The 284,620-nt window shown below is 40.1% G+C and overlaps 2 protein-coding genes across 5 annotated transcripts; both read right to left on the bottom strand.

The window, feature by feature from the left end:
- Positions 1-72,884: 72,884 nt before the first annotated feature.
- On the bottom strand, positions 72,885-214,884 carry pcdh11 (protocadherin 11). 4 transcript variants are annotated; one of them, XM_034230915.1, is made up of 7 exons: positions 214,130-214,884; positions 207,967-208,547; positions 199,725-202,232; positions 163,016-163,075; positions 127,054-127,089; positions 122,069-122,267; positions 72,885-77,269 (listed from the first exon to the last, which is right to left on the bottom strand). In XM_034230915.1, exons 2-7 carry the CDS (start codon positions 208,504-208,506, stop codon positions 76,800-76,802), a joined length of 3,813 nt encoding a protein of 1,270 aa, XP_034086806.1. In that variant the 5' UTR covers positions 208,507-208,547; positions 214,130-214,884; the 3' UTR covers positions 72,885-76,799. The 4 variants fall into 4 exon arrangements, with proteins under 4 accessions (XP_034086806.1, XP_034086807.1, XP_034086808.1 ...); XM_034230916.1 differs by having other exon boundaries at positions 72,885-77,260; XM_034230917.1 differs by lacking the exon at positions 163,016-163,075.
- A 35,315-nt stretch (positions 214,885-250,199) lies between these two features.
- LOC117555743 (piggyBac transposable element-derived protein 4-like) lies at positions 250,200-252,637 on the bottom strand. Its single transcript, XM_034230706.1, has 3 exons — positions 252,551-252,637; positions 251,227-252,178; positions 250,200-250,951 (listed from the first exon to the last, which is right to left on the bottom strand). The coding sequence occupies exons 1-3, from the start codon at positions 252,635-252,637 to the stop codon at positions 250,200-250,202; spliced, it is 1,791 nt and encodes a 596-aa protein (XP_034086597.1).
- Positions 252,638-284,620: the final 31,983 nt, after the last annotated feature.

Genomic DNA, 284,620 nt, shown 5'->3' with positions numbered 1-284,620 from the left:
TTTGGTAAGATTGTTTTTGCAGACACAATTTGGGCTTATATGTCCACAGTTCTTCTCGGTATACACCAAATACAACACTCCTTTATCTTTTATTTATTTTGATGTGAAGATAAATCTCCTCTAACTTCCTATTTGTGTTTATCTGCATCTCCTGTCAGATCCTGTAATGGAGATCAATAAAGGATAATAGCTTTCTCCTTAGTTCACCTCTGGAAGGTATAATATAACCGAAAGCCCTACCATGTAGAATATGTATCTCCATATATCTCTGTCTAATTAATTCAGCATAATATAATGGCTGTAGTAACACGAGCCAACAGTGATGAAAATAGCTTTATTCAATTTGTCCCTGCAATGGATAACATTTTTTCACATTTGTAACCTTATATTATTTTCTTGGGAGGTCTCTCACTATTGCTAAATCCTACATATGTTATTCTAAACTGCTTTGCAGACTCCGGTCAAGTTGCTACCCAATAGTTAGCGACTGCAGTTTAAAATGTGGTGAGAGTATGACACTCTCCCAAAGTCAACATGTTTTTCAAGTATGTTTCTGGCAATAAGGGCTGTAGTAAGAATTAGCTTTTTGCTGCTTTGACTCGCGTTGATTGACTTTTGCTTAATGTTTTGCAGGAATTTCTATTTACATTTAGAAGAAAGGTGGTGCTGTACTGATCTAGAGCTGGCTGAAGTTTGATATCAAAACCATGTCTATCTTTAACATATTATTACCTAAACACTTTAGTATTTCAAATGATTAAATAAAACATATTGATTTATAAAAGTTTCCAAGTTTCTCTTTGAATTTCTTCATAAGAATTCAACATGCAGGCTTATTAATACGTATGTCCATTTATTGTACATTTCAGTCATCTTCAATTTGATCGCTGCACTTTTATCCAAGTATGCCATCTCAACACAGCCCAATTAGTTCATCCTTCCCTGCAAAGTGTACATTCACAACCGAAAGCAGGCATTATCCAAAGATAAGTGAAGATACAACATCAGGTAACAAGGCCACATTTTATGATGATTCCATGTTTTCATGTTGAATGAACTTGAATATAAACTACTTTCCTTAAATAAGGCCCCCTCAATATTATTACAAAGGAAGAGATGGAGACAAAAACTGGAAATGAAATGTGGTTTTGTGTATTCAGTTTAGAACAAAATAATACAGAAAGTTGGAACCAGATGAGAGCTTTTAAGCGTGAAGGTCCCAGCACAAGTTTAGATTGTTAACTACTATTTAAGGTACTAAAAACTAATGCAAACAAAGTATTGATATATGCATCCATCCATGATCGATGATCTAAGGGACAGTTTCGCTTAGTTCATTTTAGCAGTTTGAAGACACACTCATACTGTATGCTCCTTGATGGTGATGTAATAATATCACACATTATCAAGAGAGGGTGCTGTTGCACTGCACAGAACACACCAAACCACACTTACCACCGCAAACGGCAAATCAAAGCTCTCCAATACCATCACTGTTCATAATAAATGTCAACCGGCATTAAGAATGCCAAGGACAAATACTTGAGCTAATAACCCTGCATAATTAGACATGATGATGAAATGTTGGGAAATTGGATGTTAAGGCGTCTCCTCTTACTTTCAAATGAGCATCATGCTGAGTTTTAAGGGAAGCACGGAGACTATACAAGCAAGATGAATCCCGACTTGAGAGGTGATTTGTCAGGTTTTAAAGGGATTTTGGCATCACAAAAGTTTGATCAATCTCACATAATTGTGTGACAAATGTAGACAGATTGTTCTATTTTTAAGCTCAGCTCCTTGCCGTTTTAGGGGGATATTATTTCAGGAGTAAGAGTGCAGCTCTGCCTTGTATTTTATTCTCTTTTGTGTGCCTGACAGTTAACAGAGATGGAAAGCGATGAGAGAACGCGGCAACAGCAGAGTGTGAGGATAGCAAACATTGTACCAAGAAGACACATCATATGTTTACCAGATTGCTTTCTTCTTATACATATTCCTATATATATAAAGATAACAAGTTTTTATAAATAACAAAACATTGCATTGCAAAGATAACATGTTACAGATATTTGGATTGCACCCAACACATTTTCTTCTGCCAGATAAATGATAACGCTGCATAATTGTCTGCTGTCAAAATACTGTCTCAGAACTTCAGTGCAGATCAGTTGGCCTAATGCTCACTGAAGAATGTCTGACAAAAAAAGATTTGGATGGTTTATTTGTCAAAACACAGTGTTCTAAGAAAGACTGAGAATAAAAAAAACAGCATGCGAGGGATCGTCTCCACCATGGGGACAAAAGACAAGATGGATCCAAGTGCCACAACAAACTGTCAACTTAGAATAAGATTGTCTCGTCAAGCCTGCTTAAATAAGCCTGTTAACATGGCACTTTTGACATGTTGCATTGGAGTGCCATGTCTGGCAAAATGTTGTGTCTTCTCTTCCCAGGTGACGGCAAATCTAAGTTACACTGTGATACATTTTTTCAAGCGAATGAATTCAGAAAGAGGCAAATATTTTAACATATCACATGGGCAGCACTGTAACCAGAGATGTGTGTTTCTGTTCGGTTAATAATCCAGATGTGCCTGAGAAATCCCCTGCTTGAGGAAATATAGTACAAACTATGGCCTTTCAGTGACACTGGCGGTGAGTTGGCTGCGCTTTCTTGAGTCCAGCACTAATACAAAGAATGACAGTTGCTTTTCTCGTCTGATCAAAGGCTGCAGACAAGTGCTGTAGAATGTTTCTCACCCATTTCTCCCCCCTAAATCCTGTCTCTATCTAATGATAGTTGAATACATTGTCATCTCATTATCTTTGAAGAGAGGATGGATCCCTCCCGTATGAGTGGGCACTGTGTCTCTTGCCATCAGACGGGCCCTGAGATTGGTGAAGCGCATTCTGGTCTCATTATGTTGAGTGAGAGATATCAGACACATCCCATCTGCCTAACGCCTTCCACACACATGCCACCATGGTTGAGAAATGCTGCAAGCAGTATCTGTAATTCTATAATTCAGCTGTGAGGCTTGAAATCTAAGCAGGTTCGGGCACTGGTATTAACAAAATCACTGCATGGTTGCATATAACTTAGTATTAAGAGAATACAAAGGAGCAGGGAGGTTTTTCTTTTCTGTGACAGTGGTAAATATCAAAGAGGCCATTACTCTTAATACATGCGTCTAGCCTGCATCTCATATATCATTAATATTGCATTACCATGTTGTTTTCTGTTTTCTGTAATGGTTTTAAACTAGTACACAAAACTAATTTACCCCCCGGCAACAGGCTGCAAGGTTTATTTTATAGTTCCTTCAGACAAATAAACGGAGAATAGAATCTGCAGTCCCTTTCAATTTTCCAATTTGCAAAAGAACCTCCGCGGGTTAAAGAAACAGCATAGAATCACACAATCTGATGCAATGGCACCTTAAATTGCAACCGCAAAAATTATCTTAAATGAATATGATTAGCTTTATATATTGTAGCTTATTCATGCTTTTAAATTAACTTTTTTAATTTAGACATACAATTCAATTCCATTCAGGAAAAGTTTTGATTAGCATGACTTTTCTAATAAGAATGAATAGTGCTCAAAGCCAAAAGCCAACAATAACGTGTGACAGAAAGGCCAATTTGGTCCCAGTTTCTCTTCACTGGCTCTAACAGATGTCATGGGCCAATTGCCAAACATCTTATCGTGGACACAGTACAGTGATGAATGTCAGATCAAAATGAATCCAGCCATGGTTTTACCAGCTTTGAATTCATGCATGGGGAAGCCTGTCAGGGGCGAGAGATGATGTGGACACTGGCTCTCACTGTTTGTCAAGATTTTACATCCCTCCCCCTCGCTACTCGTTTGAAGCTAGTCATCTGCTGTCTAGCAGCTTGCTGCCAATACGCCTGAGAATCTAGATTCAACATTTGTGGACTTCTTAAAAGAATGAATGCAATTAGACTGTTTTGTGGGTGTAAGCTCCATTTGCATACACCATGCAATCTATCATTTTAATGGGCATCAACGTTCCCAGGGACCACGCTTTAATTTGGTAACAGCACTTGTCTATTCCTTTTTTTACGTCTCTAATGCTGACAGTAAACTAGTGACCCATCAATAGATGTGTTCTTTCTCACAGCAGTTTTGCCTCTTTGGAAGGCTGGGTGGAATAGAGAAATACAGAACTAAAAGCAGACTTTTGGATGTTGAGCTTCAAATGATGTTTTGACATAAAATGGGATAATGAGGGGCCATCAAAACCGGAAGAAGATCACTTACGCAAACAGCCCAATTCTTTAAATAAAATGTGTTGCTTGTTTTGTGACTAATATCAAGACAACAAAGTTGCTTTTGTCCAACTCACTTTTAAATTCTTTGCAGCATCAATCATCTAGAAAGCATGATGTCCACTTCAATAACACAAGCTCTCGCTCCTCTGAACGACACACGCAATATACATTTTACTGCCTCTTTTTTCCGATAAATCTTTGCAATGGGAGGGAACAGCGTTGCTTGTGTGCCACTATTGTATCGGCTATGCCTCTTACCCCGTATGATCTTTCTCTCGGCACATTACTGCTGCCCCTGCAATGGCCGCTTACGAATTGCCTCCAGAACTAAATCACTTCCTTTGTCAGACACGACTGCCTTTCTTTCCCAGACCCATTGCTTACTGCTATTGTTAGTGAAGATGAACAGCCGACGACAATTAAAGGTGTGGACCATTACTTCTGCTGAGAGGAAGGTTAGGCCTCATGCTTTACAGCCTTGGGGAGAACATCGCCGTATCTACATCTGTCATCCACAGCCATAATGGAAAGCCTTGGAATGGATGAAGAGCCAACAAATGTCCACCGCTTGGCAGGCTTTGGGTCACTTTTACGCTGCCCTGTCGGAGGGCTGGATTCAGGTTGAGAACATTATGAAAACAAAATTAAACTAAGGTAGAGAATTTAAGCCCACCGCAAATAAAGAAAACAGAAGCACACAGAAATGCATGCAAGTTTCCAGGGCTCACAACAATTGATAAATATGACTTCTTATCAATGATCCTGTAAATTAGCTATAGCCAAAGATGTTTATTTAAAAAAAAAAAACTTAACTTAACTTTGTTAAAGGGTAACACAGTAGTGTAGGTTAACGTTTGGCTAAAAAAAAACACTGGCTTACTGGCTTAGAAAACACACATTATAAATTGTAAGTATTTAAATATTACTGGTAAACTAATATGAGATAATAAAGTCAATAGTTATTGGTTAATTCTTTATATTGCTTTATACTTACTTATTCTGTCTATGTTAAGGCCTTAGTTTAGGAGAAACATTGTCCTCTTCCTCACACTCTGTTCAAGGTAAGATTGCTTCACCATTATTCTGCCTAGTTGTTCTGTATAAAAGCTACAGACCTGGAATGATGGGGAATTGTTTCTCCAGCGCTAAGCCATCAGCGGAGGTAGTTACAGAGCCGTATCTATCTCTGCGTAAAAAGGCACACAACCATTATTTGTCACTCGGCATGCATCTCAAATCAACACAAGAGGGGTATTCTTTAAAGTAGTATTGCTAGATATTAAAGGTTGAAGCAGCTCCTGCTACAGTGTTTCTGCAGGCATGTCTGTAACTACCTACAGATGAGATTTAGACTGAGGCACACCACGGTTGATTTAATCAATTTTAAGAACATTTTGTTTCTTGCTCCTCCCCAGGCAATTAGCATCAGACAGGCAAAACCCACACGGCAGCCATATTGCCAGGAGGATTGCCCACGGTGGACAAAAGCTGAACCTTTCTTATCCTCCTATAGCCTGGTATCTGAATCTCATAGCATATGCATGCGGATAACAACTTCAAAAGATGAATTCTCTTCTAACTACACATCTTTTTGCGAGAACATTTCTTGTTCTCAAAGTCTTTTGTTACATAGCCTTTAGCTCTTTAAAGAACTTTCCCTTCACATTCATCCTGAGGCTCATGCCTGATACTCCTGTTTGACGTGCAGTGGTGTTAAATTATTTAGGTTGAATCTGTATTTTGTTATTGAATGGAGTTGGATGGAATACTAAAACGTATCAAATTACCAGCTTTGAAGGCTGCTTTGGGTGAATCAAACACACAATATTGACCTTGTAAATAGTGGGTTTGCACACCTGATCATTACATAACTAAAGGTTTCCCCCGAATGCCCTTAAGCATATCACATTTTTGCAAGTGAAAGTACAAAATATATCTCTAGATGTCTGCATCTGAGCTGGCTTTCAATGACTATATTCTTAAAAGTCAACACATATGCTACATTTAAATGAAATTAATAGCAAAGCACAATAAAAACGAATAAAAACGAATTATAAAAAATGTAAATGTGAAAAGAGTGCCAGGGCAAACAGTAAATATACAAGTTAAATATATTCAGTCTTCCCGTTTTCTTCTCTTGCTCTGTAGTGTGAGGCTTATGTCCTTCACATTAAAGGAAACCATGCATTAGACCCGGCTTCCCAGCATGCCACCAGCTTTCCAACAAGGTTGCCAGCAGGATGCAACACTGTGAAGGTGCTGCCTCTTTAAGTCTCCTGTGTGGCATGTTAAGCAATGATAATCTGCCGCAGTGCAGACAATAAATTCCGCTGCATAACTAAGCGTCGCCATGACATTGTACCTGGATGGAATATCATATGGGAAAATGGAGGTGATAGATGGATGGAGGCCATGCCCCTTGCAGAATGAGTCCCAAATGTTTACACAAAAGGGACAGAATCTGACAACTAGTCTCAGTGTCATCGGTTGACCATGCTTCGCATTAGTTATCTCCCCCAGCTTCGTGCCGCTTTGGTCAGCATGCAATTCATCTGTTCAGTGCAACAATGGAGCTCAATGCTATGACAAATCTAAAGGCTTCGGCTGTCTTCCCTGTTCCCAGAAGCTTAATAGTGTGCCATGTGGAATGATGTAATGCAAAAACACTGCAAAACTTGAGTGCTCACCAGCTTTAGTGAGGACAGGGGAAAGAGGGAGAGCCAGACTGGAGAGAAAGTGAGAGAAAGAAGGAGACTCAAAGGGCCTGATTACTGCATATCATCTAGCATACAACTTGTACCACACAAATCTCCAGTGAGATCCCCATACTGTTGGAGTATGATAACAGAAATGAAAAGCCAGTTTGTGTTGGGGCTCTCTTAACGCAGCTGCCTCGCAGTGTGGAGGAGAGTGATCTTCGAAATGTTCACTGCATGACTTAGACAGCAACTCTGCAGTTATTTAACAAACTGAAAGCCATTTCAGGCTGTCGCAAGAAAAATTATTTGGAACACCCTGTAACAAGGACCTATAATCCCCAACAAAGGAATGTTATTATTCACAACAGTGTGGAAAGAGACGCATCAAAGCTGTCCTGCACTAAATGTGGGTTTTCTACAGGGTTTTGATCTTTCCCTCAATTTGTTCATAACACATATTAGACTGGCTTTTATTCTTTTGACTTATTTTAAATACAGAAGATTAAGGGGTGGTACTCAATAGCAAGCATAGTAACCCTTGATAAAACAGCTCTTTGCATAGAAGCTTCTTATTACATAAGGGACACCAGTCAATACAGTTTTTGCGTGTGACCGCATGCTGTCAAATGTAATGAGAAATGCTAAATCTGAGGCAATGAAAATACAGAGATTATTGCTCAATTGTTCTAATCCATTCATATGATCTCTTCCATTAATTTTGGTACCAAACCTACGTAGGCAGGACTAATTATTCAGACTGTTTAGAGGTTAATCTAATCTCAGTTAAAGGTAGGGTACGTTTGAGAAACCGGCTCGAGATACACTTTTTGTTATATTCCAAGGAATGCTCTTAACATCCCGATAGCAATGAATATCTGAAGTGCTTTGACAAAAAATCCATACAAAAATGTGGAAGCCGTAGTACTGGAAAAAGCACGACCAATCATCTGAGCCGGCCCGGCTAAAATAACTGGATGGTCTACCTGCCTGTCAGCCTTCCATCTGTGCACAAACTTATCTCGTGCCCTCATTGGTCATGTGCGCGTTCGTGTGTGTTGGAGGAGGGGCTCTGTAAGGAAGTCTGAAGGAAGTAGCAGATTTCTTCCGGCTGTGCATTTTCAAATTCTAGCGCACTCGAGCTGGTTTCTCAAATTACCTACCCCACCTTTATGGCAAAAAAACTCAAAAAGCTATTCTATTCTATAAACAATAGTGAGGTATTATAAGAATAATGTTTTGTTACAAGAGGTTCTGCAACTCAAATCACTGTGGCATTTAAATAACTTAAAAATAAATCTAATGAGATTAATTTTAACCACCACTGTGGTGTTCTGTGTCTCAGGTCATGCTGAGCAAAAAATTGCACAAGGAATACATATCAGATCTCAATCAGAGAATCGCAGAGATTAATCGTTGTAACCAACAGTTTTTTAATAAGGTACCAACCAAATTACATTATATCATTAGGCAACATAATTGCACAGTGTATTTCAAATCCTGATTGAGAGGAAAACATTAGATCTGGGGTGCAATAAGGACTGATTCTTTAAAGGTCTCGTAAGAGTAGTTTTTCTCATGGTAACTCTTTATTATTGCATGGTACAGAAATCAATTAGAGTTTTATAGAGAACCGTGATCCCTTAACGGGAAATTCGTAAAGGAACACTTTGCATTTCTCAGGTCTCCAGTAGTTAGATAGCAGAGAAATTCTTCAAATATTTTATTAATATTAATAATAATAACAATAATACCAACTAAAAAAACACCAACTCCAGTATACTTTCTGCATCCAACAACCCAATAGTTATATTAATATTGAAATATTTGGTGACTATATGACAATCTTGGTATCCTTACATTCCTGGTCGATTTTCTATTTCAATTCAGATCCCAGACCAATTTGTTGCAGCCCGTGGAAACAAGCTCTTTATTATGCATGGCGTTTTAATACCCTTAGCCCTTTTTGGACAAAAGGCAGAGCAGAGAGCCAGGGGCATTTCATTTCATGCTCTGCCTCCTCAACCCCAGATGTTCACCTCGAAAACATCTCCACTGATACAGGTAGAAGCTTAATGGCCTGCAAATTGCCCCAAGCCTAGGTAATGAAATGCAACCTCTGTATAATTTTAATTGAGAACTCTGGATGGAAATCAAATGATAATGTGCTCCATGCATGGAAAGTTTTCAAGTAACAGTGAAATGTGTATCTGGTGTGTAAGTGCAGGTTGGGCTAACGTAAATGGCTTTTTCCTTGTGAGCCTCTCTCCATTTTAATGGTGAATTGCACGGTGTAATAAACGGGTTGGTCATGACTTAGCATCTGGTAAATGAAGCAGAGGATGTACACACCTCTGAATGCACAATGGTGCTCCATATTTACAATTCAATCCGACAGGGTGCCTATTAGAAGCCATAAAGCTACTCAACTGTTAGATAAGATACCCTCAATAACACCAGCCCCCGTCCCCCCTCCTCACCCGTCCCCCCTCTACACAGACACACACACTTAATTCCTGCTCTTTACACTGTTCAATGTGTCTTTATTACATTACATGTTTTCTCGATGTTAGTCGCAGCTATCTGTTGTATTTAATTAAGACCAGCACAGAGCAGTGACCTTATATGTAAACACCTGTTCTTATTTCAAAAGGGTTGCAGCAAACAGCTACCCAAAGACCTGCAAAGACAAAGGAAGGGAAAGGCTTGGCTGAGTATCTAAATCAGGGTTTTTCCAAAAGTAAGCAATAATGATTTGTTTTTTAGAATGCTAATATTAGCCACAGTTATCAGAACGGTCATTGAAAATGTTTTTATTTTTGCCTATTGTCTCCTGAAACTATAATATCCATGTTGGGATGAGCTTACAGGCAAATGGCAAACACGCATCATTTAAAATATGGCTGCTATCATCTGCACAATCTGCTTTGAGAAAGTGCTGGATAAAAAAAAAACAACGCTAAATATCCCTTGAAACCTCCATTCATTATTTCTTTGGGCCACTTTGTGACTTTATTCATTGAAATATTATTTATTAACTTAATAAAGAGATGCTTTACAGATACAGTAGATACGTAGCAACATTAGCAAACTATTGACAATGACATGATTAAAAAATGTCTGGAGATACAGCTCAAGTATTCGAAATAGAGAGAAGAACACACTGTTGGCAGTTTCATTTGAGATGAGGGGCAAAAGTGCAAACTAATGGAAATGTTGGTATAATTTCTCCCAGACGTTCACAAGAGTTCTAATGACGTGCTCTCTCCCTCCCTCTCACTCCAGTCTTCTTTAGGATGTGGATGACATTTTTGCTCTGCTTAAAGTTGACTCTCAAGCACATTGCACATGTACACAAACACACACATACGCAGACATAGATCCATACACTTAGGGCATGGATGGACCATATTCGAAAGGCTTCTGACAGGCAGCAGGTGAAGGTGCCAAGGCCAGCTGCTCCTGCCCCACCTCTGCTCAGCTGTCCGAGCCCAGAGCAGCCTTTGAACAGCCTATTACCCCAACACAGCACCAGGGGAAAGCAATCAGCTCCAGAGGTACACCGCTCTCACACCAGATGGTGTGGGAGATGAATCGGGCCATTATATTAGTGCTGGATAATTCCTCAGATGAAGCTAATTAAAAAGAAAAATAAGTGCTATCCTCCCTCTTCTTTCCTCCTTCGCAATCTGAATGGAAACTTCACTGGCACTCTTTCTCTTCATGTGAAAAAGAGAGAAATTGGCTTTTTTAAGATTGCCTCCGATTCTTTCCTCCAAACATCAAGAAATGCAACGTTCCTTTATCAAATCAGATAGGCAGGGTTTGAATAACACCTGTTCTTAACAAAAATAATTGACAGCACAATCTGATGCTTATTTTTCCGAAAATAAAGAAGGTTTTTGAAAGTAGACACGCAGACTGAAAACCTGTGTATTTTAATTAAACTGAATAATCTGATGAGATTATCAGCTCATGATTGCCTTTATCTCAATATGTTTATAATCCTTTGTGATTTGACACTTCAGCTGAATGTGCAGTTCGATTATATAGAGGCAGTTTTATAAAGGTATTAAGCACATTAGGAAAGATAACACTATTTAGAATTAGGACACTTTCAACAACCTTCTACAATCAATATTTAGCAATAACCTTTCTTTTTCATTCACTGTGAATGTCAAAACAAAAGATAGAGGCACAGAATCTTCGAACATGTATCTTTCGTGTTTGTTAAGTTCACATGGCCACCTGTGCAATTGACTGTGTCCCTGCAATTGTTTGTAGTCACACCTTGAAAATAGCAGCCAAAAAAGTGTGTCAAAGAGCTCTGTAAATACGGTACCTGCATTGGTTTAAGCCCAAGCAGACAGAGACAGGCGACGCCAGAATGTGAATCTCCGCTAGCTTTAAAGGATTTAGGTAAACTCTGAAACAGTGCTTACAGCTCTCTTATCCACTTTTGTGTTAATGAAAAGCATGTCCTGAATCTGTCAGGGGAGATTAGGTGAATATCATTTCTATTGTCCTTTTGCCAATGTAGATTCACTGTATTCACAGGGATTATAGTCCAACCCATCCCAACGTGTATAACTCTCTCTGCCAATAAAACTTAAGAAAGGTTGAGCTGATGATATGGACTAGAAATCATGTGTCAGACAAAATTCAGACTGCATCAAATTCTGAGAGGTTGATCTCTTTTTGACTGCCAATGACGGTCACCTCCCTTTACAAAGTACTGAACTTCAGTACTTTGACAGGTGTTCTCGGACATGATGTGTGTGTAGGTTTTACAAAAAGGTAACTCCTAAAATGAGTCACAGTATGTGTAATGAAAGTCAGAATTTTATAAAATGTAACTTGAATTTTTTCAAATTCAACACACATTTATCATGACTTGAAAATAAATTGATATATTATGTATTGATGACTTTAAATACATAAACTGACATCAGCATGACACAATCTAATCCAAATCCTTTTTTTTGTTCTTAGGGTAATATAATTAGCCATTAACGAACAAGAAAGCAGATTTCTCAAAGATATATAATATGTTATATCTTTATAAATGGAAAACACCATCTTGTGCTTAATGTAAGATTATGATTTATAGGAAATGTGCTTTTAGGTTTATTTCCCACCCTGGCATCAGACATTAGTTATATCAGCAGTCTCGGTGTGTGCTGAACCGGCTTTAGTTCATCTTTAGTGTAAAATAGTTTTCAATGGCAGTTCCCAAAAAAAGGCTTTTCCATCTTCAGTCTTTCAGCTGCTCGTGAAGTTCTTCGTTAACTCTCAGAGGCCCATCACGAAGTTCTTCGTTAACTCTCAGAGGCCCATCACATCAGAACCAAGCTGCGATGGAGCTCTAAACTTGGGCACAACTTCAGAAATATTTGATTCACTTAACTCTGACTGCTGCTCCATAGCTCTTGGCCTTAATTCCAAGAAAATAGACTCACCTGCCGATGCCCTGAGATACCTTGAGGGGTTTACCATGACAAATTGAATTATAGCAACTGAATTATATTTTTTAATTAATGTTAATCTTTATATTTAACATTTGCACAAAACACCTTCAGTGCAAGCCATATCTTGAATATACATTCAATACATTTAAAAATGTAATAGCTTGATGTTTGATTTAGCGATGTCCACAAATTAGAAAATGCTCCAAAATGTAATATGTTTTGTTAATCTTAAGGACTCTAATAATATGAACACTCAAAGATCTGAGGGAATAAACCAAACGTCTCAATACTCCTTGCATTTTTCCAGAACTGACCTGAACATAATAAACACCAGCAGTACAAAATGGCACATGTCAGTTCAAAGAAGTGAATGCCATATATCAGAGGACATACATAAGGTCAAAACTTCCATTGCAGCCAATGCAATGTTTAGAGTCGAGAGCGTCATTCTTTGCATGTGTTCAGCATTCTAAAAAAACCAACACAAAAAGCCAGCTGAGGATGTCAGCTAGAAATAGAAAAAAGTCAAAGACATACAGAAAATGCAAAGCAGCCAATTATGTAGTCTGTGTAAGTTGGTGTTAGTTACAAATACATCACAGGCATGCCAGTAGCTGGTTGCGATACACTACATCAACTTTATTTTAGGGCACATGCACAGTGGTCAGCAGTGGAAATAATTCAAAGAAGAGTTAACCTCAAGTCTGTTATTGAAATCCAACCATATTCTGAAAAGTTTGAACCTGAAATGGATAATGTTTACTTTTCAATTCTCGTGTAACTGAAATGGAACAACGTAAAACTGAAACAACTCCTTTTATTACAGACAGGAGAGCAAGGGCTTTCTTTACAGATCCACCACTGGTGTCAGCACAGAGCTGAGGGAAATTAAATGTGTAGATCTTCCCATCTACAGAATGCAATTTATTTTAAAGCAGCAGGTCAGGAGAACAACAGTCCATTTGGAACAATATGATATGTCTCAAATGCCTACAAATTTGAATGGTTTTTAACATTATTATTCTGAAAATACTGGGTACACCAAGGATCCCCTGTGTCTGTCTCGTCAAGATAAGTTTAGTACTTCAAACTAAACTCAGAGCTTTGAGGAGGACTGAAGGCACAAATGAGATTGTCAGTGCCACAGGTTACAGGCTATCCCCGAAGCTGAGATGCGCTTAAAAATTCATAGAGTATTGATCCTTACACTGGAGCAAAGTACAACACCTCTCATAAAGGCAATATTGATGTATACAGTAGTTGAAGTATAATGTTTAAGATATAAGTTCAGTAGACCAGATAGTATAGGTCAGAGAGTAGGCCTGCTTGGGTCTTAGCATGTGATGTGAAAGTCCTCCAACATTTGTGCAGAATAGCTTCTTTGGGGGAAAAAGGAAAGTTGAAGTAAAAGGTTGAATACAACAATGATTAGGGAATTAGAGATAACAGAAAAAAGAAAATGAACAACTAACCTTTACTCAATGGGCACAGTTAGGTGTTTACCGAGATTCAAGTCGTATTCTTCAGACTTTTTTTTTTCACTGTTAAAAAGAAATCCATCTCTGGTCATTTTCTTCCCTCTGTACAACTGTAATTCCAGGCAAGTGCTCAGCCCTGTCTAGCAATAACAACTAATCATGCAAATAACACCAAGAGTGCCACTTTGGTCTCTTTCACAGGTGACACATTCAGTGCCCACCACACATCACATGCCTTTACACAAGCACAAACACGTCTACACAAAACCAACACAAGCCTGCACTCAAAATAAGTACCGCAGAAAAACATTAGGACATTTCCATACAGTTGTTGTTAAACACAATTCCATCATGCAGTCGTTGTTGTACTACACGAGTGGTATACAATCATTGGCAAAAGTAATCCATAAAATAGCCATGCACTTGTTCAAGGTGTAATTTCCATTTCAAGATGTGATTGCATGCAGTTGCTGAGTGAAGTGAATTGTAATTGTTTTCTTTTTGTTGATTGATTCTTACCAGACAAGTTGACGTGTTATGCACTGTTTTCTATATAGAATTTAAGGCGCAGTTTTTCTTGTTTCTCACATTTTTAGGTTATTGCTATTTAATGACTGAGGAATTACATGCCTAAAATCTCAAGTCTGTCTTTGGTCAGACATAAGCAACCATATAACCGTAAATTAAAAACACACAAAAATAGTATATGCAAAATAGACGTGAACATAGTGTAAATGCAACCTTGAAATGCTAATGTTTTGCAAGTCTCAAGAGTTTCCCTGACAGATACTCTGAAAAATAGTTTGATGTTTATGTAAATCATGTCTTGCTGACAGATGTAATGCTGTCTTTGGAAGTGGAAACAAAGAAAAACAGGGAAGGGGAAAGTAAGCACTGAAGAGCATGTCTATTGTTTCGACAGCTTGTGTCCCCAGCATCTGGCATCAAGCAGGAACAGCATGTCAAGATTAATGAAATGTTACTTTTATTGATCTGTAGCACGCAGTATATAAATATATACTTATTTAGAAACTAGAGGCACTCATGTTGTACCCTACTGTGAGAGCAAACTCAGTTTGCAAAGTTTCTGAAGTTTTAGGGCTGCAAACTGAAAAGACAAGTTTTCAGCCATATTGTACAGCAATTTAAAAACAAATGTTCAGTGCATGGTTTAGGGAATATAGATAATCTTAACGTCTTCCTTGCTATATTCCGGGGCTTTAAATTCCAATCAATGAACTGAAATTAAAGACTACGTGAATGACTTTCAGCGCGAGTCGACTGAGCGGACTTGTTAGTGGGAGCAGGGGCACGGTGACAAGAGCGTGGCAGAGACTGCTCCCTCACTCTCCTCTCCCCATTTAATTTTCCAATCCACTTCCTCCACATAGTTAGGAGAAGTGAGTTTTGTTCTGGTTTGATACACCATCTAATGAGAGCTACTAAGAGCCTGTTGAAATCTTTCCCTAATAACACATTCTGAAGGCTCCGAATGAGGAATATTTTCCTTCCATTTCTCCATTCAGAGCTTAATATATTCTCTTCCCCACCTCTGTTCCATTTCCCTTCCTCCACTTTGTTTCCCCACTTTTATTAACTGTATTTCGGAGGGGAAAGAAAAAAAAAGATTTCAAACAATCATTACTCTTTGATTTGAAATGATTTTAACAAGCACTGCATTTGGTTTTACAGTATGCGGTCAACGGCTGCTGATAAACTTCAATGAAAGCTAGAAAGACGTCTTTGAAACAGCACAAGACTATAACATATGCAACACAAGGATTCAGACTTTCTAAGCAGAGATTCACAGATATGAGTGTTGATGTAAGCATACATTCTTATCTCAGTACGGCCATAGGCTTCACAGTGTAACCTTGAAAATGGGTTGCGCTACCATAAAGATCTGTTATATTCCTGCTTATCAGGCATATAATGTTGAGACATTCAATGCTTTCAACAAATAATAAGATATTTAACACTATACATAGGATATGCCCTATTGAACTGAATGGTACATGACAGCATTACTTGTCCATTCTACTTGCTTGACACACCCCAGCTGTAACAAGAACAAGTGACCTGACCTATGCTGCTATATGCCGTCTGCTTAAAACTCCTCTGTGGTTTAAATGCTATCTCTTCCAAAGATAAAGCGCCCTCCCTTACACTTCCTTGGGCTACGGGTATTAGTTACAGCTGAAACACTGGTTGGTATTCTGCTTTGAATCCTGGAATTGTGTCGGCACCTTGACGTTTGATTGGATCTGTGCAAATGCATGTATATGCAAATTTGCCAGATATCAGTTCTTGCTCGGGGTGAAATGGGAAACAGTGGTTGCATTCTGACGAGCCTCCTGCATGGACTTTCCCTCTCTTCCTCCTTAGAGAGCAGCATTTGGCGATCTATAAATTCCCAGTAAATCTCAGAGCCTGGGTGCCTTCCCTGACATTTCCACGCTCCCACATAGCATATTTTTAAGAAGGTGAAATCCATAATCTGTGTCAATGGTATCACACGGTGTATTTGCAGGGGGGCTCGCACACATTAAACTGGCCAGGGATGCAGTGCAGAGGCTCAGAGGAGGTAAAAATGTTTGTTCTTACCTCTGTTGTCATACTCATGCCTCAGGCCTACACCAGAGTTACTCATACATCTGCAGAGACAATCCAATGTTCTGCTACCCATTCTGCAAGGACTAAATGTTACCGTAAGAATGAGCGATTATTGTTGAGTATGAATATTGGTGAGTATAAATATTGCAATTATGAATGCTGCCGAACAGTAACGTAAAAGTTAGTAATATTATATAAATGTAGTAAGTTAAACATGGTTATTAAGTTGTACACTCAATGTTTAAAATATTAGCATCACTTCTTTGTGGAGATAAAGGCTATAGGTAAAGACAGATAAAGATGTGGATGCTCAATCCACATCTTGGTTTCAGCATCACTCTATTACATTTATTTATCTTTATCTCTTCCTTTTCAAAGTTGTTTACATTACATATGGATACATGCTTTAATTATTATGTAAATCAGTGACCAAATATGTACAACATGTCCCTATGCAATTTAACATTATATCCCTTATTTATATTTGTTTCCATTGTCTTTGCTGAAACTTTATACCCAAAATGATGATTCTTTACATGTGTACACATGAACTGGGTGCCTCATATTGTATATCATTTTATGAGTAATTCAGTTTAGAAATACTTCCCCACCAATGTCCCATTATTCTGTAATGACGGCTCAAAGTTTAAACGTTCTAATCATTTGTGGTATTTGGATTTAGATGCGTTGCTACTTTGACATTCATTCTTGCAGAGAAGAACAGATAATTGTATATGATGCCTGCCCACAAAAAAATGGTTACACTGCTGTGTCGTCGATGCATTCTGACAGTGGTAATCATTAGTCTTTCAGCGATATTTGCAATTAATCTATCTTGACATGATAATTTGCGTCAGTTCTATTTGAGGTGTTTTTGTGAACCTTTGCTTAGCAGGGTGGCACGGCGGTGTGCTTCTGTAGAAGAAACAAGAGGGAAATGCATTCAGTGTTCCAGTCCGTCAACACTACACAGGCTGTTAACAGCAAAAATCAGAACAGAAAAGGCCTGATTTACCAAATTACACTTGACAAGTCAGGGGAAGAATAGCTTGATTGATGAACAAAGTAATTCTGTACATGTAATTAATACACTTATAATGGCTTTCCATTTGTCTTCCATACTACGCAGTGAACCCAGAGGAAGGCAGGGAAACATATTGTGAGAAAAGCTCTAAACTGACCGCCCTGCAATGTGAAATACTAGGTTTCCTTCGTGAGATTTTGTTACCTAATGGCTTGTCGGGAAACCGTAGGGACAATGTAATGGAGCATGTAATGGATAAAGGATTGTGTTGATGGGCATGTGTTGACTTAACAATATTGATCTGGTAAATTTATATTGATAAATGTAAAAAAACATCTTCCAGTCAAACTCTAATGCAGTTTTTGTGATTTATACAAGGAATAGCTCAGAGCTTTTTCATCAACATAAAGTAATAACGTGTGACATTTCCATAAGAACAAATGGCTCATTTCATACTCGTTATCAGTACATAATATCAGATAACGTGAAAGCTTTTATATGTTAATTTCTCAACACAAAAGGTCTTCTCTGGTGATGCACATAGAAGATAATGATTTGCACAAAAAGAAAAGAAACATTGGTTTGCAAGAGACAACAATAAAACAATTGAACACAAGAAGAACTACGTTGCTATAATGAGCGTAGATGCCCATTTAAAGTTGAGCAGACACAAAAAGAACACCAGGTACAGACTGTCACATTTTATAAATGGGAAATCAAAGTAAAGACATGCAACACCCTGTTTGATTGACAGGATATCTCGGGGGACCTTAGTTCAGCCACACCACATAAATGAACACTTGGCACCAAAGATAGCTGCAAAGACAACAACAAAAGCAAAAACACTTTTTGTCAAGGTCTTTAAATTAAACTTTAAAAGGAGTGGGATTATTCCATCAATTAAAAGTAGATAGATGAGACGATCAGTTAGACAGATATATAGATAGACAACAGAGCCCCTAATAAAGCAATGTGAGAACGGTATGATGGTAGAGAGGGAGAGAGAGATGTAGAAAGAGAAATAAAAATAAAAAGAAGGAGAGAGATTGTGATGGATGACACAACATTCAGCATAGTATCATATCTCTGTGGATTAAATGCTCTGGGAAACTGGCCCCGGAGTGTGCTTGTGCATATCATTAAGCCCCATGAAGAGGAGGAGGGCACGTTGGAGCTGCTGCCAGACCCAGAGCACGGATAGGCCACGTCTCACAGCTGGCGCTTGCTAGACTCCAAAGGAAACCGTTTCTAAAAAGGATTGGGTTTTATAACTTGTATATTTTTTACACACAGTATTTGAGATGATAAACATTTCATCTGGACAGAGGGAGAAAAATCAAAGTAGCCCTGCAGGACCAAGTGGTAGTTTGTGCGTGCCTCAGTGTGTGTGAGTGTGTGTCTTTGGGTTTCTTTTGGAGTGTCTGCAAGGTTTTGCAAATATATATTTTGTATGCACATTCTTGTATACCATTCAGCTTGTGTGCTCTCCAAAGTGTATTTACCTGTGTGCGTTGGTGTGTGTGCACTGTGTGCACTATTCTTCCGGAAGGCAGTTTTAAAAACACACTATGTCAGATATTGGATGGCTACTGTATAATTTGACGGGTCTGTGCACAGAAGCCGGCTGTGGTATGAGTCATTGATTACACATCAGCTTAGTATGCTGCAGTGCAGACCCCTACATTGGAGGAGAGGCAACTTGAAGCCCCCAATCAATAGCTGCAGGCCTGTGAAGCTTCCGTCAGGTCCGGAGTGAAGGACTCCCCACCTCTCCTGGTGGCCCAGAACTAACCTTTCCCAAAGAGAGGTGATGAAGAAGCTCATCATTTCTAATGAGGAATTAGTGATCGGTTCAGAATAAATGACTGTCAGCACCGAATTCAGGAGTCATAAGGGTCTCGGAGACTGGGATGTGCCAAACAGTATTCATTAGAGACCAGAAGAATGTTTTTTGTATTTTACTTGAGTGGCAGTCAGCATAGTTAAACGGCCGAGCTGGGAAGTGCAATAATTAAATATATGTGTGTTCCTGTCATTACATTTGTTATGTTGTGAATTGCGAAAGAATGAATTGTGCTAGATAATCCAGAGATCTGCTCTTGGAAAGGAGCATAAATCAAGAATCATAAAAGACGGAGAGACCTATATTCCAATTACAGAACTCAACCCAGAATTGTTCACTAAAATCGGAACCAATGCACCCTCCCTGAAATCATGGGATATATTTCATGTTTAAGAGATTAATCACTCCAATTGACAGAAACATATTCACAGCTAATTAAAAACGTAATTGCGTGCACTTTAGCCATTTAGAGGAAGATGAATGTGAAATCATTAGGCATCCTCAGAAAACCAGATGTTCATTAAATTATGTCTTTACAAATGCCATTGTTCAATAGATTGCCAGAATATATGCTTACAGTAAAAAGCTGGGTAATTCATCCCTTAAAACGCTTTAATTGATTTAAGCATGCAAAAATACCCAGCACTCACTTCAGCACAGTATTAAAAACCAGAACCAGCATGAACAGTTAAATGACAGTTACATGTTATTATTTTTTCAATTTCTTTTATAGCTCATCTATTATTAAGATCCATTTAAGAATCTCAAATGAATTGTAAATGAAAAAGACGTCTGATAAATCTTAACATACGCAAGGTTGCTTTTTTAATAAATACTGCCTGTAACCTATAGTAATACTTATGAGTATAATAATGCTTTTGACAAATGGTGATAGCAGCAGAGATAAGGCACTGTTCTCCTTCGCCTGGCCTCAGACAAAACCATCTCTAGAGAATGCAACAATCATGCCTCTGTTTCTATCTCTCAATTAGCCCCTGCTGTGCAATTCATTGGTTGGCTGTAAAAGTCCCTTAACAATACTTACCCAGGCTAGTCATTTCTCAGTTCTTAGGGATGGGGCCCCGCTTTCTGCATATTTTGGAGACTTAATGTACAGTCTGATAAAAGTCATTCAAGCATGATCCTCCTGGTTTATTCATTAGAGATCTAAATTTATCAAAACCAAGTGAAAACAGTTTCATTTCTTGTTGAAGCCACCTACATATTATTTGTCTTAGTTCTTGTCAAGTTAAGCTCAAATGTTGGCCATAAAACACCAAATCTCTGTTTGGACTGCCAAGTGGCAGTCACAGGCTGGAAACAAAAATCATCACAATGTCTTGCCCGTATTTCTTTTGCTTTTGATTTTCTGGCTTTTTCGGATATGAGAAAAGTTGGTCTAACTCAGTTTGTAGAAATTGTACTTTTTTTTCTGTTCTAAGGCAAGATGAAAAGGCTCTGCTTCAGTGGAGAGGTAACAGTTGTTTTACTGGTAGACAAAGTTCTCTGACCGTTCTGATATAATTATTTGATCCCACTCTTGTACATTTCCATCTTTCATATACCCAGTGAATACCTCCTTTTTGTGTTTTGACGATTATATGAAACTCTTTCAGGCGCACCAGGAGGCCAACTCACTACGGTTTGTGTACCTAATAAAAGCTGTGCTGAGTAATTTCAATTTCTCCAAAACCACTGCCTCTGCTTTTTACATTAGACAACTCTTCCACTAGCTGTGGATTGCACTAATGGAAAGTGTACTTTTGATTTTCCCTTGGAAGGATGGGGTGAGGAAGGGAAATAAAAAAGAGGGGGGAGAGAGAGTTAGGTGTTGATTGTGACTGATGGGTAGACTGCAGTCCTAATTGGTGATGAAACAGCATTTTCTTCCTGAAAACCCATTTCTGATTTACATTATTCGTCTTAAATTACAGACAAATATTTCAATATATTTTATATAAGGACAGTTTTCAGTTTTAGTTTTAGGAATATCAAATCTAAAATGTCTAACAAAGCAGCAAAGTGTAAACTGATTAGATTCTTTATAGTGATTTTTACAAACCCATAATTAGATTTTCTTGTGTTACCACTGGCAACAGTCCAAATGTGTTGCCGTCAAAAAGGGTCTGCGGGAGACAAGCTTAGACACCTCACTTGGGGTGAGAACCAGAGAGGGACCTTTTAGGTGCATTCACTAGGTGGCAGTCTAGTAACATATAACCTATTGGCTGATACTGTATAAGCCTGCATGCATAGATCAAGAGACAGATAGATGAGCCGATAATATGGATAAACAAAATGTGGGGGTCTTACAGCTCATCAAAAATATATAATTTGATGTTTCCCTTCTAAAATATAACTTAAAAATAAGTTTTGTAAATGAAGAGTCCTATTGGCTATGGTAATCACTGTTTTTCTCTTTCCCAAATGATCACTAGTTTTGTCGATGCAGTTGTAAAGAATAGAGTCTGGGCTGCGGCGGTGGGGGGATGAGGTGGTCTTTTTACTTTAAGCATCTGCAAATTGTCAAGGCTGTGTTCTTTCTTGTGATACCTACCCACCTGAAACTGGTGTTACTACACTTCACTGGAGCAATTATAGAAAAGGACTTTGGCAGATCAATGAAATCCCCTTTAGATGAGAGAGCCGTACAGGCGTTTTGATCAATTCCGGATCAATTCTACTGTTTTGCCCAAACCTTGAAAAAAGTGAGACTTTTAGTTGAGAAGTAGCACTCGCCAATAATGATCACAGTCGACGGCTGCCTGTATCTGTTTTCCAGCTTGTGTCTGGCTACAGTATATTGTCTACACTGCTAGGCTTAGCACACACCTGCTGATCCCCCTCTCTCTGTACGTCTCTCCATCTCCCCTCACTCGGATGTGGAAAAGTGACAGGTGCTTGAATGCAATATGACTTGGCGACTCACATCAAAGCTCTCCGTAAATTCTAAAGAGGAGCTGAAAGTCGTCATTAAAGAGACTCTGCTTGGCTAAATCTGACAAGACTAAGTACTGAATGTAATTGAGATGGCAGGAGATTGAGTGATAGAACAGCTGTAAATTATTCTGAAAATGACTTTCATTGTATAGTATGTTCGTAGAAGATTATTCTGTAGGTATAATTTGTATGAATAGACATGAGGTATGTCTTGATTTAAGGTCCCACATGTATATTATAAGAGTAAAAGCCATACTCATTACATACTGTAAATGTAACTGCATTTCTAGGTTGTTCCCAATTGCAGCTGTTTGAAAAATGATGACTTCATATTCTAAATCTATAAAATGATATCAGTGCGCGACAGATACATATGTTTTTTATTTCACTGGTTTTATAGTAAAAGACACCAAAAGAGATAAAATAATCTGCTGCTAGTTATTCATCTCTCTCTTCACAGAGGTTTGGTTGCTGAGACGTATCCATAACAGCATCAGGATTTTATCTCGGCAGATATAGGCCAAATCAATGCATGTTCAATTAGTGAGGGATGGAACTGTCTTCTCTAATGTAGCCTCACTTTGTGAGGGGCCTGATAAAATGGGTGTCTTTTACATAAAAAACTGCCTTGCGCAGCTAAGAAAATATCGACTACTGCTGCAGGAATTTTGCCATCTGAAAACTGCTTTGTTAGCTGACAAATGTATTTGTTGAATCCTCATTTTATTTCTCCCATTATGTTTCCCCCCCCCCTCTACTTCCCTTATATTTTAACCCGCTAGTCATTTGAAGCTCTGTGCTCTTAACAGAATTAACACAGTGTGAATGATGATTTCATACACTTGAAATATAAACTCTGCTCTGATAACCACACACGCTTCGCCTCTTCTCCTGTATACACGGGGAGCACAGGCAATATTTGTAGAGTCAAGCATACTCATCCTGTACTTTGCACCAGAGCAAGTAAGGAGCTGTTAATACAGTACATTGCTGTGCCACTGCAGCTCTCCACAGCTTTATTCTCTCAAATATTGTTCACAAATCTGAAAAAATCTGTGATAGTGAGCACTTCTCCTTTGCCGAGATAATCCATCCCACCTCACAGGTGTGGCATATCAAGATGCTGATTAGACAGCATGATTATTACACAGGTGTGCCTTAGGCTGGCCACAATAAAAGGCCACTCTGAAACGTGCAGTTTTGCTTTATTGGGGGGGGGGGTCTGGGGGGGTCCGAAAACCAGTCAGTATCTGGTGTGAGGGGTAGGATTAGGGTTAGGGTTAGGGTAATGTTGTGAATCGAGTGGCCCATGGTGGTGGTGGGGTTATGGTATGGGCAGGCGTATGTTATGGACGACGAACACAGGCCACTCGATTCACAACATTACCCTAACCCTAACCCTAACCCTACCCCTAACCCTAATCCTACCCCTCACACGAGATACTGACTGGTTTTCGGACCCTCCCAATAAAGCAAAACTGCACGTTTCAGAGTGGCCTTTTATTGTGGCCAGCCTAAGGCACACCTGTGCAATAATCATGCTGTCTAATCAGCATCTTGATATGCCACACCTGTGAGGTGGGATGGATTATCTCGGCAAAGGAGAAGTGCTCACTATCACAGATCTTTTCAGATTTGTGAACAATATTTGAGAGAAATGGTTATTTTGTGTATATAGAAAATGTTTTAGATCTTTGAGTTCATCTCATGAAAAATGGGAGCAAAAACAAAAGTGTTGCGTTTATATTTTTGTTCAGTGTATATTTCCATCAGCTGAAAACAAGAAAAACATATCTAAGGCCTTTAATAATGTAGACAAGAAAGCCACTTTGCCCCATCCTGCACAATGCATACAAAAAGTAAAATGCATGCATCTTCTGAAATAGCTTGGCAGCCAAAGCAGACTGAAAAATAAACATGTCAAATGTATTGGCGTTTCCGTATGAATAATGGATATTCTAATACATCAGCACGTTGTATTGTATTGAAAAAGAGCCATATGAAATATACATCATCTAATTAGACAATGTTCTCGGACGTGGCGCAGCCTGTTTTTGATCAATATGTAATAAGATCTAGTATCAATTAGTGATGCTTGAAGGTAGAGATTTAGCTTCACATGAATGGCAATTCTAAAAGTAAGTAAAATAACAGTAATAACGCTGCAGCAGCAGGAATAAACAAATCGCACAATAAAGATTTAAAAGTTCAATTTTGAAAGATGAATATTGAAATCTTTAGATGTACAGCATCATTATGCTGTGGCACAGCTATGACCACTCTATTGATCAAACATATTTATGTATGCCTGGTTTTCTACAGTGCATGTAGACTGTTCTATTAGCAGGATGACAACTTCTAAAAAGGTTACAAAAGTGACAAAGAAATGGCTAGCATAGCAATAAATCCAGCAAAAAATAATATTCGGTTATTTAAAAGTCTCAAGGCTTTTGCATCCAAAATAGCTGTTCTTTGTTCTACTAACCAGCAATTTTTTTCTCAAGGAAAACAACACAAGTGATAAACAAAAAGATCCACTTCTCATGTGATATAGGAAGAACACTAAATGAAGACTGTTATTGCACGGGTTATAAGTACAATCCATTTATTGAAGTCAATACTCTGCCTTGTAACTGAATCTGAAAGATTAACTCTGCGTAATATGCACATCTATCAATGCTCTCATAACTGCAAGTCAGTCCAGCACAAGGATCCCGACCAGGGATGGACAGTAAAGGAAGATTGTGATCTGACCTGCTCTGCCGCTGGTGGTGGTGGCAAGCCGCCTATCTGTAACACAGGGGCAGTGTATGTGCCTTTGTGCCTCTGAGTGTGTGTGTGTTGAGGGAAGTCACTGAAGCAAAGACAGAGCATGCACTTGAATGATTGAGGTTACCCAGGTGACCTCATAAACCAAAACCCGTGGCAGTCTCCCAAGGTGAACGCTGAATTATGCCGTCATTAAAGGACAGGCCCAGTTGCCAAGGTTAGTATGTAAAGTATAATCATCTTCCTCCCCCTTCTTCCAGTCACTCATTAGTCCCCCTCATGGGCCAACAGAGATTATACCTTGAACTTGCTTGACTATCACTATCTGCCCGCTGGGAATGGTTCCGCTATGGGCCATTTATATCCCCTCCTACTAAAGCCAGCTAGTTTGGCCTACAATTCTGCAGGTGTAGTGTCTCTATGTGCCTGAGAGAGTCTGAGTGCATTGGTGTGTGTGTTCTAGCCCACACTACTCATACAGATCATTTAGTAAACTTTGTCCCATAAAAAAGGAGAGATGCTTTGACTTACCGCCGCATTATGTCCCAATTTATAAAAGAACCGCTGGGAAGAAGCCCACTGGTGTTGCATCAATTTGTTAGAATAAGGACCATTTGTTTTGTCTCCCTGGGAGCTCACTCATTCAAATCCCTTGCTACTTCTTTGGTCTCAGTACCATTTTAAGTGCATTACTACTATCAAACATCACATAAATATGTGTCAAATGCAACCTCAACCTCCAATAGTAAAAGATTATCTGTCAAAGGTAATGGCAATCAGAAAACATATTGCAATCAAGCCTGGACACGTTGGGGCACTTCATCACATTAGTATGTATGCAGGTCAGCCAAGTTGAATCAAATCCTGGAGAGCAACCAAAGGTTTCGTTTTTAGAGGAAATCATATGCTGCTAAAATCAACCAGACCACTCATCTCATTATGTTATTTTTGTTTACCTGACATTGACCACTCAGAAACAAGTGCCATTCAATGTCACAGCAATAGCTTGAATGAAGACTTTGTTTTCAATTATTGAGTGTCATTTTGTCAGGTGGTTCCTCTTTTGAATATTCAAGCATATTACTTTGTGATGAGATGTAATCTTGTTTAATATGTTAGTGGTAATGTGTACAGACTGTTTATGTTTTCATAAAGTGATAGATAATGTTTATCCACTTTCCCATTTTGTCTAGCCAATTGCCTGCTAATGTTGCTACCGGACGCTAAGAGAGGGTATTCATTTCAAAATTGGCAGCGGCACTAAGCACACTTCAAGCTACGAGTGCTTCTGGTCGTACGTACAGCTGCTAAAAAGTAACACAATAGGACTCAATTGATGTGTCTACTTTGAGTTAGTTGTACATTGCCATTCCATTTAGTGAGTATCATTTCCGCCGCTTTGTGAGAATGGTTTTATACCAATAGATTGTGTGCATCAGGTAACCATTATATTGGAGGTTTAAAGCATCAGAGTCCCTGACAGCACATTTCAATCCCCTTGAGAGAATAAAGAACTGCTTTGTTCCTGGAAAGTTGAGAAAAAGAGTGTGATCAAGATAACTGAGTTTTTTGCTGGACAATGATAGAGAACTAAAGGTAAGAGAAGGAAATATATATCATACACTCAAAGAATACAAAGCTTCATTACCATACAGTAGACTTTGTATTGGCAGCTAACGTGATCTTAGTGTCTTTCTAAAATACTGTCTTGTGATGTACAATTCTTTCAAATGGATTAAAGCCAACTGACATGCGCTGCAAGGCAAAGACTTTCTTTTTATGGTTCCAACAGGCTTTGATGTACCAGGATTTGAATGCATTGCAGAGCAATAGACACATATATTCAGCTCTACAGGACTTGGGAGTGATGAGTGACCCACAAATGCAACAGGTAATGTATTCCTTATCAGCTTTCCCATTTTAATATATTTATAATTTGTAATCAGGCACATTAAACAAAAATGTACAACTTTACAGTGAGAAACTTTTTAATGTACTTCTCATATTACTCTTAGATTAACTCCATTACACAAACTACTTTATTTGAGCCTTTTCCCAAATTACTGAAAACAGACTACACTTTTACTTTTAAAAAGATTTAATTTATTATTTTACCCGTGAACTGTAACAAAGTCTCATAACGAACTATACAGTTGCAATGACTTCTAAGTGGTTGTAAATTACATTTTCGACCCTTTACATCAGGGGTGGGGAACCTTTTTCCTCTCAAGGGCCATTTCAATGTTTTCAACATCCTCCGAGGGCCGTACAAATGATTGACCTCTGCTTAAAAAAACTAAAATCACAGCCCATTCATTTGGCCTTTCTTTCATGCTGTGCAAAGCAAAAGCAACCCCTTAATCCAGATATCTTGCCATGACTCACGTATGCAGGCACGTGCACGGTTGTGGCATGACCACCCAAACAGAAAGATATGGACACAAGATGTGTGCAAATGTATTTAGTTTCCTATCCATGTGAACATGATTTAAGTGGGGGGGACCTAACCTCCTCTAGGGGGGTCCGGGGGGCATGCTCTCCCGGGAAGATTTGTTTTTAAATGTTGAAGTTAAAAGCATCAATCTGGTGCACTGAGAGCAACATTAGGAGCTATATGGATACATCTCTCAGCACCCATATGAAACAGAACTGTAAACAGATTTTCTTTTTCTTTATGGATATTTTACAAATCACTCCCCTTTCAAACTGTATTCTTGTTTATTAATAACAACTTTTTCTACTGTCATATAGTATTTTATACCTGTTTACTTTATTCTCTTATAACTATAATGATCATATAAAGATGTGCCTTTACCTCACTGGTTGTAGAAAAAGCTTCTTATATTCGTTAGCATAGCTAGCTAACCAGATGCTAATAACAACAAAGTTATTGACTGTATGATCAGTATGACAGATGAACAGATCGCCACTGGGCTTACAACTAAAACACAGCCACGCAAAAACTGCAGCATGTGTACGGCTCCTTATGGATACTGCAATTTTCGGAAGTGCCGGAGCGGAGCTGCGTTCTGGTGCTCTCCGTCAGAACTACACCCCTGTCAGAGATACCACGTGATGACATGTTAGGCTTGTGTTGTGTTCAAGGACCCTGACCTTGTCCAGGAAAAACAGGCACTCACTTGTTTAATTATTTTGCGGTCTAGATTTCTTTATTTTTTTAAATGTTTTGCGTGTGTTTATAAATTACCTCGCGGGCCACACCAAATTGTCTCGCGGGCCGTATACGGCCCGGGGGCCGGAGGTTCCCCACCCCTGCTTTACATAAAACTCTTCCGCAACACGTGTATGCTTCATATCCATTACTGTAAGGGTAATCACCGCCCTGTAGAAATACCCAGATATTGACAGGGTAACTTCCAACAAAAATGTCCTTCGTACACCGAAAAGCTTAATGCCATAACACTTTTTGAGGAATGAGCACAAACAGCTGTAGGAGGACTCCATTTTGGTTTGCTATCTTCCTGGGACAAATGATGCAACCTCTCTGTCACTGTCCCTGTCATGCTTACGGGTGGGAGGATTGAATGCATTGTGCTGATGAGTTAGAGCTAAATGTTGTCAGGCAAGAGGGATGGATTTTGTTGAGGCACCCCTTAGATCCGCTCTTTTCAAAATGCAGCTCACGTTTACTGAAAGATTCACAAATCACTCAATCTCTTTGTTGAGGTCATAGCAAGACAACACCTTAATTGCCAGTAAATTATGAACAAAATGCCAAATGTGCTTGAAGAACCTTGATAACCAAGAGTAACCCAGTGAACCATTCCTTACCACCCAGACCGAAATGCTCATGACAGACTATCTTTCTCCTACTCGTCATGCCAACTGATGCATACACTGTGATTTAAACTATAATTTGATTAACATGTAGCCAGTACTCCTCCCAACAGCTGAATAAATTGAACTGATTCTTTGTCATAAGACATACAAACATCTGTCAACAACACAGTGGATTGTTGGCTTAGTTGGTTAGGTTGCCGGTTTGCTAAACAGAAGTTCCTGGGTTTGGTAAGATGTGCTTTTTGCTGATTGACCCTCTGAGGATCAATAAAGGCTTCTCTTCACTTGTCTTATATTTATAGAAAAATGGCTAAATATAATTATCAAATGCTACATTTTTACTGGCAAGAACTTAGCTAACAATAACCTGTAAATATAAATCAAAAAGTTGATTTTGATTCTACATCAAAACAACAACAGTTGCATTATGACAGTAACACGTTACTTCTAAGTACCGAAAAAATACGTATTTTCTTTGGAAATGTTGATATGTTTTTCTGCATCACAAATAACTAAGTGACTTTTATTATGCATCCAAACCAGGCTGCCAGCCATGGCTAAGTGTAGCTTGATTTGGCTTTTCTTAAGAAGAAGCTGCAAGCCACGCATAGGGCCAAGACCAGTAGCCTGCTTTTTCCTACTCAGCAGCTTAACCAAGACCAACGGCAAAAGATTTACTGTGAAAGGTCATTGCACTGTGGGCCAATGGATATAAATGTAAGAAGGGCACTTAACCCACTTCTTATGTTTTGACAGAAGAAATATAGGTAGATGTGCTACATTTGAAGGGTTTTGGTTATTGTAGTATTGAAGTTTCCAACCAGGTAATCGTCTCATCATCAAAACGGCTCAGCAGTTAGTAGACTGTCAGCTCCGCTTGTGTGCCATACTGGTTTTTAGGCATCAAATGCTCGACTGATGAGGTTTGTCCATGAAAAAAAGTGTTGCTTATGCTGTATTCCTCATAGCCACTTTTGATTGAATAAACACATGACCATTAATTTACGATTTCCATTTAACAGAATTCCAGAACTGTGAAAAGCTTTTTCTCTGGTACAATGTTTCAAGACAAAGCACCATACTGTCAGGTTAAGAAATAGGGACTGATAACAGTAAATCATCCAAACACTCAATACAATGTTTATTGACTTACAAATGTCCTTAGACATAATATGTAATCAATGACCTCTCATTCAACGTTTCATTGTTGTACCATTACTCCGGTTGTGAGGTAATTGTTTGTGATGGCTAAAGATGAATAAATAACAGACAGAATATAGTCTATTTAAAAATTATTAATTATAAATCTTGTTTCAATTTGGGAATCATAATACACACATTTGTCATCTAACTGACACACACTCTCCACCCAATACGTCCCAGAGTTCAAGTATTGACCACAAAAGGTATTAGAATTCAACATTTTGCGTTGACTGTTAGCTGACTGATGGCATTATTTTATTAATGATTTAGCGCTGAACTTTGCATTGTGCTGACACCAGAGATGGGGTAGCTAAGCTGTGAATTAAGCCCCAAATCCTTTCGATTCCCCCTGGCTGGCAGTCTGCTCATCACCATTACTTATTCACCAGAAAAAGAAAAAAAAAGGGACTTCCAGTGTGGTTGCAGCTCTCTACATACACTATATCCTCCAAGTCCTTCCTACCTGTTCTAATCCTGCATAATGGAAAAGTGGAATGTCACCTTGTGTGAGAGGCAGCTGATATCTCAGCGGCAAAAGAAAAAGTCATTTAGCACAAGTGCAGATCACATTTAATTAGACGAGAGGATTTAAATTGCCATGCATCAAACACTGAGGATGACCAAAACGGAAAGAACTTGGGCCGCGGGCCAGATTCCATGAGCTCTTCCATAACCCATCAAAATCCCTTGAGCTACGGGGGTCAATAAGTCAGAACACAGCCGCCTTAATTAACGATGACCATAGCTGGGAGGTGCCCAGAATTTCAATGGATACCACCTGCATTCCCGTGAAATATGGAGGAAATGTACAAATGAGCAACTTCTGTTGCAAGACTGCCATTATTGTTTTATTCAGAGCGAGGCATAATTCGAATGTCTGTCCAGGAATCTGCCATTCAAAATCCTCCTGCATGGGCAAGATCATCCAGAGGATTATACAGCAGTTACTCATTACATGTGCAAAATAGATATCTCCATAAAGGGTCTCAGATAAAATGAGTTTCATGTTCCTACTGTAGTTCACTAATGACTCCAGACTAGCTATGCTGGGGTAATTTTTTGATACATGTTAACCTGTCAGAGCGGCAAATATTTTTACCATTTAGCTGCCACCTATTGTTGAGGAGTGATTTGACTTTCATTATGCTTCGGAGGGACATCAATAATAGCCACACAGCTGTCAGAGTCCATTAAGACACATCTACATAAGGATGGGAGCAAATATTCATAGGCATATCAGTTTTCTGGGAAGAGCTCGGTGAGATGGATTGGAATGACACGAAGATGAACTCCCCTTTGAATCCATTGTGAGAAGGGAACTGCCACATTGGCTCAAGGTAAAATATCACCCATATATGTGCACACATATCGAACGGCACACACACACACACACACACACACACACACACACACACACACACACACACACACACACACACACACACACACACACACACACACACACACACACACACACACACACACACACACACACACACACACACACACACACACACACACAGTATTTGCTTCACAACCCGTGATTAGTCCTCAAGCTCTGTGATTGGTTGACCTCCAACTGCATTTCATATGAAAAAAACGTTTCGTAAAAGATAAAATCATACTTTATTCAGCAGTGCTTAATTTACTCTTTGAAAGTCATCACATGAACGCATTGTAATAAATGGTTCGGCTGCATTAAATATTACACATCTGTCGTAGTTCTTTATTTATCTACAGAGATCGGGCCTCAGAATAGACCGGAAACTATTCTTTTACCGTTCGTATCGAGTGGCCTGTGTTCGTCGTCCATAACATACGCCTGCCCATACCATAACCCCACCACCACCGTGGGCCACTCGATTCACAACATTACCCTAACCCTAACCCTAACCCTACCTCTACCCCTCACACCAGATACTGACTGGTTTTCGGACCCCCCCAGACCCCCCCCAATAAAGCAAAACTGCACGTTTCAGAGTGGCCTTTTATTGTGGCCATTCTAAGGCACACCTGTGCAATAATCATGCTGTCCAATCAGCATCTTGATATGCCACACCTGTGAGGTGGGATGGATTATCTCGGCAAAGGAGAAGTGCTCACTATCACAGATTTTTTCAGATTTGTGAACAATATTTGAGAGAAATGGTTATTTTGTGTATTTAGAAAATGTTTTAGATCTTTGAGTTCATCTCATGAAAAATGGGAGCAAAAACAAAAGTGTTGCGTTTATATTTTTGTTCAGTGTATATTGCATGGTTTGTTTTGGGACTTGACAATCAACTTTCCTGCAATGTTAACTATGTTGAAGCACTTATTTTAACCAATATTATACATATTTATTATACTCTTATAAGATGTATGTAGATAGAATAAGAAATGTGCAGAATATGACAGTTTAATGGTGGAGGTATACACATATTGATAGATCTCTTGTTGAGGAACCTATGACCCAAGTTTGTCATCATTGCATAACTACAACGTAGTTGTGTATATGATATGTCAATAAACCTTTAAAAATCTTGAAATCTTGAAAGGGATGTGAAAAATAGCCATTATATACAGTTTTTGATGAACGATTAGAGAATAACGAGTAATGAATATGCTTTATAGGGATCTGCAGATACATTTTTTGTCTTCTCAAGCACCAACTATCAAATATCTCGCCTGATTGTTTGCACTTGACAATCACCTTCACTGAATTTTACTCAGGTGTAACTAAAGTCTGATGTAAGGGTTGTTTATATTTAACATAATTAAACCAAATCTGTAAAGTAACTACAATAAATGTAGTGGAGTAAAAATACCAGGTTAACCTTAAAGAAAGCCCTCAGGATTATAAAAGACCCCCATCACCCCAACCAAAAACTGTTTTTCTGCTGCCGCCTGGCAGGCGGTACCGCAGCATCTGGACTAACACCACCAGACTCAGGGACAGTTTCATCCCACAGGCCATAAGACTGTTAAACACCTGAACTTTGAAACAACATCCATAACATTCATCTGGCTGCTACTTATAAATTATTTGTCAAATATATCATATTCCAATCACTTATAGACTCTTATTGCACTATTTCACTTTTTACTATTTACTATTTTTCTTTTTGTATTTACTTGCACTATTTTTTCTGTGTATCTTTTATTGTGTTAAACTGTTGGAGGAGCCTGTGACTTAAGGGGGGAGGGGGGGTAGGACACGTTCGATTCCTGTTTTGGTTTGTGTGCCGTCGATGGGATTCATTCCATTTCAAAGTGCTGTTTGACACTCCGTGTAAACTTCGCGCACTGCCACTCCAACATCCAATCACAGAGCTTGAGGACTAATCACAGGGTTTGTGAAGCAAAGCACATGGTGTAGTCCCAAACGATAGCTGAGGATTCTGGGTAGTGTAGTGTCTTCTGCCATCCTAAACTCCGAAAAAATATTTGTTTCTCCGAATCGAAGAGGACAAATACAAAAGCATTGTACACAATTTAAACCAATCAATGTTGTGTAATTAACAAGGATAATCTGGTGTTTTTGAGTTGATGAGTAGTGCAGATATCACTGTAAAATCAATCGACAGTAAAGAGAATACTTACTTCCGGGTGTAAAATCCTCCATTATCCAATGGGAATGGACGCTTACATTGCCTTTAAATACCGCCGACATGGACCGATGCGGTGCTTCCCTGAGCGTCAAATACCGCCGCCGATGGGAATACATTGCAATCAGTTGAAAGCTCTTTGCGTCCGTTTATGAAGCTGAAGGAGCCTCAGCGCGTCACAACTGCACGCCAAAGACCCTGACCAAGCATCGCTCCTGGACGTTCAAGGAGTGAGACTGTGTTGGTGATGGGGGACTTCAGGGGCGGATCTAGACAAATATTCATGGGGTGGCAAGAGGGTGGCAGGAGATTTTGAGGGGTGGCATCCCCTGACAGAAGTATATGCTGATTTAAATCGCAATCATATCAATCAATTAGGGGTGTAACGGTACACGTACCCGTACTGAAATTATTCGGTACGGGCCCTTCGGTTCGGTACACGTGTGTACCGAACGAATATAGCGTTAAATGTAAAAAATTGAGAACATGAACAACTTTCTGGAAGTAATCTATATCATAGAGCGACCAAGTCATTTCATTGGACGAGAGGCATACTATGAGAGCTGGTCACAGGGATGCGTTCAATTGTAGTCAGTAATTTGAGGAACTGTCGAAATGGCGAACGCAGATAAAGTTGAGCTGAAAATCCTCCAGCATCATTGAAGTCTCCGGTTTGGGAACATTTTGATTTCGCAGTTACGTACAAGGATGAAGGACAAAGACAAGTGGACCGAACCAAAGCTGTTTGTCGGCATTGTTCAACTAACATTGGTTACGCGGCTGGCAATACATCACACTCATTTGAAAAGGCATCACCCGAATGTGAATATCACCGGTACCAAAAGAAAAAAGACTGAAGTGCAAACCCAACTCCCACTAGCATGTAAGCCTCCACCACTTGCAAAGATTTCAGACCGAGCCAAAGCTATTACAAACGCCAAATATCCTTATGTTGCCATGTTAGCAAAGCGCTACCTGGCTGTATCTGCTGCCACTGTCCCTAGAGAGGGTGTTCTCCACAGCAGGAGACATTGTTAGTGCCAGCAGATCTGCCCTTTCAGCAAGCAATGTGGACAAGTTCATCTTTCTTTAAACAACATGAAAATACAATGACAAGCAAGTCCTAATGTCAAGCTGGCTGCTTAGGTACAGTACAGTTCAAATACAGATTATTTCAGTTCATCGAAATGCTGCACCTTAATGTTTATTTTACTATATTTTGTATTTATTTGAATACATTAGTCACATTTTAATAATAATTTTTAAAAAATATTTAATGTTTTGTGATATTTTTTTCTGCTGTACCGAAAACGTACCGAACCGAACCGTGACCTAAAAACTGAGGTACGTACCGAACCGAAATGTTTGTGAACCGTTACACCCCTACAATCAATGTTAACTTGGAAAGCCACAATATTAATATTTTAACTCAATCACATAGGTGATATTATTGTGGCACATCAGTAAAGCCTTACAAGGTGGCAGACGTAATTTAATGAATTGTACTCTTAGACCAGCAGGGGTACCAAATCTATGCAGACTGCTGCAATAAGTACATTAATTAACTGTCTCATCGATGTTTGTCTGAATGAATATGATACTATTAACAATCATATTATTCCTATCAGCTGTCAATCACTGTTAATAAATAATAATAATAATAATAGATTTAATTTGTTAGCGTTTTTACAGGTGCTCAAAGACGCTTTACAGATATAGTGAAGAACTGTTATGATTCACATATTCATTTATTATTGAATAAACTATATTTTTTGGAGGAGTTAATGATGAATGTTCATCAAGATGCTTGCTCACCCTCCTTCAAATTTGAAAAACAAGTAATTATATCATTATTGATATACAGTTACAACCTTGACTTTACATCAGAAAGAACAAACATTAAAGAAGTGACTAACTGCATCAGTTAGGGTTAAAAAACGTGTATTCAGCTAACACATCGCTGCAGTTATTATCCAGTGGAAGGTCCTTACCTACTGGCCTAGTTAAATCAAAGTGGTTACTTTCTGTTGGCTGGGCAGTGTAGTTTTACACACCGTCTTATTTTACTTTCTCAGGACTTAAAACTGTTTTTTGGGGGCAGACCCCCACAAAGAAGAACATATATACACGCATACAAGGTCATCATCTTAACAGTTTGTTATTCTCATCGAGTCGTCCGTGAGCAGAGCATCAAGTTGGCATGTATATTACAGCTGAATGCGATTACTATTTTGTTCAGCAAAACGCCTCACAAACTTATTAAGATCAACAGCTGTAGTGCGTTTTGATTCAATGCTGAGTACAGCCAAACTTGACATTCTCTTCTCTGTCAGTGTATACCGCAACTACCTCATTCCTTCAGTGCTTGGGTCCGAAAGGCTTCTCGTTTTGCGCCGTCCCCCCGTTCAAGTGAATTCGCCACCAATCATATTTCCACTCTCGCGCCAGGACCGGGGGAGGGGTTACATGACGTGCATCTTGTGCTGCATTCACTTGCACTCGGACATTAGAGACTTTCTCTCATAAATGTCCGATGAGCCACAACTTTTCTTTCAAAACAAAGATGCCAACTGGGGTGGCAGCTGGGGTGGCAAGGCTATTGTTTAGGGTGGCAGTTGCCACCCCATGCCACCCCGGTAGATCCGCCCCTGGGGGACTTTTATAATCCGGAGGGATTTCTTCCTGAGCCGCTGGGAGAAAAGATCCTCCATGGATGGCAGCTCCGTCCTGGTAATGTTCTGTGCAGTTTTCACCACCCTCTGTAAAGCCTCTGTAAAGCCTCATGATTGATGGCGGTGCAGCTGCCGTACCAGGCCGTGATGCAGCCAGTCAGGACACTCTCTATGGTGCACCCGTAGAAGTTGCAGAGTATCCTGGAGTCCATGTTGAACCTCCTCAGCCTGCGGAGGAAGAAGAGCCGATGTCGAGCTTTTTTGGTGATGGTGGTGTGAAGAGTCCATGTCAGGTCCTCAGTGATGTGGACACCGAGGAACCTGAAGCTGCTGACTCTCTCCACCGTAGTCCCATTGATGGCGATGGGGGCGTGTCCCTCTCTCTGCTGCTTCCAGTAATCCACAATCAGCCCCTTGGTTTTGCTGACGTTGAGATGGAGGTTGATATCCTGGCACCAAGATGTCAGGTTTTCGACCTCCTCTCTGTATGCCGTCTGGTCGCCGTCTGTCATCTGGCCGATGACGGTTGTGTCGTCAGCAAACTTCACGATGGTGTTGGAGCTGTGTATGGCCAAGGTTGACACGAGCTGCGACATGTCAGACACAGAGAAAGCAGGCACAGGGGGTAACACGACCTGGCCCCCGCAGACTCAGGCTGTGTCTGTGGAGGAGAACGGAGGCCGGTGACGTCACGAGTCGTGGCGCGCGCGGTGGTTGGCGGCCCGTCCACACAGCGGCGTGCGTTGAAGCTTCAACGCTTCTGCCCATTGACTTTGAATGGGGTGACGTCACGCTTTGCCGAACTGCATTGTGGTTCCGTCGCTTCGCTTTGCTCGCATTGCTCGCTTCAAAAGTTGAGCAATGTTCAACTTTTGAAGCTTCAACGGAAACGTCAGCCGATCAAATCATATGCCAGTACAAGCTCTAGCCAAGCAAACCGCGTGCTTGTGTGTCCGGGGCGGGAGATTCATGTGATCGAGTTTCAGACACGCCCACCGGCAAGCTTCAACGCATGCCGCCGTGTGGACGCTGCGTGACTCTGAAGCGGGAAGAGCTGAGGGTCTTGTTGTTACTGGTGTGCTGCTGTAGGCTTAGAGGTTGAACAGTCTTGCCTTGTTGTCGTTTAGATGGAAGTGGATGCCATGTTCTTTCAGGAAACGTTGAAGTCGGAAGACCGTCCACTTCCTGAGTTCGAGCTCCGTTTGCAGATTCGTCCGAGAGGCGTGTCGAGTGCTCCGTGGTGAGTGGCCGGGGGCTGTGGATGAGGCAAGTTGCCGGTGGTGAGGAGATTGGAGCTGGCTGTGCCTTTTGTGGCCCCGATTGTTTGCCCTCGCTGGCGGAGGAGATGAAGCCTGGGATCTATCTGGAGTTGGAGGTATTTCGTTGAGGGAGCTTGAGTGGAAGTGACGGCTGGTGTGTGGGACACTGATTGCCGAGCGCAAGCGGCTCCGTTTGGATGGTGGCTGTGATCCGACTGCTTTGCCGTGGATGGCGGATAGCCGATGTCGAAGAGATCTTTGTCTGACTCCGGCGAGTTGATCAGCAGTTCGGGATCCTTGATGAGTTTAAATAGTTTTAGTAGTAGCATTTAAAGTTTGTTTGAACCGTGACGACGCGCGGCGTGAATCACGGTCTGCCTGTCTGTCGTTGAGTGAATGGAGACAGGCAGTGGCCGGAAGTTTGGCCGGATATAAATAGGGGTGGCTGTGATTAGAGACGGGGTTTAGGCGTGGCCCTGCTCCTGAACCTAGGTTAACAAGTTAACTTCATTTATTGAATTTCCCCACAACAGCCTAATTCCGAATTTCTTTTAAATTACTAGCCATAATGGTGATAGCTAAATCTTATTTTGTGGAATACTGTCATTGAAATAATTACGATTGTGTGATATGACTATCGCAGGGGGAAAATGTATAGGTCTATCTAAATAGGAAAAATAAGGAACCAACTCTCTTGCAATTGCAGCTCGAGCAGTAGGAGCATAATGCTCCTCATTAGGCAAGTCATTTGTTCATTATTTATTTGTTATTATGTTCTTTATTCACATATGAAACTTACAGAGCAAAACAGACAAAATGAGTTTGCATGACATTATTATTTGTGATAGCTCTATAGCCCCCAGCATTCTCTGTATAACTAGAACAAAACATAAATGATATATCTCACAATTACGGTATATTGCTTTGCCCTGGTTTACGTGCATTGTACTTATTTCAACATTTAAAGGCCTGCTGCTTTTTGAGTTCTTGTCTGAGCTCAGCAATAGAGAAACAAAAAAACAAATGCCCTGCTATCAGCTCCAGTGGATCAAGTCCCAGATGGAGCACTATCATTACAATGACCGAATATCCCAGCCCACATCCAGGTGTCCCTGGAAGCACCGGTATTGACCATCACAACAGTGCCGGAGCCAGAACAAGCTTCCCTGTGGGGCCCAGATGAGTAAGGAGCTGTCAAGCTTGGCTCCCCTAAGTGTTAATAGACCCCCTGCCTGCACCTATCTCCAGGTCTGCATCTTGCCTCCAGCTGAGTTCTCCAAAGCTCTAGCTGTGGAAACCTGATCCCATATTCAACTCCATCTCATTCAATCTTATAAATGAAGAAATGGATAAAGTTACCACACAGATATAGTGGATAGCAAAAGTTAAGCAGCTGCAACAGAGAAACATTATTTGTTATAGAACAGCAAGGACATTTTGTTACTATTATAATAAGGGATGCATTAAATATTTAATGCAATATGTTAATATTCCACTGAGTGAAACGTTTGAAGATGCTTTAGTTGAAAACCTTTTTTTTATTATCAAAAGTCCCATGATTATATAAATGCAAACCTCATTCAACAAAGTCAATTATCTGCCTAGAAATATAACTTGGCAAGATCAGACATAAACAATTCAAGTGTTGTGTGTTCTTTTCAAATGCCACTTGTAATAATACTAATAAAAGAATTACTGCCATTTACATAGTTTAGCTTAAAGGTGGGGTACATCCCGATAGCAATGAATATCTTAAGTGCTTTGACAAAAAATCCATAAAAAAATGTAATCTGTGGAAGCCGTAGTACTGTAAAAAGTACAACCAATCCGTTTAGCCGGGCCGGCTAAACGGATTGGATTGCCGCCCTGTCTGTCAGCCTTCCATCTGGTGCACGCACAAATGTATCTCGTGCCCTCATTGGGCGTGCCGTCATTGGGCGTGCATTGCAGCAGTACTTCAATGACTCGCCAGCAACAGGCGGCCACTTTCACCAGTCTGCTGACGTCATGCGCGTAAGGAAGTCTGAAGGAAGGGGCGGATTATTTTCGGCTGTGTACTTTCAAATTTTAGTGCACTCGAGCCGGTTTCTGAAACTTACCTACCCCACCTTTAAGCTTTCTCCTTGGACAAGCGTCTCAGAAATGTTTGCAGGGAGATTGGATTTATAAAGAGTGGTTAGAAATGCATTTGTGTGGGACAAACAGAAACCACTTTTTGCTTGAGCATCATTTTTCTCTTCTGTATATTTGTGTAAACATGTATCTAAAATATGCAAAGTTAAGACCAAGCTTGTTTTGCCAATTATGGCTTGCATGGCTCTTTTTGGGTAGATAGTGGCACCATTAGAATGGCAGAAGCAACTAAATGTTTCCTTTATGAGCAGCAGCAGTTAATAGTAGTTTATACAAACATTTAAAAGAAAAGTAAAGTGGAATGACAACTATTTTTAGTGCCCAGTCATGACTCTTCAGCTGTGTAATTGAAGCCATTGCCAGAAAAATTGACAGAAGCAATATCTTACACATTCATACATCCATCTTAATTACTTGGTTTTCAAGAAAAGCTCAGCAGTGCCTTTAGAAGAGTTTTGAAAGAGAAGGCTGAAGCTGTCACAGTAGGCCTAAGTGGAGAATGGCACTGATTTGCTTCACACAACGGAACACATTGTAGGGTGAAGCATTTCTGTTAATTAAGTTAGATCTAAAGCCATATGTTTCTTATCAATAGACTTAGAGTTTTATATTCTCAAACTTTCTTCATTATATGATGTGTGTCCTTAACTCCAGCTAAAATCCTTTCACTGCCAAACCTTCATTAAAGTGATCTTACTATCCCTTTCTCTCACCTTAATCCAGATATCAATTTAAACAAAGGATTGTGGCTCTAATTGGGAGCAAATTATTGTGGAGGCTTTTAAACTGTGGAAATCTTGCAATTCCACTGCATATTAAGCAAACTCTACATTCAAGAGCACACCAATATGCCTGTTGGAGCTCAACAAAAGTCGGTCGTCATGTGTGAGTTTACAGGCCAAATTGTCGAAATTGTTATTTTATGATAAATAAATAAAACAAGTTATTTTTTTTAATATAGTTAAATTAGGAAAAATTGAACGATATATCATAGATATTTCCTAAGTCATTGATGAGATTTCTAAAATGGTATTTTCATTGTCCGATCTGCCATGTTTTTAAGGACTATCCCACGTGTCCATTTTTTCTCTGTCAATTAATTCTACAGATTTGGTCAAGTCAGTATGTGCCGTCTAGCTCGTTTTTCATCTATTAAATCATTTCTAGTAGTAAACCAACATCATACAATTCGGCCAGTTTTGGATATTGCCTCAGGGCATGCCACAAATTAAATAGGAGATTACCAACAAATTACACTTCATGCTTTGTTACATTTATATATTATATTATGTTATAAAAAATGGTAGCTTTTTCTCTATAACAATTTACAATGCCCCTTCCATAGCGAATGAGGAAATTATTTTCAATATTCCTGAACTTCAGGGTCGATCCAGGATTTGTATTCACTTCATGGCATGCCATAGCATTCTCAAAAGTGTGAATAGCAGTGTTATGTTATGCTATTCTCAGTTTTAGAGCTTGTTTAGTTTGACCGACATACAGCAGACCACAGGAAAATGTCAATATGAGTTCTACGACACTTTATAAACCTCTGGATTTATAAATGATTCCCTATGCGTGGGTGCACAAAATCCTCTGCATCAGTGGAGTTAGAGTCGAGAACACCAATAAAACCAGGCAGAGGGAGATGGTATCCATGAGGACAACTGAGGTTTGGAAAGGCCCTTCGCTACCTGTCGTCCCTGTTTCCCCTGTCGTTCCTGTCTCTCCCCAAGATCAAACTCAGAAAATATGTTTAAGGGAAGATATGAATGGACGATCTTAAAGTGACATGCTTTTCTGAAAGAAATGTTCAAGGGTTTCGGAAATGTATAGTTTGTGTCAATGTTTAGGTACTGTACTGATCTACATAGACGCTGAAGTTTAAGGACAAACTTATGCTCTAGGTCAAGGGTGTCAAACTCAAATACACAGTGGGCCAACATTTAAAAATCGGTACTAGTCGAGGGCCGGACTGGTTCAATGTTTATTGCAAAACTTATTGAAATTAACTTATTGCACATATTAAACCTGGAACTAACAAAGCTTACATTATTGCCTATAAAAACAACATTAAACATTAAATAATCAGTTGCATTAATTTCTTATGACTCTATCTGCAGATTTTCCGGAGTCATTTCTTATGATTACATTTTTCCACAGGCCAACAACAGCTTAAAAAAAACTATTTCCCTCAAAGAAAAAAACAAACATGCCCTGTTGTCTCAAGAAAAAAAGTGCAAAAAGAAAACATCCATTTAAACTCAGTTTGCTGCTCTGTGATGCTAGTTCAAGCCAGATACTTGGCATCTCATCTTGGGTGCAAGTTCATCAATGTTTGGGGTCAGGCTCTGAGCTGAGGTAATCCTCAGGATTGAGTGAAGGTGTGCGTGCAATATACCGGCGGGCCAGATCTAATAGTAATTTGAAATTAAATTCACCAAGGGCCTGATTTTACCCCCAGGCCTTGAGTTTGACACATGTGCTCTAGGTAGTCTGGCGTTGGGGGAAGCAATACCTCCACCCATGGGGACTTGGCTTTGGATCCAAATGGTCGGCAGTTCACGCACAGTAAGGCGTGTAGCTGGAGGGCTGCCAGTTTGCCTCCAGAGCAATGCTCTGAACCTCATTTAGCTGGGGCTGCCATCCTATAAGGCAGCCCCAGGCTCTTGTATCTCTAAATACATAAATGCATATGTATAGGTCCTGTTTGTGTTGTATATAAACAGTGTCTGTGTGTGTTTAAAAAAAGTGAAACAATTACATTTGCAACCGAGGGATTGATAATATAGTACGCCTTCTTGCCTAACAGTAAATGTTACTTTGCTCACTGTTCTCTGATAGGCAGATTTTATTAATAGGGTATCCCAGGGTCTTAAATCAAGGCATTTGTCAGTACTGTACTGCCAATGTTGTGGATGTACAAACTCTGATCATCAAAAGTCACAAGTTCATTGTCATCAAATCCACATTATTCAACCTTTGACACGTCAGCAGTATCATCCAGAAAAGTGGTAATATTATTGGGACATATATTTTCAAAGAAACTGTTAATACTAACTAACGTATGTCTCAAGGGAGTATTTTGGAAGGATGTATGGGTTTGGAAGAGCCATTTAAGGCTGGGCAGATTACACGTTTTATGCAAGGGAACTCTTTTTCTCTTTCTAAAAACCAAGTTCTTTTGAAAACACTGTCAATAAAATAGTCAATCTTTTTTTTTTACTTCATCTGTTGGATCATTAGTCATTTATAACTACCTTAATTACTCCAGGTAGTTTTCGCTGTTGAAAGCTTGCTGCTCGTAGACGCCGTGTCCAGGCGTCTCCCCGGCAAACTTTCAAGCGTGGTCTGCCGCAAGCGAGCGGCAGGAGCGGGGCTGTCAGCTAGAATGTCCCACCATCCAACTAACAACAACAACAACAACGTCAAGCCTTTGGGCTCTGAAACTATGGGGCGGGCCGAGGACAAATACACATGCATTAATCGCACGTTAAAATAATTTGCGGCGTGAATTTTTTTTGGCGTTAGCGTTATTAACGCGTTAACTTGACAGCCCTAGTTTTTTTATGATGTTTCCTCAAAGCTTGAGCAGGGGTTCTCAAAGTGCGGCCCGCGGGCCAATGGTGGCCCTCGGAAATGTTTCTGGCGGCCCGCGATAGTTAATGTGACACGCTGAAATGCATGCGTTATATTTGAATCCTCCATGGTTGTATCTAGTAAGAATTAGAATGAGTAGCTTTCCAGCGGTATCTCCTGTGAGACTGTAACCAGGGCACAGCAGCCAATATGGCCGCTCAAAGCAGCTTGACTTTACACTGTGTGGGATTGGTGGATTTGTGTGTCCGTCAAGGAAATCTCGGCCGGCAGCCATCATGGTCTGAAATGACCAATGGACATCGATAAATCACTAAGGGCCTACCCACGAAGTAAAAAAAACATAAACCACGTGTCTCCCATCAGTTTACATCTGTGAGGAGAGAGAGAGAGAGAGAGAGAGAGAGAGAGAGAGAGAGAGAGAGAGAGAGAGAGAGAGAGAGAGAGAGAGAGAGAGAGAGAGAGAGAGAGATGAGAGAGAGAGAGAGAGAGATAGAGAGAGAGAGAGAGAGAGAGAGAGACAGATAAAATGGCTAAAAAAAACTTTACAGTTGCCGACTTCGCTAGAGATTTTTTTCGCTAGCAGCAGTGAAGATAGAGCCTCAGAACCTGAAGTCTTCGACTCTTCTTCTGAAGAAGAAGAATACAAAGACAACAAACAAGGATCCATGGGTAAGTGTAAATATTACAGTAATAGTGTACTGGCAATGTGAGGGGAATACCGCGAAAATGAACAATAGGTTTATTGATATATATTTTGTATCAATAGTCATGAACTTTTTATTGGAACAAAATAGACTCTCCATTAGCAAACGTTTACTCTGTGTTAACGTTATTTTGGTGTGTAAAAGTGAGATTACATGTGTATATGATTACATTAATCATTTATTCGTCCCACAACGGAGACATTTACAATGACATGTTTTTGCCATCGATTATTTTATCACACTGTTCTGTACAGATGAGACTTTGTAATCAGATGTAGCCTATGTATATGTGTTTCTGTGATTGTATACTGAATGTAAAGTAACTGGAAATACCTATGTGTGTGTGTGTGTGTGTGTGAGAGAGATCGAGAGAGACTCCTTCTGCAACCTCCCAAACTTTATTTGTACGTGTCACCTTCAACCCAGCCAGAAAGGAGGTCTCGTATAGCACTTGTACACCCCACCTACACAGCAGCCCATGCACCATCACCCCCATCTTCACAGCAGCCAGACCCACTGTCTTGGAAGACATACAAAGACCTTGACACTGTCTTGACATTTATAATGAATAGTTCTGATGTTCAATATTGTAAATAGTGAGATGTTCCAGTTTCTTATATTTATATAAATAGTTGGTTGAAAAAAACATATTTATAATAAATTGTTGGTTGAAAAAAAAAGGTTGAATGCTCAATTTGTATTTGTACACATCACATGAACCTTGGTATGTAATATGAAGTCATTATTCAGTCCTGATGTATCTCAGTCCCTGCTGTGGTGAAAGTAGAGTGATAAACACCTATTTTACTCAAAATTTGAATTTAATGTTTTTCATTTTAGACATGAATAACACATTTATATACAGTGTAATTCAAATATTTCACTGCTTTTGTGATCATGGAACTTTGGTAACCGAATCTAAAACACCAAAACAATTCGATCACATGAGTACATTTGTGTTTTCACAAGAGTTTTGAAGATTTTCCAAAAATCAGATTTCACATTTTAAGATTTTGAGCTACTTATCTCATCAAACAGTGCTCTAAGGTGAGCAATATGCATATATAGCAAGACCAGAGATTGTCCTGAACATTTTGATATTTAACACATGGGGTGCCATGTAAGAAGAAATACATTTAAAAGGTGATTTAAGAAAACATCTAAAAATCGAGAAAATACCCCTTAGACTCCAGAGGGCTAAATTATGAATGACAGCTTGTGGAAAGTTTGCTAGACTACTGGTTGCATGGCAACTATAGGCATCTCGCGAGTTGCGGTAATTGGTTAGTACAATAAAGAAAGGATTTGTTTTGGAATTATTTTGTGTTCCGTTTTTTCTTGGGCGGCCCTCAATCCAATATTGGGTACCTAAATTGGCCCTCACTCATCAAAACTTTGAGAACCCCTGCTCTAGAGTGACACTGCCTATTGAACATCTTTCCAGGTTCATCTTCCGTCTATTGTATGTCCCTTAGCTGCTATGCTATTGAATTTCCTTTTAGATAAAAGTTTATTCCCTTAAACCAAGGTCCCACAGTGTTTTGTTTGACGCATATCTCAGAGTTCATCAGCTCCTACAACCCTGTTGTATGTGTCTCAGAGTGAATACCATCAGAACTGTGCCTCATTGAGATGGACAAGCACAAAAACATAAGTGACAAAAGGACAAAAAGTTTCCATGGCAACAAAAATAAAGGCCTTCATACCTCTGGACATGGAATGACGATGGCGGAGAAAGCAAGCATTAATCTACAGTATGTCTCAGTTCAGTACCTTGTGAATAGGACTGCCTGTAGTGCCATGATGAAACCTTCAAACTTCTTAAATGTAAACTTAACTATTACTTTTGTCATCCATTCAAGTACAAGTATATGCTAGAGAATAGAAGGACATTTATTTCACAGTCTTGCATGCTTCATGTCCTGCTGAGACGTTCGCCTCTGTTGCTTTGCCCTTTAATAACTAACACCTCTGTTTATATGCTTCTTTCAAATGAATAACTTTGTTACCAGACAATCAGTCATGTAATCTTCTTTTCTTTGTAAAATGACATGCCATGCTGATGTGAATATCTGCCCAGTTTTATAGCCAGCCTGTCAGAGTAGATTATTACAAGCCTTATTGGTTCCCTGATTTTCATTTAATCTGCCTCCGAGATGCATTATCGCTCACCCTTTATGATCTCATATTGTTTTATTGAACGTGCATTGGGCTTCTCTGGTACTGCTTGCTTTTATGGCAATGCAGTAAATTCCTCTCTTTTAAGATGAAATCTTGAACTACTTTAAAAAGTTGTCGCGGAGAAGCAGAGAGGGAACAGGATAAATGTGGAATTTGTGAAGTGGTGAGGTGTGGGTTAAGGTAGAGTTCACAGTGGATGAGAGGGATTTATTTAGCTGATAAACCAGTTGAGCTTCACAACAAGACCCAGGTGCTTTCCAAAAGCTGTCACCATAGCAGATTCATAATTACACTGACAAAACTTTAACAACACTGGTTGTACTACTTTTAAAATAGTCTATAGCACGCGCATGTGAAATATGAAGGTGATTATAATGTGCCTTAGGATATGAGCTGATGACATTTCACCTGATGTCATAAATGAACACATTCCAATTACTGATGATGCCAGATTTATAAAGGACAGCAGTTATACGTGAGAGGGCAAGGATAGTGGGAGTGTACTGGCAGGATGTCATGCCAACATCCTTATTAAAGTACACAGAACTTTGAGTATCACATTGTGCACTTGATAACAAAGGGGTTTCATTTTAATAATCTGCAGAGAAACTATTGTTGTGTTCTGGTGTCCTCTTAGCAGCTGCCTTAAATGTCCCTGTAAGGGTCAACCATGCATACAAAGGTATGTTATTATGAGTAGACATACAACCTAAAACTTGCTTGGAACAAGACAGCAGTTTAATCATAGTCTAATTAATTTCCCAACCACACTCTGGGTCCCAAAATACCCATGGCAATTTCCACTGAAGCCTGCTGTCTTATAACTGCTTCACAAACTTTCATCTTTAAAATGTTTGTAAAATATTTATATATGTCTTGGTCAATATTTGCACATCAATTTCTCTTTACTTCATCCACTACATTTTGACAGCCTTCAGCTTTAACTGTTGACATTATTGCATTCAAAGGCAAAAGGAAGATGTAATCTCATAAATAACTAGCTCAAATAAAGATACACTTGAATGAACAAGCAAGTTGTACCAAAATACACACCAGTGCAGCTTTGATTGGATATCATATGTATTTGACTTAATTACAATTACCTATTTAATTTGTAGTCCAGTTGGATCAAAAGTGAAAACGTTACCAGTCTAGAAATGGACTAGCTGTCATACAAAATCCCATATGAAGCCATTGCAACGGAACAATGTTAATGCCCGGCAAAGAATGTCCACCTCGTAATGCAAGCATGATGTCTATAAATACATAGCGAGTGATTATTCCTCAATGTATAGTTGTGTGGCCTTGTAGAATGGTTCCGAAGACATGTTTGAAGGAAAAGTTTTCTTTGAAAAAGCATGCATATATAATATAAAAAGGCTACACATAATATATTATTAACAAGCTCCCTGGTTTCAACAATGATTGGCATGGCAACCAATAAAACATGTCTAGTGTTATGGTAATTTTCTGCTCAGTTGGAGCACCTTTGACCAAATTACTTTATACATTTGACATTATATAACAGCAAATAATCACAAACTGCATATAAAATACATTTTGGATGCATTTATTATCACACTACATATGTGGCAACACATATTGCTTTTATTTCACGGATAGATGAGTGCAATAAGGCACAAGAGATATTGACCAAACTTTATGACGTTAAAAAATAACAATATGGCGCTGAAACATATTTTCTGTGTATAATGTGTACTATTATTGTTGGTGTTAAATAGAAATTCTCTGTTGACCTTGACATATTTGTCTAAATGCAAATCTAAGTAAAATGCAAATGTTTCTATTTCACAGCATCTAAAAGACCACCGCTTTTCTCAGTGTAAGATCATGTGTATTTTAATCACTTGAACTTAAGTCGAAAATAACTACTGAGGTAATGCTATTTACATTTATTTTGCAGGAATCTCCTGTTGATATTTCCTCGAAGTCGGTAAGAATTTGTAATTGTAACTATTTCTCATGCTCAGAAGCCCCAGCCCCGGTGGGGTGTGTAAGGGAATTCTTCACAGTGAGGAGAATCATATGGACATATAAATCAAAAAGTGCATTTCTCAACTGATAAAGAGGAAGATAAATAGGTTCAATCCAATTGTGCCTCAGGAAGGAGATGTGGGCTTGAAGCATTCAAAAGCAGCCCACCCTCTTCAATAAGCCATGAGCAGATGAATGGACTGTTCTCCCATTCTAGGCTGATTGGTGCTGACAAACTATAGATCACTTGTAAGGGAGTAGCACACTATTTTACCAGGACTTGTTTCACTCTATTCCTCAGCCACTTGAATCACTCTCCCAAGACAAAACCACAACTTGGACCTTTTGTGTGTTTTTTATATCACTCTCATAGCAATGAAATATAAGTATTTTTTCAGTATATATCATGATCATGAGCTGGAAAATCTTTCCCCTCTAGTTAATTTCTAGGCAGTTATAGTCTCCTTTCAAGATACAATTGCAATGAAATCTTTAGTTTTCTCTTGTCAAATTCCACTCTACCCACACTCACACGAGAAGGTACATTTGGAATGCTTGATTTTTTATGTTTCTGTGATAATAGTGTGTGCTTATTTTTGTCTAAATAAGTAATTTTCTAACATAGAAACAAATATGCCTTGATGGCTGGTAAAAACATGTAGTACAGCATATAACACACTCTGTCCTATGACCCTGGCTTTGGATAAAGACAAACTCCCCAAATAAAGTCCTTTAACAGGGAAAATAGAAGAAACTTCAGGAAAAGTAACTGAAGAATAATCCCTCTCCCTAATTAGAATGAAATGCAAGACATGGTGTGTGTACAATTATAAAACTACAGTATAGATAGCATGTACATATAGAAAATGGATCCAGGAGGATGTCAAGCAGCTACCAGGTGTCATCAAAGCCAGAGCCCGAACCTATTGACCCTACTGTATGTAACCTAGAAAAGGCTTATCACACACGAAGCACAACTAAATCACATCATTCATACAGGTAGGTGAACAAACAATATCACAGAGGGAGAGAAGGACAAGAAGGAAAACTCTAGGATGACAAGATCAAGATCCCACATGTGAAATGGGGCACCGACAGCCAGAGGAGAGAGAGAGAGTCCCCAGGACGTCCTCCTAATTGGAGAGAATACTTGTTATACAAGTGAGAGACTCACACTGATCTCAGCTGGTTTGTGTCTGCAATCACTTTTTGTCCGCATGTCTGATGAAAGCACTCAGATTAAAAACCCACCACATACAGAGATTGTAGCCACATCATGCTCATATAAAGTGTGCAATGAATCCCACATGTGTCAACCGAACATATGACAAATTATTAGCGAGGCCCACTGTAACTTTTACTTTGAAAAACAGCTCATTAGAGACAGAGAAAAAAGGATGTATCTCTAGTCATAACAAAGAACAGTTGGTTTTGTAGTTGGCGAGCAGTTTTATTTGTGAACGATGAAAATAGTCTGTGAACTACAGGCAATGCTAAACTTATACATTGAATACATTACAGGATTTTTATCCGGTAATATATCCTTCAAACTCATTTTTAATACATATTTTATCGCCTGGGGCAAAACTCTGTTTCTTTGATCCTCTACAAGTCTGTGTATAAAGGATCATAAGGAATTGTGCCATTAGGATTAGGGGAACAGCTTCTTTTATCAATTACATCAAAGTTTCAGCTGGTCCCCATTAAATACATGCTCACAAAGACACATCAAAAAATCAAATACACATGCACACCATTTAATTCTCTGGACATCCAAAATATTGTTTGTATAAATAAGGAGCACATTTTTGTACTCGACGTGACTCAGTGTGTGCATAATAATCAGCTTGTAAATTTGGGTTGAATCACAAGTCAATCCTCAAAGCATCATGCTTGTTAGACCCCTAGGCTTGAGGCTAGGAGCTTGGAAGAAAGCCAGGGGCATTTAAAAACAGTCTTCTATCCAAAAGAGGGATGAAAGCTTACTTTTAACCCCTGCTATGCTGCCAGTGTTGAAAGTGCACTGCTGACACTGTTGCTGTGATGCTTTGCAAACATGGTGACATGTACACCATCTGTAAATGACACTAATGATAATAAGCAGCAGGGAATATTTTTGTATTACCGAACAATTCTGAGACTCTCCTAGTGGCAACTGAAATTGTAGCTAATGTTTGTGAAAAAGGACAGCCTTGTTTCTGGTCTAGACAGAAAATAAACTTTATTTACTGTAATTACTCAAAATAACCAGTTGAGTTAACACTTAGTTGTTTGACATAAAAAGCACAATCTCTACAATGCCCTTGTGAGACGGTGCAGTTTTTTGATGGAGCCCTCTGTGTCGGGTATCCATTGAATAAAATCCCACATGACTTGTTATGTGGCAGCTAAGAGGAGATGGATCACCCACACAAAGCAGATGTTGAAGCCACACACAGGGCCCTGTGAAAACAATGTGATCCTCAAGGACCAACTAAAGCACACAGAGAGGCAGACACAAACAAAACACAGACTAACACACACTGATCTTAATACATTGCATGGTCTTGCCCCCTGCTTGCAGGCAACGCAGACACACATGAATATACTCCTTTATATACTTTCATAGCACGGACACACAAATACAGCCACAGATACACAATGGGATTTCGCTGGCACACAAAACATGCATCATCCAAGCTTTATTTGTTTGCGTTTTATCCTCAGAGCCTCAATAGGAGAGAGGACATCACACAGCGAAGAGCTGTCGATAAAACCCGCTCAGCGTGCCCCATGCTGTTTATTTTAGTATGAAAGGTAAGGTCACACCATGCACTAGCTAGAAAGTTTCTATAGAGCAAATACATCCTAAACACTAACATCAAATTGCATCTTATATGATGTATTCTCAATTCATATTCAGGAGATGTTGCACTACACTTTTGTTTGGGGTATATTATTTTTCAAATAAGAAAACAAGAAATTCAAAATCATGCTGGATCTAAATCCTTTTTAAAAATCTGGGAGCTTCTTAATGAAGAAGCAGGTCATAGGGGACCCCTTTTCCCCTTTTTAATCTCCCCTTGTAAAAAGTCAGATGCTTGCATGTTTTGTAAAGTCAAGTCATTGTCATGGGAATAGAAATGGAGTACATGCACAGACAGAGCTAAATGTCAACCTGCCTCCCCTGGGTAAATGACTCATATGTTGTTTTAGAGATTTAAGTACTAAGGTGTGTAATAGACCCAAGTTAAAAGTTATTGTCGGCTGGCCTATTAAAAAAAGTAAGAGCCGTTGTTGTCTAGGCTTTTCTATTATTTTTTGTTTTCAAATTTCAAACATTAAAACTCTTTTCATCTTAACCTTGGTGTGTCAGTTTACATTGGATTGAGATAAAGTGAGAAGTGTTTATTCAGTTCAAGGAGAGAGGCAGGATGAGCACACATGAAGTAAGCATACTGACCACTTTTATCTTGCGATCTAAGGTGAAAGCCCATCTGTCCTCAGCAGGAAGGACAATGCCACGAGCTCTGTGTGCAAACTTCCTTCATTGTCTCTTTTGTGTGATCTGTAAATGAGAGACAATTTGCATTATGTGGCCTTGGTAAAGGGATTAAGGGACATGATTTATGCTCGTAAGACATTTATCGCTCAAAGCAAATGAGTTTCCTTTCTCAGCGGTACAATGGAGGGCTGCCTGACTCCTCCCTTAATCTTTGTGAACAGAAAGGGCTCACTAAACTGGAACTGAGGGTCCATGTAATTCAGACCATGAGGCCACTTCTCCCTAATTTTACATTAGTCTGGGTTCCTGTTCCCCCAGTAATGAGCATTAATCACTGTTACACAAGCCAGCAGAGGTCAAAACAACATGATGGGTTGCTTTTATGTTATTGTTTAGAAAAGAAACAAAAGGGTCTTAATCAAATGTCATTCATTACTCAAATAGTTTAAACATTCAGAGAAGACCAAGTAAAATTATTTATTTCTGTAATCGTTGTTGCTTTCTTTTTCTCTTTGTCCAACAAGCCATTTGTAGACCGTGAAGGTGCCTTTCATTTATCTGAAATAGGCAGTAGCAAAACAAAAAAAAACTCTACTGTTTACTACTGTCGCTCTTGAAAATGATTTGTTGGAATTGGTCCCTGACACAGCTCCAGGATATTTTGTAGTTAACATCCCAGATCCAGAACGTTTTTGACCTCCTTCTCCTCCCGCCGCCCCCTCTCCATCATAGCACACCTGCACCCCAGATATGAAAACACACACATTAACTCAAGTTTCAACCTCAGTGCAGGAAAACAATGCTAGCAGTGTTGAATAAAGTGTGTCCTGTTTACTGTATATTAGGAACTTTTCACAGTCATCGGAGTTTTGTCCATAATCACTATGAGCCCAAGGGGACATCAGAGGCAAATAAGTCAACTTGATTGGCATGACTTTCAACCTTGGTGGTGGGGCTTGGCGGTGAAGTGAGGTGGGGGGAGGGTCTTGGCTGTTAACACATGGCATGGTACTCAGCCAGGGAGATTAATGGTTCTGACTGCATCAGCCTAGTGACTTGGGATCAGAGGATGTAATTGGGTCGAGCCCAAATATGGGCATTTTAGACAGCTGCTCATAGCAGGAGCCAATCACACGATGCCATCCCTGCCATGCTTCTAGTTGTTCGCCACCTCAGGTAAAGACACTTGAATCTCTTAGATGACCGAAAAGCTTCTTTGAGATTTTGATTACATGTCTTTAAGAAGTGTTTCCCAAAATTAAACATCTGCACATATTGTACAATTGCTTAATCCTTAACACAGATATGGACAAATATGTTAAAGCAATTTTTTTCGAATGTATGAAAATACTAAATGTGATATCAATGTACCATTTAAATGATATGTTCAGGTTTTCCCTTCTCTCCCTCCCATTTATTTCCCATCCCTCGATAATGTCTTACTTTAAGATAAATGCATAATCCTTAAAAGTAAAGCATGATCAATGAAGGAAATATGTGCTTTATTTATCAGTTGAGAGGTTGACAACTATATTGTGTTCTCAGGTACACACATTGGTGATTTGAGGTTTTATTATATGAATCTACCTTTAACTGTCCCTAAACGAAGTAATGATCTTTACTTCAAAACTAGTCAACTTGAAACGAGCTGGTCCTGCACTTTTGACATTGACACGCTCCCCTAATTCCAGCAAAGTCCCCACTCTGATCCCAGCTGTAGCCGGGAAGATATCATGTAAATTTATTGGTGACATTGAGATGGTTCTTTGCTATTCAAATGAGGCCTGGCTCGTCAGACGCTAAACGGTATTGCGTATTGGCTGGTAGCGGTAACCTCATCGCAAACAGCTGTGACCCCATGCAGGAAGTCAGACATCCCACTTCCTGTGGCAAGCTGTGCCGCTGGCTCTCTTGGCCGAGGATGGCTTTCTAATTGGTGTCCTCTCACCCCTTTACTCTGAGATGCTCCTGCCTGACAGGTCCTGGCAGCAGGAGGAGATGTCCTTGGGGAGAAAAAAGGAGGAAGATCTGAGAAAAATGCCAGAGTACAACATTTGAGAAAACGTCCCTCAAAGTCTTTTTAGAAAGTAAACTGAGGGGGAGTTATGTTAGATAAAAAACTGAACCATGAAGAAAAAGTATCCCTGGGAGCCTGGAATGAGCTACTTGGGATGCTTTGAGCAAACAGAACTTGTTCAATGTATAAGCTGAGTCAGTGCTAATTTATAGGTCCCATGGCATGCTTTTCTGGTTATTACCCGTCCCCTTGTGTGTTATGAAGGTTTGTTTGCATGTAAACGGTCTGCAGAGTCAAAAACCATCAAAGTACACCCGAGTAACACAGCAAATACCTGTCTATGCTGCCCCAGAACGCCTCGTTGGAGATTTATCTTTTTCCATTTGTTTCTTCCGGGAACCGCATGACGTCATGCGGTTCCCGGAACCAACATGGACCAATCCGCGGAGCTCCTCACACACCAGGATCCCTTGGTGTCACTATAAAACGCAGTGGGGGGACCTTTAGCATACATTTTCAACTAACAGTCCCATTGGCTTGCATAGAGTCCCCTGGTTGGTAATAGACGAGTTGGGATCGTGGAGAAATGCTCTCCGCAGACCCATTCTCACAGCGTTTATCAACCTTTTTCTTACTCAATATCAAACCACATTTATTGTTTTTACTTCGGCTGTGAGTGTTTGTGTGTGCTCAGGATGAGTTTTGCGCTGTCTCGCTGTATCGCCGACCCGGAAACCACACCAGTAAGCCAGCTCACAAAGCAGCGAGCCTCGCAATGTCCCGACCAATCAGAGCACACCGGGCTCACAGGGAGGGGGGGCAGGAGCTCCAACAAGCTGTTTAGGACAGAGAGTGAATACACATACTTTACAGAGATGCTGATGGGAAACCAATGTGAGTTTGGAAAATTGCACAATATAAATCTATTTTAGTAGACCTCAACAATGGAATTATGATCAGTAGAAATGGCCATGACATGGGACCTTTAAGTGATGGCATTAAGTCCATCAAATATTATCTTTGGAATGAGAGGCTGAATAGGTTGGTATGAAATGTGAATTGTGCATTTATAAAACTCATCCAAGGTTTAAGCAAGCTGCAAATGTAAAATAATGTGCTCTGAGGAAGGCTAAGATCTTTTTTTCTTACTCTCTTCTTTCATGAATGTTTTGAAAGTGCAGTATTCAGTAGGCAAGTGTATTTATTTGTTATAGTAGTTTATAGTAAGTAGTAGTTTAACATTGTTTTACCATTTAAAAGTATGAAAACTACACTACATTCAAATATCCTTTACTTTGTAATTGGGTGTTTTAAAATGCATTTAGGCATATGCATCATCAGATAAATAAATCATACCTACTTAAATACACAAGATTCACTTTTCCCTCATGATTCACACATTCAGTTTTTCGACTTCAGGTTCAGTCCCGGACCGTGCACCCTCCAGCAGTTCTTTGATTTCGTTATAATGGGTGTCTGGTGGAGTAAGGAGAACCATCTGCTGCTAAATGTCAGTAAGATCAAGGGGCTGGTGGTGGATTTCCAGGCAGAGCGAGGGGCTACTGACACTTGTCATCATGAGGGGTGGAGAGGTGGAGATGGTGTAGACCTACAGTACAAGTACCTGTGTGTGTACATCAACAAATCTAGCCAGTCTTACCAAGGCAGACTCTTTGCAAGAGAGGGCAGCACAGCGCAGACTCCTCTTCACGTTTAATCCACCAGCTGAGCCCAGGGCATATTTATTATCTTTTTTGTATGTTAACATACTTATTTTGCTCTATATTTCATATTCTTCACAAAGGTATACTGTATATTTGTCCCCATAGCAATCCATCAGATGTCCATCTTCAGAGTTAATAGAATAAAGGAATTCAGTCTGCCGAACATGCAGCCTGCCTGATAGGCTTGGATTTGTATATTGAGTCCACTAGCTGTGCTTTCAGACTTTATCTGATGATGCACAGAGGAAAGGAGCACTATCTATATTGTTAAAGCCAAAGCCTGTGGACATCAAACATCGAAATGTCAGGGTTGGGCTAAATTCAAAGGATATATTATTCATATGGCCCCAGTATAGGCTGTGTGCACGTGGTCACCAGAAGGCCTCACAATCACAGGAGAACTTGACAGGGAGCAGCACACAACTAGTCTTCCTACCCCTGTTAGGAAGAAGGGGATGGGGAGGGGGGGGGGGAGGGGTTCATCGATGAAGCAGCTGTTCAAGCAAGCAGGGGAAGTGACCTGCTCAGTAAACCATAAACAAGTGTGAAGAATATGCAAAAAAGGCTTTTGCACTTTACACTGAGTTGGATTTGGCAAGATGACATGCTCACCTTGGGGGGGGGGGGGGGGGGGGTGAACATTTGAGATGAGAGAGACACACCAAGTAAAAACACTGATGTCAGCGCAGACTACGAAAGCGCTTGATCTCGCTGATATACCAAACATCATGACAGGACTCTTTGCCACCACCATTAGTTGACAAGAATCTCAAGTCAAATGAAACACGACGTTGTTGATTGGGTTGCACGGTGTGAACGCGTGAAAGAAAACATCACATTTTGTTCTTTTCTTTCAGCTTGATTTAGATAGCAAGAAAGCGTAGAGGATTACAGGCACATCAGGACAAAATACTTAGACAGTTAACAAACATTTGATCTTACAGTTTGTCTACTGAGGAGTAATTCCAAGTAGATATGAAAGCTTATGAAAGATTATTTAGGTTCATCCTGAGGGGGAAGATGCTGAGTTCCAGCTGTTATTCTTATTTTCTGGGACAGTTGAGTCTGTATTAGAGAACATTTAGAATCTCCACAGAGCCAGAGAGAGGACACAAGTGTTTATCTGCTGCTCCTAATCTGTGTGCAATTGTATCTATATAGCCCAATATCATACATTTGCCTCAGGGAGCTTTATAATCTATTTGACACCTGTTCTTTTCGACCCTTGCTTTGAATAAGGAAAACTCCCAAAACCAACCCCTCTAACAGATCAAGGCTGTCATTTATATGATTTCACAAATTAGCTTAGGTTGTTTGCCCATGTTAAAAAACTGCTTTAAATGTCACCAACAGAAATGATGTTATTTAGCGGTGTGTTTCCATTAAATGCAGCAAATAACATATTTGTCTTGCTGTATGTGCGTGCACTGTGCATATACATGAACATTGTCTCTTTGTGCAAACCTGTAGGCCACACTAATCAAATGGTGTTGCTCGAAGGGGAAAAGTGTAATTGAGCCAGTGAATCCTTAAAAGCCAAAAGCAACCTCTTATCGTCGTGCAGGACCTTTTTCTTTCAAACACACAGATTGCTATATTTCTATTGTACATCTCTGTGTTAGTGACAAGGAAACCAATGCTGACCTTCAATTAGACTCTCGAATGACAATCCCAGAGAGGAATAAGAAAGTGAGGAGAAAAAAAGAAAAAGGGAAAATCAATAGCTCATTTTCTGCTTTTTTGTATAGGGATTCTGATGTTTGCTGAGATAAAGGTCGACAAGCCTAAAGGAGATCCCTTGCACCATCTCAACTTCAACACCCATGAAATTGCTATTGTGTCCATGGCATTTTCAAAGTGTGGAATCAATGAAGTCCCTATAGACCCTTTGACATGTCTTATGGAAATAGATCTGTGTATATTTGAGCGCATTGTGTTAATTCCACAGGAAAAAAATGCATAATCTTCCTTAACTTTACTTAAATTAATATGTTAGACCAATAAGTAGTTATCCACAGGCCAGTCGAGGCATCAAACATGTGAAGTGTATAATGTTTATGACAAAAAGGATCAAAAATAACTTTGAACTATGGCAGTAGATAAGAAGATAATGTGCTCACAAGATAGAACAGTATAACGGTTACGCAAATGGATCCCACCGAAAACAATAAATTACAGTTGGATTCAGAGAAAAGCACTTGGACAGCTGGTAAGGTGTGTCTAACCATTATATCAAACATTAGATGCAAGATACTTGAAGCGAAGCATCAAAACCATGAAAACAGCTTGGATGGGAGGACCAACCAGATGTTTTCTGATATTATAAATTACAATTGATGATAGGACGTCTGTGAAGCAAAGCTATCGACGAAAGTAGAGCAATTTGCTACTTGAATGAAAAGGCAGTTAACAATTATAAATACACACAAATCTAAACTGTGGTCAGGGGAGAACAACTAAAGATACTATACAAGTTGGTATTTATAAAACTGAACTGAATAATGAAAATTACAAATACTGAATTTTTTTTTAATTAATATATATTTAATTTAATTTGACCAATTACACCAATTATTTTTAAATCATTCATCAGAGGAAACGACTCCAAGTAAAAATGGATAATTATGTCAAAATGGATTCCAGCTTTCTATTTCAGCAGAGCTGTCTGGCCCTTAGATGCTACCCGTTGTGGGTTCTCACAATAATTTCTAGGTTCTGAAGATGGTGTGATTATTCTTCACAGGAGACTTCCACATCCATCCTCAGTTCCATCATTCGTCTAATTTAAAAAGGGAAGAGTGTCAAGTTCACAGCCTCTGGTAATTATGATGTCTTTTCTCAGCAGGAGGGATGTGTTGAGATGGACCAGAAACGTCCAAATCAACCTGTGGCAGGGCTACTTTAGGAAGGGAAAAAAGGACAGTACTTTCACACAAGACGTGACACAAGAGCCTATAAAAATTCAACTGACAGACAAAAACTTCATTGTGACATTTTCATTTATAGCTGTCTGTGTGCTGCGGGAAAACTGTCCATTCCTCAATTGATAGCATAATCACCACTGTATCATAAATGTGAGTGTGTGTGATGGAGAATGAGGAGCAGTGTGTTGATGGCAAATAGCTCAAATGATCAGCCAACCCAGCCTATATAAATAAACATCAAATAAATAACATCATAAACTGCTCTGCTAGCTGGGGTGGGTAATACAAATTAGATAGTGTTTGTTTCCTTAACGTTGTACCATGCAGAATTAAACATTATGCCATCAATCACACACCAAGAGAGCACGTACTGAATTATGCTGTGTACTGAATAATGCTGTGTACTGAATATTACATTCCATATTTTGTTTTGGTTGTTCCATTTTTAAGGCCATCATTTCGTTCAAATTATTTTTATTAAACAATTTGATTTTCACAGAGTACATGTATTTAATAGATTACAATTATAAGGTTGTTAATGAAATGTATAATAGCAAGTTTTTGAATATTCCTTCATTGAATAAAAAAAATATGACTTAGTGCTTAGTGGTATATGTGTAGATTGCTCTTTTTTAAGGATAAAAAAGCAATATTTTATATTATTTTCACGTCACCAAATCCCATCAAGAGACTAAAACATATCTTTAAAAATATCTGTTGGATCCAAGTGATAATGGAAGCGGGATGTGTGACTTAAATACTGTACATGATCTTGTTTATTGTAATGAGAAAACATCTCCACCAGTAGCTCATCAATATTTTGTAATAGTTTATGATCAGTAGAGGTATATGGCACATATGATTAAGATAGACAATTGCATCAATTCATTGTTGGTTTTAGTCTTTATATGGGTTATGCTGGTTGGAAGTATTTAAAAGATATTCAGCTTTATCCATTACAAGAGTCCAACAAATATTGCATTATGGAATTTTCATTTATACATTTTTGTCACATCCTGGCCCTGGCTGATCGCCTCACTTCCTCACCTGTGTATTTTCGCTCCCTGTTAATCACCTGCCTGGTCTCAATGAGCCTCAGCTGTCCCTAATGATCACTCCTCACCTGTGTATTTAGTCTGTGCTGTTTCCTTGGTCAGTGCCAGTTTGTCTTGTTTGTATAGCAGAAGGTGCTTCATGTTTCTCTTCTGACGTAAGCTATTGTTCTAGCTGCTTAGCATTTGTACCAACCTAGTTGGTTGTTTTTTTGTTACTTCAAGTCAGTACATTTTTTGATCATTGCCTGTTTTATTTTTACCTTTTGGATTAAACGCTTGACTAAAGACCTTATTGCGCTCTTGAGTCCTATTTTTGCTCGTGCCCGTACTTGTGCTTGATAATTTTCTAGTTTTGAGATCTTATAATGAATTTTCAGGTTCTCCTATAACAGTCAGTCATTTGTTTGTCCGTCAATAAGTTGTGGTTACAACAGGCCATGGGCATTGTGCCAAATTCCTTGCTTTTAAATCTATTACAAAATAAAGCTTCAAACTGAAAAAGCTAAACACTTATAAAGTAATTTGCATTAAAAACGCAACTCATTCTCAATAATCTCAAATATGACACCAAAGTTGTATTTAAATAATGGATGAGTAATGGTAATGCAGCAGGCGCACTGTCTAAGCACCTGTAGCTGTGGTGCCACCTGTTGTATGGGATTATTTGTGACATTGATGGCATAAGGACTGGAACCAGATAACAGATGCTTTCATCTAACCAGTCTGCTGGGCTACTAATGAATCACAAAGCCCTTGAATGTTAAGTGGCATTTGGGAAGATGCAGGCTATGCTTGTTTATTTTTTAAAGTCAGAATGGTTTTCCCAGTGCACCTGCACTATGACAGATATACACCTCTCTTCCCATTCATCATGGGCAGCTTGTCAAGTGTGTGGTGAGGGATTCTGTGAGCTTATGGTTAGAAATAAGGTTAAACTAAAGGCTTGTATTTATAGGGATGGTCAATTTATTTTTAAAGAGCCACCCTCTCAGGTTGATTTCCTGTCCATAATGATGTCTACCTATCAGTGCGAGTGACTGGTGGGGATGCTAGAGATCTTTTATCTGCATAAGCAGTATCCTTTTGCCCCCTACAATTGACTTGCACACATCAGCTGTTGTCTGCCGTGATCAATTACCTCAGATGAAAGTGACAAGACTTTACAGTGCAGCATTTCCTGCATGAGCCTCAGCCCAAGGAGTGATGGGATGTCTCTGTCAGCAAATCTATCTCTAGAAAATCAGGCCTTTCAGCTGTGACACATGCTCAAACAGCAACAGAGATGTGACTATGGTATGGAAGAGAGGTGTCAGTTATTGAATGACCCCCTCATATATTGGTGGAAAAGAATGAGGTGTCAGAACAAAAGTGGTAATAGACTGGAATACATTATATGATGTGGAGTGTCCGTCGGACTGGAACCAATTCAGCCCGTTTCTTTAAAGCTCAGCTGCTCGAGAATCAGCAGTGTAGAGCGGACCTGTGGGGTTTAAGGGATTATGTGAAAGTGGGGAAATAGAGATGAAAAACAGAATGTAAACAAATCTGTGAATGTTCAAAGCCATGTTTGATTTCATTTTGTATTTGTGTGTCAAATGGGAAAGACGTTCAAATTGCTGTTTTTGATTATTCAATCAAACTGTACATCTACAGGGCATATATTTATATATAATATAACATCCAGGAAATTATGAAAGAAAAGCAAATTATTGACACCATTTAATTCAATTAAATACTGGCAAAAATATTTACAGGTAGTTATTCAACTTTTCAACTTAAAAAAAAAAGGTATTTGCTTTGAGTACAATGTTTTGGTAATTTGCAACAATTCATAAGCTTGACACTTCAAAGGGCACATGGTAAATGGGAAATAAGGCTTTCATCCATTTCCTAAGCCTTTCAAAAAGAGGAAGAAATGTCACCGGTATACTATCTTTTTCCATTTGCATTTACACTTAAGCTTCACTGCATCATCATAATGGAAACATAATGTCTCTTGTGACTCTTATTTGTCTGACATTCGAAAAGATTTCAAAGTACATTTATGCCCCTCCCCATCAAACACACACACACACACACACACACACACACACACACACACACACACACACACACACACACACACACACACACACACACACACACACACACACACACACACACACACACACACACACACACACACACACACACACACACACACACACACACACACACACACACACACACACACTCTTCCACTCCATCCTCCTATAGTCTAGTAAATCTCATAGCATCGGCTGTGAAAGCTGCTGGGATCTGCTATTTTGTTCTCTTTGGGATTGCTGCCTCTTCCCACTTGATCCAAACAGTCAGCTTAGGGAGCTTGTGGCGCACAGGCGTACAAGTTGCCAAGGAGCTGTCACAAAGATGTCCGCACAAAGGATTTCTGCTGCAGACTAGTGGAGTTTGATATACAGAACAACGCTTTCCCTTGGTATTTGAATGTACATAGCGGTAGGGGGGGATCTAAATGCAGCCCCAGGAAACACTGGATTTTATGCCACAAAACCAGTTTGGTAACAAAATGAAAGCTTGAGAAATAAATGGGCGTCGATTAGGTACAAATCGAGCTTGCCAAAGCTGACGACAGTATTTATTCAACAGAAAAGAAAGTTGATTACTGATGCCATGCCAATGAAAATAAGTCAGAACTGACAAGGCAGTTGGGGATGATAACATGCTTATTATATATATTTTCTACCCAGTGCTCTAGCGTGTTGAATATACAAATCAAGAAGGCAACAACACAGTAAGGTAGGATCTGAAACACAGAACATTGCAGTGAATCTTGATCTATAACCAAGTCTGTACTGTTTTTATGAAAAATGAGCCTTCTTTTTTCGTGATTATTAGGAATAACACAGCCCCGATGATTGTTGTTTATGTCGTTTAGTTTCCGTCAGTATGCCCCGATGATTACTGGCACAGTCGTGTCATTTAGTTTGGACAGGCTTGGTTCAACTGTTGAAAAACTTCAGAGTGAATCTTCAGCTGCTGTCCATCTAATGGCATCAGAGGCTAGAGCAAGCCCCCGACCAGAGACAGCACTCAATCAGTCTGAGCCTTCAAACTGACCTTGCTCTGCAATCATCTAGCTACAGGGGATTAGGCAATCACTCAAACCACCTGGAAAGTACTGTTTGTTCACATCCCACAGCCTCTATCATATCGCAGGTATACGTCAAAGTTCCAGGATTCATTCATATCGCTGTGATGAGGGAGCAACCCCAATTATTTCGTAAAACAAATTTACAGCATCAATTGTTCATTTACCCCTTTCGTTTTTAAGATAGAGGCATGCGTAAGCACCCAAAATCTGACATTGTTGCTTGATTATATCTACAATCAGAATATTGAGGAACTTCACAATGAAAATGTAGCCTTGTCTGCTTTTGGCAATTACACGCACAGAATATGAAGTTCGCTCATTATTCCACATTTCTTTTTTTCAGAGTTTTTAATAATTGTTTGTCTTTGTAATTGCTGCAGCATTTGAAAACAGTCCTACTTTTTGACACTTATTCCCACCAGAGAGAGGGTGTCATGGAAGTGTCCCCCTCCCCTCCTTCCCCAAGCAGCATCAGGTTGCATTATGACAATTATTCCCATTTATCCTCCCGGTGGCTTTCATACTTTACAGATTGCTCTTTAGTTGCGAATGAGACGATCAAAGACACATCTTGACAGAAGATCGCAATGATAATGTTCTTTTCTTTATGTCGTTTTGACCTCATTTCACAAAACCCACTCAGAAAGTGGGAACTATGTACACAATGATATCAACATCCAAACTAAATGATTCCCCTTCAAATGTAAAATAAAATCATCAATGCTACCTTTTTTCTCTATGTAAATGTTATGAAGAGTAAAACTAAATTCACGATAACTGTGTATCAAAGTGGCCATGTGTCTTTTAGTGAAAGCACTTTGAGGAATCAGAATTTAATGAAAATTGTAGCTCTTAATTCAGTCCTTTCATTTAAGTGTTGCTCAATTGATATAGCGTTAGGCGAGGCGTTGCTCAATAGCTGAATGGAAGCACAAGAGCGCTAAGCACATAGCAACACACTGTTCTAAAAACTGAAGGAGCCTCTACATCAACACACATGTTTTAACACCGTGGCATGTGCATGAAGCATATATTAAATCCCAACCCAGTCTCACGGCATTTCGTGTTCACCAACACGATTTTTAATCTATTGATTCGTGTTCCCCAACACGATTTGTCCCTTTTTTTCGTGTTGCACAGCACGATTTTCTTTCGTGTTGCACAGCACGATTTTAAAAGCAATGTATTTCTATTGCCTGCAGCACGTCTTTTTCTCCGGTCGGGTCGAGGAAGACCTGAAGCTGTGTGGTTCATAAAAACATGTTCTTACTCAATATCAAGCCACAGTTATTGCTTTTATTTTAAATCGTATAATTTCGGACTTTTGTTGCCGTCTGTGAGGAAAAGAAATGGGGCTCAGAGCCTCAGAATACTGAAATCTGTATTTTTAAAATATTTTTTTCCTTCTAATTTGTTATTCTTTTCAAAATAACACACTGTTATTTACTCACCAATAACACACAATTATCCTTGCTTTTATTTATTGGTTTAATTCCATAATCTCGGGCTTTTTTGGCGTCCGTCAGGAACTGAATTTCAAAATAAAATATCCGGAAACAGACGTAGGACTATAAGGGACATTTCGAGCGTCATTGCGATTGTCAACCTTTCTGAGTTTAGGATGGCCGAAGACACTACACTACCCATAATCCCCAGCTATCGTTTAGGACTACAGTCCCCCGTAAGGTTACGCAGAGCGTCAAACAGCTGTGTGAAATGGAACGAAACCACGCCAGACTATCCAAAACTGGAATCGAACGCCCCCCCAGAACTACACATGCTGGATGCTGGCTATTGTGTTTCGCCAAATGTTCTATGGGACGTCTCTACTGAACGTTTTCGTTTTCCCCACAATTAGAAGTTGCCAGTATTAAACACATTGGCGTTATCAAATGTAAAACATATAATTAATAAATGGGTGAAAATCGCTATATATACCCACATGACAGCTCATTGTTACTTTGTAATTCTACTCCACTACAATTCAGAGGTTAACCTGGTATTTTTACTCCACTGCATTTATTTGAGTTACTTTGCAGATTCTGATTAATTATGTGAAATATAAACAACCCTTAAATCAGACTTTAGTTACACCTGAGTAAAATTCAGGTAAGGTGATTGTCAAGTGCCAACAATCAGGAGAGATATTTGATAGTTGGTGCTTGAGAAGACTAAACATGTATCTGCAATTGACATGAATGGAAACGAGTAATAAAGTATATTCATTACTCGTTATTCTCTACTAATAGTTCATTAAAGACTGTATATTATGGCTATTTTGCACATCCCTTTCAAGATTTTCAAAGGTTTATTGACATATCATATACACAACTACGGTGTAGTTATGCAATGAATGAAACACTTGGGTCACAGGTTCCTCAACAGTGCATTACAAGACATCTATCAATATGTGTGTACCTCCACCATTAAACTGTCATATTCTGCACATTTCTTATTCTATCTACATACATACGAGTATAATTCATATGTATAATATCAGTTAAAATAAGTGCTTCAACATAGTTAACATTGCAGGAAAGCAATATATTAGACATTAAGTACTTTGTCAGGCTTAATATTTATCTGTAGATATAGATACCCCCAACGTTTTTTTCTTATTCAAGACCTTAATCTGTTATTTAATGTTTAAATAAAGGTTAATTCGTTTTTCTGTTTTGCACCTCCTCCTATTAATATCTTTGTACATGCTGCACTAAACTGTTTTATTGTAGAGATTACTTTATAGTATCTTCTTGATTTTTTATATTCTATATTTCTATATTTATACTTTCCCCCTATGAAAGTATGTACTCTTAATATTTTTTTAATCAAACACAATAATTCAATAACGTGCTTTAACCACTAGATGCACACAAGGTACACAAATGTTTTCCGGATTTCATATCATATAAACACCAAATCCCAGCATGCATTCCGGCTAAAACATCCAATAAACGAGCTTAAAACCATAGCTGAGGATCTTGGGTAATGCCTATGTCCGGTTATTTTTATTTTGAAATTCAGTCCCTGACGGACGCCAAAAAAGCCAGAGATTATGGAATTAAACCAATAAATAAAATCAAGGATAATTGTGTATTATTGGTGAGTAAATAACAGTGTGTTATTTTGAAAAGAATAACAAATTAGAAGGAAACAAATATTTAAAAAATACAGATTTCAGTATTCTGAGGCTCTGAGCCCCATTTCTTTTCCTCACAGACGGCAACAAAAGTCCGAAATTATACGATTTAAAATAAAAGCAATAATTGTGGCTTGATATTGAGTAAGAACATGTTTTTATGAACCACACAGCTTCAGGTCTTCCTCGACCCGACCGGAGAAAAAGACGTGCTGCAAGCAGTAGAAATACATTGCTTTTAAAATCATGCTGTGCAACACGAAAAAAAATCGTGCTGTGCAACACGAAAAAAAAGGGGCAAATCGTGTTGGGGAACACGAATCAATAGATTAAAAATCGTGTTGGTGAACACGAAATGCCGTGAGACTGGGTTGTAAATCCATGTAGTGTTTCCATAGAATATATAAATAATAGTGTTTGAGTAAACAGCCTGAATGTATTCACCTGAAACGTTTGTCTGTCAAGCAAATCCATTGCTAAGTGTCCTTGAGGAGGTAAAGTGAACTTTCAGTTCCATTCAAAACACTCAATGACAAATGTCAGTGCACGATATCCATTATGCATATTCATTACACATTCTGATGCCAGCTGATGGAAAGGAGCACCTGAGCACCTGCAAGGCCTAGCCATTGCATAACTGCTAATACATGTGGTACTCATGTCTTTATGTGGTACAAATAGCATTGGGGAAATGTATTGACACGTCTGTCCTCATCTATGGTACAATTTCTGGTTTAAACCTGCTGCCCTAAATCAGTGACATCTGACCAAACACGGGAAGAACAATGATTACTGCATGAAGCGAGGAAGCCAGCTTAGGAATGACTTTTTAACTCAAGACACCAAATGACTCTGCTCATCCCTTGACTCGCTGCTAAATGTCAATGTGTTACTACAAATGAGAAGGATTTGCTGGCGGTCATTTTCAATCACGATGCAGCGTCTCTCTCATAATCTCTGTAGTGTTCTCTATTATAAAGCCTTGTTTCAGTAGGAAAAAAAAGCCCTATCGCTTTCTTGCTCTACGTGATTCTTCCTACATCAAATTACGGGCCACATTAGGATAATTTTCTCCCAGCGCTGCATCGGCATTCTGCACATCACATGCAACAGGGATGTCAGTCATTAATCATGTCCCAATGAGGGCTGTCAGAGCATTGTCATGCTTGTCAAATGTCTGCTCTCTCAACTCCCTCCAGTTATCACATCCAGATCTCTGACCCACCTGCAAAGCCTGACAGAGCTGGAGGTGACCTCTTTCAAGGGAAAAGAGTAGGGGGAGGATATGTGTGTGAGTGTGTGTGTGTGTTATCCGTTGCCCTGTCCTTTTCTTCCTGCCCTTTCTACATGTCACTCTGTCTTTGTGTGTGTGTGTGTGTGTGTGTGTGTGTGTGTGTGTGTGTGTGTGTGTGTGTGTGTGTGTCTTGTTGTCTGAGATCTTAATTAGCTAATCACTGTGTGTTTTGCTTTTGTTTCCAGGGTCTTTGCAGCCCATACAAACACAATAGTGTACTGAGTTCTTATAGGCTGGTGGTTTTGTGTGAATATAAATAAGAGCCACATGATAAAAGAGTTTTAAATATTGCTAATTCAGCTGTGGCAATGCAGGAAAACAACAAAAAAACACTTGGTTTTCTAGAGCCTGCTGACACTAAATCTATGGCAGCAGCACCAGATGTGAAACAATGAAATGTTTGCACTACTTGAATTGGCTTTGTGTCACCTCTTCTTTTCGATCACTCCAAATAACACCTTGATGTCCATTATCTGCACACATAATTGCTATATTGATTTTCCCTGTTGCTTCTTTCTTTTCATCCCACCATGCTTTTGCTTGCCTTTGTTCAAAAGTTGTTCTTGAAGGTAAAGGTTGATTGGCTAGAATAATACTGCTTTAGAAAGGGATTAAAGGGCCATACCAATGTTTTTTCCCAATTACTAAAAATCACACATATTTTGCAATGTTGCTGCCTGCTTTGGGAATCTCTCGTACACAGACCAGATATAAGGAAGGATAACACAAAGTCAACATACAATGTGGGGAGTATATTATCACATTCATTATCCATTTAACAATCTCGCAACAATACAACAACAAATAAAATCCTCTAACCATGGAAATTGATTATATATTCAAACCACAAACACAACACACCCTGCATCAACACTGTTGTTTTGTTTGATCTTCCGGATTTCAAAGAGGAGGGAGCGGCGTCCTACCATCGGTGAGACTCTGACAATAAACTCCATGGAGGAAGAGCTTCAGGGACTTGCTGCCTTAACGGCAGGAAAGCTGCGTGTGTGCTGAACGTGAACAGACTTGTCAGGCACAGTGGCTGCCCTGTGATACCGTCGTTAGATTCGCACAAAGAACTTGCAGTAAAAGCAGTTTCTCTGAACTATTTCCTCACTGCGAAAGGGGCATGATATGAACTAAGTTTCTCTTTAATACCATCAGGCAAGCCAACAGTGTCATGTTTTGCCTTGGACTTTTTTGTTTGTTGCTGAGGCATGATAAATATATATTTTTATTTTTATTTTATGCTTAAGGCATGGCTCTATGGCTGGCAATGATGTCAGGCCACCACTTAGTTGCAGAATGAAATATATCAAACATGTTTGAATTAATTGTCTTGCATTTTCAATTGGGAGTTCTTTGGTCATCTTTCATTCATAATTTTTTTATTTTGAAGTAAATATCTTTATACCTATCGATGTGTCGCCATAAAATGTGCTACATGTACAGTATTTAAGGTTATGCTACCAAATACATACCAATTAAATGACACTCATATCACAGTCATCTTTGTGTTTAATGCTAATAAGCATATGTAAATAATAGAGCGTTTCCAAACTTGAATATTTAATGTTGAAATCTTGTGATCAGCATGTTGACAGTCTCACTGTACTGTAAGCAGGTAAGCTTGCTGATGTTTGCATTTAGTTCAAAGCACTGCTGTAACTAAGGACAGTCTTACAGACCTGCATGTTCATTCCATGTCTACACTGAAACCCTGAAAAAAGAGTTTCTGAAGCCGTTTTGTCATTAAAGCTAGTTGTTCTGGGTCTGGTCTCTCGTTCTTAGCAGGACAAGTCATCTGGCAAGTGTGAATTACAGTATTTAAAACTATTTCAGGAAAAAGGACAGCACTGTACTGCAGACATTTTGATCACTGGGAACGGCAGTGCAGGACATTATAGAAGTACCGTTAGCATCAACTATCACACAAAAAGAAAAAAACATTTTCTTGCCATTTACAGAAGTGTCTTTGAAGTACATAAACATTAATGGCCTTGGCCTTTAGTACTTCTGCACATCTTCTCACATCAGAAGTGTACACATTAGAAGATAGACAGCTGCATGGACTTTATTTTGCCATATGGTCTACTGTCTGCAGTCAGTAATTGCTCTCTAATGGCAGGGGAAGATTTTCTGGCCCGGCTTCAGTTCTCTAATGTCCAAGTGGACAAGGTCAATGTTAATTACTACCAATTACCCCACATTTTGACTAATCATTTAGGTCCTTTATGATGGCAGTGAAGAGCACTTTCTCTGACCCTTTTTCAACCTCCCATAAATACTCAACTGCGATCATGCTGAATGAGGCTATTCAGAGGGCCTGGCCATACGGTTAACATCATTGTCATCGTGCTCAGTCCACTGGGTGACTACTTGTGACTTCATAACAGAGACACTGGCAACCTGGAAGTCGCCATTTTAAAAAATCAGTCTTTGCCTTACAGCCTGCAGCACTGATTTAAAAACACATCAACTATATTTCTCAACAAGTTCATATTTGGTGACTTCCACATGTTGCAGTAGCTTTGACGAATCTTTTCACCGCTGTTTATGTATTTATGTCAAATGGAGATGTGGAGACTTCTTGTGCAAGGTCTCCGGAGTAATTTCTGCAGAGTGCCCCTAAAGTTGAGCTGAGATGGAAGGAAAACATTTAACGACCTCTGCCCTCTCTGTGCAGAATACCATGGGAAACATTTAAAGCAGGCGGGAGTAGATGCTGTTGGTGGTTTTTGAAAGTCACCACAGGAGGAGGACTTTGTTGAAAAGTGTTTGCCACTGCTTCTTCTCTCTTTATTTCCCCATATCTTCATCTCATTGCATTTAATTAACAATATGTATTTTTTTAACAGTTAATCTTTTCAGTTTGCATTCTGACTTGAAAGGAAATATGTTTATTGTCATGTTAAACCATCGTAGAATCACCAGCACAATCGGAAAAGTTAAGTCCACCATGAAAAGTCTCAACACAGCAGGATACTATTGCTGCTTGAGCCACCCTGTGACAAAACTATCTTCTCTCTCCAAAATATTGTACATTCACTTTACATGAGTCAGTCTATTTTCTGGTTAGTAATATTCGTCTTTTTGCTCAGAAAATGTTCATTTGTCGTTCAGGGCTTATCAAAACCATCTCTATTTCTCTAACACAAAAAAGCTACAGTTTCATCCGTCTGCTGACCTCATTCCATGGCAAAGCTGAAATCTTTGAGTGGAATGTTCTGTGTGTGTACACTTACCGTCCCTTGGATGTCGTTGGCATGTCTCCGAAGCAATTTCCTCAACTATGAATAATTCACCAGATATTATTCCAAAGGTCATCTTATAGTAATTAGTGCCCTGCTGTTGACTAAACAGCCTCAAGGTAGCTGATGGCCAGTTTAATTACAATTTGAAATGAGTGTACTATTTGACAATCTCTATATGTTCTCCTGACACTTCAACAGATGACACCTTGAGAACTAAGTAGGCTTACAATAAGTTGGCTTGTTAGCACATGGGGATGGAGGGTTTGTGTGTGGGGTGAGAAAAGAAACAAGCACTCAGCGTGCTGTTAAAATCACAAAGTCCTTTCTGTTTAAATATTCAGTAATTACTGGAAATGCAGATTGGTGTATTTGTGTATGCACATGTTTTGACAGTGTCGACATCCTCTGCACTGCCACTGTCTCATTATTAGCCAATTACCATGGAAAAGCAATGGGGCAGGTCACAGCCGGCTCTCTTAAGGAGATTGGGGACTGAACATATGCTGAAGATGAGGCAAGATGACAGTCCAGCAAGCCTTTGGCACGTTACGAGATACAGGACATGTCTCTTTGTGTCGCACAAGTTACGAGTCAGTGCCAAAATATCCTGTCATGTCCTGTTGTTGTGAACATCCACCCCGGCACCATACTGTAAGCTTCAAGTTTCCCCTCTGAAGGCTTGTATTCATAAGAGCACAGTGGATAAAGCATTAAGGCAGAAGGGCCTCGGGTAGGACACGTTGCCCAGGGGGATTGTCGAAACTGTTGCAGAGTTTGCCTTTGAGGCATCAAAGCTCATGGATGGATGGATGGACACAAGGAGTGATGGAGGGGTGGGTTACATGGATGGATGGATGGATGGATACACAAAAAGTTATAAAACAAGCAATGGCCAAAAAAAGGAAAATAAGGAAAACTAAACAACTAAAATGCAATGTACAAAGCTTTCTATATCTTTACTGTACGTGAGGTCACATAACGACAGGTACAATAGAAAGCATCCAGATATTACCGAAGGTGCTGTGAGATTATAATGCACAGTGAGTCTACAAAGAATCAAAGTTGACATTCAGGAGAGTCATGACACATAAATTAAAATATTCTTCTTCTTTTTATTCCTGGCTTAAATGTGTACTATTAAGTTCTTGGCCTTAGAACCAAAATGCTAAATTTAAGGTTTATTGTGTTCTATTGATTTTCCTCTGAAATGTATAGGCTATTTCCTAGAGCCTTTGGCCCATTCTGGTATGATAATGGCTGAACAGTATAATGAGGAGAGGAACGACCTTGTGACGGGAAGCTCATTGATTTGTACCAAATCAAAAATGTGGGAATTGATCGATGAGTGCTTATGCCCTTCCTAAACAGATTCCATCAGAGTGCCCTTTAGACGATTTATTAATTTTATATTTAGTTTGATTTACTCTCATGTAAACATACATGTGTATATCCTCTGCGGCTGAATGTATGTTGGGGTGGGTACACAAGGATATAAATAAGACCTGGGACTCTGGTGTGTGAATTTATTTATTTTTCATCTATTTTCTTTCTCCCTTGTTTTTGAATACTTTATTTTTAAGTATAAATCCAATAATCTATTCTATATGTACACATTTTAATAATTTAGATGTTTTATTTAAATGGTTTTGGTTGTACACAAACTACAAACAATAAAGCATAATTAAAATAAAGGGCCTTTTATATTTGTTGTGAGCAGCTGTTTTGAAATCTCGGTATGCCCAGCTACACAGCAGCAAACAACAAAGTTGGCAACCAGATGTGGAACATTTAGTGGCCAATACTATATTTTATCAGGAATTGGCGGAGACCAAAAACTGAGTATTTTTATTTCCCTAAATCACCCGTTTAATTTATATTAAGGCTTAAGATCAAGGATATGGCTGCTTTGAGGGACAGTTGGGTGCTATCGTGGGTCACTCTGCTGCTGGGTAACTCGGGTCCATGTTCGGTGGAGAAAAAAATGTATACAGCTCTTTGGAAATCTATGGCTGACTTTAGGGAAATTGCGCCCTTATTTTATACACTGGTATGTAACCAGTATGTCACTATAATGGCAATTGAACACTGAACAGCTGCAATGTGGCATTTCTCTTGTATTAAGGACAAACAGAGTGTTTTGTTGGCTGCAATTACACCATTACGTTTTGGTCAACTAGCATGTTAAACCCTTAGCTGCTTCAAATATTGAAGAACAAAGCTGCTCAGTGCTTTATTTGAGATGTTAAAGTAACCCCTACTTCAGCCTATACTCCTCATGGTATCTGTGCTACTTACCGTGTTTAATAAGAGTTACCTTTCTTCTTTTTTCACATAAATATACACATATGTCATAGGTTGAGTTATTTTCCCAGCGGTACAGTATTCATTTTCAGAAATGATGAAGGTGAAATGCCATGTCCAATTTGATGGGTCTTATATCATTAGCTTGTAATTGCCATAATTTGAATAGTGTGACAGTATGCCCTTATGTCACATCTATCACTGATATGACAATGCTCTCAGCAATACCTAATCAAACAACAATGTAAAGTGAAGGACAAGCGTGATCCGTGCATTCTTTGAGGACTCAATATTTAATGGCTCAAGTAAAACTCAATGACAAGAAAAATCATTTCACCATATGGAAGGTCATTTTTTTCATAGATTTAAATGGGATATTTTACAAAGGCATGACAACACAGACTGTATAGCTTTAACTAACCAATACAGATTTGCTGGCAAGCAATCGAAGCCTTCTGTCAAAGCAAAACTTGAACTTACTCACCAATGACCAATTACAAGCATATACTTAAGTCTTATATCATATTTTGATATCGTTTTTATACAAGATACATTTGTGTACATAAAATATCCTGGCAAGGTGCATACCAGTACACATATGTGTGCACACACACACACACACACACACACACACACACACACACACACACACACACACACACACACACACACACACACACACACACACACACACCACACACACACACACACACACACACACCACACACACACACACACACACACACACACACACACACACACACACGCTCATACATGCAAGGAGACACACACACATTCTCTCAGGATCACCTATAAACACATTCAATCACACTCCCATCAATATTATGCATATGTTTTCATTTACATTACAAGAGAGATCGTCATCTCATCATTTCTTATGGTTTCCCCTTTACCTTTTTATCAACATAGTGAATTCCAGTTGTTATCCTGTCGCTTTTTTATTCTTTACTGTGTATGTATTTTCATGTTGTGTTCATTATAGTAGTTCACAGGGGTACTGCTATGTACAGTTTAAAATCCAGTTTACCTGTCAGGATAGATATGTGTGTGTACGTAGAGGCATAAGTGGTACGCACACTTCACAAAGTTTGAATGTTTACACCGTGTAACATTTGTTTTCTTCCATAAGACAGACAAACAGGTAGAGCAGTAAACATCAATATTGACACTGAATATAATGATGGATGCATGAACTACATAGTCAAGTGTCGAGAAACACCTTGTGGAGGTCCAAACAGTTCATGCAAATCATGAGACACATTGACATGGTAATCATGACACACATTTTGAATAGAAACATTCTGAACATGAAAAAGCTATCTTCAGTTTTATGTATACTATCTTTTGCTTTTGGGGCAGAGTGACTCAGAAAAATAGGAAAATAACAGTGAGAGCAGAATCATGCAAAGTGGACACCTGTGATCTATTTCACTGTGTGTTTTGTGAAAGATGAAAACCTTTGACACAGAGCGACATTACTTACTCTCAGGGGAGCATCATCCCAGAAAAACAAATGCACATTCATATGGTATGCTCTTTGTTTGAAAAATAAATGAATCAAGCACCGGCACTTTTGCCTCCAGACGGTTATATGATCAAACAAAATAGGACTGCAGTAGACCAAAACGTCATGTTTGTAATAAAAGCAACAGCCTAAATACGTACATTCATGCAGTTTTTAATCTATTCCTTCTAGAAGATGTCTTTTAATTAATGTAGCGGATTTATTAAAATACACAAGAGTTATGTAGGCAAGGTGAGTTAAAACACAGTGTGGATTACAGATAAGTAATTATGTGCTTACTGTACACATGTGACTGGATACATTATTTCAAACAATCACATTTTTGTGTTTTATTTTGTATACATTTCATGGATATTCTCTCCCTTTATGTGTACTATTGAAAAACTCTCCAGCAGAAACTGTCTGTCCTTGTTATTGTTAATGAATGAAAACCTAATTGTTCTTTTATTCTTTATTTTTGTTGAAAAGATCCAACCAGGAATTAGTTTGCCCTACTTATTCTCATGATTGTAAACAGGCTGAAAATACTTTTTGAGGCAACATTAGGATTAAAAAAGAGAGGGTTGGATTTGCATTTGTCAGTCACACAATTCCTTTTTTCAGTGATATCAGTTTGTATTTTTTCTTGATATGTGCTGCTTTTTACAAATATGTATTATTCATACCATTAGGAGATGCATGTCTATATCATAACAAGGAAATTAGATTAAAAGCGATAAGAGGAAAAACAAGGTATTAATAAATGAGCTGAAATTGGATTCCCATAGTGGGACATTTTCAATCCACAGTTGTTTGTTGCTCGTTTTGATTTAAATTCATTTTCGTAATTGACTGAGGTGAAATTGAATTGCCCTGTTTGCGTGTCCTTGAAACAATGTTCCTTTAAGTGATCATTTTACTGACTCTCAGATAAATCCTCTTATAACGATAAGTCCTGACCCAAAATGAAAGAGAGAATAGGTGTGGTTGCTAAGACCAAGCAAACACAAATTACCCTGCGCCATTCCCTAGAGAATGCCACGTTGCATTATAGGTTTAGGCCTGTTCCCAATTTGCAAGATGGTACGGGAAAATTAATCGCATGAATCATACACCTGATGATGTAGACATCTGGCTTGGATTTTACTGAAAGAAAAATGGATATCAGCAAAGTCACTTATTTCCATAGCAATAGATTATACTGCACTCAATCTGTTACAGCAGTTATCATCATCAGTACAATTTACACACACACACAGGCAGATAGGCAGTGTATGCATGAGGAAGTCATGGCGATAGGCAGCCTGCAGGGAGGTCCTTTCAAATTGTGCCAATGCTTATCTTTATAACTGCAAACAATAATATTAAAATCAATAATTCAGTTAGACTAGGGCGCTAAAAAATGTTTGTACCCTGATCTATTATACCAATGTCTACACATGGTAAAAACTGATAAAAAAAACGTTGCAGCACAAATGAGTTGTAGAAACACACACTAGTAATTAATAGCAAGAACAAAAGGTGTTATTAATAATATGGTGAGAAGATAGGGTGCAATTTAAGCTGTATTTTCTCAGTGCTTGCCACCTTTTCATTCAGAGCATGTTTCCAGCTAGTCAAGAGAACCATTCCAGACCTTCTAACCACAACGAGGGTCGCTACTGACATCACACATCAACATAATTACATAGAGATTTTTTATAATTGGCTCCATAGCCGTTATTATGGTATGTGAGTGTTTCTGAGCAGCAATATGTGAAAGATAGAAACAAAGGGAAGGAAACAAAGCACATCTGTCTGTGCCTTTTGAGACTAAGCTGCTGAGATAATGCAAGAAGTGAACATTTTCTTAATAGAGTTGGCAGAGATGGAGCAATTACCCAATGAGAAACATCTTGTGCAAGTGTGGACATGCAGGAGTTTTTTTCGGTTTCATTTTGTGTGCTGGTCCATGGTGAAAATGTAGAATGCAAAAGATTACCGGTGTTGTCTACCATTGGCCTAGTTATGCTTTGTAGACTTTTTTTCATCCTTCTGCAGTCCCCTGACCAAAATAGACTCCTGAAACACTTTCAGGCAAGACAAAAGAAAAAATTCCACCACCAAAGGAGTTTGTGCTGCGTGTTGTACAGAGCAATACTTCACTAGAACTTGAACAGAAACACCATCCACTCAGAGCTCATAATTAACATTTAGCCCAATTTAGCTCACTCAACACAGAGTATATTTGTAAGAGTTTCTGCACAAAGAAATGCTTTTTTTAGGACACAGTCCCACTAAGCTGGGCCCAAGCGTACATTGCCCTTTCTTACCACTAAGCACACATCAGCAAACTAAAGCAAAATTATCTTTTTCTACAATGGAACTACTTTGGTATAGAACTACCTTTATTTAATATACATGGGCCTGCTATGTTAAGACTTACATTTTTTTTTTCAACTGCTTTAGCTGTCAGACTGATCCCATGTGGTTTTGTCTGAACAACATCTTCATGATCAAATCCATTCTCAGAAGTCTTCATTAGTAGAACTGAGCTGGAGCTGGTCAAAGTTATTCAGATTATGCATACCTCCACGCGTACGCATACTGATAAATAAAGTCACAAGCCGTCTATGGATTCAAAGTCAAATGTATGTCAGGTTAATGAAGATCTGTCTGTTACTCTTACAACTGGTGCTCGTGTAAGAAAGAGCTGCTGCCCACGCCAGTGGGCGTCTGCTGCCCATGGGAGGAGAAGCTCGCCAGTGGTATCACTTTGATCAGGTCTTCCTTCTTACTGCAGTGTCTATCCAGGGTGTTGTAGAACTGCGGCCGGTTGATCCCTTTTTCCAGATCATCTTTTTTGGGCACAGACCTGCCCAGTGTATGGCGACCATCCATGACCCCCATGCCGATCATGTTAACTTTGGCTCCCCGGGCGCAGCTCTGCTGGAAGCCAAAAGAAGGCATTGTACCGATGATGGCGCTGGTGATGGGGGTGGAGGTGGGGCTGTTTATGCCAGGACCCTGGAACTGGGCCAGGGCTGGGGGCATCCAGCAGCTGTCGGAGTGGCCCAGTATCAGACACTCCTGGGTACAGGTCTCAGAGGCCTCAGCCAAGGCTTTCTGTAGGTTCACCTCGATGGCTGCAAAACATAAAGAGAGACGAGGGGAAACAACACAGTTAATCTAACAGGTCAGAAAATACAGAGAGTGCAGCTAGAAACGCGATGACTTTGCAGGGGTGCTGTAGAAGCAGCGCATAAACTCATGAATCCTAATAAATACAAGAAAGTTGTCGCCTTGTCAGTGTGACCCACAAAATGTCAGCCTTCTAATGGAATGAAAGTCAGTGATAAATGTTTCATTTCATCTTGTAATGAGAAAAACACCAACAGAGCATTTCATTTCCATCGGCGTTCCCATGACTCTGTCTGTTTACCTACAATATGCAAGGAATTCCCTGTAGCTTAATTATTGTTAGAACAAAATGTCTCGCTGTTTGTGTCTCGGATTGGCTTTGCGGTGTTAAATATGTTATGAACATCTTAACAAAGCATTGTTTATTTTAATCACTGTCAAAGAGGCACACCTTCAACCCTTCTGATCTTTCAGAATCCAAAATAAATCTGGTCAAATAAGAAACCTCAAAAAGGAAGAGCTGGGGGAAACAAAGTATTATACCAGGATCCTTTAAGCCAATTCTAATATACGGGTCAATTGTGGCAGCCTTTAGGTTGCAGATATGAACTGCAAGTCAAATCTGAAAAGTGAACAAGGAGGAGACTGGGCAAGGCTAAGCACTATCTTATCCCATTATCCCGGTGCTGACATCACATGTGGAATGAGTCTGGGATGAGGCCTCAGCATTGAGCCTCAGCAATAAAGCCTGTCAAGCCGGATAATTAGAATGTAAAACAGTGTGCACCAAGGCAACCAGGAGCCTGCAGTGTTATGTTTCCTAGGCCATGCAAAGGAAAGAGGGGTCCTCATTCAAACATCACATCGCTCCTCTAGGCCTCAGCTTCAAGCTGTCATGTAGAAATTATTTAGTATATTTGCATAAGTAAGTATCCCATAAATAATTAAGCGGTCTTAGACCCCAGTACACGGGGACAACTATTTCCTTCACACACACACACAACTTCTGCATGTTCTATTCCACAAACATCTGCAAATCTTTTAGCCACCTTGTAGATGTAATACTACTAAATGAAAAGTCATTTTCTGATTACCCTACATCAGTGATTCCAGTCCGGACTCCAAAAAATAAAAGGTTGTATAACGGCCAAATGCACAAAATAATTTTCTCAGATTGAATAGCACAGCGTCAACTTTAATTACGAGAGCAGTGTCTGAAAATGAATCGCCTGGTATAAATTGTGAGGATATATTTGGAGTGCCCACGTGGAATCTGTCCTCTCAATATTGAACTGGAGCCTTGGAGCAGGAGTGTATAAATCCCCTGGGCGGTAAATGTGTCACCTTTCAGAGGGTCACTAACTTCATTAAGGCAAAAATGGATGCTGCTTTCTCATTCTCTGAGCTTGCACAAAAGGGCCAAGCCAAGTCTCGGCTGTGCCCTGACTCAATCTCTCTCCGAGTATTTTCTGCTGTTGGTAATATCTTTTCAGGGTACTGTCATTTTTGATGAGGTAATGCTATTACCATGAACTTCTTATTCCACGAGCATACATATTGACACACACAAATAAATGTTCCAAACAGAAACACTCACATTAAGAATTGAATCGCTGCCAGATTTTCTCTCTCCTCCTCAACTTTAAATGATCTCTGCAGTCATAGGTGAAGCTGTCTTTAACTTAGCGTATTTTACAAATGAAAGGGAAGTCTGTGGCTCCGTGACTTCACACAGCTTGAACTCACAGCAGTTCTGTTTCAACAGCCTTCAGTGCCTCACCGTTCTGCATGCAATATTTCATATCCAGCCTTAACAGAAAAGATACGGGCCCGTACTATTTACTATTCCAGCGGGATAGTTTGGATAGGCGGTGGCGGGTTTGGGAGGGTGGGAGCGCGCCGTGAGTGATGTCGCTGACAGCTCTGGCTGCCTTCGTCAGCTAGAGGTATGCCGCAGCCTGCTTGTGATGCCGTTGTCTTTTGTATTCAGGGGAAACAACTGTACCCCGCGGAGCTTTTGGGATGGAATCACACATCACTGACGCCACGGATCCCCTGATGCTGAGAATATTCTTTTCTACATTCCCTTTTAAGGAATTTGAATGGCAGACAAGTGGGGATAATGGCAAACAATTGGGTGTAATAGACATCATGGCTTGGATCAAACCTTTTCATTTGAAATGATTGTTCTTTTCTGAGAAGTGGTGATGGGGTTGAAACAAAACTATTATAGTTACTCTGCTGACTTGAATGAATATGTAACACAAGTTTACCTGCAATCAACTGACTGCTATTGACTCCAGGAATAAGGTGATAATATTCATATCATATTCAAAACAGCCTTTAGGCTAATTTGACTGCTCTGTTCCAGGGCAGCGAAATCTATTAACTATTTTGTGGTGAATTTCCAGACACCCCTGCAGTGCCACAGTCCTAGGTTTTGATCTTATGGTCATATGCAAGGTCAATAACAGTGGTAGCCTACAGAAATCTTGTTCTGCAACATCAACACATCCGTTGGCCAGCCTGAGATCGAACACCGCTGCTTCCACCTTCAGCCGACATTCCATCCGCGCGGTCAAACATTACAGCTTGTATAAGCGTTGGACATTTGTAAGGGAGAGGTTAGAGAATGCTGCATGGCATACAAAACATTACAGAAAAGTGTGGTGTGTTTTTTGCACTTCAATACAACTTGGAATTCCCCTTCCCACAGTATTTAATATGTGATTACTTTCCTAATATTTTAATTAGAAAAGATAAAAAAGTTATAATCAATCACTTTAATACCTGTAATATGATTGCAATTAAATCCAATTTAGTGGTCATACAAAAATGATTCGTTTTTTATTCCATATCTTTAGTACAGAAATATGGAAAACAATTCCATAAATCAGAGTATCACATACATATATTTTGATGTAATGCAGTTTAGGTCACCACCACATTCATGAGCCTAAATGAAAAGAAGAAGCTCCTCCAATCCAGTCTTAACAAAATCTCCCTCAAAAAGTCTTCATCTATTATATTATGTAATATTATTTGGTAGATGTGTTCAACTTATTGTTCACATCGCTTGTTCGAACACTTTTTGTGGTATTCCAAACAGCTGACATGCAGGTGATTCATGGATAATAATATTCCTTAAAGTGCAGCTCTGATTCTAAACCAGCCAAGAAAACTCATTTTTGTTCTAATGTAAAACATTAACTGCGATGCATGGCACACCTGAGTCTCCACTACAAAAATCGAATTAGATGTGAATATAAGATATTTCTGGTAAAGTTAGCTGTGTGTGTATTGCTATTTCTGTTTGGTGTATTAAAGGTCCCATGTCATGGCCATTTCTACTGATCATAATTCCATTGTTGAGGTCTACTATAATACATTTATATTGTTCAATGTTCCAAACTCACATTGGTTTCTCAAACAGCATCTCTGTATAGTCTGTGTATTCACTCTCTGTCCTACACGGCTTGTTGGAGCTCCTGCCCCCCCCCTCCCTGTGAGCCCAGTGGCCGTCTGCAGGTGTGTGTGCCCAGGCTGAGTTCCGCGGTGTCTCGCCGACCCCACACCAGTGAGCCAGCTCAGTGTCCCGCTCCTTGCAGCAGCGAGCCTTGCAACGTCCCGCCGAGTGTGTGTGTGTGAGGAAGTCCGCGGATTGGTCCAAACGTGACGGCTGCGCGGACGTTACGTCCCTATACCCGTAATACGTCACTATACCCGTAATACGTCACTATACCCAAGAAGTAAATGGAAATGGAAAAAGAGAAATCTCCAACGAGGCGTTCTGGGGCAGCACAGACAGGTATTTTCTGTGTTAGAGTTTTACTCGCTACAGGGTGTACTTTGAGGGTTTGTGACTCTGCAGACCGTTTACATGCAGAAAAAGCTACATAACACACAAGGGGACGGGTAATAACCAGAAAAGCATGACATGGGACCTTTAATGCAAGTTATAAAGCTGAAATAATAAGGTGAAATAAACATTGTAAGGCCCATGCTGCTGCATGCTAATGGCCAGATTACTGTACATAGTAGGTAATCAAAAGATCAATGTTTACATTTTGCCATCAAGGTGAGGTAATAGTTTGAATTAGCCATGATAAACAGTGCAAGGCTCAAACACATGAGGTTGTTCAAAGATGTGTGTAACGTTGAGACATTTTATGAGTTTCATATTTATATTTTAACAGTATGCTTTTCATTGTACTTGTTTTCTCTAATGGCCATGACATTCACTTATGCATACAAGTTCTGACAGGCAGAAACACATGCACGCAGATAGGATGCATAGTAGACGGCTTTTCAGCACAATGGCATGAGATATTTAGCATGACAGTTGATGATATTTACTGACAGAGCCAGTTACATCTTGATGAGCTTCACATTAAGTTCTCCAACCTATTATAACAGCATGCAAAAACTAATTATTGCTAATTAAAAGGATAATTGCATGCATCTAGGACATTCGATTCCTCAAACAGCCATCAGGAAGGTGGACTACTCCTCTAACTCATTCTACTGTGTTAATTGGTGAGGTATTTCTTTTTTTATATATTGATTGTGTGTGATCTTAATGTGTGCATGTGTAAATGTCTGTTGATTGTATATATAGAGGATATACATATTTGTATTATTGTATTTAGTATTCGGGATTGTTGGAAACGTTATTTCGATCTCTCTGTCTGTACAAACACACAGAAAAATTGACATTAAAGTTGACTTTGACTGATCATACTCAAGTATTTTCAAATGAATAACAAATTGTGCATAATTCCTCCATGTAACCATGTTAAGCTATGACCATATTTAAATGTAGGTTTGTTGGTTTTATGTCACATGTTTGCTGTTTTAGGATTTCAAATGTCTAGCCCACCATACAAGATATAATTGTTGTCTGATTTGATAGACGAGGCAAAAACAGTCGTTTTCTTCAAATGTTCACTGACTTAGACAAGAAATTGAACGCTCAAAAGTTGTTTATTGTACTTACACAACATTTACAAAAGTGCAAAAGTTCGTATATATACAAGAATATAACTAGTTCGAATCCCGCCTCGGCCGCCACTGCGTCAGGCCGTTGTGTCCTTGGGTAAGACACTTTACCCGCATTTGCTCCTGTGGGTAATGTCCGCAGTAATGACTCTTACATGTCTAATATGTGTAATGTGTACTTGTAAAGCGCTTTGAGCACCTGTAAAAGCGCTCTAATAAAAAAATGTAATGCATTATTATTATTATTATTATTATGCCAAGAAAATAATCCGTTCAAGTCCCAAAGCATTATCACCTACAGCCTTGCGCTCTTAATGTCAATTCAAACAGGTTTAATGGTTGGTGATATATGGTTGTACTATATATTTGAAATGGCCAACATGTCTTTGACCATGAGTAAAATAACCATCTTGTAGAACCATAAGTACAGCTATTATGAGTGCAAAAATATTGTCGTTATCATATTATTCTAATGTGATAAAGGACAAGATGAGCTTGAGAGTGAGAGAAAAAGAGACACTGAGGCTACATGTGCACATGAAGACAGAACCACACAAATATGGAAGCTTTCTTCAAACAAATAGAATCACAGTAGAAATAATAGAAATCGTAATTACCAAGACTTTCTCACTTCACTGGGCCTCATACCCACTCCAAACGTATCATCTGGATAAGCAAATGGATGGTCATTAATAATAATAGCACTATTAAAACCCTTCGGTGCTGAACTGAAAATATGCCATTACTTTCTTCAGAGCTCTGGCAATCATAATTTGAAGGAGAGACTAATATCTCACTGTCACAGAATTACAAACACATGACAGCCCGCTTAAATTCAAGATTACATTCAAGATATAACAAAGCCCATAAGAGTCTGCTTTCCGCAGAAATTACAACTATATGAAATACTTAGAAGTCCTGGATACACATTGCCTTAACTATGAAATAATAATATGCAGAAACAGAGGCAAGGTCTGTGACTTCCCTGAGAAAGCCTGTCTCTATAGCAATGAGACTAAAAATGTACTTTCCACTGCACGTCAGACTCTAATGCTATTTGGATTTCTTTACTTTTATCAGGAAGAGGTACTGTATAATCCCTGGTAAAGGCAATAAGAGCTGTCATTGTCACTGCTGACAAGGGCGTCGAGGAGGAAGTAAATATTCTATTGTAGCAATAAAACTTGGCGTGCTCTTTGGAAGGCAGATATCAACTGTGCCGCAGAGGTCAGGGGTGCCATGTAGGAGGCTGACATGTATTAAGATCTATAAGGAGACATGCAGGGGTAGACAGCTACTGTATCATTTCATTCAAAACATTTTATTATAGACTGTTGAATGAAACGATAGAAGTGTCTCCATACAGAGTCTTATTCTTATAGCCATTCTATACGGCTATCACATGCTCTCAGAGCTGCCTGCCAAGGAATGCTAAGGAGTGAGCAATGATAGAGCAAAGTGCATTTCTCAATAGAAACATACATTTAGAAACAACGCTGTGCAGCTGCGATACAAAGTAAGATATAAGAAATGGCAAAGGCATTGCTCCTTTGCTTTTAAAGACAAATAGTACCCTTTGCAATGAATGGCCTTTTTAAAAGGAGACAATGTGATGCAGATAAGAGGGGAGCGAGGTTGTCCATATATACTCCCGACTAATTACTTTTGATGCATTTACTGAGACGCCGCTGAACAGGGAGAGTCTCTGAGCCACATACGTATTTATCAGCACTTGTGGGACCTATACAGTTCTTCGCCTGTAATCCATCTAGCCTTGTCTCCTCTCGACCCCTTTTGCTTTCCTAGTGTTTGACCCATTGTAACTGAAAGTAATTGCAGGCAGAAAACAACATCTAATGATTACTTTATCTGGGAGTCTGAGAGAGAGTGAAAAGTCGCAGACAGGTACTTTCAACAAAAGGAGGAGGCCTTTTTGTTCCTGACACACAATTTCAGACAACAAAGAATATTATTGACTTGGTTGAGATTAGAACACCAAAACAAATAACAAAGCACAGAGAGAGGACAAAGTGCACAAAGAGAGAAAGGATCTCTTGAGCGACCCTGTGCCGGGCACTTGTTTCTTTCTTTTTGTTACAATTGATTAAGAACATGTTGTAGGTTGAAGCACCCCATTTCTCCACTCAGAATATACAATACCAACACAATGTACGGACTCAATTCATGTTAATTCCTTTATCTTGAATTCTCCATTGTTGTCAGAGGCAGAAAAATCCTCACATTTTCACATCACCTCAGCATAAAATGTTTTCAGGCAAACAAAACAAGTAATTGTGTGATTTCCATCAACAAGGAGCACAGTTGGGAAGGTAGAACACAGACACAGCTTTCTCCTTCACACTTGATTCTTTGTGTGTGGCATTGGTTGATTACATCTCCTTCATTTTTGCTGGACTACTATTGGGCCTCCCCACCAGAGGACAAGATGCCGGTGTCACCATCAACACAATCAGGCCTGGCCAAATACACAGTGTGGGCGACATAGATGAGAAGTGCAAACACCATAACAATCTTCAATCAGCGCTCATCACCACAATGACACACAGGGGAGGAGGCACAGAGTTTCTATGGGGGGTACATGCACACAAACACACACACAGAGAAACCACCACACACAGAGGCCCACACACACATACACCATCCCTCTTTAAAATGTCATACAAGAGCAGGAAATCATTCTGTTCTTTGGGAGTCGTCACTTGTGCTAACACTGGACTGGACGATGCTGTGGATATACTGTAGGTGCGCTGTCACTGACAAGAAAGCAATACATAAATGCATATTTATGAGATTAAAAATGTGAATCCACCTTAAAATTCATTGCACATGGATGAATGTCTGAACATTTCCATATTGTGTAGATAATGTGAGGTCTGGGAAATGAAAATAAAGAGCGCAGAATAAAAAGGAAGTGGTACTTTTTTTTAGAAAATAATGGAAAATAGGCTGATTAAGTAGGACCTGACTTTAGCTGTTTGATATTTGCAAGAAGATTGGATTGTTCTAGGAGGAATACTATCCAAACAATCATGACTTTTTAGGCAATGACTTTGATCTAAAAAATTAAATGTCACTTATAACCCTCTAAGCTTCCCTTTTTAAAATGAAATAATTAAAAGCTAATTCGAAGCATAAGCAGGTCCAAACAAATATAGCTAATAAAAACAAGGCCTTCACATGATGGCGGAGAGACAGGAGAGACAAACTGTACAACAGCCACCTCCGTGCTCCATCCCGTGTCATGTAGCTAGCAAATTCATCACACTGACCCATTGCCCCCAATTATTATGGAAAACAAGAATGAATCAAATTAACATTGAAGAAGCTTGCGGATCTGGCAGCCTGACTCTATAGCCGATGGATTCAGCAGGAGGAGAAGAGAGGGTAATAAACAAGGTGCCACTGCATATGCTATATATCTTGCAGTCATTGATGATTAGCTCTGTTTTCCCTTAGCCATACATTACTGTTATTGCCTCCATGGCCGGGCAGATAGGAAGTGGATACAAAGGCATCGTGAAGACCATCTTTCAACGGATAACTGGCAGGCTGAAAACCACTCGGCACCAGCGGCGGCAAGTTTTCAGTGAATGAGTGTTCTGGGCATGGTGGAAATTGTAATCTCTTATAGCTGAGAGGAGGACCTGCTGTACATTTTGTGTTGAGTTTTTGGTGTGTGTTTATTGTACAGTAACAAAAAAGAGTCACTCTTCAGATGTCAACAGCTTAAGTCCCTGTGTTTTGTCCGACTAGGCATCGTGAAAATGGTAATCTATATGAGGCGTCAGTGTCAGGAGAGGACACTATGCTATCCTTTTTCTGTTTCTTCCTCCAGCCTCAACATATTATGAGGACAGCTTAGGTATGAATGCAGACTGTATACTGTATTAGTCACAGTCATTAGTGCTGAGCAAACTTATATTTGCTGTATCAGTGTGAAGTGTAGCATGGTAAAGGTTTTAACATGAGGGGCAGACTCTGTCCAGATTCCCCAGTGCATGTAATCTTTAAAGGTTTTCCTTTTCCAGAGCGCCACAGATTCTCCTCCAGGGACAACTATTAATTTTTCACTGAAACCTCCCCTGAATAATGAATTCTGTCCTATTTATACGCTGTGATAAGTCCACTGAATGTCTAAAAAGGGGTTATCATGAAAAGGGTAAAGCTTTCAGAGAAAGACCGGTTCCTGCTTAACATGTTTAATTCATCCGCATCGCCATGTTCTTGAAAGCAGCAGAGAAGTCATATAATGTATCGCTGGCAAACATGAAAGCAGATCCGAGGGGCACTTTCAATAAATCACAGCGTTGCTTTTTACTGTTTTGATGTTGACTGTCACAAAACTCCACCCAAACACCAGCTGTTGAAAGTTCAGATATATACCTTTTACTCCTCCAGGCCCTGTTGACAGATATGCTTTCACTAAAATCACGAAGGTACTCAGTGGCTTGGGTTAATGTTTCTGTCACCAAGCACTTCATTTGGGGTGTGTTGAGTGCAGGCATTGTCATCTAACATTCCCAATGTTCAGCCTGAGTGACGGATACATATAGACACACGGGGGAGAGACTATGTAAAATGACAGTAGCTGAAACATAAGCAAAACAGGTGTGAAATGAACAGCTAGATTTTTCTGAAAAATTGATTTGATCAACGTTTTCGATACTTTAAATAACTGTTGCTGCAGTGCCTTCATTTTACCCGCGGGAAAGGAAAAGCCTCCATTTGCTGCTGTTTGTATCAGCATTCTAAGTGAAGCAACGCATTCATTACAGTTTCACTCTCAGACCAAACAACCAGGCTGTCTCATCATGAGAACTGTTGCCCTTACATAAACACAATACAAAAGCTATGTAAAAGCTAGTCCTATCACACAGTGCTATTGACACAAATTAACTGCACATAATATATGTGTGGTGATCTTATACACTACTCTAGCTCAAGCTTTTTTATATCATGTAAGTACAAATGCAATTATAACTGAATGTAATTAGTTTGTAGTCAGTTCAATTCTACTTCTAACTGAGGAATTGCATACTGATTATAATAAATCATTGGCCATAGTTCTTAAAAAACATTTTTTTTGTATTATGGTGAAGCATATAATTTGTCTTATTCACAGTTTTAGATTTGATCTGAATATATTGTTAGCATTGTACATCACAATTCAATCAGACCATTTGGGCGGGAAAACCATCTTTAGTGTCTACAGCACTGCTCTAATTTCTTGGGTGGCAAAACAGCTCCTATTTGGTTTCAAAATAGTCGCAACAGAAAAAAATCCAATAAAATAAAAGGGCAAAAGCAGAAAGTAGGTCCGCTGATTGTGTTCTGTCTGCGATGATGAAGAGAATGCTCCAGTGGTTACAACAGTCCACAGAGGAGAACACGGTGAAAATAGCCACACAACCGCTTTGCTCTCGAGGCTTCCATCAACCCATTGCCCTCAATGTCTTTTATGCTGTTTTGCCTATAGCGATAACTATCAGATATTAACACCGAACATCTTTGATTTTGTGTGCCTATCAGGCCCTGAGGACTCTTGTATATATTGTTTTTCTCGGGGTGCCATCCTCTTTATGTCAGTTATTACATTCTTCCCCCACAAAGAGGCATGGCTACGTCATATTTTTCTGCCTGGCATCTTATATTAACTCTAATGTTGACATGTCTTAGCAGAGCCTGGGGAAGGTTTGGAGAGACAGGAAGTTTGCAAAAATAAAGCCCTGAATGTCCTGGTGTCTGTAGAATTGTGTGAGAAAATAGCCAGAGCTTCCTGACTTATTACCACCTCCACTCTTACGATGACATCACTATAGCCAATTTCAGCCTGCAGTTTATTTCAAGCTATTGCGTTTGTGTGTGCGAGTGTGTGACAGAGAAAAACAGGATCACCCCGATGTAATTCAGTGTGTGAAGGCACCAATACTCATCTCTATGATAATTTCCTATTCACTATGAGCAAAGACAGCAACACTGATACAATCCATTTCCCCTTTATTAACTGGTGCGGAAATGTTGGGCCCTGCAGAAGTGACTTCTGAAATCTTTCAGGGGTGAGGGGTGGCAGAGTTTGTTTTACGGGTGGGAGGAGAAAGCCACCAGTACAGGGTGGAGGATTTTAGGAGGCATGCATGCATAATAATGTATCTGCCAGAGGCAAGAGGCTTTGTTTCCATTAACGTTCAGTGGCCATTGCATGAGACCCTGGGTCAAAGCAGCTCCAGTGATACACTTTCCTAGGAAAAGAGAGACTGCTAGTCACATCTCCTTATTGGCAGAGTTTCAGTATCATATGTCTTGTTTGCATTACTTGTTGAGTTTCATGTGTGACATCCAGACTCAAATCCAGTCAATCACAGTGACATTCAATTCACCAGAATTGATGACTTGCCACCAGTCTGCAGTTTTTATCTGGAGCTGCATGATGTCCTCTTTATTTTTTGTCATCCCAGACTCTTCCTCTCGCTGCTATGATATTGCTAATTATTTCAAACTATCAGGTAGACAGTTTCAATTTCAATTAAATGTCATCTTCTCCGCTGACCTTGGGGTGGAGAGCGGTGTTGCTCTCTCAGCACTGAACAATTTCTCTGGCAGTTATGGGTGCCATTTAAGAAGAAATTTCAACTCAATTTTAACCTGACTTCAGTGAATACACGCTGAGTTTCTCCTTGTCAAGACAGAAGTGTGCTCAGTATATGTATTCCAGTAACACACTTAATGTGATAATTGAAAGTGGCCCAATTAAAGCTTCAAGGCATAACTGGCTACTCTGATACATCCTTGGGTAGCTGTGAAGGACAGATTTACAACCATATGCAGCTAATCTGGCTGTCTGGTACTGTATGGGCTATGAATCCTAATGCACTGATGTTACGATGAAATATTGGGTGATTGTATTGTACCAACACTATTTTTAGCTCAAAGAGTCAACATCAGGGTAAATGCAGCTATAAAATCACTGTATGGCCAGCTGATGGGTGCACTTCATGATAATAGATCAAGATAGTAAGTTCTACAAAGTAGCTGCACAATGCCGTGAAGGCAAATTGAATAGTAGAGCCTGCTGCAAAAACAGAGGGCACCATGTATGTAAGAAAAACAATTATGTGATATTGACAGCTCGTGCAATCAAAGGCTCCCCCGCCAGACTCAATGAGGTGCCAATCAACTGAGTGTCTGTGCCTCACGTTGCCGCTGCTGCCGCTGCTGCCGCTGCTGCCTTTCATTTTGGAGTCAGAGGAGATTCTGCCATGGTGAATCATCAGTCAATAGCTCAGAGCTGATGGTTAATGCTGATTGATGACATTCACACTACCCTCCCTCCACACTCACTCCTCAGCATCATCTGCAATAAACAGTCAGGGTGCAAGCTAAAATCAGGTGTGGAAATCAAGGGAAAACAAGCAAGTTAGGTCTACAAATTATATTGTTAATATTATTGTTATTAAGTTAAAGGTTGTAGCACTTAAAATCTTGTATGGATTAACATTTAACTCTAAACAGCCTTAAAAGCCTCTGTCACATGGTTTGATGGCTTTATTTTTTCTCTTCGCAAGAAATCGGTTGCTAATCGAATTGTACTAAAGGTTGTCCATGATTGATTCAAGCTATAATGAAAATTATGATTAAAATAAATGATAAAGAACCGGAAACGTTTTCCTCATTCTTCCCTGAAATAATGTGAGTTACAATGACATTCAAAAATGGCATTAGCCACACAATTAACAGGCATTGAAGAACAATTGAGTACACCTTTGCAATAACTGTGATTATATTACATGTGACATTTCTATCACAACATCATTCTGCCTTGCCCTTCCTTCCTCTCACCTGTGGTGGTGGCTCACTTAAATCCAGAATAATAGCGCCAGAGCGCTCTTCAACGGAGAAACAGATCATTTCTATGCAGATATCTCAATGTGAATTGATGTGAAACATGGCAATGGTGAGCTGTTTTAGGCACTTTCTAACCCAGAAATGTCACGCAGGAGGAGGAACAGTGCAACAAAACACGGGTATGATATTGAATTGTTTAAAAGTGTCACCCCTTGAAATAAAATACAATTATTTTGCTCTCCCTCTTTCGTTCCTCCTTTGCCTTTGCTCTCTCTGCCTGTCTCCACCTCTTGTTATGCTCTCTCTTATAGACTTTCTTCTGTTTATTTTTGAGATGTTATTCTCTTTTTGAGGGGAACATTTCAGGTACTCTGTTTTATTATTAAGGCATGCACTGGAGCAGGCCACTTCCTCTGCAGGTTGTCCATACAATAAGAAAAAAAGGCAGTGCGGATACAGTCCGAAAAAACGTTTATGTTGGATTCCAATACAGCAGGGTTTGTAGCATTTCTTTCATTATCTCTCTTCCACTCCACATCCACTCTATTCATTTACACTGGCTCTCAGGGAGTCAACATATTCAAGTCAGAATGAAGAAAGGCCGGATGTTAACCATCCATCTCTTTGACAAGCAGTATAAACTAATTTTCTAATTTGCAAGCATGTGACCCAAGTCATTTCTATTCATATTTCATTATGGAAGTATAATCAGACATCATACCTCACCTTAAAACATCATTGAGATGTTAAGTTTGCTAGATTGAATGACTTTAATCAAACTAGCTGCACTGCTAATACAATCGCAGCAATGTGTTCAGTGCTTAGAGATGTGAGGAATGCATCTGGCTTCAATCCTCTTTTCTATTGCGCTTTGATTCATACAGGTCTTTAAAGAGCAGGGTTGTACAATTAAGTGGTTAACATGCCCCAAATGGTATTTCTTTCCATTTCCATTTGAAATAGTATCCATTTTTAAGATTAAACATGTTGAGAGCACTTCTCTTATAGTCTGCAGGGCTATATTGAACATCTTAGCCAGGAGTAAACAGGCGAAAAGCTTCCGAACCCAAGTGGCAAGAATGTACTAATCATTATGAAACAGCTTCCTTGGGACACTTTCCATGCATAAACAATTATCAAGAATTCAAATGCTATAAGAAACAAATCACAATGATATTCCATATACGGCACTTAGCTCCTCGTTATTTCTCGTGCAGTCAGTCCACACTTCACAGAGCACACAACAAAGAATTGTAAACTCTACTGGCAGAAGAAGAAAGGGTATTATTTTCCAACCTGGAAACTGTAAACTGAAAATACCTGTGAAGAGGATAATTCTGTCAGGGGGAGACATGTATTTTCCCCTTCCTTGTGTCAACACAACTTCTTTTGAGGTGTGCAGCGATGTCTGTATGGACCCGATAAGTCTCTTATTCTCAGCAAAGAGTAATTTGCAAAATGCAGACGGCTGTACACAGACTCTTCTCATTGTTAATTAAATCACTCTTCCTTTGATGTTTTCTAGGGTGTTAATGGGAAAATAACAACATTAAATAGGATGCTGTCTTCCCTCCTTGTGAAAAGAATGATCTATGGATGGTGCATCAATTATTGCAGCTGAAATACTGTACAAAATTAAATTAACCATTAATAAAACTTCATACTGAAAGTCAATAATTGTTTTTCCTTAAAGCTGTTGATGCGCTTCTAAAAGCAGGCAGATATTATTCAGTTATTTGCACTTATACCTGTTGCCAAATGAACATTGACCATACTGTATGATCAGGAAACAACCAAAAGTTGTGTCTGATACAATTGAAATGGGTTCTTATCAAGTCATCTTTTAATATACAAATCAAAGGGTGTCTAGGCTTCCCTAAGACAGGTTTAATTTTCGGTCTAACTTGATATTAACATGTATTTAACCATGTAAAGCTGTAAATGCTGGGAGTATTACATGGTGACCTTTGCACCAATCATTCCACTAACACTTTGTGTCTTAAGAGGAAAGTCTGCAAATCAGGCAGAGACAGTGTATTCTTCAAGTAGGGTCAAGCTGATAACTGAATACAGTCCTAAGGTGTTAATGGCAGGCTGATTATCTGAATGGTTAGTGTTTTTTATACCGACCTCTAATTACTTCCAAGGCTAGTCTTTGAAAAAGTAATTATGGGTTGGGCGAAACTGTACATCTCACTTTAACGCTTCAATGCTGTTATAATTCATTTCTTCCAATTTGCAAACATCAGCAGCAATAAGTAGATGAACAAATTAATAAATAATCTCCCTTTCTTTAATTATTGTACAATGTGCCTCTATTTCCAAGTTCCATTCAAAATCAAGTGCCTATAATAATTCAACTTAGCCATAATTTACATGCAATATCTTTGTTATACAAATTTACAAAATTAGTAATATTGTCAAGTGAACGCATAAGGAAGGCACCAAACTCTCCTCAATGATTTGCTTGTATCAACCAGTAGAGGGCATATAGTGTCCCTCAGTGTCTCTTTTCAATGTCTTGCTGTATTGAAAAGTTACTTTAAGCCTCACTAATACTGCAGCTAAGCTGCTTGATGTGCCATTCGGTCCGAGGTATCTCTGCAGGGCTCTCTGTTGCAGCGTTTAACCAGCAATGCATCCACCTTACAACACATTCAGCATTGCACAAGGGTGAGCAACAGACATGCATAAACCCCACCTTCAAGAAATGTCCAATGGCTGAGCTTGCTGCTCACTTACCGAATGCCCACAAAAATCCATGTTTTATATGTGTTTTACTCTTGTTAACTTAATATTTATATTAAAATGTATTTATAAATGTTACTAAACTTTACATGCATCAATGTGTATATATAGTAACAGCAAATGTGTGAGGTGCCTGCTTAAATAATGTGTCCTGCTTCTGTCTAGCCACAGATGTCCAATCCAAAAACAACTTGACAGTGTGGCCCCACAGACAGGCCCAAGATTAATGAATTGTGACAGCTTCAACGAGCCACGATATGAACAGTCATCCTGCAGCCATTAGACAAGTACAAACAGCTGTTGTTTCAGCAGATGATTTGATTTCTTACTGTACCCAATCCTCATACTGTAGAAGCGTGGCAGGAGAGGGGACCTCCCGTCACATACAAATAGGCAGAACAATATTGTGGATGCAGCAGGTTTTTACAGAGCGAGCGAGTGGCTGCAGCACTGATTGAATTTCAATAGAGCTGAATAAAGTAACTCGCTCAGGTCCAGTGTTCCTTCGAATATTAAGACATCAATGAAAACAACCAACTGTACTGTATGTAGATTATATTGATGGCTTTGTAGGCTCCTGCCAACGCCAGTTGTGTAATCATAACAGCCTGAATTATGTTTGGCAGTAATTCTGCAGCACAGACTATGTTGTGATTACCACGGCCATGAATAGAGCTAGATTAGACCCAGTTGGTGAATATAGTGAAGAAACTGCAATTAGATACAACATTATTCCTTTTCTATTTGATTGTGAGAACACTGCCTTGTTCTGCCACAATAGGATTTAGATGGTGTCATTTTGATGAAAGCCTATTTTGAAATCTGGTGAATGTACAGAACATGACGAACCACTTTGTTTCAACAAGACAAAAGGCAGGCTTGGCATGTGTTTTCTGACAATTGCCTTTGCTTGCTATTTGCTAAGTCTTTTCTTTCCAGATCACCCCAAAGAGCCAGACAGAGGGGCTTTGAATAGATGTCCTGGAAACAGTCGAGAGATTGCTTTGTATTGGAGGTTCAAATGCCAGACTGAAGCCTTTATAATGTCCATCCAACTTCGGTTGTAACAGCATCATCACTCTTTTATCTTGAGATGCTATTCAGTTATTGTGATTCAGAAAAAGTACCAGCATCCAGTATTTTAAAGTAACACTTATTTCATTTATTTTCTTTTAATTTGAGCAAAACTACATTTATGTTCACACAATTGCTTTAGTTATTTTGGTAACTAACTACAGTATGTTGTTAGGGTATGTAGCCCTACTGGACTAACAACATGCAGATTTCCAGGAGATATACATAATACATCCTAAAAACAATTAATAATTCTTCCCCTTCCACCTTTTGTACACTTCTACATAAGGCATGCAAGATGTCAGTGTCTGGGTTTGCATGTCCGCTTGTACTGTCCTTGCTTAGGATTCAGCAGATGGAACCATGGGATGGAGGTTATCAGCCATCCCTTTCCCCTCTGGACTGCAATTCGTTGTCGACAATGTGCTTTGGACCCTAAAGGCCTGCCATCTGCTTACTTTCGCTCCTTCCAAAGGTGAGACATTTCAAATCACCACCTGGTTGATGTTTTAGCCACTCGTGCCACCAAGTCACTAGTGCCCGCGTATATGGTGTGTCGAAAGCAAAACATTTTAACTGCATATTCCATGTGGTGACTATGGTAATATTGAAGACCGCTTTAACGTTTCTGTTTGAGTATTTACCAACATTTAACATTTACAAAATAGATAAAGCATTGCACATGCTCATTCAAATGTAGAATAGGATAATACATTTAGTGGAACCAATCTGAGTTTTAAAAAAGTGTCTTTCAGATACATTTTGTTCACCCCTTTTACCAGTGTATTAGTGATTGTATATTTTAATAGTGCAGAGCAAAAATGACAGATACATGTCTTCTAGAAAGAGCAGGTTTGACATGAAGTAGTGGCCCAGATCAAATGTGCTCACTCATTGTCTGCTTATTCATAATTTGTCCTGTCACTCAATTATTTGCAACTTTTCGGTCAAACTTTCCCACAGAGGGAAAATAATTTTCAGGCTCTGAACAGATGTCTTTGCTTACAGATCATCACTGTGTTCCGAGATTGCGTCTTTTGACAAGCAAGCCACTCTTAATCCCTGGTGACATCCAGTTGCCAAGTCAATATGCCCACATTTCTTTGCCTTGTGTACATTTGGGTAAGCACATTTAGGGGTAGGCCCTGGGGTTTACACACAATATAATAATCTGATCCGCCTGCAAAATGCTGGATCTTGTACAGTACATAAGGTTCCTTCATAAAAAAAAGAACGTTTTATGATTTATAGTGCATTCAATTTAGGAAATGCAAAAACACATTTGAAAACACTTGAGAATTGTGTTCATATTACAGTTGTTTATGATTCAGCTTGTGAACTAAATGGCCATAAAAATAGAAAGAGCATTACTGGAATACTACCAGTATATTTCGGCAATCTCAGAGGTATTGATAATTTAAATAATCCTGAATGCGCAGATTTATAGGTAAAGGAAAAAGCACAAGTACCCTCACATCTTTTGGTTTAGCTGTTGAATTTAAGCAGCTGATTCAAACTGCCAATTCCGAATATGGCTCATTAAGCAAATAATATACAGTATGAGAATGTACGACCTCACATTTACTGCAAAGTTGGGGCATTTCCAAATGCAATGCTATGCTACATTTATTTTTGCTGAATTAAGCAGATGTGAAAAAAGTGTAGAAAACACAGAGGTGACTTAACAAATACACCGTGTCCCAAGTGTCTCTTTATACTTAGATATGGAGCTCTCATCCTAAGCGTCCTGCCTAACTCTCAATACATCTTAAAATTGATCTAGTGAGAAAGATTTAAGCCTGAGCTCAGGGACAGAAATCTCGTTCCAAGGTCAGCTAGTGGGAGGCAAGGGTCATGGGTCACCTGTCTCCACACCTGCCCTTGATGTATCCCCAGCCCACTCCCTGAGGACCGAAGAGATTTCTATTCTGCTGATGAGTTAAACCTGCTTGAGCCATAGAAATCCACAGGCTTTCTATTGGCCTTGTCTGCTGCTGTGTAGGACAGCAATCGCAATACTTAGCTACATCAATCAATATCCACGCAACACGGACACAGCATGTAACAGCTGATGTAGCCAATGCATGACGTCCAAAGTTTGCCCAGTAAGTTCATCTGAAAACCCAAGGCAATTCATCATGAGATGGATTATTCCAAGAAACTTTGAATCTGCATGGGCACATGGATTCCTCAGGAGGCGTAATCCCATTAATCTAAATCACTCATTCCCTTGATGCATAGATAGGAGAAGTGGTAAACTATGTTGCTATACAGTGAGTTTAAGGGTTGCTAAGTATAGTGCATGCAGCCCATTGAAACTGTGGACAGAAGGTATCCTCTGGGCGCTCAGAGAAATACTACATATTAAATGGAGCGGCAAACATTCTCTTTTTTGAAATGGGGCATTATGTATGCATGTGGGGATGTTTGTTAAAAACCCTTGTCTGCTGTCAGGCTTCACCTCCTTTCCCCTAAGCTCGGAGAAGGAAACGTAAGCTGTTTACAAATACAGTATGACAGGTCGGATACAGCTAACTTAAGTTTTCATGTCAAAATCTGTCAGTGACATTTAACAAGAACAAAGAGCACCTCAGATCTAAAATGCTTCAGAAAAAAGGACCAAACTAGCTGGTGGAAAATAGCACTTAACCTAGGAAGCACTAAAGCACATTTGCTCAGAATAAAAAAAGAGCTCAATTGTATACACAGGTTTATCTGTTGTGATCTGATGTATACTGTATATATATATATATATATATATATATACATATATATATTAGGGCTGTCAGTCGATTCAAATATTTAATCGCGATTAATCGCATGATTGTCCATAGTTAATCGCGATTAATCGCAAATTAATCGCACATTTTTTATCTGTTCTAAATGTACCTTAGAGGAATATTTTTCAAGTTTGTAATACTCTTATCAACATATGAGTGGACAAATATGCTTTATGCTAATGTTTATTATCATTTGAACAATGACAAATATTCTCATGAATATTATACACAACAACCTGTGTGTGTGTGTGTGTGTGTGTGTGTGTGTGTGTGTGTGTGTGTGTGTGTGTGTGTGTGTGTGTGTGTGTGTGTGTGTGTGTGTGTGTGTGTGTGATGGATCGTTGGAACTATGTGCAACTCAAGGCATATGCTCGAACGGGAGCTGCCTGGACGCTGCAATCATGTTGCGCACTATCCGTGCTGAGTGTGCTGACTTTTCGTACAATGGCCCACTGTCTGGCTTCCTGCATAAAGTCAAGTGCTCGGCGCAGTTGTGGCGAAATGTCGCTCCTCTGTTTTCATTTAAACAGCTCCATATCCGTTAGCGCAGCTAGCTAGCACCAGATGCTAACAACAACAATGCACGTAAGGTCTCTCTCTCGCTCGCTCGGGCCACACATACACACACCCTCCCGGTCCTCCCAACAGCCAGTCGGTGCCTGCCGGTGAGCGTGGAAGTGTGGTCTGCCACAAGCGGGCGGCAGGAGCGGGGCTGTCAGCATCAGCTTGTAGATGGTATTTTAAACTCGATGCGCTCTGAAACTACGGGGCGGCCGAGGAAAAAAATACACATGCGTTAATCGCGTTAAAATAATTAGTGGCGTTAATTTTTTTTTGCGTTAACGCGTTATTAATGCGTTAACTTGACAGCCCTAATATATATATATTCTTACTTATTTGTAACTGTGATTTTATAATTACTCAGAGGAACAGCTAATTTCTTAATCTTATAACGATGATTAGGATGATGAACAACACACTTTTTTTTTGGGCGCATTAAGTAAATTATACTGTAGGTGTCCTGTGATTCAGGAGTCGGTTACTACTGTTCCTTTTTGTTTATGTTTCTTGGCCACCTATAGCAGAATGTATACAGGAAAAATATTGAGTTTGGTGAGAAAAAGCTTTGGGCTGTTTTGAGTTCAACTGGGAATAGATTTTTTTTCAAGGGCAGTGTGCAATCATGGAGCTGTGTTATTCCCTATGATTGCCAGACCGATGGCAAAATACACGCACACACACACACACACACACACACACACACACACAGACACACACACAGTGAGGTGGTGAAGCTGTGTACAAATGTGACTTCACAACATCAACAAAATATTCAAAGGGAAGATCAGAGTGAACAGACATCAGACATCCAAGTCCAGGTGATATTACAAATGTCGTGCATCAGGCTGCCCTTTTTATATGGCCCAGCAGTTGTGCCTCTTGCACTTGGGATTAGCCAAGTCCGTTGTCAAGGCAACATGATAGACATATAAAAACAAGAATTAAGAGGCTTTTAGAGTTACGAAACGTCTTAATATGATGCTGTGGCAAAAAACAGCTTACTGTAAAAGCAAACAAAAAAGCAACAGGACAAAGGGGCTAGAGATAAAGATTCAGTGTGAAGTCGAGACAGGAGATGGATGTCCTGTACATGTTTTTGACAATTCAAATGGATAGCTTGAACTTTGATGCAAAACTCGTCAAACTGTGAACATGATTGTCAGGTTAAAATTGTTGTCTTTTGTTGGGGGTATACCGTATCTGAAGTCTCATAGTCTGTCTCACATACAGTATATGCAAAACAAAGGGATATTATTCTCTGTGGATGGGGATGTTTTTCTGTTCATATGAGCATATAACACAGCTTGTTAATCCTTAAGAAGACTGCACTAAAATGTCAACAGCCATTTCAAATGCATGCTGGAAAAAATTAGATTCAACATTTGTGTTATCTTATGAACAGACGACATGCATATTGCTCAGTTGTGGTCCTCATTAATTCCTTTTATTAAGTTACCATTATTTAGATTTTTAATTTTCTCAACTTTATGATTTGTGTGTTTATCCTGTATGTTTTGCCTGCATGCAGTGCTTTGGGGTTTTAGTAATGAAAGGGAAACAACTTCAGAGAGATTAACTCATCTGTGGGTAATAATGAAACAATGAGATAGCACATCATTTTCTCCTCCTGTTGCTGCCACTGTATTAGATATCACGGAAAAAATATGGTGTGTAATTAGATTATATTTTTCTCTCTTTTATTAGAAGGAAGAATTCAGGGCAAGGACTGCACAATGGCAAACAGCCAAATAACTAAAGAGCGGTTTTAGGAAACCATAATTGAGTCTCGAGATCAAGCTATTGTTCTTCCATTACCGAAAGCAACAGTGAAAAGTCAGGGAGCATGTCAGGGCAGATTGTGAACTCAATTGCTGGAAGTAATAGTTTTCCGCTATAACTTATGGTAGCTGCCGGTGCCAAGTTAGTTATTCAGGAACACAGCGAACAACTTATCAGGGCAAAGTATATTAGAGAACGATCCAAATCTGCAGCCTAGTCTGTGGGTGGAGAATGGCTTCGAGCTTGTTAAAAGGGCCTGGTCAAGTTATGTCAAATTTTAACAGCCATTCGCGCAGATCGACCTCTTGGGCATTCTGAAGGCTCATAAAGCCTGATTCATCACCCCTTTTGCTTGCAGAGGGGGCGCAGAGGCAGGGAAAGAGCAGCGTTCAGGTATGCTAAAGTCATCCATGATGGAATCTGTCAACTCTGCAAATGGCTCCCTTTCGCCCTCCTGCCTTGTGCGTTTTATCAGCTGAAGGAGCCGATGGCAGAAAGTCTATTGAACTCTGACTGTCTCTCCATACAAATTATTTATTTCCGTTGAGCAAACATTGTGTTAGGAGAAAGCTTGATTTGTCAGTCATATTTGAGCCTGGCTTGACAGTAAGAGGAAGAAGTAAGGAGGCGATACTTGTCAAAAGCGCTCAGCCCCCTTGTTTGCTGCGAGCATCCCCATTTGCCTCATATCGGCTCTTTTTTTTCACCTTCCCTGCAGTAATCATAATTATATTTGGGAAAATCTATTTGGTTGCAAGGCTGCTGACAACCGTTGAGAAGAAAAAACACAATTTAATAATTTGCTGCCGACACATCTTCAGGCACAGCAGGAATGGGGGGCAGAAAACAACGGGTGGGCTTTAGCAGCGTTATGAATGCTATTGGATCAGCTTTTGAGTGACAGATAACAAGCTTAGAGGCCCAATGAGGTTTTCCTCAGATGGATATGCTGTGCGCTAGTTACCAGATCTGATTATTCTGTAAATGTCGAGGTAGTATTGACATAGTGAATTTTCAATCGATTTTGTTTTTGTTTAATCAATAACTACATTTTGTATATTTTTTAAAATATGTTAAATATCTTTCATCCTGTCTCCTAAAAATGCTCATCCCTGAAGATGCTCTAAAATATTGTGAGAATATATGTTATTGATAACATTAGCCTCAAAGGTAGAGAAGCATAAGGATTTTTTTCTTCCTTAAAGTCTAACCATGTGCGAGTGATTTGAGCACACCAAGTGCTAAGCTGCCCCCTTACATTTTGTTTCCCTCCACTAGTCCAATTTCATATTGATGAGCTCTGCAGCAATTCAAATTGCATGTCTTCTTTAAACATTTAACTAGCAAAGAGAGCAATCACAGTCTTTGCTCATATCCTGCCTCAGTGAAAAAATGCAAATGCCGTTGCTGTGAAAGGAAAATCGTAAACATGCACCTGAAGAAGTCAAGATTTTCTCGCTCATATAAACAGACTTTGTCTTACAGCTATGACCGTGACACATAGGTTGAAACTGCAACAACTCCACATTATATATCCTTTGTAGTTCAGCTTCCACTGAGGATCAATACTGCATTTTAATTTCAGCATCTGTTTCAATATGAAATTGCAAGTTGCTCTCAAGGACTTGCCGTGGTGGACATGTTTTGTTCAATAGATGTGAACTGCATAAAACAATAAAGTGGGATTCCTCTCTGATATTTGCGATGAAGTCTATAGAGAGTCCGCTGACATTTGTTTCCAAAAAAAGAGGCTTTGCTCTACCCTCATGAGTTCAAGTCTCTTTTTCCAAACTGAAGTTTATATTAATTCTTTAAGAAAATGAAAACACATTTCTTTGCATCAGCACTGGGTATTATATTGCCATGTTAGTCCCTCACCATTAATAAAACGTGTAACTGCTTTATTCTTATGACAGCTTTTGCTCAGTTCTTGAAATACATAAATATGACAGCATTGTGCTGGGGCTGGATGTGTAAACAGAGTAAAGCTCACAATGGTTTTGGAATATGCTTTGATGAGTGTGAGCAGTATAGTTTGGAGATCATATGAAGGAGAGTAAATTGGTGAAATAATTAAATAAGTATGATACATTTAGTTAGGTAATGCTCATTCGGGATGGTCCCAAGGAAGCTGCTTAAAAATGATAATCCAGGAGAGGCAGACCCGGCGCCAGAACAAATCTACAGAGAGGGCATATGATTTTCATGGGAGGGCACACAAAACCGCCATGTCCGTGGCCAGTGGCGGCGCTAGAGATTTTCTTTTGGGGGTGCTGTGGGGTCTTGACGTTTCATAGAGGGTGCTCAAACAAGTAGGGTTTCCCATTAATGTCCCGGGCGCTACAGTGGAATTTCCTACTGCAACACTCCCCACACACACATACACAGTGTACCCGCGACTGTTACAATGAAGGCTCGATAATCAGCTCGCCGCATATAGGTGTAAGCAGGGGTAAAGTGCTATTTTTTATAAGTGGGGGGCGGACCTCACCTCCTCTAGGGGGGTCCGGGGGCATGCTCCCAAGGGAAGATTTTTTTTTATAATATTGAAGTTAAAAGCATCAATCCGGTGCACTTTGAGAGCAAAATGAAGAGATCTATAGATACATCTCTCAACACCCATATGAAACAGAACTGTAAACAGATTTACTATTTCTTATATTTTACAAATCACTCTCCTTTTAAACTGTATTCTTGTTTTACTGTCATATAGTATTTCATACCTGTTTTTCATGTATTACTCTTATATTACTATCTGACATCACATACATCGTAGCATTAAAGTTCACAGTTTATTTATAATTAAAAAAATATATATATCAATTTTATAAATAATAAAAAACGTATTTATTGGGGGAGGGCAGGAATGTGAAATGGTAGGCCCTGGCCATCCCACGGCGCCGGGTCTGAGGAGAGGAAGAGACAACTTCTAGAAACCTCCCTCAAGCATGTTTTCAACCCTCTTCACTAATATAATGCAGACTTGAAAAGAAACCTTAACTTCCTCTATTACTTCCGCTGGCCTCATCCTCCCTGGCTGAGCAAGTATGATAGTTAAAATCACAGATCACCTGTCAAAAAAATCTAAAAGGATCAGCCTTCAAGACATTTCCACACACAATACAAGGTACGTTATGAAACACTGCAGTTTAAAATTGAGTTCTATTTTGAATTTGATTCAATTGATAACAACAATAAGGCCTGTTTTACCATTTGGGAACTCTGTGGGATTTACCTGTCAAAATTGACTAATTTCAGTGAGTTTTTAAGAATGATTTAAAAGATGAATGAAATCCCCAAAAGCTGTTCAAGGGATGGTTGTACCTTCAACAAGTTGAAAAATGCAGATCTTAGGTGTCGCACTCTCCCAATTAAATCCCAAAACACTGGTCCACAAAAAGTGCTCTGCTGGCTCCGAGCTATAAGTGAAGCAGCCTCAGGCAAACTCTAGGACTCTTTATTACGTGGAGTCTTTATTACGTGTATTATGAAGAAAATGCTTAATACCGATTCGGAATGCACTGCACATTTTACTTGTTGATGATTCTGTGTTTAAAAAAGCATGCAGCCCTGAGCTAATTGGTATCAGTGTGCCTCATCTAGATGTTACCCTTTGTTTTGGTTGTTTTAAACTAAGTGATAAAAGCACAGCTAAGTTAGTCTTCCTCCATTTGGTTATGACTAAAGGAGTGACATGTTGGGAGGTTACTGCTAATATATCAGCACTGAACCGTACAGGCGTCTCTACTGCTTCTCTTAAAACCTGCAAACCTAATGTGAAATGTTCAAAAAAAAAATCAGCATCATTACCTTGTTAAACAGTATGAATAAGGACATATGTATTAGGTACTGTATGAATAGATGTTACGTTGGAGCATCCCCTACCCATTAGGTGGTCTTGTTTACCCAGCATGCATATATCAAATCTCAGTTTACAATCTTCTCTGCTAGATGAATGCTTGTAATGGTTTCCAACATTGAATGAATTCATTAAAAATGCAATATATTTGATTTGTCTTAGATTACACTCAATGGGCATGGACAGTGAGGGCCCCCTGTACAGTGTGGGTTGCTAAGGCGCCATCCAGATCCATATGGTCAGTGATATTTTGTGGAATTATTGGATAAGTGTGGGCCCTTGGTTTGTTTTAAAACTCAGTGCTTTGTCAATATCCATCACGGCTGAAATTCTTATAGCACATGCAGCTTTCAACAGCTCCTTCAAAGACAGTCTTTCCTGTGGCATATATGTCAATTTGTCTGGTGATTTATTTGTTGGCTAACAGGGCTTGTATCACCTAACTCACTCAGGTAGACAGAGTGTAAAAGTGTGTGTATGTGTGAGTCACAGAGAGAGAGAGAAACAGACTATGCTATGCAATCATACTTGGCTTGCATCTACTCACACTGTAATGGGAAAAGCAGCGTGCAGTCATAACTCTCCTGAGAAAACAGGGAAAGATGAGTAAATAAGTGGGTCAAGCACTAGGCGTGAGGGGCAGAACTGGCAAAGAGGACCCCCCAGAAATCAATGCACTTCTCAAGGCTTGCTTTGGCAAGGCAAGGCAAGGCAAGGCAATTCAAGGTGCTTTACAAAAATGAAAGACATTCAGACAAAGGCATTTAAAAACAGTAAAAGATAATAAAATAAACATTAAAAGAAAAACAAAAAATGAAAGACATTAAGAAAATGGCATTAAAAAGAAAAGCTAATAAAATAAACATTAAAAGATAAAAGTTACAGTGCAGTCTAAGATATGAATAGTTCAATTCTTTCGGTTCTTGATTTTTAATTTATTCACAGAACCTCCCTTTGGAAATCCGAACATTTCCGTCCCGATTGTTAATTTAGACTGATTGTTTTCACCATGTTATGCTCGCATGACATCCACAATCGGACCCTCAGGAGGGTGTACTAGCCCCCTACTCTGCTTTGCGTTCCATAACAAAGTCTTTAAGTGTTACCTGAACACCCCGTGTTACCAAAACACTATTGTTCACCCGTCGGTGATGTGATACTTCACATACTTGTTCCTCAGTACAAATCACCCAAAAACTGATCGTAAACCCTGGCTACGACGGATATCCCAAATATCCTACTTTCGAGCAGTCCTTGGTAGGATATCGAACACCAGAAAAGTGTACTGTGGTGGTAAATGACGGGCTAAAAGCCAGAGGTGCCCCATCGGAGTATGATTATATCATTCCCGAGGCGCTTTTTGTCATCAGATCTTGTGAGATAAGTATTATAATAGTTGTATGTTTTTGCTGTTACAGTAAATGCTTCTAAAATTGCCGTCCATTATAACACTTGTCTCCCAAGATAGAAGGAATAATATATCACTGGCGTTCTGGTGTTAAAGAAGCTAATTGTTCTGTCAGTCCCTGAAAGCTGGCTTTCAAGGCAATTACAAAAGGTATAAAATAATAATATCAAAGCGACAACATTTACAATACCAATATCATATTCATTTGTTTAGTCTGACCTTCATTTACTGTCAGGTTCACACTCTTATGAAGCATTGTTGTGATTTGTGGGCGTGAAGACCATTTGGCAGAAAGTCTTGACCCTTCAGAGAAATCCTGGCGAGGTTCTTAACTGTTTTGCAGTTGATTAATTTGTAATTATGTTTATTGTATTTAGCTCTTGGCTAAGTCAACCAGGAGTAAATAGCTTGTTTGATCATAACAGAATTATGACTTATAAGTAGCATTATACAGTATTACTATTTTAAATAATGCCAATTTAGAAAATGAATCCATGCATTCATCCATATAAAAATGATAAGAGCAAATGATCTCATAACTCAAAAATCTGACCTTTGTGATAATATAATGGGAGGTCACACTCATTCAATTTAACTTTGAATGCCTCTCACTTTAAATGGGTAATTGACAAGGTTGAATATGCAATGTTTAGCCGCGTGCTCACACACTCAAAATCTATATTGACTTTTCAGTGTTGCGGATGTATCAATAATAGTCAACCTATCATGTCTTTTATTGCCTATCAAAACAGGATATTCATAGTGCTTTTTACACAAACAAGTTATTTTAAAGATCTGTCTTAATCACATTAAGGCTCGAGACGTATGTAGATGAGATTGTTATGTCCGTCAGGCAGGACCACCAACTTAAGCTTTCTCACACCCACAAAGGAAAATAAAAAATCAAAGTTTGAGTTTCTTTTTTGGTCCATATGTGCCTGAGGGAAGTAGTTAGTGAATAAAATCTGAACATGAGTAAAGTAATTATACAGGTTTAGGGGTAAAAGCCAAGTCATGTAAAATTGAGCTAATCGGAGCCAAAATGAATGAATTCACATTTAAATAAGTTTAAAAAACGCTCTATTTTATGCTTCATATGTCCAAATGTTCTATATTTTCCAAATGATTGTGAATGTCTGATAATCAGCCGAAAATATTCCCGTCTATAAATGTGTATGTAACTTAGCTGCTGAGATTCCTAGTGACATGTTGAAACCTTTTTGGGCTTTTGGCTCAATTACCAGGGGCGCTGCTGTGAGAAATTGCAAAGTGCTCTGTCACAAAACCTCCTTTAGCTAGACAGCCTTTTTTTCTATAAAGGGGATCAACATATGGAATCCCTTACGCACACAACACAAAATTGACCATAATTGGGACCACTCTAAATAGAAAATGGGACACTTTCTAAAGAGCAACCAGCCGTGTTTGAATCATAGGTGACCTCGACTCAGTCTCTGTCGGCTATCGCTCTGTCTTTCCCTGTCTCCCAAATGCAATGACATTTTCTATATTGCCTATGTTTATTTCAGAAGCCAATCAACATTACAATTGAGCTCATGATAAATATAATGTAGTGCCTATCAATATATTCTACATAATGTATGATTATGACCCAAACATATGTACAGAATCACACTATTCGATGATGATTTCGTAACTGTCAACTCTTCATATTAAATCCCTATAAACCATGGCTTTTTTAATATTTGCTGGCACCAGGCACACCACTAGAAATCAGCATTGTGTGATGTTTTTACAAATGAGCTTCTACAAAATTGGAGCAAATGATAAAATGAGAGAACGATGATAGAACTTTTCCAGAATCCGCAGGGGAGGATTCAATATGTCAATGTCATATCCACTTTATATAGTGTTTCAACTTGATTTTGGTCAGCGCTTTAATGTGACATAAAACACTGTGGGTCCAGTTCATGCTGGGGAAAAAAATCCCATTTACAAATTGTGTCCTCGTTTGTTAGTGCCACGGCACCTCAATTACCCAGTGAGCAGGTTTTTATTTATTCATGCAGACAAAGTCACGTATTCATGAGGATTAACCCGAAACTCGCTCATAGACTGGCAGGCACAGATTGCATATTTTACCATATGAGGAATAGCTGACGCGTTAACCCTCAGAAGATTGAGAGAAAGCAAGATGAGAGAGGGAGGAATGGCTGCCTGAGCCTTTGGGTCACTGCATGGTGAGTTTCAATAACTTTATTCTGATTTGTGTTTTCAGGAATATATAAGAGGGTATTATGAATAATATGAGTGCGTGGAGAATGTTCTTGCCTTGGAGAAGTGAAAGAGCATATGGTGCTATAACACTAGACAGGAAAAAGTGTATCACTTTATATTTGTAATCCTACATTTTGTTTCCCCCAATGGAATATGGCATCGGGATCTTAAACTCCAGAAACTATTTGAAAGGAACTATTGTCTGAAAAAATCAAAATACAATATCCACATCCACAAACAACAACAGAAAAAAAACAGACAATATAGGCATCAATTCCTGTAACTTAAAACGTCTTTAAATGTTGCACTGAATGCTACCAAAATACATTCCCATCAGATTGCATGTACTCTCTCTGGAAAAAATCAAATCATCCCAATAGCCAAACTTCTCTTCAGAAATTGTTAGGGAAATCCTTTTTCCCCTGTCATATTACCCATATTTATCAGGATGCAGCTTAGCCATTACGTCTGGGGGTTTATCAAATTATCTACTTGCAGAATGGCCGAAAAGGGACACATTACAACTGGCCGACTTTGTCTGAGCTGCTGCAAAGCAATATTCCGGGATGCTGTAGCAACCAAAAGCAAATTATGGTGAACATAACACAGAGTTCATTGGAGCGTTAACAGAATGGATGGCCCTATCCTGAATTTCTATCTGTTGGGACAGATGTCCCTAAGTCTCTGTAACTCGTGAGGTGGACAGCCCTGTAAGCTATGGCAGATGCTCCAAGGTAAGACAGATGGATTTTTCCAGGGTTCTTTGGAAGCATGCACATTTTTCACTTTTGGAAAAATTAACATTAATAAATTATAACATAACAATAGTACGAGAAATGCCTTGTTGAAAATGAGGAAAACTTAGTGATAGGTCCTCAATGTGTGATGTTATACGACAATACAAAAGTTTGATCGTTCTCATTGCATAAATATTATTATGTACGATATATTGCATATACAATATATTTTTAAGGTGTTTCACAATTAAAATAAATCTTTAAAATATATAAACTTCATCGCTTTTACTGGATTTCAATGACAACACATGGTATTCAACACTGACTAAAAACTAAAAATGCACCTAATGTGTCCAATATATTGTCTCTTTTGTGTTTCTGTGAAGATAAAAAGCAGTAATAATGCGTCCACTTTGAGCAATCAACGAAAAAAATAGCTTAAGAAAAGGCATCCTTTCCCTGCCTTTGACTATGCTCGTCTTTCTCTCTCCATTAATGTGCAGCGCGACCAGTGGACGCGTGGGTGTTTACGTATATTAAAGTAAATGAGCGCCTGCTCGAGATCACACAGGGAAGTGCTGCTGCACATGTGAATATGTATGAAGGTAAGCCTGTTATATTCAAATCCCGTCAGCTGCTGACAAGTAGCCCAAAGCCAGTGTTTCACAAACACCATGCCTTTTAATACACTGATATATCGAGCTCTCATTGTTGGGTAATTGCCACTGATGCAGAAAAGAAAAACAATATTTCATTCAACACAATCTGTGGTAAACTGAAATCAATGAGGCTGAATAGTGTGATTAAAATGTGATCGGATCACTGACGACCAACAATGACAACAAACACAGAACAGAGCACTTTTTTTTTTGACCAGACAAAGCCGCTCAGTGGTTGAAATGTTGCTCAGTTTGGCCAGGATAATGGAAGTCTATTGATCCTTTAGAGATTTACCCTGAAACCCAAACTTTTTCCATCACTTTGCATTCATTTTGGAAAAAGGCAGTGATTCTAAGCAAGACCTGTTTTTTAGACGTTTCTGTTTTAGATTTGGAACGTGTTGGGCTGCTGTGTTTGTGTTTGATCTCCTTCAGCAGGAGAACCATGCTGAACAAGGATCAGTGAGTGGAGGCTTTCAAAGACCCTTAGGTTGTCAATGGTAGTGTTTTGTGCTCCTTAGTTGTACAACGTGGGAGGTTTGTTCACCCAGATGCAGATCAAGGTGCATGTATGTGCTTGTTTGTGCCTGTTTTCTTTGTTTGCCTGGTGCTTGAACTCTCTGCGCTGAGCATCTGTGAAAAATAATAGTGATTAATCAAGTTACCAAACACAAAATAGGATTTAAAAAAAGAAATGTTTTAGAACAAGCGCAAATAAACAGAAGAGAAAGGGAAAGTAGGTCAGGTTTAAAGCTTAAAGTATGAAGAAGTTGGACTTTAAAAGGAAACATTCCTTGCAACCATTTATCTTTTCAGCAGATTCATTAACATGAACAATTAAGAAACAATTAGTGTTCCTTTTAACAGAACACACATTCTGTATATGTGTGGTCCACTTTATTTAGTAAAATAGTGTTAACACTGAACTGCATTTTACTTGTTTTTACTATAAGACTAAAACAGTCCCTGATAGACATTTGTTATCTACTTTGCTTCATCTTGAACATTAATTGTTTTTGCTTTCCCTGTTTGGACGGTCATAATAACAATGACAAGTTTAACACATCTTCAAGGAAACAACATTTTAAGAGACCTTTCAGTAATCAGTTCCTTAAGGGATTATTCCAGGTGTGCATTAAACATGTATAAGAAGTAGTGTTGCACGATAATTATCGGTCCGATATTAGGAATTATGACGTCATCCCAATAAACCCGATAAAAGTATTAATAGCCCCGATAATATACAATATATTTTTTGGGTAAAAAAAAAGAAAAAAATACTGCGGTGTGGGTGGATTTGGATGAGGGGCGCTTGTTTTCACTCGGCTCCTCCCGTTTTGCCAGTAGGCCTACTGTGGTGTTAGTGGTTTAGGAAGAGGGGAGTTTTTCACAAATCCAGCGCTCCCTAACTATTTCAGAGTTAGATAGTTCGCTTGCTATTTGTATTAACAAATGCAATGCAGAAGTTCCACGAGGAGGGAAAAAGGCAACGAGCTATAATACTTCCAACCTGATTAGTCACCTGAAACATCGCCATCGCTACGATGGTATGTTAAAAGCGTATGAAGACGCCTGCGCTGCTAAACTAGCGGCGAATCCAAAGCCAGCTGCAAAGGCACCGGGGCTTTTACCCATCTACGAGGCTTTTGAAAAAGGCAAGAACTTTATTTGGGAAAATAAATATGGTCACTTTGAAGAGTCAAAACTGTTCTTGGCTTTGTTTTGTTCATAGTAGTAATTGCTCATGTCATTTGCTCACTACTAGTCTTTTTTTTTACCACCAGGTGTGCAAAAACTACAGGTACATTTAATATATATTATATATTATATTATTATCGGTTATCGGTATCGGTCTTGAGAAGCAGGAAGTTATCGGTATCGGTTTCAAAAACCCAATATCGTGCATCCCTAATAAGAAGTTAAGGTGCAGCTGAGATGACGGTTTTCTATGGTGTGTTATATGGGCCTGCTGCTTCAATCATCCTTCATACCATAAAATACAAGCCAGCATGAGGCCCCATGGCACCTCTGTCCACACCACCATGTGTTACATTAAGGGTGTATTATGGCATGGACCAGTGACTCCCAGATGCGACAGCGGGGTTGATTATCAATTATTATACCTCAGTGGATCAAAATGAGCATATCCGCTCAATCCAACATCCCCAGAGCTGGCCTGTGGCGGCTGAGCGACGGCTTAGTGCCCCTCCAACCCCTCAACCCCCCCATCCACCATCCCCTCTGCACCTGTATGCTCAGCGACACCAGCCTGAGCCCGTGCCGAGGCAGTGGGACATGCCTCGAGACAACATCTGCCTCCCCTTGGTGACCTGCCGAGTTAAGCCAACTGTAGAATCAAGGGCACGCTTGCAGAGGTCCCTGATTTTATCATAACAAAGATTTTGCTGCCGCTGCTTCATGTTACTGGCTTCAGGAGACGTTCCAGTCTATTTTCTGCTAACATTGTGAGCTCACTCCGTCTGTATTTATTTCCCTTTCTTGCCATTCTATCTCAAATTAACACCAAGCGATACACCGACATCCAGATATGTCTGTGAAGTCATCCCCTGTTTTACAAAAAATGATTTTAACAATATATTTTAGAACCTTTAAAGAAAAGTATTTCCCCTGCAAGATTGGAAATATGCCATTTATTTGTATAAATCCAATTATTGTTTTATGCTAACAATCGGTTCCGTGAGGATTTAGCTCTTGTGAGGCTGCTGAATTAGTCTGCATGAGGGAGTCTCTGTATGACAGATGTTTGACACTTGAAATCCAGAGGGGCCCCTGGCTAAATGGAATCAGGACAAATCAATGCAATCACGAAGGTGTCTGGGGGAAATGGGGACAAAGGGACACAGTCTGTGTGCCTGCCTTGCAAGAGCTTCTGGCGATGCTCGAGCACCAGTTCTGTTTCTGCTTCTGCATGGCATGGCAGACAGCTGACTGACCTCACAAGCGCTACATTGCCTTGAGGTTCTCACAGATGCCGAAACTTGAATCCAGGCAGAAGCGCCCTGAAACTTGACCACAGTGGGCTCATATCAAGAGGGTTTGTGTGTTCAGAGTCAGGTCCCTCAAAGGCCCCATGTTATTTTCTGGTAGGTCAGAAATATCCTGCAGGGCATACCTGAAATCTACTCACTCAGCATATCACATCTTAAAAAGTGCATCCCTTTGTTTATGCTCTCATTGAGTTCAACTCCTTCTTTTCTTTGTCATACTCTCACTCCATTTGTCAGAGTTACTAGCCTGTGAGTGGTCTCTGAAGTGATCCATTTGTCCGTGAATACCAATTTATCAACCAGTCAGTGTATGCATTGATCTAGTGGGGATATGGCCCTATACAGAACCGTTTGGAGAAATCCCATTCATGGATGTGCATTCAATTTAAATCCCTGCGGTATCTCAGGATGCAGATTAAACACATACTGCAACCTGCATGCTTTATTATATACCAGCCAATTGAATGAACTGCTCGTAACTTCATCAGAATTGGAGTGTGCGCGTGTGTGTGAGTCAAATTTATTGCAATTATATTCCCGTGCTTGTGAAATTAATGCTTTTACAGGAAAATATTGCATCGCCCGTGAATGACATATTTGACTAGAAATATGTTAATACGTGAAATATAGACAGATGGCCTCATAGTTGTACCCGTCTGTCATCATATCATTGATGTCATTGCAACAATACTGCAGCTATCACTGTAAATTGAATCTCATCAAAACTGCAGTTCATCTCATAGGGAATTCTTATTGTAAAAATAAGCCAGGGAAAAGCAGCAATGTAATTTTATATTGGTCACAGAATGCCGTTCTCTAAGCAAATCTCACTTGTTTTGTTCCCTCTTTCTCATCCGTCAGCATGCTTGTAACATTCATTTTGCTCTGATGCATCACTAAATGTGTCCTTTTTAGGACAATGAAGCTTTAAAATGGCTTAGCCATTCTCTATGTTTTTAGCCTGGCATGTTGTTCTCCAGCATATCAAGACAACCCAGGTCAATAACATTAAAGGCTGAGAGGGTTGGGGAAAAATACAACCCCTGTGATGCTGTGGTCTGCTCAGCCTTCAGGAGACATATTGATGCACAGTTATTTTGGTCAATAAGTCCTTCTGAGCAGAGGCCATCCTTATCCTTGATACGGACTCCATGTGAAAAATGAGAAAGGGATGAGACCATGCATTTTAATCTGTCTGTGGCGCTATATCTTAAAAGGGGTAAGAGGGATGGTGGAGGGATGGAGCGTATTGGGGGGAGACAAAGAAGGAGGGAGAGAGAGATGCACTTCCTCTAACCCCGTCTCAGCCTCTCTAATGCAGTTGTTGACAACAACCCATTCCACCGGTTATACGGAAATTCAACACCTCCAAGCATAATGGCTTTGATGAAATACAAATCAGGCTGACCTCGGACCTCATGATAGAATTTTATATAACATAAAATCTCAGATTAGGATATATTATGTTTATACTTTGTCGTATGAAAACATGTTACCATTTTCAGTTATATTACAAAAGAAAAATTCATCCCCATTTGAAGGACATGGATTTATTGTTTTAAGGCACTGGAAATGAAGTGGGGCATAGAGCAATGCTTTGGATTCTATTTTGAACAGGGAATTGGCCTGCGTGTACTTCATGTATACTGTCCAGTGTGTGTATGTGTTTTAGTGTATGTTGTGTGAGCAGGGGTTGCTGGGAGGGACAGGAGCAGTTAAATTGCAGTGGAAAATGTTAATGCAAACACAAGCTCTCAAGCTAAAAATGAAAAGCAGTTGGGATTTTCGTAAAAGCTATCTATAACAAATGGCCTTGAATAAAACATTAGCACATCTATATTTGATAGCTTCCCATGTTTCCTCCTGCTTTTGAGGGGAGTGAGAGTTTCTGCTCTTTCAGACAGGTATAACCTCGGCTCATCACACTGAAAGGACAGCGTGGTTCTTAAGAAGTGTTGGAAGGTTTGTGGTGTCCAGATCTGTGGTGGGATTTCTTCAAAGTTCAAGTGATTTAAAAATGAGCTGAGAAGCTCTGACTTATTACAGTTTTCTGCCTGCATGACTTCAACCAGATTACATTTAAAAAAGGATACAAATATTAAATACAACTTCTCGTTTTGCATGATTTGCCAAAAACACTACAAGCATCCAATAAATGTCTTGCCAATGTTTCCTTACAGATGGTTGGTATTGTTTTTAATGATGTAACTGATATTCTATCAGCTGCATTGAATCAAAAACAAAATAAATTCACCACTCTTGAACCTAGCGTTTCACAAGTTGAATAAGCAGTTGAACCATATTGTGGTTTAGGAATCACAGAGTCAGTGAAATGGAACAAGGTGAATTGCTGGCTGGGCCTTTGAGCCTACATCCTTGTTTGAAGTCTCTGCTATCCCTGCCGAGTTCAGAATACATTGTCCAGAGACAAGATCAAACTTGGCAGCTATTGATCCCTTCCCAAACCAGACACCAGACCTACTGAACATGTTAACAACTTTGGAATAAGTATTTTAATTGTGCAGATTTTGGAAAAGCCCACTCAAGTCACAGAGCTGCTCAGTGAGCAGCAACGTTTGTGTTCTCTCCTAAAAATCAAGCTGAATGAAGGTGAATATTTAAATTACACTTCTCAGGGCATTACCAAATGTTGCATCAAAGTAATAATTGATGCTTTAGCTGCAACCAATCTGTTTCTAGTTTTAAAAGTTCATTAACCTACTAAAACATTTGAATGAAATAACACAATAAAGAGAGCCAAATTTGTCTGTTTAAAAACAATTAAAACCTACAGTAAGTGTGAGTCACTCATAATGTCTCGTCAACTAATGGCGCATTTCCACTGCAGCGGGTAGCCCCGTTTAAGCGTCCTTAATCGTCCTCAAGCGGCCAGGCCAGTTTTTGGTGGCCTTTCCATATAGCGTAGCACCGGCTCGCGGGTACTTTTTCCCTCTTTTTCCGGCCCCATAAAATTGTGGTTCTATCAGGTCAGGGGCTGAACTAGTGACGTCAACACTCTCGACTGCTGATTGGTCAGAGAGAATCGTCACAAGATCTAGAAGCAAGCTTGCAGCATTTTTATACACAGCATTTTTGTAAACGGAGGAGCTACAAAAATGGCAACGTCAAAGAAAAGCACACCGTGGTCGACCGAGGAGGTGACGACGTTCCTACATCTCATTGGGGATGATAAAATCCAGCGGGAGCTCGACAGAACAACTCAAAATGTGAAGCCGATCGCCCCGCCTACACTGCGTTGCTACCCCAGGTCCTAAACTGTAATGGAAATGCGCCACACCCTCGGACGGCCAGCGAGGCAGCCCGAGGCCTGAGCGACGACGCTTAGGGACGCTTAAACGGGGCTACCCTGCTGCAGTGGAAATGTGTCATAAGAGACCTGTTTTCACTCTAATCACTGTCACGTCTGTGTCAATTCGATTTTAAAGGGGACCTATCATACAAAATGCACTTTTTTATGTATTTTATACATAAATATGTGTCCATGGTGTGTCGGGGAACTCACGTAGCATCAGAAAATAAAACCCTCTCTCTTTTCCTCCGTACCCAAATCTCTAAAAACGGGGGTACAACGGAGCTGATCCAGATTTGCATCCGATATGACATAATATCGGAAATGTGGACCCACAGCACTATCAGAAAGTTCCCATCAGAAACAATGCCCAACTGTTTTGAACGTAATATGGTCGGTGTTTACATTAGCATCGCTAACACTCAGAGCTAACTTGTACTGGAGAGCATGTGTGGGAAGAAGCAGGAAATAAAAAGGAACTCACCTTGTGGTATAACCGGCAAGAGAGAAAGCCTTTGAGCTCCATACTGTTTCAGAAATAATCCATGATAATCCATGATATGGCGTTTCATCACGGCAGTATTTAGTTTAGACAGTAGCTGCCGGGTCCCGCATGAGCTCAGCCCAAGCCCCCAGGAAGTGCGCCGGACTCTGAGGAAAATATCCGTTGTGGCAAACGGCAGTACTACACTTCCGTATCAGTCGCTGGGCTCGGAAATACTTTTTCCCATTGACAAACATTGGGAAAGAGACGTCATGAACCCGGCATGAACATTTGTATAGCCCTTATTAGAAACATTCGGTCCTCAAGTTGTAAAATGTGCTAATAACGTTATTCTGAGAGTTATTTTCCTCGGCATTATGAACGCGGGTCCAACCCACGGGGCCGCGCCGCCCGGCACGTTCATGTGACGTGTTCAGTACTACATGAGTTTTACTTTTACCCATGGATGCACAATAAGAACGGATTATATGATTATATGAATACTTTCGTGACCTTTCGCTCTCTCAAAAGTTAGGCCATTTTGTCATCATGCGCCAATGAGCAACTATCATAGAAGGCCCCGCCTCCCACGTTGTATCCAGTTCTTATTATACATCCATGGCTCAGCCCCCTCCTTTTTTTATAATTTATTTTTTATTTTTAAAGCTTTATACCCAAAATCAGCACTTTTGAAACAGGAAGTGAAATAGAGGGATATGAGGCATGGCTAGAATGGGTGATCTGTTTGGTATTTTGAGCAAAACACTTCATAGACATGTTTTTTATATATTTCTATATATCTGAGAACTATGCTATTGCCTAAAAATAGCATGATAGGTGCACTTTAAGTCAGCTCTAAACACTCATCATGTCATCATTAAACTTTTATTATATGTGTTATTTTTCAGGTTTTGAAATTAAGCACTTACAATATTGAAACAGTGAATGCCTTACTCCCAAAATGTAACATCTTTTCCCAGCATGTTCTGTATAGATCTAGATGTTTGTACCGCAAAGCCCCTGTCTCAACTTCACAGAGGACTTTGGCAGGGCAACAGAGAAGAGGTCTAATACTCTGGAAAAGGAGGTTTCTTACATGACACTTCTCAGTCGTTTGAAGGAGGGTGGAGAGAGATTTCTTCCAGCCGAGTTGACTCCTTCAGATCAATAGCTCGTCTGTCTCTCTGAGACAACTGGTGTGGCATTTGAACCAGATAAAACAAGGGTTCCCCTCCATCTCACCTCTGAGAACTGAGCGCTTCCACCAAATCCCAATCAGTTGAGAAGGATACAGATAAGTCCATCTAAATCCCCTTCTGACTCAGCGCTAGACCCCCATCGGTCAAAACAAAGAGAGAGGAAAAACATTCTAAATCATCTTAAAAGGAAAGGTCCAATCTATGTAGGTTAATACTCACTGTTGCTTCATTTAGATCTGTTGCAGGCCCACTGGGGCAGCTGTAAACAGTTCTGGGAGCCAGAAGGCACAAAGGCTTTTATTTATTTATATGCAGGAAAATATATAGCGAGAAGCAAACTGCTGCAAATTATGTGAGAAAAAAAAGGAGTTGGAAAAAGTGATCTTGTAGATTGTGAAATAACTGCAAAAAGAGGAATAGGCTGCATTACCATTTTATGTGAGGCATGAATAAAATATACACGTCACAGCCAGCATATCTCTGATAACATGACAATTTGTAAGGTCATGATGTGAAATGAATGAGAAATGCTCCATCCCATCTCTCAACAACCACCAGCGACCCTTAAGCAGCGTACTTCATTCTTAATTACTTTAGTGAAGCTGCTCATTTGTCAGCAGCAGATGACGAGATGGGATGGCAGGAGTAAAAGGTTGTGCTAAGTGTGTAAATGTGTAGAAGGCCATACATATCAAAGATAATTCCTGCTCAGCCAACTTAACATGAAAACAAAATTAGTTCGAAAAAAACCGTAAGCCTTGCAGTCTTACAGTTCATCATCTTTTTGACCTATTGTCAGCCAATTATCAGTAAACTCCTACAATGCTGGACTTTAAACTCTCTGAACAAGGGTCCTCTTCGCCTTTGCATGTCAGCCTTTCCCCCTGGTCGTTGATGACATTGTAACACTAATTACAGCTAATTGTTCTATGCTGAATGGATTTAGTCACATTGCAAATGATATGCCATTGGTCAGTGTCACAATGTTTCCACAGAAAAATTCAATGGGGAATGGAAATTTGCACAAATGAATGTAATTAAGAAGCACATTCATTACTTCTAATTGCATATGAGAACCCTCAAAGTGAAACTGAGATTGGACTCATATGAATAATTAATGCGGCTAACTCTACTGAACACGATGGCGTTCGTCGTTGCCGTCACATAATGATGTGCTAAACTATTGGTTCGTATGACAAAATGTAGCGCTTCAGTTTTGCAAGATGGTTGGTCCCGCTTTGTCTAAGAGTTCCAACCAACACCATGCAACTTCTTTTAGGATTCCTCATGAAATCACTTTATTCACGGGCAGATTGAATTCCAATCCTAGCACTGGTATTGGCAGCCAGATATACTGGGTAGAGTCAGTGTTTGAGAAGTATTACAATTTCAAGTAGTCCCTGTACACTAGATCAAGTCAAGTGGCCTTTTCCAACAGAAGTGAAAACGTGCAGTTATAAATCAGTCAACTGGAAACTCAGTCTGAGAGCTTTTATGAAAATGTTGGACGTGCTGAAATCAAAGAGTTGGGAACAACATAAAGTATGAACTCAGCAAGCCTTTAATCAGATTATTTGTCTGCAGGCATTAGGAATTATACATAGTTTACTTTTAAAGCCTTAAAAACTAATTTGGACAATGTTAAATGTCATTTAAAAATCAAACAACATATTTGATTAATATCTAGTTATTTGATGAAGCGATTCCTTGTTGTTAAACATTTTTCTTTTATAATACACTGTATAGCACATTTAAAGCTGTAATCTTATTATACTTGCAGTGTTTAAAACGGATTGGCTTATTTTAATAGCAGATTTAGATCTTAGACAGACAAGGTGTAAGCTGGTCATTTCAAAGCCATATGCCACAGATTAAGATACGGCATTATATTGTACAGCTTTTTCATGTTTCTTCTGGAGACTAATGCAGTGCTTCAAAACTGCCTGTAGTGAGCTGCTTGTAAGTGGGGAAAAGCACAAGCTCTTAAATCCCTCAGCTCTGACAACAGGAGAAAGAAATAAGTATATTACAAATCGCCCAGAGAACAAAATTGTGTATTGTTTGAAAAATGTGAAGGATTTAGACTCAGGGATTTGCTCCCACTTTGCTGCACTTTGTCTGAGGGCTTAGTTCTGTTTGCCGTTCATGACATGATGATTCCCATCATGCACAAATAATGCTTTTCAGGACTTCATAAGGTCAAGAACAGATTGAAAAAAATAGAATAACATAAAAATAAAAACACAGGATTTAATAATTCAATTGCAAACCTTAAGTGATCACAAGTGCAGTCCCACGGATCAGAACAAGGCCACTGATACTTACACAAATCCACAGGAGGAGTTTGTGAGCCAACATGGGTCGGAAATGATATTTTTAGCAACTTCTTGCTTTTACTTTACAATTAAACCGAGCACTTAGTGAATCCAGGAAAAGGTGCTGCAGATGCCTAGAAGGCGGTTCTTTTTAACACTGTGGAGAGGATGCCACTGAGTCAGTAGAGAAAATCAGCTGAAAGAGAACTTCCTTCATATTCGAGGGAAGAAATGCATCGCATATCATTATGCATTCCTGTTTTTGATGTGTTGATGAAGTGTTGCAATTTAGCCCAAAGGGACAGGTACAATTCATCATGCTTAATTGTTCTGGATGTGCAGTTCTGTAAAAGCCAGCTGTAAGACGCAGGGGGGTTGGACATAAAAACACACATGCTAATGATATTAATTTGCAGCTTTTATCTATTTGTCGAGACAGAGGAGGAAATATCAAAACCTTCGGAACATCGTGTGACAAAGGAGGCGACATCAGAAAGACTGATGGCGGGTGGTGAAGTAAGCCTGGAGGGGGGAGCAAGAGCCCATAAAATGAACAGCCGCCTAACTCATAAATAATAGAAACATAAAATGTCATATGAACTTTATTTCAAGAGTGGGTGGTCTAATAAAGATGCAGGTTTAAAGAGGAGTTGAGAAATTCATTGTCATAAGAAGGCCACATGGCTTGCCTTTGGCACAGACAATTATTCAGTGCAAGTTGACATTCTGGTCCAAGCTGAGGCACCTTTACGAAACAATACCACGTTTGACTCCTGAAATTCTCTTTCTACCAACATGGCTTTTAAGTATTTCAATCTCTCAGCTCTATTTCTTCCTCTTCACTTGGAGCCTTTCCATCTCCTCTCCACTCTTTCTAGTTCTCTCTGCTTTACAAATGCAGTCGACATAATGTGAGATTGCCACCGCCTGCCGGCCTGGTGTTCATTGATAAAACCAAATCGCATCCATCTTAGGCCGCCATCTGTCACCAACGCACTTGTCGTCTGAGACGGTCAACATCCACAGGACCCATCTCTCTTTTTAAACTGAGCAGCACAGAGTCAGGGTTTATCTTTTAACTTCTGGAAGTAGAAAATGAAGCCAGATGAGCCAGGCGACATTCACTCACTCAAGTGATGTGCGAGAGTGTGCATGTGTTAAATCAGTGGCATCTAACAGCAAATGAAGGACCTTTATTGACTTTAGGCGAGAATATATGGGGTGTAAAGTCAATTTACCTAAATTATAGAAATATTAAATATTACATTCCTGTATGTCTTGGCAGCCTGGAAACTCAAGCAATATGAACACTGCATATTTCTACATATATTTTATAAGGGATAATATTAATCATATCACTTCTTATGGTGTTTACTCAACCCTCAAATGCCATAAGGCACCTTTTTATGGTTTTATCAGTAAGAATTACATTTAATATAATTTGGTGGGATATCGTTACAACAAAGTATTACTAGGGGGATTTTGGTCAAATAACTAAACTGACTTTTCCAATTACCAATTTTAAACTCTCTCTCAGTTAGTCTGTTAAAACACTCACACTCTGATTTATAATGCAGCAATTTGTATAAGTACACATGCATTTACTACATTAGCATGGTTTTCTATCTAAAACTAATCCACTTCAACAAATATTACCCCAGAGGGAAAATGGGTAATAAGTGCAGTATTTGAGTAAGTTTATGAAGTATGAGATGTTTATGTCACTGAATATTAATGAGATGATGAGCAATTGCCTCTGTATGTGAATGAATCACATATATGAATCACTTCTGTCACTGTGGTGAATATATTAAAAGGGAACAGCTGGGGAAGGAGAAGTTTGATCATTAGATGTAGGTGTTTCTATGTGTGTTTATACACGTGCCTGGTGTGCAAATATGTGTGTGTGTGTGTGTGTGTGTGTGTGTGTGTGTGTGTGTGTGTGTGTGTGTGTGTGTGTGTGTGTGTGTGTGTGTGCATGCGTGTGTGTCTGTGGGGAATGGAGGTCAGCTGGTTGTGTGTAGCTATGTTGTAAATATTGAAAGCTTTTAGATGTGCAGCTCCACTAACATGGAACAGTCTGCAAAAAGAATGGAAAATTACCAAGCTAGTACCACTACATGTTTTTAAAGCTCGGTTGGATGCTACAAAATCAGATGCTGTTGGTACCTGTACATGTGGTTAGATATGTAAATTGTAATCCCTGTACATTTTGCTGTATGATGTCCTTTTATTGTTCTGTTGTTGTTTTTATGTCTTCTTGTGGAACCTACTGCTGCAGGTCTCCCTTGAAAAAGAGATCATTGATCTCAATGGGATTTTACCTGGATAAATAAAGGTTTTGAATTGAATTGAAATTGTAAACTTGTAATATCTTCTTATCAGAAATATAAAATATAAAACAATTACATATGTAGCGGACCATTGCATGTAAATGAACAGGAATCTATCGCCAGGATGTCACCCATCTTGTCTAATGTCTAACAAATGCATTCACAATCACACTCTCTCACTGACACCCATGCCCCAGACCTGTCAACACAGCTGTTGTGGAGGCAGATGCACCATGGGCCGTTGTCTCACTTACAACTATGACACAATGGCTGTACTGCACGTAGGTGTATGCAAAGCAATCTATTTCTACCTGTCCTGTAGATGGTTTCTCTGCCGGATAGAATAAGAAAAGAACACACTTGTGTTGTTGACAGGTAACTCTGTGCAATGGCTAATGCATTTCTAGGAATGATACACACAGGCCACAGGAGGAGTGAAGGTCTACACATATATGAGCCTCCACCAAGCCTGTAATATATGATGCAGGGTTACCTCCAGAAAATAAAATCTAACCCACCAGGACTATAATACCGAGCCTGATATGGAGGGGGTTGGTATGTGACAAGGACAGTGATAGGGGACTCAGAATAGCCTTGTTCATGTTAAGGTGGAGCAAAATCATTTCAGCAGCATCATTGGCATGCTGCTGGTTCACGGGCTTTGGATCCACACTATGGTTGGTGGAAAAACCCAGGGTCCTCTGTTGTGTGTCTTAATCACATTTCTTTTTCCACTCAGCCAGTTATTTGAGCCATGATTTTTTTTTATTGTTGTTTATGTATGAGGAAAGAGTTGTGGTTCCCATCGTTCAATGGGGCTTTTTTATGTAGAACGTCATTGGGCAGTAAGCCATACAGTGACAGCTGTCTTCTGAATCATTTGAATAAATTGAGCAAAATAGTCTCAACTTCAGAGGTATAATTCCCCCATTGCTTATGTTACAACATTTGAAAAATACATTTTGGCAAAATAAATTGTCGATATTAAATGCACCGTTGTGCAAGTTACACCCTTAATATTATGTGTGCACTCCCTTGACAACAGATTTGCAGCTTGTTTTGATTAAATCCAATTTATTTGCATTTCTAATACGAATGAGAGGGGTTTTTGGTTTTAAATCTTAATAAGTAGAACTCAACAAAACTGTTGTACCACTTATCTAAAGAATGACCTCACAGAAGCATTATGTGTAGCAGACATATTTATGTGTAGGTAGCTTGTTACTAGGTTTTTTACTGAAAATTGTATCTTGTTAAAAGTTTGGAAGGAAGTCATGTTCCTATGACTAACACAACTGTTATCCCTTGAAATAATTTTACTGCATAACAACACAGATGGCCACTTGTAAATTACATTATGTTGAAACAGCCAAAATAAATAACGCAACATTTAGAAAAAATGAGAAAAACTAAATATCATAATGCGCCTGCTGTCTGAGTAAAAAGTAAAAAGTACTCACTAGATTCAGGGTCTGAGTTTCCATCTCCCTCGGTGCGGCTGTTAGGTGATGTTTGCTCATAGTACTCCTCCTGGGGGAAGCTGAGGGGAAGGGGCTGGGTGGTGCTGGCCGTGCTGCTTGGCTCCGGGTCTCCCAACCCGCTGTCACTGCAGCTCTCCTGGGAACCGTCTGGAAGATGGAACGTCACGCGGCGCTGCGTCTGGAGCAAACCAACAAACAGAAAGGTTCTGTTAGAAACCCCTGTGTAAAATGTGCAAAAGGTGTAAAAAAATAGGAAATAAAACAGTGTAGTGTAGCTAAGAGTGCAATACACATTACAAATCATTACATGACAAGTTTGTGGAGTGAAAAAGGAATAGCGGATGTATGGCTCCAGCCAATGGGGAGCTGTTATTCTGAAGGTCACGCCTATAGTCTCCTATTCAAGGCCCAAGCATTAGAAAGGACAAACACCATAAAGATAATTGTTCTAATTATCAAACAACATCTTTTTCTAGGGCCCTTGATTGTGTAATGACTCAAATACTAAGTACAGTAATACAATGAAGAAAAAAAGGTTGGAAATAAAATAAAATGTCCAGGTTGAGAGAGAATTTAGCTTCCACCATAAGTCAAATGAAGAGGAAATGCTTGGTGATCACAGCATTGAAATATGACATTGAAAAGTATCAAGGTGTTCTTGATAACTTTATAGAACATTATCAAAAGAGTTTTTGCAGGGACGTTGTTTGCAGAAGAGAGAAGTTCCATCGCCATATATTCTAGTGAGTTATAAGCTACAAGGAAATGTTCTGGATATACACATTGATTCTTTGTGGTAAATGGAAAAAAAGTTACCACATTAGAAATTCCTTTCTTCTCAATTGTATTGAGATACAGGACACAAATATCTGAGATTGCAAAACCTGGGCATTCAAAACCGTAACTCACTGCAGGGTTATATCAGCTAAGGGAATGACCAACCTTGTAAAAAGACAATGTCATCGTCAATCCAACGTTTGAGATTTGACCTCAGATAGTGCTTGTCTTTAGTGTTTTTCTCAACAAAACACTGACAAATGTATTGGTCACCAGAGAGAGAGTATTTAAAATCCAGTCCTGTCGTTCCTGAGATGAATGCACATCGGTATAAAACTACGAATCGTTTATAACTGTTCTCTCTACTCCTAAAGACAGTCCTTGTTTATGGGTAAATGAGTAATGTGAGATGGTATTTACAAGGGAAATCCATTCCTAATTGTATCAGAGGTTATTGTTAGATAACAACCATTGCATCTATCATCTTCAACTGCTTTTAGTTATAAAATATGGCAAAATGGCATCCTATCACTAGGGGCACTAATTGAAACAGTGACCTCATAACCCAAAAATGATTTCTAGCCTGTTGAGTTTAGTGAATTACTTTCCAGATATTAAACCCAGTAAAAGATTTATAATTGCAACTTCCCGTCCTGATAAAGATTGGATGTGTATTAACAGGTTGAACTATGTCCTAGTTTCCCTCTCACCCAGTTTAGACACAAAATAAGTGGAATGTGTGTGGAGGCTGAGACTTTGATTTGTAAAGTCTTGGAGATCACAGGAGTGTGGGCATTTTCTTCTGAAAGGTGCAGGCCTCTTTGATTTCTCTGGTGGTTTACAGAAGTTCATGTTGCGACCTTTCTTCGGAGCTTAAAAAAGAAAAACAAATCCTGTGTGGGGAGCGATGTCTGCTATCATGTTCGCGATTCCTCCAGAAAACAAACCGCACAGTTACACTCATTCATTTTGTGAGGCACCGTGGGTTCTGTAGATACCACTGATTTCATATTTTTCTTCAGTTTTTGTCATATAATTTCCCTCTACTTTGACAAAAAAATGAGTAGCGAGGTGATCTGACATAGCTTTGAGGTAATATCGGTAAAATTGTCATAGTGATATATTCTGTTGCTTAAATTCCTGTCTTCACATGACTCCCTGAGTAGCATCATACTGCCTCACACTGTATAGGAGCATAAAACACATAAAATATAATTACGCCCTCAGCTTCGGTTATTGCGGTGAATTTTATATATCCCATTATTCAAACTGATAAGAGATTTTTTTTCAAAGCAAATATAACTATCTTGATTTTCTTCATCGCTGTAGCAAGAAGAGCAATATGCAAGTCCTGAATTTAAAAACATTATTAAGACACGCTCCTTTAAGCTCAGGAGGAGGTGATGTCTCTGTGTGAAAATACTTTACCGCTTATTGTTCTTTGATAAGACTAAATAAGGCTTAGAAAATTGGAGCGCAGGAGAGTGAAATAAAGTCTGCCACTAATGAAGGACAAACTGCCAAAAACTAAGTGCACAAAAAAGCTTCATTTAAAAACTATCAGAGAGGGTTGACTAACCTAAATCCACACAATTAGCACTCTGAAAGCACAACTGAGTGGTTTTCAATGCTGTGATGTTGAAACAGCTAGCTTATTATTCTATTTACTTGATTCATCTAGATCCCGAGGCCACACAAATCACTGTGTGTGTGTGTGTGTGTGTGTGTGTGTGTGTGTGTGTGTGTGTGTGTGTGTGTGTGTGTGTGTGTGTGTGTGTGTGTGTGTCTGAGTGAGTGTGTGCCACCAAGTAAAAGACAGGTGAGAAATAAAGAGAAAAAGGGCATGCAGTCAAAGAAACGAACCAAGAAACACACACAACCTTCAACCTGTGTGAGATAACAACTCAAAAACAAATGCTTTTTGTTGCTGTTGATTATATTAAGAAAATAAGACAGTAAAGAGCTCAGTATCTGTTCATATGCACCATACACATTTATGACCAATCTGCAAATATTTTATGCAGGACTCCTTTAAATTAATCTTGTTTTTCCAGCAGTTTGTGCATATTTTGCTGCCAAATGATGAGGTGTATTTCTAAGGTTCGGTATGAAAGAGCTTTTTTTCCACTCTTCATGCGGATGTATTCATTTCCTAAGACAGAGAGGAGAAGGATACCTTGTTGGCAAAATCATATAGTTCTATGTGCCATGTTTGCCTACGCTTTTCAAGGAGTCTAAATATCTCTTGTTCTCAAACAGCGTTGGCAGCTGTTTCTCCAATTACTTGAGGATGCACGATAAAAGTCCAGGTTCCAGCAAAAGAAAGAGCCCACTTATGGAAGGTTGGCAGCTCTACAAAAAGCAAGCTTCCTCTCCACATGACTCTAATTATTGGAAATTTGCTCCAACAATGGCATCCAGAATCTATTAGAACAAACAGCTGTCTGTGACAATTAGGACATAATCATTTTGCATAAGGGAGTGTGTTCATTTTAGACGGCTGTTTATTCAAGCACATTCAGGTCGGTGCAAGATGTTAGGAAAAGCCGCATTTGATTTTACAATGAACTCAATGCTAAGACGTATTTAATTACAATGTTAAGTAGAACAAGCACCATTAAATGGAATGGAATAAATAAAACGTATGCTGTCAGAAGGATTGACTAAGGTGAATAAAACATCAATGTTGAAAGACAAACATTCACAGAGGAGTCAAGGTGAGTGTAAGCAAGGTAAGCATTATCACTTATTTAAAGAAGCTGCCAGAAATCCATAAAGCAAAGACAAGCTGCGGTAAGAGATATCAAGACCAAACAAAGCCCGTTCAGCCAGATAAAACACTGCCTTGAGAAGTATGTACACAGAGATAAAATGAACAGGAGAGATGGGTGCCAAGTTCTACCATATAACAAGCCAGCCAATCCAAAACCCTCCCTCTGGTAACCACCCAGACAATAGGCAGATTGGGCTGGATTCACACGTTACAGGATTAGAAGTCTGTTATATTTAGACGTAGAGGGAATAGCAGCCGACAACCATGTCCTTTAGAAGGCCACGGCTCTGAGTTTTATTAGGATGAACGTTACCCCCCAACTACTGCTCTCAAAAACAGCAAAGATTTCAGTCCTACACAGAGAAGTAGTTCTTGGCTGACAACCACCTCACTTTGAGTGATAAACAGGGACCACTTAGGAGTGAATCAGGGGAGATTGGCTCTGCCATTTCAGATAAGGATCAGCTTGCGGGTACACCTAGACCTGCATAAATCTTTTCAGAGGAGATGGTGATTTGTCATGTCTCACATGTCTTATAAGGAGGACAAAATAATAAAAACAGCATTGGCAAGGTATTTCTCCCAAAGGGTTGTGCCACATATTTCTATTCTGCTTGATGTCAAGATCGGGCAACATCCACACAAATCTGTTAGTGATTTCGCTTTGTGGGTGTGTCCTTCCTTTTTGTACACGCTGTTCCAGCGCGGCCTATTATGTGTGAGGTGATATGTCACTGTTTATGAAATGATGAGTTTGCGGGAACATGCAAGAAGGAGGTGATTGTAGCAGCTAGTGGGCAGACAGAATACTGGGTGATTTTTGACCTATGATTTATTTGATTGAATACATTGTAACTGTTAATGAGTCATATGCTATGATCTTTTTGTGCAACAAGAAATATGACAGTATTAATGCAAAGTATACCCCTGAATAAATCCACTTAAAGTAATATAAGAAAAACATCCAATTGAAAGTAAATACATTGGCATTTTACTCTCAGCAGAACTTAACAGTACATCTACTTCTGTTATATGTACAGCATCACAGAAACCCACGCACAACCTCACATATTTAAAAAGCTCTATACAAAATCAAAGATCATTCCATGAATGAGATAAATAGATAAGTTATTGCTGTAAGATAATAATTTTAAGATAAAAAAAGGGTTTTCTACAAGTGTTTCATAACCTTGATGGTTTCTCTCTTTTTAACCAACAGAACCTTTCAACTGAAGTTACAAGATTGAACTCTAACTGTGGTTTTCAAATGGAAACAATTATGTATATTCCTGGCAAGAAATAGTATAGGGGAGACATGCCGATTTGTTTAAGCTGTAACGTGTGAAAAAAGAAAGCAAATAGACATTTTAATGATGGAAATGCACATGCAAGAAGGAGCAGAGAACAGACTTACATTCACAGAGGTTATCTTGCCGAGTTGACAGGCCTCCTGCAAAGACAAAAGAACATTTCACATCACTGTCTGATTGGAACTCTGCAGAGGATTTACTATAGAAATGGATATGTGAAGCAAACAAAGGAAACTTCAGTGGGATCTTTCCAGTCAGAGTTCAAAATTGACACCCTCATAGATTTTGAGGTTTAAAATATATATATTTTTAAGTTTGAATTGAGATTTAGGGTACATATTGATTTCTTCCTCATGTTTGTCAAGCACATAAACGGTGGGTACGCCAACAAACTGACTGCAGAGCACACACCCTCTCCCCAGAACTGTAGAGAATAGGGCAAACCTGACATCCTGGCAACACAAGCCATACAACTGACACTTTGATAAAGATGTTTTCTCTGCATGTCAGAAAGCAAAGTGAGCAGAATATCAAATGAAGCATCAAAAAATAACAATAAACAGCGTCAAGCTTCTAAATTGGGAACAAAAGACACCCGCAAGCCTGCGAAATAGCATCCTCTCTCTGGGGACTGAGATAACTCACAGAGAGATAAGAGTATTTAATTTGTAATCACCAATTTTGTTTTCTTTGTACTGTGTATAATAATCCAAGTACATGACTTGATTTGCAAAGAAAATAGAATGAATCTGGCAGGGAGAAGCCACTGAGACAGGGGGAGAAGCAGAAAGGACTGCTGAGGTGGAACGGTAAAACAATGAACAGGAAACAAGTTCATGTCAACAGATTATCCCGCCATAATTGTTCAATAAGGGATGTTGCTACTAACTGAGCGATAACGGTACAACCAAAGCCATTCATCAAAAACAAAATGGAGCTTCAGGGTGGAGAACCAAACTAAATTAAGAAGTAAGGTCTCCAAACTTCTGACAAATAACTACCTGGCACAGTGATATCATTTGTATTGAAAAGTATTTATCACATACTGTACTGTATGTATACACTATATATATATATACACAACATGTTTGTGTGGAGACATATGAAGACATTTGAGAATTGTTTACCATTTAGACAACTAAAGTCATGCATGCATAACATTTAATGCTGAAATGTTCTGCTATAAGGAATGGTTAGTGTGGTTGATACTGTATATACAATTATTATAGGGAGAATGCACATGCAGGCTTTGCAAAAATGTAATATAGACACGATCTGACACATGACATGTTGTGCATATGGTGACATATATGTTATATATAAAAAGCTCTTATAACCTTGATATGAGCTGGAATTATTCATAACGTACTTATCACTACACCAAACTGTCATTAAGTCTGGAACTGCTATAGCACTAATCCCTAATAATTCATTGACAAGGATAATGAATGTAACATGTTTTAACTTTATGTTTTAGTATATGAGATTATTTTCAATATAAATAATTGCATATTTGAGCACACCAACATTTGTCAGGTCTATTTGAAGAGTAACTCATTTGCATCCACTGACTGGTCATTTAAAGCAAGGGTTTTACTTGAGGCTGCCATCAAGCAGTTGTTTCTTCTCCAAGTAATGTTTTATTCAGCATCTTGTGACACACACTTCAAGTTAGAGACCTTGCCAACCAATTAAATATATGATAATAATGTACATGGGAGATCTGAGAAGGTGACCTATGCTTGTCTCGTACTTAGATGACATTCAAAATAGTAATTGTACATCTGATTGCTGGAGCCCATAAATCAGAGAGATATCTATTTTTTTCTCCCCAGCAAGGATTGGTCAGTGACCCTCTCTCTGTTATACGCCTCTCAAACTAGTGGTTTCAAAGCACCCACATGCAAGCCTGGGAGAGAGAGTTATGCTTAAGATAAGTGCATTTGTTGGTGAACCACATCAAAGTACAGAGGGATGTCTTAGCGAGCAAAGGCAGTGGAGCTTGAACCGAGCCTTTGATCACCCCAGGCACTCTGATCATTAAAATATTGGATAAATAATTGATTAAAAACACCAGACCTTATTGTGTTCTGTTTCTGTATCCAAATGAATCCCAGTTTTGAGATACAGTGGCTGCACAATGAATACATGCATGTAGGTAGGAGTTAAGGAATCATATAGCATACTGTAGCATTATATGGAATGCATTTATACACACGTGAAGCACATGCTCACTATACAGTGCAGTCTATGAGTTCCCCAGCACTCAGTTACAGTACCAACCAGAGACGGGCTGAAGTGCTGCAATAACCCCTGGTCTCCAGTGAGGGTCTGAGCTATGGCATGGCAGGCTGGCACAGAGGGAGGGGGACTGGGTAATAATCAAAAGGCTTTGACAGAAGGTAGGTAAGAGTGCATTCCAGCTGTGCGTAGGTGACTGGAGGGTAGCTAATATTACATCTATGGCGGGAGCCTGCAGTGTGCAAGAGAAAGACAATGAATCCACTGTGTGCATAGCAACGATATTAAAAAAATAATTCCCATCAGCTTTTGTCTATACGATAATCATTTTCCTTCACTGCATTTATCATTACATTTATAGTATACAAAATAATCTGAATTAATACAAATATCAACACCTGGCCAGAGAATTCTTTATGTTATTACCATACATAGCTCGACAGTCCTGTACTGTTGTATGGGGAGAAAGTAAGGAATAGAACAGAAAGATATCTCTTAATAATTGTGAGGAAACAACAAACCTAATTATTAATTACAAATTCGAATTACAATTCATTGACAATTCTTAGAGAGCTATATCAGCTAATTTTGTGTTCCTACATCAACACTCTAAAAACATAATTTTTGGAATTCAAGCATATTCTCAGCCCCTAAACTGTGTGTAAAACATAAAAAACAGACTTGTATTCAAACAAAAATAACCAGAGGTACTGTTTCCCGAAAGCCATCTTCAAACACACAGCCAATTAAATAACTATGTCTGGATTTCAGGTCTAGTTATTCCAATTTCTCTGATGGGAAATTCCCCTGACCTCTCTGTCATCAAGCTCACAAAGGTACATGTCAACATTACATTGGAATATCAATCAACTTCATTTTCCTACTGCTCATTTTTAGCAATTACTAGAGCAGGTGTCAAAATGATCAGATTTCCAGCTTCACAAATACGTATTCTTCATAATAGAATCAGTGAGAAAAAACGTTTATATGTCCTAGCTAAATTGGCTGACCTCTTGAATCTGTCAGGAATAGGACATCAGAGTTGAGTTATTTAAATTAGCGTCTTTAGGCAAGTTTGTGAAAAACAGTTTTAAAAGAGTGTATAATGCGATAACTTCAAGCTACAGTGAAAACCTTAAAACCCCTCATCCCTGGGGTCCCCATGCTCCTAATAGTTTAACACTAATGAGATCTGCAACTCCCATCTCTACAGTCTCGAACATTTCCAGTAGACTTCGTAATGTAAATACATTTGAAGGTGTGAAGAAGCACCGAGTGAAGCAAAGGGACAGGAAGCCGGATAGCTAGCCAGTTTCTTAAGCGGCTACATATTGCCTTTGTGTATTTCACATTTGTTTTGAGTCAGATTAAGGTAGTCATTGGTGACTCACTCACTACCTCAGTTCTCCAGAAATATTAGGGCAGTGCCACTGTCTACAATGTGTTGAGAGATTGGGAGAAAAGCATGTAGCCTGCTATCCCTGAGCTGGATGTAGCTAAAATATCAAAAGAAGAAAATTAACAGTTTCTTCAGGTGTCATATTCACACATGCAAACATATGCACTCGTAATATAAATATTCACAGTGGAAAAAACTTTGACGTGCATGCCATCTGCTCATGTGTGCACTCAACGTGCGTATCTCAGCCAAGAAACAGTGGGCTGAATTCAAGTTTACATCCCTTATATTTACATCCCTTATATTTCTAACGCAGCATGTCTTAGGGAGCGTGATAAAACTGTTGCAAACAAAACACCTCCTCATCAAAAAAGGCTAATAAAGTCTTCAATACACTTAAGTGTAGCCTTAAATAAATAGAATCCCCATTTCCCTCTGCATTGGTGTTCAGTTGTCCAAAGTGTATTGACGTAGTTATTGACATTCAATAAAGGGAAACCCTCTCAGCAAACCGCTGAGTGGTATAAATCCTTTACACTTCTTGAGTGTGCACAAGGACCAACTTTGCTTTAACACAATTACTAGACAGCAATAATGTCACAGTTTGTTCGAGCCCATTTTGATTTACAAGTGGACAACATGTTGCCTTTTCATCAGCTTATTATTATTAAGTGGTCCTCTATATATGTGTTTCCCCTGGACAATCACCCCCTCTTGTTTCACTCTTAGCAAAATATTGATCCTCCCAGTGTACCGGCCCCTCCTGATTTCATTAGGCTAGCTGCTGTTAATTACTCCACACTCTAACCTTTTGCTGTTTCATTTGGACCGACAAATTGGGTGAATTAAAGAAGGGAAGGTGGAAAGAGGAAAAAATGGGAAGGGAGAAAAAAAACTCCCTATCAGCTGTATGGAGAGCCCCCTCCTCTCTCTGTGGTGCTTGTGTCAGAATCCCAAGCGGCGTAATAATTAAAAAAGTTCATCAATTTTCTTTTTGCTCATCAAATTATGCAGAGGGAGGCTACTCCGGTAATTGTTGCAGAGGATTCATTTACGGAACCATACCAGCTTGATCTTGTGTGGTTATCTGGGGAATTGTAGAATGTTGCCTTTTTTCACTTCTTTATGTGTTTGTAAAAGATGTTGCAGCTTCAAGCATGATGATCATTAAAACACAGTTTACGCTTATTTATTTATAAGGATCATGTGGCAGACCAAAATGTGTTTTACACCCTGTTCCTGACACACCAATCTGTGTACTTAGGGAAGGTATTATAAGAGATGGATATGACACATGGCTGCAAAGTTAAAATTAGACTTTATTTAATACCTTATGTCATGAGATTACATGCACGGTGCATGGCATCTAAAGCATACTTAAATCGCAAGGGAATGTAATTGATTAACCACATGAGACTGGGAACCAGATGATGAGGACGATGCTTTTAATCCATGTTAAATCAATATACTGTAGCCACTTCCTACACATCAAGGGATTATTGACAGAAATTACTACCAGCTATAATTGCTGATTTACAACACATGAAATCATTTCTGCCTTTCTGCATCAATGTGGATGTGTACAAATGAGTCAAAATCAGTCGCTGGCTTTAATCACCTGATCAAAGTGGGACAATGTTTCAACTTGGAAGCATTTCCAACCAAGCGAGTGACATTTATAGGATCTTCCGGTTCCTTAATACGAGAGATGCCCTTTCCTCAAGGTTGAGTACATTCTAGTTGAAAAGATTTTCCGTGATGCAGAAGGAGCCATTCAGAGTACTCCCTTTGGCTGAGATAATAACTTCATCATAATTAGCTTGTGGTGCTCAGGAGTGTTGAATTGTCAGTTGCAGTGGGATCTGGGCTGATTTATTGCTTGATTTAATTACGTATCAAAATTCAATTAGACATGCTTCCAACCAAATTTAAAGTGAGTTTTGTCAAGCTGTCCCTTGAAATCAGGCACGGCTTGAAGGACATCCTTCATAACACAGTGACATCTAACTTAATGATTATCGCTTACAAAAAATATTACTCTTGTGCTTAAAGATGAAGATGGAAGACAAAAAATGCAATGCCAGTTTTAGAGCATATGTGCTTTTTTTTGTCTTCCATTACTTGTTTCACATCTCAAGTGACATCAAACAGCATCAAATAGTGTGAAACAGACCTTGATTTAGTACTGATGTGAGGAGGGTTGCAGGTACTTTACTAAAAGAAGATACAGGACAAAATGCTCTTTGAGGTTGACTCTGGCTGAGGAAGTGTCTGACTTTCTTTATCCACATCACTCACTGCTAATAGTACAGCGGATAAGCTCTCATATTATAACAATTGTGCATTTTATGAGAAAAGCATGACATTTCTAGCATAGTTAGTGCATACCATAAGGTTTATTTTCAGATGTGGAGGGAAGTCAGATTTGACCTGTGAGGACCGTGAGAGGTCAAATCCAAGATGGCCGCCAGTCTCTTGGGTCAAATGTTCAAACTTTTGGAACCAAACATTGTAGAAAAACATTTAAGGTGTCATATCCAACTAAATTAGGGATGCCCAATCATTTGGTGATACTTTTGAGATCGCCAGAATTCAAGAAAATGCATTTAGGTGAAGATAAAGGTAGAAATTGACCAAAAATAAGCTGTCAATCAGTTGAAATTTGCAAATTTGGAAATTATTTTGTGTGTGTGTGTGTGTGTGTGTGTGTGTGTGTGTGTGTGTGTGTGTGTGAGATCAACTTATCATCAGCTAGATACATGACATCAAAGTAACAGTGAAATCCAAGATGGCCGCCAGTCCTCTGTGTTTAATGTCCACGTTTTTTTAAATGTTGGAACCAAACGATGTAGAAAATAATGTGTCATTTAATGTGTCATTTCCACCTAAATTGGGGATGCCCATTCATCTGATGATACTTTTGAGATCGCCAGAATTAAAGACTATTAATTTAGATCAAGGACAAGGTCAAATTACATTAAAAACTTTTGGATTCGACCTATGCAATATAGTGAAATGTGCTTCAATTTTGAAACTATAGGGATATTAATACAAAATAATAGACCCATGGTGCTAGTCTATTTTAATGATGATAATAATACAGATCTAAATCTAACAGTCTCCAGAACAGAAACATAGTGCAGTGCACTTCAGTGCAGCTTTGGCACACTTGCATCGTCCAGTGCACCCTTTCTGGCAGCGACAGTGGATCAATTCATGGCACGATTTTGATGCTTCAGGTAGAGTGGTCCAAAGTGGCTGCCACCCAGTTGTTTCCTCTGTCCAGCCCCAGTCAGACGGCTATGGCATCTCTGGATCCAGGACCAATGCCTGGTTCCAACAGTTGGCCTGGTAGCAAGTGCGCTTGATGTGCTGCTTCAGTGCTGCCTGGGTTGGAGGAATGTTCTCTAGAGATCTAGACTTCTGTGTGAAGAGCTGTTTCCTGACATCATTCACCTCCATGCTCTCACTGGTTCGGTCGTACATCAGCACCACAAATCGCTCCAGCAGTAACATTGATCCTTCACTGACCTCACTTGGCATGCTGGGAGTTCATTGAAAGCACCAGTCACCTCTGGGAAAGACTTCCACGTTTCCCAGGCAGTCTTCTTCCCTCTGCCAGCGATGGCAGAGACGGTGTCACACCCGGTGAAAGGGTGAAGGACTGGGAGAGTCAGACACTTTGTTGGATTCATTGTGGCAACAATTTCATGAACAGCTATGTAGTGAAAGCTTGATCCAACACCAAAGGCAACCCACAGCTCATCAGGAGCTATTTTGCTGAATGAAGCCACAGCCAGTACCACCACATCGGTATCAACTGTACGTATGGTCACCTTCTTACACCCCTTTTGCACAGCATCTGCCACACACAGAAGTAGACGAGTGTCGGCCTCCTGTTGAGAACTCGGGGCAAGGCAGGCTAAGTAAGACTCAGCAGGAGAGCAAAGGACTCCACTTCCATCTGTTGCATACAGTTCCTTGCCCTCTGCGAGAGGAAGATGAACAACTCTGCGAGACAGGAAAGCAAACAAGTCGGTTTTGTTCTCATCGCATCGAAGAAAGTCCTTCCAGTTCTTTGGTATCACAGTAGAAGGAGCCACCCTTTTCCCTCTTTTGTCTGGTTGAGGCTTTCAGGCTGGCAGGTAGGTATACATCCCAGACAAGGTAAATGCGGCTGCTTTTCTCAAGTTGAGCAGAGATGTATGGTGAAAACACTCTGTCTCCATACTCTTGAAATGTTCTTGATGTTCCAGGATTTAACATTTGAACCACAGCTGCACCATCGAAAATTGTTGCATCAGCCATAGGTACACTACTGTTTTCAAGCAGATCTGATTCTAGGCAGCAAAGTAGATCTGCTTTAACCCCAATCCGAATTTTGCCTCCAGTTGACAGAGCTGGTGGGGATCCCTGGTTTTCATGGGAGAATAAATTGTTGATGTTTCCATCTCGTGTTTGACAGGAGATGTACAGCCTCGAAAAGAGACCACAGTCACTCTTCAGTGCTGCAAGCTGTGCCTTTTGTTTCGACTTCATCTTGACCGGTGGCCTACTGAACAGTGGCAACTTGTTCTTTGGAAGTGTTTGTGTGACAGGTGTTGTACACTGTTCTAGCCTCTCTTTCACAAACGTGGTGTACTGCTCCTCACCAAGGGTCTCGATCCTTCTCACAGTTTCAGCCACTTTGATGTCCATGATGTCCCTTGTGTCAATGACTAGTAAATCTTGGCTGTGTTCTAGGAATGGATTTCCCATCTCTTCCAGCACTGTCACAAGTGCTTTAACTTCCTTCAGAAATGCTGCTTGTACGCCAGGTTGCTGGTCGTGATGACGGTGCCCAGTGTCACTAGCACTATGCTGTTGCTCAAACTCTGTAGTGATCCTGGACATTTCTGGCCCTGCTACCATCCAGTGTCTAAGTGCTCCTGGATTGCCAGTCAGTCCAATAGCCCCACCAGAACCTTTCACCATTGCATTGTTCTGCTCATGGCACTGGTCGAGTGCCATGGCAGAGAACTTGTTGCTGGTTTTGTGCACCACAAAATGTCTAGACTTGAATTCTGCTATAGGACATGTGGATGTTTTTCAACGAGAGTCATCATGTCACGGATGTGTACGGAAAGCCATCTGGAGTAGTGTGTGTGATCTAGGGCAAACATCCAGGGCATGATCTGTGTCAGGGATTCCACGTACAGCTGGAAGTTACCTTCACAAAGTGACCTGATGTACCGCAGCAAGAGAAGCTCCAATGACAGGGTCTTTAGGGATCAGGTGTGCAGTCTTCACTGTAAGCTTGTTGGAGGAGTGTATAAAGGCTTGCAGCTGTGAGCTGGTGCGCATGGCGGGTCTTGGTGACATGCCTGGCATGTATGAAGGAATTTGCTTTTCCGGAACTTGCAATGTCAGCCTGTCCCAGGGTGTTCGTCCAGCCACTGTCTTCCAGCCAGTCTCCCAGCAACTTCAACATGGCCATCTCAATGTGTAGACCACCGAACATGATCACAAAGTGATCCTCTCCATAAGTGGCTGGCCAGGTCCACTGGACTTCCTTAGCAAGAGCATACAGTGCTTGGTCAGCTGCAAGGACAGGAATCTGACCAGGGTTCACGTGCTAAACTGCTGCCTTGACGATGTCCATGGAGTGAGGTATCATTGCCACTGAGTGTGCATTGTCAAGAAACAGAGGCAATAGTGCGGTTATTGCTGCAGGTGGGATGACAGCTTGGTGCGCATCAGCGTGGTAGGCAAACCACGATATCCAGCCATCCATGGTAGACTTTTCAACAGCTGTCTTGACTTTGCTGAGCACATATCTTCTTTGGCAGCTGCAGCAGTCAGGAGGTTGGGAGGTCTCACAGGACCTTGTACAACCGGCGCACTTAAGATCTTTGTCTTTAGGGCTGCTGGTGGCACAATTGTGTAGGCTGATGGCAGAGGTGTCACTGACTTGGTGGAAGAGCCACCCTGACCTGAGCTTATTTTTTGTTAAATGTCTACCTTGTCCTTGTCCAATTCAGTTGGAAATGACACCTTAAATTATTTTCTACATCGTTTGGTTCCAAAATTAAAAAAGACGTGGCCAATAAACACAGCGGACTGGCGGCCATCTTGGATTTGACTGTTACTTTGATGTCATTTATCTAGCTGATGATAAGTTGATATCATTGGTAAGGCGGGACCATAAGCTACATATAATTATCCAGGATTTATTTACCTGTATGGCTCAAGAAAACATACTCTACAGAGAATGCATCTATACCCAGTTAGTTGAAGCATGGATATACAAAATACATAACTGCGCCACATCTGCCACCAAACACACACACACACACACACACACACACACACACACACACACACACACACACACACACACACACACACGATAAATAATTTGCAATTTTGCAAATTTCAACTGATTGACAGCTTATTTTTGGTCAATTTCTACCTTTATCTTCACCTAAATGCATTTTCGTGAATTCTGGCGATCTCAAAAGTATCACCAAATGATGGGGCATCCCTAATTTAGTTGGATATGACACCTTAAATGTTTTTCTACCACTTTTGGTTCCAAAATTAAGCGTGTTTGAACATTTGACCTGAGAGACTGGCGGCCATCTTGGATTTGACCTCTCACGGTCCTCACAGGTCAAATCTGACTTCCCTTCACATCTGAAAATAAACCTTATGGTATGCACTAACTATGCTAGAAATGTCATGCTTTTCTCATAAAATGCACAATTGTTGTGCTTATCCGCTATACTATAACCCCTTTTTGCTCTAGAGTAGGCCTACACTATAGGGAAAAGAAGGGGAGCTTTTTTTGAATAAGTGGCACCAGCCTCCAAGAGCTACATTGATCTTTACTACTATGCAAATCCAGGATGTCATGGTGTCTATGCTAAGAAGCCGAGGAGGGGAATATTTCAGCCGAGGGTCTCAAGTGGTTGTAAATACACTTATTGACAATTGTATTGGGTACACCTTGGTATAACTGTATATTGCATTATTTGAACATCAGAATCGTAATTTCACTTTTGAAGAATTGATTTAACAAGGGGCCACACATGTTCTGTAGGGATTTTGATCTATCCGGACTTGACAGAATCGTTTTTTCAGTTTTTCAGGGGCGTGAATTCTGTGAACATCCCACTTCACCTCTTCTCCAAAGTGTTTTATTAGGCTGTGATCTGGGGACTGTGCACACCATTGAAGTAAAGAAAAGTAATTTCCTGAAACCATCTTCAGAAAATGACACATCTTGCTAGAAAAACCCACTGGAAAAAAGTCCACTGTCAATAGCAAAAAGCAAAAATGTTATTAGTAAACCAACACCTGGCCAACTTAAGATGTTTTCCTGAGTTAATTTAAGCCCCAAGTTGTTTCCTACAACATCAATTAGTAATTGCATTGCAGAGATGAACACTTTGTTCTAAGGGATAACAAACGTGTAGAATTGCATCCTAGTTATGGTCACGTTGGCACATTTTAGCTTTTTAATCTAAGGGTATTTATCTGAGTGTGCAAGAATATTGAATTCAACGGTTCAATACACTACTCCTTGTACTGTAAAAATGTTTTGCATCCATTAATGGGTATTGCTAGCAGACGTTTTAGCCCCATTTGGCAGTAATTAGCATTAAACCAGAAGAACTTAAGCATGGCATCTAAGTGCGCTTGTTGGTGTTAGTAATATCAAACACCATGTGCTTTCGGCTCTGTATTTTCACCCATGCCAATGTGAGGAAATACCAGTGCCCTGTTTTGCGGCATTGACGCCTCTTTACTATCAAACAAGCTTTTTTTCGCCTCAGATTTTCTCCTCAATAAGCACATGCCACATATACACATAATAGTGCTGTACGTTTATGTGTGTCTTATTTGGTAGTAGCATGTCAGGTGCAGCTGTAACAATGCATTACCTTAAAAAATCTAAAAGCAAGTTTCCCTTTTAGCCATAGCTGGGTAAAGCAGAGGAATAAAGTAAAAAGACACAGGGAAAAGTTTGTTAACAAGCTCCATCTTATTCATTTACCTTGTAGAAATGGGTCTGTACATTCTAACTCTTATCATTACACTTATTTCTAATACCATTAAAGTAAAACTAAATATTAAATTATTAATGAAATAAAAACCCTATGATGTTTACACAAGCTATTTTCCTAAACATCTATAGACCACCCAAATACTGTGCAAGCTTTGTTGATGATTTTACCGAGTTGTTGTCTATAGTGTGTATTGACTTTGACCGCCTAGTCATTGTTGGTGATTTTAATATCCATGTTGACAATCCCCAGGATAGAGGGGCTAAAGAACTGTTTTGTGTTATCGACAATTTTGGACTGACTCAGCATGTCAAGGGTCCGACACACAATAAGGGGCACACCCTGGACTTAATTGTATCAAAGGGTCTGAACATCTCTAAGCTTCTGGAGTGGAGTGCACCAGCTGGGCCTGGGCATAAACTGGGCGTAACTCTACGTCCGACGATTTAGTTCTCATTAAATCCGGCCTATCACCCATATCATACTTGGGACATTCCTTCAGGATAGGTGCAGCCACCTCTGCTGCTAATCAAGGTCTCTCTACCTCATCCCTACAACAACTAGGACGGTGGTCCTCCTCCGCCTTCACAACCTACATTCGCCCGGACATCAGCGCCGTACTGGCTTCCCAAAGATCTCTCAGACCCTAACAATGGTATCTATGCATATAACTGGTGGTGGTTCAGAACACGTTTACACGTATACACGTCTCATTATGGTATCGGATTTCAAACTGCATTCCTGTCCTAGTCCGCGGGCCCCCGCCCACAGGGAATAATGTCTCGTCTCACACTGCATCTACATGTCACGGGCTACATTCTCCTGCACGCAGGTATCTATTCCTAGGCCTGTGCTCAAATGTGTCTGTGTAAAATGTATACCCTGCGACGTCAGGTTGTGGACCTCGTGTCCCCGTAGACTTCGGTCTTGTGGACTGCGGGTCCCCGTAGACTTCGGTCTCGTGGACTGTGGGCCACCGTACACTTCGGTGTCGTGGACGTTGGGCCACCGTACACTTCGGTGTCTGTTAAAAAACAAGATCCCTGCTTCGGCAGGACATTCGACCTTCGGGCGGCGTAGTCAAGCCCTGCTAGCCAGGCAGACGACCCTCAGGTCGTTTTCAGATAAGACCGGCACTGATTTCGGCCGTCAGAGTCTCAGCATGACCCGTAAGCTCCGGCAGTGATTCCGGCCTCCTGCCTTATACATATGTTAATCTATTATTTCATCCCCAGATCACCACAGTCACCCTACAAGGTAAGAAACTCAGTTCATCTCAGTATTTCATACTTCACTGGTTTTGGGGATTTCATCGGAGCGGTTCTTTCCCTCCTGAATGATTATCCTGCAAACCGGGGCCTAATTGCCAAACACCATTACATTCTCCTGTTGTATTATCATGGAAATCATTTCATTCATATGACATGTAACAATAAATATGTATTCCTTACATCACGTCTCTCCGGTTTGAACTGAAGTCCTCCTCCTGTAGCCTCGATATTATTCTGACAGGATTTTTCAAAACTGTTTTTCCCTGCATGGCCTCAGATATACTTCACATAGTAAACAACTCTCTTCAATCAGGTGTATTTCCACAGGCCCTGAAAACTGCAGTAATTAAACCGTTCCTAAAAAAAAAACATAACTTGGACACAACCGTAATGAATAATTACAGGCCAATAACAAACCTTCCTTTTTTTAAGCAAATTGATTGAAAAAGTTGTTTTTCAACAGTTGAGTAATTTCATGTTTTTAAATGACGGTTTTGATGTGTTTCAGTCGGGCTTTAGACCTAACCACAGCACTGAAACTGCACTTGTAAAGGTCTTAAATTACATTCATTTAAACACAGACAGTGGCAGAATATCAGTTTTAGTATTAGATCTCAGCGCTGCCTTTGATACTGTTGACCACAACATATTGCTAGACCGTCTAGAAAACTGGGTGGGAGTTTCAGCAACAGCTCTAAATTGGTTTAGTACCTACTTAAAGGGATAGTGGAAATGGAACCTCAAATAGTTTCGTTTTAACTTATATACAAGCATAATTACGTACCAAAACAATCACACCTGATTAAAAAAATATAATAATTGCCTTACGCATGTTAGAAGCACTTTATTGCAGCTTCACCGAAGTTTTTTAGAAATAGTGTTAATTTCGTTGACTAAAACTATGACGAAATATGTTCGTCAACGACCTTTTTTTCCATGACGAAAACGAGACGATGACGAGACGGCACCGATGGCAGTAAACAATAACTGTAACGAAATCATCATGCAATATCGTTGACGAAAAGTGACGAGACGAAAATGTAGTTTACTAAATAAAAACTATGCCAAAATCTCTCTTTACTTTCGTTGACGAAATATTATCAAAGATAACGTTACATCTCTGATAGTCAGTTTTTCTCCCAGAAGTTCCATTTCCGGTGCTGCGGCAGGGCAGCAGCTGTGTGTCCGTGCTGCGCGCGGCGGTAGATTTGAATTACACCGGGCAGCGGCACACTGAACTGTCAGGAAGACTCGGGTCTAACTCATGGTCTAACTAACCTTATTTAACAGAAAATAAAATGGCAACAACAGGGCTTGGGAGCAGTGGTTAACCGAAGACCCCCCCCCCCCGTCAGCGCGAGTGAGAGATAAATTGTGCACTCGACGGATAATAATGGATTATGACGGAAATGTTACGATCCTGTCCATCAAAAATGACTGACAACGAAAAAGTCTAAAGCCACCACTGCTTGGGAGAAAGAAACGATGTGATATTTGGGCCCATTTTCGCTACAATGAGGCGGAGAAAAAAAGCGAATGCATTGTTTTATCAGAAGGGAAGCAATGTGGCCATAACACAGCTGGTGAAAACACCACAAACCTGAGCAGATCCTCTCTGCAAAGCTGCATTCTTAATCATTCAACCTGTGTTTTTCATCAAATAAGGACAAGATATAATCTTATTTATTTATATATACTAAAATGACAAATTATTGGTTTTGGCTAGACTAGTTTGACTGAAATGTTCTATATAATCTGATGACTAAAAAAGACTCAACAGTTTTCATTGACAACAAGTAGACTAAAATAATTAGTTTTCTTTGACTAAAATAAGACTAAAATGCTCAGACTTTTAGTCGACTAAATCTTGACTAAAATGTTTACTGTTTTAGTCGACTAAAATAAGACTAAAATGCTCAGACTTTTAGTCGACTAAAACTTGACTAAATAAAAACAGGATGAAGGTGACTAAATATGACTAAAACTAAAAAGAAAATTTAACACAGGACTAAGACTAAAACTAAATAAAAAAATAGCTGACGAAATTAACACTATTTAGAAACGAAATGTTCGACTCAGCCAAACCGGAAGTGACGAAAACTCAGGAAGACGATACGATAACAAACTATGGCGTCTATGCAGAATGAACGTGGAAGGGCAAATATACCAGACAAAGAAGAAGGATTGTACGAGGTATCCAGTGATGATAGCGTGTCAGAAACATCCTCTCGGCTTTCCTACGAAAATGTCGTTTTAGGAACTGAATCTGAATCCGGTTCAGTAAGCGACGATGGTGACAATATTGAGCCAGACGATGGACCATTACGTCCTTATTTGTTTGAGCCCGAGCCCGAGGTGATGGTTCACGGCATGGGCAATGGCGAGGATGACCAGGACCAGGCGCCAGATGATGCACCCCTACGCACAAATAATCTTGACTGGTAGGTCCCTAAGCATAGCTCACGCATCTTAAGATCACCTGTAGCCTTTACAAATATTAATCATTGTTAACCAGTTAAGCCCGAAGGTCCCCCCAGTGGACCCCTCCCACAGTTTTTTTTCTCTTACATGTCTCAGGGCTTCTTAACATTTATGAAACTATTAATGTTTCATACCCTTTTAAAGGTAAGAAACTCCGCTAAACTGACAATAAGAACAATTGTTAGCTAGAAAAAACACAAGAGTAATACCAAGCCTTTGAATTAGCATTGAGCGAAACAATGCTAACTAATGCCAACGCTTTTTTACACACAACACACGGTGGAAATGCCCTTATTACTATCTTAACTGCACAAACAAGATATACGATTTAAAGCTGAGACTCCACACATGTAATGTCATCACTGTAAGACCTCGAATTCCTGGAGCTATCAGCCAGAAAAGAGAAAGTAAACAACATCCGGTTCCAAAAATATTACAATAATTACGTCTTACCTTTTTTGATTTGTGATCAAAAGTTGTGTTCAACGGAATAAAAACGCATCTCAAGGTTAATCCAATGTCGTTGTGTCACGTAGAATTGTTTACTGATAATCAATCATCATATTTATGGCAATATACTCGGTATAAAGTATTGCCGTCTTACAGTCTTATAGTATTACCTATAGTGAAAATGTCTGAACAAATTTCACCCACTGACGACGAATGGCTGGGTTTCTTGGAAACGCATGAGTCGATACGCCATTCTCTGCATTTGCTGTCGCACTACAGCCATACAAAACACATCTATTCACCATAATAAAGGTCGGCTATTCACATGCAAATGCTATTGAATGTCCGCCATTGTTTGTGCCCGTCTTCCTCTGCTCTCGTCATCATCCGAAGATTCCCGACGATTCCCGAAGTATTTCGTTTCATTGAGAGGGCGCAGTAAAATTGAAAATAAAATGAAACTAGGCGCATGAAATAAAAAAAATGGTTTATTATGCTTATTTTTAATACAAATACATAAGTTAAACCCAAAATTTGCGGATTTCCACTATCCGTTTAAAGGACAGAAAAAACTTTGTCTCAATAGGCAACTACACATCAACTTTGACAAATATGTCATGCGGGGTTCCTCAAGGCTCCATCTTAGGACCTTTGCTTTTTAATATTTATATGCTACCTCTGGCTGAAATTATTAAAAAGAGCAATCTAAGCTATCACATCTATGCAGACGACACCCAGATTTATTTTAAAATCACACCAGGAGACTATTCTCCGATTAGAACACTGAGCAAGTGCATTGAGCACATCACTGACTGGATGACTCAGAACTTTCTCCAACTGAACAAACAAAAAACAGAGATCATTGTTTTTGGAGCAAAGAAGGACCAATTAAAAGTAATTGCAGAGCTTCAGTCGGCAGACTACAAAACCACTAATAAAGCCAGAAATCTAGGTGTAGTGATGGACTCGGACCTGAATTTCAACAGCCACATTACAACAGTCATTAGGTCTGCTTATTATCACCTGAAGAATATATCGAGGATTAAAAAACTGTCACAACAGGACTTAGAAAAGCTTGTCCATGCTTTTATTTTCAGTAGACTCGACTACTGCAATAGTGTATCTCTTTGCCGCTGCTTTTAATTGAGATGATCATATTCAAACTACAGTATGCCTTTTAAACATGTATTGTACTGTATACCTGTGGTGTTTATTTTAATTTTATTATCTTCGCTTTGTAATGCCTGTTGTAAAATGCCATTATATAATGTGTTTTTACTGTATTTATTCCTAAAAAGTATTTTAATTTGTTTTGTAAAGCACTTTGAATTGTCGCGTACAGAAAAGTGCTATATAAATAAACTTGCCTTGCACCAGATAGGAGAAGCCGTATAATCATACAATCAGGTTTTTACCATATTCATGTTGCAACATTAACAAATATTATCTATGCTCTTAAAGAGATTGAGTTTTACTCATCCTGTATGGCACGTCAGAATCAATAAAAACTAAAATTACCACAATTTGTTGACCTCATTAGTTAGTCAATTTACATCCACGTCTGTTCAATCTCATAGTGAAAGTTTGAAGGAATTAAATTAAGCGAATAAAGTATATTTGTTGGTGTTACAGTAGTTATCACTATATTAACATATGTGATTCCAGTAAAAATATACTATAGCTTCTTTGAGAAACATGCTGTCTTCACATAGAGACTTTTTACAGAGAAGTACAGAAGACTGATACAACAATAAGAGTTACAAAAATAACCTGAAGCTAAACATCCACAGACTATTGAGCTTGTGGTGGACAACCAGAAGAACGAGAGACACCCTGCTGGTTTTCATTGAGGGAGAGTGCTGTAGGTGAATAGAGGGGACTCATGTAGGAACCTTGGGGTCCACATAGTAAAAAACAAACAAAATTGGACACGATTCACAAAGATGAAGCCCTTCAGAAGGGACAGAGCAGTCTGTTCTTCCTGGGGTGACTCAGATCCTCTAGTGTGTGCAACATGCTCCTGCAGAGCTTCTATTAGTCTGTAGTAGCCAGTGCTCTTTGCTTTGCCGTGGTGTGTGGGTTGGTGGCATCATGGTTTGGAGTCAGCAATCTCTACAAGCTGTTCAGCAAGGGGAACCAAATGATCAGGTTATAACTGGAGATGGGTTAGAACTGGAAGCCCCTTGAGGTATTTTTGGGGATTTAAGACATAGAGATACCTCAGTAACATTCACTTGACTTGCCTCGTTATATTTTAAGCTTTGTTGATCTTGTTCCGCTGTAAGTCGATTAGTGAGAACAAAAAAACACCATAAAATGCTGTATGTGATAGAACACAAAGCTAAAGTCATGACAGTAGACAATGCTTCAAATATGGATGATATGATGAAAAAAAGCTAAAACATTTAAATTGTGGAAGCTTCACACAAATCTTCAACTCAGAGAGCACAAAAGTTCTAAATAATCACTGCCGTTTCAAGGGGACACCCAAGATTAGGGTGAACAATTCACTATTCAATTGTGTAATGGCCAGAATCTACCATTCTGTTTCTTAGTTATGGCATTGAATAATGGCCAGAAGAGTGTTTTTGCAGAACATTATGCTTTGACATTGACCACCTTTTGGATATAAAATGTCATCACTTATTAATTTTATACTACTACTACTACTACTATTTGTCTGAAATTGTGTCATAAACGTATTAATTCTTAGGGATGCCAAGATACTGTAGTTTTGTAAGCCCTGTGGGACCTTGAACTCCATCCTTCAACCACCACAATGTATTAAGTTCTTCCTTCAGTCTCCGTCTTTGATGGATGAAATAAAAATCCCTCCAGGCGTTATTAAGGTTACACTTTCACAAGAAGGGAACAGATGCGCGTTATCAGAAACCTTTGCTTTTGACCCTTGATAACCAAAATCAGTTGATCCTTGAGTTAAAGTGAACAATCTGGTGCCAAATTTGAAAATGTTGTCTCAAGGCTGTCCTAAGAAGTAGTGTTCACCAAATGGGACAGACGAGCAACCCAAAAACATAATTTCTCCTACCATTCAGTGAGATACAAACAGAGATGCAGGATTTGACTTAAATGAAATTAGACCTGCTGTAGATATCGGTGAGATATGCTTGGAGCCTTCAGGATTGGCTGGACCGTAAGGAAACCTCTAAACCTTGTCTGCATATGCTGTCTGTCTGCATAGTGAGTCACCTACGCTTGACTCACTGTCTGGAGGAGTGAGCTGCATTAATGCGGAGGTGCATGTAATAAAGTGGCCACTAAGTGTACTGTCAAAGAGGAAAGATGGTGGAAAAGAGAATAGAAAGCCCCTTGATGTGTCAAAACTTCCTTTTATTGAGATTGACTAGTAGCGTGAAATGTTCATCCGTTTGATCTATCTCCCATTGAAACATCTGACAGTTTTCTTTCATTGAGACTGGCAGAGGCATTGTCCATAGACTGTGATGTACAATGACATACTGTATCACAGGCCCATGTTTGAAGCAAAGAGAGAATGATTGTCATTCTCTGACAAACATGAGGCGAAATGATAACACCGATCAATGATTTTTTTCAGAACATTTATGGAAAATATCTCCTAAAACTGGGAGTTACTTCTGACTTGAATTTGAAACAAACTCTTTGATTGTCAAATGGTTAGTTACAATGGCATTTAGTTGATTTTGATCTGGGTTTCAAAATGTATTCACTGCCATTCTTCACATATCATCACAAGCATAAGGATTTCACAAAAAGCGTGTTAAACATTAGCATTCTAACGACTGTGAACAAGCAGTGATAATACTTCGCTCTAAGAATAAATCCTTTTTTCTGCTGAAGTGTAGACAGGTCTTCGCTTCAAAAAATATTTCATTTGTTGCTATTTCCAGTGATATGTAATCTGATCACTCAACATAGATCATTGTTATCATATTTTTCATGGAGGAAACGGCATTATGCACTATGTTTGCATATAGAATAGGCCTCTATATCATTTACTGTGGTTGTAAGACATTCATTTTGGTTCATGTTCGTATAATAAAGAAAACCATCTCTGTCCAATCCATTGTCTAATTATCGAAGCATTATTGGCGAAATAAAGGGACTGTTTCTGGTAGACAGAACAGTTTAATATGAATAACGAGTACACTTTAATAGCCAAATTGGACTAATTATCATTGTTGCAAATGTAACATACAGTAAGCCACACACTCCTCATTGACGCTGTCAAGGTAAACGATTGTGAGAAGGTTTTGAATATTGTACATTTGGATTTTTTTGTTCAGTATCATTCATTTGCTATCATGTTCCCTTCTACCAGTGATGTGAAAATAAATGCTAAAGAACATAAGATTGGCTGACATAGTTGTTAACAGAAGGACTCTACATTCACAGAAAAAATAACAAGTTGTTGCTTAATAACAGCATCATGTCATCAACCAAGAACACAATAACCATTTGTTTTACTACTGATAAAATAAGAAAAGGATCTACAAATGCGAAATGCACGTATAAGGTAACCATATAAATGTGAAAGCCGAGCTAATTATTCAGCAGTTGTTGGAAGTCACGCATTTCTAAACTCACAGGAAGATGAAGTAAAATGAAATACTGGGTCATGGCATCATTTTTCCTTCTGTGTTCCTTAATGGTGACTTATACAAACAGCATATATTTCATCAAATGTATTTCTGCAACTGACAACTTCTTTCCAATATGTACTGTAACTGTCATGTCTTGAGAGGGAACAGAGACAATCCTTCTTGCAAAGCCAGTGGCACAGACTTGGTAAAACATTGATAAAGCGCAGAGACAAGGCTCACAGTCATATCCCCATTTGCTCCACGCATATCTTTCTCAAATATGTTTATGTCAGTTTTTCTGGCAGTGCAGTCAGTTAAAAGTGTGCCACTGATGTAATTCAAAAGCCACTGAGCACAGAGCTGTCTCTCTTCCCCAGCCTGCTTCAGCCTCAATTGGGGTCCATAACCATCACCAAAACAAACTTCTCCTCACTGCCAGGGTAATTTTTCTTCCTCTTCCACCACTGAGCAGCAGTCATATTAATATCTTTGTAGAAGGCGAATGTGTGCTCCAGGAGGCCGGTCCCATGTGTTTTTTTCCTGAAATCTCTTGCTGTTTCTCTGGCCACAGCCAAGTGCATTAACATATGTTCTCACAGTGCACAGTGCTACTCTGCATTGGTAAATGCCTTATTACAGCAAGACCAGCTCTGTGCTCTTCCACTGAATATCCATAAGTAGTCAAACACAGCCATATCGGCCCACTCAGAACAGTAGGGATGTGTCTCACATGACAGGGGTGCTCCTTAATATTTTGTCAGAGGCCCTCTTTGTCAAATTGATATTCCGCCTACTCACAGTAATGGCGGGGGGGTAATAATGACAAATAAAGGCAATATTGCTACTGCATGGTACACACTGAGTGTAACTAATAAGGTCATCTGCTGGTTAGGTTTTTTTTTCTCCCATATTTATGCCTTTTTAGCATGCAGAGTCAAATTCTCTCAGTATGACTTACATCTCCAAAGACTATGCCAGTGTGAAATATGCAAAGGCAGAGGGTGAGAAACATATCCTTTGCAATGCTGCATGTTCTTGCCTCGAGAGCTTACACGCTCGTAAACATTTCCAAACTATAGGTTACTTACGTAACCCCAGTTCTCAGAGTAACATGAAGTGAGATGTCTCACTATGGGATGCGCCTCATCGCGGAGCAAACAGAAGCATCAATCTCATTACGCCAATCCTGATTGGCTGGAGATCTTGACGTCAGCGTCAGGGAAATCACCCCCTATAAGTAGCTTGCGCCACAACGCATGCGCCATTCAAAATAAGCATCTCTTCTCGCTTCACCATAGCAAGGAGGGCCGTCTGGTGAGACATCTCACTTCATGTTACTCTGAGAACTGGGGTTACGTAAGTAACCTATAGTTCTCATTCATAACACTCCGTTCGATGTCTCACTATGGGAAATTGTAGCTCCCGTATTGCCAGACGAGCTTATCTCGAAAATCACCAAACCAACCAGAACTTAACAGAGAGCTCTGACTCAACCAGGTGCCCAGCACTGCTTGAGTCACACTGGGAGCAGAACGTCCAGCCTGTTAGGAGGCAGACAAAAGTGAGCGGCGAGGACCAGCTCGCCGCTGCACCAATGTCTTTGATGGGAGACATCCTGGACAGAGTCCAGAATGCAGCCAGACTCTGAGTCGAAAGAGCTCGCGGACCCGAGGGTGCCTGCGAACTCTGACTCGTATGAGCCCCAAAGCAATTGCTTCCACAGACCAGTGGGAGAGCCGTTGCTTAGTAACAGGCTTGCCCTTATAAGGGTTAGCCCAGGACACAAGGGGTTGGTCATTATGACAAAGCACCCTTGATCTGTCCCTGTACGTGCGTGAAGCACGGGCTGGACACGGCAAATCCGGCCGCTGTTCCCCGGAGGAATACAGTGGCGGGGAGGATGCCTTAATGTCAAATGTGGTACCCCGAACCGACCGCCTTAAGATAAAGGCAGGGTCAGGCTTCAACCACACTCTGTTTGCCCTGGGGCAAACTGAGTGCATGAAAACTGTACAGATAGTGCATGAGTGCCACTGGCTTGCTTGGCAGCTGCCAGGGTCAGCGTCATGTCACACTGTATTTAGATTGTACCACTCACGGGCCAGGCCCATAGAGCCAAGCGCTCTGGGTGTGGGTGAAAGATCGCCCCCCCCCGCTTGGGACAGTATGTCCCTGCGTAGTGGGAGCTGCCATGGCTGCCCGCACAGCAGCTGATATATCTCCGCAAGCCAGTACATAGCTGGCCAGTGCGGAGCTATCAGGATAAGTGTGTGGCGTTGCTCTCTCACTCTGGCCAGAGTTGGGGGTATCAGAGCCAGGGGTGGGAACGCGTACAGAAGGCCCGGGGGCCAATTGTGCGCGAGTGCATCCACGCCTAACGGTGCATTTAGATCGCGCATCGAAAAGAACAGCTGACACTGAGCGTTGTCTTTCGATGCGAACAGATCCACCGCGGCTCTGCCGTAACGCACCCACAGCTGGCTCACAATCCTTGGATGTAGAGTCCAGTCTGCATAAAGTGGTATACCTCTGGACAGTAGATCTGCCCCGAGGTTCCTCACTCCCGGTACGTGCGTAGCTCTCAGAGAGAGGAGACGCCTACCGCTACATAGGATAAGTTTGCGCGCCAGTGTGTATAACTGGAGAGAACGCAAACCCCCATGGCGGTTAATATACGATATCGTGGTCGTATTGTCTGTCCTCACGAGGACGTGATGTCCCCTGAGGAAAGGCAGAAAGCGTTTTAGGGTGAGAAACACCGCTAAAAGCTCCAGGTAATTTATGTGTGCCCGCTGGAGGTCTCTGCTCCAGAGACCCCTCACCGGGCGACCTTCATAAATACCTCCCCAACCTGTCAGACATGCGTCCGTGGTGACCACTTTCCGTGAAAGGACAGCACCCATAGAACATGTTTGCGCAGCTGGAAAAGAGCGAGACAAGCTCTGAAAGCTTTCACTCTATCCGCTGACAAGCGAGCTGAAAAGGGCACCGAGTTCAGGCGTAAACCCAGGAAGAGTATAGTCTGCGCGGGGCACAACATGCTCTTCTCTGTGTTTATTATGAAACCCAGGTTGAGCAGGTGCTTTACGAGGACATTCGTCTGCGTAACAGCCTCCTGCTCCGACTGTGCGAGAAGCAGCCAGTCGTCCAGGTAGGTCGCCAGGCGAATACCCTGTTGTCTTAACGGGGCTATCGAGGCTTCCGTACATCGTACAAACACCCTTGAACTGAGAGACAGACCGAAGGGGAGTACTCTGTATTCATAACAGATCCCCTGAAATGCGAATCTCAGATATTTCCTGTGTGGGTAATATACGTGTGTGAAAATACGCATCTTTCAGGTCGACTGATGTGAACCAGTCGTCTTGTCGCACGAGCCGCAGCAGAGATGTGTGAGTGAGCATTCTGAACTTATATCTTCTTAGATATTTGTTCAGAGCCCTCAAATCAAGTATTGGCCGAATTCCGTTCCCTCCCCGTTTGGGAACGAGGAAGTACTTGGAATAGAAGCCGCCCTGACTCTGCTCGGCGGGTACAATAGATATAGCCCTCTTTTCTAGGAGAGAGAGAATCTCTTTCTCCAGAATATGGGCTGACTCTCCTCGGGCCTGCGAATGCAGAATGCCCGAGAAGCGAGGGGGGGTGACAGCGAATTGGAGTCTGTAGCCCCGTGTTACTGTCTTGAAAACCCAGGCAGATGATGTGAGCATCTTCCACTGCATGCTCCTTAGAGCCAGTGGAGATGTCACATCTCTTCCCCTCTGAGTCTCTATTTGTTGTGTTATGGGGCCCTCTAGTGTCTGAACACAGTGGTGCCCCCTTTCGACAATCCCCACCGACACTGCGCATGCGCATGACGGTGGTGCCTTCACAACCCCAGCCGGCACTGCGCATGCGCGTGGCGGTGGTGCTTTTAAAAAACCCCAGCCGGCACTGCGCATGCACGTGACGGTGGTGCCTTCACAGACCCGCCTGTAATCCGCCTTTTGAGAGATGCCGTAGCTGCTCTCAGAAGGGGAACAGTTGACGGGCTGTTTATGTTTTTTCTTTTCATTTTTCCGAGCTGCGCCCTTGGCTCGAAGCCTGGATGCGTCAGCGGAAAATGATTTGTGACATGTGTTTATGCGGACTTGAGGATGGTGTTGAGGCATCTCTCGAGGCGGCGGGAACACATTTAGAGCTGGGGAACCATAGACTTCCAGCTCTGTCACAGAGGGGAGAAGGAGGGGCTGTCACGCCGCTCGCTTCTTCTTCCTCGACTGCTGGCCGAAATTCTGGGTTGGCTGCGCCTGAGCTGCAGCCGGAACCAGAGATTTTCTAGGCCAGCTCGCCCTCGTCTCCAGCCTGGGCTGGGGACTCGGGGCGGGCTTTTCTTCACGACCCCAGCCGGCACTGCGCATGCGCGTGACGGTGGTGCCTTTACAGCCCCAGCCGGCACTGCGCATGCGCGTGACGGTGGTGCCTTCACAGACCCGTCAATTGTCCGCCCTTTGAGAGAGGCCGTAGCTGCTCTCAGAAGGGGAACAGTTGACGGACTGTTTATTGTTTTTCTTTTCATTTTCGAGCTGCGCCCTTGGCTCGAAGCCTGGATGCGTCAGCGGAAAATGTTTTATGACAGAAAAATCAATAAGTGTGTGACATGTGTTTATGCGGACTTGAGGATGGTGTTGAGGCATCTCTCGAGGCGGCGGGAACACATTTAGAGCTGGGGAACCGTAGACTTCCAGCTCTGTCACAGAGGGGAGAAGGAGGGGCTGTCACGCCGCTCGCTTCTTCTTCCTCGACTGCTGGCCGAAATTCTGGGTTGGCTGCGCCTGGGCTGCAGCCGGAACCGGAGATTTTCTAGGCCAGCTCGCCCTCGTCCCCTGCCTGGGCTGGGGATTCGGGGCGGACTGCGACCTCTGCGTTTTCGGTATTTTGAACCGAGCAGGGTTCGGAGCAGCTTGGACGAAGGGCTGCCGCTGCGAAGGCAGCGGCTGGGCCCTTCGAAGGAGGCAGAGGTGGAGGGCCTCGTCCTCCTTCTTTTTCGACTCGCATCTCCTCTGCATGGAGGCAAGAGCGGAGCCGAAAATCCCCTCGGGAACGATGGGCATGTCAAGCACATCCTGAACAACGTTCAGAGCCCTGGCGGACAACGCTGCGGCTCTGTAGGACCGTTCAGTCATGGTCGACTGGAAACGGTCCACCTTTCTGGCAGCGTGGGGTTCCTGCTTGGTGACCCATCCTCGGTGGGAGGTGGGCTGCCACCAGCAGTTCCATTGGCGGTATGCGAAGAAGGCCGAGCCTCTGCGGGCGAGACCATGGTGAGGTCTCGCCGGGAGCTCCCGCCTGGTGAGGCGTGGGGCTTCGTTCCCGCGTCTCTTGCCGCCACCGGGTCCCGGCCTGAACGGCGTGGGATCCCGGTTCCGCAGCTGCCGCTGTTAGTGAGCCCCAGAACGACACAGTGAGGGGTTCAGTCTCTGCGGCGGACGCCCCCGTGTCTTGATTGCCAAATGGCGAATCAGTGGACATGAGGGAGTCCTGTTCCAACAAGCTAGCTTGGTGTGCTAGCCGTCGGTGGAGGCTATTTCGGGTGAAAAGGGCACAATGCCCGCACGAGCCGGGGTTGTCGATAGCCTCCTGGGCGTGTTCCAGCCCGAGGCAGGACGAGCAGACCTGGTGTGAGTCTGTGCCTGCTATCTTCAACCCGCAGCCGCATGACCGAGCCTCCGAGTCCCTGACTCCTCTGGTGTGAGGGGGAGAGGCGTCCATCTTGTTCGCCTCGTGGCGTGGAGAGGACCCGCTCGTAACAGGTACGTCGTTGAGAGAAAAAGTGTTACCAACCCGTCCTTAATCCGGAGAAAACGGGACGGTGTGGGTCCTTTGTTCTCAAAGAATATTGACTGGTGTGTCAATATACTTCTAATCCTTTTCTCCTCCGTGAGAGAGAAAAAGAAAAGCGTCCTCGCTACCGTGGTGTCGGTAGTAAGGGGAAGCTAGCTAGCAACAGGTGCGTAGCTAGCTTGAGAAAAATCAAAACCTTACCTTACTTTCCGGGGAAAGAACGGCGAGGTCAATTTTAATACTAACTGGCGTTAGTATTACCGTCTTCTTGCGAAGCAGAAGGAGTAGCCGGCGAGCGCCCGTCGACCGAAATGGTTATATTTGGGTTCAGTCTGTGGACCGTTAAGCTTGTCCGGCTACTATAGAGATGTGCTCTGAAGCGAGAAGAGGTGTTTGAATGGCGCATGCGTTGTGGCGCAAGCTACTTATAGGGGGTGATTTCCCTGACGCTGACGTCAAGATCTCCAGCCAATCAGGATTGGCGTAATGAGATTGATGCTTCTGTTTGCTCCGCGATGAGGCGCATCCCATAGTGAGACATCGAACGGAGTGTTATGAATGAGAACTGCAATTTCCTATTATTATTCCATTTGTTTCTTGATTTTCACAGAATGAAAGCATAATAACTGTGTCCTTTACAATTTAAGTACAATTGGCAGAGGATGTTCACATGGTCTATCATTTGGTAAGGATGCACAAACTACAGTGCACTGACTGAAGCAAATACATATAATGAGGCACGATAAGACACCTCACGTAGTGTAGTGGGATATTTTTGACAAGACATAATATTTTACTGTTAATTCAATGGCTGTGTGAGCATGTATTAGTTATATTTCAGAACTAAATACCCTCTTCAGCTCATAAAACACAGAGGTGATGACATCCAGGGAAACACTTCACATATTAACAAGAATTAGAAATGCAGCTGGATTAGCACCTAAAGTGAAAGTGTTGCTTGTATGACGACCATAAATTGTGAAATTGGAGAAATGTCGACACACCCGCTGGGCTATCTGTGAATGCAGCAGGCTGATTATTATGTTGATTGCTGCTAAAATATGGCTTTGGGTAGAATGTGTTTGCAGATATCAACCGGCCACTGAGGTCTTTTCAGTTTGTATGCTTGCAGTCATTGGCTCCTCAGGAGTTTTGTTAGGATTTATTTTTCCTTTCTAATTTGAGCGATCTTTTCTTCTGTATGCCAGAGACACAGTTGTGCTGTGTTGATCTGAAGAAAGACTCTGAAAGAATGTGAATCAAACACTACAGAGAACTTTTCGTCTTCTTCTTGTGCAAAGAACTGAGTGCTGGCTGGGATCCATGTCATCCCACGGCACTGCACTGACTTATAATGGTAGGGAGGGAAAGATAAGACGCCAGGATACATCACTGAAACATGAAGGCATTGAATAGTATTTTGCTCATGAATACAATCATTAAAATATGTTCTTTAATGTTAGACTATTACTGTGCATCTTGGAGTTTCATTATTTATTTGTATGAATTAAAGTTTTTAGATTTAGCAGGTTTTAATTATAAATTGATTTATATTTTCCTCATTACTTCATGTTTTATTTCCGTTTTGACACGCCAGATCACCTGAGGACAGAAGTTTTGTTTGCTTTAACTTTTGAAATCTCTTTCTTAGACAATCTAGTTCGGTCTGCACCACTGTGCAAACTAATGAAGCCTCAAAGGCTTTGTTTAAGTCATTAAACATGGAAATCTAACTACACGGTTTTCTTCTAATGGCAAACAATTACATGACAACAACCTGGCTAAGAAAATCAATGTGAGTGAAAACTCATGTGGTTGCATTGTTTATGTTTCAGCCAAGGGAATTTCATGTCTGTTCAAGTATACAGAATGCTTGACTGGTCACTCAAACAACACAAGAATAATGAAAAAATGTATATATAAATAAAAAAGCAAACTCTGTTTCACTGGCATACTAATACATCCCATCCACGTCCTCAATGTTTTTTATTGGTCTCTAAGAAAACAAACATCACTGTAAAACATATGTGTTACTAGTCAGTCAGTGAAGGTCTTAAGGGATATACATCTCAGAAAACAAATGACCCCAAGGATGCTTTTGGTAAAGCAGTCAAACCTTTCTCTGTCAGTTGGAAAACATATCCTCAATCTCAAAATCAGTTTTGTTTTAATTAGAAGTCATTTGGGTCTAAATTAAAGTAAACAAATCACTTTTATCTGATGACATTTAATTGTCTTTCTACATCACAGATCAATGCTGCATTTTACTCTTGCCAATGTAACATTTAACATTGAGACAATCTATAATACTCATTATTTCCATTACTTACTAGCCTGCTACTTATTGTATTTATGATGCAGGTGAACAAATGCTTATTCTAAAAGAGCACATAAAATACAGCAGAATTCAAAATACTAAGCCTTCATCCTGGACTGATACAACTGACGCTGGTAAAATAGTATTGGCAACAAAGATGACTGATTATAACTGTAATATAAACCTTAGCCACAATTTATCATTAAATATATCAGTTCATTTAGATTTAAGTTATTTCAGCACTTCTTTATTAAGCTGGTGAAAAATACTCCCACATGTTTACACTAAGTGAGTAACCACTAGTGTGAAACACTCAGAGATGGAAATGACAATGTTGTCGAATTAAGTTAAATTATCTTTTTTGACTGACAATTCACTTTAGTTTGTTCATGATCTAAAGAATTCCAGCTAAATAATAATGTCATTCTGTTGGTGGTTAAAACTTAAACTAAGCCTACATAATCACTGTTCATGATTTCAATAGCTCAGAATTTGCATCAAAGTTAGCACATGTCATTTTTTCTGTAGCTTCTTCTGCTTTTAAAGTGGGATTTTAACCAATAAGTAATATGGCTAATGACTGATGAATCAGTAGTTAGTTCAGACTGTTAAAACAATTGGTTTAGTGTTACAGATGTGTCTGTAAATGACTGTCTTACTGCAGGGAGCAGTAGCTGACGCAGAAAAAACGTCCCAAATATAGCGTACACTTAAACTGATATTGATTGTTTTAGGTGGGCCTTTCTTTTATCTGGCTCTACAGAATATATCTTTATCACATACATGTAACTATTTTTCCACAACACTTTTTGTACTTTGCAAATCATACATATTTGTTTTTAATTGTCATAGTTCAGCCTAGTTTACTTGGCGAAGACATTAAGGCCACATAAATATGCAAAGAACCTCAAGAGACAAAACAACACCTGGTGAGCCAGGGCAGCAAATGTTTAGCAAAATAAGTTGTAGAACAGGTCCTGCCACACTGACCTAAAAAAGTGACTGAATGTTTTTTTTCACTTAAATATGGGTAGCTGAGACAGCACCAGTCTATGTATGTTACATGCATAACAAAAACATAATGCATTACAATTATAATGTCTAGAATGCAAATATTTGTTGTGTTTCAGTCAGTTGCTGTCGTGTATGTTACATACACTTTTCGTCACTTAGATGAAACTGCTTGGAGTTTTTATGTTTAAAAAACACACAAAGTTTACAGGGAAAATTCCTCCCACTATTCAACACTACATCAACAGTGGCAAATTGCTTTTATACCAAGCCTGTTTAATGAATAATCCAATCATGCATTACTAGCAGAATCTACGGAGGAGTGTTCCATGTTTAGACTCTTTCTTCATTTGAAACGCAGTTTGCAAATACAGAAACGAAGAGGAGATATTAATAATTACATTTCTAGTGTTGAACACGTAAGTACAATCTATCCTGCTTTAAGTTGAAGATTTGAGTGTATCCTTTAACTATTCTTTACTTTTTATCAAAAGGCAATATTATTTATCATGACCGCACCACTAATAAAACAAGTGAGGACTGAGGCCAGTGTTTCAATTGCATTTTGTCTTTGTTTAGGTGCAAGTTGACATAATCATTTACATTCTTATTATTTATGTCACATCTAAATTGTTTCTTTTTTATAATTGTTCCCCTTGCTCTCTTAATCTTAAGATTCCACTTTGTCTTTGATATTTTTTTGTTTTATTAATTGAATTGACTGTGTCCTCATTTTATATAATAACTGTAATGCATGTCTTGGGTTTAGCGGTATAATTGTAATTGTATAATCGGAATCTTTTGTGTTCAAAGTTGACATACACCTCAAAACATCTGCACTAGCATGAAGCTCATTTACTGAGGTGTATTTTATTGCAGCAGATCGCGATGCACTTTAAAAATACATCTTGGTATACTTCCAAGAGCTTTTGGGCGTTTCATATGAACACCTAAGTAGGATCTGTGAAAGTCACATTTCGCCTGCATTAAATATAGTCCAAATCATTACGGTAGGCCCTGGGTCTTGGTATTATCCAGTGGTGGGGCTAAGATGCTTATACATATAGCAATCTGGGGGACCAGGCAGTTGGACAGGATTCCTGGAGCACACAATGACTTCCCATTAATGGGTTGCAGAGCATCAGGAGAGCCCACCCTGAGCAGAGATGTCCATGTGGATGTGGCCCGTGGCACAGGGGTACCTGATCCCAGCCATCTGCACTGACAAATTATTCTATATCAAAGGCCTCTGCCCTGATTTGGGTGGTAATTGATTGGAAGTGAGGCACTCAAATCCCTGATTGGTTTAGCTGGATGTGGGGGGGGCATCCTGAGAGAGAGAGAGAGAGAGAGAGAGAGAGAGAGAGAGAGAGAGAGGAGAGAGAGAGAGAGAGAGAGAGATAGAGAGAGAGCTACATATAGGTACATAGCTAGGTAGAGCAGATCTCTGATCTAGAAGCTATATATCTGACTCTATCTCTCTATATCTCCGATCTCCTTTCTATCTTCTCTCTCTCTCTCTCTCTCTATCTCTATGATAGGCTAATGATACCTGCACGTTAAGATAATTCAGCATTTGTGGGAATTTGTATGTATGCTAGAGTTTTGTACAGAACCATCCATGCCATCTCTGTGTTTCTGGATATCCAATTTGTTAGTGTGTCCATGAAGATTGGATTTCACCATTCAAAAAAAGGAATTTGGTTCGAAATGGAATATTATTGATTTGTTCCACATGGAGGTGTGGTCTGATGCAGATATATGAGCATGGCGAGCCGACTGAGAAGGATTTTTTATGCTATTATCCCTTGTTGTGAAAATTGTGTGACAGAAGAGGGATAACATCAAACATGGAGGCTAGTCATTGTTTGTGGTTCCCTTTGGGATTACCTCAACCTCACAGCAGACAGACATAAATGACATCCTTAATACTTATTGTATATTAAATGTTATCTGCTTTATGTAAGGCATATATTTGAATTGGTTTAAATATTTAATTTAAAAAGTACATTTGAAGCAGTCAAACATTCTCTTGACATGACAAGATGACATAACCTTTGCGGAGTTTTCAGTCAAATTCCAAATATTGATGTGAATTCAATCATATATTACAGTGTTCAACGTGGGGCCTTATGAACCATGCAAGTATCTAAAGCTTGCACAATGTAAGCCATGCTGTGACCAGCTCTACGAGTTATCCAACCAATCATGTACCCAAATGGCATGTTGGATGTTCTGCAGATAAGCCAGGAGACTGTTAATGCAACTGTGACAGTGATGCAACAAACATATTGGCCTACCTCCTTTATTACACAGCAGGCTGGCTGCACCGCATACCTTTTGCCATTTGACACAGACATGTTGTGCTTACTAGTGACAGATGCTGCACAGCACTGGTCCCAGAGGTCACAAATGACCTTTTGGATTGTCTTTTTTTCAGTCACAAAGAATTATTTGTTCGACGATGGCCACCAATGCAACCCCAGGCACCCTGATGGGGCCGTGGGTTGTTACTGCTTGTCTTCTGAGATCACATTTACCTCATATGTATTGTGAGTGTGCGTCTGAGACGAGTTGAGTGAGTGAATGTGTGTGTGTCTGTGTGCCTGCACTTGCAAGGCATTGCATGTTGACATATGTGTTTAGGAAGATGCCTCACTAACCACCCCTGGTCTGCTTGATGCCATAGCTTAATTGCTGCATGACTCTTGTTTGGATGCCTATGAGGGATCTTATTGTATTATACAGAATGAATCATCAGGCGAGACACCCCAGGTGAATAGGGTAATTTTTTTAACTTAAAGGTATCAGCTAGAAATGTCTCCAGTTAATTACTTACAATAAGGCAATTGTCTTTTGTATTACACGTTTTCTGAAATAGCATGTTTAAATATGCAAATTAGCCATTATCTCATTAAATATGCACATATTTTAACACATTTCAGGAATCGAAATCTGAACTTTGGATATAGCCAGATTCAAAATTATTGTTTCATTTTGTAGTCATATTAGTATCTAAGGCTTTTACAGAAGGGATATTGGATATCTCTTTTTATCACTCCATAAATCAGAAAATACTGTCAACAGCCCTAAAATATCAATTTTCGCCATGTTTTTAGGTATACAATGTTATATAATTCAGGCTATGAATTATATATGGACAAACCCTTCTGTAAAAGCCTTCATAATATTGATAGGAATATAACTGGAAGGTTTGGTGTATGTACGTGCTAAGTAGTTGACATTTCGAACTCAGAGTAGGAGCAAAAACTCATTTTGAGAAAACGACCTTTAAAGATTGCAGTGAGGCGTTAGCTAAACCCTCCTGTTCTTTGGATGATAGCTTGCGCATCGACACACTCCGTGAAGGTATTTCATGTTCGGGGTCATTTGTGTTTTGTATAACCTTGCTTCGTGCAAGTGACAATTGTTGTCGTCTTCTCTGTGAACGTTTTTTTCGCCGTTCTTTTGGCATTTTGAGATTTCAATTTCTAGCTGAAAGCTAACCAGGAAGTGTTTTAGCACACCACGTGACGCATCTGAACGAATCACGTTGTCAAAAATTGACACCAGCCAATGAGATTTCGTTTCTTGGTTTAAGACCCCTTTGTGCTTTCACGATTGGTTGCTGATAAAAAGGAAATGACCATATTTGGATCCGATGAGTTTGTGCAGGAGAGACACAGCTTTCCAGCAATACCTCTGTTGACATGGTGCACACAGCGGTCGCGGTACTTTATGTTACGTTAGAATGCTAACTTTTGGTGAATTTAGGAGAAATCTACAGACGCAAATAGACAAACTATAGTAAAATAAACACTTAAATGTGTATTTTGTACGTTTTCCTTCCAAAAGCCTGAAAGACAACATGTTATGGAATCAAAGTAGCACAAAATCTCAAAATTGACCAGTACTTGAAAAACGATGTTGTTGCCTGCCGTGTCTCGCCTTAAGATGTGCTTATCCAGTGGCCTTTCCTTGACTTAAAAATGCTACTACACACAGTATCTCTTATCTGTGGCAATCAGCATGTTTACATTTGCATCTCGAATCTCACAGAATAAAGTTTGATTCAAGGAGCAGCATGTCTGTCTTGCATGTTCAACACTCAGCTTCTACATTGTTGGGTGAAATTGCACCGGGAGGCTCTCATCTTGTGCGGAAAGTAAAACTGTGAAATGGCCTCCTGTTGTTGCACGGCTTTAGTTTACCTTAGCCATTTCAAAGCTGGCAGGAACAGGGTGCAGTGAAGGCCCCATACTGTCAGAGGTGCTTGATCCCCACCCCCAGCCTTGCCCTCTCCATCTGTCACCTAACTAGAATGCACTGTTCACATAGACACACAACATGTATTTATGCATGCATGCACACAAGTTATGCATGTACTGTACAGACACAAACACTATAATGTAGGCCAGAACACCTACAATATCAAAGAACTTGATTTCATATTTGTAATATAAAATGTTGTCAGTAACAGAAAGAAACATGCGGTTAATAGAGATATTGCCTTTCTGTTTACCCCTTTGCTACAAATGGCATTCTGCAGTTTATGCACGGGAACATGTATGAACCCTCACATCTCTTTTAAACAATTCATTCCTATCCTGTTGTGCTATAATGAGAAACTATAATTCATGCTGTAGATTCACAAGAAAACCTTGTGAAAAACTGACACAATTTTCTACCGCCCGAAGCCTTGTGTCAGAAATATGATCTTACCCTCACCTCTTACCCTGACTGCCGTACTGTAATGATGCTCTGAGGTGAGCCCACTCATCAATTATTCACAGAATGCAAGATTTTCACTCTTTATCTTCTCGCCAGCTAGAGGAGACCATTTAAGAAAAATAGAGGAGGAAATAAAGGAAAAGAGAGAGAGTGAAAAAGCAGCAAGCTGTTGGCGGTTGAAAGTTTGCGGTGGACCGACAATGCTCTCTCTGTGAGTTATAATTGTAGTTTAACAATGTGTGGACCCCCGAGATTTTCAGTATGCAATATATGGCCTTTAGACGATCGCTATGGAAACCAAAGGCCCTGAACGACCTGCAATGCCCACCCACTCGGACAGCCGTTAATCATCTTCGCTCAGATCCTGGCACTGCAGAATTTGGCCAATGTGTCAAGAAGCAATTATATATACTTAGTGCTCGGGCACCCGATCTCCTCCCTCCCCTGTCTTCGCTCGCTCTCACACTCTTAATATAATCACAGAGCAGTCAGTTTAAAAGCCCTGTGTTCATTTCACTATCTATCTGGGGGTTGCACACAATGCAGATGAAGAGAAGTGTAAAAAGAGGATATTCTATTCTGAGAGCCGTTATAATCAGAATATTCTTTTCATATTAATCATATCAGCCATTTACTCGTTTTACCAGCCTCCTGAGCTGACTGACATACTAAATTAGCCCAGCTGGCCCATTGCATTCGCGGCACATATTGGGTTGGTACGGATCATGGAGACTAATGTGAGCTGACTAGAGGGAGATTACGTTCCGCTGCTAACAGCTAAAACGTGAATAACAGGATCTGCAAACCCACGGTGTTACCCCATTACATCAGCCCTGATCAGCTGTGTGAAAATGTAAAGAGAGCAAGTCAGGAGAAGAAGGAATGAGAGGGAAACGTGGCAGCCCGTAATAAAGGAATAGACACACCATTAGAGTGATCTGACATGTATTATTATTGATTGTCATACCACCGTCTGCACTTTCAATGGCACCAACATCTTTTTAGACAGATAGCCGTGCATTAGCGATTTATGGAGTGTTATGCTTTGAACAGTTGATGACAGGCTGTCAGACAGCTTCCCTCTTTTGGACTCCTTTTACCAAGGTCCACTCTTGCAACAAGCCACTCTCACCATACCGGCCATTCATCCAGAAAAGGACACGGGCATTTTTGACACATTTGGTGCTAAGTGAACTGAAATTGTGTGAATTTCACTACATAGCACATTATCACATTTGCAAGAGGCATGCAGCAGGAGCAGGAAGTGAAGGGGAAAGTTACTTCAGTCAGTATATGCGTGACTCGAGACCATCAGAGTGAAGTGATGACTTTGACTGTGCATGTACAGGGCTAATTAGCATTGAATAAATCTGCCCTTCTCGCCGCATGTTAGATGAACGTTGAATCATAATGAAATGCAGAGATAAAGCCTAGCAGGAACGTAGAGATATTCCTGTTTTTTACATGAAAAACTCTCTTTTTAGAAGAAATGAATTTGCATATCCTTGGCGAGAGTCTTGAGAAAGACATATGGTGATAGAACATCACATATGTGACAAGGGCATTGACATGGTTTAAAGCGAATGACACATGTCAGATGTAAATGGGCACACGTAAAAATAACCTACTAATAAAATGTAATTATTAAAATATATTCAATGATTTTACATAATGTTGTTTGTCCCCTGCCTGAAAGAAAGCTGGAGCTTACCTTATGAGGACAAATGGGGAGCGGCGAGTTAAAAGACGTCTCCGGTGTCTGGCTCAGGTTCTACAAGAAAAACACATTATCAGGGACATGTTTTCAGAGGAGGGCATCTCCCAGTAAATCTTTAGTGACAGAAGTTGCAGCTTATTTCCCAGTCCTTGCCGTTAGCATTTTGCAATATATTTTAGAGGGGTTAAGCAACTCTCAATCAACAAGCTCGTCTGCCGCCCACTAATCTAAGACCACAGCTTTGGTTGAAAGTCATATTTTAAATCTTTATCTTGACAATATCATCTTATCATATGCCCACTGCGTGGGTATAGTGATGTTTTTGTTTTGTTTTCCACTTTCCCTGCTTTCTATCCGTTTACAAAGATTATAAATCCTTTTCTGTCAGAAGATTTTAGTGAACATATGTTCAGACTTCTGCACACACGCCCGAATGCATTTTTTAGGTTAAATGATTATCACATTGTTAATACACCAATACATCACTCAGATACAAGAAAACACCATTAAAAGCAGACGCAAGGTAAGTCAACAAGCCAACAACAGATGGTCCTGCTGCTTGTGATTATGCAAAGATCCAAAGTATTTGCATTCTCACAATGCCATCGAAAAAAAGGGAAGCAGAAGCCATCTTCGGCTGACCCCAGAGAGAAACAAAAGAGCAATGGGTGAGGCAAACCCAGCAGGGGTGTGGATGGGCTCTGCAAACTCCTCTTGGGAAGGCCCTGTTGGTTTTTAAGCAGGTGCTTTTTTCAATTATGTGCATGTGGTACGTCTGATGCTCCCTGACACTATTAATGCCTGCCTTATGGTATCACCAGGACAGATAAGACACTGAACTCTCCAGACTCTTAACATCAATATTTCATTGCAACTTAGAAGCAGAACACCTCACTCACTGGCCTCTAAAAGTAGAACAAAAAGCAGCCCGGCTTTCTGCAGCATAAACACTGTATCATTAAATATGCATGATAAATGGGCCTTGCTGGGATGATGGAATTAGTTGACAAATGCTTCCCTACAGATTGAGAAGTCTATACAACGATGATATCTTAATTGATGTGACAAATAAACACAAATTATTTTCTTTGAGGACAAGACCAAGAAAAAAGGAATTAGTTTTGAGTGTGGTGCATGCAAGTAGATGGTAAGATCTCCAGTGGTGAAAACAGAATGCCCTTGGTTTTATGCAATTTTGAGTTATATATTGTATATTGTGGATGAATGGGGATAGTCCAATTAATTATGAAATGAACCTGAACTTTTGAAATATGCACATTATTCTGCCCTGTACCACCACTGATGGTTAATCATCAGAAAAACATTACACAAACATTTCCAATTAATTGAATAACTCCCAGTCACTCTAGGATAGTTTGATGTGCTATTCAAAAGCAAAAGGTCAACATCTTCTGTGTAATTAGTATACACAAATCCGATCCCAAATATGCTACAGTAAATTCCCTGAGCAGAACATTTAGAGAAGTCTGTTTAAAACTGCAAGTGAACAACAGGGTTTCTATGCCATGTCCATCAATCATTGTAATACACAAATGATGTGATAGAAGCAATATTTACGGACACAAATATTTTGTACAAACTTCCTTGGATTCAGTGCTTTAATGCATAAGGCAGCCTGTTTAAGCTTGATACCAGCCATCGAGAATCTAAATCTCTAAGCCTTTCCTGGATTCAAACACAAACAAATAGCAAGATCTCCCATGGCTATAATCACTGTTGTTTTATTTTTTTCTGATTTCTTTCTGCCCAGTGCAATCTCATTTTATATTTTGAATAGAGCAAAACATCACTTTTCATGTTGTTGTGTCACAAAGCTCCAGTGTGACACAGATGTGTAAAGGTAGTTGTTAATAATGAATTGCTCACCATTATAGAAAGCATGCAGTTTGTGAGCAATAACTCATATGTATACAGAATACACAAATGGGATGGTGATCATGTCATAGGAAGATACATTTTAAAAAGAAAAGAAAAAACTGCAGCCATTTTTCAACCCATTTTGGTCTGGAACATTTTGCATCTGATAGGGAAACACTATTGACAAGGCTCGCAACAGAGGGACTTGGATTACACCATGTATTGATGTTTTTGTCTGGTCAGAGTGCTTGGGGTGGTTATTGTAATTTGATGAGGCACAAAGAACAGAATGCTAGGATATACAACAACATGTATTTTCTGAGGAAACGGAAAGAAAACTGAAACATGATGTGTTTTTGTCTGATTTCTTGGAGACATGCTAGTTTGGCAAGGATCCATCCTGCTGTTCCTTAGGATGTTCTTCCTTAAGCATAATTATTACTCTCACTTGAAAACTGTTATAACCTGCAAATTGTCTTAATTACAGTATGTGCTGAATAAAACATATTGAGGTGAACCTTCAGTACAATGCAGAAACAACCAAGATTACATATTGCGTAAAATACATTTTGCCCAAACCTTGTAACTTCCTTTCTGTTTCTATTTGCCAGATGTAGTAGTCTAGTCACATTCAACAAGCCAACTTCCCTTACAAGCCCCATGAAATAACAAGAGCACTATTCAGTGCTGAGTGGACAGGGACTTGTGGCACATTTGTGTTTCCAGCCCCATCAGCTCAGCCTCCATTCTCCACACACACAAGGGGGCTCTATACTGTCGTCTTTCCCCGGATACCTCAAAAGTGGCATGCTACATTTAGTAAACTGTGTTTCCAGCAGCTAGTAACTGCTTTTTCTAGCTCTGTTTGCCACCCCAAAATTAACCCCCCCATCCAATAAAATATAGTCCTCGCACTAGGATTAAAGGAGCAATGTAGTTCAAGGATTATCAAATGCCTTTGATCATGTGACTGCCATGTTTTTGATCTGCAGCACAGCACCAAATATATTCTCTTTTTCTTGCCTTCTGTCTCCTTTCCCTCTCCATGGATTTCCCTTGGCTTGATGGTTCCGTGCACTGTGAGAAAACCACCTGACAGACAGTCAGAAAAGAGAATGTAACAAGCGTATTAACACGTTTATAACATGTACTGTAAGATGGGTAAGCGTTAAATGCATTTTTATTTTAGCCACTGTGGTGTCCTTTATAGCTTTTTCCCATATAGAACGTATGTATTTTACATTTCCAACTCCTTTTTGAGGCAATGACACAGTTGTGTTAGGTAGGGAGAGGCGACCACAGATTATTTGCCTTTGAAACAGGAAGTAAGGTTTCAGATCCCCTCCGCACCCCCAACTGCACCCCGCTGCTGTTCATTAGCAATTTCTGAGCCTCGGGCTATTATGCAGTGTTTCAATCCCTGCATTATTATTATTTAGAGGGAGACTTGGACATGCAATCAAAGGGACATGCAGTACTTGTATCGCAAAGCAATGCCTTTTCCATGATGCCCAGACTAAAACCCTATAACTGTGAGCCAGCTCAAATTTAGTCAACATACCTCAAAAAATGTTCTTTATCCTCAATGTACGATCACCCCCTATTAGTGTCATTGCCAAGAAAAAAAATGGGGCATATCAAAACAATTATTTTGATGGGGCTTCAAGCAACACAACCTTTCAATGTGAATGACATTGGAACCTTGCATCATAATGAGGCGTGGTTTCAGGCACAAAAAAAAGGCCATCAAAAAATGATTGAATATCGTTTTAATGGGTAAAAACCTAGAAGGCTTTCATACTGTTTACCTGCCATGTTTCTGATAGACCATGTCAGTCAAGTTGAAGAACACATAAACAACATGGAGACAGGCAGACAAGACATAAGTATACTGCCTTCCATCTTCGTCTCGGCTTGGCATGTTTATCTAGTCTTCCATGTGAGCTTAGTGCAGTACTGTGCATATGCATACAAAATGATGAAGGTTCAGAAACTAGAGCCTGAAGGAAGCTGCACATATAGCACAAGCTCTTTGAAACTATGCCAGGGTGGGCCTCATTTGCAAAGCAATTTGACAACAAAAGTAAAATACTCTACAACTTCAAACCAAATTCTCGAGATGCCGGCTCTGCAGTTTGCTCACAGAGGAAATTCAAGAGGGTTAAATCTGGTGTCTTGTGTGTGTGCTTCTGACATGGCTTATTTGCAGACCTAGCATTGCACCGGTGCAATGTCATGATTGCTTTGGCAAGGAAAGAGCCCTAATTTACATGAGAGGGAGTCCTGGAGCTACACAGGAGCTTGCCTTTGACCAAGGTGCCAACAATCCGGCAGAAAAACAATGTAATTACAACGCTGTTTAGAACAAACTCACTGTATACTGCAGGACCACATACAAATCACCCATTCATCCAAATGGGCATGACTGAGAAATGTGATTAAATAGTTTGTATAATTGTATACATTTTTAATAACGAAAACAAAACGTGAACTATAAAGACGATCTTAGATTTATAGCTTTATTTTGTATATGAATTGATATTTATGCAAATCCTCTATTGCATTTTCTTCTCCTGATATAGACTGGAATCTAGCAAGCTCCAACATCAAACAGCCAGCCTCTATCACCAGACCTCATCATTTGATATTTAGTGTTCTTTTGTTTCTGTCCCTGTGATTTTGAAGAGTCCCTGGAACCATGGATTGTTTTGACAAGTGCAATATTGCTGTGGATTAACTAGAACAGGATTTCATACCATGTGGGTTTATGATAATCTAAAATATGTTGAGGAAGCTTAATATTGTTTTTCCTGCCTATACAACTGCTGGGACTTTGCATTAGGACATTACGCTTTCAGAAACCTGATACCTACGGAAAGGGCTTGCAGTTTTATATTGAGATACTGTGTACAACAATAAAAACAGTAGCTCAACAAATGTTTTTGTATCAATTCTGTGCCCATGACATGCCTTTAAAAATCAGGTCACATAGTCTCTATGTTCTCTAAGTTTCAAGCTTTTTATATTTCCACTACCTGCAAGTGAGACAGAGGGTGACTTTATTTATGTTTTAATATTTGGCTACAGTCACAGGTCAACACCTTGTAAGAATCGTACCAAAGTGCAAGCTCTACCTCAATACTAAACAGAAAAACAACATTTGTTTCTTAATATCACTTTCTGACAAACTGTAAAGAGGTATCCTTATTTGCTGGCTGTAATCATGGAAAAAGTCATTTGGAAATGAGGAGTTTACTACATAATTAAATTAAATAATACATTCTGATAAAAAAATTAGAGATATTATCCTGGTTTTATTCAAGCAACAAGATGTGTTGCTGATTATCCCTGTGAATGTCTTGAGTGCGTTATGTAAATGTTCCGTTTTTTAAGGGGAGAGGTCTCAATGGATGACTGGAAATAATGACTAGTGTATTCAGAAATGTGTGTCTAAAACATCAGCTAACAGGCAAACACTACAAAATGGCTTAGATAGTTTGGAAACGAGGGGGCAGTTTTGTACAAATTGAGGCCACGAGGCGAGAGACTATGTGCTGAAAAGCTCTCTAATCCAGTCATATTTGTGGGTGACTTTCTAAGATAATCACTTTGGCATTGTCTTGATGAGAGAGCCTCGCCTCATTTAAGTTGTCTTTGGGATCCGGATCAATCCACATGGCGGGAGTCAGACTTGTACACTTGACCATATAATGCGGCATGCTTGTCACAAACCGGAATGCATTTCTCTCTTCAAAGTATATTTCTTGGCCTGCGCTCGTCACTCACTCCCTCTAACCAATTTGTCATTCAAAGCCTAGCCTCTCTGCTGCCAGCGCCTAGATGATAGCAGTGGGCCTCTCTGATCCAGGCAGTGGCGAGGGAGCAGGCCAAGTGTTAACGCGAGCCACCCTGGGACACCAAGCAGGCGCTTCTGCCGGCTGATGCACGCCTCCACGGCCGAGAGGAACTGGCTTTGCAGATGCTTCCAATTCGACACAGAGTGGAGCTCATCTACTTTGTGAGGACATTTGCTTTGTGTTTGTGCACTGCATTTGTGCTTGTTTATGTATTTTGTGTGCAAGTGTGCATGCATATGAGTGTGTATCTCAGAAAGATTAAGAGAGGTCTGTTTGTGTGAATATATCTGTGTGAAGCTGCTTTTCATATAAAAACACAATTATCCTGAAATGAGGCTGAGCTTTTTCTTTTCTTCTTTTGGTTAGAAATTATAGTTTTTGCTAAGTTTCAATGACCTACTATTTTGTTGCTGATGTCCTTTACAAGTGACTATAATCAACGTCCTCCATTGGCAGACCTTACTCTCAAGAGCATCACTGTAGTCGTCACTTCATTGTTCCTGTTTTAAACAACCATTAATATCCTCAATCAAATGCCTGGATGCTGCTTTGCTGTTGAGCTTATCATCAACTGTTAACCAATTTACTACTGCAGTTCTCTCTCTAGTTGGGTGAGCAGAGCATTAAGTGTATTCAAAATTACATTAGCTGCCATTGTTATTGACTGCTTCCAACGCTCAGGCTAAACTTTATTTTGATAAATGAAAATACACACCATCTTATCAAGTCAAATGAGCCGGTGCATGTGGTCCGCTTTAGCCAGTCCACTTTCCTCATTTTGCTGGCATTTTAAGAAAATGGATCGGAAATTATACAGTTCTTTCCAGATTTTGATTATTCACAACAGTGTGACTAGAGAACAAAAGAATGGCCACAATTTGGGGGTACATTTGGCAAATGTATGCTAATAATATTCTGTTTGTCAAATTACAGAGAAGGCGCTCTGTTTTAATCAGCAGTCTCTCTCTGCAGAGGTGCTCGAACATGCACCTTTCAAACCCCTGTGTTTTTTATGTTGCATTCGGTGACCAGGTTCAGGATTAAACAATGCATGGATAATGCATTTTACAGAAGAAGACATATTTATCTATAGCGCATAGACTAGCATCCACAATTCTGCTCCTAACAGTAGGGTCTCTGAAAATAGACTGGTAGACCTTCATCTGCATGAGAATTGAGACTTGAAGTATCTTGTTGAATGCGATTTCCAAGCTTTCTCGTTAGACATTGATACCCATCTCACAATGCAACACCAGCATTTTATCTGTCTGAGCGAGACTCAGTATTTTATTGGGAATGAATCTGGAAGGCTCCAATCAGTTTCCCTTGTATGAGCACAGTTAACATGTGTGTGACTGCTCCTTGAGCACTGATGGCAGAGACATGGGCGATTAAGGCCAGAGCCCCAATCAAACCAGCTGTGTGCCATTCCCCTCATGTACTGGTTGTGCCAGGCATGTGTTCCACACGACCAGCAGGCAGAAACGCCTCGACCAAACCCCCAGTCTGGGGAGTTACGGTCGGCCACACATGAACCAGGACATGTGGGCAGATTGGGGTTTAAGCTATTCAAACATTTTACAGAGACAGAGCTGCTATGCAAGCAGAAATAATCTCATTGGTTTCGTAAACCTCAGCGGAGAGTTCTTCTGGCCAAGTAGCAGTTGGCTGCTGAAAGCCCAATGCAAAATGTAGGGGGTAAGACAGTAAATAATGTTATGATCCCAGGGCTCTTCCTTAGTAAACTAATGTAATTAAGGAATACTTAAAACAAGAAATGTAGGTTATATTGATTCTATTTTTAAGCGATCATTCCTATCTTATATTATATCGCTTAGAGCAATCCAGCTAGCTTTTGCTCTGAAAAATATATAAAAAAGATAATGACATCATCACAATTAATTACATTATATACAAGAACTGTCAAAAAGATGTGAAAAACGAATAAACATGGCAAATCAATTTTACAATCTCATCTTGAATGAGCATATAGCCACTGGATTCATCCTTTAGGCACTTGCGCCCTGTTTTTGTAAAGTAGTTTTATTCATAGAGGTAAAATGGTGGCTTCTTCTTCAGGATAGTTAGACAAAGGGACTCTGATTAACAAGGAATGTTTTCGACATAAGCATGTTCTACTTAAGTAAGTGTCTTACAAATCACGACTGGGGTATGGGGAATGTAGACAGAGAAGTAAATTCAAATTGCAGTCATTTAGAATGAAATACTGTCTTAAAGACATGGTCAATAACTAGAGTGGTACAGAAATCAATCTGTAACATGTAGCCCTTCAGGCAGCCCTGTCAATCCCCACATGTGTTTCTAACATAATAACTGAGCCGTTCAACACAGATGAAATAGCAATACTTTGTTTTGTGTTTTAGGAGGACATCCATGAAGTATGCAAATCTATGTTGTTACAAATGTATCTGAGATGTTCAACGGACCTCTCTTAAAATTGTAACCCAGCTTTTGCCCCACCCCCTCAACACAAACCGTTTTTCTCTGAATGACAAGCCGAACCATCATCCAGCTATCAAAGAGAGGCACATACAAGGCCTTCTAAACACCTATTAGAGCTATCGATGGCAGAGGCAGAGGTTACGGCCATGGAATGGGGCGGATATGTGTGTCTCTCAATCCACATTACCAGCATCTTTGGAAAAAGCTTTATAGATTTGGACAGAGGCGAATGAAGGCTTTATCAGCACCAACACAGAGAAACACATTAAGGGATCAGAACCCCAAAGGTCAATTGTGGCCGTGGGCAGTGCTTTGTTGTGGTGTCCTCTCTGTATCTTGCACTGAAGCCCAGACTGATGTGAAAACAAGTCATAATACCAATGTTATGCCCTCAATATGAAACACAGAAGCTGATAAGTGTTCTTTATACTTATCATACCATTAGTTAACATTTAAAAATATTCTCATTTTCTGTGAAATACAATGCACATGCTTGGTTAGCTCTTTTTTGACATGCAAATGCAAGTGTATGGTTGCTAATGTATCGAGGGAAATAGGTGCTATGGAGTCAGAAAAAGCTTGTTTGTAACCAGCTTGCAATTTCTGGAATGTATTCATCTGTTGTCTATCTCACATATCGGAGATGGAATGAGCTTTTATGATTGCAACATCTTATTGAGACAAATGTTACTGGAACTGTAGCTGAACTATGCTGCCAAACATCAGTCTTCTTCCAAACCTCAATTCTATGACATGCCGTCAATACATGTCAACACATGTCAAAACAGCACATTGCCCTTGTTCAGAGGATGTAAAACCTCTCCTTTTTCAAGATTTATTGTTTTTTATATATATATTTTAGGATCTGAACAATATACTTTGTCAGACTGTGTTGTAATTTACTTGTATTTTGCAGGGCAACACTCACTGGTTGAGTGTTACAATGTGAGGTGCAGGTGAAAGAACGATACGTGGAGAGAGGGTTTTCTTGCAAAAAATAAACAGGCATTTTATTCTTAGCCTTCCACATTATTCCACAGAAACACAAACTGCATGCCTGGTGCTGCATTCACCAGCAAGGAACAAACACAAAAACGAATGCCCCTTCCCCTCTCTTCCCAACCACATTTATAGGAGACTGCCCGCCTTCCCACTCCAACCTGGCCAATCAGGTCATGGTTCTGAAAGTGGAGTGAAGTGAAGGGTTAAATACAAAATTAAACACTGTTGTCTACCTTTAATAAAACCCTAAAGGCTTAAGTAAATTCATTATTGCATCGCCATAAATATTATACCTTCAAGAACAACAAGGTCTGCTTAAAACGGATAGTTTTTAACCTAATTGACACTCATAAAATCACACATTTCCTGACCAATCGCGTCCAAGACTCCGCCTACTCATACGGCACATATAAGGAGTACTTTGGAGGCGTGCTGTGCTCCCCCTTTGAGCACTGGGACAAGATGGCCTCCCGGTCTGAACAAAGGAAATGGTGATTACTTGGTGCTTGTGTGTTTTACAGACTGACAAACGAATTTAGACTCATTTTATTAGTTTGTCTATGTAAACTGCTTTTATAACTTTAACTGAAATAAAGACAACTCAGAGAAAAACATGTACTACCTTTCTTAACAAACAAATAGTTAAGACCAACATGTTAGTGAGGGAGTGTGTGCGCGCTTCCTCACATTTCACACCTCCTCCCCCTCTGGCTTGCACAGGTCAGGCAAACGAGAAAGATAGTCAGCTATAAGATTGTTCTTACCGGGACAATACTGTATGGTGAACTGGTATGGCTGGAGGGCTAGGCACCAACGTAAAATCCTTGCATTCTGATGCTGCTTAGATTGCATCCACTTCAAAGGTCTGTGGTCTGTCTGCAACACAAACTCTCTTCCAAGAAGGTAATACTTCAATGAATCTATAGCCCACTTTATAGCCAGTCCCTCTGTCCTCTTAGACTCCTCACAGGCGTTTAAATATCCTGCCACCAGAGTGGCAGTGGTGGGATCTCCTTTTTCAAGATTTATTGTTTTTTATATATATATTTTAGGATCTGAACAATATACTTTGTCAGACTGTGTTGTGATTTACTTGTATTTTGCAGGGCAACACTCGCTGGTTGAGACAAATCCTTAATCCCTCACAAGATAATAATAATAATAATGTAATCCTTATTCCCAGATGGAACCATTTTCTGAAAAGACAGTTTTTGGCCCGCAGAGGTTCTATTCAAGAAGAAGAGCAATGGGAAGTTACTTTAAATACACAGCAATTAAAATAAGACACACTGCACAATCCTACCAACCATGCTAATCCTTTCCGATACAGATGTAGCTATTGTAGTGCAAAACTTTCTCATTTGTACTGTATTGGTATATAATATTGCACTCTTACTCCATCCCTGGCTGTATTACTGCAGAAAGAAAACATGTATTGTTTTCAGTTGCCAGTAGTTGAAGTTGTGATCTGAATACCTGCCATTGAACAAGCAAAATATTTTAGTTTGTGGAATATCAAGTTTACTACACCTCTAAAAGAGCAAAAGGGAACACATATGGCTGCAACAGCTGCTGTAATACTACGGTAGAAATATTCAGCACAGATGAAAGATTATGAGGGCCTTTTTTCTCGTGGACTTCACAAAAGTCTAAGAACACAAACATGCGCAGGCGTTCGCACAGTGAAAGACATGCCGCTTGATGTTTTTAACCGGGAAAATCGTTCATGACCACAATTAATGATTGTGAATATCCTAATGAATGCTACCCGTGTTCATGATTGCCATCTTGCTATCTGTATACAGGCGATAAATGTTATGTGAGAAATTGTAATTGTTATGCTAACCTTTGACATAAATACAGATGAGAAAAAGCACATGTATGAGGGATGTCAAGATAACTTAATGTTATATTATAAGGATACATAAATGATGCAAATGTTTCTCTTTGATTTTCTGTATTTATTCCTGATTTATTTTTATATTTGATCTGTTTCTCTCCTTTCTTTCTTTTTGAAAGGCAGTCTCTCTAAATCCAATACAGTTTCTCTCAGCGTGAGGCAGCTTCAAAGCCCTGCTCTGTGGTCAGTCCCGTCGATCCTCTCACCCACCTCCTGGTTGTTTAAGAGACAAAAGCACAACAGTGCAGTTTCTTAAACACACAGATCCAGCCCAGAACCAACAGAGGGGCCGCTGTTTGGCAGAAGAGCCTCTCTCTCTCTCTCTCAACCTTTTCTCACCTTGGACTATGACTCTCTCCCTCCCCTCATTACCCACCCTCCTCTATAGACCTCACTATACCCATATACTCCTCTCTCACTCCACCTCTCCCTCTCATACAGTTTATCTTCCGTTGCCTCTCTCACACTCCATCTGTCAGTTACCTCACCCTCTCCATTTCTCTACCATCATTTACCTTTTCTATCCCCGGCCACTTCAGCTGTCCTCACTCTTCACCTGGCACTCCATCCTAAAGTCCCGTGCCTCCCCTCTATCTTTGCTGCAACTCAATCCCTATCGCAGCCTCTGCCTTTCGCCTCACTCTCGATGTAGAGTGATTGATGCCAAGCCTGGGCTCCAGGCCATCCCTCCTACCACACACGTGGGAACATCGCACCGAACCAGAGGGGATGCCGTTACCTCAGAATGGGAGTTGAAGTGGCATGTTGTGACGGGAGGTTTGGCGAACAAGCCGTTCCCACCCATGTCTTAGGGGAGGCAGGCTTGGGGGGCCCCTTTGTGGGGAGCAGGAATTGGTACACTGGAGTGCTCATTATGGCACCGCAGGGACTGTCCTGCGGGCCATCCACTGTATGGCTGTGGAGCTCATTACGCCGAGCAGCCACGGTGCTCCAGGCACCCAGAGGCAGCAGGGCTCATTGCAGAGATAAGAAAGGGGAGGGCTGCCCAGATTACCCTTAATCAGAGGCACCTGTAGATAGTCTGCGCCTCCCTCCTCATTGCCTTCCGTTAAGCCCCCACCTCTCCCAAAGCGCACGCACTCTTTCCTTGCTGCTGTAATTATTGCAATTGCTTCACTTGACTGTCATTCTTAAGCACGAAGTTGCACAGCTTGCCTCCTAATGAGAAACCCAAGCTATGATCCGGAGGTGTTATTTATTTATTTAATTATTTATTTAACACAGCATATATATAAAGTCAATTATTTAAATTAGTCTGATTTTAGCCCACCCTGCTCTGTGAAGCTCTTCCTGCATTATGCACATTCGACTCACATAACTCTCCATTCACCTTTATGTGGTGGATGGAGAGTTAATTAAGTTTTAATGTGGCACGTGCACCAAAGAGGAGGAATGTGATTCAAATCAGCTAATATTGAAACAGGAGGTGACACATAGTTTAGTTACATCCCTGCAATATCGAGTAAAATGAAGGTAAATGGTTCAGACAGTGCCCAAAACAAAACACGCAGAGTATCTGAACAAATGTGATTGGATTAGAAACGCCTTGTTCAATATCATTCAGATGCAATCACACTTTCGCTGTTTAAAATTGGTTGTATTGGAGCCTGGGTATAGTCAGATTTCAGCAGTTTTAACTGACAGAAAGCGAACTACTTGGGATCCTTATATCTGTTCTTAGATCAGCTGGAGCTATTGAAATCACCTAAAGGAAGTGATAATCTCATTCACTCAGTTCATCACTTTTCCTCAAACTGTAACCTGATGTGAAACCAGCACTACCCTACACTGAGAAGAACGTGAACTCCTGCCTGCCTATTTGCATAACAAGACATGTTACTGTGAGTTGTTTGGGCAAATGTCTATTTCTAAAGATGAAACAACAAACAAGTGTTGACTTTGATGTGAGTTAGAGGGTGCTAGCTAAAGTCTGTTTTAAGTGCTGAAGAGATGTACAGTAGGGATTAATAAAAACAAGAACGATGTGATGTGCATGACTGAACTACTTTTGTTATTTTCTCCATCCTTACACTCCTCCCTTCAGGTGCTGAGATGTTCTTTGAAACCAACTGTCAAGCTGTTGTCTGTGCAGGAAGCATACAAAGAGTTCATACAAAACCTGCACTTTATTCTTTGAAGCGCTTGAATGGATGTGAGGCTCGGCTCTTTCTGATCACACTGTGCGTGATATGTTTCAGACAACACTTACCAACATTTATCAATTCTTAACAGCATGACATAAACCATGAAACTCAGTGTGACTAGTTATAATATGTGTAATATTGGTCCAATTATAATATTTACACCATAATCACACGACAGGGGAAATGTAAGACTCCATATTGGAATACTTTCCTGTCACTTAATGGGTATTAGGAATTATAAAACCAAAAAGCATAAACATTAAACTCCTTAGCAGCTAAAACTCCCCCACAACCCTCTATCATGTTACCCAACAGATTCTGCCTCAATTAGATTAATACGCCCACTTTTAAACTCGTTCCCTGCATTTATGGTTTTAATGTTCACCATATGCAGACATTTGTTACGATTAATTTGATTTGAGCCTCTGTTAGTACGTTATTTTCTGGTTCAAAAAGCAACAATTCTACAATTCAGTCTGAATGTAAACGATACAAATAAATGGTGGTAGGATCTTCGTTGGAATAATTGCAAGAATAAACTATTTGACAAAGCAACTGTTTATAATCAAATACATATCTAAAGAGTTTTGTCACTAATCATGGAACATGGCCTCATTATTTCAGCTTGATAAGCTGCCACACCTGACAGAAATATGACATGAATAACAAAAACAAAAGATTTGTGTTGAGAAGATGATCAGCTCATTCCCTCGGTGCCAAATACGCTTATGTACTTCATGGGCTACACAGTTGTTGCACCATGGGGGGAAAATCAAGTTCAAAGAAGTTGTCGTCTCGCAAACGAATAAAGTGGTGAAGAATTCACAAAACATCCAGTTTTTTACATGTTTTATCTCCGAGTTTAGTTGATGAAATGGAACCGCCACACATTTGTTTTGCCTGCAGTGGTGAGGCAAAAGGTGAAACAAAGAAACGAAACGCAAGAATGAAACAAATTATAAATAAATAAACCCTTTCAACGTAGAAAGCAGTATTCTCAATGTCTGTCATGGTCACAAATCAAAATCCCCTACGTTTTATGAAACATGTCGCCCCACGAGCCTTCACTTGTACTCATTTATTCTGTTTGTAGTTATGCAACTCAGAAAACTAAAAGCTAAGGGTTTATGACAGAATAACTGAAAGTAAATTGTCATATATTTCCGTTGCTTACCAGATGATGGATTACATTCATCAGTGCGAAGCCTCTAATCTAATCGGGAGCTATGCTCATCAAACTCCTCTCAAAGGAGGTGTGCTGATCTGGGATCACTAAATATGTCCTTGTTTTTCTTCCATTTCCAGCGTGATCTAAAGGTAAAACTGATGTTAGATCAGCATGGGTACTTTGGAAGTAATAGTCCTGATCTCATTTGTGCTTTTGATGAAAGAGCTATGAGAGACGTGCATTGAAACGTCGCAACACCATCCATAATTTCTAATTCGGTAACAAAATCTGCAATTCAAATCAAAAGGATAAATATATATGTTCTTGATCATTGTTCTACATGTTGTTCGGCATTACAGTAACATTTCTATAAAACGTATAACTACATTCCAGTTTCAGCAGGAGTCTGCTATTAGGACACTTTTTGGCTTTTTCCTCTCCCTGCCCACACATAATGACACACTTGAGTTGTTAGGCCTGCCGTTCTGCATTAACCAGGCCCACAGTTCGCATACCAAATGACACTGGAACCTGAACTGTTGTGTAGTGAATTTATTTTCTTCGGCATGCCAGTACATTTGTTTTCATTAGATGGGATTGGTCAGCAGTCTAGGCCCTTGTGTCCAGTAATGGAGCATACAATTGCGGGCCCATTATAGACTCAGGGTGAAATAAATGATATATTGATCTTAAATATGTCACACTCTTATGTCTCTCTGAACAGCTGTTACTACCACCACACAAAAATCCCATTACGCATCTCCTTAAGGGAATATTCAGCGCACTTCATGCATCTCACTCATTGGGTGTAACTCTAGCAAATGCGATTCTCCAGCAGATGCGGTATACTCTGTGCGACATTTCTTAAGATATTAAGACCTTGAACAATAATGCACAAGGCTCGGTAAAGATTTACAGCTAATATAAAGCTGTAATGAAAACAAACTATACACTGAGGTGCGAAACTGAGCATTAATGAAATTACAAAGCGGGAACTCAGTACACTTCTCTGTGTAGTGTGCAATGAAACAGAACAGGACAGGAGAGCAACTGATGCATGCGAGTCACAGTCACAATTACTATTTCATTAAGGAGCTGCTATTGGAAGACGTTCTCTGGCATTGTTGTGGGGCGGCTGGCACGGCACCGGAAGGGGGGTGGGGTATGATGGTTTGGGGGCGGTGGCGAGGGGGTTCTGAGGAGGAAGGGGGAGCAGTGGGTGGGGAGGAAACATGATTTAATTTGGGTCATCTCCCAGTCTGCACGAGGTCGGGTGACAGAGCCTCCCCTGCACCTAATCTGAAAACACATATGTTGTACTGGGTATCCACCTGAATTAATTGACCTAATTATTCCTGATAAGAAGGAGGGGGAGTAGCAACAGAAACACATTTGTTATAAAATGCCATGGCATGTTTGTTCCACAAAAAGTCATTTAAGTGGCATGCATGCATTTAAGGAGATGGGGGCTACTTGTCACGATGACATGTTAGCGTGCAACCACTTTAAAAGGGGTAAGCACATGCTTCACGATGAAGAGTGGAGTGTGGTTTTGGGGGGAGGGGTCATTTTTCTTTCCATAGACTCTCAAATGCACTGAAGCAGACAGGCACCACAGGTCAAGATGCCGCCTCAGATGCTACATTCCATCAGGCTAAGCCGCTCTTATGTGTCTTTCATGGCAACTTTTCAAAATTAGCCAACGGGATCAACAAGAACCGATGAACAACAATAAAAACAATATTCTTAGTAGAAATGATACTTTTGCTTTTGTGACACATTTGAACTGATATGAGTTCTGTATTAAATCAAATAAATGGTCCCATCAAGGGTTTGAGGGTGATTGATTAACAAATGTACTATATTTGAAATAATTTTAGATCCCCAGTCGTATGTTTAGTGGTAAAAATAACCGCATCTAAAATGCAGTTGAGAGATGACAAAGAAAGCAGCAACTCGTTGCATACATAGCTAGAATTATAGTTCATTACTGTTAATTTCTAAATTGCCTTCAGTTAGCCTGACCACTTCAACCATCACAAAACTGTGACTGATGGTGGCTAATTTTTGCAGGTGTTATACTGCACTTTATTCATCTCACTCTATGTGTAACTGGTTATGTTAATAGGATTTCAACTCAATTTATTCAAGTGCTGATCAATGGCATGCAATCTCGGCACTTCATGCATTATGTATTTTAATGGAACTCACTTGCTTTATAGCTGAATGGCTAAAGGTTAACAGTCCCAATAGGTCGGACTCCCTGAAGACTAATCTGATCTTCAAACATAGCTTTTTTTCTCACTCCACGAGGCAAAAGCGCACAACAACAGAAAAGTTGTTTTTATCACCTCTTCTTATGGCTCATTGGGAGAAAGAAAGGGATTTATTACCCCACATCCTTTGCTCATATTAATGTGACTATAAATTCCCATAGATAGACATTTTACTCTCAGTAGGAAGTGAGGCAGAAAAGGAGGAGTTAGAGGTTTGCGATTCAGTAAGAAGGGTACTGGTGCAAGGGAGGGGAGAAGGGAGAAATGGGGGAGAAAGAGAGGAATGTGTAGGTGGGGAAGAAGTAATAGGAGAAGATGAGAAGGACTGGGATCATTAACGTAGGATAACATCTCTCACCAACAACAGAGATAGATATGTCACAGTCTCCATAATTATGCTACTTTGGCATTTTGATTTCGAAAATGGAAATCATTTCACCAGTGAGATCTTAAGCTCCTCTCTCTGCAGTTTAATATGGAAAAAAAACAGGCGTCTCTGAGGGCCCTCGTCTCTCTCCACTGCCACTCCCTGCTCAATAAAACTGGCATGCTATTCCCAAGATGAGGGTCCCAATGGACTATGTGAGGACTGTGAGGTAAAATACCCTCCGGTCCCTACTAAATCTAGAAATGGAAGACAGAAGGTGCTAGAGACATATCCTGTGAGGGTCACTTGGCAGTTTTCACCTTATTGTATTCTCAGTCATCAAGATTTGCCTGTGGCTTTCAGGAAATGATGTTGAGCTGCCCATGAGAGAACTATTTTCTATTTCAATGGAAACTGTACTGTGACCTTGGCAAAGCAGAGCCGTATGGAGATATCCGTCTATTATTCAGATGACATTAGCAGTGTAACAAAACGGTAAAGAGATGTACAGATTTGATCGGTAGTCGTTTAAAATGAATGAATGATGAACGATGAAAAAATGAAATCTGGCTTTTTCAAGGCTTTAATGGACAAGTGCTGCAGTGAGCCTCACAGCTGGTCTGCATTAATATGGATTGCACTGCTGGGACACTTTAAACTATTGCTAGGTAAACAAGCATGAATGCATGAATCAATTCAAACCCAGTTAATGAGTGCAAATCTTGACTTATGCAATCAAAATGTGGCTGCATTAGCTGCCATTAACATTCTGTCATTGTTTTGGTTTCACATGGGTGAAAGTGGATTAATGGTAAGATGTACGATTGCAGAGGGAATAGGGGTATTTGGTGAGGCGACTGGAGGCTTAAAGCTGTCAGAAAATCACTTAGTCGACAGAAGATTCCAGTCAGACACATGACGTATAACCTGTAAAGAAGCACTTGCCTTCAACACAGCCTGAACTGGGGCCAGCCGTTTTAACTGGCGCCATCAGTCTCCTCCAGGTAATGCAATTAGATGCCACTAATATCTTGGGATGCTCTTGAAACTGCAAATGCACTTTTGCTAAATAGCATGCATTGTAATAACTAGTGACAGCACTCAAGGAGCCAGATTGAAAAAGCTTTTGCATGTGATTGGTTTGAGTAATTGCACATACAGAATGCTCCAACTGATAGAATTCATGAACAGAAAACAGATGTTATCCAAATGTATTCTGGCTTGTTTGCTTTGTTGCCATGCAGCGCAACTCACCTTGGGTTAAAACACGGATGGTACATTTGTAATATGGGCTTGTCTGTCCTAACTTGCAATTACCCTTCTGTGGCTTGCTTGTTGGAGTTCTGCTGAAAATTAAGTCACCGGGGTCATTACCCAGACCACAGAAATAATAGTTCACTCATCTCCAGGTGGCTGCTTTTGAACTCAGGCCTATATATAAAATATATAATAAACCTGCGATCAAGGCTCCGTTCCATCTAAAAAGGGAATCAGGTGTCTTAAGACTTAAGACGATTATTGAGGCGACTGTGGCTGCGAGGGAGTGCGGTCGTCTTTCAACCAGAAGGTTGTGGGTTCGATCCCAGCCCATGCAGTCAACATGTCGATGTATCCTTGGGCAAGATACTTAACCCTGAGTTGCTCCCGATGGCATGGCCAACGGTGTGTGAATGTGTATGCATGTTAGGTCCTAGAGTAACATACACTGCTCTGTATGAATGGGTGTAAATGGGTGAATGACATGTAGTATGTAAAGCGCTTTGAGGGGTCTTAAAGACTGGATAAAGCGCTATATAAGTACAGTCCATTTACCATTATTCTGTTAAATACAATTACTTAAAACAACATTAAGAAAGCTCAAGCTCTCCTCGTTCATGTCTAGCTTGTCCTTCATGTTTGTTTTAAATGCAAACTACTTACTGGAGCTCACGTAGCTTAAGGGAAGCTATCACACCATCGATGGCAATGCTCTCGCTATCTTGTAACAGTCAAAATCGCCCGAGATTGAGAGATGAAGACAGCCACCTTACTTAACATACACACACATACAAATGCGAGTAACATGCATCAAGAACACGCCTTAGGGCTTCATACGCGAGTAGTGTATCATCAAAAGTTCATTAAATCACTGTAATCTTAGGCTAAATCTCTACACTTGACGGATTAGTTGGAATATTAAAGAATACAATGCAATATAAGTAAACAGGGCTGATCAGGAGATGTGATAGTGACTATGTATTCAAAGAAAGAGAGATAGAGAGTTAGAAAGGGAGGGAATGGGATCTGCTTCTTGCTCCCACCATTCCCCTCAAGGCAACGTCAGGATAAATCTTCTAAGGGATTATCCCAGCTACACAATGTTCTCTGTTCTGTCCATTGTATGCCTCTTTAAGCACAACTGATACATTAGTTATTTACATTGTGGATGGATGTAAGTCAAACACTGGATTTTTCTTTGATTCAGCTGGTTTAGGAAGAATTAGAAACAATGGACTGTGCATTTCCCAGTGCCAGATACCACCGAGTAGAAATTCATGAATCTGTATAACAATACAAAATGGCGCCTGGAGGCCTGAGCATGCCAGAAGTTGTATTTTTGTATTACCTAATTGTACCTTGAAGATCTGGTTTTTAAGTACAGAATCGTCAGCTGTGTTTCCAAGCTAGAAAAAAAGGCACTGAGCCAGCAAGAGTTAGACAGTGCTTTGCAGTTGAGATGCTTTGCTTCGCTAATTGCAGTATGCCTTCCAGCTCAATAGGAGCCCAAATCAGTCTTAAATGAGTTACACATGGGATCAGATATCTCTGTGGGAACTCCCCTGCTTTTAATTTAAGGTAAACCATTGGCTTAATTTATTTGTAATTAGAAAAATATATATATAAATATATTTCCTGCTTTAACATTGGATCATGTTATCCACTTTCGACTGACAGCTAACTCTTCAATAGTTCATGAATTTTAATCAATTTTTGTGGTTAAGCCAATCCCCCATGCAGTTGTATAAAGCGACGGAGAGTTTTAGTCAAATTGAATTACCCTCTATGTTTCACTGGTCTCACCCCCTACTGTCCTCATTTCCCTGATCATTCTGCACCTCCTCTACCTTACTTTTTATTTTCCCTTCCATTTTACCCTTCTTATCTTTCCTTATTTTACCCATTCCTTATACCTTCCTTATTTTCCTTATAGACTGCCTCTAGACAGCAGCAAGTTGTATGTCTGTGTTTTAACTCTGGTTGCCCCTAGTACATGTCAATGACTTTGGTACTTGATGTTTGAAGAAAAAAGATGAAGAAAAATTCCCTAAGTGCAAAATCAAACAGATAAGAGGCAGGGGTTTTCACTTTGCTGGGAATATGTGTCTTGACAAGCACTGCCTTTAATGTTTCCTTTTAAAGCAGTCAAGGACAGTTCGTTTTGGAAGCATTCTAATCCTGAATGTTAAGGATACATTTATGGGTTTCCATTTCTGACATAAAGTATTTTTTATGAGAAATCCTATAGACGGAGAACAGACATTGGTATAACTTTCACACTTAACCAAGTAGATGTGTACAGGTTGGCCTTTCTGTTATCACCCGGGCCCATATGTGTGGCTCTGCACTCCGGAAATAGTCTATGGAGTGATCGTACATACATCAGCAACCAGCCGCAGTCACATAAAAAAAAACCTGCTAGAGAGGAAATATCTCACATGCCAGGAAGTCGGTTGCCTAGTGCGTTTAAGGCGGCCATATGACCCCACATTATACAAAGTCATTCAAATGACCTCCAAGGTGATATCTCTGAAAGACAAGCATGGCAGCATTACTGCCCCCTCCTCTTTGCCAAGAATGCCAGTACATATCTGACATTGCAAAGATCCAGTCTCGCTGCATCTGCACATTCACATTTTTCAAGGTTGAATGTTGAATTCCAGAATATGAAAGATAATGGTGTTACAATAAATTATGGGAATGCATCTCTTCCAGAAGAATAAATCGATGGTCTTCAGTCCTTAGTGATAAAGGAAGGGACACCTTTGCATGTCCTGTGTTACAGACAGCCGCAACCTTGGCAAGATTTAGAGGAGCATCACGAACAAAAGGGATAAGATTTGGTGGAAGTTTGGGTTAAAGGTAATGTGAAAATGTGATTAACGTTTAAACTATGACATCTAGAAGGTTGAGAGGTGATTTTTCTGTCTCCTGATCCCTCTTAAGAATCTGTCTTTAACTTCTGGTGTGGACAACTCTGACCTGGATAATCAGCAGTAAACCCATTAGAAAGACCAGATGACAAATACCCCAGGATCATGCTGATTATTCATCTGCCACATTTGACTGATTGACAAAGTATTTCCTGCTGGCAGGAAGGGTCATCTTTCAGGGTTATCATCATGCTTGTTGCTAATGGATACGATCTGGACATAACTAAAACAACTTGATCGATTGATGATTTCTACCATTTATTATGGTGGAAAAAATTATCATCTATGGACACATACATCCAGTGAATCCCACAGAGGCTTAATTGACACTGTCTGCGGGGACACAACATCCTCCATTTCTTCCCAGCATGTGTCTAAGCCCTGAGACAAGCGCTTGTACATTGACAAGTGGATAAAACTCCATAACTTAACCAGAGAGACTGGACACCCCTGGCAATCTCTTTGTTGTGTCTAAAAATAGTGGTTCCCAATGGTCCCTCTTGAAAAAAGCAGCCACATTTCATTATTTCATTATATCCCCCCCTCTCTGATTTACATACACACTAGAGGAAGAGGATTTTTTATCTGGGCGTCATGGCTTTGGCGGGGAGTTGTGTACTGATCCCCAGCAGAATATCAAGGCACAAAAACAAGCCGGAGATCCACTCAATCTATCCCACCCTCAAGAGACAGACATGATGCCATGTTATCCATGTTTCCCCCAAAGCAACGAGGCATATATATATCATGTCAATGAGACCTGGACTAGGAAACACAGTCTTTTCAGTCCCATGTTAAATAATGTATCATGGAGCCGAATGGAGTTTAATTTGAGATGAATCCAGGATTCAGCGTTGTATCATCTTTTCTGATGCATTCAGCTCCATTCACTTGATGCTATATGTAAATATGTTGCTTGTATGTGATGCATACTTAAAGGGGACCTATCATGCAAAATGCACTTTTTTATGTCTTTTATACATAAATATGTGTCCCCGGTGTGTCGGGGAACTCACGCAGCGTCAGAAAATAAAACCCTCTCTTTTTTCCTCCGAACCCAAATCTCTAAAAACGGGGGTACAACAGAGCTGATCCAGATTTGCGTCCGATATGACGTAATATCGGAAATTTAGGCTGGCTTTACACCCACGGCCCTATCAGAAACAATGCCTGACTGTTTTGGACGTAATATGGTCGGTGTTTACATTAGCATCGCTAACACTCAGAGCTAACCTGTACTGGAGAGCATGTGTGTGAAGAAGCAGGAAATAAAAAGGAACTCACCTTGTGGTATAACCGGCAAGAGAGAAAGCCTTTGAGCTCCATATTGTTTCAGGAATAATCCTTGATAATCCATGATATGGCGTTTCTGCCGGTAGAATCTCCCGCATGAGCTCAGCACCCTCCTTTTTTTTGTATACATTTTTTTTTTTTAAAGCTTTATACCCAAAATCAGCACTTTTGAAACAGGAAGTGAAATAGAGGGATATGAGGCATGGCTAGAATGGGTGATCTGTTTGCTATTTTGAGCAAAACACTTCATGGACATATTTTTATATATCTGAGACCTATGCTATTGCCTAAAAATAGCATGATAGGTCCACTTTAAGTACTTAGATGTATTTGAATTATTCCCCCAGAAACTATAAATAATTATTTATTCATCTTATTGCATTGACTGAGTGATATTGCTCTGCATTACTGTGCACTTCCACTGATAGTTGCCATTGAACTATTTGTGACCTCAGTGACTCTCCCTCTGTGCAGTCAGCACCCATAGCAAGAACACAGCAATATTGGACACATGAGTCGCAGCAAGCTGTGGACCATTCGTCAATTGAACTGCATATCCTATTGTTGAACAGTTGAAAAGAAGGCCAATTGAAGTGTAAACTAATGAGTCTTGTGGATCACATATGCAAACTGGTTGCATTAAGAAAATGTCTATAAAGAAATACATTTGGCTACTTGTCGAGTTGAACATTGATTTGTTACCAGAAATCTATAGCCTTTATGTCATGTCAGGAGGGAACAACACGTTTTTTGCACCTCTCAGGACAATAGGGTACTAAATAATCAGTGTCTGTTCTTGCAGATGTATTTAATCACCCTGACACTCTTCCCAAACATTTTATCAATGGCCAACGTTTACATTAAGGAGAAATCCCACAGAAGACTCCCAAAGGATTTGCAGACATTGGTCGATGTGAGTCAGCGGGGGGGTCAAATAAATGCTGTGTGTCTGGGTGACCTTAATCACTTCCAGGTTCATCCAGGCTCGGATTTCACTTGTGTGCCTTATTTCAGGTCACTGCCTCAAAGTCAAAGTAGGGCACAGTCATTATCTGTGGGGAGCATAACACAATCATCCACACAATACAATAAGGTCGGCACAATTCACTGAAGTGTTGTCCATTACTTCTGGGCTTGAACACGTGTGCTCCATCACAAGCAGTGCCTGTATATATGTGTGGAGCATCGGTAATATATGTAGTGAATTTATCTGTAATACATGTGCAATTCTCCAGGATATCCGGGTCTTTTTCTTTCGCTGGAAACAGAGAATATAACCCCAATCACAGGTAAACACAAGCAGAGAAAAAACGGATTTGGAGAGAACATAGTGCGAATTGCGAAGTATGAACTGTTTACATAGACTCTTAAAAATAGAAAGAAGTAGCGTAAAGAAAAATAACAATAGCCTTATTATTGGAAGATGGGATTAAGTTGTTCTGATCCAACTATTCGAATCACGTTGGGTTGGCTAAAAAGATTTTTATTGTAAAAGAAGAAGACCTTCAACAAATGATTTTGAAAGTGGTCAGGTTCTTTTATCATGAGTTTTCCCTTCAAAAAGATAGAAAAACTGAAATACATAACTGCAAAGGGTTGTTAAAAAAAGAAGCGTCTCAAGGGGTGTATGAGGAGCACCAATTTCCTCTAAAATTCATGGCGCAGCATGACGTGAAGCCATTGCACTCCATAATGACTGTCTGGCCAGTCAAGCAACAAAGACCTCTCCAACAAAAAAAAAGAAAATGACATGTAATAATCTGACTGACTGATCTTCGGAATCAGTGGTTGCTTCTTTTTGAAGGCTGCATGCACATAAATTTGTTATGACCATCAGTGAATATCACACACATTATCTAAGAAGACTCTTCAAAATATCCCTGATTCTGTTCTGCTTTCATGTTTAAAGCTCTGACTATCCTTTTACTTCATAGTGGAATATGATCCCCAACACTATAACTATATTTGACGTTGCTATCTACCATAAAAGAAAAATGCTATTAAAGTAAAGGTATTGAAGATAGCAGAGCTGCTTCTGATAGTGAAAAGTGATTTGGTCAAAATGTGATAAAATCTTAGAGATGTTTGCCCCTGTTGTGCAGGTTAATGCTGTAGTTTCCACTCAAAGAGCCAACAGCGTCCTATCATTGATATACAGGTAGAGATCCAAGCCATTAGAGTAAGCTGTACAATGTGTGTTACCACTGAGAGTAGCATTAGCTGTTGGTGGTTCCAAATCTATTATTCTCTGCTAATGGCTCAATGTATACCTCCATACACATCTCAAGCACATTCAGTGTGTTTCTATTATAAAGAAGCACTTACATAGCACAGCATTGATGACAGGGGAAAAATGTAATTAGTGCATTTATCATAGCAAGTGTGACACAAATATATCAAGCCCTAGATGTAGTTCCAATTACAACGCAAAACGTTTGTGGCTCTCATGCAAACTGCTTTGAATGTAATCAGATATTCACATTTGAGGGATGTTCAAGCATTCACGTTGAACCCTTGTGATTGTCATTTGGATGAAGTGAGAGAGCAGAAAGAAAATCACCATGCTATTGTGTACATTTGGATTAACTTGCACTGTCTACATTTTTGAGCGGGATGCATTTGGGGCCTCTGCTAGTCTTTGTGTTTCTGCCCCAGATTGAGCCTGACAGCCATGTACCAGATCCTGTTAGAGAACACAACCGCGCTGACACAGAGCGAAGGAAGAACACCACATGCTTTTATTTCCAAATTTCCTACTTATGTCATGGGAAGCTGTAATTAGTTAATGGGCTGATCTCATTAGACAAATGCTTTGTTGCAGGTGTCCAGTCCAAGCTTAGAAGATTGCCGGAGGACTAAGGTTAGAGATGTGGGCTTAGTAAACCAATATGAACGACTTATATAGCTTATATGCAGTCATGCTTACACACTGCATGTGATCAGAGGTATTGTTTTGCCACAGACATTATACAGCATCTTAATGTAACAGTGAAATGAAATGCAGTAAACTCTAGCAAATAGGAGTTGCCTTGACATCTATTGTGAGTTACAATAGCCTACGGCCATGCAGCTGCATTAAATGCGAGTGTTCTTTCTTTTTTTCTGTCTTTCTTTTTACTGTACAACATAGTATGGAGGGGGCTTGTCTCTGCCTGAAGTCAGAAGAGGTCAGCACACACAGTGCTCAGTCCTGAAGTGTTGCAGACACCCTGGAGTAGATCTCTGGATTCATAGTGTGAGTGTCATCACATTGAGGAACAAGGAGCTTCAAACACCAGTACTTATAGAGATATCACCCCTGGGATGCCTTCTTGCAGTTTCAGAGTACAGGGGGTGTTTGAAATGAAGTTATTAGCACACTGTCCAGTTCGTTTTAACAGGGTTTGCAATGGGACTGATCAGGAATTAAGAGTAGACATCTACTTTAAACTGCCTTCTTTACGCATTCATTGTGGGATACTGACAGGATGGAAAAAGGCAATTGTCTGCGGTCTCCCGATTATCCCCTACAAAAGCCTATAATCTGGCTGAAAGTACTTAAAGAGTCAAGCAGCAAAATAAACAACATTGATTATCATTCCACTGTTCTTTTTTCTTTTTTCTGGAAGTGGACCATGCAGAGAGGGGGTTGGACGCTAAGGTTGCACCTTCCCCCGTCAGCGCCATCTGCTTGGGCAAATGTTAAGGCAGGCTAAATACCCCCTGAGTCCTCTGTTGAAACCAGATTATCAGCTATTCTAAGGAGGCGGAAGAGCAACTTATCATGTCCCAATCTCTTTTACCAAAGCAAATCAAGAATTCCGTACGAGGATTACCAGGATTAGGAAGGACAAAGACATGGCCCTCCTTGGACAATGTCTTAAGTTTTTGCCTTTCAGTCTGGCTACCTTTAGCATGGTGACATTCAACTGCTCCAATCTGTCATGATAATGTCCACAATATGGTTAATTCTCTCAAGCTAAAACATCACTTTCAGGAATGGTCGTTTTTGTTATCAATAGTATACGGTTCACCAATTTCCACATTTAGTTTAGCACTACAGTGTTCAAATGCATTTGTTTTTGACTGTTGTAACTCAATTAGTCTGGCGCTCTGTTACACTTCCGAAAAGAAGCTCTTCTTTACACGACATTGACAGAATCACTGTTTAACAATGACCCACAATGGGATGTGCCTAGGTTTGAAAACTGCATTTATTAGCCCCAACAGCATGATACTGTAGATTGCTGGACAGGTTTTCCTCTATAAGCTTCAAAGAGGATACAATCAGGGCCACATTTCAATGCAAATAACCTCTTTGGGATGTAGCTTTGTCGCAGATGTCCACAGAATGTAGATGCACCTGGTAGCTACAATGATAAATGCATTTCGCCTTCTCTTTACTGTATTTGGTTTTGAATGCAGCAGGGATTAGTGTTAAATCTGCATTAGGAGAACTAAGGTTGAAACCTTGTGATTACTTCAAAGAGGGGTGGGGCGAAGGAAATGGGGTGTCTACTAAAGAATGCTTGTAAATCTCACTTATCCCTACTGTAACAACTGTAGTAACATATATTCAACAAAACAATCAAGCCCTGACAAAGCCATGTGTCTGTAAATCATGAGGGGATTATTAATCCTACACAAGCGATCACGGTGGACTTTTCTAAACGGGATGTTTTAAGAGGGGACAGTGACAGACTAACTGTCTCGCAGGCACACTGGCAAAGCATATGCCCCTTGCACACTATCAACAACTAGTGTTTTAGATCACACTTTTAACACGGAACAAACAATTGTACAAGCAATCGATGTTCCTCAGATCCTCGCTCCACAGTCACACCTCGTTTAATCAACAGAATTGTTTTCAATGAAAACAATCTCCGGGCTGTAGAGCTACTCAGTGTCTCAGAAAGAACCACTCGACGGGCTTCCACACTGATTTGATTGTTGCACACACAAAGGTAGCTAGACCTACGCAGCTATGGGGGATGATTGAATTATTCAGTTTGGCAGAGATTTGGCAGCAATTGTGTGGAGTGTTGCCTTGAGTGGAGTGCAACTGAAAGACAGCATCTTCTTGTTTCCTGCACCACTGCACAGCACATGCATAAATAGCCCCTGCTTAGACAGTCAGTATTGCTTCAGGACAACTTCACATCTTACCCTGAAAATGCTTGCTGCTAGGCTAATTGACCTCAACTATAGACATCCTTAGCATTACATCATCACATTAAAACATTTCACGTTAAATTAATATTAATATTATAACATATACATGGTTTTAAGTAGAAGTACAGAATGCCAAAATATAAGATCCATGTTGAGGGCATCTGATGTTTCTACTAAAACTAATCAGGTGTGTTAGGATTTACAAGAAGAAGTTGGCTGGCTGCCAACATCTTCTAATTCATAACGTGTAAAGAGGGAGGAACAAATCCATACATTCTTCTTTTCACTGATTTCCTACAACTTTCAAGAAATGTAATTAAATACCACTAAAAGTGTTCAGATTACTTACTGCACACTGATTTTTATAAAAGCTAGCTGCAACAGCAGATTTATTTTTAAATCATCTGGAATCTGGAATTGTTATTCTATACCGTCTGCAGCAGAAAATGTGGCTTGTAAAATCAATGTAATGTGAAGAAAATGGGTTTTGCCATCTCAACAGCTACTTTGCAATGCTACCTACATGAATAACTAATAGCTTCTAGTATTATGTTATATATCAAAGGGGAAGCATGGATATCAGGGATGAGGTACTGATTGCACTGATTGCACTTTCAAGGTTGGGAAAAGTCACCGGGCCAACTTTTCACAATGACAAACTTTACATGTGGTTAAAAGGCCTAAAGGTTTTTATTCATAGTAATAAACATTAATGCTTGATAACTGCAGTGCATCTGAAGGTTTTATACGACAGTAAACTGCACAACCTGCTTTACTGAGGAAGCCCAAAGCAATACTGTGAATGGTGAAAGAAAAGAAACTAAAGAAAAAAGAAAAATACAATTAATGAAGACCATATGGTTTGCCGCCATACGACAGCACAATGAATTGCTGCTTGTGTCTGTGTAAGCTCCTCTGTGCAGTTCTGTATATTTTGCTCCATCAGCAGACATTTTATTGCATTACATGTAATCAAACTTACTACATATAACTAGCTTCCTGGCCTGTTAGATGAAATTGAATACTGCTTCCTCATAAATCATGAATCAATATGTCAGCAAAGAAAATCTGGAATCACTTCCCTCAGTCACATACTGTAATACAACCACGGGACAACCCTTAAAAGTCGTTTTATAGATGCTAAAAATCTCCAGGAAATGCACTTAATGTGAGCTGACCAAATCACAAGCACATGCTGAGACTTGTAACAACTGCCGGTTCTGTGGAAACAGAGGAACAACAACACAATGGTCCTAAGACATTTCCGGTTATAAACCGACAGGCAACTCCTGCTTCCACTTAATGTGTTTCTCTTTCCTATCATCCCTTCTTTTTCACCTTTGACTTTGCACTCCAAAGAAGAAGGAACATCCATTTATCGCCTACTCTTTCTTCATGCACACATGTTAATACTCATTAGTGCTGTGGCTTTGTTGGTTGTTTTGTTTTACGGCTCATTTGAAAACATATTATTACATAATTATGCATAACATGAAAAATCTTATCATAATTTATCAAGCTCAAAGAGATACAACTACCTTAAGATCTACCAAAGCTCTGTGTTTTCTAAGTAAGGACGAGGCATTTAGCGGGTTTACATTTATCTATTATTAGAAGGCTGACATTTATGCTCCCTCTATAAGAGAATGCTCTACTTGAGAACGCACCATTTTCTCAAATCACCAAGGACACATTTCCCGAGGGAACTGATTAGCTCTTTCTCAGTTTTAAAATACGAAGTAACTTTGATAAGCAATTAAACATTTTCTGTCGTCTCTTCTCTGGCTTTGTTTTATGCCTTTCAAGTCTGTATTTCTGGATCAAATCCGCATAAATACTGCATAACACAATGTTATTGCACCCTCTAGCATCAATCTTCCTTTCAGATGTATTAAACCCTGTGTTTGTGTATAACTGTACATCATAATAGTAGGGTTATCATTATCAAATGATAATCATCAGCTCTCATGAAGTAGAAATACAAAAAAAAGATGTTCCAAAAAAAGCTTTTTCTACTGCTGTAATGTCTGTGTACTTCAAAGGATGTACTCCCACCACATTTCCATAACTTTTATCTGTAAGCTGTTCCTAATGAGCGATGTATATCCAAACCATTTCTTCATCTCATTCTCCCTGTTAAATGCTATATTGTTGGAAAATGTAGAAGAAAAGAGGGCATGGGCAGTTTTTCGAACGCTGAAATGAGCCAATGAATGGTGTCCAAACACAGCCACACATACTTTACAGGCCATAAGCCTGTTTGACATGTACTATATGCTTCGAGCTATCTATACATGAGAAAAACAAATGATTATTCCACAACATGTTTATATCTTATTTTAGCTTTACTGTTCTCATGAAGCATACTGTGCAGAAAACTCAACTGACTGAGTGATGCAGACTAATATTGGATGCTCAAGGCAATGAATAAAAAGAGTCGTCAAAATGTGCAATACAATGCAAAAGACTTTAATAAATTTCAGAAGCGCACACATACATAAACAAAACATTTACAGTTTTCTCCACACTGGCAAATCAAAGTCAATTACAAAGATCATGTAAGGTGCATATTGTACTTCACATTGAATAAAAGTGAGGTTTTCTGTCTCCCTTACAAGGAAAAAAGCTCTCCCCATGTATGAGTATTTTTTTTCTTTCCCCCAAAGATCAGGCAAATCTAATCATTACACAGTGCTAGGATGCTATGTTTACTTCATACTGTGGCCCCTACGCAGTAGTGAATACATTTGATACCATAATTACATGAATATACCTCCTTCAATAATAACAACCTGCCTTACAAAGAGGCACTGCACATAAAATTAAAAGCGTTAAAATAGACATAGTCTGTAGTAGCATGACATATTAAGACTGGCACTAAATCCAAAAGGCTTCTGGTCCGTGAAGTGATTTCATTTATATATAGTCAGTCACAAGAAGAGAAACAGCCTCTGGTTCAGTCCATCTGTACATTTCTAACTGAGTACACTGGCTATGTCCATTTTAATGATTATAATTCTATGGTTATATGTATGCACTGTAGGTGCCTTTTATGCCTTACTTATCAAAGCGCTCACCAATTAACAGGACTATTGAACAACAATGCTGCTAACCCATCAAGCCATTTACTGGTGTATACTGTAGAGATTATTCTAGCAGGACATACTGTACCTAATAATTCTATAGGTGTAGAAACGGTAGAAGCAAAAGGATGCTCTGAACAAAACGCCTAAGAACTAGTAGTAAGTGCACCATAGTGGATTTTCTGTCAAATATGAACTTATTGCGGTTTTTAAACCAAAGCCTGGATTACCTTTTCATTTTGGTGTTTGATGTTCTTCTCATCAGAACATTTCTTTTGTCAGTGCAAATACATGCACATAGTCAAGTAGTTTATGCTTAAACCCAACAATTTATTTTAAAGACTGCCAGAGGATTATTTTTTTTTTTTCATCTGGAGTCATTTTAACGCAGATCTTACAGGTTAAATCACTTCCGAATTGAAAGCGAAACACAAAAGGTCAGGCTTAGTGCTCTTCAAATCTGCTCTACATAAACAGCTTTTGATTATATCCCCGGCAGTTAGTCCCATGTGAATGTGGCTTAATCGAAAGTATTAAACTTGTCCTGCAATTCCTGCCGCTGTAATAACAGCATGGCGATCGGTAGCACGGTATAGCACTACAAATGTGATCATTTTGTGGGGCCATGCATATTTCTGTAGCGCTAGCCACACTCTTTAACAACAATTGTATCAGTGGCAACAGTGGGACAGAAAGGTCCACTGTGATGCGGGCTCAATACGTATGTAAGTCTACAGGTTGTCGACTTTGCAGCATAAATACACTATAAATCATTAGTTCCATAAGCAAGCCCAGGTAGAGCAACGTCAAATAATAAAAAAATCAGAAAGTAAGAAAATAAAATGGCCACCAGGCAGTTATGAAAACAAGGCAAAGAAATGTAATCAATAAATATAAACACCATCAACTCTGTGATAGATATACATACATACATATAAACATACTTTACAGAACTACTGACTGTATTTGACACCTATTTTACAAAGTGGGTGCTGCAGAGGGACATTTCTCGTGGAGGGTCAGGGCATACAGTTTAGTCCTCACTGACACAGGTAAGTAATAGCATAGGACTCAATAAAGCATTTCAAATTTCCAACAGATTCACAGGAGGACCTTTGTCAAGTTTCAGGCAGGCAACATGAAGCGTCTCTCTTTTTATGAGAAACCCTCCTCCCCCCCCCCCCCTCCAAGTTCATCTTTTCTGTCGATTGTATGAAGAGGTGGAGGTTTGAGGCTGTAGAGACATAAAGTACTTGTTTCACCTCTTCAGTTTTCGCATTCCTTCTTTCCTCCCTCTGCCCTCTCTCTTTTCTTTCTTTTTCTCGCTTTAGGTAGTGGAAGCTAGAGATTGATTTTAATCCTGTGGGAGCGAGCTGTACCTGTGCCACAGAGTGTGCCATAGTGTGGTGGTTTCAGTGACGTCTCCTGAAATATAGAGAGACAGACAGATATAGGGAGATTGTAGTTACAATATCATCGAGCTCTGAGAAGCCTAAGCTGTAGCCTCATCAGTGTGAGGACACCCTGAACACTGAATAAGAAATCTCCGAAGAGAGTGTAGAAGATTAAAAAAAAAGCATTCTTCAAGGCACGGCTGGCAATCAAACCATTATCTTGTCAGGTATCCTTGAAGAATGCTACAAGTGTCACAAGCTTGTGCATTTTTCCTGTACTTATCAGAGCATGCAATCTTATCCAATTATCACTCCCAATTTGTCTTTTTGTCTCCCACCACACTAGTGCAGCACTCTTCCTTTCCCCTCAAAAATCCATTTGGATCAATTTAGGCCCACTCTTATTTTCGGACCCTTGCCAGTGGGTCCTCTGATATGTACAGAATATGACATTTTGCTGTTCTTAAGAGCAACACATCTGCCAGTATCTGAATTGGGAATAACCTGAACGTTTAGTGCTTACATTAGTAAGGCACAGTGATGCAATGACTCAAAAATAAATATAAAAACAAAACAAACAAAACAATGGTGATAAAATAAAAATTGAAAAAATAGAGCATTAGATTGTTTAACAAGCGTTTTCAAATCATGCTTCTACCCTTAGCTATGCACTGCTACAGTATGAGTCAGCTAAGTGTTTCTCGGCTAGTGTGAGAGGCCCATACCTTCACCCACACAAATAAATGAACGTATGCAAAGATTTGTTCCATATGGCCCTTGTTTTCTAATGCATTCATTAAATGATCTTTTTATAAAGACAATATGATAAATTGGATGTATGAATAAGGCACAACTACAACAATTATTGTCTAAGGGGTAGTTAATAAAACTGCGATATATTCTTGCGCGATTCTACAAAAACACTGACAGCAGCTTCTCCTACTTTATACTAAGCCATAGGTGATTTTCGTTAACCGGTGACCCTACATGCTCTGTGGGCCCACAATTACGGGCCAAACTAGAGAATGTATTAGCCTTTTTATTCCCCTGCATATGCATGGGGATGTCTGAGATCACTCGGGCGGGGGGTACCCGTTTGATCTGCCTCTACTAAAGCACATACTCTCTAAAGAGCTCCTCATCACTGGAGGCAGATTGACCTCTAATATCACAGGGTGGGGGTTAAAATAAAAATGATGAGATGTGTGAAAACTCAGAAGGGAGGGTAGGAGGGAGGAGGAGGGGTTTTATTTGCAAATACAGCTCTCGCTGTATAATGAAGCCATATGGTGACACAAATCTGTGGTCTCTGAAGTATTTTTACAAGCTTTAGTCTTTATCAGCTACATCTGTAAAGTCCCTGAAAACATTTTGGTGACCTTCAACCATAATTATCTCCTCGTATGTGCCCTCCACATCGTTATTCGATGGGTAGGGCTTTTTGTCTTTGCTTTTTGTTCAGCTGCTTTAGGAGCGTAGGAGGGTGCTGGGCAAAGAGAGATCACTGTAAGGGCAATAAAGCACCATCTGTCACTTTGATAAACAAAAAATAAAACATGACAACCTGGCTGTAATCTTCACTTTTTGACTTCTGGTATTAGGTTAAGGCTCAAGAGAGAATGAATTGCTGGCCTTGACAGAACAAATGCAGCTATTGTTTTAACAGCCACACTTGAAATAATCTCTTGATTTTCTAGAGTATTCTCAAGTGTTCTCTTTTTTTACCCCCTCAGATGAAAGCAACAACCACACTCTATGGAGGAGTGCTGTTTTTAAGTGTTTTTCTTTAGACTTTGGGAAAAAAAGATTTGCTTTAAAGAAACATGAAGATAATATTAAGAGGAGAGGAAATTATAATAGCTTCAACAAACAGGACAGCCGATCACCTATTGTCACATCGCTTGGATGTAGAGAACGTGAATCTGCTCGGGATAGTGCGTGGCATCGCTGATAATCTTAAAGGACAGCTGCCTTTTTTCTTCTTTCTTATCAGCTTCATACGAAACCTAATTACGGTGATTTTAATCATACTGTATTACGAGTGATTAACCCTTTAGTGCATTTAATTAACCTTTGCAGCCACCGATTCTCATTACGCAAAGCTTCATGCTTTTTTTCCATGACACAGGCTTTAAATAAGCACACTTAAAACTGGTGGGAAATCTAATGTCTAAAGTGGGAGGCATCACTTGTCAATTGCTTAAGGGGACAAAAAAAGAAAAGATGTATTATCAGCATATTATCCTTGAAGATATGGTTGGTGAGTAGAACCCATGGGTCTTTTTTTATAGTATTCAAATTCTGCGAAGCATTTGAAACCAAAATATGACAATATTAAATCTGACCTCTCTTAGAGAAAGGAATAAAAATAGAGTACTTTAGAAATAAACTGATTTAAACAGAGACTGAATATTTGGCAGGGTGTTTACTAATCATATATTCATTGATTTTAAATTATTCTGACAAAAATGCTCCACTCTGATCAGCCACATAAGAGAAAATCAAATTAAATCCTTGATGCATAAAATTCATGACGGATAATAATTTGGAATTGGAAAGCAACGAAAGGATATTTATGCATATTTCAGGGCAGTCACTGCCAGTAAGAGGGGAAAATCATCCTGACATCTCGTCAGTGTGTCATATGAACACATTATGAATTAAATCGTTGGTACCACGGGCATGTTGGCTAGTGTGTAATTTACAATGGCAGAGCATAGCTCTTAACCAGGATTTCAAATAAAAGGTGGATGAAGGGAATGACTATCAACACTGTGTGGGTGTCTTCATAAATTAACCTAAGCACAATATTTCATGGGATCAAAACTCATTTATCAAAACTATGCCATGAGGAATAAATGTTTGCTGGATGTCACACAGAACATACAGGGAGCAAAAAGACAGAAATGAACCCAAGATCTTAAAAATGTCTGCAATATCAGGCATCACACAAACAAAAGCAAGCCCCTCATCATCAAACAAATAAATTATTGATGCAATATTATGAAATTGAACCAGAATTGGATGAATGGCAGTTGTAATAATCATGAACAAAACAGTAACAAAAACAAAAGCCAATGCTGCAATGAAACAACCAAACCCTCAAAAAAAAGAAACACAAAAAGAAACGAAAAGCAAAACATTAAAATGGTTGAATCTGGTTCGACACTGAGGGAATATATGGATATATCCATGTATGCAATATATTGTTAGCCCATGCACAAACTATTCAGCCTTGATTAGTTCAATTGTGCTGGTGATAGCAGGACAAATATCATGTACATAAAATGCAATGTATTAGAGATACTTCAGTGTAATCTCTAACAAACTGCAACAGCGGCAAGCCTTTATTGTGATGTCATTTCTGCCTCTCCTATGTGGCGTAATTTATAGAATGTAAAGAATGTGTATCTACATATGTCGTTTATAACAATAATTGCAGTCATTAAAGTAGAGCATTTATGGGCTAAAAGCAACATTGGCCTGGCAGGCTTTTTATGGACTACTGCTCCCTTGGTGTTTAAGTATATTGGTCTCAAGGCTCTGCGTCACCTTGATCCCTGTGACCCCCTCCCCCCGCCCTAAGAAGTACTCAGTCTTCCCCATAGCGCTCTGGCTGTCAGCACTAAGCAAGGCCACCTCTCCTTACCTCTGATTTACATTTATTTCCCTGGCCAGCTTTAATTTATTGGGGCACTTCGCATTCGGCATATATCTCTTACAGAATCATAAGCCCTTTGCTGTACCTTGGCATTCAAATGAGCCTCTCTCCCACAAAGACTCACTGGCAGTGCTAAGATAGCACTTAATATTTTGAGGATAGAATCCACAAAAAGTGGGGCTGTTTATGAAGTTGTTTAAGCATGTCAAGAGCAGTTTGTTTTTTCTGCTATTACCTTCAAAAATGTTTGACCAGATGAATACAGGATTAAGTGTAACTGTGGCTGCCATATGTATTTGTTGCTTAGCCCTCTTGAAAACAAATATTAAGTGCTATCTTAGCACTGCCAGTGAGTCAGTCAAAAATATGAACACAGAGCATCATTCGCCCTTGACCTCAAATACATCAGTAGAGAATTCAATCAATGCCACCCATCCCAGGCTCTTCTGAATCAGGCTACATTGCAACCAACCACTCACAGTGAAGTTTAAAATAGCTATCCATCCTAATTGCACTGCTTCCTGTTCTCAAGTTTTTGAATATGAAATTAGCCTGCAGATGTATTTTTGTAAACGATTATGCAACTATGATTGCTAATGAAGGAGGGTGAATATATGAATTAGTAACAATCAGTATAGTGAAAGGTTTTCTCTATTAATTGCAACAAATTATCTTATATTCTTTCGCTTTTTAAGTGCAAATGACATTCATGTAGACATGGTCATGGTCTGTGTGGGAAAATCCCATGGTTCCATGCTGCCACCCTCCCCCATTCACATCACCTACCATGGGACAGCAAGGGGAGTGTGAGTGGGGACTAGTGTGGGTGGGTTTAAGAAGGAAGTCATGAATTACCTGTCGGGTGGAGATTTGCCCCGTAGTCTTGAATCCCCCCTGACAGCTGCACTCTGAGACACTGTACGGGTCGGAGCTAGTCGATGAGCACTTGGAGAGTGAGTCACAGCCCACCACGAACGTGTTGTCCAAGGGGAGCTCCTGGATCACATGGTGCTTCTTTGGGGCCACTGGAGTCTCAGGTTTGATTTGAAATGTAGGCTGAGGGGACGCAGACTTGTAATGTTTGGCTAAATCTGGGCTGTCAGGTTTGAAGGTGGTGGGCGTGGTGGCCCAGTTGTACTTCCCCATGGTTTGCTCCTCTAGCTCCACAGGGAGATCAAGTGTACCATTAACATGCTCATGGGTGGGGTCGTCAGGCTTGGATTCATCTATTGTCACAAAGTTCAAGAGGAGGCTCTTTGGGGATCGCTTCTTTCTCTTCTTCTTCTTCTTGATCTGACGGTTGTCTTGGTTGGGGGACACCCATTCGCCACTCTGCTTGCCCTTTTGTACCACTTTATGTCTGGGTGTCTGTCGGCAGCGCACCAAGGCAGTCACAAATATCACCAAGATGACAGTCATCGTCCCTGCTATGATTGCTATGACAACAATAACATATCCGTTGGCTTGAGGTGTTACCTCACCTTCCCCTATGTTACGATCCAAAGGTGTCTCCATACTTTTTCTCAGCTGCTCTTGGATAAAGGTAGCATTTGACACAGTGTCATTGACAAACAAGTGAATAAGCGCAATGGCATGTAATGACTCAGGCTGACCTAGATCTTTGACCTTGACTACCAGCCTATGCAGTCCCTGATCAGCTGTCACTATTTTCTCCTGCAGTGTTATGTTACCCGTTGCTTTGTCGATGGAGAAAAGACCTCGAGGGGAGACCCTAGATGTGATGATGATGCTGCTGATAATGCTGTACTGCAGCTCAGCATTCATACCTGTGTCATTGTCAATGGCAAACACTCTGGTGACCACAGCGCCAGGGGTGATGGTGGTTCGCACTAGGTCATATGAGTAATTGGAGGATGGGATCACGAACACAGGGCGATTGTCGTTCACATCGACTACATTGATAGTGACCTTGGCGTAGGAGGAACTTGGAGGTTGCCCCGCATCAACTGCCTTAACCATAAAAGTGTAGGAGCTTTGCTGCTCCCTATCAAACGTTATATTGGGTTTGATAACACCGGTTTGGGGGTCGATGATGAAATTATCTTTTCCGTTCAAAACAGACAGGGTTATAACTGAATTATCTCCCGCATCTGCATCCGTCACTGTGATTAAGCCCACAGTTCCATAGAGAGGCAGGTTCTCAGGCACATAGAAGTTGTACTCGGGGTGTGTGAAAGCTGGGTTGTTGTCATTAAGGTCCTGGACGATTAGCCTGACGGTGACATTGCTCTGCAGGGAAGAAGAGCCATTGTCCCTCGCTATGACAGTGAATGAATACCTCTCCTGCTTCTCTCTGTCCAGTCGTTTGCCAACAGAGAGAATTCCTGACCGTCTGTCTACGTTAAACCCGTCAGGCGCATCAGGGCCAAGAGTATAAATAATCTCAGCATTATGTCCGCTGTCTGCGTCAGTGGCGCTGATTTTTATTAACTGTGTAGAGGGGTCATTGTTCTCCGGTATGGAAAGTTGGATTTCCGGCTGGGGAAAGATGGGTGCGTTGTCATTCTCATCCTTGATTTTAATTAAAACCATAGCTGAAGTGTTCAAAGGAGGCGTCCCCCTATCCGAGGCCACTATCTTAATTGCATATTCTCGAGTCGTCTCATAATCTAGGGGGGCTGCTGTCTCTAGTAAGAATTGATCATTAAAGACAGGCTTCAACCGAAAAGGAACATCATGTTCAGTGTAGCAAGCTACTTTGCCAAAAAGATCTGCATCCTTGTCAGTAACAGTGATGAGGGCTATTTTTGTATTGAGAGGTGCATTTTCAGATAGCAGAACAGTCCCATTAACCAGGTTGATAATGTAGCGAGTGTCTATGGAGGGAACATTGTCATTAACATCTGTTACATTAACAATCACTGTGGCTCTGGAGGGAGTAGAGCTGCCATCACTGGCAAGCACGATGAGTTTGTGAACAGGAGTTACCTCCCTGTCCAGAGACTGCCTCACAGTGATCAGTCCTGTTGAGCTGTCGATGGAAAAGTGACGTTTGGTTGAGGCAGAGATCTGGTTGCTGAAGGCAAAGTGGATCTGCGCGTTGGAACCAAGGTCTGCGTCTGAGGCATGCAGATGAGCAACCGATGTTCCCATGGGGGCATTCTCTGGCACCGAGACCTCCAGCTCAGTGTCTTTGAAGACGGGACGATTATCGTTAACATCGGAGATGGTGACTTGCAGGATGGCAGTGCTGGACTTGGGGGGGTTGCCACCATCCTCTACCTTTATCTTCATAACGAAGGTGTCCTTCTGCTCGCGATCTAGGTTCTGTTGAACAATGAGCTGCGGCCACTTGTCCCCTTCAGGAGTCTCTATGATGTCTAAGCCAAACTCGCTGACACTCTGCAATGACAAGACAACATTTTGAGTTATTTTTATTCTTTTGAGCACAAGTTTTACCAACACAAGTGTACTGACAAATAATACCATTAGTAAGAATATCACATTTTATTTGGGGTAATAAGATAAAAAGAGGTACAGATCGATACAGTGATGTTTAATATATTCTGAGATATTCTTCCTCCTGTTTTTGTTCTTAGATCGTAGATTTGTCAATTGTCTTAGAAAGCCAAAGAACTTGTCAGGGTATTTTCTTTCTTTACTCAGGTTCATTTGTAACCATTCTACGGACCAGGCTTTAAGGCAGAGATTAATGTTAAGAGGAAAGTAAACAGACCAGGACATTTTTTAACAAGGCAGTTGGTTCTTTGCCCTGCTCATCTTCCTTTTAATCAAAAGCATTTCCAAACCTGCTAATCATTAGCTTTTGTTCCTGTTTTACTTACATTTTACAATACTTGCCCTAGAAACATTGACATACGATGTAAGTTATTTAGCCTTTTTGCAAATGTGAGCAATCATTGTAGTAAATCAAGTCCCTTCGCCCCCCTAGCAACTACTTCTTGAAGGGATCCCTTTACCTCATAGGCCTTTTCATCCAATTTCGTTCTGCCTTCACTAAAATTACATTTCACCCCACCTTCCTGTTGTGTGTCGAGTTAGAATAGAGAAGGCAGCCTTGCAACGTTTTATCTGTCTAATGGGAGGTAGAAAGCTTGAAATACAGACACAACACTGAGCTCCAATTTAAATGCACTACACAATCAGATCACCTCAGATAAAGACAATAAAGTTAAAAACCCTACATATTACAAAAAGCATTTTGCTCTAGAAGGGCTGTATCTAGCAAAAGTAAAACTGGACAAATTGAAAACAAATGCATAAGTAATCCAAATGAGAAACGGGAGGAAATTGTACTGCTATAAGGAGTAATTGCCTTCCACAACAAAAAAACTAGCACTAATATTTACAATTTCAGACTGGGTATGGATCCATGACTGTTCTCAAATTAGGCTGGAGGAGAAGGAATGGAAGGCGAGAGAGGGAGAGGGAGAGAAGTGACAGAAAAGGAGAGAAAGAGAGAGCGGGGGGAGGAAATAAGAAGAAGATCAAGCACATGAATGAGCTGCATGCACATTATGAAACAAAGAAGCCCTTTGAAGCTCTTTCAGTCAGAAGCAGTTTCATGGTAAAACAAGAAAAAGCATCCTCTTTAAAGAGATAAGCTTCACGCTGCACATAATGTTGGAAGAGATTACTCTGTCTAAGCACAGCTATCAAATGAGATTAAGATATATACATTCTCCTCGTTCAAGGAAGGAATATTTCAACCAAATTGTGAGCACAAGAGACCTCACTAGGTTTTAAAATCTAGAACCGCCCTCGTGCCAGCATAGTGTTGTAGCTGACACAAGGAAACGTGCAGCTGCAGCATGTAAATTATTATGTACTCTGAAAAACTGCTTGCTGAGCGAATGTTGTCAACATGTCAGTGATTGACAGAACTACTTAAACCAGCCAACGCTGCAGCAATGATCTTTCAGACCTTATTTTGTGATCATTCTGGCAAGCAAGAGTCAAACGGATAAGCAGACATGTTACATAAGATATGCGTGGAAACGTATAGGGACAGCCCTATGGATGAACTGTGCCGAATCGTTATGCTTGACGTAGAACTATTTCTGTCATAACTGAAAGGTCCAAGACTGTGGGTTCTACTTCCAAGCACTACTCCATCCGCACAGAGCTCCGCAATCCCCAGTTGTTTGAATAGTTCACAGATTCAGCACAGTAGCTGAGTATCTGCACACTGATATTTGGCAACGTCTGATTTAATAGTAGGATGTTGAGTTAGGATGTGTCAAAGGGAATGCTGCACAATGATTTATGAGCCAGCATTTCCTCTCTGCTTTTGTCTTGGTTTCACACAATTTTACAACTGACAAGACGGCACACAGCGCATTTCAATAAGTTGAAGGGAGCTATCTTCTCAGGCTGTGCCTCCTCCTGAATGCAAAATTAGTCTGGTGGATTCTGATAAGATCTAGGGCAGGCTAAGTAAAGGCCAACTACTTGCATGAATCACTCACTAGAAACCCAAAGGCTGTCCAAGAAGGACGTAGTTCTTTAGATGACTAAGTGTGCACTCACTCTTTCAGCACACATCTACTGTTCAGGTATTCCCAACCTTTGATGACTTGCCTTCAATTCAACATTATAGATATCTGCAGTGATCAGAAAGGGGTCAGGTCACTGTATATGTCAGATATAATCTAATCCGAGTTGGCTAATTTAAATGAAAAATACTGAGAGATGATGACAGAAATAGAGGACGCTGATGATGAGGGAAGAATGTCTCTGAACTCCTTTTGCAGACAGGACCTCGGATTATACTGTAGGTGGATGCATCTTTCAGTCAAGTTGATGACCTTATTAAAACTAAGAGGAGACTGAGATTGGGCTGTGAATATATCAGGAGGACTCTAGTCACGGTGCTGCCCATGGATAGGACTAACTGGGGAGGGCTATTCATCATCACAAGCTATAGCACCTTTTTATACTGCTGAAAAAACTCACCCTCTCTGTCTCTCTCTCTCATTCCTCCCTCATTCTTTCTCTGCATCCCTCATCCAAATGTGCCCCTGGCCATGATCTCATGCATATAATTAAGACAAAAGAAGCTGGAAATTGTTTGTCTCTTTTTGTCAATCACTAGAAGTGGATAATGTGTCAAAATGGAATGCTAATGAAACTGGAAATGCTTGAAAGTGAGCCTTCTGCCTAAAATATCTATTCACTGCCTATAGGCAGCATGCAAAGCATTCATCAAAGCTTTCTTGCTTCTTGGGAATAGGGTTTGAATAATTTTTGCATCTTCAAATGCAAAGTTGGAATCCTAGGAATAAAGTTATTCAATATCAGACTTGGTGGACCACTAAATCCAATCAAAAATCTAAGGAATATTTCAGATAGTGTTGCCAGGAAAAATCCAAGAGGCAGAAGGTTAAGTGTAAGAGCTCTCTGGATTGCGCAAGTCAAAATACAGACACCCACTTCATCATCTACTTTATCAGTAAGGCATGCCCCAGCCAGCAGCAGAACATGGATCTACATGAAATGACTTGAACAAGACGCTCATCTTAAATGTGTCTGAAGATGCTGACATAGATACAACGTGGATTCATGTAGTGTGTGATGCTGCAAACACATACACAACTGGAATAGGAAAAGAGACCAATGTCCGTGAACAGCCAAAATCAGGAGCAAAACAAACAGAAAAACCTCCTTTAGGCTTGAGTGTGTTTCCCTGTGGGCCTCCAAGTTATCCTGTGAATACGTAAAGTGATAGAATTGGCTTTCATGGGACATCCTCCTCCATCCATGCATGTTATTACTTTCAGTGACCTTGACCATTTCTTAGGACGCCTTCTCTGCAGTTCAGGTGACGTAGCATACAACTAGACTGATGGCAGAGTTTCACTTTAAGTGTAATTACCAATCATTATGTTAGGTGTGGAGTGCAGTGTTGAATGAAATTACCCATTGTCCTGCTTGAAAAAGGAAGAAATTGAACAAAAGAGGCTACCATGTTTATTTCATTTGTTTTGTATGTTGACAATTCAGGCTTGCTACATGTGGAGTGGTGGACCATTGAGCCTGGCTGACTGTGCAACACAATGGTAGCAATTTCAGCAACGTGCCTTCTACAACACAAAGAAAATGGGTAAACTATCATTTTGAGGGAGCTTCTGAGACAAATCTCTGAGGACCATACAAAGATAGTCCAAGGGTGGCTTAGCAGCCACGAGCTATTCTAGGAAATGCTTGCACACTCTTCCCCTGTAAACCCTTGGCTTTCTACTGCACTTCTGAACAATTTTTTCTGGCTTCTTAAATGCCTCTTCCTGTGTTTTACTCACATGGAACCTGGAATACAAGGAAATTAATCTCGAGTACAATGAGAATGTAATGAGAAGAACTAAGTCAGGGGCACAGTGCATAGGATGCTCTAAAAAGAATCTCCTGCAAATGATAATACAACCACAGTGTAGGCGAGGGTTTTAGTAAAGCTTTATAATGTAAAAAGGGCAAAGAAAATGATTGCAGATGATCATCATAATGAGCAGAACATTTGGTTGGTGATTTTCCAGGCATGAACAATTCAGGACATTGCGCTGGAGAAGCCTTGGCAGTGGGACTCTTTAAAAATGCAAATTGATATTCAGGGCAGGGACGGACAGCAATGATTCTGTTCATACCGACCCAGTGTTAACTTCATTTAAGAATCCAAAATGGACTTGTCATTTTAGTCTCACACCATGCTCTCAAAATCTAGTAATCTTTCTTTATTTATAATGTTTGGGCTTTCCTCCAGAGTGCTTGCATCTGACTCTTTAATTACGCTTCATTTGTAAGGGCTCATGTCATCTACAATATTAATCTAACCGCAAAGCATAGAGTATTATCTAGACTGTAAATGAAGAATGCATGATCAAATCCTACATTTTCTGGGTTTAGGGCTGACTCCATTGGTATAGGCAAGAAAGTATATTGCACCGCAGTTTAATAAAGCATCAATTAGATGATGAAGAAAAGCTTCCCAAGTTCTGCAAGAGACATCTATTAATATAACACCATCCTCGCCTTCTCACTTACTTTAATCTACAGTGTTCAGCACATGTAACCTGTTGCTGGAAATTGGACATGCAGTTTATGCTGTGCGTGCACTTTTACTGCTTTTCTAGATATTACTTTACATGATGAAAACTTCACCTTATTTATAGCCTTTGCTCATAATGACATAATGAACATGGAAATATGAATGGCTGATATAAAACATTGTCGGATGCATGACATATTCCATATTATGAAAAAGTAGGTAATATTTTAAACGCATCAACATTAATTTCCTTTATTGATGAACACTACAGCAATATAGCAGGTTTACAGGAGAAGCTACAGTATAATGCAGATTGGGAATCTTTATTTCATGAAAGGCATGATAAGAAAAATCTGAAGAAAAAATGATGTTGTAAACACTCAATGATTTGAGCCCATCAGTCCTGGTGCAGACAGGTGGCATGCTGCAGGCATCGCAGTGTGTACGAGAGCCATCAATAACTGTGTGCTGACTGATATTCTGCTTGCATTGAAGACATCTTTATGGTTATTTAAAAAGACAATTCATTGTATGCTTGCTTTCCCATTTGTTAGTGTTTCTTCAAAATAGATTGCTACAGGTTTTTTGCTTCATCAAATGTTATAATTTTACTAAAAGCATGTTATTCTATTAAGTCTGTGAAGCAAACCATTAACTTGAAAACTGAACCAGTACGATGAGGCTTCAGGCCTTTATCTTTCATTATCAATAGCTTTCACTCATTCATTATTGAACTAAATGAATTTGTACAAGATGCATTTTAGTGTAAGCATGATATTGCGTACATACAGTAATAACCTCCATCAACTTCAGTTACAAATTCTTCTTTAGGTACTTCGGTGTCTTAATTATTCATTATTCATTTACAGCTGACATTTCAGCCAATGTTGAAAGGAACAGGGATGTTTGACTGACATGTGCTCTGAGATTGTAATACCTATATTTCAGTGATATGTTTTATTTTATAGATGGACCGATCAACACTTATTGTACAAAATTAAGATAACTATGGAAACCCTGAAACAAAGATTCCTTTTTTTATATGAGTGTGTGAGATGAAACAGGAGTGGGTCTCACCTTGACAAGTTCATAGTGTTGAATCCCATTGATCCCTACATCAGGGTCAAATGCTGAGGGCACCGGGTATCGGGTGTTGATCGCTGTGTTCTCTGGGATGGAGATGTTTATAACCGTGGACTGGAAAAGCGGTGCGTTGTCATTTACATCCTCGATCAGGAAGCGGATCTTGACCAATCGGAAGATCTCATCAGGCAGAACGGCCACCTCGATCTCATAGTAGCAGCGTTTCTCAGCGAAGACTCCTGAGCACAGCTTCTCCCGGTCGATTCTGTGATTGGTGGTAAAGATCTCCCCCGTGTTGGCCTCCACCCTCACCAAAGGCACGTCACCCGTCTTGTACACAGGCTTGAACTGCAGCGGTGAGGATAGCCTGATGTTTGGGTCCAGGTTGAGATCCAAGTCCTTGCGCAGGTTCCCGATACGGACGTTCTCTGGCTGCTCCTCCTTCACCGTGTAGTCCCGCTCCTGGGCCCGGCATACCAAGACCACACAGGTGAGCAAGACCACCAGCACATGAGCCTGACTTGGTAAGTCCATACTCAAGTGTGGATGGGAGCTTCACTTCAACGGCAGCAATTCTGCCGTAAGAGAGGTGAGAAAGAAAGAGAAAAATAGAACATTCAATGTCAGTGCACAAAATGACATGGCATTCAAGTTCTCTTGCAATTTGCACTATTTTCCCTCACAGATAGTTTTCAACTTGACCTATTCATTCTAACTTGTTATGAGCCCACTTCCTTCGCATGTCTTTGAGAGCAAATTAACAGCGGTTGTACACAATTAACCTTTGATAACATCCATTGAGCAAGTGGACACGTAAAGGTTAGTAGTTCACATATTCGTCAATCCATTTCATTGCGGTAATGAACCGTTTCATATTTTCATTGAAAATTATGAAAGCAGTCAAGTTGCAAATAATAGTTTGCTTTAAAAGCTTCACAAACTGCTGTGCATAAAGAAATGGGATGAAGTGAAAGAACTTCAACTCATATCTGATTCAATGTAAGTCAATATGGTGTCTTCATAAACTGCACCCCACATCCAGAATTCAGCTGATCTAGAGGCAGCAGAACTGAGCCTTAAGCCTTAGTGCTTCCATATACACAAACACACACACATTAACACACTCACTTGCAATAGTACCGCTTGACAACAGCTATTAATGAAAAACCTAATTTGCTCTGAATGCAAACAATTGAGCTCTCAAATATTTCATGAACGCCCATGTGTGTAAACATACACAGCATGATAAGAGCACTGTTTAGAGAAACTGCTGCGGAAGGAGACAACAATGTGAAATAATTTATTACGAGAGCGGCCATCAGTCAAATTAATGAAATGTAAACATAACTTCATTACACCCTGACAAATGAATTTTGCTCCAACATCAAATGTACACAACATCCAGTTGACTTATTCTGCTGAATGATGCTATAGTAAAAGCTTCAAGTGAAATGCATTGCATGGGTTTACCATCACTGAAAATAAGTCATTAATAAATCAGTTTGTGTTGCTTGCCACTTTATTTAATGCAGTTGTTCTACAAAAATATTTAACTGTTTTACTCGTGCAAATGTTTGCCAAAGGGCAAGGACCCCATTTGCCAAAACCCAAGTAGGTCATTGGAAGATGATGAAGGAGTCATGATCCGCAATTCCTTCCCTGCCAGGATATGCTAGCATGAAATATTGACTGCTTTCCACCAGTTAATTAGTAGCATATTTAGTAAGCTATTAGCGGAGCCACTTCATTTGGTTGACTAACTCACATTTGGACTTAATATTAAGTATTGACTTAAGATTTAATCCAATCTTGTTTATCTTTAATAAATGACATTCTATCATTCCCATCAAAATCACACTGGTCTATTTAAATGCTTCGCCATGCATGCTTTAAATAGCTTTTGCAATTACAGTGTTGGTAATGTGGAATATTATCAAAGTATATCGATGTTCAGTAGATTTTTTTCAGTAGAACAACAGAATTACACACTACTGGCCTTACATTTTTTTAGAATGTGCAATGACAAATCTGGTTAAAGCCATAAATGCAGGGGTATACCGCTTCTCATAACAATCCTGGTTCCCCTTGTGTATTCCAGCACAATTTATTTAACAACGAATATAATTTCATTGCTCATATCCCACTGTGTATTTAGGTTCACCAACCCCCCTGAGTGCTTATCAACCATATGGTTTTCTTCAAGATATTGGCTTATATAAGGCAGCTGCCTTGAAGTCAAATATCCACTTCCTTCTAATATGGCAAAAGTATATGACAGCCATCACAGAAACGATATAAAGCTGCTGAAAACGCATATGTACGCACAGCAACAGGGGACCAGAAATAGCTCTTTGGGAAGAGTAATATTCCCTACTTGATGACATTTCCATCCATTAACACGAGTCAAACAATATCCTGTAGAAAAGGTAAGACTACCTAAACTGCTCTACAGGGGTTCTCTAAATTGGCAAGGCAACAGCGTTCATTGCCATTGAAGCTCTCGGCCTACCGACAAAGGGGAATTGATTAAAAAAAAGAATTTAATTAAGCTGGTTTTGAATCAGCAACAATTGCAAGGCATTCATGCAGCCTGTAAGACAGATTTCTTTTCACACATTTCATGAAGAAGTCACATGAGACTCATTAAAGAACAGTTGGAGAGGAAAAATCATGGCTGACATTGATCAGGGTGAGGGTTATTCATTCTACACATATTGCACAGGCCACGTTGCCCTGTCATGTCAAAATATTGATGCGATATATCCCATTAGTGACTGTGACAGACTTCACTTTGAAGTGTGCATCTTTCTGAGAGTGAGCAACAATTGCTATACTGGATGAACGCTAGGCAATCCAAGGCTGAGCTTGCACGACGCATAATTAAGTTTAAATCACATCCTTAAATCGGATGTGATTCGGCATTGAGAAAAAAACTGAAAAAGATCAAAGCATGATCTAGATTTCCTTTTCCTTGTAAGTGACAATAATGCTTCGCTGGATGAAGGGGTGTATGTTTTTTGGCTGAGAGTACAAGAAAGAGTACAACGAGGACACTGTGGCACCCATTATTATACAAGCAGAAGATATGCATATACAGTATCATATATTAGATGTATAAATAGTAGATAGTTATAATCTAAAATTATAAAATCATGATGTGAGGTAATGAATAGGCAAGAGATACTATGCTCTTCACGATGTTGCGGCCAATCTTGTTTACTTCTCATATTCTATTATCCTTCTTATCTATCTGTTGCTGTTCCAACATTTGCATGGCGTTTCACATGTCATAGCTCTTTATAAGCCTGTCCATGAGGGATAGGCTAGGTGAGAGAAGGAATTGTGCTGGAGGGGGGAAAAAGTAAGAGGGGGGAGAAAGAAATCCTAGGTGTCAGTCAGAGTGTCTCGTTTGCTTACATTTCACTAGTCTCCTGAAATGCTATTTTGAGCCCCAGACAGCAGGTTGAATCCAGTAGGCAAACTCAAGCCTCCCTCTTGGGAGACACAGAGTGAAGAGGGGCAGGACGGCCCAGGATCACTTTGCACAACAGTGTGATGGACAGGCCTTCCTGGTGTGTGCATGCTGAAGGCAGCAGTGAGGGGAGACATAGAGGTACTGTCACCCCCTACCTTCACCCTACCCTCGATTGGAAACTTTCAGTGTAGTTAATCTGAGGCTGGAAAGCAAGACATTTGGAGTGCTTTAACCGTCAAAGACAGGTTTTCTCCACGGTTGTATCCATCAATATTGTCTTTGGATCCAAAGAGATTTTCAAAAGAGGGCATTGGAAGAAGTAATACTTTTGATTGTCTTGGGCTTTTTCCTCTTTTAACAGCTTTAAAGATCGCTGACAGCCTGACAGACCAGGTTTCTGTCAAGATCAGTCAGTTCTTTTTTCAATCCACACAGCCAGAACTGTTCTCTTTTCAGGGTGGAGGAATGAAAGTTGTTTTCTCTAGGGGAACTTCAGAAATGACTATATTCCCTAAGTCGAGCTGCAAAGTGAAAAAGAGCGATGACAAATGTTGCTTAACATAAACGGCCACATTGACAAGGTTAACTGTATATTTCATACTGACAAAACACATAGACTTAAGTTTAAATATCACGTGGATTTGCACATCATGAATCGATCAATGTTCTAAAATAATTTGTAGCACAATGTTTGCTTTAAATCTGGCAAAGATGTGAAGATGCATAACTCAGCATCTTTTTCATATTTTAATCAATGTGTTAATTGTTGTATAGACCTAAATTATGAAGAGCTGTATTACTTTGAAAATGAAATGCTGGCTTCATACATTAGCAAATTGAGGATATTTGGAGTTATGGACCTCAAGAGGGCAGTCCATGGATGCAAATATAATCCTAATGATAAATACAGTATATAATACATGTTAAAGTTAACTTTGGCAATAAACTCCATTATTTTTGTATCAATTTTGATATATTGTAATAAAACTCAAAGTTATAGACAAGAAAGAAAACATGTAATTCATTTTAACAAAGAAAAAATAATGAAAATGTTATCTATTCATGTATAGTAGATTATGAAAAGCTATTTTAACAACTTTATTTGTTGATGATACTGAAAAAACACATAAGAAAACATTTGTATTATATTTTTCATTGTGGGAATATTTCAAGTAAGAGTTACGCTGCAGTCACCAGCATGGAGACTGATATACTGTAGGCAAATTAAATGTTGAGTGTTATTCAGTATAGTATCCTTTATGGGACAATGCAACTACTCCATGGCAAATGTCAAGCTTCAGGAGAAGATATAAATGAAAGATAAATTATAGACAAACAGCTCAACTGACTGAGTTTTTTAAGAATCTTAAATATTAATAATGCAACAGACACTTTAAAATGAAAAAAAAGCCACAAACATTTCAGTGTTTCAAAATATTTGATGCCTGGGTATATATGAGACTACATGTTAATTACTCTATGAACACTTAAGAAGACATGGAGATTCCTATCAAGGTAATGACACCCAAGCTCATCCCTTTGTAGTCAATATTATGTTAAATGCATCAGAGGCATGAAATATAATTGGAGATAGGCCTACAGTACCCAATATCAGTACATTAAACACTATGGTCGATTGCTCTCTACCTACTTATGCATTTGAAATGCATATGTGGACAAGCAGACACTTTATTGCAAATGTAATGAGAATTTCACAAATACTTAGCTTGCTTTAATTTACTCACTGACTCTACTTTTAATATAATGCTTCAGCCCAGAGCCAAAATATTCTGCTCACCTTGGGAAGGCTCACGTTACTGTTTGATTTAATTCTCCAGCAAATATTGAGTTCAATAGGCCTTTTGGGACTCTTTAAAAAACAGGCCCAATAATAATCTATTGCATATTGAGCAGGTAACATTATTAGGAAGTCAAACAACCAACTGTGGCGGTTAATCTTCAGGCCAACGGGGATTTAAGTCCTGATAATTTGAACTATTCCTAGTAGAAAACAATATGTTGATGCAGTTATTTATTTTTTCCTAGAGTCTGAGCGTGAACAGACTGTTAAGCCCCTGAGGTTATGGTCGGTGACAGCTGAATCGCTAGACCAGGAACGCGCTGTTACCGCGCACCCACGCACCGAGCTCAGCGGCCAAACTGCTGAGAAACCTGCACTGACAAGTCCCTGCAGTTGGATGCTCTTGTGAAGTAGGGCTATCTATTAAGCGATCAGTGTTGGGCAAATAACGCTCGAAGTCGTGCCCAGCCGCGCGGTCCACATTCATAATGCAACAACTCATTTTAGAATCTCTACATTGCACCGTGGCCGTGAATAATTTCTATGTACATCAGGTGCGGGGGACGCCTGTTATATGTGGAGCAGCTCTAGGAAAACCACGGAACAGTATCATGACCGACTATCGCACGCACTGATTTATCAAAGCGTCACTAAATGTTCACCAAGCTTATGTTGTTCGCAGTGATTGTAAATACACTCGCCGGTATTGAGACATCAATTAGATTGTATACGGACCGGATAAATGAGGCTGTTGGGCGCTCTCCAGCGTCTCTGAATGCGCTCAAGAAACATACCGGTCATCTGTATACATGTTCAGAGACCACTAAAGTATAACACAATTTGATCCCAACAGTAAAGTGATGATTTAGAGCAAAGCTTACCTTTTCCACTCGAACAGGGTGTACAATCAACAGTCAATACCGTCGCGTGGAGACATCACTGATTTGCGAAAAAATAAGTGCCATGAATTTAACTGAACTGGGGGAAAGGATCCTCATCGGCAGCGGCAGCAAAAAGCAATGCAAGTCGAAAATAACGATATCCACTACAAAAACTTATCCGTGAGCTAAAAAAACATGGTCCTCATGTGCAAGAGAAAAAAAATCGTGCACAGCGATCAACTTTGTTTGAAAAGGACGCTGTAATTCCTCTTCGGATGTCTTGGGCTCGCAGTCCCCCGGCTGGTGATACGCATTGATCCAAGCTTGTTTTACATTAACTTTGTATCCCTAGCCTACTGCCTTGAATTTCCTACTTGTTTTACCAGCTTCAAATATCTGGCACTAAACTTACGCGTGTGCTCTAAACGCTTCTTGACTCGTGCGTAAAACTTCAATCCAAGAGCGCAAAAAAAAAGACTTCTGATGAAAAACAGAAAGCTTAAACCTAATTTATTTTTATAATCACTTGTTTTGACTGATTCGAGGTTGTACAGGCTCCCCAAAAACTCTTGAAGGAGGGATGCAGAGAGCGCATCGCCCCCCAATGGAGTTGGATCAAAGTGTGCCTCAGTGCAGCATCACTTACTGGAGCCGCGATAGGCGGTTCACCGTATCTGTCTGCTAAGCTGTAGATGTCTCAGTAGTATTGTATGAACTCAGTTCCTCAATGCTGCCCACCTCTCTCCCTCTCGCTCTCGCTCTCCCTCCGAATGACATCATGGCGGAAGGAGGAGCCAACCGCAGATTTAAGAGCCCCGGTCCTCTTAAAGCCGCACTGCGTTGGAGAGATGCTTGCGCTGAGATGTAGGTGGATGGCGGGGTATGTGTGGACCACAGATGCCTCTGCTGTTTGCAGTAGCAACAGTGCTCCAGAAATCCACCTGAAAGCAAGAGGGGGGCACTGTTCACATCCTACCGAGTGTTGTTTCTGCTTCTCGTTTCCAATTAGGTAGCTATAGCCTACTGTATCCTCGCACCTCTGAATAATGATGAGGTTCAAATTATTTTCAGACATTCCCGAGAGTGTCAACAGGCCGTGGCCGAGCTCTTATCAGGGATAAGAGGGGAAATTAGCCTGAAAATGGATTTGTTCTCAGTTACCATAGTTTCCACATATAAAATGGTGTCAAAAAATTCCTGTGATGTGTGAGCTTATCGCTGTTCAGCTTTTTACCATGAACAATAGAATACTTCTAATTCAAGAAGTGATAGCTACAAGCAATTACCTGGACAAATAAAGGAGATGTGATTGAATAAAAAAAACTGACAAGGTAACTGAAATTCCTCCTGACAATGATACTAAATTATGACTCGGATGTTCAGTATCTGCAGAGTGCTAAACGTTGTTAAGAGCATGTAATTCTGCTCGTAAAACATATCGAGGTGAAACATCAACAAATCTGCTTGTGGCTCAAGGGCACAATGTCATGCAGCCATCAATGAAACATATCGATTGGCTCAGAAATCACTGATCACAGTCCATCAAGCTGTCACTTTTCTGCTCTGGCAAATTGAATTGGTGTTCTGTCCTCAAATACCCTAAAGTAGATTAACAGGTGCTTTTATGGGGGTCGTAAAGGGTTATGGTCACACAAAGGTCAAATCGTCAACACCGTCGCTATGTTACAGCTGATTACCCTCATCCCTTTGCCATCAATGCATACAACAAATGGCTGAAAGGTTGCATTATAACAAGTTTAGCCCGTGGCAAGGTTTAATAATCAGCATCCTTCCCATGTCCCACCACATGGTACAACACTCATCCCTGAAGACAAAGGGACAGGATTAGGGCCGGGCGGCTGTTTTTTTGTTTTGGTCAAATCCTATTTTATTCTAAAAGTGACTAAAAACACAGCATGCATGATTTCGTTTTTTAATTAACTAATCTGATCCGACCGTCAGATGGCCTTCTTCATGCATTATACATATGGATATTTAGAATTGTTTTAATACAAGTTTCAGAGTAAAAACTTCTAAAAAACTGCAGGAAAATTGAACTACATGTGTGAGATTTTATAGAATGCATCAGTTGGCTGTTTAAAATCACCACAGTGAAATATAGATATATGCGTGTAAAACCTGTCTGGCACTGGTGGAGATTACGGTTTTACCCTTGATTGATTATTCATAGCAAGAAATCTTTAGTTTTAATGTTGCAGCAGCTTAACCAAAGCAGAAGATTAGCTTAAAGGTACACTCCCCTTTCTTTCCCAGAGATTGTTCTCCTAGTGTTCAGTATCAACACGTTTTTTTCTGCAGCTCATTGCTAAATGTTCTGAAAAAGAAAAAACACAGTTCAACTTTGAGTTTAAAAACATTAGGTAGTTGATACATTCGTCCAGAGAACATACTTTCTTCTATTTACCTTACAGGGTAATTGAATATGAGAAGCTAATGCAGGACAAATCTTTTGATCGTGTGTTCTGCCCGCACAGTAAAATAATGTCAACTTCTTCCCACATAACAAATCAGAATGACCAGCAACTTAATTGCAGACATGCATAAAAGCAATGTTTGCTTTTGATTTTCTTAAGGTATGATCAAAAATACCTTTTTTCTCAGCATTGCCTTTAATCATGTTTGCTATTTGGCCTCCCACTGAATACATGACTCAGCATTGCCTCATGTTTGCTATTTGGCCTCCCACTGAATCAATGACTTGTTATGCACACATGTAAAATAAATAGTTGGAAGAAAGAGGACACTCACTAATAATCCTTATTAGTCAGACACGGCAGGGCAAGGGGATTGGTGAAGGAAAGCTAAATTGCAAGACTGCCGTGTATTTAAAAAAAGTCACTATCCTTTGCCGTTGTCCGAAGAAACAACCATTTTTATCAAAAAGTTTATCACTCCGTCAAATGTAAGATAGAATTGTATTTGTGAGAGTCAAGCCTAAATTGTTGATGTTGTCCGTACATCCGTAAAACTAAGAACATCCGTAAAACTAAGCACTTCTACAACTTAGAAAGAAAGAAGTGCAAACTTATTCAAGAAATATTCTGTAGAAATACAGCACATGTTTAAGAGACATCTTGAAAAAATCTTATTCATAAAGGCTTGGTTTGTATCCATGGCAACTTTTAAGAACCACTGAGAATTACCAGAACGAGTTAAAGCTGTCTCTATTGTCTCGTTTCTTCCTGTCTGTGTCTTTCTCTCCCACGTCCTCAACTATCTCTGGAGAAAGACAAAGATTTGAGAAAGATGGAGTGGGCAGAGCGAGGACAATTCAATATTTGCTTTTTCCTTATTGGCAACAGAGGTAGAATTTCAGATAAATGATATATACGCATGAGACAAAAAGATAGCTTGAATGAAATAATATTTGAATTGTTCATACTGTATGAATATGCAGCATGCATGACACTGGTTCCATTCAGAGCAGTAGATAGTGCAAAATAAAAACCTTCAGCCAAGACAGTCCATATTGTCTGAGGTTAAATAAGTAATAGACACAGAGACAAACCCTAGGTATCTCAGGGTAAGCCAGATCAGACTTGAGCTTGGAGTTTTAGCAAGTATTTAAAACAGATGTCCAAATAATGATATTTAATGAAAGCTTTAGCGCAAGTTCAATAAGGAAGACCTAACACGAGTCACTTACACGTCACTCTAGGGCTCCCTTCCCCCCTCATTAAATACGAGGGCGTCACCCCTCAGCAGCCAATCGCTGCACATGCTAAATTCCTTAAATGCCTGCTCTTCCTCCCTGTCAGTTGTCATTGCAGATGATCACACTCAATGGTAGTTGCAATACAATACTCCTTCTCGTGAGAAAAACCGTGAGAAACAACTAGCTCAAGATGTCCAACTCGGACAATTCGGAACACGAACCTTCTCTGGAAGTCTCCGATCCCGGTTGGGCTCCCCACAGCCGCTTATAGGCTTACAGGCAGACTTCCTCATCGCCCGGCTCCTGCAGCAGGGCTTTCCCACAGCCCCAGGCCTCACTCTCTCTCAGCTGCGAGAGCTCTCGGACCAGGTCTCCAGCGTAGCTCCCCAGTCCGGGGCAGCAGCTCCAGTCAGCTCCCCAGAGAGCAGGGCGAGGACGAGGCCGCAGCCGCGGAGGTAAAAAAAGGGCAGGAAGTCGAGCCCTCCAAGATCCCGTCCCCCTCCAAAAATCCACCCCTTCTCAGGCTCGCCAGGCAGGGAGTGTCACACCCCTTATGGAGAGTAGCGCGGCCGGCTCCCTGCAATCCATGGCTAGCTCCATGATAGCTATCGATGCTCGCCTCCAGGCTCTGGAAGACTCCGCCACAGGAGCTTCAACTTCCGTTGCACTCAGGTACTAGTTTTAACGAAAATGTTTGCACTCACCCTTACACAGGGTTGGGTTGTAACGGAATACATGTAACGGTGTTACGTAATCAGAAAAAAAAAATCAGTATATTCAGCTGGTGTTACATTTGAAAAACAAGTAATCTGAGTGCAGTTACTTTCGTAAACCTGAAGTGAATACTTATTGGAATTATTGGTGGAAAGTTTCCTCACAATATGTAATATTCATTACCGGCAGAACCGTGTGCACAGCGCTGCAGCGTATCTGTGAGCGAGAGATGCAGCGTGTCCGTGAGGCCCCGCCCCGCACGCAGATGAGAGAGAGAGAGTTCTCTTTCAAAACATATTGGAAGGTAGAAACGGAGATGTTTAGATAAAACGTGGAAGATAACGTTTATGTAGCATTTATTTATTGTCGGAATGATGACATTTATAACGGGATCAAATCTAACTGAATGGCCTGCTGCTGCCGAATGCATGGGGCAAGTAACTGGGAAAAGTTTTAAAAGTTATTACATCGTTTCAGATAATAAATAATAATGATAATGCATTCTATTTAGGGGCGCCTTTCAAAGCACCCAAGGACACCTTACAATGCATATACTATTCCAAGGAAAGGTTTTAAGACAGTAAGAATGCAGTCTGGGTGAGTTTTTCTTTTTATGTGCGGTGCAGATGAGAGAGCTGTCCAGAATGACACTAAAATGTTGTGTTTGTGCTCTTCATAAGCCATTAAAACAGTAAAATACGTGTCTCCCGTTCACCAAAACATACCCATCTGTTATGGAAAAGAAAGTATTCTAAAGAGAAAGAAGAGGAAAGAAGAAGAGAAAAAGAAGAGGGAAAAAGAAGAGAAAAGAGAAGAAAGGAAGTATTCTAAAAGTAATCTGTCACCGGTACCGGTGGGATTGTGGTTAGTTTCTGATGCGCAGAAGAAAAATCTGGCCCACCCTATATTTTTACAGGCCCACCCTAAAGTACATTTCTGCCTACTACTGGTCCGCACAGCAGCAACAACCAATCACATGAATCTCTTGCCCCCGACACACAAAGCAATAGCAATGTTAAAACGAAGTAAACTGAAAAAAAAAAAAAAAAAAATCCCCAACAGGTGAAAACCTACCAGTTTCACCCACTGTCTCTGCCTCCTCCCTCCATGCCTCGCTCCTCTGGTTTGTATCCCGGTAGATGAACAGAGACTGATCATACAGCACCGGGTGATTCACTACCGCTATAATGAATTTTCCCTCACATTTTTGGAATATGAGGAATTACCTGCGTAGTCTCTCCCAGCATACACGCGGTCTGATTGGCTAGCGCTTGTACTGGCAGATTTGCATAAACAGGATTTCATTGGCTGACGCTTCTGCCGAGGCGCCAAAAGTTGAACATTGCTCAACTTTTTGAAGCGAGCAACGCCAGCAAACGCTCCACGTCGCTTCCCAAAATACAGTTCTGCTAAAAGTGACGTCACCCCATTCAAAGTGAATGGGCAGAAGCGTTTGGAAGCTGTAACGCACGCCACCGTGTGGACGGGCCGTCACAGTGGCTCTGCGCCAGAAACATCAAAAATAAATAAATAAATAAAAAACTAAAAACATTCTGGAATATCACCCCTCCACTCCCATTAACATCCCTCAGCTAGCAGCTGCGCTATCTACTCACCCAGATTCCGTGTTTGTTGACTATCTCCTGTCAGGGCTCTCCCAAGGCTTCAGGGTAGGGGTCCTCCCATCTCCCACAGTGACTTTCGTAGCAAGAAACTTACAGTCAGCCGCTAAAGAACCCAACATAGTTTCCCAGCTCATCGACAAAGAACTTCTCAAAGGATATATAATCGGTCCTTTTAGCTCCTCCCCCTTCTCAGTGTTCCGTTCAAATCCCATCGGAATAGCCACACGTAAATAAAAGGCTGATTTTCGATCTGTCCGCTCCCTGCTCCGGCCCATTCTGCAGCGTCAATAGCATCATCCCTCCAGATCAGTTCTCCCTTCACCATGCCTCAGTGGATAATACAATAAAGATGATCAAGTTCACAGGGCACGGAGCTCGGCTCTCCAAAGCGGATATTACCGATGCCTTCAAATCATCCCCATTCATCCGTCTCAGTGGAACTTGTTCGGTATTAAGTGGGAGTCCAAACTCTATCTTCGCCGTTCGCCTGACCTTCGGGTGCAGAAGCAGCCCCCGCATCTTCAATTCCTTCTCGGAAGCGCTCTATTGGATCCTGCTGAACATCGTCAGAATCCCCTCCGTCCTTCACCTACCGGACGACTTCCTCCCCATAGACCCGCCACAGGACAGCTCAGGGATCTCACTGGCCAAGCTTAAACACTGCTTCAGGAGTGAGGTGTCCCTCTCTCCAAAGAGAAAACGTTAGGTCCCGACACACGCTTAGAGTTCTTAGGCATCATCCTCGACTCCATAGACATGAAGGCGTCTCTCCCCTCCGACAAATTGCAGCGCATCCGGGACATCACCAAGTCATACTGCGAGCAACATGTTATCACAAAACAACAGTTGCTCTCCCTTCTCGGACACCTCAACTTCGCCATGCACGTCATCCCCCAGGGGCGCTCGTTCATCTCCCGCCTCCTGGACGCAGCATCAGCGGTCGACAACCTCCATGACTGCGTTTTCTTAGACGAAGGCTGCCGCTCAGACCTATGGTTCTGGTCCCTCCTGCTCGCCCACTGGAACGGAGTTACTTTCTTTTACGATGGCCTCGTGCGTTCCTCTGACTCAATGAGGTTATTCACGGATGCCGCCCATCCATGGGTTTTGGGGGTTTCTTCCAGGGAGAGTGGTTCGCAGGGTCATGGCCCTGTCAATTTCTACCTCAAGTAAGTTCTCATTAAATCCGGCCTATCACCCATATCATACCCGGGGCATTCCTTCAGGATAGGTGCAGCCACCTCTGCTGCTAATCAAGGTCTCTCTACCTCATCCCTACAACAACTAGGACGGTGGTCCTCCTCCGCCTTCACAACCTTCATTCGTCCGGACATCAGCGCCGTACGGGCTTCCCAAAGATCTCTCAGACCCTAACTATGGTATCTATGCATATAACTGGTGGTGGTTCATAACACGTATACATGTCTCATCATGGTATCAGATTTCAAACTGCATTCCCGTCCTAGTCCGTGGGCCCCCGCCCACAGGGAACAATGTCTCGTCTCACGCTGCACCTACCTGTAACGGGCTTCATCTCCTGCATGCAGGTATCCAAATCCCAGGCCCTTGCTCAAATGTGTCAGTGTAAAATGTATATCCTGCGAAGTCAGGCGTGGACTCCGGCCACCGTACACTTCGGTGTCGTGGCTTCGGGCCACCGTACACTTCGGTGTCGTGGACGTTGGGCCACCGTACACTTCGGTGTCAGTTACAAAACAAAGGAAATAAAGAAAGAGGATAAGAGTAAAGAAGGAAAATAAAAATATATATCCTGCGAAGTCAGGCGTGGACTCGGGCCACCGTACACTTCGGTGTCGTGGCTTCGGGCCACCGTACACTTCGGTGTCAGTTACAAAATAAAGAAAGAGAAAAAGAGTAAAGAAGAAAAAGAATATATATATCCTGCGAAGTCAGGCGTGGACTCAGGCCACCGTACACTTCGGTGTTGTGGCTTCGGGCCACCGTACACTTCGGTGTCAGTTACAGAATAAAGAAAGAGTAAAAAAGAAAAAAAAAAAAAAATCCTGCGAAGTCAGGCGTGGACTCGGGCCACCGTACACTTCGGTGTCGTGGCTGAGGGCCACCGTACACTTCGGTGTCGTAGCTTCGGGCTACCGTACACTTCGGTGTCGTGGACGTTGGGCCACCGTACACTTCGGTGTCAGTTACAAAACAAAACCGTTCGACCTTCGGGCGTCATAGTCAAGCCCTGCTAGCCAGGCAGGCGACCCGCAGGTCGTTTTCAGATAAGACCGGCACTGATTTCGGCAGTCAGAGTCTCAGCATGACCCGTAAGCTCCGGCAGTGATTCCGGCCCAATGCCGCTTACATATGTTAATCTATTATCTTTCATTCCCAGATCACCACAGTCACCCCACAAGGTAAGCAACTCAGTTCATCTCAGTATTTCATACTTCACTGATTTTGGGGATTTCATCGGAGCGGTTCTTTCCCTCCTGAATGATTATCCTGCAAACCGGGGCCTAATCGCCAAACACCATTACATTCTCCTGTTGTATTATCGTGGCAATCATTTCATTAATATGACGTGTAAACAATAAATATGTAATTCTTACATCATGTCTCTCCGGTTTTAACTGTAGTGTTGCATCAATAATAGTGAATCGACACGTTATTAGACTGTGCCTAATTTGTGTTTGTGTTTACTGCAAAAGAAGTCCAAGTAACAAATAATATGCTAGTGACAATGGGATTTAGAGAGGAATTAAATGTTACTTTAACTGACCATAGTTACAGTTGGGAGTACATCTTCATATTATAGTGCTCAATAAAGTTATCAATAAGAGACCATCAGTTACCAATCACGTCAATCCAATGGTCGATGCTCTATCAAAAGGTAAACTTATATCTTGACTGAGAAACCTGACTGTTATGTCCCCACTAAGGTCTGGGGGACCTGGAGACAATAACACACAACAACCAATAATTATGAGGGAGTCAGCGTAAAGTTTGACAAAAGGTTTATTCCTTGAACAACCTAACTGAACAGAAGTTTAACAGAAATACTCTTTGGAGGAGGAGGAGGAGGAGGAGGAGGAGGAGGAGTCAAAGGAGATTGTGCCAAACAAAATAAATAAGCATAACAAAACCAGGCCTATCTACATCTATCCTTTGTAACAAAAACCCTCACTAACTAAACTACTCAGAACTGGACAAAACTGAATACAGGGGGTGGCAACAATCCGCTAACCTAGTGTGTCTTAACATTAGTTACCTACGTGATGAGAAATGTACAGGGTAACCCAGACTTACCTAACTCCCCCACCTCTCAACACACACACATTTATCAAAGGTCAGAACAAACAAAGTAGAATGACTTTCTTAACAAGTCAATTGCAGGCTCCTCAATCAGCAACAGGCCCAGGGTGAGAGAGAGCGAGAAGACTTCCTGGGTGCCTCCTTTATGGTCGGCCCTGGCTGCTGATAGGCCAGCTGAGGGTGAGAGGATCCAATCAGCCATCAGACTCAGGTGCACAGGCAGATACCGATCAGCTGCTGATTAGCTGTGCAGAAGACAGGGAGAAGAGAGAAACACAGGAGGGAAGGAAAACCACACAAGTACAGCCTGCCTGGCATGTAACACTGACAAACATCCTAAATGATCATAGATCCAACATAATTTTCATATGTTCATGTTAGTTCAGACCAATAGAAGGCTGTAGTTGGAATTAAAATTGATATTATTAGTAAAGGACTTCACATGGTCTATATCCTTGATATATTTGTGTGAAACATCAAACATTTCCTTGTCTTAATTCGCTTGCACTGTCAATAACATTCTGTCAGGGATAGTTGAAGCTTGGCTGAAGCAGGATGAGGCAAAATCCATCACAAGGCACAGAACTCTTGAGGCTAATGAAGGGTCTTACGTTGAGTGACGTGTATTTGCAACACACCAATTATACTACAGCCAGCACTGTGAACCACCATTATTGTCAGTTGACATGTCCTCACCTAATGTTCCGCTGGAAAATGAATGTGTGTGTGCATGCGTGTGTGTGGGTGTTACAGGTTATTGTTACTCAAGGACTGATTCAAATGTGTGTTCTTGCCTGAAAACTACTAATTGTGTATACATATTTATATTATAGTCATCTTAGTCTTGAAAGCAGACAATGGTCATGAAAGGATTAGGGTTATTGGTTTGAAAATAAAATGTAAAAAAATAATAGGGTGTTTTGCTAAAACATGCTCCATGTACTGTAGTGTTATAAATAGTGTACAATAAATGTGATCATTGTAAGATAATGCATGAGTGGAAAAGTGTCAGTTAATGACAACATATGTAAAGACCCTACTGATCATCTTTCAGAGGAAAACGAATAATGATTAGTATTGTGTTGCTGTCGTGCTCTGTTTCATTTGCATCACACCTTTGCTTTCTGAAACAGAACAGCACAAGATCAATTTATAGAGCAAAAGAAGAATACATGTTTCACCTGTTCACTTTTATCTGTCACTTTTTGCTCGAAATAAACACAAATATTACTAAGGCTCAAAAACACATGCAGAACATCAACTTGACAGTGTTTCCTTTTTAAGAATGATACATAAAACATAATTCAGATTTCTTCAAAAGCTTTCTCTTTCCCAAGAAGTTACTGTTAAAACAGTCTCTGTGTTTTGTTTGATGGAGGCTATTGTACATGCTGTGGTGATGTGTCCTTCCATCTGTCTACTGTGAAACAGAGCCAGGGGCAACACTGTCAGACGAGAATGGTTTTCTTGGCTGTCTTCTGTACATTCAGCGGAATAAAGTCACACCCTGTATACGTGTGCATTTTTGAATTCATTCATGCATAATAGTTGCATAAAATCCTTTACAAAAGTTACTTGGACTGTTGAAACGAATCACTCGCTATTCCTATACTATGATTAATAATAGTATTAACTATAAATACTAACTATTTTGATGAAAATGGTCTTTGACTAAGTAACACAACAAGGCAAAGAAAAACACTCGTGATGGAGTTTGAGTTATCTTTTGAAGATAATTCATTTATTATTATTATTGTTGTTCGTGAAGCTTTAACCAAGTTAGATCCTAAGAAACCGGCTGGCCCGGACAACGTAGAGCCTTTCTTTTTAAAGACAGATTTTATTGCTCCACCTCTCACTATTCTTTTTAACCTCTCCCTCAGCTCAAACACAATTCCAAAATTGTGGAAGTCAGCGTATGTCCTGCCTATACTAAAAGGTGGGGAGGCCACTTTATTAAATAATTATAGGCCCATCTCTAAATTATCAGTTCTGGCTAAGGTTCTTGAACGCCTAGTGAGTGAACAGGTAAAGGTGTTTTTATGTACAAATGACATCCTGTCTAAACATCAGTCAGGCTTCAGAAAGCAACATAGCACCATCACTGCGACAATGAAAGTGGTGAATGACATTACGAGTATTTTAGATAAAAAGCAGAGTTGTGCAGCTCTATTTATTGACCTTTCCAAAGCATTTGATACAGTCGATCATCGCATCTTAAAGCAGAGGCTACTCAGTATTGGCATATCCAGCCATGCAGTGGGTTGGTTTGTGAACTACCTCTCTGAAAGGTCCCAATGTGTTCATTTTTGATGGACTGTCTTCTGAGTGGTTAAACATTACTAATGGTGTTCCTCAAGGTTCTGTTTTAGGTCCACTTTTATTCTCCATCTACATCAATAGTTTAGGTGAAAATGTCGATGGAGCAACCTTACATTTGTATGCAGACGATACCGTGATGTACTGTGCAGGTCCCTCCATTAAGGAGGCTGTTGTTGAATTGCAAGCAGTTTTTAACATTATTCAGACACAGCTCTCTGAACTAAAGCTTCTTTTAAATGTTGATAAAACCAAGGTAATGCTCTTTTCAAAAGCTAAAAAGACACCAGAGCCTGTTGTAGATATTGTAACTACGCAAGGAATAAAAATTGAAGTGGTTACCCATTACAAATACCTTGGTATCTGGCTTGATGATTGTCTCACTTTTAAACGTCATGTAAATAACCTGCTTAAAAAACTAAGGGTTAGGCTAGGTTTATTTTACAGAAATAAGTCCTGTTTCTCGCTTGAGGCCAGGAAAAGGCTAGTCACTGTGACCTTTTTACCTGTGCTGGACTATGGTGATTTGATTTATATGAATGCACCTGCCAATTGCCTGATCAAGTTAGATGCTGCGTATCACAGCGCACTGAGATTTGTGACAAACTGTAAAGCATTAACCCATCACTGTACCATGTATGCAAGGGCTGGTTTGCCTTCGCTAACTGTACGGAGGCTCAGTCACTGGTACATTTTTTATATATAAAGCCATGTTAGGGAAACTTCCATCCTACCAACACATCCTCACTCCCAGGTCGGCCTATGTTGACGTTATGTCAAGTCCCCTGTCGGCTTTTTCCAACGCAAGGGGGGGCCCTTAGCTTCCATTTTCAGCTTTCCGGGATGTCCATATGCTTCTATGGACGCTCATGGAAGCACGGCATTCGTTTGTGTCGGCTGCCCTTAAAGGCAATGTGAGCGTCCATTCTCATTGGATAACGGAGAATTGTACACCCGGAAGTAAGTATTCCCCTTACTGTCGATTGATTTTACAGTGATATCTGCACTACTCATCGACTAAAAAACACCAGATTATCCTTGTTAATTACACAACATTGATTGGTTTAAATTGTGTACAATGCTTTTGTATTTTTCCCCTTCGATTCGGAGAAACAAATATGTTTTCGGAGTAAAGGATGGCAGAAGACACTACACTACCCAGAATCCCCAGCTATCGTTTGGACTACACCATGTGCTCTGTTTGACGTCACGTGATCTTCACATTTCTCCCTGCAGAAAAAAAAAACATGGCCGAACTTCGTTTTATTCTCGATGGAAAATGCCTATTTTAAAGTTAGTTTGGCCATTAAAATGCATTTTGATGTAATTTGATGCGAGAAATATGAGTTGTTATTTCAGATTATGTGTGCAGTGGATTTACATGATCTTTAGTTTGCTAGTTATTACGAAGATTACTTCAGGAAATTGCGTCCATAACGTTTTCATTGTTACCAAGGTGGTTGCTAGGGACGCTGCTATCGATATTATTTCTGTTATGTTGTGTAACTGTTTAATGGTGTTATCTTTATTGCTACCCCCTTCCCCGTCAATGTATAGTGTTGGTCCACAGCGCAAAACATATTAGTTTAACAAAATCCGCATCTAAAGATAGCCTACGTTATTTTCCCCTGTGCAATTCCAGTCTCACATCTCACAGCACATCGTCATTAACAAATAACGGAAACAGACCGAAAACATTTAAAAAAAATACAATAATACTTTATTCCGAGTGTGCTTGCTTTTCTCTTTGAAAGTCATCACATAACGGCATTGTAATACACGGTTCGGCTGCATTAAATATTACATATCTGCCGTTGTTCTGTATTTATATAGCCCTGATGAGAAGACTTCTAGACAAACATGAGGAACTGAAAACGTGACGTGGATCATAAATATATCAGCCATTAAACAACATCTTACATTTCTTTTCACACAATACGTCTCCATGCAGTATCAACACTAATTCGGCTGACTTTTATATTTGATCCAATGGTAGATAGGCTGTATTTACACCATAAAGGTGCACAGCTGATATAAAGGGACACCTAGTGGTTAAAGCATGTTATTGAATTTCATTATTTTTATTATTAGATATTAATAGGATCCCTATAAAGTATATTAATTACTCGTTATTCTCTACTAATAGTTAATTAAAGACTGTATATAATGACTATTTTTCACATCCCTTTCAAGATTTCAAGATTTTCTAAGGTTTATTGACATATCATATAGGCCTACACAACTATGGTGTAGTTATGCATTGAATGAAAAACTTGGGTCGCAGGTTCCTCAATAGTGCATTACAAGACATCTATCAATATTTGTGCATACCTCCAGCAATGTTAACTATGTTGAAGCACTTATTTTAACTGATATTATACATAATGTATTATACTCTTATAAGATGTATGTAGATATTTCATCTCCGACCTTGTCAGGTATTGAACAATCAATAAATAAAGAACACAGAATTGTTGAATATAAAACACAGAATTTGTGTGATTATACTAAATGATTTACAAATAAACACCACTGCATATTTAACTGTTACACATGCTGATGTAACGCAAATGTTCCAACTTGAGATCAATAAAGTATATCTTATCTTAAGCTGATCGATGGCTACTGCCATATTTGCAAAATGTGCCTCTGAACCTTGACAAGTGCATGTTTCAGGCTTATCAATTAATGTAATGTAATGTTATCAATTAACAACAGGGGTCACAAACATAAGACCAGCTGTTAAATAAAGCTCTTCTGACCTTAGCTGGCATGTGTATATATATATTAATGCTGCCCATTATGGGCACAAGCCATTTTCACCCATTTATTAATTATATGTTTTAAATGTGAGTGTTTCCTATCCCCTAAACCTCCAGGGATGTACACAGTTTAATACTGGCAACTTCTTATTATGGGAAATACGAAAACGTCTTTTAAAACTACAACTCCCAGTAGAGACGTGCCATAGATACAGAACATGTTGCGAAACAGAATAGCCAGCATTTGTATTTCTGGGGACAGGGTGGGGGAGGGGGGACGCGGTGGACCCGTTCAAATCCAGTTTTGGACAGTCTGCCGTGATTCCATCCCATTTCAAGTGCTGTTCGAGGCTCGGCGTAACCCTCGGAGCACACTCTCCAATCACAGAGCTTGAGGACTATCACGGGGTTTGTCAAACAGAGCACATGGTGTAGTCCAAACGATAGCTGGGGATTCTGGGTAGTGTAGTGTCTTCTGCCATCCTTTACTCCGAAAAAACATTTGTTTCTCCGAATCGAAGGGGAAAAATACAAAAGCATTGCACACAATTTAAACCAATCAATGTTGTGTAATTAACAAGGATAATCTGGTGTTTTTTAGTCGATGAGTAGTGCAGATATCACTATAAAATCAATCGACAGTAAGGGGAATACTTACTTCCGGGAGTACAATTCTCCGTTATCCAATGAGAATGGACGCTCACATTGCCTTTAAGGGCAGCCGACACAAACGAATGCCGTGCTTCCATGAGCGTCCATAGAAGCATATGGACATCCCGGAAAGCTGAAAATGGACGCTAAGGGCCCCCCCCCTTGCGTTGAAAATGGACGCTAAGGCCCCCCCCCTTGCGTTGGAAAAGCCGACAGGGGACTTGACATAACGTCAACATAGGCCAACCTGGGAGTGAGGATGTGTTGATCCTACATCTGCTCCCTGATCTCACGGCGAATTGTCAGTGGCTACTGCCTGAGATCGAATGCTGTGGTTTTATTAAATGTGCCAACTGCTCGGACTGTCTTAGGGAAGATAGCTTTTAGATGCACAGCTCCTCTGTCTTGGAATAGTCAGCAATTGAAATGGAAACTGAGCAATCTGGTGCCACTAAATGTTTTAAAAGCTCGGTTGGATGCTACTCAATCGGAAGCTGTTGGTACCTGGTACCCAGAGATGGGGTCGTTACTAAAAAAAGTAATATATTACATATTACTTTTTTTAAAAAGTAATATATTACACTACTTCGTTACTCTCTACATAAAGTAACTCGTTACTTTACTCGTTACTTTACTCGTTACTTTACTTGCAGGGCCGGCCCGCCCCTCCCTACAGGCAGATCACGCAGACTGCGGCGCACCTACAGTGTAAGCGCGCCACAGTTTTGCCTCTGCGAGACTCCACTTGCACCCCCAATTACTATTGCATTAAGGAAGACATAACACAAGTATTTCTTTTTATATGCTCTAAAATAGGCTACCAGCCTACCACGACAAGCTAACAGTCTGTGAAACGTCAAGACACTAATTAATTAAACCAGTTCAAGACGCATTATTCTTATCATTCTTTATGAGCGCAGTAACGGTAAGGTATCTAATTACTTATTTAATTAGTATTCCATAACTTAGTAACAGAGATGGTCAAACTAAAGTGGTAGAGACATGGCAGAATTCCTACAATGAAGCGGGACATTGAACTGTTCACCCGTGAGAGGGCGATCGACAAAAGAGAGCGAGCGGCCCCGTTGAGGGAGTTTACAGATGAAAAGACTCAGCCATGTTTATGCAGCACTGCACGTGGAGATGTGGTCTCGCAAATCGCGCAGATTACATAGGCCTACATGTATATAAACCATAGACTGTAAACCTGCGGCGGAAACCCCTCTTGTCTGTCAGTGAGTGTGATTATTTTATAAAAGTAACGCGTGGCGGGGCAATGTTAGTAACTGTAGTGTAATTACTAAATTATAAAAGTAACGCGCCACACTACTCGTTACCGACAAAAGTAATATTATTACAGTAACGCGTTACTCCCAACTCTGCTGGTACCCATGTGGATAGTTATTGTAAATTGTAATCCCTGTAATGATGCTGTATATGATGTCCTTTTTGTTGTTCTGTTTATGTTTGTATGTATTCATGTGGAACCTACTTGAGCAGGTCTCCCTTGAAAAAGAGATCAATGATCTCAATGGGATACACCTGGGTAAATAAAGGTTTGAAATTAAATGAAATGTATCAAGATATGCAACACTTGTTTAACAAAGTGCCTCAGATCAGGATGGGTTTGGCAATGTGTTTTACTTTGCATGGTGAAGGTCACTGAATTGATTAAAAAAAAAAATGGTGAAGATTTCGATCTTAATGACGATTATTTGAGGTCAGAGACTGGGCCTCGTGGCAACAAAAGCAAATGGAAAATACATTGCATGGAGATCACTTAAAGGTGGGGTATGTCATTTATTTCAGAAACACTTTTTGTTATATTCCATGGAATGTTCTTAACATCCCGATAGCAATGATTATATTAAGTGCTTTGACAATAAATACATAAAAAAATGTCATCTGTGGAAGCCGTAGCGCTGTAAAAAGCACAACCAATCAGCCCGGCTAAAATAACTGGATGGCCTACCTGCCTGTCAGCCTTCCATCTGTGCACAAACTTATCTCGTGCCCTCATTGGTCATGTGCGCGTTTGTGTTTGTTGGAGGAGGGGCTCTGTAAGGAAGAGGCAGCTCTTTTCCGGCTGTGTATTTTCAAATTCTAGCGCACTCGAGCTGGTTTCTCCAAAATTACATACCCCACCTTTAAGAGCGGATGGAGTGGTTTGAAATCCTTTGAATTGGCAGTATTTATTTCTCAATGTTAAAAATGTCATGTAATGTTTCCTTTTCACACAGAAAAGGAGAATCAGACCAATGTCACAGGAGCGAATGGTAAGATCAATAGTCCCACATATTTCTCCTTCATTAACTATTATTTTTTGGTGTGACAGGAGAGAAAAAGATTAGTGCTTCCATAATCACCAAGGAGTCATTATTTGGCACTCTTCCTCCCCAGATGGCCAAATGCTTGATGTTCATGTCACGTTGTGTTGCATTTTCCCTGCCTTGAATGGGCTGTGTACACACCCATTGTTTGATGAGTAAAATTGAAGGCAAGCCTTGTAAACTGTGGATGCCCCTTTGCCAAAGACATGGTACTGCAAAGACAATGTGTGCAGACATCTCTTTCACACTCTTGAGACTTTCTGCCCCTTAGCTTTAGAAAGAAAGTGTAGAGAGGACAATACTGTGGGGAAAAATTGGCACCTTCTATATGCTGTAAAGCTTCAATGGTGTTAGTTGAAGAAAAATAACCTTTTACCACAAATGTAAAACATTTTTATATATTATTATTATTACACAATTTACACAAGAACAATACTTTAGGAACACCAGACATGAAACATGACCAATATCAATACACTTCCAACTACTGAATGTATTTATCAGCTCATCCAGCATTGATAACCATCTACACCAGGGGTCTTCAACTAAAATTCAACGAGGTCCAGTTAGAGAAAATCTCCCCATGCAAAGGTCCGGAACATCAAAATGTCTAACTTGCTTCATGAATTAGTGTGATATATATATTGAAGTGACCTGTAGCTTTATCAACGTCTGCATGTAATCAACAACTGACTGCCAATCAAATAAAGTACAATTCAAAAACAACAATATTTATTGTCAATTAACATTAAACTATACAGATATACAGTAACATACTGTGGATATGTGTAATGTTCCTCTCGGGCTGCATTTACAAATAAAATAGAGAAAATAAATAAAATAGCTTTTGAAAATATGTGCATCTTAAGAGTGCTTTATTTTAGATAAATAAAATAAAGTGTAGCAGCAGCTTGAGTTTCCCTTTTTCTTTGTTAACCGTTTCACATCATGACTTAACAGTTTCAGCCGATTATAGAACAATATCAGTCTTTACACATCATAACAATTGAACAGTTTTAAAGTTTCTCTTTCTTTCCCTCTTATATTGCAGTCCCTCACTCACTTTTTTAAAATTCAGTGTGAGAATTGAGCTGGAGCTTGTCCTGCCAGGAGTTTGTAAATCTGGGCTGACATGGAGTCAGGGCTATTCTCATACACATGCAGGTGCTCATTGGTTACAGTGATGCAAACACAGGTATGGTGAAAAAAGAGAGAACTATTCGAAGCAGAAAAAAAACAGCGTAATATACCATCTGACAAAGGCCTGTGCTATAATGCTTCAATGAACTGGCTATTCTTTATAAAATACTCTGATCAATAGGAGACAGAGATGTTAAGTTAAAAATCAAGGGGTTTTATTATTATTTACAGCAGGGGTGGGGAACCTTTTTCCTTTCAATTTTTACAACATCCTCCGAGGGTCGTACAAATTATTGAACTCAACCTTTGCTTAAAAAAACTAAAATCACAGCCCATTCATTTGGCCTTTCTTTCATGCTGTGCAAATAAAAAGCAACCTCTTAATCCAGATATCTCACCATGACTCACGTATGCATGCATGCACGGTGTGGCATGACCACCAAAACAGAAAGATATGGACACAAGATGTGTGCAAATGTATTTAGTATCCTATCCATGTGAACATGATTTAAGTGGGGGGGAGACCTAACCTCCTCTAGGGGGGTCCGGGGGCATGCTCCCCCGGGAAGATTTTTTTTTAAATATTGAAGTTAAAAGCATCAATCTAGTACACTTTGAGAGCAACATTAAGAGATCTATGGATACATCTCTCAACAGCCATATGAAACAGAACTGTAAGCATATTTTTCTTTTTGGATATTTTACAAATCACTCTCCTTTTAAACTCTATTCTTGTTATTTTTAACAACTTTTTTGTTACTGTCATATAGTATTTTATACCTGTTTTTCATTTAGTCTCATTAATAACTATAATATTGATCATATCAAGGTGTGCCTTAATCTCACTGAGCTGAGGTTATTTGAGCCTCTCAGGAGAGAGCTCTCTTCCACCTGGTTGTAGAAAAGCTCTTTAAATTCGTTAGCATAGCTAGCTAACCAGATGCTAATAACAACAGATCGCCACTGTGCTTACAACTAAAGACACAGCCACGCAAACACTGCGGCATGTGTACGGCTCATTATGGGTATTGCAATATTGTAAGGGCTGGAGCGGCGTTCCGGTGCTCAGCACTCCTTTCAGACGAGACATATACCACGTGAAGACACGTTACGCTCGTGTTGTGTTCAAGGAACCTGTCCTTGGCCAGGAAAAACAGGTACTCGCTTGTTTAATTATTTTTGCGGTCTAGATTTCTTCTTCTTTTTTGAAGTGAGAAGTTGTCCGTCAGTCGGACTGACGGACGGACGGACTCCCCACCCCCAAAACGAAAACTCTTCGGTTCTCCACGAATTACGCAAGTCACCCAAATCAGCGTTAAAAAAGCGGGAGGCGCCGAAAAATCCCCTATTAATGTATTGATTATAGCTCCGGGTCCGTATAGGTCGGCGTCTGGGTCCGGATCTGGACCGCGGTCCACCTGTTGCCGACCCCTGATCTACACTGAACAAAAATATAAACGCAACACTTTTGTTTTTGCTCCCATTTTTCATGAGATGAACTCAAAGATCTAAAACATTTTCTATATACACAAAATAACCATTTCTCTCAAATATTGTTCACAAATCTGAAAAAGATCTGTGATAGTGAGCACTTCTCCTTTGCCGAGATAATCCATCCCACCTCACAGGTGTGGCATATCAAGATGCTGATTAGACAGCATGATTATTGCACAGGTGTGCCTTAGAATGGCCACAATAAAAGGCCACTCTGAAACGTGCAGTTTTGGGGGGTCCGAAAACTAGTCAGTATCTGGTGTGAGGGGTAGGGGTAGGGTCAGGGTTAGGGTAATGTTGTGAATCGAGTGGCCCATGGTGGTGGTGGGGTTATGGTATGGGCAGGCGTATGTTATGGACGACAAACACAGGCCACTCGATTCACAACATTACCCTAACCCTAACCCTACCCCTAACGCTAATCCTACCCCTCACACCAGATACTGACTGGTTTTCGGACCCCCCCAGACCCCCCCAATAAAGCAAAACTGCACGTTTCAGAGTGGCCTTTTATTGTGGCCATTCTAAGGCACACCTGTGCAATAATCATGCTGTCTAATCAGCATCTTGATATGCCACACCTGTGAGGTGGGATGGATTATCTCGGCAAAGGAGAAGTGCTCACTATCACAGATTTGTTTCAGATTTGTGAACAATATTTGAGATAAATGGTTATTTTGTGTATATAGAAAATGTTTTAGATCTTTGAGTTCATCTCATGAAAAATGGGAGCAAAAACAAAAGTGTTGCGTTTATATTTTTGTTCAGTGTATATAGCCTTGTTGTCCCGGGGAAGGGTCACACTGTATTTCAGATATTCGTTTTCCAAACATTGCACCCAGAACACATATCCCTCTAGCTTTTCCTGGGCTTATCTTAAAAATGTCCACACAAATGTTGGAGGACAAGCCAACATCGTACCCTCTGGCCTGAACATGTATACTTTTGATTGATGTACTTTTTAATTATTTAGTGTCCAGCATGGCATTGACATGACAGTGCCCCCAGTCCGCTAAATTAAGTCTATCAAAAACTGAATTGGTCTGCTCAGAGGCAAGACCTTACTGATGATCTTTCAGATGAAAACGAATATGACTGCTAGCCAAGCCTTATTAACAAAGATCATTGCTAAAGCTCTTATAGCTGTATGGAAGCCACCAGCTGTAGCAAGACACAATATTAACCAAAAAAGTGGCGGGTTCTATCGCTGTATATCAATCGCTATAGTTTTGGAAAGAGTTTGTCATCAGTCACACACGTCAGAGTTTACCAGCTTCTGAAGATTATCTGGGAGAACGATATATTTGATTATGGCTATGCCACTCAAAAATAAATATAGTGCACAAGTAAACAGTTAACAACACAGTAAGTCATCCATAACAATGTATTTAATAAACAAGAAACACAGTGTGTACTGTACTTTCAACAAGAAGCATATGCTTGTTTTTGACTACTTCCTGTTGTGACAGCCTATTAAACGCTTGGATATGATTATCCATGCCATAACATATAGATATTTACAACCAACCAAACAGAATATGGCCACTTTTGCTAGTCCCCTATTTGGAGCTGGTACCTACTGTTCTCCTGTTTCCTGGAGAATTAAAACCTGCATGAGTTATATGTTTGTACTGTAGAGGCCTATTTAATCTAATGTATGAATGGTACTGATGCAAAGCCCAGTTGATAATGGCCCCCAAGGTGATTCAATGGTTTCTGCTTCCATTACTACTGTCACACAAGGATGTTAGATTATGGAGTTAAGGTGGTGTTTCTCAATGGAATAATTACCCTGCTATGTCTGGGACATTTCACATAGAGGAGATACACTGCACAAGCTTTTCTTAAAGGGGACTGGTGGAGCAGAAAGAGTAAGTGACAGCAAAGCCAGATTGAAGAAGTATAGCTTGGCAGGGAGAGCATTTAGGAGGGAATCAGCATGTTTAATCATCAGTCATACAGATTTTTCACAATTTCTTTAGGTGAGGAAGGACGGGTGTCATTATGCCTAGAATACATAGTTCACTTTAACCAACACTTTTTTATTGTTTCCCTTGCGACAATACAATTGTTAAAGCCACTTGGGTGAAAAAGAATCAGCTAAAATATTCAGAATAATTATCCAAAGAATCTTAAATTCAACGTGGAGTGTAATAACGGGAGCAAATGTGGCTTCAGTGCTTGCATTTTGATGTGCATAAGTAATCTGTGTATTACAAGAATTGAGATTGCAAAATGGTTCTAATCGTCCATAAAATGTCCATCTGAAATCCCATAAAAGACAGCATTAAATGTCCTCATGGATAAACTTGTTTGCTCTTTAGATTGTGAAATAAGCAAACACTTTTCTAGATTCACTTTGGTAAATAAACAGTCCAAGGTGAAATGTAAAGAAGAGCTATAGGTAGATATGGTCTCTGGATTCTCTTAGGCATGAAATAATCACTGACTGGGGACATCAACACTAATGTGGATGGACACCAACACTGTCGGCACAGGGGTCAGAACAAGACAAAACAATTGTATTGTGTCCACTTAATATGACATGCAGTTGGCAAACAAGGGATTGCTGCATTACCACCTCCATGGGTTAGGGGTTTGCTTGAGTACCTGACTTATTACTCAGTTAAGACCACATTGCATACACTTCAGAATATGCCTTGTCCTCTCTTGTAACACAGGATAATATCCATAAACTAGTGCAGTTGCATGTGCTCCAAGACTAGGTTACAATCAATAAACCATTTCATTTCACCTAGGCTTTGCTCTGTAACATGCTCAGTAGAGTCTTGTGGAAGAGATTGACATTTGCCATCTCCAGCTGTGACATCAACATGACATATTAATATGTACCAGTCAGTTGAGAGCAGGCCTGATTGACAAATGGATGTGGGAACTCCTAAGACACACAAGCACTGACCTAGGAAGATAATCAAAGTTGCCATTTCAAGGAGAACACTATTCCAGGATGGCCAGCCCTCTCCACACTTAACATCTAACTGATAAGCAAACAAATGGTTTCGCGCAGCACCTTTGTTAACCTGTGCTTGCCTCTTCCAAGTGTAACACACTGACCTTCATTTTCATTCATTCAGTAACTACAGCCCCCATGAGTCGCAAGTGCACTGTTCCTCATGTGAAAGCTGCAGTTTCATGCTTCTTTGTTAAAATTACAGGATGCAACAATATTACTAGCCAAGGCAAGTTTATTTATATAGCACCTTTCAGCACACGGCAATTCAAAGTACTTTACAAAATAAAATGAAAGACATTTAAGAAGAAATACAGCAGAAACAATAGATGTTTTGCCCGATACTCATTATTGAAATAAAACAAAGAAAACCTATAAGAAAATACATTATGAAGCTACGGCTTCTTGAAAAATGCTAGCTGTGTAAAGTTGCAGACCGTCAACAAAAACATATCTCACAGCCAAGATCAATCAATCAATGTTTATTTATATAGCCCAATATCACAAATGTTACATTTGTCTCAGTGGACTTTACAGTTTGTACAAAATATCAGTATGACAATACGACACCCTCTGTCCTTAGACCCTCACATCGTACAAGGAAAAACTTCCGGAGAAAACCCACAGTTTAAAGGGAAAAATGGGGGAAACCTCAGGGAGAGCAACAGAGGAGGGATCCCTCTCCCAGGACGGACAGACGTGCAATAGATGCCGTGTGTAAATTGAAAAGATAATACATTTGCAACATAGGTAGTCCAAATGTTTGGAAATGCATGTGTGTATAATAGGAAGATGAATCCACGAGGATATCCATCCAGGACCTATGATCCAGGACCACAGCCACGACTCAAGATCCAGGGCTCGCGATCCAGGACAGAGGAGCGCAGGATCATCCATGACTCCGGATCCCGGCGTATATAGACACCAAAAAGAAAAGACATTTGGGGAAGCTGGGTTAATCGGAACATGAGAGTACACAGGTATAGACAGAGAGAAGGAAGAAGTAAGATGTCCCCCGACAAACTAAGCCTATATCAGTAAAACTAGGGGCTGAATCTAATCAGCCCTAACTATAAGCTTTATCAAAAAGGAAGGTCTTAAGCGCACTCTTAAAAACGGATAGGGTGTCTGCCGCCCGAACACAAACTGGAAGCTGATTCCACAAATGTGGAGCTTGATAAGAAAAGATGCCAAAGATTGAAGATGTGTTCAACCAGACCAAGCATCATCCCTAATGTGCATTAAGGGAAGAATTCTAGACATAACAGTAGAATCGTGTGCATACCAACATCAAGAGAGTCAGTCAGATTTGTTTCTTGATACGTTTACAGCTTGACGTCAGCTGCTACACATAGTTGCTGTTCAAAAAGGAAGAAGAAGAAGGTGGCAGAAGATACAAGTTTAACAGCAAACCCGAGACTAGTAAGCAGCAGAGATACTTGGCTGAACAAACATATTCTAGCTGAACAAAGAGAAGCAAGAAAGGATTGCAGAAAAGAGAGCCCCAAATAGGATTTAAAAGCATAAACAATGAAGGTACTCTCCTAGTATTTAGAGGAAAACTTTCCAAGGATAAGAGAAACAGAGCCAAAAAATGTTGCCAAACAAACTTAAAGCCTATTACGGCATGAAGCACACATTGTCTGCATCAAATGCTGTTCTGACTATTGATGGCTGCAAATGGGTAGAGATGTATGTGCAGCAAAAAAAAGGCTCTGGATCCCACTAGCCTCTCTTTATTGTAACAGCCAGTGGGGTGTCGCTGTGCAGTCCAGAGATTCCCCTGGGAAGAATCAAAGGATGTTTGTTTCACAGAATTTGAGTATGAACACTCTGCCTTGGCTCAAGAAAGTGTCAGCAGAAGAGGGTTCCAACAAAATGGCTGGTCTCACCTGCTCCGGCATGGACTGACGGTAGCGAGGAGTGGGGGAAAGGAGCATCTCTTACCAGACTAAATTCTAATTGCTGCCCAGCAGGAGGGCAGAGTTGAAAGAGAAAGGGAAAGTCTACAGTGTATCCGAGCTACAAGAAAAAATATATGTTTCCAAGGTGGAGGCTTTTGTCTGCTGGAGGAAGGGACAGCACCCTTCTCCCTTCACCCATGTATTGTATTTTCTCTCTCTCTGAGATTGGCCTAAGTGTGAGCTTGAATTGTCGACAATGGAGTCTAAAGTGTCAACATGCCTCTGGAGGTTTCATCACTCCATCTCGATCAGAAGGGAAAGTAAAGACTGAGGGCAGCATCTTCCAATCCAAACAACCATTACTGTATTGGACAGCAGCAGCAGCGTCTGAGATCTCAGACAGGCTTTGCAGGCCAGATGAGGCTCATCGGATATTATGAGACCCTTTGTGTGAGGATCTGCAGTACTTCCTCCTTCTTTTCCCCCTTCTGTGTTTGTTTTGTCTGTTTGTCTGTGTGTCTGTCTTCCTGGCTGGGCGTGGCTGTCCTACTTTCGATTCCTGCCAACTCACCTCCTCAGCTGCTGCTCATCTCACTGATTGCCACTAGTCACCTGCACCTGCTTAAAACCCTGCTTCCTACCCTCAGACTTAGCCAGTTCTTCGTTTATTCTTCAGTGGTAAACTATCGTCTAGGCCTACTAGTGTTTTTCCTAGTGACTTTTTGATGCTCCTAGTGAAAGGAGATTATTTCCTAATCCTGCTTGTTTTTCCTGTTCCAGGTCCACATACTCCAGCCGCTCTGCCTGCCACGTCCAGCCCTCCCTCCTGGTCAGCCCAGCTCCACGTCTCCCCTCTATGTGCTCATCGTCAACTCCTTGCCAGTGTCGTGGACAAAATAAAGCCTTTTTTTTACACATCACCACTGTCTCAGTTTTAGTGCTTGCATAGCGGGTTCTCATCTCCAGTTACTTCTCGGGAAGCCTAACACTTTGACTGAAATGTCTATCATGTCAAAAATAGATGTTTTACATGAATTGTCTTTATAGTGTAATGTCACTCATTCTTAGTGGATTGGGGTGTAAAATATTCCCTAATAACCAAGGCAAGTGGTTATTTCTAAAACACTGTTGTATGATGCCAGCTTAGAGCAGAGCCAAGGCCAAACATTGAAGAAACTACCAACATTAGTGTGACATGGTCTCATAGCAGGAGGGTAACGGAATAGAATCTGAAGATGAATGGTAACAGAATGGAGAGACAGGACATTGATGACCAAATGAATAAAATGTCCTAACCCACGGTATTTGCAGATTGTTGTTGCCATAGAGAAAAACTTGCTTCAGGGACACTGCTGCCATCTGTGTTACCGTCTTCATACAAATTGATGGTATGCATTGTAATTAAAGTCTTAAAGCCCACTGAAAGGATAGTCTTTGTGAACAACAAATTATATATTTAATACTTCTCTGAAGTCAACACCGAAGAATGCAAGCAGCTCAAAATAATGGTGGAATTAAAACACACATGCATATGGCAACTCAAATTAGCGTCCAATAACAAGCATGTACCATGTTATTTTTCAGAAAATATATTCAATCTACTTAAGTAGAACTATGTAACGAAAATAACGTGTTCTGTCATTTCTGCTACATACAGAATAATCAACTTTTCCTGGACCAAAGGAACATATTACTGATACTTAAAGTATAATGTTAAGCTTGAAACAGATGGCAAATTAAATTGTTCCATAATGAAACCATGAGAAAATTACAATCAATCATTAATACAAATGTTTCCAAATATATTAGTTATAATACAAAATGTGTTCATTGATTTGCCAAGGATCAAACTCATCTGTAGACCATGTGACCTGTAGCCTTTCATGTGACCATTTGATTAAGATTAAATCCAAGAAGTCCAAAATCAGTGAAACTCATTCTGAAATCTCATTGCACTTTAAATAAAGTGTCGAAAATGTATAATGAGGTTTAAACTGTGCTGAAATCATGCAAGCAACCATTAGCTATACTCACTTATCCTTGTAGAGGGTAGTAGAGGCTGGCTGATATTGGGTGCAAGTCGGGGTACACCCTGGGCAGGTTGCCTTTTAAATACAGGTGCAGGATCTGTAACCAATAAAAAAATCATTTGGAATAAGGAACTGCAATTTTACTGTATATCGAGGCACATAAACATAGCTGTCACTGTGTGGTGAAGCACAAAGAATTATTTCACACACAGTGACGTCACGAGCTACCCACAATGCAACACACGCCATATAAATATATATAAATGCGCCATTTTCCTGGAGGTGCTAATATCCTGGAAGTGCAAATATAAACAGCTAGCTAACTAGCCAGGCAGAGCGCAGTAGTTTTTTTTTCTGAATTAACGACCGAAGAAATCGCTGCATGTCTTCGGGTTACATCTCTGGACTTGAGGGGTGTGCTTTAGGTCGTTACCAGCGTAAACTAGAGCTGTGTGGGTTGTTACAGACTTCCTGCAGATGTATGGAAAAACGACAGTGGCCTTCGTCGATTTTGGCTGCATCTACGTCTAATTTCTGGAAACACCAGGTGAATACCCCACTTGTCACAATAATATTATCATGCCATTGCATATATGTGGTATTTTAGAGTTGACTAGATATTGATTAAGGCAATAGACTATGATATTCAGTACAGGAAGCTTAGCAACACCTAGACGGTGTACGGCTGCTTGCACCTCGCGTAAAACTGCGCAGACCGGAAGTACGGTGTCACGCTCGGCCCAATACCCGTATGTGTGTGTGAAAGAATAGCACAAAATGCATTGCTTTCTTGAATAGTTTTTGGTTAATAAATATTTTGTAAGATGTATTACATTTGTTGCAAAAGAAGAACAGTTCTTTGATTCAAATATTTATAAAACACACCACATCTAACGGCTAATGTTCAATTGCATAAAGATTTGAAAATGTATGCTAGGCAATTTTAAAGAAATGTTCATGGCCTCATCCCACACTACCATGCTGTAGTTCTTTAATGCCTCAAACAATGGATTTTGCAATGCAATTACTATTCTTTACTGAAGATCAAGACCTGTGTTGTAACACGTATTTGTGTGCACTCATTTCCTTATTGAACTTATAATCAATTAGACCAAGCTAAACATGTGCCCTCATTAGAACCCTTTATCATTTAATTTGTTGTAATGTTACAACATATAAAAAATAAACAATGGTAAAAACACAAAAACATTGTTAGATGCCTTTTCAGATTTTAAACCGGACCATCTGGCATGTCATGATATAAATCTTAGATAAAGAAGAGACACAAAAGCCAGCAGCACTTTGTGAAGGAGCACCAACTGCCTCACTAACTTCCTGCTTAGTCATTTTGGTTCAGAAAGGTATACATTTCACACTTTACATTATGTATTTTAATTTAGGGATTGCAATGCCCATCATCAAAGGCAGATAAACATACAAAAGTATTTAAACTGAATTTAAATCGTACAAATACATAAAACAGACATGCTGTCATGAAAGCCATTACCTGAGTTACAGCCCTTTGAGGCAGCCATCTTGTGTCAGTGTTCAAAAGGTGGGTGTGCCTCCACAGTAGTCTTTGGGTGTTTCTCAATGTCGAGGACGCTTGCTTGGTAGCACATGTACCTCCGAGTCAGTTGCTTCGAAGCGAGGCAAGAATCCTTCCGAGCCTCGGAAAACGAAGAATTGTGGAACAGGCTAACAGGTGTGCGTCATATGCGAGGCCCCGCCTTAAATGGAGCGCGATTTCCACCATAGATTTGGAAATTGGTCCGTGCGCAAAGCATTGTGGGGATTTTAAGACCGCGGAGTCTACACATGTGCAGCCTCGAAATTTCCCGCAACGAAGTACGCCGGCCTCGGTAGAATTCCAAGTATCCTGGACATTGGAACAGTCCTTGGGCGGGACTCGATGACGTAGTATCTTTGAAATAGTGGCTCTGGAGCAGCTTTCCTCGACATTGAGAAACACACAGGCCGTTTCTCAATGTCGAGTAAACCTGCTGCAGAGCCACTATTCCACTGTTTAAATGCATGTTAAATGCTCAGCATTCGGCGCCACTCGATGACGTAGTATACTTGAAATACTTGCTCTGCAGTAGGTATACTCAACATTGAGAAACGGCCCCAGTATCTGTGATGTATGAGTAGGTGGGGCCTCAGCTGTGATTGGGTAAGAGATGTAGGATGTAATGGTAGGAAAATTAAGTTATAAACTGAAAGATGTCTGTTCAATTGTTTGAAGGTATTGTATTCATGATCAAATATTAAATAATTAATTAAGGCTTTGTTGGAATTGTAAAGGTGAAAAAACAATGTATATTTTTAACCTTTGACTCTCATTCTCGAGAAGGGAACTGATTGAACTGGGAAGGCGGGCTTAAATGTTGTATATGTGACTATGAAAGGAGAGATGTGGTAACAAGGAAGAAAATAGAATATCCCATTATTTGAAATGAACACCCGAATGGAAAATAATTACAGTTTTGCGTGTAATGTATTATTTTTATTTATTTGTTGTATTTTTTTTTTATATATATAATGGGCAAGACAATTCTGGTCAACACTCTAACATGGTAGATGGCGCTGGTTGCCATCCGTCATAAAACATAATAGACAACAAAATTGCTTTGCAGCACATGTACTCGTGTGAACCCTTTCTTTCTTTGATTCATGTTTTCTCTTTTTAAGGTGGAAAATTAAATTCTGCAGGAAAACTCCCTGCCAATCGTGATGTTTTGTCTCCCATGTCTCCTCACTCTGTGAGACATTTAACAGTTGGAGACAACAGCACACACTCATTCAAATGCACTCTCTTGCTGTCAGCAAGAGATTGCCGCGATAGATCACACAGTTACTTCCTGTAGAGCTGTCTGTGTCAGTCCATCAGTCACATTAGCAATCTAAGTGGGGCTCAATCAAGTGCAGACTTGGTGAGGGGAATCTGTCTGTCCCCTGTATGTGTCCATCAGAGAGAAAATGTTGAGTATTGATTTCATGTCTGGAGAGCCCAAAGACTGCAGCTGGAAGTGACAGTCGGTGACGTAGCTCTGTTTGGTGACAGACAGAGGCGGAAAGAGAAACAGCTTTGAAGGCGCACAGAAAAACGATCAAGCAGATGTTTACCGTAAAGACAGAGAGTCATTTCTTCTTGACAATGTCACACAAACACAGTGTGCCAACTAGTTAACGTAGCATCACATGACTATCTTCTAGCTTCTATTTTATCAGAAGAATGACAGCATTATGCCAGGTTTGTGGCAGTCTGCCAATCCATGAAGACAACAGCTCCGGGTAAATTTGCATTAATCTTCTTGCCAAGAAATAACAAATCAACAAGAAAAAAATAAAAATAATGAAAATGATGGTATCAGTTTTGTCCTGTTCCGGTGCCATCCCTGACTTATTGACGGTTGATGTTCACTTTTTATTGCTTTCAATGTGTTGGCAGGTCCGACCTTCATAATGAGAGCAAATAGAGAGGCCGGGGCGAATGAACACAGAGCCAAGTTTGTGTTGCAGAATTAAACTCCAAACATTGGTTGCCAAAAAAAGGAAGTGATAAACAAAGCTTACCATGAAGTGTATAATTCATTTGCGCTTTTGAGGTTTGTTTCTGTTGCATGGTAAATGCTTTTTTTTATACTATTGGCATTTGACACTTATGGAAAATAAAAGTCAAGACGATGCTTTAAATCTGACCGCTGTTTTTTATATTCTCATGTGAGTCACCCACACATCTTCAAAACGGTTTCAAAATGTTCGTGAGTCTATTCACTCATATGGTGTATGTTTGCTGAAGAAAAGTAACAAGTGACATGTTCATATCAGCAGAAGAACAGTGTTGTTGAATAACTTTTTAACAGTAAAAAGTTTCTTTCCCCAAGAGCTGCGTTAGATGAGACAGACACATTCCCCTGTTGTTTTGTCTTTGGATTGTTTTCTGTATCATCAAGAAGCAATTCTTAGAGACAACTATTTATTTCACACTGAGAAAGATTTAGTTTGGGATCATCAAAGCACCTGAGACAGAAATAAAGACTAGTTTAAAGCGCACTTGGCAAATCCCACCACACACTCAGACTCTTGAAACACGTCAGTGAATGAAAAATAACTTAAACATATTTATTTATTTTTTAAGCATAGGGAGGAATCTTTTATTCAGGCAAAATGGCCTGAATTCAATGTTTATTAACAAGCTGTTGAAGTCCCTCCCTCTACTTTGTCAAAGCAACAATACAACCCCTTTTCAATTTTGTTATTTGAAGACTTAAACAATTCTCTTTGAAGTGTCTCTTTTTTCATGTTTCTTTGTTTTTTTTAAGGATGCCGATTTGGCTTGTAACCATGGCTGCGTTTTTTGTGCCACAAGATTTACATAAAAAGCCTGCAGTCTGGAAAGTTTTGAACGGATTCTGGCGTAAAGCAAACTAAGGATGAGCGACAAAATGAAAGCCTGAAGGACCGGCGGATAGGGGCGAGGGGTGTGTGTGTGTTGGGGGGGGGGGGTACTGGAGGGGGTTGCTGGGTAGCTGAGCTTTAGCCTGGCTGCGTATGAGAGCAGCAAATCCGACTTGGTTGGTAAACAGAGGCTCCAGGGACCCTTCCTTTGCATGCAGGCTGCTGCCGACTAGATGGAAGCCCTCTGTGATTCTAATAGAGTAAGCTCATAAAAATCACCGTAGAAAATGCCAATAAGGCTGTCAGCCACCACCACAGCACAACACCGACTCTCACTCACACACATCAGCACTGCAAATTATACAAGGCACAGACACGCACAAGCAGACAAATAAGGATTTATCTGTGCGCTCGCATGGGTAAACACAACCCTTTCTGAAGAATAACTAAGTCTTAGCTTAAAGTATCATAAGGGCATCATCTCTCTTTCATTTAACCCCCATTGGCATCAACAGGGCTAGTTAAAAGGAAGCCTAGTGCTTTTTAACAGTACACAAAACTAACAAACTCATTTTATGGTTGTGTTTTTCAAAGAGTAATGTCACACATTTTAGAAATGGCCAAGCTTATTCTTTAGCTTTTGGAAAGTTAAGACGAAAGCTGACTTTGAATAATGTGCTGACTTTGTGCAGTCGTAAATGTTTGTACCCAAATGAGGGTCATATTCTGCTTCACAGAGTATGAATTTTAATTTCATTTTGGTGTGAATTTAGCATGGCTGCACGTAGTCAACGCCCTTAAAATCCTGCCTTGAATTTACACCCCAGTGACATCACAACTTCAAGGTTTCGGCCGCTGATTTCTAGCTTCAGGAAGGACTGATGCAAGTTCACAGACATCGAACAAACTGTCGTGGGACATCAAAATAATCTATGAAGATTTAAAATGTCTAGCATTGCACTTTAATAAGTATTTCTTATGATCTATTCTGCAATGGGCTAATGCTCTGTGTATAGTATGTACACGGTTTTCTCTGAATGTGCAAGAAGATGAGGACACCCCCCCCCCAAGATCTATTTTCTCCTCTTTTCCTTTCCTTTCTTTTCCTTTGGAGGGAAGCACCTGTAATTTATCTTCATCAACCATTATGGACATCCTCAGGAACAAAACCTGGACTAGAAAAGTATCAAATCAACAGCACATTTTTCAGAACATGGCAGATCCAATTTTATACATGTCCCCGAGGCTTCCCTCTAACTGCTGGTGTGCTGATCCTTCACTCATCTGATGCTGGTTCTCGCAACCTGGGAGGAGCTTTTCAAGATTGTTTCTGTCTCCCGCAACCTGTGAGATGGGCCTCATTTGAAGGAGTGCTAACAAGATGTCCCAATGATGTTCAATATAGCACATTGAAGACATGCAAACCTACCTGGCCAAATTGAAAATAATCTACATTAGACAAAAGTGATGGAGTTTTGTCTCATTTTGACATCTGGCGAGATAGCATTGTCTTGTTTGTCACTTACTTTGATGTGTTGCATGAGAAAAAAGTAGTAAATGCACTTCCCTAACAGCTCCCATCTTCTAACCCATGTTAACAACATGTCTGAAAGGAGCTATTGAACTTACATCAGAAGTCTTCCTGCAGGTGATTTAGAGGGATCATAGAATACACCATTACATACTTGACTTACCATCCCTAAATCAGTACACTTTATGTGAAAAACGTTTTCATTTTGACAATTTAACTAAGCTTAACCATAGCAGATTTTCCTTTGCTGCAGATCGACCGGCTGTGTCCTATGAAATATATAATTCAAAGATCTGTTTTAGTCGAGAAATATAAAACTGAGAGACATATATATTATGCTGCCATCAATTTGGCCCAACTTCTAGGTCCTTTGGCACCAGTAACATTTCTTTAATTGATAACGTTGACAACTTCATGCTAACTGTGAACTACTTATTGTTAAAAATGCTCTGCCATTATGTTTTGCCTCGCCTCTTTTTTTATATATTTTTGCTGATTTACTGCAGGTTGTCAGCAAATGACATTTCATTTAGTTGGACCTTTTAGAACCCCTTACAAATGTCATATAATTTATGAATAATGAAAAACTGAGACAAGGCTATACATGGGAATGATTTGGGGTGAAAACAGGAAAAATAATAACCATATTATCAGCAGATCTGGATGGTGGGTTTCAAAACATATCATCCATAGACATGCCTAGACAAGATGTCGAGAGCTGATGTGTGATTTTCGAACACTATCAATAGAATTGAGACAGAACCAAAGTATTCTGTTATGTTACTTAGCATTACACTGATTTAGAAACATTAGAAAAATAACCAAATCTATTTAAGAAAACATCCAGTAGATAATGTTCTGTGTTCCTTAATCAAGGATGTATCATTCTATTGATCATTTTAATTTCCATGGTGTTGTTTTATGTCTTGGTAAGTAATTAAATGAGAACATTAAGAATGTACAGTTATCATATTTCCTGTCGTTAAGGAGGCTATCGTGACATTTTTCATATTAGTATAAAATTGATTAGTAGTTGCTCAATTGCCTCCTCCATTGATATTCCATGCGGAAATGTTACAAGTGCAAAAATAAACGAGGTTTTCCTCTGACACTAGAAATCATATTCCAGCAACTTTTATTGGAATACGTTATGGGTGTGGGCCAAGAGTGATATCAAACAATATGGATTGGGTCCACTCAACATACAGCAAACTGTCAGGTCCAAATGATAAAACCAGACTGAAATTGGCCTGCGTGCAAAGGATTGCTGAGGGCAAGGATTATAAAGGTTTTTCACCCACTACCTTGCCCCCATATTGATTTAGGTATAACTAGCAGATTCATCAACACACAGTGTTTGACAGGGAGTTCAGTAACACTTAGAATTCAGTTACAACTATACCGGGGTGGAATAAAAATGCAACCACAGCGGGGATTTAGAAGCATAATCTTATCTTAAATTAATACTTTTTAAAAAGGAAATTATACCAACTGTCCCATTATTTTCATATTTTCTTATATTCACGTTTCTTCTTCTTTTCAAGTGTTATGAATGATAGAAAATACATCACATTGTCAGCAAGAAATTCCCCTATATACCATTTTATCTGAACATTTTGATATGAGGAACATGCATGTGTATTTTTACATTAACTTAGCTTAAAGATATACTACTATATTACATATTAGACTGGTGTTGTGTCTATTAGATTTAGAAGAGACACACATTAGAGAAAACAAAAATTCAGAGAGAGTGAGAATGTTCCCCTATTAGGATGTATGCTGATATTCATGATGAAAGTATTCACATGAAACATGTCTTACATGCACACATGTTCTAACAGTTGAGAATTCAAGATACTATGAATAATCTTTTGTATCTCTTGGTGTATCTAAGCCAGTACTTATCATTGAGAAAACATTTATATCCCATCTGTTTAACTCAGCAATGTTATCTTTATGGAAAGCAGGCTGTGAGCCTTGCGTTGCCTGGAAGCACATGTGGGATGAGAAAGGAGATGGATACAAGAAAGATGGTAGACAAGACAGTGCACAGAGCACTGAAGCAAAAATGCATGCAGCAAGGGAATATGTCAAGAAATCAAAGCCCAGACAAGTTGAAGGGAAGAGGATTCAGATGCACAAACATACACTGTGTTTTTCTCAGACCTGGAGGTGGAAGAATGTAGCTCAAATCATATTCCACTTAGCTATCTTCAAACTTGGGTCTGCTCTCAGTGTAAAATAGTTTTTCACAACACCTTTTTTCTGCCTCAAAGTGGGACGGCCAAGCCTCCACTTGTGTGAACTTGTGTTGTTGTCTCTGAAAGGCATGCATGTCTCTCCAAAGATAAAAAATCACATCAACATACATTTAAGATAGCCATGTCATGTGAAAGTTTAAAGGTGTACATTTAAGGATATCAGCATGTCAATGTCACAATACAAAGACAGACTAGGAGTTATCTTTATTTTACATTCAATCCCAAACCTCTTATTTTTCTTCTTATTTAAATGTGTCACTGTGTATTGTACTCCTTTTCACAGCTCTATTTATATTTTACAATAGGACCCAAACTGCACATGATTCTCTAGTTTGGACAGGATATGGTGGGTTGATGATTATCGGTAGACAATCCTCTCTTTATTAACCCTTTGATACACAAGCTATGGAAACCCCCTCTAAGACACAACATGGGTCAAAAATGACCCGTATTGACTTACAGTGTTATTTAATGCATGGTTGAGTGTTTCTTTGCTATATTTTTGGAAATCAACTTATTTCATCATTAAATATTCAAAATATTCATTAAATATCTTGTTTTTGAAAACCCTAAATCATTACTTTTGTTTCTCCTTTGTTAATTACTAAACTAAAATAGTTGTTATAATATTACATCAAGTTTACAGACATGGGTCGAAAATGACCCATGTATGCAAGTGTGGTATTTAAAAAAAAAAGAAAAGACATACTATAATAATGATTTTGTCAAAAAACATGTTAGCAGTGATTTGGACCAAAGAATAACACAATTAATATTTGAAATGTTTTTTTGTCACTTTGTCACACTCACACATAGCACACACCATACAACTGATACAATTAATTTTGAACTTTTTTGAACTGTTAGTGAATCTGTATTGTTACTGCAGTGAACTGTGGTGAATGCTGAATATTTAAAATGAACTCATGACACTCGTGAAACAAACTCATGAAATGAACTCATATGAGTAAGTTGCAATCTAGTGCATACATGCCTCACAAATCACAACAACATGTTTGTGCTCCTTGCACCAGCTGCTGGCTTTTCGATCTTTGGCAGTTGGGCAGATCTTGCACCTCTTCCTCTTCACTTGGCCCTCCTGTGGCTGGGTGGTGGCTGCGCTTACTTTTTTTAACCCACATCTTTCCATTGCCTCTGTAATATGGGTTTGGAGGTGGGACGTGCCCTCCATGCGTCTCCTCATGTGTGGCATGACCAGCTCTTTGCCCAGCTCCTTTATGAAGAGCCGCCGTGCATTAGTCACACCACCCATGTAACCAGGGTGTTGTGCAGTGTAGCTGGTGAAGGCGTTGAGGGTGGCAACATCCAGCACATTGTGCCAGAGCACCATGGGCCACCTCCGTGTTTTCCACTTGCAGGTGTACGTGCGAACCATTTGATCCATTGTGTCCACTCCTGATTTTGTGTGGTTGTAATATTGGATCACTTCTGGCTTCCTCTTAACACTCTGGTCATCCACTGCTGTGTCATCATGCATTGTGCTTAGCAGCACAACAGCCTTCCCCTTTTTCGGGACATAGCTCACCATTGTCATGTTGCCACAGAATCCAAATTTGGAGCTGTACTTCTCTCTCAGTTTGTTTGGCTTCATGACAGGTGGTATGTCTGGCTTGTTCTGGCGAAGAGTCCCCACAAGCGTAAGGTTCTCCTCTAGGAGCTTCTCAGCCAAAGGAATGCTGGTAAAGAAGTTATCCATGGTTATGTTGGGACCTATGAACAGAACAAAAAAAATGAATGGTCAATTTAGTCAACATGTAATTCTCTAAATTCTAACATTAAAATAAACCTGATGGAATATTGATTATTATTATTATGGAGTACTGCATTGTATTTTATTCCATTCTATGCTTATAAATTAATCTATTTCATTTTGTATTACCATTGTGAGAAATTGACCCTATGAGAGAGTGGAAAAGTGATCTAGGTATTGTGCTAGAACTTCAAGAGTATATTCACTGTATGTATACTCTGTATTCTATATTCACCTGTGTGTCTTATTCCACTGGACAACTGTTGGACAATATTCTCGCCAAGGTTCCTCTGAACATCCTCTCCTGGCTGTCGCCCTGTATAGATCATGCCATTGAATGCATAATGGACCCTTGCATCGCACATCCAAAATATTTTGATCCCATATTTTGCTGGCTTGCTTGGCATGTATTGTAAGAACTTGCACCTTCCACGGAATGGCACAAGCTGCTCATCTATAGTGACACAATCACTGGGGACGAACACTTTCTTGCAATTGGCCAGGAAACAGTCCCACACATATCTGAATGCAGCCATGTGGTCTGTTTCCAGTCTAACAGCCCTAGTCCTCTTATCATCAAACCGTATGAGGCGGCGGATATCCTCATATCTGTGGAACCCCATGGTGACCTTATACATCGGATTTTGCAGGGGATCCAGAAAGAGCTCCCGCAAGGCCACATCCCAGCTCTTGTCCCCCCCTGCAAGGAGGGTCAAACCAATAAATGCCATGAATTCCACTTTGTCGAGGCATCTCCACTCTTTTCCTTTTGCTGCTGCGGCTCTGCGTCCCTCTAAGTTAGTGCATCTTAAAACCTCCTCTATGATGTTATCACTAATGAACAACTCCCAGGCATCTTTTGGTGAAATGATTGTTGAACCAGATACGGGTCCTGGACACCTCCTCAGGATGTTATGGGTTCTTGCTCTGCCTTGAGTGGGGGGTTTCTCATTCCAGTAAGACCCCTTTTTACTTAGCCTATTGGCCTGGGTCTGAGTTTCCTCTTCAGTGGACTCATCAGACGAGTCTTCTAGCTCGTCCAAGGAGTCTTCTTCATCACCAGCAACTTCAGCTTGACCCTGTGGCACATAGTCTACGTCAGGCCTATTCAAATGGCGGCCCACGGGCCAGATGCGGCCCAGAACCAACTCCCGAGTGGCCCAGCCTCCCGTAGCCAAATTCCTACACTAGTACAGACCATGAACGCAACACTCCGCGTTACATAGAAACCACTAAACCACAACGCAACACGTTTTTTGAAAGTGCATCTAGTGGTGCTAGTAACGGTGGTCCTATGATAGCAACTCTAAAACATGTCTCTCTCAACTCTGAAGCGTAAACAGAGACAAAACGGTCATTGATCTTGTGGAGCAGATGCGCACATTCCAAGTCAAGCTGGACCTTTTCGCGACCGACTTGAGTACGGGTCGGATGCTGCATTTTCCGACGCTCCACAAATACATCACATCCCCGGCACAAATCACGGATGTGATGACAGATTTCATTGCGAGGTTGAAAGAGAACTTTGCCGGTCGATTGGATGGACTTGCTCTGCCCACAGAGGTGATGGGCTTTGCCAGAGACCGCTTCACTGTTGCAATAGAGGGGGACGTATCAACCAGAGCAAAGGAAGTGGTCCCCTCCATCGACGAGGGGCAATTTACACTGGAACTTATTGACATGCATTCATCCGTAACCATGGCACAAGAGCAGCGCACTAACGGGCCAGCGAAGTTTTGGAGTGATGTCAAAAAACAACAGTTCCCTAACGTTCAGAAAGTAGCAATCTGTGTGCTCAGTATGTTTGGATCAACATACAAATGTGAGTCAAGCTTTTCACACATGAACTAAAATAAAAGTAGCACTCGCTGCTCCCTGACTGACAGCAGTCTTCACCAATGTTTTAGGATTGCATTGACATCCTATGAGCCAAAAATCACTGCTCTTGTTCAAAACAAAAAATGTCACTTCTCCCATTGAGAAAGTCAGCGATGACAAATCACAAATGAGGTGATAGTAAGCTCCTAGTTTACTATAGTAGACGTGTAGTGTAGTATTCATTCATATGTTAGTTACCCTTATCCCTTGTTATGGGTTTGTGCACTGAAGGGTTTGATAGTTCTTTTTGTATTCATTTAAATGCACTTTGTAATGTGTCTGGTCAAATGTGATCAAAACGTATGATTTTTTTGTTATTAATTGAAAAGTGAAAAAATAGTAGGCCTATTGCTAGAGTACTACCTCTTTTTGTTACATTGGAGCTCTTTAACTGTTTGTTAATGCACATTTTGATGTGCATGTATGTAGCCAATTTTATTTTGTATGTGAGGACATTTATTAAGACTTCTATTATTGTATTCAGTTAAATGCACTTTGTGATGTGCCTGGTTACAAAAAAAAACCCTGAATATTTGACTTCGAAAGCAAACAAATGTAATGCTACAACTGTGCACTTTTTTTTCCCGAATGCACTTTGAGAATCCTCAGATTCTGTTAAATTAATGCTAATTTGTTGTGTTTTTATGCACTTTTTGACGTACCTTTGTTAGATGAACAATGAATAAAAATGGCATGTTTTTCATCGCAGTAATATGTGTTGGTTTAAAATGTGTCATTACCCGCTTTTTACAGGCCGCTGAATGTCTGGCCCAGCTGAATTTTGTAGTTATAAAATCTGGCCCAACTGAATGTGTAATTGAATAGCCCTGGTCTACGTCATCATCAGAGAGGTCAGACTCAGAGTCAGAATCAAGGATTGCTCCATCTTCCTTATCCTGTTCTTGATGTAACATCTCGATGATCATTTCAGCCGTGAAACGTGAATGAGTGTGACGAGCCATACTGTGGATGAAGAAAATCAAAATAATATTTACAACATCAGTTGATAAATTATACAGTACACTTTTCTAATTCAAGTTTTATTTTGTTGCCCTAGCTGACATTAGCTTATACCTTTATATGACTGTATTTAAATATATTTATGTATTATTATGTATGTATTTCCAGATTGACAAATGGGTTGAAAATAGTATAGCGTATTTATTGTGTAAGACATGATTACATTTCATAGATGATCTGGCAAGAGAGTTGGCATGTATGCATTAGCTAATATTAGCGACCGCGATCTAGAATTGACCTAGCTAACACAAGCTAACATTAGCTAGCTAGAATAGAATATGCTAATGTCATATTTCTCTTTCCCAACAGGTAAGGATAATGTTCAAATGTTATGTGCAGTTATCTTAGGTAAAACAATTGTAAAACAAGACTTACATGAATCAGATCTGAAGACGCAGCCTGTTTCCTTCTGACAAGAGTGGAATGTGAAATGTTGTCCAGTTGTTTAGTTCTGCCATATTCTGACAAGTGAAAAGTTGTCCACAGTAAAAATGTTCCTAACTGCACACATTTGATAAATCAAAGGTTCCTATCAAATTCACACTTGCACGGGTCATTTCTGACCCATGTGTGGAAACTTGATGTAGTGATACAAAACCTATTTTAGTTCCAAAATATAGACAGAGAAAATGAAAATAATGATTTATGATAATCAAAAACAAGATATGTAAGAAATACTTTGTAATATTAAATGATTAAATACATAGATTTTAAAAGATATAGCAAAGAAACACAGCCATGCATGAAATAACATAGGAAATGAATGCGGGTCATTTTTGACCCATGTTGTGTTTTAGAGGGGTAGTCGTACAAAAATGATTTTTATTAAAAAAGTAAAAAGTAAAATAAGAATTTGTGATGATCAAAAACAAGGTACTTGAGGAATTCCTGGAATTCTGAATGGTGAAATGAATTTATTGCAAAGATATTTACAATTAAAACCCTGTCGGGTCAGGACAGAGGGTGTCGTATTGTCAAACTGTAAAGTCCACTGAGACAAATGTAACATTTGTGATATTGGGCTATATAAATAAACATTGATTGATTGATTGGGTCACTTTTGACCCATGTTGTGTATCAAAGGGTTAAAGGTGTTGGGATGACAATGATGGATCTAGACCTGGTTTCCAAGCAGAACATCGTTTTTTGCAGTTGCTTCTTCTATTATATGTTTATAAATCATTCAGCGCAGTATAGTCTGATTTTCTTTTTTTACTAGCTCTCCAACTTTAGGTTATTATCCAAGGCAATCCCAAACATGTGTTTACAGACTCTTCTGGCCACCACCATTCACTAAGACAAGAATATTTGAAATGCTTCACCTGTTACGTCTCTTAAGCTTCATGGCATTAAATGCTGCTCTGCTCTTTCTTCACCCTGATCCCATCAGCGCCAGGCCCGAGGCCACGGCTGCCCCAGGGGGATCTTTGCATGATTTCATCAATGGCACTGACGACAAAGACTCCTGAATTATTTACCTCCAACATCTGCATTGTTGTTTACTTGTTTTCTCTTTCCTGATTGAACCCTCATTTGCCAGAAATGCATCTTAACCTAATGTTTTATTTCTAAATGTTTGTTTTTAGATTGAGTGTGTAGAGTTTATTTCTATCGATTTTAAACTCATTTTTCTTTGTCTGTCTTAGGCAGAAGCAAACTTGTTTAAACAATTTTATTTTTAATAAATACTTTATGTATCACATAAAATGCAGCAAGCTGCCAGCTCTGACTGTACAGTCTACATTTTCGTAATGTACTTGTTGTGATGATTGCGATGATATAAATGTTGTAACGTTTGATTAATTGATGTTGTGCATGTACTTTTTTAACAAAACAATAGGCATTACAGATGCTTAAGTAGTTTGAAATCTACTTGTTAATCTATTCAGCTACATGCACAGCCCAATACTCTTAGGTGCTGTTTTGAAAGCTACAAAACAACAATGGCAAACCCTTACTTACACTTACATTTTATTTAACGGCTCCAAGGTTTCAGGTCGGTAATGTTACTAAACAACAAACAAACTGACACATTGTTGTGATGAGTTGTGTGTTCTCTTCAGCAGCGCATCTTGCACATCACCCACATGTTTTTCTTATTTTTATAGAAAGTAATTAGACACTGTGACTCCTAAACCAATCATTTATCGCTGCTCCTCACAGAAAATGTCAAATATCATATGATGGTTTAACTGATAAACAATCGGTTATGCAAAGGTCAACGACATTTTGCAGAGTGAATCTACAATTAAGAACCACAGAGAAGTATTAGAGCTTGCTTAAATGAAAGTTATCTTTGCAATTACTCTGCACTTGCTTATCTCTGATGCTATTGGCACATTGCAGCACGGAATAATGATGAGACAGGATGACATTCGGCTATCCTTGTTTTGTCCTTTCCGCACCTCAATAAAAATGTAAACAATGTTTACAGTTTGTCCTTAAAGGCCAAAAACTCCTGACACAACAGTTTTATAATTTACATAGATGGATGGCAGGGGACAGCATGCCACATTTGATTATTTAATTTAAAGAAAAAGACAAACACACAAAGAATATTGTGTTAAAAAGCACAGGACTGATATCATGCCCTTTAGGCATCCTAGAGTGACTTTCAGAATGACACTTGCATCTCATTATCAAAATCGTCAATAGATATGATAGATATGAGCAATTGCTATTGGCTGCTGCATTCAAACCCTTATAAATAATCCTTGATTTTCTGGCCTTATTTCCAAATCTTGAAGTTGATTCCAAACTAAATGAAAAGCTCCATGGCACAAGGACATCAGTTCAAAGGTTTAGCTGTAAAGGACATTCTATCATGGGACTGCAGAGCACCTGCTGGGACCCAGATGTGCTCTGGCACTTTTTTACAGGGTGGCTGGTGGAGCGCTCCCTGAGGGACTCAGCCCACAGCTGCGACTGTGGCTACAGTGCGTCTATCTTATCTACACTCCGAGCCCCGCTGGTTTACATACAGATGTGCAGAAACCAGTGTGGAGCACTGATGCTTGTGTCTCAGTTTTATGAATATAATATACATGTAGGAGGATAGAATTCTGAAGAACGTGGCAAAAAGAGAGGGCACGAACACTGCACTGTAGCACCGTGTCAGACGCTAATTCTCTATCTAGCTACAGGAAGCTTTATACTGCTACAATAGAGTACAAATGAATAGGCTGTCTCTTCATAATGCTGCCTCCCATTGCGCTGCTACTAATGATGAGTTTCTTCAGAACTAAAACAGCGTGGCATGTGTATTTTGTGCATTTAAAAGTTTAAACAGGTCACTTCAAAATATCGCACCGTTGTGACGAAAAGAGAGCTGAGCCAGAAGGCAAAGCTACCGGGCCATTTCCGTTCCTACCCTCACCTATGGTCATGAAGGATGGGTCATGACCGAAAGAACGAGATCGCACATACAAGCGGTCGAGATGGGTTTTCTCCGCAGGGTGGATGGCGTTTCCCTTAGGGATAAGGTGAGAAGTTCGGTCATCCGGAAAGGCCTCAGAGTTGAACCGCTTCTCCTTTGCGTCGAAAGGAGCCAGTTGAGGTGGTTCGGGCACCTAGTTAGGATGCCACCTGGGCGCCTCCCTAGGGAGGTGTTCCAGGCACGTCCAGCTGGGAAGAGACCAAGGGATAGACCTAGGACCAGGTGGAGGGATTATATCTCTTCTCTGGCCTGGGAGCGCCTTGGGATCCCCCAGTCAGAGCTGGTTGATGTTGCCAGGGAAAAGAAAGTTTGGGGCTCTCTGCTGGAACTGCTACCCCCGCGACCCGACCACGGATAAGCAGGAGAAGATGGATGGATGGATGGACTTCAAAATATGTTTTAGATTTATGACGTTAAATGTTAATGATTAACATCTGACGTTTCCAAGAAATAGCATTTGATATGAAAAATAACACATGATATCAATTCCCACAAGACCGTAAACAGGCTGGAGTAATAAATCATTGTTACCGTATGTAGATGTACATACTTTTTATGATTACAGACAATTACCATAAAGCACATGCTAGGCTGTTGCAAATATTTCTATGCTTCAGGATGTTGTTTATCCTCTTTATTGCAGACATCATGTGTGTAAGTGAGTCACTAGAGGGGAGGTATTTGCAGAACCTTTGCCAGGTCATAAAATCTAACGTTTTCCACAGAAAGACAGAAGCACAGAAGCGAAACAGTTTCTCTGAGGAACCATGATTCAATTTATTGCTGGTGGATGGTCACTGTTGCTGCCTACAGTGTCCCATTATAGGCTTCTATTGAGTCTTCAAGCTTGGCTTTTTGAGCATAAATCCTGATGAAACATTTTTGGCTCTTCGTGGCACCATATGTTCATCTTTATTTTAGATTTTCTGATGTTTGAAGAACTGATTGAAATATGTGATTTGATCTTTTTTTCTGATGATGTTATACAGGCATCTGCTCCACTCATTGTTCAATTGGTGATTAAAAATAGGCCTTGTTTTCCGATGGTTGGGCTTTTAAGTTTGAAGCCTTGAATGTTTTCTTAAAAGCTATGAACCTTTTTGGTTATTAAAATACCTTCAAATCCGTCGTCTCTCTGTGTCTCTGACTAGACAGGCATATGACTGAAGCAATAGTTCTATTACTGGGAAATGATCGTCATCCAGGTCTGCCCTAATGTTGTGATAGGGGTGTTGTTGTCTTGTGTCTTGTTTCTCATTCAATTGTGTCACTTCAAGGGGCAACCTTGCTGCAGCAGGTAGCTAGCTAACTAGCTTATGGACTATGGAAAAAAGGATGTTTTTCAGAAATAAAAGAGTGGAGCTGAGAGAGTGGAATAAGTTAGGTACAAAAGTAGATTAAGGAGAATAGATAGACCAAAGTAGATCAAATAAGGTAAAATGATAAGAAATTTCTTTTTTGTTTATCCTACTTTGCTCTTCCCTAAATAAATCTAAACTTTATTGAGTAAATGTTCGTCTGTGGGCAACATATTCAGTTTAAAGTGTTGAATTCGCCTTTTCCTTGGTATTGCATTGGATACTACTTGGATACAGCCCAGTTTGTTACAGCCCTTTGATTCAAATATAGCAGATTTGTCATTTAAACTATCTGTGTACTATACTCCAGCATAAAACAAAATAGGTTTTAAGATTAATAAAAAAAATGTATGCCAAATGTCTACCCTACTTATGTTATCTAAATAAAAATAAAATCAGAACATTTTGACCTCCATCTAAACCTGTCACGGTAGAGCGAAGGAAGCAGGACCCAATTGCAGATTAAACTGATATACCTTTATTTCAAGGATAACGAAAATAGAACTTGGACAGACAGAACACTCACCGGTGAACACAATCAACAACGAAAGATGAACCGACAAAGACAGAAAAACCAGAACTTAAATACACACAAGACTAATCACACAAACAAGACACAGGTGAGGAGGGAGGAGAAAACACAGGGGCCACAGGTGAACACAATCGGGTAATCAGACACACCAGGGAAACTAACGACAGGGAACATTACATTACATTGCATTTAGCTGACGCTTTTATCCAAAGCGACTTACAATAAGTGCGTTCGTCCAACAAAATACAACTTGAAGAAAACAGAATCATATAAGTACATCAGGTTTCATAGAGCAAAAACATTTCAAGTGCTACTCAACTGGCTTTAGAAAAGCCAGTCCTTTATTAGTATAAAAGTGCTTCGTTAATAGTTCTATCGCTCGAAGTGGAGTCGAAAGAGATGAGTTTTCAGTTTGCGCCGGAAGATGTGCAAGCTATCTGCCGTCCTGATGTCAATGGGGAGCTCATTCCACCATCCTGGAGCCAGGACAGCAAACCCACGTGTTTTCGCCGTTGAGAACTTGGGTCCCCCTCGCAGCGAGGGCGCAGCGAGTCGTTTGGCTGATGCAGAGCGTAGTGCACGCGCTGGGGTGTACGGTTTAACCATGTCCTGGATGTACGAAGGGCCAGATCCATTCGCAGCATGGTAAGCAAGTACCAGTGTCTTGAAGTGGATTCTAGCAGTTACCGGAAGCCAGTGAAGCGAGCGTAGGAGCGGAGTAGTGTGGGAAAATGTAGGAAGGTTGAAGACCAGACGAGCCGCTGCATTCTGGATGAGCTGCAGAGGTCGGATGGCACATGCAGGTAGACCAGCCAGGAGGGAGTTGCAGTAGTCTAGGCGTGAGATGACGAGAGCCTGGACCAGAACCTGAGTCGCTTTCTGTGTCAGCTGGGGACGTATCTTCCTGATGTTGTAAAGCGTGTATCTGCAGCAACGGTTTGTAGCAGCGATGTTTGCAGTGAAGGACAGGTTGTTATCTAGGGTCACACCCAGATTCCTTGCAGTCTGAGTCGGGGAAACAACTGAGGTGCCGATGTTGATTGTTAGGTCAAGAGTGGGACAATCTTTTCCCGGAAGGAAGAGCAGCTCAGTCTTGTCAAGGTTGAGTTTGAGGTGATGAGCAGACATCCACTGAGAGATGTCAGCTAGACAAGCAGAGATGCGTGCGACGACCTGGGTCTCTGAGCGGGGAAAGGACAGAATTAATTGGGTGTCATCAGCGTAGCAGTGGTAAGAAAAACCATGCGGGCTAATGACTGATCCGAGCGAGTTTGTGTACAGGGAGAAGAGGAGGGGACCAAGAACAGAGCCCTGAGGGACCCCCGTAGTTAATTGACAAGGGTCGGACTCAGACCCTCTCCAAGTCACCCTGTAGGTACGGTCTTTCAGGTATGAGGTGAGGAGGGAAAGTGCAGAGCCTGAAACTCCAAGTTTTTGGAGAGTGCGAAGGAGGATCTGATGATTCACCGTGTTGAATGCAGCAGACAGGTCCAACAGGATGATGACAGAGGAGAGGGATGCAGTTTTGGCAGTGTGCAGTTCCTCCGTGACAGCAATGAGAGCAGTTTCTGTGGAGTGACCTGCCTTGAAACCAGACTGGTGCGGATCCAGAAGGTTGTTCTGATTGAGATAACAGGAGAGTTGTTTAAAGACAGCGCGTTCAAGTGATTTAGACAGGAACGGGAGGAGAGAGACAGGCCTGTAGTTTATAACATCAGACGGGTTGAGAGTGGGTTTCTTTAGAAGAGGGTTTACTCTTGCCTCCTTGAGACTGTTTGGAAAGTGACCAGAAGTTAGAGAAGTGTTGATGAAATGGGTGAGAAACGGTAGAATATCAGGAGCGATAGTCTGAAGGAGGTTTGAAGAGATAGGGTCCAGAGGACAGGTGGTAGGGCGGGCAGAGGTAATGAGGGTAAGAACCTCACTTGGAGAGAGAGGGGAAAAGGAGGTAAGTGTGTTGGTGGAAGGAGGGTCTGGTGACCCAGTGGTGAGTAAAGGTGAGTCAGAAAAAGAAGAGCGAATATCAACCTTTTTTTCAAAGTGGGTAACAAAGTCGCTTGACAGAAGTGAGGAGGGGGGAGGAGCTTTTGGAGGGTCCAAGAGGGTGGAGAAGATGGAAAATAGTTTTTTAGGATTGGAATAGGAAGATTGGATCTTATCTTGAAAGAAAGTGCTTTTTGCCTGAGAGATCGAACGGGACAGACATACGATTGGTAGGACCCCCGGCAGAGGAGTAGTCGACGGGGCCTCCAACGGGACAGGACATGGAGTTGGCAGGACCCCCAGCGGAACCTCCAACGGACCAGGACATAGGGTAGGGACTTGAGAGGGGACTCGAGAGGTGACTCGAGAGGGGACTCGAGAGGTGACTCGAGAGGAGAACTAGAGCGGGGACTAGAGGAGGGACTAGAGCAGAGACTAAAGGAGGGACTAGAGGAGGGACTAGAGGAGGGAACTCGAGAGGGAACTCGAGAGGGAACTTGTGTCGGTCGGTACGCCGACAGGACACAGGGAGCTGGCGTCGTCTGGGGAGCCAGCAGGAGACGAGGTGCTGGAGTCGGCTGGTACGCCGACAAGACTCGGGGAGCTGGCGTCGGCTGGGGAGCCAGCAGGAGACGAGGTGCTGGAGTCGGCTGGGGAGCCAGCAGGAGACGAGGTGCTGGAGTCGGCTGGGGAGCCAGCAGGAGACGAAGTGCTGGAGTCGGGACCATGACTGCTGGAGCCGGTACTTGAGCCGGAACCATGGCTGTATGGGCCAGCTCTGGTGCAGGGACCACGGTTGTAAGATCCAGTTCTGGAGCCGGAAACATGGCTGTAAGGTCCGGAGCTGAAGCCTGGATCATGGCTGTGTGGGCCGGTTTTGGAGCCGGAAACATGGCTGCTGGGGCCGGCACTGGAGCCGGAACCATGGCTGCTGGGCAAGGAACCGGAACACGGATCCATGGCTGTGTGGGGTGGTACTGGAGCACGGTACCATGGCTATGTGGGATGGTACTGGAGCACGGAACCATGGCTGCTGGGTCCGGCACTGGAGCCGGAACCATGGCTGCTGGTGCTCGGGCTGCTAGCCTGGCCTTGCGACGACTCCTCTTAGCAGCCTCCTGAATACTCCGTGGACCTCCATAAGCCTGACGAGTTCCGGAATACGACTCCTGGACAGGAGCAGGAACTGGGGCAGAAGCACGGGTTGACTTCAGGCGGAACCCACCAAGGCGTATGATGCCAGGTTGGGAATTGGGAGACAGGGAGCTAGCATGCCTGGAATCACATGCTTGAAGGAAGTCCAAAATCCAGTCAGGTAAAAACTCAACAAAACATGGTTTCTCTGCTGCCAACCGGAGCGCCTCTACCAGAGCGGCCCTCTTCTGCCGAACACTGGACGCTCCCTTCCACCAATCGAAGCAGCAAGCCAGATAGAAAGTTAAATGCTGTAATTCAACCTCCCATGGATTGTGAAGTTAAAACTTCTGTTGTTGCAATGTTGAGGTGGAATGAAGGAGTCTGGAACGTCGTTAGCCAAAGCACTGAGAGTTTATTGAACACAGTACATCAATACAGCCGGGAGGTCACTTAGTTTCACACTGTCCTGTGCAACCACCAAATCATCTCTGAACCCAAAAGAACCACAGCGTGAAGCAACATGAGGAGAGGCGGGCTCTCAGAAGCCCGCGTTTACCTAATCAATAGCAGATGTGAGGCAATAATCTGCTTGTCTCAAATAAATGCAGGCAGGCCTGGACCCTTCCCCCACAGGATATGGGAGAAGCTTTTGACCTGTGACCTCGACCTACAGAGGAGATTTTACTGATACTACAAACAATGTTTGCAGTATCACAGATTCTAAGAAACTATAAGAAACTCTATAATCAAGATCAGATTAAAATATTCTCTTACATCAGGGGTGCCCAACCAGTCGATCGCGATCAACCGGTCGATCGCGAGGAGATTCCCAGTCGATCGCGAGATGTGTCTAAAAATAGAACAACAACATTCTGTTTTATCGTTAATGTCCTGTAACATAATGTTCCTGTGCCAGAATAATGCACTTGAACGCATCAAAGCTTTGTGATTGGCCGGCGTGACCCCATGTGTCGGGGCGTGGCTGGTGGGCAGTGGGCACTATTTCGCTGACGTTGTTGTCCGACCGTGTCAACAGGAGTGACAGTCCGCACACACACAAGACCGCAATTATGGCAGAAGCAAAAAAGCCCAAAATATATAATTTTCACTCCGAGTGGGAGGATGATTATTTTTGTATCTATTTCAATTCAAAGTCCATCTGTCTCTGATCTGCAATGCGAGCGTGGCTTTATCGAAGAAGGGTAATTTAGGAGCGGCATTTCAAAACAGTGCACAAATGCTACGAGACGGAATTCCCTCCTAATTCTGCCCTACGCTCCCAAAAGGGGAGGGGCCTGAAAGGACAGCTAAATGCACAGCAGTCCATTTTCACCAGGCCCAACAACAAGAGCAATGCTGCTACCAGAGCATCTTAACGTGTCAGTCACGTTCTTGCGAAACACATGAAGTCTTTCAAAGACGGCGAAGTTGTGAAAGAAGCATTCCTGGAGGCTGCGACGCGCTTTTTGGGGGACAGTAAAAACAACAGTAGCATTTCAACAGGTTTTTGATATAATAAAAACTCAAGTTAGATACGTTATTAATCAGCTGTAAGTTTTAGTTTGTTTGAACTTATTCATTATAATTATTGTACAAAATGGTATAAGAATGCAAACATTAAGATCTGTTCTGTTTAAATTGATTATAGTCTATTATCAATTCAGGTTAAGAAGCTAGTGTTGCTTGCATCCTATTTTAAAAAGGCATTTATTTTTATAACCTACTAAAATGCAACAAAAAAAAGGATTGATTCTATTCATTTTGTCTTTTATATTGCACTGTTGCAGCAGATTCCTGTGTAGCTTCAGATCTGAGTTGTCTTATTAGTAAGCCTAATTTATACTTTTGTAGCAACACTATTTTTATATAATGTCAAAGAAAGGATTCAGAATCTTTTCTTTCTTTCTGTGTCATATGTGGCAGCACTGTTCAATGTTTCTTGAAAACATTACCCACTGTAGTGACGTATGAATAAACTCCAACTCTGTATCAACAACACTGTTGTGTAACTTCAGTTAAATACTTGTATGTGTGTAGATTATAAAGAGGTAAGATAAAGGATCTGCAGTATTTTATGAAGTATTAATCGTACAAAGGTCAGTTTTATACAAGTAGAAGTGTGTATTTACCTGGTAGTAGGCTGTCAGTAATGGCTACGCCTCTCTATTTGGACTGGTAGATCTCGGCAGACTGGCAACTTTAAAAGTAGCTCTCGGTTCAAAAAAGGTTGGGCACCCCTGTCTTACATGGATCATCTGCTGGGTCCATTTTGTGGTCGGTTCGTTCTGTCACGGTAGAGCGAAGGAAGCAGGACCCAAATGCAGATTAAACTGATATACCTTTATTTCAAGGATAACGAAAATAGAACTTGGACAGACAGAACACTCACCGGTGAACACAGTCAACAACGAAAGACGAACCGACAAAGACAGACAGAAAAACCAGAACTTAAATACACACAAGACTAATCACACAAACAAGACACAGGTGAGGAGGGAGGAGAAAACACACGGACCACAGGTGAACACATTCGGGTAATCAGACACACCAGGGAAACTAACGACAGGGAACCACAGACAGATCCAAACAAGACAAAACACCACAAAGACACATCGTGACAAAACCGTAGGGTGTAAGCTTGGATGATATTTGTTTCTTGGCAACTATCATCGGAAACTGTCATTCCCTAATGATGTAGAGATATTTTTAAATAATCAAATGGCTTGCAAAACTTTATACTAAAATATATCTCCCCATAATATCATTCCCTCAGAGCCCCCTAGGTTAGAACCATAGACTGTATATATAAATGGACGTAGGGTCCGTGACGTCACCCATAGGATTCTGCAGAGTTGCCGTGAAGCCCTTAGTAGGCGGAGTCGGCCACTGACGGCTCGACAGTGACGCCAGAGTTCAACTCCCGCCTTCTCCAGCCTGCTCCAAATAAGGGCAAAGAGGCGGAGCCGAGGCGGGACCTGCTGCCACCGAGCTGGAAGTTCCAGAGCTAGCTGAAGCTACCAAGCTAAGCTAACATGCTCCCCATCTGCACACTGCCGTCGCATTTTACGTTTCTAAGGTAAGCGGACATGAAACTATTCAGCAAAACTATAAATAATAATCTAAGTTATTGAGCTTTTAGCATAATACTTCAGAATCTTAAAACCCCTTAACGTTTGTATGCAATTGTGCTAAATTCAACACTGGAATCAAGCAAATATTAATATGTTTGCATGACATTAGTTATTTATATTTTGATATCACTTAACTATACGTTTAATACATTTAAGTCAAGCTAAGGTACATGTGATGGTAGCTAGTTAGCGCTCTTACCTGTGAGGCCTCCTCCAAACAGCATAATAACCAGACTATCATTAAAACTAAGTACCAGTTATAGATCCTTGACTTTAGACAAACAATTCAAAAGACAAAATGTATTTAATGACCAATCTTTATTTGAATGTGCCTCTTAACCTGAGATATTAGTTATACAGTAATAGTATTGACAATCTAACAAAACTGAGCAACTCAACAGTCAACTTTATGTTTCTTATTGTCTAAAGCATTTATTATTTTCATTTTCCCAATCTCATATTCAGTGTGGACGGATTGAGACAGTCTGGTGTCCAGAGAGCTGCAGAGACTTCAGGGAGAAACCTCCGTGTGATGGACGTCCTGTCTGTTGGTTTGGAGAGGACTGAGGGTCTTTCCTCTGCGAGGAGGACCAGGGCTGATGAAGGAGCCCATGCTGGGCAAAGCTGATACCAACTGCACAGGCCTAGTCGGTCACTTTATTTGACTAAATGTGTTTAATCCATTTAATAGGTTTACACCTTCTGTCCATATGTGCTTTTTATTTAAAACATTTGATTAACTTTTGGTTCACATTTCAATAAATTGTATTTGTATTTGCACTCCTTTTGTCCATTATTCTTACTGAAAATGTTAGATTACACATTCACATCTGACTGAAGATTGGCCCCATTTATTTGTGACGTTGCAAAACAAGGTACATGTTGTGAAGCTCATAAAGTGAGGCAAATAGAAATAATCAGCTGATGGAGTGTAGATGTGGAAATAGCTGCATTCGATCAGCTGACTGTTTTTACAATAAAAGTAGTTTCTTAGTGAATGTCCTGTACTGGTCTTAAAATCTCATAACATCAGCTTTTAATGTATGTCTTGGATGTTGTTCTTGACCCTCAGAGAAGGAGAAAATGTCCTGTCTTTCAGGCATGTCCTTTCCTAACAAAAATGACAGGAAACATAAACATATTATTGCAGAACAAGTGTGTTATTTATGAAAGCGGTGTGTTTGTGTGTTTAGGGGCTGTAGATATAATTATTTTGTAATTGTAATGTTTTTTTTTTATTTCAACAATGAGCTACAAAGACAATCAGATTATGAATGAACAGTATGAAGTTCATCAACATTGAAATATATGTTATTATCAAAATAATATTGAACTGTTATCAAAACGTAGTGCAACTGTAGAAGCTTGCTCTGTTGTCTCACTGAAAGAATCACTTTTACCACGTTTTTTACAGACAATATTGAGAGATAAATAGTAGCAGTTCTCACTATGTGTTAAATATCTTTGCCTTCAATACATTAAATTAGAAAGCTGACAAAGTCATATTGCTTGTTAACAATAACATCTAAATGTAACTTTTTGCATGGATAAAACCCTCAACTTAACTGATGTGTAGGTGATCTAGTATTTAGTATTGTTTAATGGAATGTATATCAGTGTATTCAAGTCAATACTTCATTCATTTAAACCAATATCTTTCTTGATTCTTTGTACAGTATGAAAAAAAGAGTCTTTGTACCTGTGCTGAAGTTCACTGCTGTGAGGAGTCCAGTTCTGTCTCTCACTCTCTGGTCCAGCCTGTCTGCATCACCTGGACACCTTAAACAAACAGATATATATATATGTAAAGTACCATGTGTACAAACAATATAACTGATTCTCTTCTGTTGAACATGTTGGATTGTGTATTGTCCGAGTCAGGGTCCTTTTTATTTTACTGTAACTTTGGAAGTTGTGTTACCAATGCTTACTGTTTATTTGATACCCATTTGGTAATGAAATTAATAAAAACAACAAGGTTTGGGTTCGTTCTTCAGATGACTGTGACGTTAACGTGTAAGCTCAATAATGCTCCAGCTCAACCAACCATATTGTAATATCTAAGTAATCATCTTGAAATATGACATTAATTGTAATATACACACATCTTATTGTGAGGTTGATTTCACATACACTACTTCGACGTTAGCTTGTCTACATACTTTGCCTTCAATACATTACATTAGAAAGCTGACAAAGTCATATTGCTTGTTAACAATAACATCTAAATGTAACTTTTTGCATGGATAAAACCCTCAACTTAACTGATGTGTAGGTGATCTAGTATTTAGTATTGTTTAATGGAATGTATATCAGTGTATTCAAGTCAATACTTCATTCATTTAAACCAATATCTTTCTTGATTCTTTGTACAGTATGAAAAAAAGAGTCTTTGTACCTGTGTTGAAGTTCACTGCTGTGAGGAGTCCAGTTCTGTCTCTCACTCTCTGGTCCAGCCTGTCTGCATCACCTGGACACCTTAAACAAACAGATATATATATATGTAAAGTACCATGTGTACAAACAATATAACTGATTCTCTTCTGTTGAACATGTTGGATTGTGTATTGTCCGAGTCAGGGTCCTTTTTATTTTACTGTAACTTTGGAAGTTGTGTTACCAATGCTTACTGTTTATTTGATACCCATTTGGTAATGAAATTAATAAAAACAACAAGGTTTGGGTTCGTTCTTCAAATGACTGTGACGTTAACGTGTAAGCTCAATAATGCTCCAGCTCAACCAACCATATTGTAATATCTAACTAATCATCTTGAAATATGACATTAATTGTAATATACACACATCTTATTGTGAGGTTGATTTCACATACACTACTTTGACGTTAGCTTGTCTACATACTTGAGCATAGCCAATTTAAATGAACCTTAGCGATGCATACAGTTCCTACGTATAATAAAATATCTCTAAGTTACAAGGATGACCTTATTTTATCAACCTCAAGCAGAAGCCGTTTGTTCTACAGTATTATCCCACTTAACGCTTAACACTTGTCTATTTCGTTCTAACCTTTATATACAGTCTATGATTTTAACTTGTAGGCTACGATTAGCATCGTTAGCACCGATGTACCTACCACTCGCTTACAACTAAACCAAGCCTTAACATTCATTACGTAGCCGATTAAAATCATTAACACATAAATAAGTACTCGAATTTCACTTACCGCAAAACCGCATTCATGCACCGTCTGTTTTAACCACAGAGCGAGTCACAATAGTCCGATATATAAGCATGAAGAACAAACAACCACGGCAGGCTTCAAGTTGTGTTCCCTGGATGAACTGAGCAGGCAGAGTCCCTGTAGCTTCACGGAGCAGGTAGCAGAGAGACAAGAAGCTAGCAGCAGCAGTCACTTGACAGAGCCGTCACTCAATGTGACCACGCCCTAATTTATGCAAAAACGTTAAGACCTCATATAAATAAAAGGGTCGTGTTAGAAAACAATTCACTCACAGATCCATAATCATGAAGGTTGAACCTAACTATATTCATAATAATATTTATTGCATCCATGGGTAGAAACATGTTTTTTTCTGCTGTAAAGTTGGGCATTTTAACATGGGGGTCTATGGAAATTGCTCCTTTCTGCAGTCAGTCCCTATCGGCCAATATATTAACTGCAGTGTGTGGCACTTCCGTATTGGCGTCCCGGCTCTTCCCCAGAGTTTGCCGCTTGGTTAGAACTGAGCCCCACATTTTTACTAGCTCCGCCCCTGGTGTCTTCTTTTGATTGGCAGCAATATGTGATCTTTGCAGTCGAATTTATAACCAACTGTGAGCTGTAGTTTTACAGGGCAGACCTAAATCAAATGTTGTTGAGCTGCAACTGACCCAGTGTACAGACCATGGGTATCTTTCTGTTTGCTAGCTTCATGAACACTGCAAATGAATGCAATCAGTCATTAATTTAATACATACAAACAAGTAATTATAGTCAGATCTACTCTCGCCCTAAATAAGGCAGAGAAATAATAAGCAGATCCACTTTCACAGTATACAAGTTTTTTGCCAGCTGTCCTTCCTTCATTGGGCACCTCTTACTGTGTTGATACTGATTTATCTATTTTATAATCAATGAGATTCTATTGGTCAGTAAGCAGTGTTTTTAAATAAGCTGATCCGACATCGCACACATAACTGTAAGAAAGAAACCACAGTTATAGGTTTAAACCTGAAGTTATAGCAAAACACAAATCCTGTTCTGTAATACAGTATACTGGAAATAAGGCAAATGCATCCACAAACTATAACTAGGATTTTCCATGTAATCCCTTACTGATTGTTGTGAACGAAAGAATAAGCTTATAACAAGTCAATTCTTGAGATCTTGGAGAAGGATACACAACCTGTCACTTGATGGCAAATGGCCTCGATACAACCAACCGAGTGCTGTCATTTGTCGAGTATCTTGCCAGCAGCAACCCAGAGGCTCAGCCTGTGTAAAACAGACATTTGCCCAGAGGCCTTTTTCTTGTTTTTTCTTTCTTCTCTTTTTTTTTATATCTTTCTTGTAATTTATGTTCTGAAATGTACTACTATCTTTACACCTGATATCTTGCTGCAGATTCTGAAAGCATAGCTTTTGTTAGAAAACCAGAGCAAGATGAGCACAAAGAAATATGACCTCAGATTCTGTGATGCTGAAGCCCCAACGTCTGGTTAGAGTTGTCCTGCCTCTTGCATTCAGCAAAGGAGACCAAATGAAATGTCTAAAAAAAGAATACAAAAAACTCACAAACACAGAATAAATAAACAGTAAAACTGACCCGTATAAACAACTAAAAGAGATTGAAGTCCACAAATGTTCCGCTGTCTCCGACTATTAAGCCTGTCGTATTTATGCTGGCATCCTCATCACTGTGGCACTAGCTTCTCTCTTTCCCCATCCGTTTACATACAAGCCAAACAATAATACTATGCAAACCAGTTCAGACTGTACCATATGGGTACAATGATGGCAAAATATTTAATACCATTTTCCATTCCATTCACTTTATCCCATCATATTCAGTAGATTCTTCCCAGATTTGACAGAAATTATAAATATTCACATATCATGGCCACAGTAGATTTGCAATTCCATAAATAGAGAACTACGGCAGATATGTAATATTTAATGCAGCCAAACCATGTATTACAATGCCATTATATGACTTTCAAAGAGAAAAGCAAGCACACTCTGAATAAAGTATTGTTTTATTTTTAAAAAACGTTTTCAGATTTCACATCACATAAACACCAAATCCCAGCATGCATTGCGGCTAAACCATCCAATCATCGAGCTGAGGATCTTGCCTATGTCTGTTTCCGGTTTCGTTTATGATGGATGTATTTTGTTATACACACATTCCTTCACATTTACATTTTAATTTGCATTAAATTATTTTGTGAGGCCTTCTAACATGTTTTTAAATATAACTATGGTTGTAGTTGAAGAGTTTGTAAATTAACATGAACCGAAGCTGTTGCCTGGCAACGCAATCGCACAACGTCACGTCCGTTAATTCCACATCCACACGCATGGATTAACATCGATTTAATAGGTGTTTCTGGGGCAACAAGAAAATCGGCGTAATCGAGTGTGACTATTAAAAAATAAATCATTACGTCGGGGTAACATTTGCTTGGCATTTCCGGTTATTTCTCCACTGGTTAACATGGGTTAACAATACCGTGGCCGTTTCTCAATCTCAAGGATACTGGCTTCCAAGCCAATATTTCAAGGATGCCACGTCATCGAGTGCCGCCGAAGGACTGTTCCATTCTCCAGCATACTTGGAATTCCACCGATTCCGTCCTTGGTTTGGGGGAAATTTCGAGGCTGCACAGACTTCGCGTCCTTAAAATCCCCACAATGCTTTGCGCACGGACCAATTTCAAAAACCCTTGCGGAGAATGGCTGAAGCGACGCAGCACACATTTAAATGTAAGTATGTAGTGGCGTATGCCACTATGTCTATGCGTAGAACATGTAAATATGTTACTTTGTTACATTTGTTATCACCAAAAATGTGTTCCGTGAAAGTAAAGCAAGTTCATAATTAGATAGACATCGTGAGGTATTTATTTTCGGTACAGTTTATGTTGAAACCGTTAGAGAGAGTGGCACACTTGTTAGCCTGTTCCATTCTTCTTCGTTTTCCGAAGCCGTGGCTTGGAAGTAGACTTGCTTCGTTTCTGAAGGAAGTGACTTGGAACTACGCGACTACCAAGCCAGCATCCTCGCGATTGAGAAAAACCCTGTGTAACTGTCACGTTTGAAGGGACGAAATCGTGACATCTTCACATCTCCCAGCAATCGTCACATGTTCACGTCTCGCCGTGATATCTGGTTGATTTATTTGTAGCTAGACAGCACTTTAGAACAGGTTTTCTGACTTTCTGACCTTTCATCTCCTGCTGTTTGTTAGCACCAGGCTGAAATGTGTACTTAACATAATGTACATACATTAAATCGGCAATTTCTTTAGCAATAAACTGACTTTTTGTTTTACATACAGAAGATCGGATTATTTTTGCTTTTTCTCCTATCTTCAGTATCAAATGCTGTTTTAGAAAATGGGGTTTACCAAAGCGCACTGAAACACTGTAAACCCATGCTTAATGCTTAACAACAACGGGGCAATTACCCTTGAGCATAATTGCAAGTGGTTTTAATTGGATTATCAAACCAAGGTCTGGGGATTATCCATTTTTAATCAGAACATCTGATGTGCATTTAATTTCGAGTCAAGATATTGTCACAGTTTACGGTTATTTTATTTATGTATTAGTCTCACTCTGAAAACCAGCAGTCTGTTTTACCTAAAAAACTAATATTGCACAAGCTACGCATCAAGACTCACCTACTAAGACTCAGAGGGTGTTTTTTTAATAACAACCTGATCTTCTGAAAAATTGCATTTAGACAAATTGAATCTACAAGTGTTTCACTTAACTTTGAGTCACTGTCACTGTGTTTGTGTGACTGCTATTCTTTGGGTCAGCATAATTAGAAATACATCCCTTCACCTCCATGTTAACCTAAAGCCACTTCGCCACTCATTGGTGCCGCGGCAACACATTATCTGGCTGGATGTGCATGTGTTCACATGAGCAATTATAACAGCTTTGAGGGTGCCTTGCTTTCTTTCACTGGTGTTAATTATGTGTTGTCTTGTACTACAGGGGCCAGACAGAGCTCAAGTGTTACTGCATGGTAATCTATTTATTGCTGATTTGCATTACTATAATGGGCTCACATGCACAGTGTGACTGCAGCTTTTCTTCTTCTACAAAGAAAACAAGAACCTTAAACATATTTAAAAATGTATGTATGTGCATAAGGGGATCACCATAGTTGCTCTTTTTAATGTTGAATGTAGCATTCTTATTTTTCTACACGCGAAAGAGAAGCCCAATTGGATAGTGTCCAACAATAATCTAATGAAAGGAAGTGAAAAAGAAAATGGCCCAAAGAATGTTTACATGTATGCAGGATTCTTCTGTGAAAAGATCAAAAATGTCCTGAGGAAATACTTATTTGAGTTTAATCACAGAAACACACCTCAATGTCCCATATGTTCCTTCTTTTTCTCTGCAGGCTTATTATTCAGGATCTGGCTGTTAAAGGGGTAGAGGTAGGCTCCAAGAAAGCACCAGGCTGAAGGTAAGGATACATAACACCCCTGACATAAACTGAACAGATTGGCAGTCCATTAAAGGATTGAAACTGACGATTGACCTATTATTGGAAATGCACCTGCTGCATAGGAAGAAACAAGAAATCCACACCCTTGTTTCCCCACATTTCCATCTGCAGTCCCTGGGTTGCGTCTTAAAAAGGGCGTTAAAGGGTGTTGAATATCATCTTCAGTTACTGGAATGGAATGGAATGGAAAATGTCTGTTTCCTTGTATCTTGTCATAATGTTTGTACTAGTTAATGTTGCAAAAGGATCTAAAAAAAAGCGCTATCGTATCATATTGCATCGTACCGCATCATATCGCAGCGTATTCATATCACATTGAATGCTAAGGCATACTTAGAGCCAATCACTGCTTTATACTGTAGACCAAAACATTGTGGATATTATATACACAATCCTGGTATGTTTTTGAAAACAAAAAACACTTTTAAGAGCTGAACACGTATTATTGTGATTTCATATTTCATGATGCTTTCTTTGACAGTGTGATGTAGGATTATTTTCTTGTTACTAATTGGACTTTCAGCGAGGCAGTGACTGTAGAATCAGGTTTAGAGGGGAGTTGTCAAAATCTGATATGATGACTCAAAGTCAGCTAACCATACAGTTGAAGTGTGCTTTAATAGGGTCTCCTTGAAGACTATTCCAAGAGAAAAGTGATGATTTTGAAAGGACAAACTTCTTGTTTCTTTTTAAACATTGTCAGTATGTAAGAAATAGTGAAGCAATATAATTAGATGTTGTAAAGTTATATTACATTGGCAGAATGTGTGATTTTGACAACAGAGTGTTACATGTCAAAAAAGTGTGTGCATTCTTTGAAAAACAACATCAATACATCAACTCAAAAGTGACCCTGACATCAAAGGTGTGTTACAGACCAGTCGTGATATTTCATCAAATATCATACATGTATTCAGCATTTTTCTTTAAATGTATCACTTCTTTTCATCATAATGACCTTATCCAGTTTAATCATAATAAAACAATAGTCTCTTTTTATAATGAACAAGCTGTAGAACAGATCACGGTTTTTTTCTGTCAAATAATGTGAGAAAAATAACTTTTAAAGGAAATAAATAAATAACGTTATGAAAAGCACAGTACTTTCATCCATCCTTGAGCAACAGCATTGCATATAAAAAGCTTACCATTATAAACAAGCAAGAACTCTTCAAATGGATTGAGATGCACAAAAACTATTGTTCTCGCTGCCATTTTAATAGCAAATTTGCTTGCAACTTTACCAACAGCCAGAGAGAGAATGAAAGGACATAAAAGTGAAAGCTGCTTTGTTTTACAGGCTGCTGCTCTCGTGGGTTTACAGAGACATACGGTTACTGCTGGAATCTTCTGTGTGGGCCTCCATCATTATAGCTGACATGTGATATGAAACAGGAAAAATGATGTGCACCAGTTAGTGTCTAGTGAGAAGAGAATGTAAGATTAAAAGCATATTCAGATACTACCGATAGCAGGGACCCCGTGTTCATGATTGCTGTTTTCTGTGATCGGTGACTAAAGCAACTGTTTATAAAAGATCATAATGTACTGCATCATCATATCAGACAAAGACTCACTTGTTATATTTTGTGTCTGTTTGAGTTGGAAAATAACCCTGCATACTTTGCTGTCAATATTTATGGATTGGGAAAGAAGAACCAAAGCTAGTATAATAGACAAATAACTGTTTTCTTTTTCTTTTTCCGTGCCGTATTGATGCATTATCGCTCGCCTCAGAATAAGCCTTGGTGCCACACCTGACCTTATAGAGTATTTTTTCACTTCAAATTAAATTAAGATTCACCAGACGGGAGCATCAGAAACCATGGGAAATATGATCACTGGATCCAGTTATTCTTATAATGCTCAGGATAAAATGTCAATGGGCATTAGCTAATTTCATCAGCTTTTTATTAAATTCTTTTAAAAGCCATTCTGGTTTCCTTGCCAAATATGTCATATTAATTTAAGACTGGAGACCTTGAAAGAAGGATAACCCAATTTGTCCATTAATATGAAAACTCGCTGGTACATTTGAGAGAATTAAAAGCACACACAGCAAAACATTGCCTTTTACAAAGAGATACTCAATTGCAGGGTAATGCTTTTAAAGATACAAATATCAAAAGGCAAGGTTTTTTTTTCTTAGACCAGGAATTGCTATTGGACATTAAAAATCATTGTTTCTCTTTATTTTGGAGTAAAACTAAATGTCTTGATGCAAGTACCTGTGTCTTGTAACTCTGTAGATGTTAGTGTTATATGTTATAATTACAGCCTGTTCTTCTGCACTGTGTTGTTAGTCCTGGTAGTGTCCGAGTACATCTCACACAGGTTTGCATGTCTCACCAGCACTGCAGAACAGCCTGGGCATCAGTCAAATGTTCTATAACCTTGAGAGGCAGCTTCTCCTGTCTTGTGTGTGCTGCACATCCTCTTACATTGCTATAGTCTTCTATGAAAGGACGATGAGATAAAAAAGACTTTCGCCTGTTCCCACTCAGTTCTTCAGTGCTTCTGTTTGCATGGTTTCCGTGGCAACAAGTGTAGTGCCTTGCTCGTCCTGATTCCAATGCCTGACACCATTCACCAAACTAGCAAGGAATTCAAAGAGACTTATGAATTGATGTAATGCGGAGCAATATGCTGTTTGATTCAGACGTTTTATCGTTATAAAATCCTCTAGCCAACAACCAAACTTGATATAATGGCACTAATATGTTTTCAGTACCACCAACACAAAGTGTAATCATCACTTCAACCAAGAACTAGCACTGAAGTATTGTTCATCTTCTTTGGACCATCAGATTTCAAAGATGAAATAACCCACAAACCTCGCTAGTAGTTTGCAAAGTATGTTAGTATTAACACAACAAAAAGTAAATACATCTTATTGAATTATTATTTGATTCCTTTAAAAAATATAATATTTACTACATTATTTTGCACTCCACAGACTTTAAATTAATTTAACAAATACTGGACTAAGAGCAGGTAACAAATAAGCAAGGTGTTTGAGCATCAGAACAAGTTTAAAAGTAGAGTGATATGAGGTCTTCCCTGTAGGCCTGTTCGCCTGCTGTGAAACACCAGCCATGTCACTGTCATGTCAGAATACTGCAGGTCACACTGCGTGGATGAATAGGGGCTTAAAGGGCATGAACACATCACTGACAAAAGTTGTGATCTGTAAGCCAACCCGAAGTCAAACAAGACAGCACAGTATAATATCGCAAAAGGCCAGTGGGTAGAAGTGTGACATTGAAAAACTGCATTGGAAAGTGCAGAAAGTGTATTGAGCATGACAGAGCCCAACACAGGAGACAATGAGTGCCTCGGTATGTGTGAGGATATATGTTGTGTTCTACCAAATTCAAACTACAGTCTAATTAATGCAAAAATGATATTGGCAGACAATTGCCATTTAATCGCACAGGGAAGAGGGTATATCTTCACTTAAAATACTTGATGACTTTATTGCCACAAGGCAGAAACAATTGCTTGGCAGCCATATTGTAACTTTTAATTTAAAAATAACTGCCAGTAAACAGAGAAGGCTGCGTTATACACCAGCAAAAATGATGGACCTTGCTGGAGCTGGAGGGTAAGACAGCGACAAAAAGAACAGATAAAAAAGGAGTAAAAAAACATTTACTCTCCACTTCCTTGGGTTGAGAAATTAAACATGGAGGGCAAAAAGGAAGTTGGATTCAACAGAAAGTCTCTAAAGATTTCTTAAAATGCCTTCAAGCAATGCATGAGAGTGACTAGAATTATAAATTTGCTTTTATATTTATAGCTACTTTTCATTGTCTGGAGTTATAAAAATAAGCATTTTATATTAAAATACAGAACGTGGCAGGTTGTAAAACTTTTGATACTTCGAACACTGTGATGCTGTTCATGTTTGATACCCTCAAATTGTGTAATATGCTCATGCTATTTATTCTTTTGTGCAAACAACTTGACAAAAAAAAGGTAAGGCCTTTTTACCAGGATGTCAACAGCTATAACCTAAAGTTAACGTATGTGGATGAAAATTATTATTAACCCAAAGGTCTAACGCAATTGTCCATGACCGGACCAAGAGATGGTACACAATTGCTGAAATGAAGATCTATAACTATTAATTTGAGGAAAGTATTAAAAATGATAACCAATAAATGAACAAAAGCAGTGACAGGAGGCAGAAGCACCTTGTTTGTTGTTAGAGGGTAAGCCTTAAATATAGTTGTTTTTCTATCTTTGTCATATCCATCTAAATAAAATATTTTCGGTATTTTGCATGCTAAGATGTTTCAACACTGGCAGAATCTTCCAGTTAAGTATACGTTTTCACTTAGTTATAAATAAACTAATTTAAACGCCAGGTGGAGCTGACTAATTGTGTTGCAATTCAAATCAACAGGCAAAGCAGATGTTCTTGGAAAAGTTTTGAAAGGTACAAAACACTGGTTTCTCTATTTTACAGCACATGAGAAATGGCCACTACATATCTAAACAAATATATTTATATATAATTATTGATTCACCTTTTATCAAACTTCCAACATGTAATGCTAATCACTGATCGGGGAGCTTTGTTTGTAGAAATCCAGGTTCAGGTCCATCTTTGCCATATTAAGCAACATTGATTGTTACCTAATCGACACTATTGGGATCTACACAAGAGAAAAATTGAAAGCTTATAACTCCCTGGATAGTACAGGTAAGATAATTAACTTATGTTGAGTTTAATGGAAGTATGGTTGCTAATTATTCGATATTTAATTTATAAAGGACACAGAATGTTCTGTATTTTCTTAGAAACCTGTCAGTGTAGGCCCAACATAAATTGTAAGAACAGGTCCATTATGAAAAACAGATCAGCCTGTCAATTATAGTCTGTTCCAAGATGGCCTACTGAAATAGTATCCCACAATTGCAAAATGACCTGATTGTTTTACGTTGTCAAAAGCGAAAACAAAAAGACATACAACATGATATCAGCTGTTGAAAACAATCATGCAAGCAATTGTTTACTTTTCGTATTGCTTCTGATCACACAAGACTTTACCATTTTATTTAGCAAAAGTATTACACGTTCAGAATAGATCATTATTACATTCTAAATAACTGTAAAATAACTGCATTGATAAAAAAAAAGTACTGTAGGCCTATATAGTAATAATGATAATTAAAACTGCGGTCGCACTTGTGCGCGCAGTGATGAGCGGGCCCTCGCGTCCGTGCGCCTGTCGGGGAGGGTTGCTGGTCCCCCCCCCCCAGTCCTCCGAAATGAGCTGTTTGTCATCCCTCTAAATTGTTTACCTGACTTTGCGTTCCTTTGTTTCTGACCAGGAAATCTTAGGCATGTGCGCCAGTTGTGTTGGTACCATTTTTCCTGCATCAACCAGGTAGCGATATGTCGTTTGTTGATCCTAGAGGACTTAAACACATCATGTCAACAATTAGGGATTATTGGACTGTGCAGTTATATCTTTATGGATCTTTAATTAACTGTCTACACCACAACAATAGATCAAACCACCACAGGGAGTCGAACCCCGTCTCAAATGAGAGTCCATACCAGTGGTTTTTTGCTTTTTGTTGTTGCCTAAACTTTAACAAAAAGCAAAACCTGCAATATATTTGTTTTGTGGTCAATGCCACTAAATTAAGTTATACATTTGGAAACATTTGGAATATGAAATATATGCCTGAAAATGTAATCTTTCAATATTTATCTTACTGTATTGCAGGACAGACAGACAACAGATATACACTTCAACAGCATGCAAATAAAGTAAAAACCTCCTGTTGTCATGGCAGTGGGTTTGGTCCTCAGCATGAAAGAAGGGTCCATCAACTCTTTGGTATGACAAAGGGGGTTAGGGAACTTATGGGAAGAAAACATGAATTAATACAACTTTTGTTTACAAACGTGACAAATAAATGTTAAACTGATGTGAGTTAATAAATGCTTTCAATTAAACAGAATGTTAGCGCTTTTGATAAATGTTATGCGACTGCAGATTAATCTAATTGAAGATGTGGTTATGTTGGTTAGTGTGGATAACCTCAGACAAGTTGTCACAATATTTTTTGAGGCAGAATAGCTTAAATGTGTTTTTATAAAAGATGAATATTATGTCAGTAATGGAGTTGAGAACATTTCTCCTAAATAGTTGCTGTGGCACTGACACCAAACAACAGTCGTGCGTTGACTCGGCAGGGATCAAGGCACGTGAATGCCTCTCCCTGCTTCCGCCGTCTACACACAACCAAAATTATCTATACCTTGAGATTGCTCCTAAATAGTTGCTGTGGCACAGACACCAAACAACAGTCGTGCGTTGACTCGGCAGGGATCAAGGCACGTGAATGCCTCTCCCCGCTTCCGCCGTCTACACACAACCAAAATTACATTTTCACCATGAGCGCATTGCTCCTAAATAGTTGCTGTGGCACTGACACCAAACAACAGTCATGCGTTGACTCGGCAGGGATCAATGCACGTAAATGCCTCTCCCTGCTTCCGCCGTCTACACACAACCAAAATTATCTATACCTTGAGATTGCTCCTAAATAGTTGCTGTGGCACAGACACCAAACAACAGTCGTGCGTTGACTCGGCAGGGATCAAGGCACGTGAATGCCTCTCCCTGCTTCCGCCGTCTAGACACAACCAAAACTACCGCTCGTGTCCTTTGTCAGTTACACAATGAAACAGTTGAAGCTCAGGTCTTCTTTGTTAATAAACATTGAACTGCCTCATGAGTACTGAAATACATCGGGATAACCTTAGTTTCTGTGAGATACTGACTTGTGTTTTTCTCATATACATGATCGATCAATGTTCCCTTTTCTGTTGTGGGTTCGGATACCAACTGCAAGTAACCTAGTTGTTCCATGAAGGATGACATTGACAATGACTTGAGCTGATCATGGTTGAAGTCTCCCAAAATGACAATGTTGTCTGACCTAGTATTTAAGAAACTGGTCAACAGCTTCATGTTTTGTTTGAACAGAGGCAATGGATATATTTGTGGGCGGTAAACAACCACAACAATCACATTTTCCTTGGTGAAATGTGAGGCAATACATTCTAAATTCACATTTGGAATATCCAAAATGGTGTGCTCTAACTGGTCTTGACAATATATGCCAACTCCCCCTTGTTGTTGGTCTTTAATTGTTTTCAAAACAGCGTCAGTTGAGTTGTATGCCTTGCAACATGGCACACTGTGAAACGTATAGTTTTCAATCCGTGCAGTGTCATTTGCAACAGTTTCAGATAACTATGTTTCTGTTACAGCCACACAACCATAATCAAATGGCAGAATTGCCACCGTTAGATCAGGTAAATATCTGTCTAAACTTTGTACATTCATTGAGAATATGGAGAATGAGTGTGTTCCCTGGGAGTGTGTAGCACAGGATACAAATGGTGGCATGCCATCAAGGGAATCCTGAATATTGTCTTTGCAATATATGGCGCTGTCTTTAAAGTCCTGAATTGTCAACCCATTTAAGCTTTTCACACGGCTTAAAGCAGGGGTGGGGAACCTTTTTCCTCTCAAGGGCCATTTTAATGTATTCAACATCCTCCGAGGGCCGTACAAATGATTGACCTCTGCTTAAAAATACTAAAATCACAGCCCACTCATTTCACCTTTCTTTCATGCTGTGCAAAGAAAAAGCAACCTCTTAATCGTGCACGGTTGTGGCATGACCACCCAAACAGAAAGATATGGACACAAGATGTGTACAAATGTATTTAGACTCCTATCCATGTGAACATGATTTAAGTGGGGGGGACCTAACCTCCTCTAGGGGGGTCCGGAGGCATGCTCCCCCGGGAAGATTTTTTTTTTAAATGTTGAAATTAAAAGCATCAATCTGGTGTACTTTGAGAGCAACATCAGAAGATCTATGGGTACGTCTCTCAACACCAATATGAAACAGAACTGTAAGCAGATTTTCTTTTTCTTTATGGATATTTTACAAATCACTCCCCTTTTAAACTGTATTCTTGTTTATTAATAACAACTTATTTTACTGTCATATAGTATTTTATACCTGTTTACTTTATTCTCTTGTTTTTTGATAACTATAATGATCATATAAAGATGTGCCTTTACCTCACTGGTTGGAGAAAAAGCTTCTTATATTCGTTAGCATAGCTAGCTAACCAGATGCTAATAACAACAAAGTTATTGACTGTATGATCAGTATGACAGATGAACAGATCGCCACTGGGCTTACAACTAAAACACAGCCACGCAAAAACTGCGGCATGTGTACGGCTCCTTATGGGTACTGCAAGTGCCGGAGCAGAGCTGCGTTCTGGTGCTCTCCGTCAGAACTACACCCCTGTCAGACGAGACATATACCACGTGATGACACGTTAGGCTTGTGTTGTGTTCAAGGACCCTGACCTTGGCCAGGAAAAACAGGCACTCACTTGTTTAATTATTTTGCGGTCTAGATTTATTTAATTTTTTTCTTTTTTGCGTGTGTTTATAAATTACCTCGAGGGCCACACCAAATGGTCTCGCGGGCCGTATACGGCCCGGGGGCCGGAGGTTCCCCCCCCCCTGGCTTAAAGCAACATATGCCTGGCCTGACTCAAAGATTATTTTAAGCGAAACTACTGCTGTGTCAACATAACCCTTGCACCTTGTGGATTGTGCAAGCCCATGCTAGTTTCAAAGGAAACTGTTTACGCAATTTTCCCTTGCGTATCCTTTCATCATCCCTGTTTATGGGAGTAGCCAAAGGGTTTTCACTAGTTGAAGGTAAACGCTTCTTTCTGTTAGTACCCACTTTTTCGTCATCGAATTTCACAAACACAGTGCTCACAAATGTGTTGTGGATATTGTTGACAATGTCTACGACATTCCCACAGACTCCGTTTACCAAGCCATCAGACACATCAATATTTGTTATCAACATCACTCGTGCACCCTTTCCTAACGGTAACCTTTCAGGTAAATAGGATTTGTACACATTTCTGAAGTGCCCTCTTTTCAATTCCATGCGGCCGGATTGTTGATTCTTCTCATAATCTAGTGCCTCCACACAAAGGTTCTCTGGACATGATGCTGCCAACTGTCTGATATTGTGGTCATTAACTTGTGCATTTGTTGCAAAAATATGCAACACTGAAGTGCTTTCCCAGGTTTCACACTTTTTCAAGATAGCTATGTCACTGGCAACGAGCGCCGTGGTCTTAGCTCGTGTACACAACCTGTTCAACAGTTCTGCAAAGACAGTGTCCTGTTGACGTCCAATGGTGTTTAAATGAGCAATCGAGAATTTTTCAGTCCAGAAATCACATAGCATGTCCTCCAAATACAAGGATTTGCCTTGAACTGGCTTGAGTTGGAAAAAGTCACCGACAGCTATGACGCTGACTTTTCCAAATGGTGAGTGATCACTAATTCGCTTAATCTGCCTAAGTCTACCGTGAACATAGGCTAGCAAGTTATGATTCACCATTGAAATCTCATCAATCACCAGGATCTGCAGATCGCTCAATTCAGCACGTAAGGTACTGACCCTTTCCTCTCCTAACGGCGTGTAGGGAGGTTTGACATTCAACCCTATAGAAAATGTGCTATGTGTTGTGGAAATAATTATCATAAGACGCCAATTAGTAACATACAGGACAAACCTCGATGTCTGTTTACCTTCTTTAAGGACACAGGCGGCTTAGCCAATAATGTTATTGTTCCCATTCTGTGACCGGTCAATACTGGGATACAGATGGTCTGTGTTGTGGGTACACTGGGACACTTCCTTCTCTGTATTTGTGGACTCCAAGGTAAAATCTTCGAGGTCATAAGTGTCCGAGGCAAGTAGCTCTGTGTTCCCACACTGTTTAGGCTATCTCCTCAAATATGTTGTTTACTCTCTGCGAAACCAGTTAGATGGGCTGGCAAGAGAGAGGCTCTCCAGAATTGACGTGGCAACTCTACCGTGGAGTCAGAACCTCTGACTCTTGGATTTGTGATGTGAATACTCTGGTACCAACTCCAAATAAATCACAGTGGTTTGACATCAAAGCTCCGACTCTTCCCGTGTCTCCTTCCTGAGTCGGTGACTCCACTGCATGCTACACAGAAGTTTCCTCTACACTATGTATTGTGCTGGCTCCTAAACTATAAGCAGCAATGCCAGTAGGGGCAGTTAACAACACAGACACTTTATCAGGTGAACTTGCAACTTGTGACAGCAACCTAGATGCTTCAAAGTGGATTGCTTTAATGAGGTGCGATTTCCCAGTCCCAGCACCACCTGTAACAAACACATTGAAGGGTTTTGGGTTCTTGCCATTTACCTTTGCAATGCACCATTGTCTAACTTGATAACAAATCTCTCTCTGTTTGACATTCAGAGATCTGAGAAGATTAAGTGCATCAGATCTACACATAATGTTACCATGTGCATCAAAACGATTTCCCCCTGCACCAGCATCGGCCAAGTCTGGAATGGCATCTGTATGTTCATCGGGAGCTGGCACTCGTTCCCTCACTTCCTGTTCACATTCCAAGCGTTCCAACTCTGGCCCTGGACACATTTCACACCAGGCATCTTCAAGAGCACCTGTGTGTCCTGAAACATTGTCCGAATGTTCCATCACTTCAGATTATTTCTCAAATGTTTGCCTGTTTACATCAACAGTAGTTTTAACACTGTGAACCACAGTGTCTTGCAACCATTGACCGTTATGGTAGAACTGTTCGAAAGTCTGAAACCCTTCAGGTTTTAAGTCTTCAGTCACACGGTAAGGCAGGAAAAGCTGCAAGATGTTCCTGAAGTACTTCTCGGGATCCGTGTCATGTGAAAACTGCACATAGCGCACCACTGCAGCGTTTCCCCTAGTCCTTTTCAGGACGAATCCTAGGTCCTTGCCTTGTTTCACTCTATTAATAGAAGTCTCGTTTTTGACAGAACTCTGTATTCCGACACAAATGTAGCTAAACACATCCGATGAAATATGTCTTCATTTGGTCTAGCTAAATACCTATCCACAGAACTGGTCATCCACATGTTGTTGTCTGTGAGATTGTTTGAATCTGCCCTACGTTTTAGTTCCTTCAGGGGCAGACTCATACGTGTTGCGTTATCCCCTGTGGGAATGTAGTGAACCAATCGGGAACATTTTTTTAAATGCATCTGGATCAATCTGTAAACGGCCTCCTGTGCGGAAACATCACGATTATGCAGATAAACGCTGCCTAACTTTCGCAAGGACTGTTTGGCATCCGTGTTTCCCTCCTTTGTCGCTTCTCGTTGAGCGTTGCTGAGCAGTAATCCCATTTCACGTTCAGCTTTTGCGATGTATGAAATAATGTACACAATGCAGGCATATGCATTTGCTACAAACTGAATGTCCATGTTCGCATTCCAAGCGCTAAGTAAATGTTTATTGTATGGATTCACCCATACGTCTG

Source organism: Gymnodraco acuticeps, unplaced genomic scaffold, assembly GCF_902827175.1.
Source record: "Gymnodraco acuticeps unplaced genomic scaffold, fGymAcu1.1, whole genome shotgun sequence".
Lineage (NCBI taxonomy): Eukaryota > Metazoa > Chordata > Actinopteri > Perciformes > Bathydraconidae > Gymnodraco > Gymnodraco acuticeps.
Note: the sequence above shows the minus strand (reverse complement) of the source record. Positions and strands in the feature narration are given on the sequence as shown.

Bases quoted from the DNA above. Each gene is read 5' to 3' on its own strand.
- pcdh11 (XM_034230915.1), bottom strand. From the start codon at position 208,506: ATGGACTTACCAAGTCAGGCTCATGTGCTGGTGGTCTTGCTCACCTGT. The intron at 163,076-199,724 runs GTAATTCATGAC...TTTTTCTTGTAG, and splicing joins GGCAAATCTCCACCCGACAG to AACCTGAGCCAGACACCGGA. The intron at 122,268-127,053 runs GTAAGTCTGTTC...GGTTTGCTCCAG, and splicing joins GCAAGATAACCTCTGTGAAT to ACGCAGCGCCGCGTGACGTT.
- LOC117555743 (XM_034230706.1), bottom strand. From the start codon at position 252,637: ATGGAGGGGACCACTTCCTTTGCTCTGGTTGATACGTCCCCCTCTATT. The intron at 252,179-252,550 runs GTGGGCAGAGCA...GGTCTGTACTAG, and splicing joins TGGCAAAGCCCATCACCTCT to TGTAGGAATTTGGCTACGGG. The intron at 250,952-251,226 runs GTGAATATAGAA...TTCTGTTCATAG, and splicing joins CAGTGGAATAAGACACACAG to GTCCCAACATAACCATGGAT.